General features: G+C 33.5%; 6 protein-coding genes and 1 long non-coding RNA gene across 7 annotated transcripts; 5 read left to right on the top strand and 2 right to left on the bottom strand.

Moving 5' to 3' along the window:
* Positions 1-65,170: 65,170 nt before the first annotated feature.
* On the bottom strand, positions 65,171-65,934 carry LOC145328471 (uncharacterized). Its single transcript, XR_013882465.1, has 3 exons — positions 65,871-65,934; positions 65,402-65,629; positions 65,171-65,226 (listed from the first exon to the last, which is right to left on the bottom strand). It is a non-coding gene; the product is annotated as an uncharacterized LOC145328471 (long non-coding RNA).
* An 8,521-nt stretch (positions 65,935-74,455) lies between these two features.
* LOC145327431 (uncharacterized) lies at positions 74,456-76,052 on the bottom strand. The gene is made up of 3 exons (XM_080170983.1): positions 75,890-76,052; positions 75,279-75,528; positions 74,456-74,995 (listed from the first exon to the last, which is right to left on the bottom strand). The coding sequence occupies exons 1-3, from the start codon at positions 75,925-75,927 to the stop codon at positions 74,456-74,458; spliced, it is 828 nt and encodes a 275-aa protein (XP_080027109.1). The 5' UTR covers positions 75,928-76,052.
* Positions 76,053-97,966: 21,914 nt separating this feature from the next.
* On the top strand, positions 97,967-200,948 carry shn (zinc finger protein schnurri). Its single transcript, XM_080172171.1, has 57 exons — positions 97,967-98,259; positions 149,056-149,225; positions 150,144-150,400; positions 150,820-150,890; positions 151,160-151,238; positions 151,435-151,617; positions 152,388-152,506; positions 153,335-153,418; positions 153,667-154,010; positions 154,402-154,543; positions 154,831-154,893; positions 155,177-155,264; positions 155,916-156,143; positions 156,305-156,387; positions 156,816-156,972; positions 157,209-157,370; positions 159,689-159,823; positions 160,342-160,413; positions 160,512-160,593; positions 160,954-161,090; positions 161,650-161,878; positions 162,601-162,684; positions 164,257-164,445; positions 164,782-165,309; positions 165,545-165,595; positions 165,844-165,961; positions 166,550-166,644; positions 167,194-167,348; positions 167,757-167,891; positions 168,443-168,547; positions 169,625-169,746; positions 172,112-172,208; positions 172,583-172,696; positions 174,191-174,288; positions 174,991-175,166; positions 175,531-175,623; positions 175,941-176,028; positions 176,178-176,394; positions 178,366-178,672; positions 179,054-179,190; positions 180,509-180,727; positions 181,010-181,105; positions 185,431-185,567; positions 185,694-185,766; positions 187,544-187,729; positions 188,541-188,623; positions 188,918-188,997; positions 189,279-189,364; positions 193,470-193,545; positions 194,002-194,114; positions 194,592-194,724; positions 194,852-195,321; positions 195,641-195,842; positions 197,434-197,538; positions 197,888-197,988; positions 198,483-198,716; positions 199,016-200,948. Exons 3-57 carry the CDS (start codon positions 150,191-150,193, stop codon positions 199,121-199,123), a joined length of 8,079 nt encoding a protein of 2,692 aa, XP_080028297.1. The 5' UTR covers positions 97,967-98,259; positions 149,056-149,225; positions 150,144-150,190; the 3' UTR covers positions 199,124-200,948.
* Positions 200,949-207,830: 6,882 nt separating this feature from the next.
* On the top strand, positions 207,831-216,361 carry LOC145327430 (uncharacterized). Its single transcript, XM_080170982.1, has 7 exons — positions 207,831-207,875; positions 210,553-210,594; positions 212,981-213,036; positions 213,847-213,945; positions 214,699-214,745; positions 215,569-215,626; positions 216,226-216,361. Exons 1-7 carry the CDS (start codon positions 207,849-207,851, stop codon positions 216,359-216,361), a joined length of 465 nt encoding a protein of 154 aa, XP_080027108.1. The 5' UTR covers positions 207,831-207,848.
* Positions 216,362-217,315: 954 nt separating this feature from the next.
* Positions 217,316-223,122, top strand: LOC145327429 (uncharacterized). The gene is made up of 5 exons (XM_080170981.1): positions 217,316-217,403; positions 218,224-218,285; positions 218,989-219,039; positions 222,530-222,629; positions 223,049-223,122. The coding sequence occupies exons 1-5, from the start codon at positions 217,316-217,318 to the stop codon at positions 223,120-223,122; spliced, it is 375 nt and encodes a 124-aa protein (XP_080027107.1).
* Positions 223,123-223,546: 424 nt separating this feature from the next.
* Positions 223,547-229,951, top strand: LOC145327428 (uncharacterized). Its single transcript, XM_080170980.1, has 8 exons — positions 223,547-223,582; positions 225,470-225,524; positions 225,958-226,051; positions 226,726-226,822; positions 227,704-227,780; positions 228,357-228,422; positions 229,226-229,322; positions 229,865-229,951. Exons 1-8 carry the CDS (start codon positions 223,547-223,549, stop codon positions 229,949-229,951), a joined length of 609 nt encoding a protein of 202 aa, XP_080027106.1.
* LOC145327427 (uncharacterized) lies at positions 229,856-254,449 on the top strand. Its single transcript, XM_080170979.1, has 12 exons — positions 229,856-229,942; positions 230,178-230,293; positions 230,865-230,914; positions 231,069-231,130; positions 234,288-234,361; positions 235,237-235,302; positions 236,849-236,898; positions 237,362-237,517; positions 238,405-238,450; positions 239,022-239,083; positions 239,769-239,842; positions 254,393-254,449. The coding sequence occupies exons 2-12, from the start codon at positions 230,181-230,183 to the stop codon at positions 254,447-254,449; spliced, it is 810 nt and encodes a 269-aa protein (XP_080027105.1). The 5' UTR covers positions 229,856-229,942; positions 230,178-230,180.
* The last annotated feature ends 461 nt before the right edge of the window (positions 254,450-254,910 follow it).

Genomic DNA, 254,910 nt, shown 5'->3' with positions numbered 1-254,910 from the left:
AATAAAAAAAATAAAAAACAGATTTGACAGCCTGGGCCTTCGGTCACTCGGGCCTTACAAAACTGGGATTAACCTGATAATTTTTCATTTTAATTTAAGCGGAAATCTGTCTATAATACGATGCGATAAATAACTATTTTAATTGTAAAAATCATATTATAGCATGTGTTTATCTATATTTCTAAAAAAAATTCAAAATTTTGTCCTCAATGTTGTTAAAATTATTGAAATAAATAAATTTAAATTCAGATCTTATTTTATTTTGTTATTGTGAACTGTGAACTTGTGAAGCCACTCTATAAATGAACTTATTGGTAAGTCAGAAATATTAAGAATTATATCGGTGTTTCCCCTCAAAAGTTCCTAGTGAGCACAGAATCCCAACCCCCTTATTCTTAAGAAATAGAAAATATAAAAGGAGATCATTTTAATATATATGCCTAACCCTTACAGGGAACCGTAACCCTGCGAAGCTAACCTTTTCCTATTATAATCTAACCTTACTGGCCCAAAGAAAATACAAAAACCAGAGGAACTACCACCCCCCCCCCCCACACACACACACATTCGCTAATTTGATCAAACTAACAATTTTGAAACATCCCTTGGAAATATTTTATTAATGTTTTTTTATCATCCAAACAAGTTAAAAATAATGACTTTAAAGCACTATTTAAAAAAATATATCAAGATATCTTTGAACATTTCAATTTTTGTTTAGACTCTTTAAAAATTGTTTTACTCTTTTCTGGTCACATACAGCTTAATCATTGATTCGGGGAAAAAACAGGAAACCTAGATGCGATTTTCAGCTGTAGTTGGGGCACATGTAAACTGTCTTGGTTGTATTAAGACACGGTGTGATATATAGGCTACATGGGTATAGATGAATCATACATGGTTGTATATACATACTGTACATATATAATAAGATTTATTTCGGATCTACTGCAGTTCACGGTAAAATATTGCTGGTAACGAATATTGCTAAAAATTTATGAATTTTAAAGGCTGCTAGCTGCCAAACGGCTGAACGTACAGATCATACCCGTACACTATTTTAAGCGGCATAAGGAGGCCTACGAATAATCTGGAATAGCTAAGATATAATGAAGCACAGGGAAAGCTTCACTGAAGAAAAACCGCGTAAAATAGGTCTTTTTCGCGCATTTCTCTGCACTGCAAGATAATTATGCATTATTGATTTATGGCTATTCCAGATTATTTGTAGGCCTTTTTATGCCGCTTAAAACTATGTGCGGGCATGATCTGTACGTTCAGCCGTTTGGCAGCTAGCAGCCTTTAAAATTCATATTTTTTTTGCAATATTCGTTACCAGCAATATTTTACCGTGAACTGCAGTAGATCCTTTATTTCTAGTGAATTAGGTAAATCAAGGATTATCTTAAAATGTGTACCAGCTATTCTAGCTAAATTATTGGAAATGCCTTGACTATTGGACAATGCAATGGTACATTCATATAAACCTCTATTGCAAGAACACATCAATTTGTCCGAAAACAATCCCATTGATTGCACAGCCTTTTCTTACAGTTCAAGGTAATGGGTTGGGCCTGTTTAGGGACAAGATATTTCTCATCCTCTTACAATTAATGTAACATAACAGCTATAGGTACAACTTTTAACGTCTTTATTTTTGACGCAGTTTGAGTCAACCTTAGGGTTAAGCTCCAGTTCTAACACCTGTAAGTATGTCAATCTTTGATTGTATTAATTCAGTTCACAAATATAACTGAAATAGTAATGTTACACTAGGGTACTATAAGTTACTGGATATATATATTCTACTGTGAATAATATAGTAGGTAATGATTGTAGGAACCAGCAATATTGTGATCCAGACCACTGAACATCTTAGATCAGACAATTGATGAGGTTTTCCAATCTAATTCATTGCCCAGGTTGTAAAAGTATTTTCAGTTTGAAATATCGTTTAAAGTAGCGCAGCTATACTATATATAAAAAGGTATGTCCGTCTCTCTATCTATCACTCTCTCTCTTTCTCTCTCTTTCTCTCTCTCTCTCTCTCTCTTTCTCTCTCTCTCTCTCTCTCTCTCTCTCTCTCTCTCTCTCTCTCTCTCTCTCTCTCTCTCTCTCTCTCTCTCTCTTTCTCTCTCTCTCTCTTTCTCTCTCTCTCTCTCTCTCTCTCTCTCTCTCTCTCTCTCTTTTTTTTCTCGCTCTTTCTCTCTCTCTTTTTTTCTTTCTATTATAAATGGAAGCATTTGTTTGCACTATTATATTTTATTTATACTAAACGTTAATTATTGTCAACTTGACTTAAAGATAGCATTTGAAATTATGCTTTTTGTAACATGCAAATGGAAAGAAAAGCGTACAGATAATTCATTAGGGACACTCGACACATAAATAGTGGGTGGGGGGTTGTTTTTTTTATGAAGGGGGAGGGTGCGTTGCATTGCATATTAGTCCACCGAAAACCTGCCTACTACACTTCTCTCAAAATTGTGAAACGATCCATCCTGCAGTTTACTAGATCTTTCGTGGCACACATACACACTGTTGTAATATTATCCAGATGACATGAATAATAATACTAGGGGTAGTTAAAAGTATTTAAAAACTGACCCTTTAAGATTGTGTGAAAGATGATCAGTTTCCATCACCTAATTGAATCAATTAAATAGACAGATACACATTTTATATAGATAGGTAGATAAATAGAAAGATTATCAGTTCATCACCTAATTGAATCAATTACATAGATAGATACACATTTAGATAAATAGGTAGTCAGTCTACGTTACAAAATTGAATCAATTAGATAGATATATACACATTTTAAGATAGATAGAGAGATAGTCAGTTACCATCACATAATTGAATCAATTAGATAGTTAGATACTTATTTTATATAGATAGGTTGGTAGATAGATAGAAAGATAGTCAGTTTCCATCACATAATTAAATCAATTAGATAGATATATACACATTTAGATAGATAGGTAGGTAGATAGATAGAAAGATTGTCATTCTACGTAACAAAATTTAATCAATTAGATAGATAGATACACATTTTTATATACAGGTAGGTACATAGGTAGATGATCAGTTTCCATCACATAATTAAATCAATCGGATAGACAGATACACATTTTATAGATAGATAGGTAGATAGATAGATAGATGATCAATTTCCATCACCTAATTGAATCAATTAGATAGATAGATACACATTTATATAGTTAGGTAGGTAGATAGATAATCTGTGTCTCAATCAAATAGATAAATACTAGATAAATATGGATTTTGATAGATAGACATATAAATAAAAGGTTATTAAAAGCGAAGCTTTTCTATAATTAGGGTCGGTCCGTGCGTCCCTCCGTCTGAGATAGATAGCTTTTATTCGGTAATTTAGGCATGTTAGAATTGTCCTATCGATTTCAAATTTTGCATGATGATTCCTGTAGCAGTTAGGTACGATTTAGAAACCGTAGCAACTCTATAATCATTACCAGAATTTCCGTACGTCCATTTTAAACATGTTGATTTTTCTACTTTTATAACAACAAATTTTTATGTGATCTAATTATCCGTTTGATCTGATTTTTGGTATATTGATTCCTGGGACAACAAAGAACAATAGTATAAGCGAATCAACTCTATAATCAAGTCCTAAAAATGTAAGTATGTTCATAAACATTATCCTGTATCAAGCAGTTTTCCAACAAATTTACTTAAATTTTGCTTCGACTCTTTTGATACTTTTATATTCTTATTATTTAGTTCAGACACTATACAAGTGTTAATGTTCGTTTGTCCTACCGTTTCAGTGCTTCGCTTTTATGGATGTTGTCATCCTTGTTTTTAAATATAAGATAGCTCATGAAATAATTTTATTCATAAAGATTATTTGGGGCTAACAAAAGGTTTAAGGCCATTTTTTACACATTGTGTAATAATGAATTTTTATAAACAGGGCTAAACAATTAAGTGCATCTTTTAATGGCAGATTTTCAATTATTAGCTTAATACAAAACACAGGTACCTGGGTATTGTATCCAAAGAAAATATTTAGTGCCTGTTAAGATGTTTTAAGTGTAATTTTTAGTAGTGAAGCTCCTATATTTTTCATTTTGTCTATCCGTCCGTCAGTCTATAACGATATGTGATTATCTCGGCTAATATTGAAGATTCTTAGGACATGTGTGCATCTAATCTGTACATTGGTTTGTTCATCTGTCTGTCGGTCATTCTTTAAAAGACATTAACCTTATTTCAAAGATTTAGTGATTTTCTTCCTCTTTTGTTATGAGTATCTGCTCACAACTCACTTTGTTTGTTTGTACATTCCTAGACTTTTTGTGCTTCGCTCCTTATGGGTGTTGTCATCCTTGTTTTTATATGAATAAATGTATTATGATGCAGTAAACTAAATAATCAAAGTAATATATGTAGATCATTAGTTTTTAATGTAATGTTTAAGTTTTTTTTATTTTCAGTATAATTTTTCCTTTCTTTAGAGTATTGTGCAAGGATATCCTTTACAGGGAGGGATGGGACATTTGGCTGTAACTAATCAAGTCTCCAAAGTCTTAAAATTACGTTGGCTAATTCGTTTGCTTAACAACTTTGGTGACTTTATTGAATTCTGAATAGTTGGTTCATTAAGTTGAGGGTCGAAACGTTTCAGCTACTATTTGTAATGTACGGAAGGATTATTTTTGTGTGCCCTAATTGGGGATATAATTTAAATTATTGGCCATTGCCTTATCCCTTTAAATCCCTGTATCCATTATTTATTTGACTTTCCTAACTTTACCACTTTAGATGGCAAAATAAATTCTTGAGGCTAATGCTCTGGTTTAAGGCTATTTTTGAAGCAAAGGATAAAACCTGTAAATTAGAATAATCACAGCTATTGAGTTAACACTACAGCAAACTATCCTGAAACATGACATTGATCGATGAAAAATCTTTAAAAGATTATTAGTTTAAGAGATCTTACTGGACACAAGCACATCCAAACGCACAACCAGCTACTCTATTACATTCCATTAGCTTAGCCCCTAGCATCAAAGGCTTTTTGTGTCAATAGTTATATTTGGAGGGGAGGGAAGAATGGAAAAGTAACTAAAAATTTTACAAGAACCTAAAAAGCTTCCTGAAAAAGGAGAACCTATTCATTTCAGCGGTTAGTGAGACCTTAAGTAACAAAAAATCCTATTACTTCATATATCAAAATCATTATTTGTAAGGTGTAAAAATTAGGAAATATTTTATATTTTGCAGTGAGAACCATTTCGCATTAGTGCACCTTATAAATAATCTTTATTAACCACTGTAATAGATTCCAGGGCTTCGCAGCTGCGCACCTGGATCCTGGCAGCCGCGCAACAGCTACCTGACAGCTTCGCCCCAGAATCCTGGTAGCCGCAGCCAAATAAATGTTTCAATTTAAAAATCAGCTGACATTTTCTCAATAAGGCAAACCGTAAATCAAATGAAATTTGTTACCTGATTATGAGTTATAATTTATGCATGGCTGGCTAGCGGCTGCCGAGTCCCAATAGATTCAATTAAGCCACCGCAATAGTATATATTTCTTTCAATTTCAATTTATTTCTTTATCAAAAAGTTATTTCAGTAAAAAGCATTTTCTTTCCTTTACAATTTTTAAAATAATGATAACGATGATACAAATAATTTAAAGTTGATGATATCTTAATGTTAACAGAATGTATAGAGTATTTAGTCTTTTGTTGCTTTAGTACATAGTTACAACTTACAAAACTGTTATTGTATTTTTTTAATAATTTCTTTTGAAGTTTTATAAAAAGATTTTCTATTATATTTAAATACAGTGTTTTAGTTCTATTATATAAAGGTAAAGAAATTGATCATATTTTCTGTTAAATATTATTTACTTCCACGCGTGTGTGGACTTGTTTTAGCTAGAAGGTATCCCTTTATGGGTGATGCTGCTGTCATTAACACTTTAACGTCAAGTCGAACAACCAGCATAACTATGGGTTGCCATTCTTTCCATTTCTGTCCTAACACCCGGGGTTATTAGGTCAAGTAACATCCAACAGACAACGAACTCTTGAATGAACATTGTCTGGAGGCGCTAACCCTTCATGATAATGAGTTGTGCTTGTTTTATGTCAAGGCATTAGAAATACTCTAACTATTCATATCTTATAGAAGCATAAGCACAATTGTTGGCATCTTTAGATATGACGCAGTGTTTATCTGAAATTCGAACCCATGACCTTCCCGGATACATGCATTTGCATATACACCCTTGACCTTTTTGCACCATATCCCGATCGTCTCTGAATCCTTTCTTTACAATGATAAGTATATAAAGTTCAGCACTTTTGCAGGATTAACTAACTTCATAAAAAATACTTGTCACTTACAACTTTTTGGGCGGTTCCCCTAAAGTGATTAGTCGACCACAGAAACCCTTCTGGAATAATTTTAAAATAATTGGGAGGGGGGATATTTTGTGTATAGCCAAATTTATCTAGCCTACGGAAACAAATAAGTACAGGGTAGCCACACAGGGTAAATGAACTACAGGGGTTCGACATATGAAAAAAAAGGGGGGGGGGGTTCTCTGATTGGTAAGACCTTTTGGAGAAAATGCAACACTTTTCTGGTTCTTTTTATAGATAATTTAATGTACCTTAAAAATGCCTTTTTTTGTGTATTAAAATCTTTGGTAAAAAAGTTGGTTACTTAATTCAACTCAATCAAGAATAAATAATCGTTAGGTCTCTTTATAATTTTACGGATATTTAATATAATAATTATACTATATTCTATATATTTATGTATCAAATGCTTGTATTGTTTACTTTCCCCTTCTTATTTTGTACAAATGTAAAGGGTTCTTAAAGTTTTATTAATCCTCTCCTAAATTCTGCTTAAACTTTTATAATCTCGCGTCTTGGCTCAGTGAAGAAATACAAGGATACAAGGATATGTTAATGAAAACTAATAAATCCACCAATATTAATTACAATAGTCTTACATAACTTTTTTCTGGTAGAGAATAATCCTTGGATAAATCAAAAGATCTCGCTAACCGCTGAACCCATATGGTTTTCCTTTACAGTAATGCTCCTCATAAGTTCAGGGAAGAATTTAGCAATTTTGGGGTAGGTACCAACAATCTCCCAAGAAAATTGGCCCCAGAAAAAAAAATACCCCTCCACCCTCCCAAATTTTTTTTTCTTTTTAAAATTTTAAAGAGGTTATATCAAGTGCCCCTTAAAGATAATTTGCTTATACTTTTTTTCTGGAATAATGTAATGTACAATGCTTTTATTTCTTCATGGATCTTAAGGGATAGGTCATTCCACGAAGAATCAATGTACAAAATTACCCTTATTTGCAATAAAATTATTTATGAACTAGTTTGTACGGACTAATCATGAATCAACCTAGCTTCTTAATTTGTAAAACCATGATAATCTTGCATTTTGATAATTATATACATTTAATAACAACCTCTGATCATAGTAAAGGTAGACTTTCTGTTTTTTCTATTCTTAATGACGGCTTGAAAAAGTTTTAACACCCAAATGTTATTCTAAGCTGGATCTTTAAATCATTTTAGTGGTGAACCAAATCGAGGTGAGCCAACTTTCCACCAATGAGAGCACAGCATTTTATAAAATGTCGCGCTGTGATTGGCTGAAATTTGGCCCACCACTAAAATGATTTAAAGATCCAGCTCTGAAAAAAAATGTAAAATTTTTAGAGAAGCTGAGTATATAACGAATTAGCAAAAATAATATGTTATAATAAACCAAAAATATGTTTAAAAAAATAAATCAACAAAATTATGATGGACATTTTTCTCTTGATGTGGGTTCATGCAGGGTGTATATTCACTTCCATAAACATATTTTTGGTTTATTATAACATATTATTTTTGCTAATTCGTTATATACTCAGCTTCTCTAAAAATTTTACATTTTTTTTCAGAGCTGGATCTCAAAAGCTAAAGGCAAAAGCTATGTGTAAACAAAGGGTGGAGACCATAGCCGAATCTCAGTTTCAATTGAATCTTTGAATATCAGCCAATAGCGTCGGAAATATAAACACAGCCAAGTCCCTACAAAAGAGCAAAAAGAACTTTGTTAGCTGATGAAAAGGGTTTCCACCACTTTAACCAGGTAGTTGTCTGGCTTATGCATCTATACTTACACATTTATTGTTGCAATAAATAATTCTGAATCTGATGATTTGATTCTGTGATACATGTACAGAAATATCATTACTTGGGCCGGTGTTAAATCAGATTATAATGTTATATAATGAGATGAAACTCGCAGCGGGCTAAAATACCGATACCCGCCATCCACCCCCTTTACCCTATTCCCTCTCCTCCTACTGGATGATTTTAATGTTAGCAATCTATATTGACGACAATTTTTCCCCTGCTATATTATCCACGTCTATATTTTATATACCCATTGTGGTACGTGTGGGGAAATATTTGCACACCATTTTTTATGCTATGTCTCTGTCTAATTATCCACGGAAGGGGAAAGAACCAGGGAGGGAGAGGACATTGGACAGTGAATTATTTGTTGGTTTAAAAACTTTGGGTACTTTTAATAATTCTAGACTAAATATCAATGTCTAATCTTTTCCTCCAATAATTGTAATCTAAATAAGAAATAATTTTGAATATCATAATTGGGTATGTGCATCAATTTAATCTAAATTGCATTATCCCTTAAGATTCTTTGGAAAGATATAACACCTAATCTACTTTCCAGAATGGCTTCGAAACCGATTAATATCCGCCTGATTAGAACCGATTCTCAGCCATACTGAAAAATCATGTATAGCCTCGTATTACAGACAAGTTTTCACAAATATTAAAAAAAATATGTTTTTCCTAGATTTTCCTTTTAATATCCGCGGAAAGCTGTCTAAGATACAATGCGATAAATAACTATTATGACACTTTAGATAAAAAACAGGCTTCCTGATTACGAGATTAGTTTCTCTATGTTTCCTATCCCCGCCCAAAATTTAGTAGGTTTTTGTTGTGTTTACAAATGCAGACATATAGGTCAACATACAGAGAGAACCATTCTGATACAAGCACATATTAGACAAATAACAATTAGATCCATAGGCGTCCAAGGGTGGTGGCAAAGGGGTGTTTACCCATTAGAGTCAAATACTTAAGGGAGAAGGGGTTAAATAACTGTATAACCCCACCCTAAGGACACTGTGCCGACTTTTAATTGAGTCTTTTAAAATCAACAAATAGCGTCGGGATTAGGAAATATTAAAACTGCCAAGTCGCTACAAAAGAGCAGAAAGAAATTTTTTAGCAGATGAAAAAGGTCTCCAACAGGGGGATACAGATAGTTGTCTAGTTATACATATATTTTATTGTTCACTCGCCTCAAACTTTGATGAATCCCCTATTTTTTTGCCCCTTAAATTATAACAAAAAACATTTGTAATACCTCATTTAACCCCATCAAAATTAAAAGCTTGGACGTTCCTTATTAGATCTATTGCAGTAATGCAAAGTTAAATATGTAATCTTACTTTAATATCTAAGATTTAAAATGTTACTTATTAAGAGACACTTGAAAAATTTTAAAACTTTAAAAAACTCTATTGCCTTATTTACAGAGTGTTTAGAATAATCACAGTACGTTTTCAGGATTACCCCAGGTAAATTCTATAGTGATTATGAAGAAGCTCATGATGATAGAACCACTCATACAGATGGGTTAAGTGCCCCATATTAACAGCAAAATTTAATATCAGATTCTTTGTTTTATCAAAAAAATCCAATGATCTTGATATAAAAAACATCAGAAGCAACCCAATTCATTATAAAAACAACCTAATTGAATAGCCATAGTGGCGTGTAGATGTTCTCATCTTAAAATTTTGACACTCCTTTACGATTTTTGACAAATCCCTTTCACCCAAGTCGATAGGGTTTAGGGGGGGGGGATTACAGACAATGAGAGGGGTGTATTTTTTTAACATCCCTGATTAATTTAAAGGGAGTGTGAACGTAAAAATTTCTCATCTGATTATCAAATCTTAACATTTACTAAGCACATTTCACTACACTGATCAACCAAAAATGTCCTATTCACAAAAATATCCAGAAATAATGCCTTGATTTTATGGTATTTTGAGAGGGAAAATGGAAAAAACAGGGAAAATCTGAACGTTTTTGTTTCTTATAATGTTTGTAGGGATATTTAACTTGTCATATATAGTTGAAGCAATTTACTTACTGTTAAGGATTTATTTTATGCTATAAAATTGCCAATTCGTTTTTTTATAACGTAGTAATTAGGTAATAAAGACATATTTTAAATTCGTATTATTGACAAAAAAAATACCTCACTGTCTACAAAGGGTTGAATCTCATAGGTTATATAAAATAATAATATCCTTTTTTATTGTGTTGAACAATAAATAACCCACTTTGGAGAATTAGTTTACACTTTTATCAGACTGTTTATAAAGAAATATTGCGTCTTTATTATTTACAAATTTGTAATTAAAGGTGGGCGAGAGATGGGCCATTTAAAGTTAATTGGATACTAATAAAAAACCTGTTTCTGGCTTTGTTATTGTATTTGGTTTTCAATAAAAAAATATTGCTTATTTTATCAATTTCTAAGTAACTATACATTGGATTAAAGCAAGGATTATGTTAAAAGTCAGCTTAACTGTTAGGAAAAATCTAGAACTATGTGAAAAAGTTTAATTTTAGCTATAATGGGAGAAAAAAGCAATTTAATGCACATTTTATATAATACGGAAAATTTCTTCCTTTCCCCGTACCTTATAAAAATCGTCGGAAAAAGCCGTTTTTTAAGCAAACAAAAGCGCGTTTTGCTCTATCTGTGAGATATTATGAATGAGATAATGTTAAGATTTGATATTAAGATGAGAAAAATTTACGTTCACAGTCCCTTTAAGGGATTGTGACCTTTTTTTTGATACCCCCCTTGGCTGTATTATGGGGGTATAGACCCTTGGCAAGGAGGTGTAGGGGGGTGGATACATCCCATTTACCCCTCCTGTAAACATCTATAGCCATTATTAGCCTCATTGGCAATTTAGAACCACTTTATCTTTATCTTCATTGGCTATTAGAACCATTTCATTTATAAATATCTTGCAATTTAATTGTTTGCTAATTTTAAGTTTTTATCGGAATTGAAGACACATCTCACACAGTTGTGTGCTGCACATCAAATATTCATGAAAAATTTTGCAGTTTCTTTTCCAAACAAAACAACCCACATGATAAAACAATGAGTGCAGCTACTCTATAGAATATTTTTATAAGGATAGATCTATGGAAAATTTATCAACCTCCATCAAAAAACGAATGATGGTTCTCCTTTACAAAGTAGAACTTCATAGGTCCTGGGAAGGTTTATAACTATTTTTAGAAGGGAACCATCCCTTCCCCTCTCAAGAGAAATAGCCCCTAGAAGAATTTCAGCCCCTCACCCGAAAAAATTAAATTTTTTTACCTATTCTTTTTAAAAACTAAAATGAAATATGGAGGTTCGAATTATTCAATCCCCAAATACCTCAAATGCCCCTGGAGGCTTTATGGGTGAAACCGCAAGTTGGAAATGATTTGTTAAAAAAAGATTAATAATTAACTTAGTCTCAATGATAATCATAATTAACTGGCTTTCAAGTGAGAGCTTAATAGGTAGGTTGATTCTTTTTCATTTTGAATTTTGTTTAAAGCAATTTTATAACAAGTTATTACTTATTATTTGTGAAATAATTAGGCTTTAAAGGTATTCTTATATGCTTTAATTTTTATTTTATTCTTCTGATTTCATTACCCTTATTTTTATATAAAAATCTTATATATAAAAAAAAACAGAAATAGTTGCAAAAAGTGCCTAGACAAATGCTGGAGGAAAAGTTGAGCGGGGTATCATAGCAAATTAAACCCTTTTTGTCTTCCTATGACAGTGGTTTAGGGTTTAGGGAAAGACAAAAGTATTTCAAATAAAGTAATCTTTCTATTAGAGGTTTAAAGTATTAAGTTGCTGAACAGGAAACTACTCGCAGTTTATCTTTCTGTCTGTCAAATTTGAATTTAATCTCGATTTTATTTGTAAAAGATAAAATCTAAGTATATAGTAGCTAGATTTTTTCATTAAGATCTTGTCAACGTCTAAACAAATCAAGTTTTTCATATTAGGTAAACTTCACAAAGGTCCACGGGTGGTTGGATTCTGAACTATGTATGGAACATCTCTTAAAACTGACAGCATAGTCAAAGAATAAGAAGAGTTTAATGCAAATATTGATTGATTGTTTAAAACAAATATTTTTCGCGGCATACAGAACATTCGCTCAAAGAAGGTAAATATATACTACTTTTTCTAACCAACATTGGTTCTCCGTGTAGAGTGGCTCCGGGGAATTAATTCCAATATAAAAGTTTATTGTATACAACAACACAAAGTAAACAAAGTCTACAAAGGAAAAGTTCCTGGGCTTGAAAAGAGGTAAACTTCACAGAAAAAGGGGAAAAGAGATAAGGGGGGGGGGACATAAAAGAAATGAAAGTTGGATAGAAAGGGAGAGGGGAGAGAAGATATGAAAGGCGGTTAGGGTAAAGATAAATTGATATTTATGAATTAGACCGGTTCATTTTTTAGAAAAATTGGGAATCATTTTTATGTCTTATCTTTTATTTGCAGTTTTTGATTTTGTTGCATTCGAGGTTTTGACTTTAGCAAGACATTCGTAATAAAAATATAAAATTCTTAATAAAAAGTAACCAGATGTTTGTCTGTTACATTTATTTATAAGTCTAAACAAAATTGTAAATACATTTGTTGCAAAATTGCGTAAATAAAGGATGCAGTAAAAGGACATACTTTCATTTTTAGGATTTGATTATAGAGATGCCACACTTATAGTATTGTAGCTTATTGTTGAAGGAATCATTGTTCCAAAAATCAAATGAATAGGATAATTATACAAAATTTTGATATTCTAGTTTTTAGGAAAATGGGTAGAGCTAAATTAACAACTAAAAAGATAAAGTAATTTGAAAAAAGAGACAAGAAGAGCATAAAATACCAAAAATTATATACTTTTTCTAGTTGAATTTAACCCTCACTCCCTTTTTATTGTGGTTTTCTAAAGATTTTTTTCTTTAATAGGGGGGGGGGACATTTTTGGGTGGGGGGAGGGGGGGTTGTCGGGCTATTGACCCCCCATATTTTGTTTATTTTAGTTTTGAAAAAGAAAATGAAGAAACTTTGGGGGTGTTAATTTTCTATCGCCGATTTCTGTTTGGAGAGGGTCAGACCCTCCCGAGAAATAATTTAAAAGAACGTGTCCTAATTTTGTGATTTTGTTTTAACCCATTAGTGACGAGCTCCCAAAGTTCAATTCAAACTAGATTTTTTCAAATATTACTTAACAGAATTCAAAAAGTAAGGTGACAAATTTAAGATCTTGCTATTTTTGTTCATAATTTTCTTCTTTTTTTGTTGCGTTTTAGTACCTTAAAACCAACTAAATTTTTTTTAAAAACTTAAATTACTCCAAAAATAAGATGTCTACAAAAAAAACCGATTGCATATCTAGATTTTATGGATCATTTTACATCTACTACTTACTAAAAGCACAGACTAGCTATTTTTTGAAATCACAAAAGTTAGGACACGTTCTTTACCAGATCATATGAGAAGCTACATTGTAAAAAAAGTCCATTTCGGTTGAGCTGTTTTAGCAAGATTCTTCTGTACAGACAGACAGACAGACACAGATACACAAGGAGATTATGTTACTTTATTATAAGGACTAGCGGCTACGCCCCTAGAGGCCTCTAGTGTTACTTTAAATATTTTTTTTAAAAATAATATGTTACCTATCTATGTTGCATTCAAGTCTTGAATATTTTTAAGAAATTATTTTTTTTTGTGATTTCTTTTGGGAGGGTGGTGGTACCCTCCCCCAAAATAATTATGAACCTTCCCGGGAACTATGAGAAGCTACCCTGTTAAAGAGAACACGATCTGATCAGGTACAGACATACAGACAGACAAACACACATCCTGTTACTTTATTAAAAGGATTGATAGTTTTAAAAAGTCTTTTTTGTAACATTTATGCTTGTCCATCATTCCCTGAAAAGCTTAGAAAAAAAGTACAGTGTCTAAAAAGTTTGTGCAAATTTACTTTGGGTTAAGAATTGTTATAAACTTCTTATTTTGTCTTTTTCTGTGTTGCGTAATTTCTTATAAAAATGTTAAATAAAGAAAGTATTCTTATACAAAGCAAGGATGGTAACATCCAAATTATGAACATTATTCCTTATGTAAAAGTAACAGGATCTGTTTACGTCTGTAATCATAGACGTCCAAGAGGGGGGGTAAAGGGGTGATTAACCCCTCCCCCCAAATGAATTTAAGGGTGACGTAGGCACCACCAAAATTTTGGATTTTCAATTTTTACCCCCCCCCCCATAAATAAAAAAAAATGCCTCTATGAAATAAAGATTACCCCCCCACCCCAAAATTTAAATTTTCAAAATTTTACCCCCCCCCCCCCCCCCCCAAATAAAAAAGCTTGGACGCGATGCTGTGAGTATTGGTGCAAAAAATATGACGTAACAAAAAAAATTAGCCAATGAGAGTCCACTATAAATTTTACCATTGGTCAATAACGGCCTCTCATTGGCTAATTTTTTTTTTGTTACGTCATATTTTTTGCACCAATACTCACAGCATCCTTGGACGCCCCTGTCTGTAATGATTTTTTTCTTTAACCGCTGAACCGATATGGTTCTCCTTTACAATGTAGAGTTTCATAGGTCCTGGAAATGTTTATAACTATTTTAGGGAGGGTACCATCACCCTCCCAAGAGAAATCACCAAAAATTAGTATAGTGCCGCTCGGCGATGCCACTGTTTGACTTACTGAACATCCCTTCCTTCAAAACTGCTGAAACTTTTCCTTTTCAAACTAAAATAAAATGAAATTTGGAGGGGGAGGGCTGGACAACCCCACCCCCTCCACATCAAGGGCCCCTAGAAGACTCTTGGGGTGTAGCCGCTAGTAAATATCATAAAGCAACGCTTTTTAATAATCAAGAAATATATTATTGAATTTTACAAATCAGAATCGTCCTATCAATTACATACTTTGTTTGGCGATTCTTGTGACAATAAGATACAATTTATATGTATAGCAAAGTATCTCCAATATACTTTCTAATAATTTAGTACAGTAAATTTATACATGTTAATTAAGCTTTTTCTACACAAAATTTTTGCATGTTATAATTAATTATTATTTGTTTTTAAAAGCGAAGCTTTTCTATAATTAGGATCGGTCCGTCTGTCCGTAATTTTTTAGTTATACTTGTTAATGTTCGTATGTTTCTCCCTTTCAGAGCTTCCCTTTTAGGGATGTTGTCATCCTTATTTTTAGTGTAACTCTGATCTAAAAGACGAATATTTTTCTCTGTAAATTGTAATGTTCGTTTGTTAGCCTGTCTGATTTGTTTAAGCCTCGCTTACATGGATGTTATCAACATTGTGGTTCATGAAATATTGAGAATTTTGTGGTAAAAGTTGACCAAAGTATTTGAATAACAATCAAAAACTTGTCAAACTTATCAGAATAACAAAATCAATTTTGGTTCCCAACGCAATTTAGGTCATTTTTAGAGGTTACATTAGATATGATATGATTAATATATATAATCATATCATTAAAGTTTGTCTGTCCGTCCATCAATAACACGATGGAGGAAATGTTACTTTCTTGGCTTTTATTTTAGATATTCGACTGATTTTTTTTTAACTATTTTCTTTGCCTATTAGTAGCCATCATAATATTTACTTTGTCTGTCAGTCTGTCATTCGAAACAAAAATCATCATTGTTATATAAAATAATTGCAAAATCGCTAAAGCCAATAACGATTACCCCTTTGAGAGATCTTAAAGGGCATACATTTTTATTTCATTTTTATTTCATTTTTATTTCATCTTTATCTCTCTTTCTCTCTCTCTCTCTCTCTCTCTCTCTCTCTCTCTCTCTCTCTCTCTCTCTCTCTCTCTCTCTCTCTCTCTCTCTCTCTCTCTCTCTCTCTCTCTCTTTCTCTCTATCTCTCTCTCTCCTTCTTTTCCGTTTTTCTGTCTTTCTCTGATATTCTTTATCTCTGCTAGTTTAAACCAACAGTTTCTGTTTGAAATGCAAATACAAGCACAAGCACAATCCATTCAAAAATACACAAAAAAAAGTAAAATAGCCAAATACAAGAATGATTATTTGCAGAAAAAGCATAACAACAAAAGATGTATCACTCTAGATGGTCAATTATAACTAATCACCTGTCAAACCTATAAAGGAATTACCTCTCTCGTATAAAAATATCCTTATACTAAAGTAACAGGATGTTTGTCTGTCTGTCTGTGTATCTGTCTGTGTGTCTGTCTGTGTGTCTGTACCGAAGGATCTCGCTAACCACTGAACCGATCGGGTTCTCCTTAATAGGGTAGCTTCTCATAGGTCCCGGTAAGGTTTATAACTATTTTCTTGGGGGGTGGGACACCCCCAACCCCCCCAAAAAATGAAAAATCCCCCACCAAAAAATTTTTTATTTTTTATTTTTTTAAAATAAAATAAAAAGGAGGGGGGGCACCCCCCCCCCAAAAAAAAAATAAAAATTTTTTTCGCCCCCCCTAAAAAAATTTTATTTTTACTTTTTCTTTTAAAATCTAAAATAAGAAATTGAATTATTAAATTCGACTCTCTCCTCCTCAAGTGCCCCTAGAGGCCTCTAGGGGCGTAGCCGCTAGTATATATATAAACCAATAATGTGATCGGAATGTTCTTACACTGTGTTCCAATTGGTCAAATTAAGTAATAGGGGATCTAGAATTTTTTAAATTAAATACAGCAATAACAAGAGAAAATAAAACAGTAAATTGTAGTTACGGTGTCAGCTTATAAAAGGGGTCAATTTTTTTGCTTATTTTCTGCAAAGTTCAAATGCGCTTATTTAGTCAATCTGTTTCTTATTATGACCAAATGTATACTTAGCGTTTGGTCACAATTAAGAACAGTTTGACTCAATAAGCGCATTTGACTACAACTTTAATGAAAATATGTGAAAAAATGACCCCCTTTGTATTTTTTAATTGCTAGGAATAAATTTATAAACTTGTTACCTAAATGAAAACCTCACTTTACAATTGTTTACTAGAATAAGGCAAATTAGTTTAGTTATTTTGTTTTCTATAAACTCTTCATGCATTTATAAGCATACAAACACACACACACACACACACACACATGCAAATCAAGCAGCCATCACAGAATCAAGTTTCTAAAAAATATTTTAGCATTCTTTTTATACAATATTATGCCTTTAAGGAAACTTTTGTTTGAGCATTACTAACATACCAACCAATTGATTTAATCCGTAGGGGCTTTCTAAACTATTTATTATTCAATAAAATTAAACATATTTTTGGAAAATGCAGGGAGGTAGAAGACATTAGACTGCAAATTACTCTGGTACCCAAAGTTTTATCACCACGTTATCTAATTCGTTAACACAAAAAGTTTGGGTACTTTTATATAAATTTAATTGGTTGGTTCCAAGTTTTTTAACTTATAATTCTAATCTACAGAAGGGATAAATTTGTTTTTAAGTACTGGAAGTACATTAAAACATAGCCTATTGTCTTATCCCTTAAGATCCCTGGTTAAAAGAGACTTTGTTTTAAAGCATCAAAATTCAATTTTAAGCTAGTGCATACCAGGGATGTAAGGAACATTGAACTGATCATGATACTTCCCCCCAGTGCAGTGCTTTAACTCATTCTGTTATTCGTTGATTGAATCTTGATTGGGTTGTCCAATATTTTCAACCAATGATTTTGATATGCTATCTCTTTTCTATGATTTTTCAGGCTACATTATATTATTTTATCGTCCATTGTCCCAAAGATCCCTGTCTGCATATATCATATATCAACAAACAGAGAAATCTTCTAAATATAAAATTCATTTCATAGATAAATCATATTTATTAATCATTTAAAATAAGAGTTACTTGAGTTACTTCATGATCCAAGGCTACGCCAAACACATCTAGAGGCTCTGGTCTAGAAAAACAGATGAAAATCAGCCCAAGATTTAAATCTGAAAATAACACAGCCTAAAACCATCACAGGACTTATGCGAAGCCTACTTAAAATAAGCAACCCTATCGGTTAAATAGTTATTGAGATCTTAAGTTTCAGACTAAAACTTTTATTACTTTATATAAAAGGATATAAAGGGATGAAAACTTTTTAAATTAATGTTTATATAAAAAATAGAATGATGTATGTCGGCCTATCCGTTTGAAGCTCTAAATCTTGATAATAAAAAGCCCTCTTGGGGTTAGTGACCAAACAACTACTCCTAATACAAAAGAGAGAGAATAGCTGTCTGTTTGATCCTTGAAACAGCTGGATTGATGGTTCGGTTTTACTTACAGCAAAACTTTTTTTTCGGGGATGGTAGCTCAACCCTCTCCATGGATAGATAGATAGAAATCTGGACAGAAAGTAAAACAGCATAGGAAGGATATTTGGAAATATGTATTTGCAGAAGTTTGTTTTATTGATACAAATTATTGTTGCAAAGGCCTCTGTGTCATGGAGATTAATTTCACCATCCTGACTACCATAAAGGGACTGTATACAAATTTTAGGTATAGTTCCTTTGATGACAATGCTTCTTAAGAGGCGTTTCGTCGTATTTTCACAGTAGATTTTCCCCTATTTCTAGCTCCTGTGGGGAACTCTAACTCTGCGAGGCAAATTGCCTAACCCTGCAGGGTAATCACCTAACCAAACCTGAAAATAACCTATCAAAAGCTACTGTGAATATACGACGAAACGCCTCTTAAGGGGAGTTGTCAAGAAATGGACTATACCCCAAATTTGAATCTTTCATAAATTACACAGTTCTTTCATCTGTAATGTGTCCCGGAGAAATTTTAAAATTACATTTAAAGAGTCCATAAATACAGGGTGGGGCAAATAAGACCGGACAAACTTTAAACGGCCATAGCGCCAAAACTACTTGACGTATCAGGACGTTTGACCACACTATAAAAAGCTTAGGTAATAACCTTTTAGCATAAAAAAAATCTTTGAACGTAGCTGGACGTGAACAACGAGCTGTCCGCGCATATGTTCAACAAGGCAGATTCTAAATGCGCCGGTGGTTTAATCTGAATTCTTGACTAGGACCCACTAAATCTGACCTCAGTCCATCTGTAGGTGAGGTAGAGTTATGCAACTTGCTGGGGATACTGTTAGATACATAAGTAAGACACTAGAAAAGACTATAGCTCTCTATCTGAAATGGCTTAGCTGTAGTACTTTAGCAAAGTGAAACGGGGCAGATTTTGAGATGTAAAAAAAATAAAAACCGTAAAAATTCATGAAAATTTCGCGGTTTTATTTAATAACCTAATAGTCATATACCTGTTTTGCTTGCCAGTTTTTAAGAAAACAGTAAAAGTGTCGAACTATGACGTCAGAAAAAATTAACAATTAACCAATAAGAAGCCAGTATCACTGTGGTAAAATATATAGCGGCCTCTCATTGGTTAATTGTAAATTTTTTCTGACGTCATAGTTTGACACTTTTACTGTTTTCGTTTTTAAAATTCAATAAAATCTTTAAAATTGACGATTTTATGTTCATTTGTTTAGAAGTTAGAATTTGTCTGGTCTTATTTGCCCCACCCTGTAAATAAAATATAGCTAAATGTTTTTTTTTCTGAAAAAATACCAACCTCTGTCAAAAATAGAGTTATATTTATAGAACAGCAACGCAATATGTATCTGACACCAGGACGTTGCCATTTTTACAACTGACAGAAATACAGTAAATGTTTTTTTGTCAAAATTCTTTGTGTGGATATGTATTCGACAGCAATCTGTTTAATTTTGCAGGTATGATGACAAATATACATCTACCACTGACATTTATACATCCAAAATTGATATAAATAAAAACATATATTTTAGCCAAATTTACATTCGTAATTTTTAAAAATGACTTGTAGCCTAAATAAAAGAATCCCAATCCTCAAAATATAAAAATAGAAAAGACTACAATCATCCTGGAACCTATACTAAGCCTTACTTAAAAGTAGAATTTTATTTTTTTAGTATTTATTAAAATCTAAAGCTACAGACAAAGAAAACCTTACTACTTTAACTTTTAGGATGTATGATTTAAAATTTTTTTGGTACAGTCCCTTGAAAAAGTTTTGTGAGAAAATGCACAATTTTTTCAGATCTTGCAACCTTATAGTTTCCTCTCAGAGAGAATATTATGCTAAAGGAATTTATGTTAGAATAGACCTATAGATTTAAAACACTACATGATTATCTATGTTCAATATTAGGAACTCTATAATCATTACCAAATAATTTGAAAAGAATAAATTAACGTGATGAATCAAGGATGATAAGCTTAATTAGATTTAAATATATAGATGTATGAATGAAGAATAGAAGTGGCTATATGTCACTCTAGCCACAGGGGAGTGGGGACCTGTGCCGATTTTCAATGGTTCTGAATAACAGCAAAGTGGCTCCAAAAGAGCTTTAAACAATTTGTTAGCAGATGAAAAAAGGCGATCTCCACCACATGGGCCAGGAAGTTGTCTGGGTTATACATCTATACTTATACATTTATTTATAAATGTTATATGTTGAATGTCAAACAATTTTAGGACAAATTAACATAGATTTTGTATAAAAAAAATATTATCAAGCACTACTACTCTATAATTGTTAATATTTGTTTGCACTATTGTATGTAAAAATTTGACAGACTTTTCAATTGCTATCCTAATGTTTATTTTGTTGCAATATCTTTCCCTTGCCTTGAATATTCCACGTCCCAGGCCTTTACATACTTTCTTGTAATGCAGCTACTCTATAACTAAGATATGCTTGTCACAATACAGGACAGGCATACGCAATTTATTTTCAACCTATTTTTTATTTTTATGTCTGTATTAATGACAGCTAAATCTTTTTTACTGTTATTTTTTTTTATTCTGATAAAATGCTAGAAGAACTGTAGTTATTTTGTTGCTAATAACAATGATGGCAATATCCATACAAGTAAAGCTTTGAAATCAAATGGTAAAATAAACAAACATGAACATTTGTAAAGTTGTAGAGTGCCAAAACTTCATAAGAAGAATATTAATTATAGGATATAAACGAAATTCTAATAAATTTTCTGCAAAATTGTCTAAATACTGGATCCTATTTAAGGACATGCTTTTTTAGAACTTGAATTTAGAGATGCTTTGCATAAAATATTATGCCTTGTTGTCCAAGAAATCAATGCTTAAAAATCAGATTAATAGGACAATTATGTCATGTTTAAAAAATACGTACGCACCTTCTAGTAACGATTATAGAGTTGCTACGCTTTCTAAATTGTACCTGACTGTTACAGAATCATTATTCAAAGTATGAAACCGATGATGCTGTGAGTATTGGTGCAAAAAATATGACGTAACAAAAAAAATTAGCCAATGAGAGGCCACTATAAATTTTACCATTGGTCAATAACGGCCTCTCATTGGCTAATTTTTTTTGTTACGTCATATTTTTTGCACCAATACTCACAGCATCGAAACCGATAGGACAAATTCTGACATGCCTAAATTAACAAAAAATAACTAACTGTGACGTACGGACGCACGTACAAACCCAAATTATAGAGAAGCATAGCTTTTAAAACTAGAATGAAGAGTGGATTTGGCAGCTGTAATATTTGAATAGCCATAACTCTTTTATTCTCTAACATGTTATAAATATTTGTTTAAGTACTCTAATAGACCAATTATTTTATGAATAAACACATCATTATATGAAAAATATTGGCATATATAAATACTTGGTTAGGTTTAAGTCTATTTTGGTGAATGATATCTTAATTCGTGTAGATGCTAGCATAGATTAAAAGTTAATTTAATGTGTCTTTTTAGGTTTGACTAAAACCTGTAAGCGCTAAAAATCAACAATTCTTCATGAACCTTTATTTAGACTTGACCTTTTTAGTTTTAACGATTTTTAAAAATTATATTATATAATAAAGTTTACTTTTCTTCATCAATAATAAAATCTGAAAAATTCACTAAAATCATTATAACAATGTTTGAAAAACGAAGCAGTAAAGTTTAATACAGTAAAATTTAGTATAAGTGGGTGTTGTTCTGGAATTTAAACTTGTATATGCTGTGAGTTGTAGAAACCCTAGTTATATAGAGTAGATGCACTACTAAATGGAAATAAATGTCAACAAAATGGCTATGAATTGGTTATTTTTTTTATAAAATCTACTCTACATAATGAGGAGTCTGTATACCTCTACTATATTTGTAAAAATAAGATAACAGGTTGTAAACACTCTCTATAGAATAATGATTAGTCTGTATACCTCTACTATATTTGTATAAATAAGATAACAGGTTGTACACTCTCTATAGAATAATAAATAGTCTGTATACCTCTACTATATTTGTATAAATAAGATAACAGGTTGTATACACTCTCTATAGAATAATAAATAGTCTGTATACCTCTATTATAATTGTATAAATAAGATAACAGATTGTAAACACTCTCTATAGAATAATGATTAGTCTGTATACCTCTACTATATTTGTATAAATAAGATAACAGGTTGTAAACACTCTTTATAGAATAATGAATAGTCTATATACCTCTACTATATTTGTATAAATGAGATAACAGGTTGTAAACACTCTCTATAGAATAATGATTAGTCTGTATACCTCTATTATATTTGTATAAATAGTATAACAGGTTGTAAACACTCTCTATAGAATAATGATTAGTCTGTATACCTCTACTATATTTGTATAAATAAGATAACAGGTTGTATACACTCTCTATAGAATAATGATTAGTCTGTATACCTCTACTATATTTGTATAAATAAGATAACAGGTTGTATACACTCTCTATAGAATTCCAATATTAGTGGGACACAAAATAACATAATATTTCTAAAATACTATTTTTAGAAATGTCACTGTGGGCTAGAATTGAATCAAGACAAAAGTAAGTGCCGAGCCCTGGGACCTATGTATGGTGAAAATAGACATAAAACCATGATGATTCCAGGTAAAACCAAAATATTTCAGCGGGGTCTTTTTGTTTTATTTCAATTTTAAGTTCTGAAAAAAAAATGAAAAAAATATGAAAATCTTTAATAAAAAACAAACAAAAACTGTTTTTCAAAATTTTTTTTCACTAAAAGATACAAACAACTTATATATTTACTATAAGCTTTAAAAAAATCAAAATTTTCAAATTTAGGACTGCCTTTCCAAGGTTAGAAGAAAAATCCTAACAACGAATTCTAACATATTTCTGATCAACATAGCAATAAAACGTCTTTTGCTAAATCTTTAACATCAAAATTAAATAGCACTTACTAAAGACTTTTTTTCATTTAAACTTATACTTTTTACATTATTTAACTTTTAAGATTGTGTTTTTTTTAAAGAAAGGTTGCGTGATTTTTTTTCTCATAATTAATTTATCTTAATATGCTGCATTATAAGTGACTGACATTGTAGGCTGTGATGGTTTAGAAAACTCAATACCAGTTTTGTTAACCCAGGCCATCGGCCCCTCGGGGCCTACAAAACTAGTTTTAATTTTTTTTATTTTTATTTTACTATCTGCTAAAAGCTGTCTATAATCCCATACAATAAATAACTATTAAACATACCAATTAAAGTGAAACAGGGATCTTAAGGGATAAGACAAAGGATGATAAATTGATTACTCCTTCTGTAGATTAATATTATTGGTTAAAAAGTTTGGACTTTGCATGTTTGAACCATCAAATCATTAATCAATTCATAAATTATCAAAAGGATGAGAAAATGTGTTTATAAAACTTTGGATATGATTTACAATTCTATGTCCAGTTCACTCCCTCCCTCCTTCGTTAAACATACACTTATATATAGACAGAAAGACATCCTGTTACTTTTTGTCTAGAGTTTTAGGATCTTTTGTTCTATCATACAAATTATTTAAATATCCTGTTTTGAAAAGCAGAATGCCGTTTTAAAATTTATTTTGCTAATTATAAGAGGGAGGGGACATTGGGATGTAAATCACACCAGTACCCACGTTAGCTCAAAAAAATTGTGTACTTTTACTAAAATTAATAGAATGGTTTCAAACTAATATTTTACAAACATATAATCAAACAATAATTTTACATAAGAAATGGTTAGTTTCCTTGTCATAATTTGTGGAAATCTACATGTATCACTTTATTGTCCTTTGTCTTATCCCTTAAGATCCCTGAAAGAAAGAAACAAGGATGACAACATCAATAACATGGATGAGATGGGAATATGGACAAGCAGTTTTAAAAAGAATTTCTTTAAATCCTGAAACCTTTCTTGCGTATTTTATAATTTTAATATTTATAGACCTTGACTGATATACAAAGTAAATTGTTTAGGGAATCTTAACAAAAAATGCAGCCGTCTGTCTTGAATAGCTGCTATACAAATTAAATTTCCCCTGAAAACAGACAAAAACAAAACTATTCAAAAGTAACCATAGTTGTTAAGTCAAAGAATAAGAAATCCTATTATATAAAGTATTAAGCTTTGTTTGTCTGTAGCAAAGGATCTCGCTAACCGCTGAAGCGTTATGGTTCTCCTTTACATTAAAGCTTCTTATAGGTCCAGGGAAGTTTTTAAATATTTTGGGGGAGGGTATCTCCACCCTCCTAATAAAAATAATCCCCTTCCCCTTTTTCTTTTTAAAACTCAAGTTGAAAATGGGGGAGGTCGACTTTCCTTCCTCCCAACTTAAGTGCCCTTAGAGGCCTCTAGGGACGTAGCCGCTAGTGTCTTTATAAAGTTTGGAGAATAGTGTATTGAACAGTCAATTGTCCTCTCTATTTCTGGGACACATTCCATATATGTAAGTTTCATTTTAAAAAAACCTAGAATAAACAAAACAAAATATTTTTACTAAAATATAAGCCAACGAATAATAAATTATTATTATAGAACTTTTTAGACTAGTGTTATAAACAGTCCAAAGCCCCCTACCTCCAATGTATGATAAATAATTGATTTTATACATGATAAATACAAGCAAATCGGCAAGAAGGGAGGAAAAATGTGACTGTTTATTTGTTTGTGTAGCCATTTTTTCTTAGTGTTTGGACCTAAGTAGTAATGAAGAAGGATGAAACACTTTTGTATATTATACCTTGACCCGCTGTCACAAGTGAGCTACTCTTTATTACCTCACCCTCGCCGAGTATGGCATGTGACTATAAATTATACTGGTACCAAAAGTTTTTATAGACACGTTATCTAATTAGTTAACTGGTCTTTTATTAAATCTTAATTGGATGGTTCAAACTAGCAGTGTCCACACAAAAGAAAACTTTTCCTATTTCTAAGAATCTTTACAGTTCTTATGTCCCCTTCTTCCCTGTTGTTTTGTTGTTTACAATTAAATTATACTGATAAATAAATTCTTCAATTTATGAAATGGTAGATTTAATATGGATCAAGGGGACATTGGAATGTAAAATTTGCTGGTACCCAAAGTTCTTTATAAATATTTTCTCATTCATTGGTTCAAAAACTTTGGGAACTTTATTTTTCATCTTGATTGTTTGGTTTATACTATTAGTCTTGGTATGTTTTATTGATAATTTATGAATTGATTAATGATTTGATGGTTCAAACATGCAAAGTCCAAACTTTTTAACCAATAATATTAATCTACAGAAGGAGTAATCAATTTATCATCCTTTGTCTTATCCCTTAAGATCCCTGTTTCACTTTAATTGGTATGTTTAATAGTTATTTATTGTATGGGATTATAGACAGCTTTTAGCAGATAGTAAAATAAAAATAAAAAGATTAAAACTAGTTTTGTAGGCCCCGAGGGGCCGATGGCCTGGGTTAACAAAACTGGTATTGAGTTTTCTAAGCCATCACAGCCTACAATGTCAGTCACTTATAATGCAGCATATTAAGATAAATTAATTATGAGAAAAAAATCACGCAACCTTTCTTTAAAAAAAACACAATCTTAAAAGTTAAATGATGTAAAAAGTATAAGTTTAAATGAAAAAAAGTCTTTAGTAAGTGCTATTTAATTTTGATGTTAAAGATTTAGCAAAAGACGTTTTATTGCTATGTTGATCAGAAATATGTTAGAATTCGTTGTTAGGATTTTTCTTCTAACCTTGGAAAGGCAGTCCTAAATTTGAAAATTTTGATTTTTTTAAAGCTTATAGTATGTATATAAGTTGTTTGTATCTTTTAGTGAAAAAAAATTTTGAAAAACAGTTTTTGTTTGTTTTTTATTAAAGATTTTCATATTTTTTTCATTTTTTTTTCAGAACTTAAAATTGAAATAAAACAAAAAGACCCCGCTGAAATATTTTGGTTTTACCTGGAATCATCATGGTTTTATGTCTATTTTCACCATACATAGGTCCCAGGGCTCGGCACTTACTTTTGTCTTGATTCAATTCTAGCCCACAGTGATGTTAATATAGATCATATAAAAGTTAAGTATGGCTCTTCAACAGGGAGGGAAGGGACAAAGCTGGATGAAATTGATTGAACAAAAAATAAATTAAATGTAAAACCAGACAACTACCTGCATTTCCCTGTTGAAGACCTTTTTTTCTGCTAGCAAATTGCTTTCTGTTCCTTTGAAGAGACTTGACTGTGTTAATATTCTTGACGCTATTCGTTGATTTTCAAAGACCCAAAAGCTTCAATAGTAAAAAATATCATTTGTAGTGATGGATCTTACATATAATTATCATGTACTCTAATAAAGTAAAACTTGTAGCTAGCTAAAATATCGATAACCCTCTTCCATCCACTTTACCCCATCCCATCCCCTACTACTGGATGAACGAACTGGCCAATAATTGATGTCCATGTTAGTAATCTAATTTGACAACATTTTTTCCCCTGTCGAAATATCCGCGTATATTCTACATCCATTTTTGTAGTACCACTGTATAGTAACCTTTTCTATACTCTAACTGTCAATATAGATTGTAAGAGCCAGCTAATTCCACAAATAAAATAATAATTTACTCACTAAGACAAACGTTTTTTATTTGAGAATTAAAAATTGCTATTTATCCTTAATGATCTCATGAACGGCGGCCTTTCATAAAAAATTTAAGACCCTATGTGTGTTATGTTATGTAGTCGAAATAAACCATCGAATTTTCATGTCTTTTCGGTGCAGGAATCTATAAAAGAAATTACTGGTGTACATTTCACATATCATCACAGCGAAAATAAAATATGATTAAGAATAGAAGCAAAAAAGATTTGGTTTTAATATGTTCTCAGTGTGGTAAAAAATGAGAGAGAAAAAAAGACTGTCTAAAACTTTTCCTAATGGTGTAAATTAAAATGTTAAAAATTTACCATGGACAAAGTAAGTGGTAAAAATGGATATATGTAGAATACGTGGTTATATTAACAGAGGAAAATTTGTCGTCAATTTGATTTGCTATAATAGTCATCTTTTATTGGCCAGTTTGTCCATCCAGTAGGAGGGAAAGAGATAGGGTATCGCTATTCTGGTCAGCTACGAGAATCACTTTATTAGAGTACATGATAATCTTGTGTAAGATCCAAGTAATAATAAATCCATTATAATCAATTTTAGCTATTAAATTTAATATATTCCAGCTGACATACTTGTCATCTTATACCTGAAAATAAAAATTGGTCATCTGGAAGTAATTAACACAAAGCTGATCCTGTAAACATTTAAAACCATGGAATTACAGTAAAATCTACTCATTTTCTAGCTCATTATTGTATTGTTATAGAATTTACCATAAAGATTTCGGAACAATCCAAAAGTTTCATGTGAAACTTTTAACCAATTAAGAGAGCAAAAGATTATTGGTCTAACAAATCAAAAAAGTCTAAAGTCTCATATTTTATTGATAATGCTTCCTTTTAACGAAAACAAATACTGTGACGGATTTTCTACTGTATAAAAACCGGTTCTAAACCGTCTTAAATGTATGTTTTAAAGTATTGATCAAAGAAAAAAATCATGAAAATCATAAAATAAATTTCATTCTGATAAGCCCGGGTTTTCGGCAACTTGGGCCAAACCAAAAATGTTTTTACAAGAAATTCTTATCTATAGAACACAGTACGATAAATATTCATTAATTTTACAAATCAGGCAAAACAGTTATACCTTATCATTCTAGGAATTAAGATATTAGGATAATAACAACAATATTAAAATTGTGATTACGAAAATTTTCTAAAAGGATTCTGTTACTGACTTTTTGGTAATGATGATAGGGTTACTACGGTTTTTAAATTTAATTAATTGTTACATAAATCAACATTCAAAGTTTTAAAGCGAAAGGTCGATTCTACAGATGAAAACTATTCGTTACGAACGGAATAGCCCTAGAAGTATAAAAAAAACTTAAAAGCTTAAAAAATATGTTTTAATAATCTTTGCTGCTAAAAGTTAATTTAAGCCAAAGTTTTAATCTTCTTATATGTGAGAGGAGGTTCAAAATATTAGAAAAATATTTTCATTCTTTTGCTGGCTTTGTTCAGTGTTACTACAATGTAACTAGGTTGATCTGTCCTTTTTCGCCACACTCTCAACCCCCCCCCCCCCCACCAATGATCTAGTAAGGCCCCCCGACAGACACACAGACATTTTGACTTATACTGACAACCCATAGTTGAAGAGTAGTGGTGCTTTTCCAGGCCAAATTCTAACTTTTTTAAAATTAGCTAAATTTACACACTTACAATAAATGCGGGAATGAATGGATACCATATTTGCAGACAAAATTAATTAGATCAATCCTCTAAAACCAAATAACAGACTTAGAAATTATATATAGTAGCAAAGACAATTATATCCAAAAGAAAGGACATTTATAACACCTAAATAAAAAAAGAGCTTTGGTTGCAAAAAAACAAGGATGACAACATCCATAAAAGCGAAGCACTGAAACGGTAGGACAAACGGACATTAACCCTTGTATAATGTCAGAACTGAATAATCAGAATGCGAATGTATAAGAGTCAAAGTAAAATTGTAAGTAAATTTGTTGAAAAACTGCTTGATACAGGATAATGATTATGGACATACTTACATTTTTAGGACTTGATTATAGAGTTGCTTTGCTTATAATATTGTACTTTGTTGTCCCAGGAATCAGTATACCAAAAATCAGACCAATCGGATAATTAGGTAACATACAAATTTGTTGTTAAAAATGTAAAAAAAATCAACATGTTTAAAATGGACGTACGGACATTCTGGTAATGATTATAGAGTTGCTACGCTTTCTAAATCGTACCTAACTATTACAGGAATCACCATGCAAAATTTGAAATCGATAGGACAATTCTAACATGCCTAAATTAACGAAAAAAGCTATTTCAAAAAGTTAAAAAATCAACATGTTTAAAATGGACGTATGGACATTTTGGTAATGATTATAGAGTTGCTACGCTTTCTAAATCGTACCTAACTACTAAAAGAATCACCATGCAAAATTTGAAATCGATAAGACAATTCTAACATGTCTAAATTAACGAAAAAAGCTATCCGTGACGGACGGACGTACGGACGGACGGACGGACGTACGGACGGACCTACCCTAATTATAGAAAAGCTTCGCTTTTAAAAAGAGGTAGTACAGATTTTTTTTATTTTTCCAGTTATGGTTTTAATAATGGATATAGATTACGTGGATATATTGACAGGCAAAAATTATCATCAATTAAGGTTGCTACAATTATCCTCATTTTTGGTAGGAGGGGAGGAGATTGGGGTAAGGGGTGAATGGGTGTCTTTTAGCCAGCTGCGAGTATCACTTTATTAGAGTACATGAGAATCTGGTTCAACATCCAAGTAATTATACATCAATTGTTTTCATAGGATAGGTCCAAAAACTTAAGATTAATATAGCTATTTTTTCTTATATTTATTATATTCTTTGTATTTTTTCTGGGCTCGATTTAATTGTATTGAGAAAGAAAAAAGATATAAAGATTTTCAATATCTCATTTCGAATCAAGACTGATTACTTGCAAGAATTAGGGGATATGACAATTGACGATATTTTTCTTGCATCAGTTTTTACATGGTAATACCTGTTTTAGTATAAATTATTTGGGAGGGAAAGTGGTTAATCTAAATTCTATTGTCTCTATCTATCTATCCCTCTACCTCTTTATCTCTGTAATAGCGGCTAAAAATTTTTGGGGGGGATGGTGTCCCGCCCCCCATTTTCCCATTTTTTTTTGTGGAGGGGGGATTTTTTCTAGGGGCGATTTCTCATGGGAGGGTGCTGGTACCCTCCCCAATATTAGTTATAACCCTTTCCGGGACCTATGAGAAGCTACCTTGTTAAGGAGAACCTGATCGGTTCAGCAGCGAGATCCTTCGGTACAAACACACAGACAAATAGACATCCTGTTACTTTAGTATAAGGATTATATCTATTTTGTCTTATCCTTACATTTAATTAATATGACTATTGGGTATTATAAGAATCGATATATAGTTATACTTGGATGTTGCACCAGATTTTCATTTACTCTGATAAAGTAATGCTCGCAGCTAGCTAAAAATAAACCAAATCCACCAGCTTTCCCCAATCCCCTCCCCTCCTACTGGATGAACGAAGTGACCAATAAATGAGGTCCGTATCAGTAAGCTAAATTGACGATAAATTTTCTCTTGTCAATATATCCATGTATATCCTATATCCATTATTATAAGAAATTATATCTTTTAGAAGCTACTTTTAACTAGTCACAAGATGATTAAAGTCCCTCAATAGATTATGACGTCATGCGATAGAAGGGCTTATGAGAGGCCAGTATACACTGTAATTGTCCAATGGTAACATTTATGTTGGCCTCTCATTTGTTAGAAGACGAAGAAAGTCGCTCAATGTGACGTCTTAAAAATGAGGAATTATCCATGAAGTCAGAATTTTTTTGTGTGCAACTTTCTTCTTCTTCATTGGTTATTTTATTGTATGTCATACTATTTAGAAAGAAAGAGTTTTAATTATGTTGTTGAATCTTTAAATTATTGAGGCCAAATACTCTACAATTAACTTTGGCTGTCTGTCCGTCCGTCTGTTTGTCAGTCAGTAATGATATGAGAGAAAATGTGGTTTTCTCAGCTGCTGGTCAAGATAGAAGCTGAATTTTTGTGATGATTCCCTATGTTAATAAGCATTTGTAGATGATTTACTTATTCCGTAGGTCTATCAGTCAAGTAAAAAAAAAACATAGATATTGAAAAAATTAAAAATACACGTATACTAAACATCTGCTTTTAAAGTCACTTTTTCCATATTTCCATCCATGAATATTTTACTTCGCTACTCGCTTTCCTTGTTTAGAGTTGTTGATGAGATCTTTTTTTATTGTTTGATAAGTTAGAGGCAAGGAATAGTTTTTAAAAAGTATCTAGTAGCTCTGTACTCGTAATGGTACAGAGGAGCTGAAAAATAGCCTAATACCATCTCAAGACTTAAATCGAATTCAATCGGTTCAGTGATTGTCTAATTATTAACGCACAAACAAAAACACCTTATTACTGTCTTATTTTGTGGATAAAAAAATCTGCCTGGTAAAAGAGAAAGTCAGATGGATATTAGGTTATCCCATTGAAATTTATGAATAAGTGATGTTAACCTACTTATTAAGTTATTGTCATATATGTTTGTCCTGTGCTAATGTGTTTATGTTTGAATTATATAATCTACTTATTAGAATTAGAGTGGCAGTAATTGCTGGGTTTATAATCAACATCCATGAGTAGAAGAGCACATAAAAAAATCTTAAAATTGAGAAACGGACAATTGGAGCAATAGAGCAGATTTCAGTTATAATAAAAAGTAATAAAAAAAGAGAAATATTAAGCAAAATCTCAAAAAAAACGAAGCTTTTTAAAGAAACAAGGTTTATGTCTTTTGAAGCATGACCGATAAACATTCGGACAAAACAATGTATGAATTAAATGTGAATATGACATAAATTTAACAAATCTTTAGAGATTTGGATATTTTTCTATCAACTCTAATTCTGTGTTAATTTGTGTATATTGTGTTAATACACACACACACACAAAATGACACACATTTACACAGACACACACACACAAACATACACACAGAATGCCCTTGTGTGTTGAATTAAAGTTAGATTAAACTCATTGCACATGACTTAATTTTGGTCATTCTATTCAGATGAAATATATCTATGTATATTGTATATATCTTAACAAATATTGAACAGAGGGGTTTGCCACGGGGGTACACGAAGCTCACCCAAAAATATTAACAATTAGATTTAAGGGGGATGTGGCTTTTTACTTAGAAACCCCCCTTAGCTGTATTAGGGTGTGTAGACCCTTGTCAAATGGGGTGTAGTGGGGTTTATACTCACCATAATTTTGCCAGGGGGTGGATAGTCTCCCTTCTGTACGCCTCTGTTATCAACCTCAATAAGATATAATTGTCTTTGTCCACAGTCTTCTAAACGTTTTATTTTTTTTCTTAAATGACAACTGAGAAAAACCTGCATATGATTAAAAGTTAAAACAATGTAAATCATTTAGTTTGAGTTTATGATAAATTTGAATGCTTACATATACCTACTTTATCTTAATCATAGTAAGATGTTTTTAGATAATTTTTATTTTTTTTAATCAGCAAAATGCAAAACTTCATAGGCTGATATATTATAATTTTAATTGAATGTTTCCTAACTTTAATTGCTTTGTGGATTGGATATTACATTTGCTTATAATATTTATGCACTATTTATAAACATAAGTGTCCTTGTTTTAATCATTTTGATATGGCTTACATAAGAACCAGTATTTATGTGTATAAAGTCAACCTACAAAGACATCATTTGCAATTCTAATCTTCTTAACAATCAACATTGCAACAGTATTCAAATTCAGAACAAGGATGAAAATAATCAACATTGCAACAGTATTCAAATACATAACAAGAATGATAATAATCAACATTGCAACAGTATTCAAATTCAGAACAAGGATGAAAATAATCAACATTGCAACAGTATTCAAATACATAACAAGAATGATAATAATCAACATTGCAACAGTATTCAAATACATAACAAGAATGATAATAATCAACATTGCAACAGTATTCAAATTCAGAACAAGGATGAAAATAATCAACATTGCAACAGTATTCAAATACATAACAAGAATGATAATAATCAACATTGCAACAGTATTCAAATACATAACAAGAATGATAATAATCAACATTGCAACAGTATTCAAATTCAGAACAAGGATGAAAATAATCAACATTGCAACAGTATTCAAATACATAACAAGAATGATAATAATCAACATTGCAACAGTATTCAAATACATAACAAGAATGATAATAATCAACATTGCAACAGTATTCAAATACATAACAAGAATGAAAATAATCAACATTGCAACAGTATTCAAATACATAACAAGAATGATAATAATCAACATTGCAACAGTATTCAAATACATAACAAGAATAATAATAATCAACATTGCAACAGTATTCAAATAAATAACAAGAATGATAATAATCAACATTGCAACAGTATTCAAATAAATAACAAGAATGATAATAATCAACATTGCAACAGTATTCAAATAAATAACAAGGATGTTATCATGATGTTTCACACAGGTACCTTGTTGAACGATAATACTCTCTTTCCCTTATTTCAAATAAATATTTAAAAAAAGAGGGGGGGGGGTGTAGAATTTGTTTGTTGGATTATTAATTTAGTATTGGTTAGGTGAGGTTATATTTGGTACTGATAAGGGTTAGGATTAGGGTACTGCAGGTAGGAAAGTCCATCCTAAAAAGAATTAAGAGTTTTATCTTATCAAGGCAGGCTTAGAATATTAGTTGTTAACCTTTTAATATTATACTGGCAAAGAATGTATACAAAATTGTTCCTAATTGATCTAGGAATTCTTAGATAATTAATTCAGCAAACACTGCTTCGGTGAAAAAAAACTAATTTCCATCAATGTATTTATTTATTTATTTAATGATTGTATAATTATGTAAATTGCCAAACTTTTTTATAATAAGCTGATATAACTTACTCTTAAACATTGCAATCAAAGAAAGGTGACATTGATTCAACTATTTCAATTAAGTAATATGTTTTAATTTTAGTGTTTAATGACTTTTTTATAGGTCTTTGGAAGGTTATCCTTACTATTTTAGTTGTAGATCCACATTAAAAAAGTAATTACACCTTACCCCATCATATAGATACCTTGGTAAAAAAAGCCATTCATTTTTGAAGTCTCGCTAACCACTGAACAGAAATAAATAGGAAAAAAAGTGCATTTGCAAAATTATCACCAGCCATTTTAGAGATCATAATGTTAAGAGATAATTTATCTGTGTCATTGATTGCCATGATATAGTGAACTAATTCCAAAGTAAAGTTGGGGGTAATGAAAATCAAACAAGTCTTTGAAACTAGGATTTATAGAGTCACAGAGAAGGGTTGATAGATTTAGGGTAGATTGTATCAAATGCCTTTATAACATCTAATTTTGAAATGTCAAATAATTGAAAAGTATTAAGATTAAACTTAAAATTAGCAGTTATGGTACAGTTTTATAAGGTAAATAAAAAATTATAAAAGTAAATCAAACGAATCATAATTTTCTACCGTGTAGTTTTAAAAACATAACAAACTTAAGTTTACATCAAACTGTTGTATTTTCCTAAATATGCAGCTAATTGTCATTTAGAGGTGGCAACTTTTAGAGTCACAGAATATATTATATATTTTACCAAAAGTTGATATATAAGACTTGAAATTGTTAAGTTGCTACGCTTGATACCATAATTCAATCAATCAATCAATCCCAATTCCTTCATATTACAGTAACCTTCATTTGACAATCCCTATTCTAATTTTAATATCATTTAAGGTATACAAAATTCTTGATGATTGAAAGCAAAGCTTTTCTGTAACAGAGTCTAAGTCTGTCTCTATAATAATTCATACATTTAAGATTTCTTTACAGATTTTTGGGGGCTAGGTGGCGTATGCTAAAAAGGTGTATGGGTGTGTTGCCACCCTCTTTAAATTGTTGTGTATGTCACTGATTCTTACAACAGATATCTAATTAGATGGTCCTAAATTTTAATTGGACTTTATGATTTATGATTCATTTATAACGTCTCTAGCTAGAGCTTTTTCTATTGATAGTTCTTGTTACTGCTGAGCTTCTTATTAAAATAATTGTCCTTGTTTTTATATAGAAAGCGAGGCATACATTCATAGAATTATTTTCAATAGCATATGAAGACGTTTGACATTTAATTTTGCTTTCTATTTGTCCATTATCATGTAATCAACATTATGACAAACTATCTTTCATTTCTTTAAAAATATATCTTTTCAAATAACATCTCATTAGTTATGAACCTATTTGATATATGCCACCAAAGGCCTCTAGGGGCACTTAAATTGAAATGGGAAAAAGTGAAGAAGAACAAATTTTGGGGTGGGTTATTTTTATTTTGGGCTAATTCTCTTGGGAGAGTAAAGAAACCCTCCCCAAAATAGTTTAAAACCATCCCAGGACATGTGAGAAGTTACATTGTAACGGAGAACCATATTGGTTTAGTGGTTAGAAAGGTACACACATATAGACATCACGTTACTAATAGTAATATCGGCTACAGCCCTATAGGCCTCTAGGGGCATTTGAGGGGGACAAACAAAAGTTTAAAAGGGGGTATTTTTCCTAGAGGCAATTTCTCTTGGGAGGATCGTAAACCTTCCCCCAAAATAGTAATAAACCTTCCCAGAACCTATGAGAAGCTTGATTGTAAAGAAGAAACACTTTGGTCAAACGGTTAGCAAGATCCTTCGGTACACACAAACAAATTCATGTTATTTTTATTTGAAGACAGACCCATCTTTCAATTCAGCGATACTTCTATATTTTTCAAACACGGAAGTAAGTTTATCACTACATGTTTTACGCGTCAAAAACAAGAATGTAATATAAAGTTTCAATTCAATACAGGGGTACGAAAGAATGTAAAGAACCTTTGCAATTTTTATTAAGAAACATTGTTTAAGTTTAAATATTTACAATAGCAATATAAAGAAGCGCTGGAAAGTGTTATGTGTGACGTCATAAGAATAAGTCTAAAAGGGAGGGAAATGATACCCCTAATAAAAATAGAGATGGATAACAGACGTATAATTATGACATCACACATGACACTTTCCAGCGCTAACGATAAAACAATAAAATATCAAATATGTTTATAAAAGGCAGTAATAAATAACCTAACATTGTAGTTTTACAAATCTCACGTCGTTACAGACTGGCAGACAGAGTAAAGACAATATTTTAAATTTTAGCAGGTATTGTATGTAAATTACTAACATAGGACATAGGAGCTTATAATTTTCTCACTCTCAAGTTAACTCATAGTGACGTACGGACATTCGCTCGCTCATTGTCGGAAATATGATTGGTTTGAATCTATAACGTTTAAATAATTCAACATTCAATAAAAAGTGAGGGGAATGCCTTGGCCAAAGTATGAATGCAACTCATTACAATGCACAGTTAGTACGTTAGATCATTCAACCATGCTTTTCATTAAGCAAAGTTTGATTTGTATATCTATAATACAAAGTAGAATTATGTCTGTCCGTCCGTTTGTCACTCCTTCCGTCTGTCTGTCCATCTGTCTGTCTCTTAAGATCTCGGTAATAGGTAATAGAAGATGTAATTATGCCTCTTGGGGCAAAGCCGCTAGAGGCTAGGGGCGAAGCCGCTAGTACATTATAATAAGATATTGTGGTGTATCCCGTCCTACAGACGAGAATTGACCGACTGTTATATAGTAAAATAACTATGGATAAATAAGAATAAAATGAGCGCCATCAATGCCCACATGACTGCAGCCGTTGCCGCTCCCTTGTCAACCTTCCTCCAATTCTTCTTATTCACCGCCGCTGTGGTTGTCGCCAGCTGGCAAGAACAAGTCTTTTCCAAATCAATGGCAGTCAGGATGACTTCCGCATCTTGCTGCTGAGGTAAAGGAGACATTTTTTATGTGAGCTGTAATTTTTTTGTAGATTTATTGTGGGCGATTTTCTATCTTTTCTTTTTTCTATTTTTCTTTAAGCTTCTCTGAAAAAAATTAAAGTTAATTTAATATTTATATATATTTATGAGAGCTTTCATTGTTATCAATAAAGAAAAAAATATATGATATTTGAAAGAAACTGTTATTTTTTATATAAAATTACTTTTTAGATATGTATCTTCAGCTAACTTTTTTTGGCTTTGAAACCGCGACTAATATCTGTTGGATTAGAACCGGTTCTAAGGCATAGTAAAAAGTCAGATAAAGCATCGTATTATGGATAAATTTTCATGGATATTACAATAAAAATAATAATATTCACTTCAAGTTTGTCAGAGGCTCACGAAAATGGTATTAATCTTATAATGTTTCATATTCATATCTGCAGAAAGCTGTCTCTAATACGAAGCAATATATAAATATTGTCTCTATTGATGAAAATGAAACAAATTTTGTGCATGATATTATGTTTTTTTGTCCATTATGATCTCGCACAACCATTACTTTATCAATTTCAATATAACCATACATGTGTTTTCATCACAGAAATAAATATATATACAATATATATGTGCCTTACTTGTTGAATAAATAAACTCAATTTTTTAGCACCTTCAGTGAACTGTGTTTGAAAGTTAACTGATTATATAAACACAAATAGAAACATTTCATTATATAATTATTACACGGTATATTTTTTTTGCTAAAACACGTGCTTATAAAAATCACATGGAACTTATATTAAATTAAAACCTATGGATGCAGTGATTTACTCATAAAATGGGCGGAGCTTTACAGGGGTGTAGTGAGTAACAAAAGATAATTAGGGATTAGTTTCAGTTTTTGGGATGGGGGGGGGGGGGATTTTTTTTCAGAAAATGTATTTCTTTTATAAATTTTTTGAAATCTCAAAATATAAGTTTCTACAGCAGCAGCTGTACTTTGCACGCCGTAGTCGGCAGGAAAACAGTGGCAGATATTCATCATTTTATGATGTCATGTAGACACGTTAGAAAAGTTTAAGTCAAAAATTGTTTTAACCTGGATGACCCTGCCAGGTTTAATGTCGTCCTGTGCCCAAAATTTTTGGTGTTAAATGTTTAAAGCGGCGTGAAATCTCTAAAATCTCCACTATTTTTAAGTTGATTTTATGTTAATATTTACGGAAAATTGTCTAAAAAACGATGATTTTTCAATATGGCTGAGAAACAGTTTTAATCCAGCGGAAATTAAATGGTCTCGAAACCATACTGGAAAAGGTATTATAGAGATTCTTCGCACTTTTGCTGAGAGATATATTGAAATATTGGGATTGTGTACAGTGATTCAAGGAGAGATCAATGGGATATAAATAAATTTAAGTATCCCAATTGAAAAGAGTAAAAAAATCTGATTAAGTCAGAAATAAGGTAGAGCCTTATTAACAAGCAAAATGAATCTAAAATGATTTATAAAGGGTCGTGTTTAGTACTATTAAACAAATCAGTTGGTTGGGGAAAAAAATAATCTCATCTACTTTATTTATATTATATCTTTTTAAAACAAGGAAGAGGGTTCAGTGTTCAACAGGTACTTTGAGGAAGCACACCATCGGACATTCAGAAGAAAAAACATACGAACATACCGATATGAGATACAATTGTCTGTATCACTTTATTCCTGAATTTTTGCACATAAATATGAATCTTTTAAAAGAATATATGAATTTGAGTTTACTCGAGGGAAATTAAGACAAGGTATTTGCCTACATTTCAGGGATGTAGGTATAGGATATTGGATGATAAAAGTGTAAAGTTGTGCTTTAAAGAAATAGATCCTTTTTAAGTGTTTCATTAATTCCGAAGTTTCAAAGTTAATTCTATACCAGATTTAGTTTGCCTTCAATTTTATGCCTGTTAAAATATTAGAAAATATTAGAGTAAAATAATAGAGGGGAAAGGGGTTAAATAACTGTATGTACCCATCCCGAGGACACTATGCCGAATTTTAATTGCATCTTTCAAAATCAACCAATAGCATCGAGAATATTAACACAGCCAAGTCGCTACAAAAGAGCAGAAATAAATTTGCTACCAGACAAAAAGGTCCTCAACAAGAGGATCTAGTTAGTTGTCTGCATATACATCTACACTTTAGATTTATTATTAAAATGAAAAGTAAAATATTAGTGTAAATCTCATGGTTATAGGGAAAGGAAAATAAATGAAAAATTAATATCTTTCAAATAAATGACGTTTGTGAAATTCTTAAAATCTTGTAAATACCATACCTAGGAAAAAAAGTGTTTTAAATAAAAAAAAAATATATTTTGCTTTCAATTTAAATATCATTTTTGCACAATACAATCTATATGACAGTAAATTAATCTTCCTCCCGAATATTATTTGTAAATTTGCTTGTAAATATTTGGGGGGAATAAAAGGTGTAGAATCGTAGATAGATAAAGTGATAAACACCTGATGAAACTTTGTATATGATATTTCTGATATTATAAAGGGGGAGGAGTTTTTCTTGTAAACATGATATTAATCACCAAATGGAACTTTTAGAATGTTAAAGTAGGTGGAGTTTTTTTGTAAACATGAGATTTTTTATTATTATTTAATGGAAAATTTAAATCAAAGGGGTTTTTGTTAAAAATAAAAAATGTTAAAGTAGGTGGAGTTTTTTTTGTAAACATGAGATTTCTTATCATTATATTGTGGTAAGCCAAACGTTTCAGCTCACAGGGTTGCGAGTTCGAGTCCAACGAGCCTTAGCCTTGAATTATTCTACCAAAACAAACTAGCAGGATTTAGTCATACAGAAATTATATATTTAACTGAATAATATTTACAATGAATGTTTACTATATATATACAACAGATTATAACAATGGTTAGGTTTGAAGGGGGTGTGGGACGCAAGGGCTTAGCTCCCGGCGGTAGACAGGCTGTGGGGGCAGCTGTGGTAAAAGGGGAGGCAGCGCCTCCCGGTTGTATAATTGCGTGAGGGGCGCGTGATAGCTGCGTGTTTGAGCCCCTCCCCACATTTAGGCAGGCCAGTTTGACCGCTGGATAGCGGGGTCAACATCGGTCATGAGATAAATGGTGATATAATAAGATTAGTGCAGAGGGTTTGTTATGATAAGTCACAGCGTAGCAATTCTGTAAACTGCCCGTCCGTCTGGCTGTCGTATTACCACAACCTCCCCTTCAAGGGTTGCGGGGCTCTCGAGCCACCAGGCCTTGAACCTGGGGATACGACAACCTATGTCTGCGCAGGAAGGGCTCTTCCTGGGGCACAGCTCGGTGGAGGACAGCTCTGGCTATACAGGCTCCGCGAGACACTCGCTGCTCTGTCTGGCTGTGGTTGGATATCAGCATTGTCAACTCCCGGTTGGCTTCCAGCCGTGGGTTAGCGACGGCCAAGCCCCGTCGTTGGAAGTTTTGCCTCGTCTGCAGAACTAACTCTGCCTCGGCGGGTAACTGGACACGGAGGCCTAGGCTAACTCTGGAGGCTCCCAAGGGGGGAATAACGATGGAGGAAGGCGCATAAAATTCCATGGGGGCGCCTGCTTGGTCCAGGTTGCTGGGCCTCCTAGCTCCTACTCTGATGGGGATGGCTGTCATCAGCAGGGGGCACATTGCTTCAGCTTCGTCCTCTGGGGCCGCCTCTTCCATCGCAGTGGCCGCCTCTCCTCCTGCAGGCTCGCTGCTGGCCGGCAGGTTCTCCATGTCAGTATCAGGGTTCCAGATGGCATCTCTGGGTGGCTCTGGAGCTGGCGGCGGCGGCGGTGGTTCATTGGGTTGATGCTGCAGGTTCTCTTCTACCGGGTCACGATCCTGGCCGCTAGGCTGTAGGGCGGCTGCGGCTGGCTGGTACACTGGGAACTGTCCTGGGTCACTAGTTGGCGGCGCCACAGCTCCGACCGGCAGCTCGGTGGCATCCTCGTCGCCGTCCAGGTCGCCTTGAATGTCTGTTGGAATCTGATGGGCAGTCACATCTCCAGTGTATTTGCGCAGTCGGCCTACATGCGCGGTGACTTCCGAGATCCTGGCGGTTGGAGAGGCAGGTTTGATGACATAATGGACGTCTGTAGCTTGCCGCACTACCTTCCAGGGGCCAGTCCATCTCTTGGTAATCTTGGCTGCCTTCCCTGGCACCAGGCGGGGGGCCAGGTACCAGACCAAGTCTCCAACCTCGTACTTGGCCGTGCCTTCGTAGGCTGCCGCGCTCCTCCGGATGGTTCCCTCCTCTCGCTGCTGGATGGCGTCATACACTGCATGGTAGCGTTGCAGGAGAGCTTGGACGTTGGCTGGAACCGAGGCATATTCTGTGTCTGGTAGCCGGAGCACCATGTCCACCGGAAGTTTGGCCTCTCTCCCAAAGTAGGCCAGGAACGGGGTCACGCCGGTGGATCTGCAGGCCTTGGTGTTGTAGGCGAAGGCAATGGCAGGCAAGTGTGGCTCCCAGTTGTTGTCGTCTCTGTCTAAGAACAGACGCATGCCTGTGTTGAGCGTCCGATGGAACCTTTCCACTCGGTTGGACTGCGGGTTGTAGGGCGGTGGCGGTAGGGAGGTGTAGGGAATCTCAAGCTTGGAGGCCAGCTCCTTGAATACCTGGCCGGTGAACTCCATCCCGTTGTCGGAGTGGATCTTCAGGGGGGCATCCGAACGTGGCCAGGTGGCGGTGCAGCAGGGCTTCCGCCACCGTGAGGGTGTGCTTGTTGGGGATGGCGTAGAGGCTGACAAACCGGCTGAACCCGTCTTGACAGGTGAGGATATAGCGGTTTCCAGCTGGGGTCTCTGGCAGCGGCCCCACCAGGTCAATAAACAGGACTTGCTGTGGATACCCCTGGTGGGAGGGCACATGTATTCCTAGCTTCAACCTTTCCTTGGTAACCTTCTGGACACACTCAGGACAAGTCTGAACCATCAGGCGGACGTCATGGGACAGGTTGGGCCACCAGAAATGCATGGCGACGCGGGCGATAGTAGCGTCCATTCCAAAGTGCCCGGCCATGGGGGTCCCATGGGCTAAAAAGAACGCGTCCTGCTGGAGGGCCGAAGGCAGCAGGTATCTTGTTCTTTCCCCTGTCAGGGTCTGGTCAGTGGTGGTGAGGCAGCCATGCTCGTCAAGTCCCAGGGCTGTGAAGCGGCTGGCGTACTGCTGCTCGTCTCGTTCCTTGCCGCGCAGCTCAGCCTTAGTTGGGGCACTGCCATCAGCCACCCACTGGCGGACACGGAGCAGGAGAGGGTCCTGTGTCTGGGCTTCTAATACTCTAGCCGGGTCCAGTCGTGCGGCAGGGGGCCGGCTAGCTGCGGACTCCCCTAGCTGGCAAAGGTTGTGGATGTACTCAGCCTGCTCTGCTAATTCTTCAGCGGTAGCTGTCGGCATGTTGGCGTCCTCCCGGTGGCTGAGGGCGTCGGCGTTGGTGTTCTGGGTGCCAGGACGGTGGCAGACAGTAAAATCTAGGGCTGCTAGCTCCTCCTGCCAGCGGGCCACCATCCCTGTGGATGTGTTCAGCGACTTCATCTGTAGCAAGGCTGAGGAATCAGTGTTGATCTGGAAGCTGCGGTAGGACAAGATGCCGTGAAATTTCCGGATTCCATACATAATGGCGGCCATCTCTCCCTTCCAGGACGGGTAGCGAGTCTCGGGGTCGGTTGTCTTGCGCCCCACGGCGGCAATCAGCCTCTCCTTGCCGTCCTGGCATTGACTCAGAATGGCAGAGATGGCGCGGCTGCTGAAGTCTGTGGTGAGCTGGAATACCGCCGGCAAGTCAAACCTGGGCGGTGCTCGGATGGGGGCTTGGCGGAACTTGTCCTTGAGCTGTAGCAGCTGGGCTTCCATCTCAGGCGTCCAGGCTAGGGTCTTGGCTGTCTTCTGCCGATTCATCTCGTAGGTGAGGTCGGCATACTCTGGGATGAACAGGCGGTAGTATCCAAAGAACCCCAGAAGCGCCAGCAAATCCTTGGGGGTGCTGGGGGCCGGCCAGTCCAGGATACGGTCAATATAATCCTCTTGCATGGCTATCCCCTCACGGCTGAGGGTGTGGCCCAGATAGTCCACCTTGGCTCGGAACAGCTTGGTCTTAGCTGGCTTGAGGCGGATTCCTCCCCTGCGGTGGGCTTCCAAGACCTCTCGGAGCCTAGCCAGGTGGGCCCAGGTATCCTGGTGGAAGGTCAGGACGTCGTCAAGATATGACTGGAGGTTGGCTGTACCTAGTGGATTTAGGACCCCTGCAATAAATCTGGAGTAGACAGACGGTGCCGTAGCAAGGCCAAAGGGCATCCTTTTCCATTGATACAAGCCCCTGGGGGTGGTGAAGGCGGTGCAGGGCCGGCTGTCCTCAGACACACGGATGGTGTAGTACGCGGCCACCGCGTCTAGGGCACTGTAGACGCGGTGTCCTCCAGCTCGTTCTACCAACTGCTGGATCCTGGGCAAAGGGTAGCTATCCAGTTCCAGGCACTTGTTGAGGGCTCTGTAGTCGACGGCCCAGCGGGTGCTCCCGTCCTTCTTCTTGATGGGCACCAGGGGGCTGCTCCAGGCGGAGTCTGAAGGCTCTATGACTCCCTCTTGTAGCCAGGTGTCCAGTTGTTTCTCCAGCTCAGCCTCCTGCCGCGGGTTCAGATCCCTAAATCTCTGGCGGATCGGCTGGGTCCCTGGTTTGAGGTGCAGCTGCAGCTCTACTACGTCCGTGCAGCCGGGGGTAGAGTTGGAGAAGACGTCCCTTTATTCTGATAACAGGGTCCAAACCTCCTTTTTGAGCAAGGGGTCCTTGCGCAGGAACTCGTTGTCCTCCATCTCAAGGGCCTCCCACAGCTCCTGCATATCTGGGGGCTCAACAGGCTCTTGGAACGAGTGGAGACGAGGGGGAGGCTTATCAGAAACCTCTAAAATGTCAGGCTTGACTAGCTCCCAAGCCACTGGGAGGCCAGCGTCCAGCAGGAGGGGCGTCTCCCCTTCATTTACCACCAGCACTCGAAACACGCTGGCGGAGCCAGGCCTGTGGGCATACAGGCCTTCTGGGATGACAAGATCCTCCCCAAACCTCTGTTCTGGGGCAGCTAGTTGGATGGCATCCTTGGTACGGTGTCCTACTAATTCAACAGGGACAGCCATGACACCGCGGCCAGGCAAGACCACCCGCTTGGCTGTGCGGAGTTGGGGTGGCTGGCCGTCAGTTGGAGTGACAGCGCTTAGCCTATACGTGGCTGGTGCGGGGTCAGCTTCGGCTCCGGGACCCACCGGCCGCGACTTGACGGGCTCGGCCTCGGGAGGGGCTGACGTGTCGGAGCCAGGTGTGGCTCCGAGGGCGTCCGGCCACGGTTTGACGGGCTCGGTGCTGGGAGAGGCCGGGGCGCTGGGACCAGCCTGGGCTCCGTGGGCGTCCGGCCGCGACTTGACGGGCTCGGCGCTAGGAGAGGCTGAGACAGCGGAGCCATGCGTGGCTCCGGAGGCGGCCGGCCACGACTTGACGGGCACGGCGCCGGGAGAGGCTGATTCCTGGGAGTTGAGTGTGGCTCCGGGTGCATCAGACCGCGATTTGACGGGTCTGGACTCGGACTTGGCTGGCTGAATGGCTGGGGGTCCCAGGTAGAGGGGGCCAGGTGGACACGGCTGGCCGTTGATGAAGGTGTCGGCGGAGAAGATTGGTTCTGGAGGGCTGGCAATCTCAGGGAACGTCGTTGGCAGGTTCTCCAGCGGCACCTTGGGCACTGGGGGCAACCCCATGGCTAGCAGGTTGGTCCCCCTATGGGCGTTGATTGCAGTGTCCACCCAGTGCGTGCATTTCTCGACCACACGCGGCTGCTCTGGCAGTGGGCCTGGCAGAGGCCCCTCGTAACTCAACTCTCTCTCGGCTGTCTCCCGGTCGATGGGGACGCCACGGAGTGGGATGAACTCCCCACGCACCCACAAGCAGGGGGGTTGCATGTCGAAACAGAGCCTAGTTCCGAACTCCTTGAGAAAATACCCTCCTAGGTTCAGAGGGTGTGAGAGATTCCGTACCACAGTCACGTGGTACAGATGGAGTATAAGGGTGTGTGAGACTGCCATATATAATTCTTTCAATTTTCCTATTACCTGGAGGGGCTGGCCTTCCTCGTTAGCAGTCAGGATTTGGGTGTTGTCTGGAATCAACATGCGTTGCACGCCCATTGCGTGCATGAGGTGTTCAGAAATTACAGCAGACCCTGGTACACGGTTGCCAGAATCGACCATGGCATCAACCTGTACATGCTGGGCAGGGTCAGGAGTGGGAAACCTCACCCTGATATGGCAGGGGAAGTGGAGGTCCTGCCCTTGAGACAAGGGGGCCTCCCGTTCGGCTGGGGTTGGCAGAAACTTCGGTGGTGGCCGAACCGCAGCTATGGTGGTATCGCTTACCATGGTGGCTTAGACTGTAGCTTCGAATCACTAGAGCTTATCAATTATCACTGGGTCAACAATTTTATATTTCTTTTTATCACTTGGTTGACATTTATACACACTTATGTGTTGTTATCACTAGGAGCTCTAGGTGTGATTCTGGAAGCACTGGTAGCAGGGAATGTCCGTCCTGCAAGGTTCAGAGGGGTGACGGCGGCAGGGAATGTCCCGTCCTACAGCGCCGCTGGTTCGAATCCCGAAAGATGGCGGCAGGGAATGGCCCGTCCTACAGCGCCGCTGGTTCGAATCCCGAAAGATGGCGGCAGGGAATGGCCCGTCCTACAGCGCCTTGGGTTCGAATCCTGGAAGGCAGCGGCAGGGAATGTCCCGTCCTGCCGTGCCTGTGGCTCAAATTCTGCTATCCGTCGCAGTGGTAGGCCTTACTTGTGTGCTGAAGCTTCGCAGCCACACATTGCCTTCTCAGGGAGACCAGCACCTAGCTGTCTGTCTCGTAGGTTTGGCCTGGGTGTCCTGGGGCTTGTCCCAGCTACACTTGCCAATTTAGACTCAGTTCTGTAGCCGTTTGAGCTAAATTATCCGATTACCGTGGCTGCGCACCTAGCGCTACTCCTACACGGTACGGAAAAAGCGTCTTAACTGGCGCTTTTAGCAGGCTAAATCTGCTTGCCGTAGGCCAAGGGCCCACATATTGCGTTCAAAATGATGGAAATTCGACCTAAAAAGGCCGTCTCACGGGTCAGTTGGCTTCTCAGTTGGCGGCTGATTGTCCCCTTACTTGCCAAAGGGTCCAATCAGAGGTAGAATAGGCTAATTTCTGTAAGGCTCGATTGAAACACGCTGACACCAAGATGTGGTAAGCCGAACGTTTCAGCTCACAGGGTTGCGAGTTCGAGTCCAACGAGCCTTAGCCTTGAATTATTCTACCAAAACAAACTAGCAGGATTTAGTCATACAGAAATTATATATTTAACTGAATAATATTTACAATGAATGTTTACTATATATATACAACAGATTATAACAATGGTTAGGTTTGAAGGGGGTGTGGGACGCAAGGGCTTAGCTCCCGGCGGTAGACAGGCTGTGGGGGCAGCTGTGGTAAAAGGGGAGGCAGCGCCTCCCGGTTGTATAATCGCGTGAGGGGCGCGTGATAGCTGCGTGTTTGAGCCCCTCCCCACATTTAGGCAGGCCAGTTTGACCGCTGGATAGCGGGGTCAACATCGGTCATGAGATAAATGGTGATATAATAAGATTAGTGCAGAGGGTTTGTTATGATAAGTCACAGCGTAGCAATTCTGTAAACTGCCCGTCCGTCTGGCTGTCGTATTACCACAATATAATGGAAAATTAAAAGCACTAAATGGAGGGGTTTTTGAATAATGGAAGGGAGGGGGAGTGACAAAATTGGGGTTGGAATTTTTCTTATTAAAAATTTGAGTATAAAATTTTTCAAAATGGAAGGGGGGGTTGACAAAATTGGGGGTGGGATATTTTGTTAAAAATTTAAAAGATTAAAGTAGTTGAGTTTTTTTTGTAAATATGAGATTTTTTATTATTGTATAATGGAAAATTTTAATCAATAAATGGAGGGGTTTTTAAAAATTGAAAAGGTGGGGGGATTAACAAAATTGGGGGTGGGGCTTTTTGTTAAAAATAAAAAATGTGAAAGTAGGTGGAGTTTTTTTTTGTAAATATGAGATTATTTATAATTACATAATGGAAATTCAAATAAATGGAAGGGGGGGATTAACAATATTGTGGGTGTAAGTGTTTATTAATAAATATTTTAGTATATAAAGCTTAAATCAAATTATTCTATCTCATTCAATTTGTTTGTTTTAAGAAATAAACAGGTAATAATTTTCAGTTATATTTGATTTGATTTTTGTGCTGTATTACTAATCCAACTTTATTAAAATATTTATATTATTATATTTAAATCCTATTATATGTTGTAGTAAGGTTTTTTGTTCGACAGTTAAGATCTTGATAACCACAAAACTGAGTTCTACATTTTAGGGTTGTTTTTCCTCACTTTCTTTTATGCCCACAGAGCATCTGCTCTACAACTCACTTAGTCCGTTTGTCCAGACATATTTTTGTGATTTGCTTTTTATAGATTTTTAGTAGCGAAGCTACTCTATAATTCACTTTGTCCGTCAGTCAGTCCGTCAGTCCGTCAGTCAGTCAGTCCGTAACGCTATGGGGGAAATGGGATTTACTCAGCTCCTATAAAAGATAGAATGCTGAAATTTTTTGACAACATTCCCATCATTAAAGAGCACAATTAAGTATAAAACATCGATGACGATAGGACCGCTTTTAAGCAGGTTTCAGGCTATTTTTGTATTTTTCATATTTTTCTCCATATCTTCAGTGTTTATGGTACGATTTTCAAAATTTTTTCAGTTATAGATATCAAAATTAAATTTCCTGTCGTTTAAAGAAAACAACTATGAGAGTCAGACTGCCTTTAAGCAGGTTTTAGGCTATTTTTGTATTTTTCACATTTTTCTCCATATCTTTGGTGTTTATGGTCCGATTTCCAAAATTTTTTCAGTTATACATATCAAAATTAAATTTCTGTCCTTTAAAGAAAACAACTATAACGGTCAGACTGGCTTTCAGCAGGTTTTAGACTATTTTTGTTTTTTCTCCATATCTTTTGTATTTATGGTCCGATTTCCAAAATTTTTTCAGTTATACATATCAAACTCAAATTTCCCTGTTGTTTAGAGAAAACAACCATGACGGTCAGACTGCTTTTTTGCAGGTTTTTGGCTATTTTTAAATTTTCCCTTTATTTTTCCATATCTCTGATGCATTTTGGGATATCAGTATCAAAATAATTTTTCCCATTGTTATGAGCATCTTTTACTTTGACCGACATCGTTATACAAAATAAAACAAGGTTTTGTGTTTATTTTCTCCAATAAATCTATTCCTGATTTTAATAAATAAACTTTAAATCTACTTTTACGTATTTCCATCCATGATTTTTTGTGCTTCGCTACTTATGGATGTTGTCATCCTTGTTTATAACTTATTTACTTATTTTAGGATGAAATATTACACAGTTTGGTTGCTTGGATGCTTTCTGCTTGCTCAAGCTACGGCAATGCCAAGTGGTGTAAAAAACGCTGAGAGTGTACCAAACATACCACCAGACCATCAATGTAGAGTGAAACCTCAATTCTTAGGCAATGTAAAAACTGATATAAGTGTAAAAAACGCTGAGAGTGTACCCGTCTGTGGACCAAACATACCACCAGGCCATCAATGTAGAGTGGAACCTCAATTCTTAGGCATAAAAACTGATATAAGTGTACCCTTCTGTCGACCAAACATACCACCAGGCCATCAATGTAGAGTGGAACCTCAATTCTTAGGCATAAAAACTGATATAAGTGTACCCTTCTGTGGACCTAACTCACCACCCTACATACTGTGTCGACAACCCTACCATTAACTTTCAGCAGCAAGAGAAACAATAAAAATCATAACTTAAAGCAAGGCAGCAAAAAAAATTAAAAGTATAAATTATTTAAAGACAAATAGATTTTAAAATGTTTTTGAATAAAACTAAAGATAAAAATGTTGTTTTGATACCATAATATTGAGATTACAATACTTTTGTTAACCCTTACCGCTCGGGGGGAGAGGGGCTGTAACCACTACCCCCCCCCCCCTCCCCCTTCGCCGATTGAGAAAGTTCCGTAATGGTTAAGGGTTTAGGTCAAAAAGAAGACCTCTTCTATATTAGGTTTAAGGGTAAAAAAGTATATAAACTACATAGAATAAGAAAGTAAATATTTCTTTGTGTTAAATGTTTTTGTTTGATTGTGTGTGATTTTATGAGTGTTTGAGGTGTGTATGTGTGTGTGTGTGTGTGTGTGTGTGTGTGTGTGTGTGTGTGAGAGAGTAAGTAAATGTGACATATTTAAGCTGAACAAAGTATGATTTGATGGTGTTCTTTTGATGGAGCAATCAATCCTTGTAAAAAAGTAACAGGATGTCTTTCTGTTTGTACTGAAGAATCTCGCTGAACCACTGAACCAAAAAAATCACCCCTCCATTTTCTTTTTAAATCTAAAGTAAAAAAATTGGTTATCGAATTCAACTCCCCCCTCCTCAAATGGCCACTCTAGTCCTCTAGAGGCGGACCCCCTAGTAATTTAAATAGACACTAGCGGCTACGCCCCCAAGAAGCCTCTAGGGGCACTGGTAGGAGAGGGAAAAATCGTCCTCATCCCATTTTAAATTTGAGTTTTAAAAGAGTTCTAAAAATATTTTTGGGAGGGAGGGGGGTGAAGACACCCTCTCCAAAAATAGTTTAAAACCTTCCCAGGACCTATAAGAAGCTTTACTGTAAAGGAGAACAATATCGGTTCAGCGGTTAGCGAGATCCATCGGGACAGACAAAAAACGCTTACTACTTTATATAATAGGATAATTTTATCAAAATTTGTTTTTCCTTATGTATTCGGATTGATAAAAATTTATATAGCAAAGCTACTCTATAATGACAAATCATAATAGATTATGCATAATAATTCAGCATTTATTGTTCTTCTCAGTAAGAATGGGGGAGGGGACATTTAGGTTTAAATATAACAATTCTTATTCATAGAATTAGAAATAAATTTATAGTGTAATAGATGTATAATCAGACAACTACGTGGATCCCCCCAGCTTATACCAATAACGAAATTTATTCTGAAAAAAATCACGGAACCTATAAGTGTTTTTCAACTATCGTTGGGGGGCAACACATCGTAAAATTGACGACCTCTCCATTTGCCCCCCAAATATTATTTAAGATTTATTTCACTTGTTGTTTATACCTTATTCCTGCGATCCCCCTGTTAAGGACCTTTGCCTTCTGCTAGCAAATTACTTTCTGCTCTTTTGTAGCGACTTGGCTGTGTTAATATTCCCGACGTTATTGGTTAATTTTCAAAGATCTAACTGAAATTCGGTACAGGATCCTTGTGAAGGGGTCATATACAGTTATTTAATCCTCCCCCCCCCCCTAGTGTTTTACTCTAATGAATAAGTAATTTTGTTTAACATCATTGGGGATCTACATCAATCTATCATGCATTATCTTTTACCCTAAGATTTTCGTTTTAGGGTTGATTGTTTTGTAATGGTTTTTGGTACTTTTGTAGTGTCTTGAAAATATCCAAGTAAAATCAAGTATGGTTTGCTATTATATGAATTAATTTCTAGCTTTTTGACGTAAAGACCTGATTTACACCATTTTCTATTTTCTTAAAGTTCCTAAAAATGATTTCTACCATTAATATAACAGTACAGATTTATCAGAGTTCCAAAGGGATAAGACAATGGCTTATAAATTGATGTAAATCCCTAATGATAATACACAAAATTTCCCTTTCTGTAGATTACAATTAGGAGTTGTAAGCCAACGAATAAGAAAACGTTATCATAAAACTTTGGGGACTAGTGTAATAACCTTCCTCGGTGTTTTATCTTACAAAAATTACATTTTCACTGATTTATTGTTAATACCCCCCAACAAAAATCCAGTCTAAGTTCAATAACATTTTTATTGGCTTTGATTTTAATTCTTATATATCTATTTTTCTAATGCCCCTGAATAACACTTTACTGTTCTATTTCTAGCTTTTTTATAGACATACTTGTCCTGGTTAGTCGCGCAAATGTCTGAAATTTTGAGACTACGAAGAAAGTCGCTCAATGTGACGTCATAAAAATGAGGGAATATCCATCTCTTTTTTAGGGGTTATTTTCCCACTCCTCCTCTCCTAATCCCTCATTTTTATGACGTCAGAATTTTTTGAGCGACTTTATTTGTCTTCCCTCAGTACACTCAACTTAATAAACCAACCAATCAAAATTTAAGTTCCCAAAGTTAGTTATTTACCAATAAGAAAACGTTATTATAAGACTTTGGGGACTAGTGTAATAAACATGCAGTCCAATGTTAGCATATTCTTGCTTTTCTACTTATGAATACAACTATCCTTGTTTAGATGCGTAGTGTGATATTATTATGTTTATTATCTCAGGAATCACCCTTTCACCTTTTCCTTACTTGATTATCTTTGATTGTGTCAATCTGTGTAGGGAGAAAATAGATTTAATATTGTATAGAGGTATAGTCAATTTTGCACTGGTTTGTCTAAGCAAGTATTTAGTTCACATATAGAACGTAATTTTCCCGGCTTCTATGAAAGCTAGATTTTATAGTGAAGATTCTTATGATTTATGCGCAGCACATCTTTACATTGTTTTGTCTGTTAGTCTGTAAGTAATGCTAGGAGGGTCATTTCATTTTACTATTAGGTTATAATTATATTAGCGGCTACGCCCCTAGCATCTAAGGGTTCGAAAAATAGCTTAAAACCAGCGATTAGAGAGATCCTTCGCTACAGACAACTTAATACTTTATATAATAGGGTAAAATAATGGAGCTTAAGACTTTAATAACCACTGAACCGATTGGGATCTTTATTATAGGTAAGCTAAGGTCCTGTAATGGTTTTAAGCTATTTTTAGTCCCCCTCTGATACTAAGGAACACAAGCCTTTTGATAAAGAAAGGATGAACTTTAAAAATAATAATGTAAAAAATATAAAACCTCTAGCTTGTTTAAATTGTAATATCCAATGCGGAAGGGTTAAGTCAATAATTTACTCCGCCATTGTTGAGAAACCACTAGAGAAACATAAATTTTATTTCATATAAGTTTATTGTTAATTGATTTCCATAGGTAGTAATATAAGATGAAGTATAGATGTATAACCCAGACAACTACCTTGTCAAAGTGTTGGGGACCTTTTTGGTCTGCTAGTAAATTCCTTTCAGCTCCTTTTTAGTGACTTGGCTGTGTTTATATTCGACGCTATTGGCTGATACTCAAAGATTAAATTGAAAGTCGGCATAGGGTGTCCATCCCGTGGGTAGAGTTAAATATATAGCTCGTGCCCCCTCTATTCTTTTAATTTAATTTAACATAAAAACCATTTACCACGTTAAAACATATGTATAAATTATGAAGTTAAAACAATATAATAATTTTAATACAATACAACCTTTTAAAGGACAGAATAACACACATACATTTATAATAAAAAAGTATTTTCGCATCTAATAATTTAGAAAAGAATATTTCATAAAAAAATTAACTTAGGGGTTTTGAGAATGTTTGTTGAATCAATATTTATTTCTCTAAAAATTATTAAAAAATTTATAAGATAGAAAAAATAGAATATTATTTAGCAAAAAATGTTTGATAAAAAGATAAAAATTGTAAAGCACTTTAAATCCCAATCTTTTGATGTTAGATCTGCTGTAATTGTTCATACAAATGGTTTATATCGACTATATGGTATATTATGAAAGTGATCATTAATGACAAATCTTCTAACACACTCTTGGTCTGAAAATAAAAATTGTTAGTTTATTAATCTACACACTACTAAAATATATATGTATAGAGTAGCTTCGCTATAAGAAAGAAAATTATAAGTGTATCTTATAAAAAGAACCACTTTATGATACACCATTGGCTTTGCCCCTAGCCATGGGGGGATTGTAGGGAAGTTCAAGAAATTAGCAGAAAACCATCCCAAGATATTTATAAAGTTTCACTACAAATTGCATTCTATTCAGATAAGATCTTAAGCTTCAGACATTAAACTTTATATTATAGGACATACATAATATAAATAATAATATAAGATATGCCTTAAATAAATTAAATTTCATTTATATGTTTAGGAACAAAATAAGTCAAAGTATATATGCTTATTTGTAAGGAGAATCTTTACAAGATATTTAAGATACCTATCTTTAATTAATACAAACAAAAAATGTTACTTATGTTTTTAAAATACCCATCAATACTAAATTAAAAATGTCGGAAAAATGATGTGAGTAAACAAGGATGACAACATCCATATAAGCAATTTTTTAAAATCAAACAGTAGATAAAACTAACATGGACACTTGTATAGTGTCAAAACTCAATAAGCAGAATATTTACTTAACAGAATAAGCAAAATTGTATATAAACTCGTTGCAAAATTCCGTAAATATAGGATTCTGTTTAATGACAAACATTTTTAAGACTTGATTAAAGAGATGCTTCGCCTAAATAGTGTATATTGTTGTCCTAGGAATGATTGTTACAAAATTAATATTAATATTATAATTATGTTATACAAAAAAATTTGTCAAAAATAAAAAATCAGCTTGTTTTTAAAGAACACATCAACTTTATAGTAACGAATAAAGAGTTGCTACGCTTCATAAATTTTACAAAGACCATAACTGTTTCAGTAATCATCATCTAATATTTGAAATCGATAGGACAATTCTAACACGATTAAATTAACCAAAATACCTAACCATTACTTACTGACAGACTTACAGAACCTAATTATAGAAAAGCTGCGCTGTTGCAAACAAAATTTTGCGTTAAAAAATATGTTTTTTCCAGACCTCTATGTATGAAATCTACATATATATGATAGCTTGCTAGGATTTTAACTTTCTAGTATTGACTTTCAATATTTATAGAAATGGTGTTGTGACGGGTTAGTTTTCATAACTCCAAGAATAAAAGAAATGGGTTTATCATTACTTGGATGTCAACAATATTTCCATGTTCTCTAATGAAGTGAAACTAACAGAATCCTAAAATAACAATACCCCCATCCATCCCCCTTACCCTTTCCCTCCCCTCCTACTGGATGAACCAACTGACGACAATTTTTCTCCTGTCATAATATCCACGTATATTCTATATCCTTTTATATAAAGAAGTAATCTTTTTTGTCTGTAGTGAAGGATCTCGGTAAACAATGGATCGAAATAGTTTTCCTTTACAGTGAAGCTTCTTATAGGTCCTAATATGTTTTTAGGCAATTATATCTTTATAAGTAAGTCTTGGTAAGGTTTTAGGTTATTTTTCTGCCCAAATATATAGCCCCTAGATGCAGCTTCAAGTCTAATATAAAATGACAGAATTACACAAAAAAATCTTGATTAATTTCACTCAAAGTGCCTGGTCGATAACTGATCCCCACACTACCCTAATTAATTTTAGATAAATGGAAAATAAGGAGGGAAACCGCAAGTATACCCCCCTTAGGGTAAAGACCCTTCAGATGTTAGGCATAGGACCTCATGCCCTTTATTTTCATTTTTTCAAAATAAGGGGTGGGGGAGTTTCAGTGCACTGATGGATGAGAATTTGACAGGAGGAAATCGCCAAAATATCAGGAAGGAAGGGAACAATGTACTTAAAATATATGGCAACTTTTTGGGGGAGTATATTTAATCTGATTGGAATGTAATTTTACTTTAAAGCAACAGTATCTAAACTTTTCCACCAATGACTAAATTTATGTGATTGATAGTAAAATTAGGGGAACATATTAATTTATCGTCAACTGTCCCATCCCTTAAAAAACCCCGTTAGTAATCAATAATTTGAATTGACCTTACCGGTTTTATTATAATAGTTGTAGAGGTCTATAAAAAAAATTACGAAAAAAGCTATCCGTTCCGGACGGACCGACCCTAATTATAGAAAAGCTTCGCTTTTAAAAATATACAATAAGTGTGAATCAAACACTTTGTGAAAGTCAAACTGATTAAAAAAAACATAAATTAATATTCCAGTATGGCATTATATTATAGACAGCTTTCCATGGATATTTAAATGAAAAATTATAACATTAAAACCAGTTTTGCTAGCCCCCAGGAGACGAATAAATAACTACTATTGGTGGAACAAAATTAAAATAAAATTCTTAAATCAAATAAAAAAAGAGTTATTACATGTTAAAAAAAAGTTTGCTTTTGATTATTTTACTATCGTCTAAACATTAAATTTACATTATATCATCAGATATTCTTTTTAACAATTTGTGAGCCAACCCTATCCAATATTCCAATACTCTCTTTATATTTACTTGGCGAGAGAAAAGTGGAGAAAAAAATTATTTTTTATGTGGGTAGATATTTTTCATTTTTTTGCAGCGTAGCTACTCTGTAACTGGAATATATCCCACCATAGACAACTAAAATGTCTCTGTCTTCCTTGTTTTTAGGGTATTTTAAACTTTAAATGAAGCACTTTCAAATTTACCTACCTACCTCGTTGGGGCTGAATTCTCCTTCGGTTTCACAAGATCATCCAGAGAAGCTAGAGCATCATTTGCCTGTAATGGGATGAGATACCTAACGCCCATAGGTCCTGGGAATGTTTTTAACTATTCTTGGGCAGGGTACTACAACCCTCCCCAGACAAATCACTGCTAAAAAATGCCCCTCCCTTCCCCGAAAACGTAAAGTAGTAAGGTTTTTTTGTTAGAAGCTTAAGATCTCGGAAATTGAATGGTCCGTATGTATCAAATGTATTGAGATGGTTTTAGGCTATTTGTATTACCCTTACCTGCCTTCCCCTTGAGACTAGGGACAAAGTGACTAGTGTGTACATAAGAAATTTAAAATTTTGTAAACATATTCAATACCTGGGCAACTTTACATACATTATCAATTAGACAAAAGATTAATAGATTGGTCATTTATTTGCATTGCCAACTATCAGCAACCAAATCTATAATAAAATAACTATAATAAATGTACAATTTAAAATTCTATAAACGTACACAATACCTACACAATTTTATATACATTACTTATTAGAATGATGACTATTAGATTGATCATATCAATTATTTTCAGGTCCTAAAAAACTCGATTAAATATAAATAAAATTCGAACGTACATCTATTCAATTAAACTTTAAGTAGAGAGCTTAAATTTCTCGATCTCATATAAAAACCAATTTAAAGTTAGGTAACTTTAAAGTATGTACGCATGGACGGACGTTCGAACCGTACTCTATCTTAACTCAGTTGTATTTTTGAGCGGCTGAATTTCACCTTACAATGCTAAATAAAATCCAATTTGAAGTTAAGTTACTATGAATCTATCTTAATTCTATTATATTTTTAATAAAGTGCTTGAATTTCACCTTGCTAACCATATCAAATACATTGATGGACAGACAGACACACTCTATTCTAACTCTATTATATTTTGAGTGGAGTGCTTGAATTTCACCTTACCACCTATATCAAATACATTGATGTACAGACAGACTCTAATCAAGCACTATTATATTTTGAGTGGAGTGTTTGAATTTCACCTTACCACCCACATCAAATACATCGATGTACAGACAGACAGACTCTAATCAAACTCTATTATATTTTGAGTGTAGTGCTTGAATTTCACCTTACTACCTATATCAAATAAATTGATGGACAGACAGACTCTATTCTAACTCTATTATATTTTGAGTGGAGTGCTTGAATTTCACCTTACTACCCATACCAAATACATTGATGTACAGACACACTCTATTCTAACTCTATTTTATTTTGAGTGGAGTGCTTGAATTTCACCTTGCTACCCATATGAAATACATTGATGGACAGATACACTCTATTATATTTTAAGTGGAGTGCTTGAATTTCACCTTACTACCCATATCAAATATTTTGAGTGGAGTGCTTGAATTTCACCTTACCACCTATATCAAATACAGTGATGGACAGACAGACTCTTTTCTAACTCTATTTAAATTTGAGTGGAGTGCTTGAATTTCATCTTACCACTTGTATCAAATACATTGATGGACAGACACACTCTATTCTAACTCCATTATATTTTGAGTGTAGTGCTTGAATTTCACCTTACTACCTATATCAAACACATTGTTGGACAGACACACTCTATTCTAACTCTATTATATTTTGAGTGGAGTGCTTGAATTTCACCTTACTACCTATTTCAAACACATTGTTGGACAGACACACTCTATTCTAACTCTATTATATTTTGAGTGGAGTGCTTGAATTTCACCTTACTACCTATTTCAAATACATTGATGGAGAGACACACTCTATTCTAACTCTATTATATTTTGAGTGGAGTGCTTGAATTTCACCTTACTACCCATATCAAATACAATTTAAAAGTTAAACAGAGACATCGTCAACATATTTCAAGTGTTGCGTACTTCCAGTTTCCTGCATATAAAAGTAGTTGGATGTTTGTCTGTCTGTTTATATATTTTAAAACAAAGAGTCAATTAAATGGCTAGACCACAAATTCTACAATTATTAGCTAAGATTTTTATAGTTCCTGATATTTTGTCGCTATATATGTAAACATATTTTTTTTTTTTAATTGCAAAGCTTCTAACAATGTCTGTTCCTCCGTATTTTTAATAGTTTGTCTGTAAGTCCAACGGTCAGTCAATAAGACATTGAGAGAAATAAGTGAAAAAGATAGATATTATAAATTTATATAGGACACAGCATAATAAAATGAGTTTTAAAATATGAATCTGGAAAAATATTCTAAACTTATTGCATCATTTACTGATATAGCTATGTGATTGCAGGGATCTAAAGAGATATGACAATGGCCGATAAATAGATGATTAGTGGTTGGTTAAACGTTTTAACACTCCACTTAATGAATCGACGAATTAAACTCACTATAGTCTCTAAAGTTATAAAACCAACGAATAAGAAAACGTTATTATAAAACTTTGGGGACTAGTGTAATAAACAGTTCATTGCCCCATCTCTCTAAGATGTGATTCACTTTTGGCATATAGCTTTAAACATAAAAGTTTTGCTTGCGAAAAGAACAATGCATTATCCCTTTCCTAAAACCATGTGACACGTTTAACCCTTTACAGTCGGGCCTCTTGCCGCACCTTAATCGGTCAACGCATTTTTTTTGTGCAAGTCCCCTGTTTGATAATGAATTTCCGACCTTTTATAAGTCTAAGTAAATTTTGCTTCCTTCACCCTTTTATTTAACAACCTTTGTTTTTAAATCTTTTTTTACTTAAAAATTTCAAACTGCTGTAATTTTTTATTATTTTTGAAGCTAGAAGAACAATTTTTTTCCGGAAAATGTTTATCTTTATGTAAATTTTACATTAGAAATATCAAAATATAAATTTCAGCGGCCGCAGCTGTACTTGGCAGCTACCAGCCGTCGCAGTCGGCGGTCGGCAGGAAAACGGCGGCGGATCTTTATAAAATTTTAATACGTTATGTAGACATAAATGAAAATCTTAAGTTTAAAATTTGAAGTATCTAAGTCAAAAATTGCGGCCACAGGAGCCTTTTAAAGATTTTAGGAGACCTGCAGGATCAGGACCTGCAGGATCATACCTGGAACCTGAAAGTGGCTTGAACACCTGTATCTTATATCAGGACGTACTACTAGAGGATATTTTAGTATTTTGGTATGGTAAAATGCTTTGTTTTAGTCAAAAAAAAAAATTTGCTCTTTACCTGGATGACCCTGCCAGGTTTGCTGGCATCCTGTGCCCGCTAGGAAGGAGATATTAAAAAAATTCCAACTCTCAGTTATGTGTCATACCCATACTTAAAAAGTCAAGCAGTTTGGACTCTTTATCTTTCACACACAGAAAATGAGATAGAAAAAACCAGAGGGGGGCATTCAACGCCCCCCCCCCCCCCCGACCGTTAAGGGTTAAAAGACCGTAGACATCAATTAAACCGAAAAGAAATGTATTTTTAAGAAAAAGAATTAACATTACACTTGCGTTATGGCAAGTTCAAAGTAATTCTGTTTGCAGAGAGGGATAACAAATGTCTAGCATCTAAATATAATCTATCCATATGTCTGTCTATCTATCTATCAATATGTCCATCTATCTATCCATGTGTCTATCTATCTATCCATGTGTCTATAAGTCTATTTATCTATCTGTTTGAAGAAAGGAATACCAAATGTCTAACATCTAAATATAATCTACCTATATGTCTATCTATCTATCTGTTTGCAGAGAGGGATAACAAATGTCTAGCATTTAAATATAATCTATCCATATGTCTGTCTATCTATCTATCAATATGTCCATCTATCTATCCATGTGTCTATCTATCTATCCATGTGTCTATAAGTCTATTTATCTATCTGTTTGAAGAAAGGAATACCAAATGTCTAACATCTAAATATAATCTACCTATATGTCTATCTATCTATCTGTTTGCAGAGAGGGATAACAAATGTCTAGCATCTAAATATCATCTATCCATATGTCTATCTATCTATCCATGTGTCCATCTATCTATCCATGTGTCTATATGTCTATTTATCTATCTGTTTGCAGAGAGGAATACCAAATGTCTAGTATCTATATGTCTACCTATCTATCCATATGTCCATCTATCTATCCATATGTCTATCTATCTATCAATGTGTCCATCTATCTATCCATGTGTCTATATGTCTATTTATCTATCTGTTTGCAGAGAGGGATAACAAATGTCTAACATCTAAATATAATCTATCTATCTCTCCATTTATCTATCTATTTACCAATCCAAAGATCTATCTATCCGTTAGCATCTAATCAGATTCCGGAGGAATCGAACCCATATATATATATATACTGGGACATATATCCCAGCCTCAAAAAACAAAATCAGATTCCGGAGGAATCGAACCCATACATACTGGGAATTATACCCATACTCAAAAAACCAAAATCAGATTCCGTAGGAATCGAACCTACACACCAACTCCTTGTTCATACCCCCATTTTTATATATCGCTCATATCATACATACCATTTATACTGATATTTCCAAAAAATCTCCCCAAATTTTTTGCGATTTTTTGCGATTTTTGCGATTTTTTGCGATTTTTTGCGATTTTTTGCGATTTTTTGCGATTTTTTGCGATTTTTTCAGCAATATACTTTGTTTTATACTATGGCTCCTGAGTTTTTGGCCGGTTTTATCCGAAATACGCGCCGTTATCTTGGGGTCAGGTGTGAATACACCCCATTTACAATGGGAGTTTTCACACTAGATTTTAAAATAGATGTTTAAAAGGAAAAGTGTCTAGTAGGGTTGCCAAGGATCACGACGGGAATAGTGACTTCTTAGGAAGGCTTTGGTTCCCTTAATTGTTCCAAACTTACACTTGGAGAGGTCGCGACCAATGGTAGGAGGATAGCTGCACACAGTAGAATATAATTTGTCATTTATATTTATATTCCTTATTATGTCATTATGTCTATCGGACATTGCACTGGCTTGGCAAGCGCCAAAGTTTAACAGAGGCTCAACAACCCTAAGAGGGTTACGCCATCCAACTGGTGCAATGTCGCATGGGATTCAATAATAAAATAAAATATATATTTGTATTGCTATTAAATGAACTAGGTGGAGATGTGTTCAATCCCGTGCAAGGTACTATATCAACCTGCTACTATGTAAAAAACACAAACCAAAGCATATCAAGACACCAATGCATCAAACTACATAGTAACTAGTATAAATTATTTAAAATAAAAATATGTTGTACCTTTATGAGGAAAATAAATCTTATCTTATCTTATCTTATCTTAAATATAATCTATCCATTTATCTATCTATCAATAAGTATGCCTATCTTTTTGTTTGCAGAGATGAATACCAAATTTCTGCTTGTAAATAAATATAATTTATCCATGTGTCTATATATCCATATGACTATCTATATGTCTATCTATCCATCTATTCTCCTATGTCTACTACATATATGTATGTGTAATTATTAGCTAAATACACAAAATTCATTCAAATATGCATATACAGCATCATAAAGGTAAATATAGATAATAAAGGTATTATTGTAGAGACACATCTATTCAAATATGCATATACAGCATCATAAAGGTAAATATAGATAATAAAGGTATTATTGTAGAGACACATCTATTCAAATATGCATATACAGCATCATAAAGGTAAATATAGATAATAAAGGTATTATTGTAGAGAAAAATTTTAATTAATGTATAAAGTAGAGTAAGTTTTATCCAATAAGCAAATATAACTTTAACTTTAACATTTTGCTGTTCGTTTAGCTCTTGCCGTTGATTTAACCATGATTGAATTGTCTTATCAATTACATACTTTGCATGATGATTAGAGTAAAAGTTAGGTTAGATTTTTAAAGCATTGCAACTCTATAATTCTTATTTGAAAATTAGTATGTCCATTTAAAACATGATGATTTTAACTTTTTCAAATCAATTTTAGTATGGTATAATTATTATATCTTATTTTCACATTTTTTTGACAAAGTATCTCTATTTTCTTAAACAGTACCCTTTATTAAAGCAAATTAGCGACAAATTTGTATACAATTTTGTTTAGACTTAAAAATTATTATTCTGTTAATTGAGGTCTGACACTCTACAAGTCTTGATGTTTGTTTGTCATACTGTCTGATTTTATAGCTTGGATTTATGAATTACTAAATTTGCTGTATCCGTACGCCAATTAGAAATGATTTCCAAGTCTAAATCTAATAACTTTATTGTGTATGTCCCCTATTCTGTTTTCCCTTACATGTTGAACTAACCTAATTTTATCTAGTTAAAAATATTTTAAACATACACACATAATTGTATTTAGCATACTTTAATTAAACCAAAATAATTAGATAATCCTATATATCAAAATGATTTAATGTCTCTTGGTTAGTATCATATGATCTCAAAAACGGCTGTTCTGGCCCAATATCCATACTTAAAATGCAAAGACATATTTTATAATTTTCATTTTAACAACTTAATTGGAACCGATGATCTAATAAATTTGTGAAACAATTGTATTCCATAAAAATTAGAAAAACGGTACATTTTTGGGCAAACCATTTATTACTCGTCATGAAAACAGTAGCTATTTTTTTGCTTTTGGCTATATTCAAAGACGCAATTAAAAGTTGGCACAGGGTCCCCACCACGTTAGCATACAGTTATCTAATCCCTTATACCCACTCTATTATTTTACTTTAATGGTTATTCAAGTTTTTTTGTGTTGAAATGTTTTCATGGTGATTAATCAAAGTTGACAAAATGCATTCTCTTCAGTTTCTTCTTTTTAATTCTGCATAGGGAATTTCTGTGCTTAACTTTAGTGCTGGTATTATTTCGACACACAAATATAGTTATAAGGAAAGAGAGATATGAGACTTGCCAAAAATATTTTAATAATAAAAGCACTATCCAAACTTTTCCACCAATAATTTTGATCTAAAGTGGGGGTAATTTTGTTTACCATCATTAGGGATATATATAATTTTGTAGACAATATGGCAATTAAGAAATGGTGCCTATTAAAGCAACATAGAACGTCACTTTGATTGCATTTATTCAATGTCATATAATCGACAAGTAACTGGACAAAATGTCTCAAAAAATAAGCCATGTGACGTCATAAAAATGAGGGATTATCCATCTCTTTTGTAGGGGTTTTCTTTCATACTTCTCCTCTCATCTCCCTCATTTTTATGATGTAACATGGCTGATTTTTGAGACACATTGTCCAGTTACAATCGACAATACACAATTAAAATGTATGTCAACAGGATACTGACAAGTCCAACAGGCAAATCCAAGGTCGCTGCTCATTTTAGCCAGGGAGAAGGTAATTTCTTGGAATGAAAGATATTGAAAAACATGTGTATTGTAGTATAAGTAACAAATATAACTGTGTGAATGTTAAAAAAAGTAGAAAAAGGAAAGCTTAAAAAGATATAATGAAGGAAAAGTTAGTGTAGGGATTGCCAATAGCCCCCCTCTAAGAAAATAGATATACCTACCCTCACAAAAAAATATAAATCTAAATTAATTTCATTAATTAAGGTTTAGTAGCGCAGCTAATTTATAATTAGATTCTTTACATCACTTTCAACCGTAACCTTGAATATATAAATAGATATCCTACAAATATTTATTTTATTAGACATAGCTCAAAATATTATCTTATTTATCTAATCGGTTGACTGTCATATTTTGCCTCTATTGTTGCTGCGCTACTTCCATACATTCGTCCCTTGTCCCTGCAATTTAAGAAATACTTCTTTTTTACAGAAGAAATTTATCCAAATTTATCCCAGATTAGGCCCAGCTGTGTCAGGGATAGGGATATATTAACCGAAGATATTCTTTCTCTGGTCTTCACACTTAAATACTGTTCTAAAAAGACTTTGTACATATATATGTAATTATTCAATTGAATTTTTTTTACTCCATTATTTGTGATAATTATCAATTCAGCTAATCTAATCCGTATATAAATGTAACAGGATGTTTGTTTGTCTATATGTGTATTTGTAACGAAGAATCTTGCTAATCACTGGACTGATATGATCCTCCTTGACATTGTAGCTTCCCATAGGTCTTGAGAAGGTTTAAATCTATGTTGGAGGAGGGTGAAACCAACCTCTTAAGAAATTTCACTATAATAATTGCCAACCCCAAAAATATTTCTTTTAAAATTTTCTCCCCGCCTCTAATAAAATAGCCGCTATTCTAAAATAAAGAGACGTTCATTTTAATAATTTTTGGTAAAACTATTTTTTCTTGAATTTGCATCATCTTTGTCACTGTAGAATGTAGAGGAGCCCTAAACTTTCTTCTTCTCTCTATGTCAAGGCTATATATCAGAGGTAGTTTACAGTTTAAATATTCAACACAGTGCCTTCGAAGGTGCTTTGACTTTAGTGTCTGAACCTAAATTGGGACATTACATTACCGCAAAATCAGGACAAGAAGAGCAAAGTTGTTCAAAATTTTAAATAAATAATCTTTGCTTTTCTTGTCATGATTATGCGGTAACTCCTAGTGGGTGAAAATTGAACTTTAAACTTTTTAATCTAATTTTCTCAAAAACCGCTGCATTTTAGATTTTATTGAAAAGTGAAATGAAGTTACCTAACCTAGGGTAAAGAAGTGCACTATGTCCCAATTTAGGTTCTGACACTAAAGTCAAAGCACCTTCGAAGGCACTGTGTCAATTTTTTTACTTTGTCCATTCCTTTTTGGTAAACTTTGTCGGTCTAGGTTATTCAACTGTGAAGGGTAATTTTTGTTCACAGTAGTCGATTAGGATACTGGTCCTTGAGAATATAGTCTGGTTGATTAATATCTGTAAATTTGTTTGGATAAGTACATAATTTTTTATCCAGATAAATGATGCATCCCCTTAACAATATGCTTTACCTTATAGCTTAATTTTTTTTCAAAAAGATAGAATGGGTACAATAAAATAAAACAAAGTACATATACTACTTCAATAATTTATCTACTAAAAGATCATAGTTGTCATATTTGTATTAAAATTATAATAAACCGTATGATTACACTACAAGTAGACTACCCTAATGAATAGCCCTAAATCTAGCAAAGATATTTTGAATAAAATCTCAGGGAGTAAGGGAGGGGACAATGGATCGAATATTCAATTTTTAGGAGTCTCAGACTTTGGGGACTGGCTTAAAGGGAATGTGCAAGAATTTAGCAGTTTCTGACTGAGTTTGGGGAAAGTAGGCTGCCGTTCCAGAATCCAAAACCAGTCAGGGTCTCTCATGCAAACCTAAATTATAAGAAAGGTTTCCTTTTTCCGGTAGGGGATGAGTCCTATAATCTACAACTAGAAATTTAACATTTAAAGATCTTTAAATACCTAGTTATATAAATACATGGAGAAAACATAGAAAAAAACATTGAAAACAAACTATCTTTAAATGTTAAAATTTCGTCCTAGGTACCTAAGTCGGAGGGAGTGGAGGGTGGGCGACATTTTAGATTTTAGTCCAAACTTTAAAATTCTGAAATATATAAAATATGAAACATATCGTTTGACATTTATTGAATTACTGAAAGCGACAGCTACATTTCCAAATAGCTTCAATGTTGCACGTGGGAACACCGAACCCGGTTAGGAAAGTAGGCTGCCGTTCCAGAATCCAAAACCAGTCAGGGTCTCTCATGCAAACCTATATTATAAGAAAGGTTTCCTTTTTCCGGTAGGGGATGAGTCCTATAATCTACAACTAGAAATTTAACATTTAAAGATCTTTAAATACCTAGTTATATAAATACATGGAGAAAACATAGAAAACAACATTGAAAACAAACTATCTTTAAATGTTAAAATTTCGTCCTAGGTACCTAAGCCGACCAAAAAGGGAAAAGTAGGACTCAAAACCGCCAAAAAAGGGAAAAAGGAAAACCTACCTAAGTTCTCTTCAAAATCTTTAATCAGAGAGAGACCCAAATCCCAGTCCAAAGTAGGTTTGTCCATCCATTTAAAGTGATCGCGAATTTAATTTTTCAAAATGCATTTTCGTTTACCTTTTCGTATTTTTAAAGTAATTTTCAAAGTATAATGCCTTAAAAGTTCAACTAAGTTAGAAAAAAATCAGTTTAAAATGCAAAGAGTATTTCCACATGAAAATAATGTTAAAATCTGTGCAAGAATTAAATTATGAAATAATAAGCTATTTCCTCGCTCACAGATAAAAACAAAAAAAACAATACTTAGGAAATATTTTTATAATACATCTCTAATAATATTTGTCTTCGAACTTTCTTTAAAATGTAATGAAAAAGTTTGGTTTATTTTATAAAATTATTGACCAAATTTCGGTATGCTTGAGCTGGTATAAAGACAATAGAAAAAGTGTTTAAATCTATAGAAAGAATGATATTTAAGAATTAAATTGTTTAAAAAGTAAAAATGTATTATATTTGCTATATACTTCAGCAAAAAATTCAATCATTTTATTAAAGTTTTTCCATAAAAACAAACATTATTTTTTTTGTTCCAATGAAAAGTTATTGTAATTTGTCACACACACACACACGCACACACACACACATACCTTACCTATCTTGCCACACACACGCACACACACACTATCGTAGAATAACACACACACACACTTGACGCACCACCCACGAACCCACTTGCTGCATAAATAACCAGGGAATTAGAGGCATAAGACAATGGCCGATAAATTAATGGATATTTTCAATGAAAATATACACAAAATTACCCATTTTGTAAACAATATTTGGTGGTTTAAACATTTGGACACTCAAAGTAATAAACCAACCAATTAAAATTCTATGAAAGTCCCCAAAGTTAATTAGCCAACTAACAAAATGTCATTAACTTTGGGAACTAATGTAATAAAAAGCCAAATATCCATTTCCTCCCTGCATACAATTACGTACAGAAGGGTTGTACAGAAGGGTAGTTTTAAATGAAAAGATTTAACAATATCTTAATTTATAAAGTTGTAAGCTTTTTTTATCTGTAGAGAAGGGACCGCTGAAACGATATGGTTCACTTTTACAGTGAAGCTTCTTATAGTTTTTGGGAAAGGTTTTAGGCTATTTTATTTTTATTAAAAAAGTCGTTTGTTGGTTTTAAGCTATTTTTCTGCCCTTTTATAGAAAAATATAAATTTATATTTGGTTTCTTTTTATACATTAAATAATATTTATTTAACAACTAATCCCCCAGGTAAAAATCTGAATGTGTGAGAAAGAAAAACAGAGAGAGAGGGAGAGAGAGAGAGAGACAGAGAGAGAGAGAGAGAGAGAGAGAGAGAGAGAGAGAGAGAGAGAGAGAGAGAGAGAGAGAGAGAGAGAGAGAGAGGGGTTATACTCAACAAATGCCTATCTTAGAAAACACTTATAATAAAAACTTTGGTTCATGGAAAGGATACAAATACAACAAAACCTGCAAACTTGTTTCCTTTCCATGACCTAAAACTTATAAATTATTTTGTGTTTTAAAGCTTATTTTGAATATCTACTATAAGTAGCCCTCTTTCTGTTTAAGTTAATAAATTATATTTAAGTAATACACACATCCTAAATATAAATTGTTAAAATAATGTAACAGGATGTCTGTATGTTTGTCTGTTCTAAAGGATCTTGCTAACAGCTGAACCAGTATGGTTCTCCTTTACAGGGTAGCTCGTCATAAGTTCTTGAAATGTTTATAACTATTTTGGAGGAGAATACCACCACCCTCCAAAACGATTTATACATTATACATTAAAAATTTTAATTTTTAAAATTTAAATTTTTTATGGAAGTTTGAAGCTTTTTTAGCAAGTAGTAATTATTGAGATAGGATGAGGATGCTATGTTACAATTGACAACTATAAATCAGCTGACCTTATATCCATATTTGGTAATATCTTTTTGATTATCCATAAAAATCGTTTAATCTCCCCGTAAAAAGAAATTATAAACCTTTTTGGTTAGTTTGATATGTATGTAACAAAAGAATTTATTCTACTCTAAATTTGCAAGTAAACCTTAACAAAAAGATTGTTATTTGTCGATTTTGATAGGTTTTAAGATATGTATAATAAAACACAAAATACATCAATGTTTTCAAGGGAATAAATTCGTTTTTTTAAAGTTTGATTTATTTTAAAATGGGAAGTAATTAAGACTTAATTCTCAAAATAGTACTCTTAAAAAACATTAATCAGTGACATTTATCAACTTTTTCCCAGCTTCGTGAACACTTTAAGAAGAGAGGAAGGCCATCCTTTCTTGATGTCAGCTTGTTTGCGTTGAACAAAATCAAGGCCTTGAGGATTTGTACGAGATAATAGGTCAGCAATAACAGCCGCCTCGGAAGACAAACGAGGACAATGTTGCACATACAATCTGCAACTGAAATGAATTGCTAAATGATTCAGGGCAAACATAATCACGCTGGTATACATATCTTCCTTGGAACGTCCTTTTTCATAGGCCCAGACAGTACCAAGGTTATCAACCATCAAAACAACATCACAATTCATGAAATGTTGAATATTATGATAAAAAGGAACCAGGAGACCAATGGCCTCAATCAAAGTAGTTTTTCTTCCAAAGTACTTGTTGGAACCATCACATCGTTGAAGAAAAGTCAATGGCCATAAAGCTTGTTCAACATAAAAAATCTTGGAAAAAGGAGCACAATAACCAGCAGCCCCTACACCAATATCGTATTCCATATCTTTGATAATGTTAGGAAGACCAGCCGCATCAGATACAAAGGTTTTAACTATTGCAGGAGGGAAACGGGTAATATTCGCCACAGGAAAACCGTCTTCTAACTCTTCAAAAATATGTAGCCATAAATTCAAAAAACGAGCAGATGCCGACCCCATAAATATGGGAGATGTTGAATAAGCATCAGATAGTTGCGCAATAATAGGAGCCCTCAAAAATCTTAACAAAGGGCACATCAAGACAAAGGTGTTAATTACCCCTGAAACTTTTTGCATCATTTCTAGGGTAACCTTGGGCATGAAAAAAGCAGATTGTAGGATCTTCATATGAGTAAGTCTCTTAGAAGCATTGTAGGACCAAGACATCTTATTTGTATCAAACACCACACCCAACACTGTTCCTTTGGTACGATACAAGAAAGCTTTATCTTGGCCAGATGTATCAGCTAAAGGTAGCTTTATTTTCTTAGCTAACTCCAAATAAGTTTCTATAAAAGCCATGTTCTCTTGAAGATTTGGTGTAACAGTGACTTGATCATCAAGTGTTCGGTGAAGATATTGGCGATCTGTATTTGATTTTATCTTAACCAAATCACTCACAGTTTGATGTAAATCATCATAATTGGGAACAGATGATCTAGCACCGAAAATTTGACGAAGCTCAATGAAAATCTTGCCAAGCCACATGAAGCCTTGCAAATAAAATTGCTCGGCTTTGGCTGGGACCAATTTATAGGCCGAGACATGATCAAGTTTACTAATATAAGAACCCTTGCCAGTATTACACAGAGTATCAGCAAATTGTCTAGCGGTGGACATAGTAACCTTACGCATTTTATGAGGAATAATGGCTTCGTTTTAACTATTTCCTTCTGGTGTAGACAAATTAAGTATCGGACGATACTTATCACTTTGATTGATCGCAAATAAACTGTTGATGCGTAGATTAGGAATGGGACTGGTATCAAAAGGACCAGCAACAAACTTATTTTTCACCATGGTGACGAGTTGATCAGTATAATACCGAGCTACTTCAGGTTGTAACACACTTTTACCATTTTGATCAACCATAGGAGAAACTTTGGACGGATCAATTAAAGCATCAGCACCAAAACGCATATTGTCCAAAGTACGCCTCATATTGAACTTTTGAGCCTCGTCTAATTTATCATGAACCGCCCGAATTTCATCCGCTAGTACATCAACATCAATTGGAGTATTTTTAACATTGGCTTGAGGCAAGTTACATGAAGGAAAAATCGACCAAAATGACAAAGACGGAGAGCAACTATAATCCTAACAGAAAAGTAACAAATAATAAAACTTATTTTAACTTTAACTAGAAACAAACATAAAAAAATTCACTTAACGGATAAAAAAATACAATTTGAAATTTGCTGTGAAAACTTATTAAAATTATAATGTCGTCTTCCTATTAATTTATTTGTTACATGCCTTTAACACAGGAATTTCAGGATTTTTGATTTTCTTAGGATTGTTCAGAGGAACCATAACTTCTTTATCGTAAACGCCTTTTCTTAACCAATCCCTTAAACAAGATGACCGAGAAAACCCAAGCATAGTAGAATTTACGCCTAAAAAAAACGGAAATTCATTTATAAAAAATATAACCAAATTCTTACACTTAAAGTTAAAAAACTTGTCCTTGAAAACGATTTCCTATACCTCTAAAAAAAAATTTAAAATTTTAAACGACTCATTCTCGCACTTAGAGTAAAATTTAAAAGTTTACCAGAACTAAGAATCATGAAATAACAAGAAAATCAAAAAAAAACCGAAAAAGTAAATTATAAGTAGCTAAAAAGAAAATCAAACGAAAAATTTATAAAAAGATACATTTTTATTAACATCATAAATACATCTTCATAAACATCATAAATAAAACACATAATATAAAACATTAATTCGGCTGGAATATTATAAAACCGAGGACGAACACATGAAGTAGTAGGATGTTCGTAACACAACAATAAATGCGAAAAGAAAACATCCTCAATGGGATGTACATATAATAAATAAATAAAACATTAAACATCCATCATGAAAAGAAAATCCTCTTCATTATAAGCATAAAACGTTGGTAAATTCATTAAGCATTAGGATGATCGTATTCCGGATGAGCTTGGCCACAGAAATTTCCCCCAGAAAGAACTTTGGAACAGACATGCCTCCATTGTATTTCCCTTGTCAGTACAAGCAGAGCCGTCATCAGGTTGTTTACGTAAACACGTATGAGTAGTGGAATTGAAATACTTGCAAGTTTTATTTCTTGCCTTAGAAGCTTGTTGCAACAGTTGTGGTTGTTGTTGTTGCTGTGTTTGTGGATGCGAAGACTGCCGTTGTTGTGTACGCTGCGATGCATCAAAACGGTGATTACGAAACCTGTAATCACTACGACAGAAGTTAATATACACAGACAACATCTCTTCCGTGGTGACAAAAGGCAGCTTCTTGGCAAATCTATCATTGTTTATCCTAATATTCGTAAGAACTTAAACATGACGTTATTAACATGATCTTAGTAAATAAAAATGAACAAAACAAAATCTGAAAAAAAATAATTAAAATATAATTAAAAAAGAATAAAATAAATGGAAAACTTAAGCATAGAAATATTTTCATTAACATAGAAAATAATGAAAATAAAGTATAAACCCAAAAAAATCTTAAAACATAAATATTTAGCATCAAACATAAAACATAAAATGTCAAGTTTAAATCTTTCCTGATGACGTAATCACAAAAATTCGCGCAGAAAGCAGCTTGAGTGAAGGAACCACGACCATAACCATCACCGTTACAGGGGGCCTCGAAAAAATCACTTTCAATAAGAAAGTAAAACAAAGCGTCGAAGGATTCATCCAAAGGAAAAACTTTTCTTCGCAATTTCGCGGCCCAAAAAAAAGCTTGTAGGAATTCAGACATGGACTTAACTTGTGATAAAACGGAACCAGATTGTAAATCTGCACCATCAGAGTTTTGTTTCTCTACAATTTTAAACGATTGAAATCCATTTTGTGCTTTATAAAAATTTGTTTCAGTAAAAAGTTTCAAACTAAATTTCTGTGACGTCAGGTTATGCGCCTCCACATAGGCTGCATTACTAATCTGGTGTAAATGCCTGTATGCAGATAGATCATATGAATTGATGGGAACCTATATATATATATATAATTATAAGTATATACTATATAGTGAACCATTTATAAAATTCTACACATTCAAAATTAAAAGTCTTAAATTTCCAAAAAACTTAAATAAAATCAATCTGGCATGTTATTTAAAAAGGCTAAAATTCTGTTTTATATTTGATTTTAAGATTTATAATTATCAGTGAAATAAAACCCATAATCTATTTAAATTTTAAAAAAAATAAAAAATTTTTAACTAACCCGCCCCCCCCCCCCCCCAATCCAAATTAGAAAGGATAAAATTTTGTTTTATACTTTTTTAAGATTTATAATTTCCAATAATCCCCCCCCCCCCAATAATGTATATATATATAATTATCCCTGTTGGTGTGGTATTCTACTCGCAGCCATGGTAAACAACGTCGTCGCAGGCGTTATGGGGGCACGTTCAAAACGAATCGGATGAAGAGTAGTGTTTAAGTCGTCATAATCCAAATCCCACTTCTTCAAAACTTGAACTTTCTTGTTATTTAATTCAAGTTTATCTTGAATTGTGCGTGGTTGATTATACAGCCTATTTTTGGCAGATAATTCCTCTTGTGCTAACCATGATAATTTTAAGTAACGGAAAGATGGATTTTCTTTAAAATAACCTTCACCATAAAGTACAGGAAATCTAAATTGCAGGTCTTCATCATCAAGATTAGCTTGACCAGCACTCATATCAGATTCATCAGATTTATGTATCATAGAGAGAAGTTTAGCTAATTCAGTATTAGTAAGCTGAATTTTTTCCTCATCATTGTTGACATCACTTATCTTTGAAGCCAAGGAAGAAAACGAATTAAGAGGTGGATCTTTGTTTGTGACTTGGGTATTTTCATCTCGAGTCTTTTGATGGTTTACTAATGAATTTAAAGTTTCGTTATTACTTAAGCGAGCTCTGGCCTCTGGAAGAGTTTCATGTTGAGAAACTTTATTTGTCTTTGTATTATGGACATTTTCATTATCAATGTCCGTCCTTGCTTTTAGTAAAGAACCATTTAATTCCTCCGATCCCAATGTTGGAAGATCTTAATATAAATAAAACTACTTAGAAATACATAGATAATATTATAACTGTACATAAAACCAAGATAAAACTTATAAACTTAAAATTTTAGTCATGATAGAATAAAACAATAAAATCAGTGTTTTTTAAGAAAACTTTGAAATTTCTTTATAACTTTGGCTTGGGCTACACCATGTTGCCTAGTATATCTACGGACAGTATTTGATCGCCATCTACCAGCCAATTGGCAATCCTCCTCAGAAAATTCGTCAGGGCAGGTTGCCATCATGCTTGGCAACCCTGCCCTAAATGAATGTGCAGAAAATTTTGATTGCAAGTCAGAAAAACGTGGTTGAAGCCATTCACGTAGATAATTATTTACAACTGAAATAGTGACTAGTTTACCAGAATCCCATTGAAACACATTATCATAATTAAAACCTTTTCCTTTCGCCCAACAGAGTTCATGAAGTTTTGACATATAATTAACAGGACAATAACGTTTATCTTCATAGGAAAATAAATCAAGTACTGATCCACTAGGACTTTCCACTTCTGTAACTTTGGGAAGAAGAATCATAATAGACAACTGATCTTTTGAAACAATTTTGATTTTTTCCCACGTTAAAATTCTTATAGAATCCATTGAGGAGACATTTGTACTAATCAATTCGCCTAAACGGCTAGCCAACCAAAATGCAGTAAGACTCACTAAGAAATATTATTTTAAACTTATGTTAATTATTCCAAAATAAAATTTAAAATTAATTGAATTTTAAAAAAATAAGATTTTCAAATTAACTTAAATAAGAACCTACTCAGTTTTAATCAAAATATCATAAAATAAACTTTTCAAATTAAAACTAAATAAGAACCACCTCAGCTTAAAATAAAACTTCATAAAAATTAAATTTCCCAAATGAACTTTTAATAAGAACCTAGTCAGCTTTAAATAAAACTTCATAAAATAAAATATTTTTTAAGTACCTATGGAAAAATTTTATTTGAAATAAATATGTAAGAAAATTTTTAAAAAATCCAAATATTAAAAGCAAAAAAAATTATTTAGGTTTAAAATAAACACCTGTCCACAGAACATGTTTATCAAACATAGATAAATTAGATGTAAAAATGCAATGGCCCCAAACTTTCAATATGGGGAAAGTAATCACATTTCTTTGAAGACACAATTCATTTTTACAGGCTTCAAAATTTTAAATACCTTTGAGGTAGGAATATAAAATAGGATCTTCAAAAGCAATAGTAGAACGATAATTAAGTATATGAAGTTTCTTCAATCCAGATAAATAAGATTTAATTGTACTTGCTCTCAACAATTTCCAATTCTTTAAATAGTTAACATAACCATGAAGTATTTGAGAAGAGACTGGCAGAGATACAGTTAATCCTCTATGTTGCACAAAATCGAAAAATGAAATCCAGCTAGTCTTATATGACGCCCAAGAACTTGAAGCCAGATGAATACTAATAAAACTTAGTAAAAACGTGGGTAAAATTGGTATATAACTTTGTAATTTAAATTTCGCTCCAAATTTAGAAATTAATTTACCTGGAGTATCAAAAGAGGTCTCATTACTCTTCGATAATCCTGATTGTGCTTTGTAACGTTGAGTAACACCCGACACTTTGAACAGCTTGTACAGCTTCATCATAAGACAAATCTTTGAAAATCTTGAATTTTATCATAATTGCAGGAAACACATCACGCACGATTCTCTTATACTCAATCATAGACATAGCAGCATTTGAAAAAATGATGGGAGCACATGGAAGAATTTGTTTTAAATCACTGCAAAATTCATCATCGAGAATGGGAGTAGATAAATTAAGAGTAGCAATAATCATTCCAGACACATTTGGGCCTGCCAGTCTTTGATTGTCATTAAGATGATTCTCAGAACCAGGTAAAGCAAGACATAATAACTCAAAACCTAAATTGCCTCTCTTGTTTACAGTCAAAGCAAATCTAACACAGACATCTACAAAAGGCTCTAAAGTTTGATTCAAGGTATCAAAGGCAGCATCTATAAGCATTGTATCATGATGTAAGTATACATTTCTAGACAGACATAATTTCTTGATAGAAATCCAGCTTGAGAACATTGAGTTTTCCTAATCATTAAAAATTGTTTTATTATCTATACAGTTTAAATAATTATCTAAAATAAACGCCATTAAAAATATTTACATTAAAAATCAAGAAAAAAAAATTTATACCAAATAATTTTTATTTAGGGAAAAAACAAACAATTTAATAATTAGAAAAATTAAAATATTTTTTTAAAATTAATACCTTAGAAAAGAAAGAAACTTAATTTAGACAAAAAAAAAAATTTTACTAAAAGTATTTTAAAAACAAAATGTAAAAACTGTATAGATACATAAAACAATCTACCTGAAAAACTAACTCATCAGGTCTTAAAATGAGTTCGACATCATATTGACTTAAATCCTCGTTGTTAAAAATCTTTTCTAGAGGAAGCTTAATCTTGTGGGTTTGTCTGCTATTGTAGGCTACTCGAAACGAACCGTCTGCAACCCCATCAATCGATCTCAAACATATAGACGCATAGCTCTTATTCAATTCCTTAGCATGAGGACGAAAAATACCATATTCTTGAATGTCCTTCCTTTTCCAATCATACCTTAACATCAAAATTTCGACTTATAAAAAAGAAACAAAATGATCTTAAACTTAGAAAGGAAAAACCATAGAAATATTATATCATAAAATCTTATAAACTATGTATCAAATTTTAGAGAAAATAATTTGTGTAACTTCAAACCCAAAAACTAAATCCTGAACGAATATAACTTATAAGGGAGGGAATTAGGGAGGGAGAATCTTTTATATTCATTTTTTAAAAAGAAATAAACTATTTTCATAAAACATTACATTTCTTGATTATTTTAAACCTTTAATATTTAAATGAATAATAATAAATTGTAATTCCTGAAATAAATAAATTAATTATAATTTCAAAATTTAAAGAAAAAAGAACTTACCCAGGAACGTCCACTCCCAAATTCTCATTACCCGACATTTTAGATTTTAGTCCAAACTTTAAAATTCTGAAATATATAAAATATGAAACATATCGTTTGACATTTATTGAATTACTGAAAGCGACAGCTACATTTCCAAATAGCTTCAATGTTGCACGTGGGAACACCGAACCCGGTTAGGACTTGCGCATAGAATGCCGCTACTCGTTATGTATGTTTTGAATATTGCAGACGGGGAGAAGGGATAAGGGAAGTGGGGGGAAGGGAAATAAACACTCGTTGTGTTAGTTTGGAATGTAGCAGACGGGGAGAAGGGAAGTGGGGGGAATGGAAATAAGCACTCGTTGTGTTAGTTTGGAATGTAGCAGACAGAGAGAAGGGAGAAGGGAGGTGGGGGCAAGGGGCAAGGGAAATAAACAGAATATAAAGGGGCAGTCATATTCTTGCTAGCAGCTGGCCGGGTCCAATAATCTTTTAATATAAAAATCACACCAAAAAACCTCAATATATTTCATCAAAAACAAGTTGTGATTTCACTTTACATGACGCTATGGAAATCTATTATTCAATTAACAATCCCTTTATAATTTCCTACAAATTTATTGGATTAAACTGGATTTCATGCCCTTTCTTTGATAACTCTTATATTGAATTAATTGCCCATTATCCCCTCCCTTACTCCCTGATAAAATCTGTTGAAAAAGAAATGCTACTGCTTAAATAGTGTTCATGTGAAACACATAAAAACATAAAAAAAAAGAAGCGAACCAATAATAAATGAGCAAATGGAGAAACGCTACTGGTACGACTTGTTGTCTAACTAGCGGCTACGCTCCCTAGGAGGTTGAAGATGGAGTGGGGTACTAACTTCTACCCATTTTAATTTTTTAAGAATATCTTTTTCCTGTGGCAATTGTAGTACCATCCCCCAAAAATCCATAGACTTTCTCAGAACCTATGTAAAAAAAAACCTAACAGTCTAGTGGTTAGAAATATCCTTCGTTGCAGATAGACAACCTATTTATTTTGTATAAAAATGCTAACTTTCCTAAACATATTTTGTACAGATGTACTTAAAAAGAGAAAAGGGGCTCAATTGGTGCATTTCAGATTTTAAAACTATCTAGATCTATTCATCAGATTATACCAACCAATCAATTGTGTAACAAAATGTTATATTACTATTTGTTAAAATGCCTTTATTTTTTTAAAGAATCTATTCATTGACTAAAATTGTCGGTCAAAATGTAAAAAGAATAAGGTTAATACAATAAAGTAGCATTGGTAAGTAAAATTTTAACCAATGTAATCAGAATCACCGTTCTTCAGCAGAAAAGACAAATTACATCTTATAGAAATATAGTGTGAATTACAGTATTATAAATAAAGGTTTACTTAATTGTTGGCTTGACAACTTTAATTGGATCTTTCAAAACACGAATTGTTATCTACAGGGTTATTTTTCGAATCGTAATTGGGTACAAATATATAAATTTAACGGCCCTTGGATCTCTAGATTTATGGGATATCTATCTAATCATTTATCTATCTATCTATCTACCCATTTATTAATTTATCTATCTATCTTATGCATTTAATCACAAACTGCATGGCCCAGTATGCTTAGTAGACTGGTACAAAAAAAAATTTCATAAAATATTTTGGTTAATTAAACTTAGAATTAACCAACCAATTTAAAACTTTGCATTCGAAGTCTTGTAGGATGTTTGATAATAAAGCAGTGTCTACTCTAGTCATGTACATTATATAACCATGACTATAGAGACACTACCTTATCTCAGGGACAAGGGAATGCTATTCTGGCAAACAATGCTTTAGAGCTGATTTCATAGAGTTCCAGTTTAAACTAGATGATGAGATTAAGCAACTTTTGGCAGAATTTGACAAGAATCTAAAGCATTATTTTGTCAGTTTTTGCTTAATTTACTATAAGCCATTCAAAAATGATTTTCAGAGATTAGTACTATTTTCATTTTTGAGATAAATGAACAGAAAGTAAGCTTTTTTACATCTTTTAGATATTTTATCTAAATCATAGACGACTCGTAAATTATATGTTAAATAGTGAATATAATTTATTGAAAATCCAAAAAGTGGATAGCTGTAATACTTTGAAACATATTTCAAATTGTTTAAACATTTATCCCATCTAAAAATTAAAAAGAAAAAAAGTTTTTGTGACACCTAGCAATAAAATTTTGAACTATATAAATATGCTTTTCCAAATCATACATTTTATAATTTTTGTTGTGGTTTAATTTTGTATTTCTTGACAACATCTTGCCTCTATTTGCGAAACAAGTTGGAGGGAAGTTTACAGAATTTAAAATATGGGTAATTTCCCCCAAAGTGCCTAGTGGAGCACAGAATCCCCCTTTCCCTACCATTAATTTAAAACAAACTGTAAACGATCAAAGGGGCGGGAGTGCATTAGGTATAGCATTAAGGAAACCAGAAGATAAAATTTAAATATGGGAGGGGGGGGGGGGGGGGAATCAGTGCTTCATAGGCAACTTTGTTGTAAGGCACCAATAAATGTTTCTTTTGCTTATTTTAAATTAAGTTGATCGTCAAATAGATTTAGTGTTGTATGATTTATGGTAATTATTTTTTAAAAGCAAAGCTTTTCGATGATTAAGGTCAGTCCGTACGTCCATCTGTACGTCCATCCGTTACAGTTTGCTTTGTTTGTTAGGTTAGAATTGTCCTATCGATTTCAAGCTTTACATGCTAATTCCCATAGCAGTTAGATACGATTTAGAAAGAGCAGCAACTCTATAATCATTACTAGAAAGTCCGTATGCTCATTTAAAGCAAGATGATTTTTTACTTTTTTACAACAAATTTTTGTATGTTAAAATTATCCTAGTCATCTGATTTTTTGAATACTGATTCATATTACAACAAAATACATAAGCAAAACATCTCTAAAATCAAGTCCTAAAAACGTCAGTATGTTCTGTTCTGTTTTTATATAATTTATTTCGAGTTAAACATGAAACAAACTATGAATTTATGTATTTTTAAATGTTTATAATAAATAAATTACGAATTATTTTCTAAATGATTTTCTTGAGTTTCTATTAAACAAAAAAATAATATCTCATACGTAAGTATGTTCTAAAACAGCAATATGTATTTAATCAGTTTTGCAACAAATTTACTTACAATTTTGTAAAGACATATGCATTAATATTCAGTTCTGACACTGTTAATGTCCATTAGTCTTTCCATTTCAGAGCTTCGCTTTTATGAATGTTGTCATCCTTGTTTTAATAAGAAATGAACAATGAATTTTATTTTTAACTTTAAAGTAAGATGTTTTTAGTTATTGAATCAATTTGAAATTTATGCCTAAACTTGCTCTAAGGGGTTAATTGTGGTGTTTAAAAATGAGTCGAAGTAATAATTTGTCAAAATATTTTGTTTTTCATCTTTAAACAGTTACAAATTTTATGGATAAGAAAAAAATTAAAGATTTTAATTTTAGGAAATATTTAAAAGTATTTTTTTAATCTCCCTAGATCTGACTTGTTTAGTAAGATGTTTTTATGAATCCGTCTGCTATTTTATTATTTAATATTGTACACTATTTTCATGAGGTTTAGTGAATTACCCTTATGAATACCCTAATGTATAATACTAAGAGCCCTTTTTTGTAATAGTTGCACCATTCATAACATTACATACTTGGTGAGGTTTCGTGATAAGATTGGATAAATTAAATAGAATTGTTGGTCAGAATCACATTCCCTTGTCCCTGCCTTATCTATAGTTATTTAGAATATATAGTGTAGATGGTTGATAATAAAGCAGTGTCTACTCTAGTCATGTATATTATATAACCATGACTATAGAGACACTACCTTATCTATAGTTATTTAGAATATATAGTGTAGATGGTTGATAATAAAGCAGTGTCTACTCTAGTCATCTATTTACTAAGTATATTTGCGATAACTTTTATTTAATGAAATCTTCCAATTTTTAACATGTACAAAACGGCCTGCTTAATTGCTTCAAGGTCCATGTCAGATCTATATAGGAAATAAATGTCTATAATCGAGCTCAAGTTTTCCAATGAATATTTGTTTAAAACTCATAGTGCTCCAATAATCCATAATAAACTCTCATTGCCCAGAACGATAACACCCATTATTTTACTTTATTAAAAATAAATTCCTTTTTTTAATTTCATGTTGCTATTTACCTTATATCAATGTATTTAATTTCTAATCATAAAAAAGAAAATTTAAATTTATAAAATAATAAATGTAAGAAAACTCTGTTTTAAAAGAATTCGATTGTGGCGACACTTTGTGTGTTCAAATATTAAACTAAAATTGTAATCATCATCATTAACCCTTTGGTGATGGTAATGTAAAGAAAAAATATAATTTAAAAAATCTTTTTAAAATCATTTAGATTATTAAATATTTACTTTCTTTTAGATAGTAATTCCGGGTGAGGAAAATAGATTTATTGAGAAATAGATATGCATATAGAAAACTAGCCAATAGGGAGATAATTATATCGAGCCAACTCTAGTATTATATAACCATGACTATAGAGCCACTACCTTATCTACTGTCAAATTGCGTTGGTAATTATCTTTAGAAAAAGGTGTAGTATGATGCCTTATATCAAAGAACAGTAACCAGTGATTAAATTACAAAAAATCACTGATCTACGTCCCTTGATATACGACATTAATTGGAATCATATAACCAATGTAAGCCTTTCCTGAAAATCGGATAACAATTGTTTATATAAGAGATGAAAAAAGTAAAATCCAAATAGGTAATTTAACTGTGATATAAAATTAATAGATATCACAGATAAATAACCCGAATGGAAATACCATTTCCAAATACATGAATGTTGTAATAAAACAGCCGACTAATCAAAATGTAAAACTACTGAGATCATATAGTAAGAATGGTAACATTATATGAAGTAAGCGCACGAGCAATGAAGCGGTTAGAATGGGTATGCTACGCGCGAAGGGCCGTGAAACTGCATGACCCATCGGATGCGCGCTAAATAGTTTATGGGCGGTCAAACTGTTTTGTTTGCGCGTAATTTTGGCGCGTTTTAAATTAGAATTGAGTTAATAGAGGAATTTTTGAGTTTTCTTCATTTAGGGATTTTTTTTCATATGCTTTTTCTAATATAACACCAAACAGACCATAAAGGAACTCTTTTTTAGATAAAAAGGAATATGATTTTTTCTCTTAAATTGAAAATGTTACCAACCTATTAAGTTTAGGAAAGATGCATAAGAGGATAGAAACAAGAAAAGCAACAAATATTTTACATATTTTAAACAAAATTACACTTTTTAAAAACTTTTGAATATTTCATTTAAACAATTTTTCTTAAAAGCTGGATTAACTTCCTTTTTTATGACAGATTCAAAGCCTCTAATAATATAAATTATAGTTATAAAGTAATACTTTTAACTGTTCCTTGCCTTTATTTAGCTCAGTTCACAAAAGAATTTTAGAGGTCGACCTATTTTTCCCCAGGTCGTCCTAAAAAGGTACAACCAACAAATATCTTTATAAAATCAGTCAACCTAAAACTTCTAAAGGTCAACCTAAAATTTTCAGGGGTCGGGTAAGTCTTTTTTAATTAGGTATAAGTATCAAGGAGATTGAGGGTTCCTCCTCACCACCAACTCCGCTCAAAAAAATCTTTTGATTTTAGTTTTTAAATTTTCAACTAAAAAAATTGAATATTGGTGATTTTAATATTGGTGAAAAAAACAGCTGAAACCCATCACAAATCAAGTAGGTAGGATTCCTAAAAAGCACAACCTGATTGTTTGAGGATCGAACGAGCAGACGTTTAAACAATCATAGTTTTACTTTGTATTAGGTTAGAATTGCCAGCATTTTCCCTCAAAGTGCCTTGGCAATCACAGAAACCCCCCTCTCCCTTACTTTGAAATAATTTTAAAACAAGTGGCAGTGCAGAGAATAGTTTTAAAGGTTAAAAAAAATAGATTTTTTTAATAATTACTCAACAGAATTTAAAAAGTAGGGTGTCAAATTATAGATCTTACTATTTTTGTTCATAATGGCAATTTTCTACTTTTTTTTGTTGCGTTTTAGTACCTTAAAATCGACTTAATTTAAATAACAAACAAACTTAAATTACTTCAAAAATAAGAGGTTTATAAAAAAAACTGATTGCATATTTAAATTCTATGGACCATTTTACATCTACTAATTACTAAAAACACCGACTAGCTACTTTAAATAAAAAACAAAACAAAAAAACGCCTTCTTTTTAAAATTTTACTTTGTACCATCATTATTTGGTTCCACGAATTGTATTGAACATTTTGGACGTTATTGTCCATATTAAGTAGAACAAGGTTTGTATATTTATTTGAATATTAATCAAGGTTGCAGGAATAGAACATTGGACATGGAATTATTTTAGTCGAAAAGTATTATTGACAATTTTCCGCCGCGAGGAAAATAAAAAATATAGGATTGTTTCCTTTTAGTGGCTAAGAGGGACCCAATGCCGGGCTAATAAATAATGGATTTATCTTATGATTTATTTTCTTGTTCGTGGACAATCTCTATAAAACCCCAGGCAGGGAGGGGACAATGTGCTGTTTATTACACTTGTCCCTAAAGTTTTTAATTTTGTTTTTATTTGTTGACTTATTAGCTTTGGGGTCATATATTGAATTTTTATTGGTTGGTTTAATGAGTTGAGTGTCCAAACGTGTAAATCACTAATTGGTATCTCAGGAGGGGTAATTTTGTATATTATCATTAGTGTGTACATCAATTTACCGGCCATTATCCATTAGGATCCTTGGATAAAAATCTTTTATATACAGCGGAAACAAATCGGATTTGAAGCCATGTTGAGGAAAATATTATTTACAAAAAAATAGTGTTAATTTTGAACTTGTCTAACATTGGTAAAAATATGATCAATTTATCTACCATTGTCTTCTCCTTCAATAATACTCCAACACACACATACACTAACAAACACACACACACTAACATACTTGCCGATATATAATACTAAAGGCGTGCTCACGATTTTTGGCTAAGGAGGGGGGGGGGGGGGGGGGCGAGGAGGTGGTAAAATTTGCACAAAAATTTTAAATTAGTATTTCCCCTCCGCTTAAGGAAGGGACACATAAACCTAAACCCTAAACCTAAAGACATTTAAGTGGTATACCCCCAACCACCCACTATGTTAACGCCTATGCATAATACATTATACATATGCTTTAGGAAAGCATTGTTTCAACTTTCAATACATTCTCTCTATAGCTACTCCCCGCCATTCATATTCAAGTGCAGAGCAGTTTAACTTGCTATTTAGACACATGAAAGTTGTCGTCTGATGTTGGGTGGGACAATAGATATATACAAAAATTTTGAAAATAAACATGTGAGAGATTATTGAAGATCATAAGCACATTGTCTCTGTAAATGCTCTGACATTCATGTCCAAGCTTTAAGCATTAAACTTGTTATTTAGACATATGAAAGTTGCTGTCTAAAACTTGTTGTCCCAAAATGACCACAAGATGAATCCTGGTTGGTACGTTAATCAAACCACAAAAGTTTACGGATTATTTACTCAAATTAAAATTGATTTCCAAGCAGTGTACTTAGATATTTAGAAACTTAAAAGTGTTTGCCTTTTATTGTGGGGGGTCCTGTTACCCAATACTTAAAAGGCTGATGAATAGCAAAAACTAAAACTTTATTTAACTAATCAATTATTAAAAGGGTAGGATATCAAAAGTAAAATTTTTAAAAAGCAAGGAATTTTCTTTAGTTATACACTTCTTAGCTATTTACAACCACAGTATTAATATATAATTCTTCCTTGTAGTAAGTCAGCCTTAAGATGACCCAATAAACACCAGTGAAAAAATATCTCAAATTCACAAATTATTACAGATCAAAACTAAGCATTACCTTGTATTTGATTAGTTTTATTCTTTCCTGTCTTGTTATTATTTTTTTAAAACATTCTTTTAAAAATTTACTCAACAAGAGATTAAAACATGTTGTTTAATTTGACAGTATATAATCAATGCATTAAATCAAACATATGAGCTATGATTAAAGCCAACACTTCAACAATATGTTCATTATACCTCGCATATTGCTTCATTATTATTGTTGCATTTAATTTATATATGTGAGTATGAAAGCATTATGTAATTTATTAAATCATATTTTCAATAAAAATTATGTTTTTTTTTAATCAAGGCATATGTTAATTGAAGCCTTAAAATATAAAAATGTTGAAATGAGTGTCTTACAAAAAGTTCTCACTGCGGGACTAAATTATTGAATCTTCATTTATGTCTTAGAGTGGTTTTCAACCTTTTTTGGGGAAGGAATAGTTATTTCTCACATTGTATTATAAACAGCTTTCCGCGGATATAGAATGTACAATTGTAAGATTAAACCAGTTTTTTAGCCCTGAGGTGCCGAAGCACAGGCTAAAAAATCTTATGATTGTACATTTTTATATTCGTAGAAAACTGGATATAATACGATGCTAGACATAGTTTTTTCGTATGGATGAGAACCGGTTACTATCCACTGGATTTGAATAAATACAAGAAAGTTTATTCTCTATATAAAAATCATTTATATAGGTCTCTGCAGAGTGGCAGTAGAGAGTATAATAGTATTCGAATTTAAAATAATTATTTTACTGTTTATAACAAAAGTAATTTGACTCAATAAGAGAAGATGACCACAATTCTTATATTTCCTATCAAAAATTGGAACACCCTAATTTTAAAGGAATTTTAAAATTTTCCTCCAGACATTGTGGTAAGCCAAGGACACAAGGTACTAGAAAACTAAATTTTAATCTTCTCACTAATTTGTATTTTGATAAATATTTATATTGGGAGGGTGAAGGGAGTGTAGATTATTTTTTCGTCAAGTGTCCCATCCCTGTGTCCTTTGGTAAGTGCAATTTTAATAATTCTTCCTATATCTACATAGTGTTATAGTCAGGAATCTAAAGGGATAAGACAATGACGATTTATATCCATAATGATGATATACAAAATAACCCCTTCAGTATATTACAAACGTTTGTATATTCAACTTTATGAACCAACCAATCAAAATTCAGTAAATGCCCAAATTTGTTGAGTCAACGAATAACGTTACTATAAAACTTTGGGGACTAGTGAAATAAACAGTCTAATTTCCCCTTCCTACCTGGTTATAGGGAGGGAGGATTTAGTAAAATATGAAATGTGAATCCTAAAATATATGAACACCTCTGAAAACAATAGTCTGAAACATTTATAAAGATGTATCTTATAAGATTAATCAATTGGACAGACAGTAACAATTAAAAGTTTTCTTCACATGTATTTAAACTTAAAGAATAAAAAATTATCACAATAGTCCTTGAATACATAAATATAGACTTATTTTCAATTCATGTTTATATATACGCTTTGCTTAAAAATTTGTGCCTTATTGTCCGAGAATTCGCCTTTAAAAATCTTTTTAAATCCTTCTCCATTATTCTTGAGTTTCAGAAGCTGGTGGTTGTAGGCGAAAGATAAAACTTTAGCTGGTTCTTTTAATAATCCAAATCACAGTTAAATTTTAACAAAAATTTATTTGAGTGGAAAAATAGTTATTTATTGCAGCGTAATATAAACAGCTTTCCACGTACGTTAAAATAAATAATTATAAGGTTTAAACAAGAAGTATTTCCCAGATTGGCGAAGGGCCCGGTCTAACAAAACTGGTTTTAATATATGATCTTTATTTTAATATTCGTGGGAAATTGTCTGTAATACGATGCTATACATAATTCTTTCAGTACGGCCGAAAACCTGTTCTAATCCAGCGGATATTAATATTAATTATCAACAATTATATCAATTATTTCATTAGTAGCAAAGCTAGTTTTTTATTCACTCTGCTAGTTGCGAAGCTACTCTATAATTTGATTTGCATATCCATCCATCTGTCCGTAACTCTGTGGTGAAAATGTGATTTTCTCCATTGCTATTTAAGATAGAAAGCAAATCTTTTTTTAAATATTAGAGTAAAATACTAGAGGGAGGAAGGGTCAAATAACTGTATCTCCCTATCTTCCTGTCCTTGTGCCGACTCTCAATTGAAAACAACCAATGGTGTGGTGTGTATAAACACAGCCAAGTATCAGAAAACAATTTGGTAGCAGACGAAAAAGGTCATAGAAAAAGGGAGGGAGGTAGTTATCTGTATGTACTATAGATTTATACCCTTTCTAAAAAGCAATAAGTGTACAACTTCTAAAAATTTAAAACTAAAAAACTAATTGAGTATTACTTTTTGGGAAGCTTCACATAGGTCCTAAGATTGTTTTAGCCTAATCTATTTTTGATAAAGCCTTTGTTTGGTTTTACCTATTTTATGTTACCCTTCTTAGTTAACTCTTTGAATACAGATACTTTAGATGATAGGGATGCAGCGGCTAATTCTATTACACAAAATAGTTAGTTTTTTTTACGTATTTAACAAATTAAGCTCTCCATTTTTAGAAGGCTTGTCATGTGTTCTAAGCATATTTCAGGCTTTTTCATTTTTAGATTTTTTTCGTGGTTTTAAGCTACTCTAACCACTTATTAATTTCCCTTCCAAAACTAAGCCCTTAGATGCTAGGGGCACGTCAAAAATTATATAAATTTAATCTAATTTTGAAGCTACTATGAATATGATATTAAAGTTTCAGCTTGGTCAAATAAATGGTCAACAATTTCACGGTCAGTAAGAGAAATAAATGATCAACAATTTCATAGTCAATATCATAACATCCAGGTATAAAGGGATAGGACAATGGAAGAGAAATAAATGGTCAACAATTTCATGGTCAGTATCATAACATCCAGGTATAAAGGGATAGGACATTGGAAGAGAAATAAATGGTCAACAATTTCATAGTCAGTATCATGACATCCAGGTATAAAGGGATAGGACAATAGAAGAGAAATAAATGGTCAACAATTTCATAGTCAGTATCATAACATCCAGGTATAAAGGGATAGGACAATAGAAGAGAAATAAATGGTCAACAATTTCATAGTCAGTATCATAACATCCAGGCATAAAGGGATAGGTCAATGTAAGAGAAATAAATGGGCAACAATTTCATAGTCAATATCATAACATCCAGACATAAAGGGATAGGACAATGTAAGAGAAATAAATGGTCAACAATTTCATGGTCAGTATCATAACATCCAGGCATAAAGGGATAGGTCAATGTAAGAGAAATAAATGGTCAACAATTTCATAGTCAATATCATAACATCCAGACATAAAGGGATAGGACAATGTAAGAGAAATAAATGGTCAACAATTTCATGGTCAGTATCATAACATCCAGGCATAAAGGGATAGGTCAATGTAAGAGAAATAAATGGGCAACAATTTCATAGTCAATATCATAACATCCAGACATAAAGGGATAGGACAATGTAAGAGAAATAAATGGTCAACAATTTCATGGTCAGTATCATAACATCCAGGCATAAAGGGATAGGTCAATGTAAGAGAAATAAATGGTCAACAATTTCATAGTCAATATCATAACATCCAGACATAAAGGGATAGGACAATGTAAGAGAAATAAATGGTCAACAATTTCATGGTCAGTATCATAACATCCAGGCATAAAGGGATAGGTCAATGTAAGAGAAATAAATGGTCAACAATTTCATGGTCAGTATCATAACATCCAGAGATATGCCAATATATGTTTAATACAAATATTTCTCTTATTTAAATTGATAAAATTTATCTAACAATTAGGGGTTAGTTATATAAATTTATAAGATATTTTTTCCTTTTTATTTAAGTTTTTACCCCTGCCCCCTTCCATTATCACTAATTATTCTATCATTTACTTATCCTTTTCTTAAATATTATACAAAAATAAATAATACGTTATGGCAGAAAAAAATATTGAGTTTTGCATAAAAGAAAATTCGAAATTGATGATATTTATTTGCAGTATGGCTTCGAAACCGATGGGAAATGTTTCTCAGCCATACTGAAAATCATGTATGAATATTGAAAGGATATTCTAACATTATAAGAGCTATCTATTACGTACAGACGGACGTACAGGCCCTAATTATGTAAAAAGCTTTAGTTTTAAAAGTAATATTTTAACATTTTATCTCATGTTTTGTTGAAGTCAAACTACACAAATTAATCCAATTCTTTAAAAATTCAGAATATTCGTAATGTCGTCGTACTTAAAAATCATTTTGAGGATGATTTTATCTTTAAATCTTTCTTTGGCATAAAAAGGGACTAATAATTTGTTCTTAACTATTATTTAAATTAGTAGATTTTTTATCTGTAGCGAAGGATCTCGCTTACCGCTGAACAGATATGTGCAGTAAAGCTTTTTATATGTCTAGGAAAGGTTAATAACCATTTTGGTGGAGGTTATCTCCACCCTATCAATGGAAATCGTCCGAAGAAAATTTAACCGCCCCCCCCCCAAAAAAAAAAAAATTCTTATTCTTTTAAAAGATAAAAATCTCGACTTCATTCTCCCTAAGGACTTTTTATAAAACTAGTGGTTTCGCCCCAAGAGGTATAATTACATCTTCTATTACTTACCCAGCAGAAAAAAAATGCGAATGGATCGCAAATTTTCGCACATACCCAGTAGGAAAAAATGCAATTGGATCGCAAATTTGCGATTAAATAACGAATTCGCAAAATTCGTAAAAAAGGGGTGGGGGGAGTTTTGAAGAAACAGCCTAAAACCACCCCATGACCAGTATTGCCTGAAGAGTAGAATCCGATCGGTTCAGTGGTTACCGAGATCTTAAGGGACAGACGGACAGACAGACAGACATCAAGCTACTTTGTATTATAGATTTATTTGAAATACTCTAATTATTAGAGTCTTAGAATCGATTTTGAATTTTAAGGCAAAAGATTCTAATTAAACATATGAAGGTTTTTAAACCTGCAAGGGTTTCCGTCAGTCGGAAAGCCGATTGTAATCTAAGAATTGTTATATGGATTTCTGTAATGTAGTTAGTTACTAGTAGCAATTCCTAAAAGAGGAGCTTTTCTATAATAAGGGTCCGCCTGTCCCTTTATACATCATTAAAGGTTAGCTCTTATCGTTACTACAGGCATGTTAGAATTGTCCTATCAATTTAGACCTAGCATGGTGATTCCCGTAATATAAAGGTACGATTAAGAAAACGTAGCAACTCTATAATCGTTACCAGAATGTGATTACTTCCATTGAAAACATTTTTTTTTACCTTTTTCACAAATTTTTTTATGTAATATTGTTATCCTATACATCTGATTTTATGAATACTTGTTCCTATTACAACAAGGTAAAATGTTATAAAAATCTGTCTCATTAACAGTAAAAGAGACTGCGCACATACCCTCCTGCTAAAATAGCTTTAAACTGTACGAGATATAAATGAAACGTCTGGAAAGGGATAGCTTAATCAATATAAGACCTTAAATGACAACAAAAACATTTCTACATATTGTAATGCCTTTAGAAATGCAGCAATTCTACAATTGTTAATGTTCGTTCTAACTATTGACTGATTTTTAAGCCTCGCTTTTATGTATGTTATCATCCTTGTTCTATAGATACTGGATAGAAACAAAATAATAACTTAATAACAAATTCTTTCATGAGAAATAAGTTTCTAAAGAAATATTTGATCGATTGAAATAGTAGGAGTATGATTTTTTCAATTAGTTACAAACTTCTCTGTAAGTCTAGTAATAAAGTACCGAAGTAGAATTGTCCTGTTGATTTCAAACTTTGCATGAAGAGTAAGGTACAATGATCAAAAAGACAGTAAGATCACTAAAACATGCTGATGATTTTTACCTTTTTTTCTGACAATATTTTTTTGTATGATATATTATTTCATATGACTGTTTGGGACAATTATTCCTATGACAATAAAGCACAATATCTTAATAAAAATGTAGGCATGCCCTTAAACAGAATCCAGTATTTACGCAATTTATACAAATTATGCTTACACAATTAAATTAATATTCTGATTATTGAGGTCGGACACTAAATAATTGTTCGTGTTAGTTTGTTCTACCGTTTCAAAGCTTCGATGTTTTGGATGTTGCCATCCTTGTTTTATTGATATGATCATTCTATTCATCTGATTTTCGGAATAAGAATTAATAAGGACAACAAGTTTTGATATTACAAGCGATATCCAGGGACTGATCCTATATCAAGTCAAAAAATGATCAATATTAAAAATGTGTTAATACTAAAGACTTCGCCCTTAGATGCACTATATAGAGACTCTATATTAGATAGGATATGGAAGTGCAGAAAAATAGCTTAAAACCCTATCCAGTTTATACATACAAATAAAATAGCATAAAACATATCAGGACCTATAAGAAGCTTTACATTAAAGGAGAACCATATCGGATCAGCAGTTAGAGAGATCCTTCGTTACAGACAAAAGAAAGCTTACTACTTAATATGATAGGATTATACTTATTAAGCTCTGACAATATACAAGTGTTTGATGTTCGTTTGTCGTACCTTTTGATTTTGAGCTTCTCTTTTGTAGGTGTTGTTATCATTGTTTGCAGTAGTTTTAGCTGAATAATATCTTTATCTAAAACAGTAATCTCAATATTGTTGTACGTTATTTCTAGGGAATGGTAAGGGGTAGGATAATAGACCTTAAATTGGTATACATCCCGTATGATTATAATGGTTATTAGCTATTTAGACAGCTTTCCGAAAATATTTTTAAAAAATATATTTAACATTAAACCCAGATTTTTAGACCCGAGTTTTAGGCTATCAAAACTAGTTTTGATTTTATTTTGAAGTTCATGGAAAATTGTCTGTAATACGATGCTATACATGATTTTTCAGTATGGACAAACAGTTTTAATCCAGTGGATATTAACCGGTTTCGAAGCCATACTGAAAATAAAGTTACATTTTCTATAGATTAACATTAATTGTTGAAAACTTTGGATACTTTTGGTTTGAACCAATTATTCAAGATTTAATAAAAGCCAACTAATGAGAGAGCATAAAATGTTTTGTATCAGTATAATTTGCAGTCCAATGTCCCCTCCCTTCCTGGTTATTTCTCATGATTTCTTAGCTGTCTGAAACTCAAAATTTTCTAGATTTTGTACTTTTCTAAAGCTAAAATAATAAATTCTATCCATTTAAATCAAATTCGTTTTCATCGGAAAGAATTTAAAGAAAATTCCATGATCATATTCGTTGGAAATGAAAATTAAAAATCACCAATAAAGGTTTTGTAACATTTTTTGAGCAAATCATTCCTTCAATTCACTTTGTCAACACGCGAGAAATGTAAAGCCTTTAATTTTTATATAACAAAAATATAGTCCCACTATTTCAGGGGTCACTGTGAAATAGTTTTATAAAGTAGACATATATCCTATTGCATAAAAATAGTAAGGTTTTTGTTGTCTATAGCTTAAGATTTCGATAACTAATAAACTGTTGAGTTCTCCATTTTAGGGTAGCTTCTAAAGGGTCCCAGGGTGGTTTTATTCTTTTTATTTTATAGATAAAAGTTTTTGAGTGATTTTGGGCTTTTTTATGCTTTCCTAAGCCTTCGAAAACAGAGCATAGGTTCAAGGACCGTGGCAGCTAATACTTATAAAATTAAAACAGATGTTTTCAATTGAAAATTTATCATATTTCCATAATGCTTTAAAGCATAACTTGTAATCAATATTTTTCAAATATAAAATATAAAATTCTTTTTTTGACATAACACTTATATTCCTTTGAGAAAATCAAACATAGTTACAATTTACAATAAAAAAAAACAAGAAAAATGTAGCATACATAATTTAAGTTCACGAAGAAATTTACTGTTACTTGCGCCATTCTTGTGACTGGAATATTTGAAAAATATTGTATTGATTGTAATATCAGGAACAATAAATAAATAAAGAGAATATCATTGTATAAAATTAACAGTCTGTCTGTCTGAACCACAGGATATCGGTAACCACTGGACCGATTTGGTTCTCCTTTGCAATACAGCTTCTCATAGTTCCTAGGAGGTACTACCACCCTCCCAAAAGAAACCGTTATATAAAAAAAGTAACCGTCTAATTTTTTTGAATTTTTCTTTTTAAAACTAAAATTAGAAATTGGGGATCGAATATGACCCCACCACCCCATTCAAGTGCCCCTAGGGTCATAATTTAAAGTATTTGAATATATAGGCATGTTTTTTTAAGATTTATATCTTAGCTTTTATGCATATTGTTCTAACTTGATATTATTTTCTTTGTGGTATCGATATCTACGCCCCCCCCCCCCTTTGAAAAAATAAAAATAAGAGGAGAGGTTAGTTTTTCGTTTGTTTGTTAATTACATTAGGTCAGGTTAGGTTAGGTTAGGTATTTAGGGAACTGGGTAGTCCCGCACCATGAGACAACCTTTATTATAGGCCCCACAGGGATTAGGCAATGGCATAATAACAAAACTAATATTTTTTTAATATTTTCATATTATGGAAAATATGGAGGGGGTGGATTCCAGTGCTCGACTGAAACTGTGAGGAAAAGCACCAATCAAAATGACCATATGTACAGGCCTAATATTATTACTTATAGAGTAGCTGCATCTTTAAATGATTCGCCAAAAGCCACCCAATAAACAACTATCATTATTTTCTTAACGACCTTACAATTCTTTCATGTCCGTATAAATTTTATAAGCCATACATTTAATAAAGAAAAACTTTACTTATTGATCTCGCTAATATTTACATAATAAACTGAAGCCAATTAATTTATAAACCAAATTAGTCCTACTGTCGATTAGTTTGTTGAAACGTTTGGACAATACTTGAGATTTGAACTAACCTCGGTATTAAATGATGAGCTAACGCTCGATCATTTAATACCTTGGGATTTAAATATCCATTTATGCTAAATTTTGTTTGCTTAAATAACTCAGTTAATTATAGCCTAATGTCACCTCTTTTCCTTGTTTTTTTTTCAGAAACAAATTAGCCTTTTAATAGATTTCCCATAAAATGGTAAGAACAGACAGATATAAATAAGTTAAAGAGCAATCATTAAAGAAATGAATTATCAATGTGATATATGTAGTATAAATTAGGGCTGGCAATCCGAAATCCGACCATTTTTTGAACTCATAATAAGAATCCGCATTTTAAGCTGCGGATTCGGATTGTTAATTTTTATGACTTTTGTGCAGGGTTCGGAAGCCGCGCTATCAGCCGCGCAGCTGCGGCTGCGGCTGAATCCTAGTTTGCGGCTGCGGCTGACGTGGCTGAGGCTTATAGTGATGGAAGTGGCTGAGGCTGAGGATGGCTGAAAAGTTTTGTGGCACTTAAATTTTTTAATTGAAAATGTGGCACACAAAAACCAAAAAGTATTTAATTTATTGTTCCTTAACTACAAGTAAAATGGTGGGCTGCATCCAAAGTTTTTTTTGTATTTTATTTTCTCAATAGCTTTTCTTGCTTATTTTAGGTTAGGTTAGGTTAAGTAATGGTTTAAAATGGTAGAATTTTTTATTTATAAAAAGACAATTAAAAACATAGCTAGAATCCGCAATCCACAATCCGAAAATCCGTAATCCGCAAAAAAAAAAAGAATCCGCAATCCACGGATTATTCTGCTATTTTTGGAGCGGATTTTTGTAAAAATCCGAATCTGGCCCAAAAATTGGGCGGATTGCCAACCCTAGTATAAATTATATCATTTTAACTATGACATACAAATTTTCCATTTTATGTTAAAGCTAGCAAATATATGCTACAGTCACTAATGATTATACACTCTTATCAACTAATTTAGGTTAGGTAATGTAGGGATGGAGGTAGCTTCGCAGGGTTTGGTATATTAGTCAGGGATAAGCCCTGTAGGGTTAGATTTGGGGAGACATGTTTCAAGATTAAAGTTAAGTAAGACTACGGTAAGGGGGCCAGGGAGTATTATATTAATCTATAATACAAAGTAGAACGATGTCTGTCTGTCTGTCCGACCGTCTGTCCCTTAAGATATCGGTAACCACTGAACCAATTGGATTCTACTCTTCAGGGAATATATTTACTGGTCTTGTGGTGGTTTTATGCTATTTTCTTGGGGATTGGGACACCCCCAACTCCCCCCCAAAAAATCCCCCAAACTCTTTTTTTGGGTAGGCTGTACTAGTGCCTTTTTTTTTTAACAAATTCTATTTATATAGGAGGGTTGACACCCCTTACCAGAGGCTAGGGGCGAAGCCGCTAGTGACAGTATATATAATGCATGTAGAATATACATACGTGGATATTATGAAAATTGTAGACAATTTAGCTTGCTATCATGAAACTTACTAATTGGTCAGTTCGTTCAACCAGTAATAGGGCTGAGAACAGGGTATGGGAAGGGTGTGGTTTATCGTTATTTTAGCCCGCTGCGTGTTTCACTTTATTAGAAAACATGAAAATCTGGTGTAAGATCCAAGTAATAATATATCTGTTATGACACTAACTCGATAGGAAACTTATAAAGTTTTCTGTCTGAAGCTAAAGATTTCAGGAAAGCTTTATGAATATCTCAGGAGGTCAGTAAGTACTTAAGAAATTAACCATATTTATTCGGAAAGTAAAAATTATGACTGCAAGGCTATTAAATTGAGTTAGTATTAAGATTTAATCACATACTTTTTCTAGTTATAGAAAAGCTTTGCTTAGTGATATCATAAAAACAAAAGTCTACCATGAATGATATTAAATATTAAGAAAGAAATTACTAAATTAAATTACAATGAATAAAAAAGAAATTCAATTAAATGTAAATATATAATCTAAATTAAAAATGAATAAGATATATTTCATTCATTTAAAATCACGAAACCTTTGAGTTTTGTTTGTGTTCTGAAGTTTTATAAAAATTGTTCTGAAGAAATTCAGTCGGACGCGACTGGGGGATGCCCTAGCTCTTTCTCCCTCCTCTCCCCTAGTTTCCACAGCCCCCAGTAAATAGAAATACTACTCTAGATGCTTAATTAGAAACAATACGACCGGTCCAAATAAAGGATTCTTTTGTGGACAAAATTTATTTAATTTTTTTGTCACAAATGATTTAATATCAAAATACGACGGACGAAATTTTTGAAAAATCATTTTACAAGAGAAAGCTTTATCCCATAAAATTCAACTTTTCATCGCGGAATTTCCTAAAGAATGAATTTAAAAATTAGTGTTAATTTTATTTCATTTCATGTCATCGGTTTTTTCACGCTATTTTTCCTATTGGTTCAATTGAAGAATTGAGGATCTAAACTTTCTATATTTGTTGTTGGAAAATCTCCGAACTGAATTCCCCGGACAGAGGGTACACCTCTATTTTCCTTCCCCTTTTGACAAGAAATCTTTGCACTTAAATATATACTTCTCCTTTAGTAACTTTTAGGTAGGGTGGATGACTTCTTTTTCTTTTCACGAATAAAATATCACCATAATCTTCTCATGATTTTAGATAATTTACTTTATCATTATTAGTATTTTAAAATTCATAAAATTATATTTTGTATATGTTTAGGCATTCCAAAATAAACATTAGTTGAAATATTTAGTTAAATTTCAGTTTCATCATTCTATTCTTTCCTTTTTAAAAATGTATATAACTCAATTTTTGTTTTAGACTTGTTCTGAACAAAAAATGAACAGGAATGTAGCGTAATGGCCAAAGTAATGATTGTCAATTTTAGAGGGATAGAATTTCAGCCTACCTCTAAAATAACAGCCCCAGTGAGGTAGTGGACAAGAGACTGAAAATCATGCTGCATGTTATTAATAGTTTATAATTTAGTTTTGCCATTTCTTAACTCAAAAACTTTGAGAAGTAAGATCATAAGGAAAAAGGATAAGAGGATGAATACTCCTTTTCATGGTAAAATACTACTTCCCCATCCCTGAATTTTTAAAGAAAATTTAGCAGACGAAAATCAAAAGCCACCCAGGGCTTTTTGTATGTCAATCATAGATAATAATGTGAATAAAAAGAAAAGCGATATTTAGCAAACAGCCGTGGGCGGTCAGAATCAGCTGAATGTTTATTATGAAAAAAATTTACCCCTTTTTAGAAATGAAAGGATTCATCTTTCATGCACAAATTTTTTTAATAAAAATAAATTCTTTGTAATTTTTAATTAAAACATTGAAACAACAATATCTAAAAGTAACTAAAAAGTAAAAAAAATATTATTTTAGATGTTGTTATTTTAGTATTTTTTATATTTAATAACAAAATTTTCTTTTTATTTTAAATTTAAATATTATATTCTAATTATTAAAACTTTACATATTAATTTTGTAATCCTCCCATTTGAAAAGTGGTGGAATAGCAATAAAATTTAGCGCGGCAACAGCGCTAATTAGGCCCCTGGGCCCATTGCCTATTTTCGTCTTCTAGTTGCTTTGATTCCTCTCTTGTATTTTTTTCTCTATGAGTAAGATTTAAACATGATTTAAACTGAAAAAAGAGACTGAAAATCATGCTGTTATTAATAGTTTTTAATTTAGTTTTGCCATTTCTTAACTCAAAAACTTTGAGAAGTAAGATTTAATCATGATTGGGTTGTTCAAAGTAACATTGTTTATATAATTTGGCTAATAAAATCTAAATGTGAAATTTCAGGTAGTCTCTTTCATGGCAACGCCTCTTAAGGGGCATTTTATCATATTTTAACAATGGCCTTTGATAGGTTATTTAAAGTTAGGTTAGGTTATATTTGGTTAGGTGATTGCCCTTCAGGGATAGACAATTGGCCTCGCAGGGTTAAAGACCCCCGCAGGACCTAGAAATAGGAAAAAAACAATATGAAAATACAAAGAAACGCCCCTTAAAGGGCATCGCCACAAAATGGACTATAACTGAAGGCTTTAAATTTATGGTATTTGGTCTATTTGTGACAATCTTTCTGCAGTTAGAGCAGTGTATTTCCTGCAGGCTTCCTTTGATTATCCATTGTCAAATCCTTTGAGGTCCTTGGTGTTTCCTATTCTATTTTTCTATCTATTTAAATTGCGTAGTGTAAATTACTTCATGAGATGTCATAATTCATAAATCAACTTTCTAAAATATTTCAACCTGATATTCTTTTTAAATGGAACAAAAGTATTCATATAGTTTACTTACTCTTCACAGAAATTAATCATTAATATATCAATTTATTTATTGATTACAGGATTTTTATCAGGAATTTTTTTTGTACAGTTTTTGATAAATTATGCCTTAAAATGTTTTTTGCTTTAGTATTTGAACTTAAAAATATAAACTGATTATTAATCAGTGATTAAACCCAATTTACAAGGTCAATATTTTGACAAAAACTTTGAATGGAGAAAGCTGCTAAACAGCTAGCCATACACCATCTGTTCACGCAGATAACATACAACAAAAACAGTTTCATAAAAATACATTTATGGGGAACTAAAATGCAGTTCTTATTTAAAACTCTTAAAGTATTTTTCATCTTTAATTTCTTGACGATTTTCAATAAGTATATTTCCATTTACTTGTTGAAACAGTTGAGCCACCCTAGAGTCTGCAATTGTGGTGCGTTTGTGTGTGTTCGTGAGTAATAGCGTGTGTGTTTGTGTGTAAGTAAAGGTGGTGCCTTCATCATTTCTATTCATTCTTCCCCCTTTCCTCCTTGATCGAGAGTGGGCAATCCCGTATCCCTTCTCTCTTCCCTTTTCAATCATAAGTTGTTTACTCACGCCTCCTTCTTTTCTCTCTCTCTCTCTTCTTGTTTCCTATTAGTGAATCAGTAATACAGACAGCCAAATTTTAAAACTTATATTTCCCTAAAATCTTAGTTCAACATTTTTCAGGTTTCATACAAAGAGTAGTGTCTGCAACTAATTGTTAAAAATCTTAATTTTTTTCATTTCCAAATTGTTAGGGAAAAAAGTTGGGGAATTTTTTTTAGATAAAATAAGGGAAAATTAATATAAAAGTTTCGGCATCCCTGTAAATCGCTTAGTGTATGTGTAAGTCAAAGTGAACAAGTAACAAATAAAGCAGACAGCTAGAGACAAGTCTGTCTGTATATTAGTAAAATAATATAATAAATATATAATAGTTATAAAGATATTTTGTTAAAAATAATAATAGTTATTATTATTAGTGATATATAAAGAATAGTGTTAGCATAGCTGTTATTAAAGATAGTGTTCTGATATAGAATCTAAAAAAAGTGACATTTTTTTTGTGAATTATTTATTTGGTGAACTTTTGTCTACTAATGTCTGGGTAAGTTATCCTTACATAAAAGTAACAGGATGTGTGGCATCGATAGATCTTGCAAACCACTGAACCGATATGGTTCTCCTTTACAATGTAGCTTTTCATAAGTCTATGTTTATAGTTTATACCTATTTTGGTGAGAGTTCCACCAACCTCCCGTCCCAGGAGAACTGTACACGAAATGCACTTGAATATAAAATCAGCAATTGTTATATTTTTTTTTCTGTTTCATATAAAACTCCATTTAAAAGGCAAATATTAGAATTTTTACCATGTAATATTAAAAACAAATCATATTCTTGTGTTATATGCAACTAAAATGCCCGTACTATTTTCACAAAAAAAACATCATGAAGACTATTTTATTGATGCCTAGTTATTATTTCTATTCAAATTTTGTAAATTATATATGTTATCTTGAAACTTATTTTTACCATGCCGTGCAAAAATAATTTTCTTTCAATAATTTTATTAATCTGTTCGGATCATGGAAAGAAAACGAAGTTGCGGGTTTCGTCGTATTTTCATAGTAGCTTTTCTCCTATCTCTAGCCCCTGCGGGGGGCTCTAGTCCTGCGGGGCAATCATTAACACTTACTTAACCTAACCTAAATTAGCCCTTTAAAAGCTACTGTGAAAATACGATGAAACCTGCAACTTCCTTTTCTTTCCATGAACCATATATTCTACTTACTAAAAAAAACATCACTACCTACTTAAAGTACCTAAACTCATTAAATACACTTTGGAAATGGTTAAAAATAAATCAATCTATCATTGACCTATCCACCTTAATTTATTAAAAAATCAGAAAAATCTACTTTGAAACTTATCTTTAGCAATTAAAATATAAAACAAACAATGAAACGAGTAGTTAGGTTCAAATCATAGTCTAATACAAGGACAATTAAATGTTCACAAGTTTTTCAGCAATAATAAGAAAGGATAGTAAAGTGTTATACAGTATGCCAAAATGGATTCAATTTAATTTAATTTATGTTATGTTTTATTAAGATTTGCAAATAATATGGATGTAAAAGGGGTAGGGGTGGAGTTCTGAAACTTTTGCTTAAACAGGGAGCATTTTCTTTGTTTTAGGTGTGAGAGGATAGTTTTTTTGGCAGAAAGATTGGGATGTAGCTTCCTTATATTCCCTGTTTACGCAAAAGTGTCAACCCCCCCCCCCCCTAACCCTCCTCTTTTTTTTATCAAGAACGGATTGAACACGTATGTACCATAGTTATCGAATAGCTGCTCTCTTAATAAAATGACATCATCCTATTACACTTATTATCTTCAAATTAAAGTAAATATTAGTATTTTTTTATCATTTTTCCATTTTCTTATCATTTTTAAAAGTATATCCTTTTCTCTGGTGCGAAGCTACTCTTTATGTTGCATTTAACGTCCTTATGTTCATCTTTAAAAAAAAAGATATTGGTTTATTTTTAACTTTCCATGGATGTTGTCATCCTTGTTTATTGTTTTATACTAGTTAAAGAAAAAAGTTGTTATGTCTTTCTGTCTGTGTGTCATAAGACCTCCAAAATAGTTTGATTCTTTTAAGGTCTGTTTAGATTGATATACCAGCTACTTTTTTTATGTCGATCAACTTGATGTTTGTCTGTCTGTTTAACTATCTTGATTTCTATCCATAAAATCTACACACTTGGAAAAGAACATTGTGTCAAAGAATGAAAGATTGTCTGCCTTTTAGTATTGGGCGTCTTATGTCTTTAATACCCCTTTCATTTTTACCCCTTTTCTGTCCTTTTTGCCCTATTTGTATAGCATACTTAAGATGTAGGTGACTCAAAAAATACGTTTTATATGTATACTTTGATATTTTTGTATAATAGGATGGTAGGTATGTTATTTAAATTTTTTAAAATGCGTTATTATGAACTATCTTGGTGGGGGAATAGGTTGATGTTATTTTTTCTTTGGGCGATTTCTCCTTGGTTTTCTTTTTTGTTGTCTCTATAATCTTGGGAAGTTTAATGTTTTATATTTTTTTATCTTAGTACCTTATTTTGTGTTTAGAGGAATTATGCTGTTGGTCATTACAATGTATTTGTTATTTATCTTGGGAGGTTAAATCAACCCCCTCAAATTAATTTTGAATACCTATTTTCTTTTTTTTTATGTATATTTTTTGGGTATTTTTAGTCACCTAACAAAATTTGTTTTAAGGGTGAATCCTTTACCTAAATATTATTACGTTGGATGGGGGTGGGGAGGAGCCAGACATATTGTTAGACAATCTGCCCCCTTCCCACCCCCCTAAATTCGTATCCCCCCTCTCTTTTTTTTCTGTCTGTATATCCTTTTATTAGACAAACCCTTGTCTGGTCTGACAGCTGTTTCTTAGGTCTTTTGATACATTACTATCACTGACACTTACAGTATTTGCCTGTCTTCTACTATACTGTCATATTATTGTGACAATTTGACTTTAGCATTAGGTTTAGAAGAAATTTTTTAGTGTTTGTTGACCACTTAAAATGGTTGCTTATGTTTATTTTTGACAAAAAAGTGGACAAAATATTGAATAGAACTGGACAGATGAAGATTAAAGATTAAATAAATGTTAGTTATTATGTATGATAGTCTCCAAGATTCTAACATACATAAATATAGACGAACAGACACGTCCTCATTATTAAAAGCTTCGCTTCTAAAAAGGTGTTAGACAATTTCTTTATTTTTGTATGATTCCCTTTTATTTGATTTAGTCAGGCAATGGAAATAGATTAATAAAAACGTACCTATACAGTTTCATTGGATTGCGTAGATTTAGGATAGGAATAATTATGCGAGGTATCTAACTTTCCTGCCATTCAAAAATTATCATTAATAAGACACATTGCATCTTTTATACCTATACAAGTTGTTGTATGATACCGACCTACTATTATAAAATTTTAGGTATAGTAGCAATATCATTTTTAAATGACAAAAATTAGATGTAATTTAGTTTTCTTTGGATGTAAAATATTTTAAAACACTAGTGGTAACGCCCCTAGAATCCAGAGGTTCTGAATTCAAGATAAAAAATAGTCTAAAAACATGCCAAGACTTAAATCTAAAAATTAGAATAGCCTAAATCCATCCCATAACCTATGTGAAGCTTCAATAAAATGGAAGGTCAATCGGTTCAGTAAGTAGTTATTTACCTAAATCTTAAGCTTTATACAGAAAAACCTTACTTTATATATTAGAATTAAGTTTTTTTTACATTTTATATTTTTTCCCTAGAATTAATGTCTTTTTCTTTGGTTAAATTAAAATGATGTCTGTCTAGAGTACCTAGTCTACTTTCAATATCTGTCTGCCACTTTTTATGAGTAGCGCTGATACTCTTAGTTTACTGTCTATCCGTCTGTCTAAAACTACGGCATATTTGAGGTTGCTTTGAAGGGAAGCTTTAGTCTTTTACAGGTTTTACAGGAAAACCCATAGCTTTTTTCTAATATATAAATGATATATATTATTTTTTTTTGGAATATTTATTTATCTATTCCAACAAAATATTGATCTAATAGGTAATATTATATTTCTATTCATCAGATTTTTTGGATCTTCTGCAGTTCACGGTAAAATATTGCTGGTAACGAATATTTTCAAAAATCTATGAATATAGCTAGCTGCCAAACGGCTGAACGTACAGATCATACCCGCACACCATTTTAAGCAGCATAAGAAGGCCTACAAATAATCTGGAATAGCCAAGATCCAATGATGCACAGGGAAAGCTTCACTGAAGAAAAAACGCGTAAGATAGGTCTTTTTCGCGCATTTCTCTGCAATGCGGGATACTTACCTATGCATTACTGATTTATGGCTATTCCAGATTATTTGTAGGCCTTCTTATGCCGCTTATAACAGTGCGCGGGCATGATCTGTACGTTCAGCCGTTTGGCAGTTGGCAGCCTTTAAAGTTCATAGATTTTTTGAAATATTCGTTACCAGCAATATTTTACCGTAAACTGCAGTAGATCCGATTTTTTTTTATAATTTTGTATTCTGTCACCATTGAAAAAATCATATAGAATTATCTATTAATATATGAAAATTGGCGTTAATCAGTTAGTTAAATGAATCATATCAAAATACATCCTCTTTCGTTGATAACATTATTAAAACAGATGAAAACAAAGATGACAAAATTCATAAAAGCATAACTCGGCAACAATCAGTAAATACAGGTAATAGGATAATTTTATCATGTAATGAAATATAGTAAAAAGTTTAGGTATAACTTACATGAAAGGTATTTGGTACCTAATTTGAATAGAGTTGCTACGCTTTAAAAATTATACCTTGATATTTCAAGAATCATCATATCCTATCCTAATATATAAAGTAGTAAGTGTTTTTTGTCTATCCCGAAGGATCTCGCTAACCGCTGAACCGATATTGTTCTCCTTTACAATGAAGCTTCTTATAGGTCCTGGGATGGTTTTAAACTATTTTTGGGGAGGGTGTCTTCATCCCCTCCCCCCCAAAAAAATATTTTTTTCTACTCTTTTGAACATAAATTTAAAATGGGATGAGATCGACTTTTCTTCCTCCTACCTTAAGTGCCCCTAGAGGCTTCTAGGGGCGTAGCCGCTAGTAAGGTAATGTGGTATCGCAAGATTTACATAAGCCTAAATGAACCTCTATATTATTCGGACAGACAAACAGTTCGACCCGATATATAGAAAAACTTGGTTATTAATCATAAAATTAAAACTTGATCGCTGTAGCCAGTGAGGGAGGGGACATTGGGCTGTTCATTATAATAGTTCTCAAAGTTTTATAAATTTTTTTCTTAATCATTGGCTTAAAAAATTTGGGGACTTTCAGTGAATTTTGATTGGTTGGTTCATTAAGTTTAATATCCACGTTTCGTCCTCTAACTCTAATCTACGTAAGGGGTAATTATTTGTATCATCATTGGGGATTTACATCAACTTATCACCTGTTGTCTTATACCTTTATATCCCTGGGTGTAGCTGTTAAAAAGAATTTTAAACAACAACATATATTAATTTCTTAATTAATTTAATCCTCAAAATATATTGAAAACTTGGACTGAAGAAACGGAAAGATAATATTAACAGGGGGGGATAGAAAAAGGACAAAATTGTGGGAAGGGGGGGGGGGTGAGTCAGGGGGACGCACTGGCGCCAGTTTGACGAGTTCAGACTACCCTCCCATTTGTTTGGGGACAGGGAGAAGTTTTCATGAAAATAAATTAGCAATGCATTCAATATTTAACAATACCTTAAAATTACATACATACAATATACTTAACACTGCACTGGCATACCTACTTTATAGAAATGCTTCGCTCAGTGTGCCTAATCATGATAAAAATCACTATTCCATAAATCAGATGAAAAGGATAATCATATCATATAATTTTTTTTTGAAATTAATAGTACAATTATATCATGCCTAAATTTACGATAAGGGCTATCCGTTACGTACGGACGGATGGTCCGACCCTAATCATAGAAAAGCTTTGTTAAAAAAATACTTAAGAACAATTTAAGTGGGAAAAGGACAAAAAAGGTTTTGGTCAATCTACAAGTCCCCAAAAATGTTTTGTGTACACAAAGCAAAATTTCTTTAAATTAATCTGGAGAAGATTTATTTTTCGTCCATTGCACTATCCTTAAGAGTTGTGAAAATGTTGAAGAAATCCTTTTTTTCTTAATGATATATTTCCCTGTCAAATTTCAACAGTTTTTTGCCCATTATACAACACACATATACCTAGTATATTCTATCCTTTTACTGAGTAATATTTCTTAGAGCTATTGTAATTATATCAAATATAATTTACAAACCTGTCTTTCTCCCTTGTATTACTTAAAAGATTCTAGTGAAAGATTCATTTATATTAAGATTAAATCCTTTTTCTATACTCTACCCATATGGGTTTATACTTAATTGTTAGGTGAGGGTTCAAACCTATTTTTCATACGGTTCGCGTTATGACAAGTAATTTTTTTTGTATAATTCCTCTTAAAAGAATTACTCTATGAAAAAGGTAATTCCTAAACTTGCCCCTCCTTCCCGCATTTACACCCCACCCCCTTATATCTCCTCCCCACTTTTTAAAAGAAGAGGTCAGTAATACCGTTGTTATTTATACATAAACAAGGACAAATATGTATATATGTAGCGCAGGATTAATAAACTAATAAAATTAAAATGAACATCAAACTGCAATAGTGTGTGTGTGTTTGTGAATACTGGTCTGAAACAGAGAGATAGGGGTATTTTTGTGCTTCATCATTAGGGATATACATAATTTTATCGGCCATTGTCTTTCCATTTAGATATCTGTGTCTAAAAGTAAAAAATATACTGTCATAGTTAATTAAAAAGTGAAAGAATTTATAGAGAGCGAGGTACTTTAAAAACGAACACAGGTCTAATTAGTTTGCAATAACACACTCAAGTAACTCAAGCGGACCAACAGACAAACGGACATACAACATTGTAGAGTGGAAGTGTTCCTGATAAATATATTTACAACTTTGGAAAGGACCTTTTTTTGGGGGATTTTCCGTTTAATTTTGGCTTCAAAGCAATGTAAATGGGGGGGGGGGGGGGGAGGAGGGATTTTGAGATTAAGTTTATGTTTTTATTTGGGATGGGTTTCATCTAGAATTTGAGGTAGGGGTGAGCTGTTTTGGGATCGCCCTTATTTAGTGTTAATTCCTAATTTTGCTAAATATGGGTTTATTGTTTTATATTTGATTAGTTTTATCTCTTTTATTTATTGGTTCTCAGTCATACTGAAAAATCATGAATAGTATCGTATTACAGACAATTTTCCTCGGATATTAAAATAAAAATCATAAGATAATTACCAGTTTGTTAGCCTGGACCCTTCAATCTGGTTTTAATCGTATAATTTTTCATTTTAAAATCTTCGGAAAGCTGTCTTTAATACGATGTGATTAATAACTAATAATGGTTTGTATTAGAATTTTTATTACTAAAGCTTCTCTAAAAATCAAAGTTCGTATGTTGGTTAGAAATTAAGATAGGAACCTGAAACTAGACACTATAAATGTATTTAAAAAATGAATTAATCAAAAACAAAATATTACAAAAACGTGATTTTTGTATAGAATTTTAGAATTTTATATTTTTATCAACAGAACAAAAGAAAAATTATTGAATGAAAATTAAAAAAACACGAGATTTATTCATTTTTCTTTCACTAATAAATTATTTCCTAATTAAAATTAAATTTTAGGTTATGTATTCTGTTATTTAGAACATTCATTTTAATTAAACAGGAACAAATATGTTTATTAGAAATAGCGGACAATTAAAAGGGGGGGGGGGGGGGCGAAAGTGACACTTTTTGTAACCAAAACTAAAAGTCAACAAAGGAACTCAACTAAAAAAAGAGTTACAGGTCTGAGATTTTGCATGGCAGTTGCTTTATAATAGGGGTACAATATGGAACTGTGAAAAAACGGCGGCGCAACCGCCGAAATTTTTTTTTGCCTTTTCTCGGCGGTTTTCGGCGGTTGCGCCGCCGTTTTTTCACAGTTCCATATTGTACACCTATAAAGCAACTGCCATGCAAAATGTCAGACCTGTAACTCTTTTTTTAGTTGAGTTCCTTTGACTTTTAGTTTTGGTTTCAAAAAGTGTCACTTTCGCCCCCCCCCCCCCGCCACCTTTGTATTTAAACAATAAGTTCTTTTCACTGGTACCCAAATTTTACTTTACTTAATCTTATTCATTGGATGAAAAAAAAAGTATATTCAATTAGATTGGTTGGTTTTAAACTAGCAGTGTCCAAACTTTACAGCCAATAATCTTAAATAACAGAAGGGGTAGGTATATCCGTTATTCGTCCATTGTCATATCCCTTAAGGCCTCTCCTTAAAGATTGATGCCCTCCTAATAATTACAGACAGACCGACGGGCCAAGTAAGTTTTCGAGTATACGCGCTTTGTACAGCCATTTCTAAAATACTAGCCAAGTAAACCACATTTCCCGGGACGTCCAAGCTTTTTATTTTCATTGCTTTTGGGGCGGTAATTTGATGTGTTTCTTAATGAGAATTTTCAAAGTTTTAAGGGGTAAACTCCCCTTTATCCTCACCCTTGGATGTCTATGCACATTTTCCCCAGTACTGAAAGTTAGTTATAGAATTACTTCGCTACTAAAATAAAAAAAAATTTCCCAATAGAGATGCTTCGCTTCTAATTCTGAAGGAAAATTGGACACGTGATTAAAATCAACTATAAATAGCATCAATACTTACCTACGCTTATATACCTTACTTCATATTTGGAGAAGTAATATTTTATATTAAATTTGATATTTTGGTTGCAGTTTCCTTTAGATTTGGTTTTACAAATGTGCCAGTTTTGTTTTATGTTAAGCTTTCCATGATTTTTAAATTTTTTATGATATGTGTAATTTCTCTCTCGTTTTTTAACTATTGGTCCAAAAAGGTTATTATTTTCAAATAAATAAAAACAAGGATGACAACATCTATAAGTAGTCAAGCTCCTATCGTAAAATATCAGCCTTCTAACTTGAATAACAGTTAAGAAAATCACATCTTCCATAGCTTTTATAAATACAATGCAATTCGTGGAAGGAAACATCCATTTAAAGACAATAACCGATAAATTCATGTACATTCCCAATGAAGATACACAAAAATACAAATTTTGTAGATTGAAATTGGATGAAACGTTTGAACACTCAACTTAATGAATCAGCCAATCAAAATTCACTGAGGTCCCCAAAATTGTAAAGCCAACAACGTTGTTATAAAACTTTGGGGACTACTGTAATAGACAGCCCATTGTCCTCTCTCTCTCTACTTTAAAGTACCTTTGAAAGGGAGGTGAAAAAATGGATTAACTCAACTTACAAATAAAATGTTTTGACAAAATGTTGTTGAGATAATATGAAGCACCACTTAGCAAATGAATCAAAACTTTCTTTAATTAAATATATATTTTGTTAGCCCTAAAATATAATTAAAAGTACATTTTTCTTGTTTTAACCAAATATTTCGCTATTTTGCTACTTTAAATTGCATCCTAGTTTAATATATTTTTCCTTGTTTTTTTTTTAGTTTGGGGAATTAATAGGTACCTAATGAGGTTCTTTAAATTTGGCAACTTTGAACGGAGGGCAATTTGTGTAAATTTGACTTGAACAACGCATTTGATACCATATACCAACATTTTGTATTACATATCTTAGAATCGCTTTAACATTGTCATTTCAATGACGAATGTTATCAGTAAAGCATCTCATGACTTAATGTGTTTAAGTTAAGCTTTATTTTAAAAATTTTTTTAATGCGTACTTGCTAAAGTTGCATTATTTCTGAAAAAATTACTCACACACACACACACAGTCATTTCTATAGTTGCGCAATTTCTTGTTATTCATTGTATCTATCTTTACACATATATATATAAGCTAATAAATAGATACCCCCCCTCTCTCTCTCTCTTTCTCTCTCTTTCTCTCCCTTTCTCTCTTTTCTCTCTCTTTTCTCTCTCTTTCTCTCTCTTTCTCTCTCTTTCTCTCTCTTTCTCTCTCTTTCTCTCTCTTTCTCTCTCTTTCTCTCTCTTTCTCTCTCTTTCTCTCTCTTTCTCTCTCTTTCTCTCTCTTTCTCTCTCCTTCTCTCTCTTTCTCTCTCTTTCTCTCTCTTTCTCTCTCTTTCTCTCTCTTTTATCTCTCTCTTTCTCTCTCTTTTATCTCTCTCTCTCTCTTTTATCTCTCTCTCTCTCTCTCTCTGAATCCTTAACTGTCTATTCAAAGCTTACAATCCTATCTCTCTTTTCTCTTTCTATATTTCTCTATTTATCAACAGAGAGGACCTAACAACTACCGGAGTGAACGAATTTTCTCTATTTTAGCCGGGTTCGTCAATTTTTTTTCACAGCATTTTTGCGACCTAAACCTAAGTGTAACTGTACTGTAATTCTGCTGTAAAATATAGTCTCTAAAATTTGGACATACTATATGTAACTTTTATTTTGAAAGAGCAAGTTTATATTCATGATAGTTCTGTAACTTTTAGAGAATACCCCCCCTTTTTCTATGCCTCTTTATTTTTAGTGGCGAGGATGCTCTATAATTATAAAGTCCGCCATGTCAGCTACGGTTTTGATCTTTTCTCTGTTGCTATTCAAGATAGAAGTATGATGTTTGTAATTCTGTTGACCAATGAGCATCTTCTTGACAACTCACTGAATTTGAACAGTTTGATATCATATGAGCATAACCCTCACCCCCCCCTTGCTTTTGCTTTGGTTAATGTTATCAGTTTAAATGGATATGGGATATACGTTGATTTATGGACAGGCGAAAATTGTCCTCAGTTTAGCTTGCTAATATGGATTTCATACTTTGGTCAGTTTGTTCATCCACTAGAAGGGGATGGCGTAAAGGAGGTAGATGACGGGTATTGTCATTTTAGCCTGCTGCGAGCAATAGTTTATCAGATTACATGAAATTCGGATCTACTGCAGTTGACGGTAAAATATTGCTGGTAACGCAATTTTCAAAAAAAAATCTATGAATTTTAAAGGCTGCTAGCTGCCAAACGGCTGAACGTACAGATCATGCCCACACACTGTTTTAAGCGGCATAAGAAGGTCTACAAATAATCAGGAATAGCCATAAATCAATAATGCATAATTATCTCGCAGTGATGAGGTATGCGCGAAAAGACCTATTTTACGCGTTTTTTCTTCCGTTAAACTTTCCCTGTGCATCATTGGATCTTGGCTAATCCAGATTATTTGTAGGCCTTCTTATGCCGCTTAAAATGGTGTGCGGGTTTGATCTGTACGTTCAGCCGTTTGGCAGCTAGCAGCCCTTAAAATTCATAGATTTTTGGAAAATTGCGTTACCAGCAATATTTTACCGTGAACTGCAGTAGATCCTGAAATTCTGGTGTAACATATATAATAATGATATATCTTGTTGCAAATTACAGAAAAAAATCTTAGAATAATTTAGTACCTCAATAAATATAATTCTGAAATGAAATTACTGTGCAATTATTTAAATCTGTTGACATATGAGTTGTATTTTAAATATTTTATTTCATTCAAATAAATTAAGTTTAGGTAATACAATAATATTTTTAATTAAACTTCAAATTTGTGTTTCCTTATAAATGAATAACAGTGATGAATTAAGTTTTTTTCCTACTTATTTCTATACAAAAAAAATAAGATAAAACTATACCTATGTTGTTTTTTGATTGGTGATTTCTCCTTTGGGGTCGAGATTCCTTTCTCCAAAATGATTGAATAGATTTCTACTTTCTAGAGTATTCATTGTTTGGGATAACCCATATCGGTTCAGTGGAAGGCAAGATTTTCTGACAGATAGACACACAGACATTTTACCTAATATATATTTTTTTGTAGAAAGGGGGGGGGGTTTTAATGCAACCATCTCGTAATCAGTGAGCAAATGGCACTTAGAATTCGAATTTCCATCTATAATTTTGCATGAGTAATCCTTGGTAGATCTTTTTTCCCTAAATCGAACAAAAAGTTGGAAAAGTAACGGCTAGCGGCTGGCGGCTCATCTGTTTTGCCATTTGTTTGATATCTATATTGTAAATTAGTCACGAAACCTCTCTCAACATAATACTCTTTTCTACTCCAAAACGCTATCAAACGGTTCTAGACGGTAGCTGTTGGTACTAGAAGTTTTAAAATTGGTTATTGCTAACATTTAACATGAATTAAACCAAAAATATGTTTTAAAAAGTTGATTCCTACGTAATTGATGATGGATTTACCCTGAAAATAGGAAAAAAACGGCTGAACGGCTGAGCCGCTAGCCGTTACTTTTCCAACTTTTTGTTCGATTTAGGGAAAATAGACCTACCAAGGATTACTCATGCAAAAGTTCAGATCGAAATTCGAATTCTAAGTGTCATTTGCTCACTGATTACGAGATGGTTGCATTAAAAACTCCCCCCTTATTTAAATGCTAAATGGTTACCAAAATAGGTAGGTATGGAATATACATGATATTATGACAAAGGAAAAATTGTAATCAATTTAGCTTGCTCACGTGGTCATAACTTATTGGTTAGTTCGTTTATCCAGTAAGAGGTATGGGGATGGGGTATGTATACATTACCTCATAAGGGTGGGATTCTCCTTCGATTTAAGTGATCATCTAGAGTATCCAGAGCATCATCCACGTTAACGTATCCATGGGGATGGGGTATAAGGGGGAGATCGTTATCTGCAAGTGTCACTTCATTAAAGTGTATGATTATCCGGTGTAAGATCCAATTAGTAATGAATCCATTGTTACAAACTAAACAGACAAACAAGAGTTGTAGAGTAGTTTAGAATTTAATAAAAGTATACATATTTAACATAGAAACTCAAATTTTATAATTGATTTCTATTATTTTGTTATTTATTATTCTTTGGAAACATTAATTTCTTTTTGTTCTTCAAATTTTTTTATACCTACAGAAACTTCAATAGGAGTTTTTAAATTGTTACTAACTAAAGTATTCATGTTTCTATTTTATTGCTGTATAACGTGTTATTGTTCTTTTTAATTTGGAATATTTTGATTTCTTTGTGGGAAATAAAAAATGTAGATAGTAGATGTTTTCATTAAAAATTATAAATTTGGTCTTTTTTCCTACTTATTTTCTGTAAAGGTATGTATTCTAAGACTTTAAAACGGCAAAAGAAAGCTAAAATTGGGCTAGGTAGTTCAATGGGGTACAAAATGGATTTGTGAAAAAACGGCTGCTTATCCGCCGCTACCTCTAAAGTTTTGGCGTAATGGTTCTTGTTTTTAAAGAGAAAAAAATGCTTCCTGATTATATTTATTGTATCTAACCCTTTTGTTAAGTTAAATAATATTCTAAGAAAATATATTATCCCCTTTTAATTAAAACAACAAAGAGCCTTTGAAAAGCGTTTAGATAATAACCAAATATTTCTATTTTGTTTTATTAATGAAGCTATTCAAAACTCATTTTGCTTGTACTTCTGTAACGCTATTGAGTAAAAGTTGTTTTCTCGGCTGTTAATTCAGATAAACAGGCAAATTTTCTTTAAAGATTTCCTTTGACAATAAGAATAATTTTGTAGGTTTGTTGGTTATGGTTTAGAAGACATATGATTTTTATTGGAAATTTCGGGAATAGTCCCTTTCGTTACATCGCACCTTAAGGGGCGATTTGTCGAATTTTTAAAATGGCTTTTTATAGGTTATTTTAGGTTAGGTAGGTTATTGCCTTTCTGGGTTAGGTAATTGGCCCCGCAGGGGCTAGAAATAGGAGAAAACCTACTGTGAAAAATACCAAGTATCGCCCCTTAAGGTGCGATGTCACGAAAGGGACTATACCTTGAAATTTCTTTTACCTATGTTTAATGTGGAATTTGTTATTCTTGTTGCTTTTAAAAAATACTAAGAAAATTTTTATATCCCTATTCCTTATTGAAACTAATATATTGTTTTTTTTCTAGGTAAGCTTTTTTTTATACTTTTTTGTTGATTCGCCCTTAGTCCTTAGGAGAGGGCGGGCAGAGGTAAGGAAAATAGCTTAAAACCACCCCCGAATACATTCAATTTGAACGTACGGACTTAACTATTATTTGATTGCTATACTTTCTAGATTATTCCTAACTATTACAAGAACTTTTATAAAAGACTAATAAAACATTCTTAGATTTACAATTATCCCTTATAGATGAATGGGTATGCTCTAATTATAGAGTATTTGTGCTTTTAAAAATTACGCCTTAGTCTGAGTCAAGAGGCTTTGAAAATAGTTTGGTCTGTATTATGAATGTTCTTTCTTTCTCTTGGGAGCTTCAGCTTTTATTGTATGTTTGTCTGGCACTGTATTTTTCTGTTTGTGTCTGTCTGAGTGTTTGTACGTGAATTCTGTTAAAAGAATATAAGGAGAAATTGTCAGAACTAACCTATAGGGAAGGTTAGAGGTTTGTTGGGATATACTTAGATTTCTCAGGAATTTAAGGATAAATATTTGTTGTCCATTTATCCATCCATTCATCCCATGTTCTTTTTCATTTTATTTGTTAATCTTTTATACCATGTTCTTACTATCTATTAATCAATCTATTGGTATTCTTAAATTGTTTTGCTATCTGAACTTTAGTTCAATTCTTTCCAATTTAATTCTTGCTTTAAAAATATGTCTATCTATTTGGCCATCTATTTATAAAATCTTTTTGACTTGTAATTTTTAAGTTTAACTATATATCTTCTTGTACATCTATCTATTTAACTTCCTGAAAACTTCTTTTATCTTATTTTGATCTTTCTAAATCTATCCTTTTACAATTAATACATATGTATATCCAATAAATGTTTAAATATAGATGTATAATCCAGTCAAATATCTAGTAGAGACCATATGTTTGCAAGCAATTGCTTTCTGTTCTTTTGTTTGACTTTTAGACGCTATTGGCTGATTTTAAAGACCCAATGCAATATCTGGACAGGATCCCCACCTTGTGGACAGAGTTACATATAGCTTATGCCCCCTCTATTCTTTTACTTTAATAATTATCCTTGTTACTATCCATGTATCCCTAAATCCTTGTGTAAATTGCACGCATGGATGGCCGGACAAATGGCAGTTCCCGGATTTATTAAAAACTTTACAATTACCTTATCATAACAGGTTATAAACTACATAAATACGCTGTTATATTAGGGTATTTTATGATTGGAGGAACCTGCTAAAATATTTGAAGGCTGGGGAAGACCTAGCACAAGAATTTCCTTTCCCTTCCCCTTATTCTCATGTTTCTCCCCAAATTCTCAATTTACTCAAGTCAGTTCTTCCCTCCAAGTTTCCCCTTTTTCATTGGAAATTAAATCTGCTTCTCCTTTACCCTTTTCCCATCAGCTTGTGCAATCTCCTACCACTTCCCTTTTTCTGAGGAGATTCCCTCCCCCTTCCATCTTAACATCTCCCCCAAAGGCTTTATCGGATTCCAGGAACCTGTATTAAAGCTCTAGGCTATCTATCTATCTTTCTATTGCTCTGTGTGTGTGTATATATATCGGGCTTTTCCCTCTCCATACCCTTTTTATCATCCCCCTATTTATGCTTAAGGGCAATTATTGGACTTCCCTTTTATTTGAGATTGTACAGGGCTACCCCAAACTTGCTTTAGCTGCTTACGGCCTTATATGCCTTCCCCTTCTTAAAAGCAAGTTCTATATTGCCCCATCATATATCCATCCTTTTATTTATAAGCTTTGCTTTTCCCCTTTTAATGCATTATGCTATTGAAATTTTTAAAGAATCGAAAAAAAAGTTTTCTCTCTTTTTCCCTTCTCTCTATCTATCTTTCTCCTTAACCATAGTTAAGAATTTTCATAAGCCTTGGAATAATCCTTATTTTATATTAAAAATATACTTATCTGTTTACAAAGATGACAACATCCATAAGAAATTAAGTACCTGTGAATCAATTTTAGATAACAGCATAACTAACACACCTACGGACAAAGTAAGTTTAAGAGTATAAAGGCATGGAAATCATACTTACATCTTAAATAGCAGCTGAAAAAATCTTTCATAGAACTTTAATGTGCACCACACAACGTAATGGACGAAAAAAGTAAATTATGGACTTCATCTATACTTAATAGCAGCCGAGAAAATATCCTTTTTAAAAATTGAAAACGTCCTTGTCTCAAGAATTGCACTTAGAGTGTCTCATTTTCAATTTCTGTGTTTGCTTGTCTTTGTGTGTGTTTTTTAAGTGGAGTTTTTTTTTCTTTCTATTTATATATCTTGAAAATTCGAGAAATATATTTTGCATAATAAAAGTTTAAAAACATCAGGAATAACCAAAATATATTCTTCCTTAATTTTTAAAATCTTGTTCTTTACCTAAGGGGGGGGGGGGAAGTTCTGACACATTTGCGTAAACCTGGTGTATAGGCTTTATCTTTGGACTGAGAGGATAGGTTATTAGGGATAAAATCATTCTTATATGATAAATTTCCCCCAGATTTAAGCTTTTTTAGATAGGCCTCCAGGTTCCGGAGCTCCAGGCCTCCAGGTGGTCTCTGTACAGGTAAAAATTAAAAATAAGATTTTTTTTTTGAAGAGTTAGAGGTTAACTTATAAAACAAAATATGCCTCTTTTTGATTGTTATTCACATATTTGAAGAAAAAACATACATATTTTGTCTCATAAGCTGATATCTAACTCTTAAAAAAAAATTTTTTGTTTTCATTTTTACCTGTAGAGAGACCACCTGGAGGCCTGGAGCTCCGGAACCTGGAGGCCTATCCAAAAAATCTTAAATCTGGGGGAAATTCATCATATAAGAATGATTTTATCCCTAATAACCTATCCTCTCAGTCTAAAGATGAAGCCTATACACCAGGTTTACGCAAATGTGTCAGAACTTCCCCCCCCCCCTTGATATTAATATTTTTTTAAAAGCTTGAAATATTTCGAATAAAATTAGATTTAGCATTTTATGTTACTGTGTTACAATTTACTGTTATTATTTAATTTGAAATGTTAGGAAGGTACCTATATTTTTATCTTAATTTGTAAGAAAACTATTATCTGCCCATGTGTATATCTTCCTATGAATCGATATCTGTTTGTGTGTTTTTCTTGTCTGCTTTAAAGGTTTTCTATATTTCTATATATCTCTCAAGAAAAAAAGACGGTTTTAGGTTTTCTTTTTTTCAAAACTTAGAATATATATAACATGATATAATATATTAAACATTATTTTTAGGTTAATATTCTTAAAAACCAAAAAATATTCTTGATAAAGAAAAAAATAAGGAACAAGACACCTTTGTTTTTCATATTACTTTGCTATGATATGATTGGAAAAAGAACCTGCACTTTAACACAAAGTAACTTAGTAAGTACCTTAGCCCCTAGCATCTAGGGGCTCTGTATGCGATGAGGGGAGAGGGCAGGGGACAAGAAATTGATTTAGAAACAAAATAGCATAAATTCATCGGCCTAAGAGTTGTATGAAGCTTCCAAAAACTAAGAACTCGATTGGTTTGTTGCTTAGCGAGATTTAAAAGACAAACATCAGCAAATCTTACTAGGGGTAAAGGGATTCTTTGTTAATTCAGTGACACTTTAATTGATACAAAAACAAATCCTTTTTCATTTAATCACACGTTTAAAAATGACAAAATGATAAAAGTGCCCACTCTCACTCTTCTTGAAAAAACTAGATTTATTTTAATATCTTAATATTATTTTTTTATGTAATATTTCAACTTTGACCCCCAGAGGTTTATTAATCTTTCTTATTTGATAGTTTTAAGATTAAGTAAAAAAGGACAATTTTGTATAGTTATTATGTAGCTTTTAAGTTTTTAAGGGGGTACAAAATTGAAAAAAATTGAAAAAAAAAATTCTAAGAGGATAACGCCAAAATATTAATTTGTATGAGTTTTTTTTAAAAAATATGTATGTATTTAATCAACTCGCATAGACTGACGACTTAAGTTTATGTGCTGTCTATGAAGTAGCTTCGCTACTAAAAACTAAAGAATATTAATTTAAAGGGCTTGCTGTACTTTTAAAATGGCCTCGTTTTTTAGAATTTTAAATTTAAATATTTTTATAGAGATCTATGTCTCATTTAAAATTCGGGCGTCTAAGAATCCAGTGTCTAGAAAACAAGATAGATAGGTTGGATAGATAGATAGCTAGTGTCTGTAGATAAATAGATAGATAGTGTCTGGAGTTAGTGAATAAATAAATATATAAACCAGACAAAGTCTAACATTGTCTTCTATATCATCCAGGGATAAGACAATGGAAGATAAATCATTATTATTACCCACCAAATTATATAGAAAAGATTCTTTCTTTGGTTAGTTGGTAAATATTGAGGGAAGAATGGTTTGTAGATTAAGTTTCCTGTCCCCGTACTTCCTGATATAATAAATTTAGGAAAGAGACCCACATTGTAATTCATGAAATGTTAGTGTTCAGAGGTGGATTTTTAAAAGAAAATTAGGCTTGCTGGTGAGGCAAAATTAATTTTGTTAAAAATTCTCCAAAATCGCATAAAAAATCTACAAAAGTTAAGTAAAATCATAGAAGGGTTATTAACATAAGATTTTGTTTAATTTTTGTAGGTTTTTAATGTGATTTTGGAGGATTTTTCACCTTATATAATTTTGCCACCACCAGCGAATAGCGAGCCTAATCTTTTTTAAGAATCCACCTCTGTTTACTAAATTCCAATGTATCTCTTTCCTTTATAGAAAACTATCGGCTACGCCAATAACATCTGTTTTCGAAGGGACAGATAATGGCTTGAAAAATAGCTTAAAACCATTCAAAAACTTAATTCTTAAAATAAGATAGAAAAAAACCATCAAATGGCTATGTGAAGTTTACCCAAAATAGAGAACCCAATGGGATCTGTAGTTATTTATATTTTAAGCTTCAGACAACAAACCATAATTACTTTATAAAGAATGGTAGATTAAAAACGACAAATGTGTTCATATGTGGCACAGCAATGATAAGCAAATAAATAACATTTTTATAAGAAAAAAAACCTTAGAAAAATCACATATTTGCAGTCCTTAAATTCCGTAAACTACCTTTATGGATATACAAGTTTATTTATCCAAATTTTAATTATTTCCAATACATGATTCAAAACAATTAAAATTCTTAAATAACTGTCCTTAACTTCTTATATCTACTATCTAATATAATCTAATAAAACTAGTTTATAATTTAAGAATATTTTTGAGTATGTTAGATAATCTTGAATTCCAAATCTTCGTTTGTCCTTCAATTAATATTAATTGTCTGATATTTGATTTTTTGTGAGTGTTTCCAGTAGCTGCTCTATAACTCACCATGTCCGGTCGATTGACTGCTTCTTTTGAAATTGACATCTTTATGGCGAATGTGAATAAGAATACAGGAATGGAGGGTACATTTGGCTGTTAAATAAACAAGACACCAAAGCTTTAACTTTTGAGACTTATTGAATTTTGATCGATTGGTTCATTAAATTGAGGAGGTGTACGTTTGTTCATTATTATTGGGGATGTACAACATCTTTTTATTTCTTTCTATCTCTGATAAGAACATACCGCTTCTAAAATGAAAGAATTTTACTACGTTGTTCATTATTGTTAAACTATGTATTATGCAAAATTGCTGCGCCCTCATTTTTATCTTCTTACTCATTTAATTCAGGGAAATAGGAAAAGGAGAGTGAACAATGAATGGATATAATCCCTAATTATGATAAACAAAATTACCCCTATTTGTTTAGATAATGTTACTTTGTACAGCCCAATCGTGATTCAATCCTACTGCCCAAAAATTTCAAGCTTATGAATAGCCAAACAATTATATATTATTTGGGGGAAGTATCATTTATAGGTTATTGACCGTTCCCTCCTTGAATATACACACATATGTTGTTGAGTCTTTTTAGAACAGTATGCTATTAAAGGACAAATCTACTCTACAATTTGCAATTATAACAGGATCTCTGTGTGTGTGTGTGTGTGTGTCTGTGTGTACCAAAGGATTTTGCTAACCGCTGAACCGATTAGGTTCTCCTTTACAGTGTAGCTTCTCTTTTTTATTACTTTTTCTTTTAAAACTAAAATTGAAAGTAGGAGGGGTAGCCTCCCCCCCCCTTTTCAAATTCTCTCTGTAGGCCTCTAAGAGCGCATCAGCTAGTAGAATATAATGGAGTAATTACGATTATAGAAAATATCACTTTATTGTTTACTATCTAATTTGAAGTATCAGCTGAATAGACGGTTGGAAATTCTCTATTTATAGATAACTATTACAACTAAGACAAAATCTATTTATCTGCTATCCTTTAAGGCTGCTTTTTTTTATCTGCTTCGCCCTAACAACTGTTTTATACCTGTTTTTTTTTATGATGATGTTTCTTTAAAAGGGGGTTCTGGGTTATGTAAAAGTTTATAAGTATTTATAAAAGTCAATTTTATATTTAGTTTTATGAAGAGTGTAAAAAATTAAAAGCTAAATATTTCTTTTACTTTTAAATGAAGTCGAATTTTATTATTTAAAACAACGGTCCTACTTTTAAACTTTGGCATTTATGTCGGTCCGTTAGGAAGTACAACCGCATGTAATGCTGTGAGTTAAGAATCTTACTTGCTATTATTGGATTTTATATATTTGTAATGATTATTTAATTACAGGTAAGTTTTTCATAGTCAACAGCCTGAGCCAAGTTTAAAGCCTTCTTTTTAGTTGAGTTCCCTTGTGTTTTAGATTTCATTACAAAAAGTATCACTCCCCAGGAAGGAAGGGGACTGTTTTTTACACCATTCCCCAAAGTTTTATTAAAACGTTTTCGTAACAACTTTGATTGTATTTTGATTTATTGGTTCATTAAGTTAAATTTCCAAACGTTTGAACCACTAGTTGTAATATACAGAAGGAGTAATTTTGTGTATCATCATTGGGGAAGTACATCAATTTATCTACCATAATCCCTTTAGATAGGTATCACCCCCACGTATATAATGTTACTGAACATTTTCTAATGTTTCTTCGAATTTTCATTTAAATTAAGCTAATTAACTAAAATATTAAATACCCTTTTTGATTAGCCCCCTTTTAATATATTGATAAATAAACTATACATAATACCTAAAAGTACATGATAAAAATTTAAAATCCAGACGCTTAAGTCGCCATTTATTTATAATCACACCATATCGTTCAATAGACTTATAGGCGTAGACTGATCAAATTTGGGTATTCTTAATCATTTGTTATTGTAATTTTGATTAACAAAGGCAATACTATCCATAATCAGCAAAGTAGGAAAATAAATTTTAATTAAACTTGGCTATAATACAGTCTAGAAAATATTTTGTTATTCCTCATAGTAAGGCGAATCTATACCAACAATCAGACTCATATCTTAATCACTTTGTTAACAAACTTGCACATTCAATAGGACATGGTTTATATAGAGTAGCTGCACAACTTATTTGTATTATTTTCAAAATTAACACTATTATTGCTGCGCAAATAATGGGAAGGATAGTACTTGTTTATTAGCGTGTTTTTATCAGTCTACTATTCTAAACTCTAAAATAGCGTATCTGATCTAAAGTAGTTCATCTTTGGACTTCGATCCCAATTTATTTTCGTTAAAAGGCTGAAATAAATATATGTGTTATTTATTTACAGTATATTTGTACATGTATAATATATATTCGCTGTATTTAAGGGTTAGGTATCTAATTCTTATTGGAAAATAGGACAAACTAAGACTAAAGTTATATACCTAGTTCATTAAGAACCGTTTTGCTTAATATTTTTCAACATTAAAAAAAGCTATGCATCATTTTAAAATTGAACAAGCAGAATTTTCGGGCGCAGCGTTCACAAATGCGCGAAAAGTCTTTACGATTTATCTAATCGCTACATGGACATTATCAGATATTGGCATTTTAAGATTATTTGTACCTAGTCCTTCTTATGACGGGTATAACAATGTGTGGACAATAACATAATATGTATGTTCAGCCGTTTGGCCGCTAGCCGCCTTATCGTTGTTCCTTTTTTAAAATGGTCGATACAGAAACATTTTACCGTGGGCTGTACCAGATCCCAAAATTGTTATAATAATGTATTTATGAATGAGATTTGATCCCTAATGTTTATATAAAGTTATTTATATCAGCATATGTATCAAGAGCAATCTAAGTCGTAAAACTGATGTACTTTTGCACATTAAGAACAAGTTTTGTATTGTAGCAATGCTACTATATAATTAGCTTTGTTTGTAGGATCGTCATTTTAAATAAAGTTTAGCTTTAGCTGAATAAATATTCGTTTTGTATTAAAATTTCTTTCGATCTATTCTTTTTCTAATCAAATATTACACACATTGGAGTTTTAAAATTGAACTCCTTTTTACGATACTAGTTGTTTCGCCCAAAGAGTGTAGAGGAGGGTTAGGGTGGTTAAAAAAATAGCCTAAAACCACCCCAAGGCATTTTTAACATTTCCCTTAGAAGTGCAGCAAATTTGGACCAGTATTTATGAGATCTTTAGCTTCCGACTAAAAAACTTACTCCTTTATATTATACTAGCGGGTCTGCCCCTAGCTTCTAGGGGCTTTTTTCCCCAAGATGTAATTTAAAAAACAATTAACTATTTCTGGTGCTGCCATTTATTTTAAAATAACTGCCTAAAAAAATGGGGGGGGGGTTGTTTTGTTTTTGGGAGGGTTGTGGGTGTCCCACCCTCCAAGAAAATAGCCATCACAGAAACAGTAAGTATATTCTCTGAAGAGTATAATCCAATCGGTTCAGTGGTTACCGAGATCTTTAGGGACATACAGACAGACGGACGGACAGACATCATTCTACTTTGTATTATAGATGATTCAGGGTTATTAAAAGTTATTTGTTTTATTTTGCTTTGGTAAATAGCTTCCTTGTTTAATAGAGGGAGTGTTTGCAGGACTGCGTCATACTCAACGTGATTTCATATTTTTATTCGTTTTTTGTTTCTTTTTCTTAAAAATAATATTTGAAGTTTAAATTTTTTGTACTCAACTGTAAAAATATTCTTGAAAAAAAACTGAAGATTTATGAAAAAGCGGATACATTCAATAACTGTTGTAATCAATATATTATTACTTGGATGTTGCACCAAGTTTTCATGTACTCTTTTTAAAGTGATACTCCTAGCTGGTACAATAATACTACCCCCTATCCAAGCCCTTTATCACATCCTACTGGATGAACGAACTGACCAAAAAATGAGGTCTTTATTGGCAATCGAAATTAACAACAAATTTTCCTTTGTCAATATATCCATGTATATCCTATATCCATACTAACAGGCTAAACTTTCTTATCTATTATCTATTATCAGAATTAAAAGATATGAAAATATGAAAGAAAATATGCTAGATATAATTTGATATATCTAGCATATATATATCTAGATATAAATTGATTATTTATACTGCCTGCAAAAAAAATTTTCGTCAAAATGTAATATTATTGAGGATATTAAAAATTATATAAGTCCCAACAAATGAATGTTTAAATGAATAACAGCTTACATAACCCTTTACAAATATTACATTATAGTGCCATCTTCCTAGCTTCTAGGGGATCATTTTGAGGGTGGTGGGGGAAGGCGGTTCGTTCGAGCCCTCTATCCCTCATATAATAATATGATTTTAGTTTTGAATTCAGCTGGTAACAAGTTATTACTGTACACACTTACGACTTACCACTAAAAAGATTATGATAGCACATGAATAAAATTAACTTGCCACCAACTTTTCCGCAAGTTGAATAACATTCTCTTACAATAAGACAAAATGTATTTTTAGATAATCGAAAAATTGAAGGCAAACAATGTATTCTTGCAAGTTTCATATTCCCCTATTATATGTCATACATGAATTTAATAATGTTCCTATGTACATTCAGAAATTCTGCACTACAGTCAAGAAGGGAATTCTAATTTTGCACATTTGCGAAAGCGGCTAGTTATCAATCTATGTATCTACTGTCTCATAGCTATCAAACAATTTATGGTGAAACAGCTACTTTGTCTATACATATACATATAACAGCTACTTTTTTTATTTTTCTAGCAGCTAGATTATCTATAAGAGCAGCTAGTTTACAATCATTAGAAAGAATATCCAATAAATGTAGTTGGGGGGGGGGGGGGGGAGGGGGTTGCGGTGGAGGACATTTTAATGACTCAAAGAAGAAAAGGAATGAGGAACTTTTACGTTGTGCAACAGAAAAGGGGAAAGAATTGGAGAAATACCCAGTTTATGCAAAAAGGAGAAAATTGCAAAAGGAAAAAAATTGCAAAAGGGTAAATTGCAAGCATTCAGACAAGGGGGAAAGAAAAAGACGGGGCGGGGGTAAATACCCTTTTAATGCAAATAAAGGGAAGAATTTTGCACTTAGGTAATTTGCTTAAATTGGGGAATGCTAATAAAACAGAGAGGGGCATTTCAACATAAATTTAGCAAGATAAAGGAATTGTGGAGGGGGGGGGGGGGTTGGAACTTGAAAGGGAAATTATTTAAATGTTGCATTTCAATGGGCAATTATTAGAGGGTAGGACAAGGGAGGGGGTAATGATTGTTGAAAGAAATGGGGAGGGGGAGTAGAGGGGTTAAATGACTATTTTAGTAGATATCCAAAAGTATTATTTTTTTATAGAAAATAAGTAAAATAGCTTCATTTAGGCGTAAGAAAATCAATAAAAAAAATGAGTATCCAAAAATTTTCTAACTAAATTTCTTGCTATCATATCTAGATTCACAACAAAGGATATCTAAGAATGCCATTATGCTGTATGAAAAATGTAAAGGATAGATGGATAAATAAAGTGTAAAGTTGGGGGGAAGAAAGGATACTTAATGCATCAAAGAGAAAGTGGAAGGTTGTTGTATGTTCATCCAGGATAAAGCAATATTTTTAGCTTGCACAGTTCAACTTGAAATGCTAAAATGCAACTTTTCCCATATCCTGCCACTGCCCAGACTTCACCCCCCCCCCTGTAGATTCTTCCCTTGTATTTATATAAAATCTCCTTTTTTATTTTTCCCTTTTCTTGCTTATAGCATTCTGATAAAGGACATATTGCTTAAGTAATAAGAAAAATAATGTGTATTACAAGCATGGAAAAGAGGAATCAAAATTTTGGATTTTAAAAGTTTGATAGCAACGTCAAGTCAGACCTTTATAGAAGGTCCCAAGGCATTCCCCTTATTGGGTGATTGGACGCTTTACACCGCAATCATAAGTATTGTATGTATGTTCATAGGTGCGTGGAGAGAGGTCTAGTACCCGAAACGACACCTAGCCCCCTAGAGTCTTTAACTCTTTATTCCCCTTATTCTTTTGTTAATATAATGCCATAGCAGCAGTTGGTACAACTTTTACATCTTTAGTTATGACGTGGTTTATTTACAGACGAACCATAGATATAAAAGAAGTTCTTTTAGACTAGATTCCAAATGAACATAAGTAGCTTTATAAATAGTGTATATTTTGATAATTTAAACAGAAACTTTATTTTTATAATCAAATGATCCAAAGTACACAATTTTTTGCTTTTTGAAGGCATGTCTTTATTTAATATTAAGATCTATTGGGCATTATCTTTAAAAACAACTAGCTGCTTCGTGCATAGCGTCTAGGGGAGGAAGCATGATTTACATATTTGAATTTAGAAGAACTATATTGATAATTTTGCCATTTTGGGTCAAAAAAATGAATATTTTATATCCAAAATTAAAATCAAGAAAGTCTGAATAGCAGCTGAAGTTTGTGCTCTAATATTCATTAAATATTTAATCAGACCAATCAGATGATTAGTTCACATAAAAATTTGTTGTTAAAAAAGTAAAAAATCAACATGTTTAAAATGGACGTACGGACATTTTGGTGATGATTATATAGTTGCTACGCTTTCTAAATCGTACCTAACTATTAAAGGAATCACCATGCAAAATTTGAAATCGATAGGACAATTCTAACATGCCTAAATTAACGAAAAAAGCTATCCGTTACGGACGTACGTACGGACGGACCGACCCTAATTATAGAAAAGCTTCGCTTTTAAAAATGCTATATTGAACTGTTAGCTTTGTTGTGCATAATTAATTTTTATTTCAAAGTTACAGGAAGGTGAAATTTTGCATTACAAATAAACAAGGATGACAACATCCACTAAATAAAAACCCAACACAATAAATATCAATAAGACGGACTTTTGTTATAAAAAAAAATAATCAAAACCTTAAATGATCATTTACCTAATAATCATTATGAATAGGTACCTTACAAAGCTTATATTTATTTAAACTCTATCTATATATCCTAACAATCCATTGTGAATTTTATTCATTTACCTATGGAGGTAGGTACTATCTTAGTGTTTTAAATAATCTAAGATCTAACTATCCACTTTATATGACTATTGATTTGCAGAGATTGGGGACTATGGGCTGTTTATTACACTATTCCCCAAAGTTTTATTAATTTTTTCTTATACTTTGGCTTAATAACTTTGGGGACTTTAAGTATTTTTATTGCTCATTAAGATGAGTGTTCGAACGTTTCAACTGCCAATTTTAATATACAGAAGGGGTAATTTCAAATGAAATATCACAATGGGAATGTACATCAATATATCGGCCATTGTCTTATCCCTTTAGATCCCTTATTTATTTGCTAGCTTTCTATCTATCTATCCATCTATCTAAAGAATGAGGCAATTGTAAGGTATAAAAATGCATGGTCTGTTACAAGAGCGTGCACATAGTTTTGCCAAGGGAAAGGCAGGGAGAATTAAATGTTGGGCATTCTTTGTATCAGTTTGTCATTTACGAACATTAACTCTTGTAGAGTGTCAGAACTTTATAAGCAGAACATTAATTTCTTAGTCCAAACGAAATTGTGCATATATTTGTTGTATAGGATACAGTAAAAGGGCATACTTCCATTTTTAGGATTTGATTATAGTGTTGCCTTGCCTATAATACGTTATCTTCCTAAGAATTATCATTCAAAAAATCAGATGAATAGGATAATTATATTAAACAAAAAATGTTGTCAAAATGTAAAAAAAGCATCATATTTTAAATATACCTTTAAGGGGGTTGGGTTCTGTTTAAAAATCATCCTATACCCCCTGATTCACGCCCCTCTGGTCTGAAATCAGGTGTGATGGTGAAGTATATAAATGTGTAAATAAAAGGCATGAGCATGCAATTTTTTTTTGAAACCCTTCCACATTTTATTTTGACACTCCCAATATAAATGAAAATTAGGGAGGGAGAGGACAATGACGATTAATCTACTTTTTCCTTCCCTTCCCCATCAATATATAAGTGGCAAAAGTATTATACACACCATTTTAAAAACTTCAAAACATGACACCCCCCTCCCCCCCGCCCCTCCATAATTTCAAGTAGGTGGGTGTGATTTCGACCCTCCCTTTCTCCTTCCATTTTGAAAGAATTCAAACATTTAGTCATTGAAATAGGAAAATTAAGCTAGATGAAGTCATAAAATGACTTTTTTAAAACTTTGATATGTTAAAGAATAGAATCTTATAAAAGAAATAGTATGGGAAATATTTTTTGGGGGGATCTATTTTTAGTACTGTAAGTTTTTTTTCCATGAAACATTGTGGGTTGAGAAATCATTTATTTGTGTGTGCCTTTTCTGTGTGTCTGTGTAAGTGCTTTTCTGTGTGTGTGTAAGAGCTTGTCTGTGTATGTGTGTGTCTGTGTAGCACTTGTGTGTGTTGTTTAGTTGTGAAAAATTCATCATCATTGTTGGGTGAGTATAAAAACTGGCGCCGCGCGACTCTGCCCTCGCCCACAAACATTTACAACAAGTTTTTTTGCTCACCCTACTAAAAAAAAAGGCTACAGGGTGAGTCGGCTTTTTTCTGCCCTCCCATTGGCTGAACATTTCTTGCCTAGCTAGGGTGTTTTGAAAGAAATGAAGTTAATAAATTTTCTACATTTTTTATTAAAGATTTTGTTTTTACATTTTTTTGGTAAACGTTTCGAAGATATTTTTCATTTTTTGGTGGATTTTTTGCACCACCTTTTGATAGGGAATACCCTTGTGCCAGGCCTAGTTGGGGAACTGCCCGCTATGTGCACGGCTGTGTGGGCTGGGGAAGGCGGGGTATCAGCCCGCTACGTATTTCTCTAGCATTAATGCATAGCGGGCTATACCCCTCTAAATAGTGTTTTCAAAAACTTACACACTTTTTTAGAAATTTGTTTTCTTCATGTTTTTACTATTTTTTCCTTACACTTTTTTTTCAAAATACTGTTTAAATAAAAAAAATATATATAAATATTGTTTTTAGCTGTTCAAAGAAATTTTAGTGCGTATTTTATGATGAAAACTCCAAAAAAGGCATTTCCCCCTCTCCTTCCCTATTTCTCTCTCCTTTCTGGTCTAACTTAATTTGTTTTTCCAAAAAAGCTAATTTTTATTTTAGCCATAATTTCTAATTAATTCAGGTTGAAAATCATTAAAATCTTTCAAATCTAAAGGTTGTATTTTTTTAATTTGATGACATTTTTTGCGTTATTTCCATAATTTTTGGTGAAATTATTGAAACATCTCTTTAGCTAAAGCTGCAAACTCACTAACTATATATATTCAGCCCGCTATTTCACCAGCCTGATAGATAGATAGACGAATTCTTTGTATTTTGATAGCGGGCAAATCCTAGCTTAGGCTTCCCCCAAGGTGTGCGGGTCTGCCCGTTACAATTTCTCCCCCCTCTCATTCAACTTCCCCGCATTTTCTCTTCCCTTTAAATTACTTTGCTAATAGATTAAGGGGAAGTAAGCGGGGGGTGATAAATTAGGCTTGAAGCTGCCTTCAGCATAGAGAGCTTAGGTCATAGACAGCTAAATGCATAGTAAAAGATAGATAGAAATTCAAGCCTTAAAAGATATAAAATAGAAAAATAAATAGCTTAGTTTATTTCATATACGGTATTTATAAGAATATTAAGCTGTCAAAGATAGAAAATAGAAAGATATACAGCTAAGGTCATAGACTTCAAAATGCTCATAATAGCTAAATTCATAGTAAAAGATAGAAAGAATTTCAAGCCTTAAAAGATAGAAAATAGAAAAATAAATAGCTTAGTTTATTTCATATACGGTATTTACAAGAATATTAAGCTGTCAAAGATAGAAAATAGAATGATAGATACCTAGCTTAAATATAAAACAGCTAAATTATTAAATGCATATAGGATAGAAAATTTCTAAGTAACAGTTTTAATACTTTTATTTAATGCTTAAATAAGGGGGGGGGAAGTTCTGACACTTTCGCGTAAACGGTGAGTATAGGCTTTATCTTTGGACTGAGAGGATAGGTTATTAGGGATAAAATCATTCTTATATGATGAATTTCCCCCAGATTTAAGATTTTTTGGATAGGCCTCCAGGTTCCGGAGCTCCAGGCCTCCAGGTGGTCTCTGGACAGGTAAAAAAATTAAAAAGGGAGAGGTCATTTTCTAGTAAATCCCGTAAAGGTGTGTGTTATAAGGCCTAAAAATAGTAGTAGAACAATAAGGTGCTCTAGATATATGTATTCCCTATTGAATAGAACAATAGGGAAATTTTTTTTTTTTTTTTGATAACCGTACCTGGATTATCTAAAAAAAATACAAAATTTCTATCAAACGCTTTGTTTGGCTCAAACTGACAAAAATTAAAAAAAAATATAATTATAATAATAATGTTTTCTATAGGTACAAGGTAAAGTTTAAGAACAATCTATACCATTAAACAAAGGAAGAAGTCATTCTTTACAGGTTGATTTATTATAATTATATTTTTTTTTATTTGTGTCAGTTTGAGCCAAACAAAGCGTTTGATAGAAATTTCAGATATTCCAGGTACGGTTATCAAAAAAAAAAAAAAAAATTTCTTCCCTTCTGTTCTATTCAATAGGAAATACAAATATATAGAGCACCTTATCGTTCTACTACTATTTTTAGGCCTTATAACACACACCTTTACGGGATTTACTAGAAAATGACCTCTCCCTTTCTTATTTGAACAGTTAGAGGTAAGTTTATTAAACAACATAAGCTTCTTTTTATATATTATTCATATATTTGAAGAAAAAATTACAATCGGCCTCCAGGTTCAGGTGCTGCAGGCCTCCAGGTGGCCTCTGGACAGGTAAAAAATCAAAATTTCTTATTTGAACAGTTAGAGGTAAGTTTATTAAACAACATAAGCTTCTTTTTATATATTATTCATATATTTGAAGAAAAAATTACAATCGGCCTCCAGGTTCAGGTGCTGCAGGCCTCCAGGTGGCCTCTGGACAGGTAAAAAATCAAAATTTCTTATTTGAACAGTTAGAGGTAAGTTTATAAAACAACATAAGCTTCTTTTTATATATTATTCACATATTTGAAGAAAAAATTACAATCGGCCTCCAGGTTCAGGTGCTGCAGGCCTCCAGGTGGCCTCTGGACAGGTAAAAAATCAAAATTTCTTATTTGAACAGTTAGAGGTAAGTTTATAAAACAACATAATCTTCTTTTTATATATTATTCATATATTTGAAGAAAAAATTACAATCGGCCTCCAGGTTCAGGTGCTGCAGGCCTCCAGGTGGCCTCTGGACAGGTAAAAAATCAAAATTTCTTATTTGAACAGTTAGAGGTAAGTTTATAAAACAACATAAGCTTCTTTTTATATATTATTCATATATTTGAAGAAAAAATTACAATCGGCCTCCAGGTTCAGGTGCTGCAGGCCTCCAGGTGGCCTCTGGACAGGTAAAAAATCAAAATTTCTTATTTGAGCAGTTAGAGGTAAGTTTATAAAACAACATAAGCTTCTTTTTATATATTATTCATATATTTGAAGAAAAAATTACAATCGGCCTCCAGGTGGCCTCTGGACAGGTAAAAAATCAAAATTTCTTATTTGAACAGTTAGAGGTAAGTTTATAAAACAACATAAGCTTCTTTATATATATTATTCATACATTTGAAGAAAAAATTACAATCAGCCTCCAGGTTCAGGTGCTGCAGGCCTCCAGGTGGCCTCTGGACAGGTAAAAAATCAAAATTTCTTATTTGAACAGTTAGAGGTAAGTTTTTAAAACAACATAAGCTTTTTTATATATATTATTCATATATTTGAAGAAAAAATTACAATCGGCCTCCAGGTTCAGGTGCTGCAGGCCTCCAGGTGGCCTCTGGACAGGTAAAAAATCAAAATCTCTTATTTGAACAGTTAGAGGTAAGTTTATAAAACAACATAAGCTTCTTTTTATATATTTTTACATATCTAAAGAAAAAATTACAATTGGCCTTCAGGTTCAGGTGCTGCAGGCCTCCAGGTGGCCCCCTAGCCTATAATCTAACCAAACCTAATTGTAAAAAAGTGCCGCTGCCAGGTTTTATAGTTTAGTTGGGGGATAGCAAAATTTTCAAAATTGAAAAAAAAATTAAGAGGATAACGCCAACATATAATATTATTAGGTCCTACACATTGAGACTTCAAAGGTTTAAATTGTAGGAGTTAATGATATTCTCTTTTTTTTATTTTTACCTGTTCAAAGCCCGAAGCTCCTGAGCCTGGAGGCCAATTGTAATTTAAAATTGTACTTATTATAATATTATTTTAAAGGCCATTTGTAATATTGTCTTCAAATATATAAATAACATAAAAGCTAATTTTTTTATAAGTTTACCGCCATCTGTTGAAATAAGAAATATTGATATTTTACCTGTCCAGAGTACACTTGGAGGCCTGCATCACCTAAACCTGGAGGCTAATTGTAAATTATTCTTCAAATATCTTTAAAGCATCTAAAAATAAGCTCATTTTGTTTTTTAAGTAAACTTGACCTCTAACTGTTCAAATAAGATTTTTAAAAAAACTTTTTAGCTGTCCAGAGGCCACCACCTGGAGGCCTGCAGCACCTGAACCTGGAGGCCAATTGTAATTTTTTCTTTAGATATGTAAAAATATATAAAAAGAAGCTTATGTTGTTTTATAAACTTACCTCTTAACTGTTCAAATAAGAAATTTTGATTTTTTACCTGTCCAGAGGCCACCTGGAGGCCTGCAGCACCTGAACCTGGAGGCCGATTGTAATTTTTTCTTCAAATATATGAATAATATATATAAAGAAGCTTATGTTGTTTTATAAACTTACCTCTAACTGTTCAAATAAGAAATTTTGATTTTTTACCTGTCCAGAGGCCACCTGGAGGCCTGCAGCACCTGAACCTGGAGGTCGATTGTAATTTTTTCTTCAAATATATGAATAATATATAAAAAGAAGCTTATGTTGTTTTATAAACTTACCTCTAACTGTTCAAATAAGAAATTTTGATTTTTTACCTGTCCAGAGGCCACCTGGAGGCCTGCAGCACCTGAACCTGGAGGCCGATAGTATTTTTTTCTTCAAATATATGAATAATATATATAAAGAAGCTTATGTTGTTTTATAAACTTACCTCTAACTGTTCAAATAAGAAATTTAGATTTTTTACCTGTCCAGAGGCCACCTGGAGGCCTGCAGCACCTGAACCTGGAGACCGATTGTAATTTTTTCTTCAAATATATGAATAATATATAAAAAGAAGCTTATGTTGTTTAATAAACTTACCTCTAACTGTTCAAATAAGAAATTTTGATTTTTTACCTGTCCAGAGGTCACCTGGAGGCCTGCAGCACCTGAACCTGGAGGCCGATTGTAATTTTTTCTTCAAATATGTGAATAATATATAAAAAAAAGCTTATGTTGTTTTATAAACTTACCTCTAACTGTTCAAATAAGAAATTTTGATTTTTTACCTGTCCAGAGGCCACCTGGAGGCCTGCAGCACCTGAACCTGGAGGCCGATTGTAATTTTTTCTTCAAATATATGAATAATATATAAAAAGAAGCTTATGTTGTTTAATAAACTTACCTCTAACTGTTCAAATAAGAAATTTTGATTTTTTACCTGTCCAGAGGCCACCTGGAGGCCTGCAGCACCTGAACCTGGAGGCCGATTGTAATTTTTTCTTCAAATATGTGAATAATATATAAAAAGAAGCTTATGTTGTTTTATAAACTTACCTCTAACTGTTCAAATAAGAAATTTTGATTTTTTACCTGTCCAGAGGCCACCTGGAGGCCTGCAGCACCTGAACCTGGAGGCCGATTGTAATTTTTTCTTCAAATATATGAATAATATATAAAAAGAAGCTTATGTTGTTTTATAAACTTACCTCTAACTGTTCAAATAAGAAATTTTTTATTTTTTTACCTGTCCAGAGACCACCTGGAGGCCTGGAGCTCCGGAACCTGGAGGCCTATCCAAAAAATCTTAAATCTGGGGGAAATTCATCATATAAGAATGATTTTATCCCTAATAACCTATCCTCTCAGTCCAAAGATAAAGCCTATACTCACCGTTTACGCGAAAGTGTCAGAACTTCCCCCCCCCCTTAATGCTCTGTAATATGAGTAATAACTCACTTTATTATGTTCATAAAACAAGAACGATTACAACCGACATTACTTAAATTATAAATATAATACAAAAAGAGTAGGTAATTTAAGCCAATTTGTTATATCTTAAGAAAAAATTGGCTATTAGCGAAAGGTCTTTGTCTATTGGGTCTATTTAATTTTTAGCAGGGTTCTTATAAGGATAAGAAAATAGACGACAAATTTATTTACAATGTACAACATCCACACCTATGATGATAAACAAAATTATACCTTCTGCAGATCAAAATTATTGGTTGAAAAGATTTGAAACTGCAAGATTGAAACATCTAATAAAAAAATATTAAAAGTACCCACGTTTCTAAACCAACAAATAAGAGAATGTATGAAATTTTATTTTGGATTCAGTATAATTTACAGTACCTTCTTTTTCCTATTGGGGGCGGATTGGGTAATAAAATAAGAGGAAGATAGATTATTTACCCAAGTTTAAAAAAGCGGCGTATAGACATTGGACACAATTAATGTATAGAGTTGATTCACTTATAATAACTTTTTGCTTTCAAACATTAATATTAATGTTATTGCAGTAACTTAATATTTTCTTTAACTTTTTCCTTAATTAACAATTTAGAAAGCATAATAAAACAACTAAGCAATTATATCAATAATTAGAAGCGAATCTTTTCTACGATAATAGTAGCTAGGGTAAAATTGTTAATAATATTTAGACTTTTTTATTACCTAACTGATTTTGAAAATAGAAACAAAAGGGGGGAGGCGGATGTGCCACTTTTTGAAACCAAAAATAAAACGTGCATAATCTCAGCCCATAATAGAGTTACAGCTCTAAAATTCTGCACAGCAGTTGCTTTTGTGGTGAACAATATGGAACTGTGAAGAAACGGAGCGGAACCACCGCTCCCGCCGAAAACCGTCGTTTCCCGCCAAATTTGTTTTTGCCATATTAGACAATTTTCAATCAAATTTTATAAAAAATTTCGCTTATATTTTCACTCGACACTTTTTGTTTAATATTGACATGTTTGAAATATTACAAGTTGCACGTGAAAAAATAAGGGAAATTTTTATGAGAAAAAAATTGATCTCAGATGATTAAGAACTGTCTAATTTGGCGAAAAAAAGGCAAAAAAAAATCGGCGGGAAAAGGCGGTTTTCGGCGGGAGTGGCGGTTCCGCCGCCGTTTCTTCACAGTTCCATATAATTATTGTTCTCCACAACAGCAACTGCTGTGCCTATCTAAACAAAATTAAGTGGTTGTCTGTCAAAAATAAATTTTTCACATCCAATATTTTGTTTTGTATATAATATCGTTATTGCCTTCGCCCATAGGACTTAGGGTCTCTGTATTTGAATAAAAGTGCAGAAATCAAGCCATAAACCATCCCAAGGCCATTTAAAGAGGATGGAAGCAGGATAAAAATAGCCAAAAATCATCCAGGGACCTATTATATAACTTAATCGATTCTGTTTTTAGCAAGAACTGAATGAACAGACAAAAAATCCATAGTACTTTATATAACAGAATTTGAAGCTTTTTAATGTCTGCTGTTAGAAATGTTATTTAACGAAAAGAACTTATTTTATAGAAAAAACGCTCTTGTTATAAAGCAATAAAGTTTTTGAGAAAAAGGAGAGTTCTCATTATACAGAGAGATATGTATTCTGAAGAATAAGTTATGGCTTCGAAACCGATTAATATCCACTGGATTAGAACCGGTTCTCAGTCATACTGAAAAAATCATGTATAGCATCGTATTACAGACAATTTTCCTCGAAATAAAATATACGTGGATATTATGACTTCAAATAGTTTGCTAACATGGATATCACTTATTGGCCAGTTCGTTCATCCTGTAAGAGGGTATGGGATGGGGTAAAGGGGGTTGGATGGGGATGATCGTTATTTTAGCCAGCTACAAGTTTCACATTTTTTCATGAATTTATGTCTTTGATTCTAATAAGAAGTTTTTCAAAGGTGCAATTCATTTCCATGCTAATTAACCAAAACTTTGGTGTAAATACGTATAAGCATAAAAAGGGCCTTTAGTTTTTTTTAATTTTTCTAACAATTCAAACAAAATAGGGTAAGGGGGGGGAAATTTCGGTTTTTTTTCGGTTTTTTTGAAAAAAAATGGGGTAAATATTAATATTTTCAAATGAAACCAAGACCAGTAGAAAGCTTACGGAAAGGACTATCAGGTCCTAAAAGGACATTATCCTAGGACTTTTAGAAGTTGGCCGAAATTGACCGCAAAAAAGTTACCGATATTTCCCCACCACCGGGGGAAATATCGGTAATTTTTTTCAACCTAAAAAAAATCGATGAAAAACGGCCAAACGGCCAGTCGAACATAAATAATCATAATTAGTATAGGTTATAGGGATTATCCACAAAAAGTTTCATAATGATCGGACTATTCCTTCTATGTTAAAAATAAATTTTTTTGAAAGACGCGAATTTTCGATTTTTTTTTCGAAAATTTTTTTTTTAAAAACTTAAAATTAATATAAGAAAAAAACGTATTTTATTACTTTTTAGGCCTGATCCTAAAAAAGCTCACATTGAACTATAGATTTAGCCCTAAAAACATGAAAATTGATTAAAAATTGACCTCAAAAATTGAATTTGAAGCAAAAGTGTCATCTTTGCAAAAAATCTTGACTACATTTTAACCTTAAAAAAATCGATGAAAAAAGGCCAAACGACCAAACAAGTGTAATAAATCATAATTAGTATAGGTGATTGGGATTAACCACAAAAAAATTCATAAAGATCGGACTATTCCTCCTATGTCAAAAATATTTTTTTTTTAAAGGACCAGAAATTTTGATTTTTTCCTCGCAAAATTTTGATTCAAAAAATAAAATTAATTTTTTTTTTGTTTTTTATCTGTTCTATTCATTTTTAGGCCTAATTCTTAAAAAGTCCATATGGAATAATAGATTTGACAAAAGAAAACATGAAAACATGACCTTAAAAGTTGAATTTTAATTTCTTTTGAAATTACCGATTTTTCCCCCGGCGCCAACTTTGGTCATTTTTGAAAAAAATATTAACCCGATTTTAAAGCTCTCAACGGATTTGGAAAAAGCGGGCAATTTCTAGTTCAAAAAGTTTTTCAGATCAGCTCTAGGTCTTACCAATTTTTGTGTAGGTCGATCTTTACACACCTACTAAAAAATTTTTGGAAAAAAAAAATTTTTCGTCCGACTTTGAGACCCAATAAGTACCCTTAATATTCATCTCACAAAAAATTTATTTTATACTTTTTTGTAGGCAATTTAATAAGGAACAAATTTGCTTTTATGTTTTTTTCTGTCATTTGAAAGGAACATGGAGAAAAAGGTCATTTAATGAAGGTAGGTCGAAATTACCGAGAATAGCCCCTTACCGAAACTTCCCCCCCCTTACCCTATGTATTTGTTTGGTCTTACCGACACATCTTAAACAAAAGTCCCCCTTCCATCCCATTTACCCCACCCCTTCCTTCCTTCTGGATGAACGAACTGGCCAATAAATTTAGCAACCTAAATTAATGTCCACGTTTTCTAAATCCCTTGTCACGCGAAGGCTTACGCTTTTTTAAAAATTAAATTTTGTTGTTTCAAATAAACATTTACCTTAATTCTGCAAACAATGTCTCATAACTAAGATTTGTATCAAAATTGTATCAGATTGTCTAGTAGATACTTTTTTATTTAGTTTTTAATTTATAAAAGATTTTCAGCAGTGTAATTACTCTATAATTTTATCTAAAAAGTTAAACAAAGTTTGGGGTGGGGGTTATTTTTTCAAGGGGTTATTTCTCTAGGGAGAGTAGTGGCACCCTCCTCCCAAATAGCCACAAACCTTCCCAGGACCTTTGAGAAGCTGCACTGTAAATGGAGTACTATATCAGTTCAGCGGTAAGCGAGATTCTTCAGTACAGACAGTCAGAAAGACATCCTGTTACTCTTTCATAAAGATGAAAATATTAATCCTTGTTTATATAAAAATTTATGAGGCGAACAATGATAAGTACAATTTTATACAGTTTTGAGAAAAAAGAAAAAGTCATTAGTCACCTATTAATCACAAAATAAAACACCTTTTTTTTCAAAGGATTTTATTATTTTTCTTGATTTCTTTCTTTAAAAATTAGGGTATAAATCTTTTCAATTTTAATCAGTGGATATTGTCGAAGAGGGGGATATGAGAACCTTAATGAGGGTAAGTGGAAGCCAGGCCTCCCCAATTTCAGTTTAAGTGGCATAGTGTCATCCTACGCCCGCACGCCCATTGTTCTTATATTACAAAGCAACTCTACAAGTCGGTTGGTTGGTTTGTTGGTCTGCTTTTCGTCAAAGGAAACTTAATTTGATTTCCGTAAACACACTGAAAAACAAAAGATACAGGATTTTTAAATTGTTGTAAAGTCTTTCAATTGTTCGGTTTGTCTTAGATTTGCCTAATGTGTTATTTTATGGTGGGGGTAAAGAGGTGATAAAACTTTGAAACCCCTCATTTTACCCCCCTCAATCCTGTAAAACCCCTCATTTTACCGCCATTCAAAAAAAAACTTGGACGTTCAGGTTGTACGGGATGATTTAATTCTTTAAAAAGCTTCGTTACAATTGGATTCTATCATTTTTTCTGTCATTAATTGCACTCTGTTTAAAAACTGCACAGATATCAAAATATTTTTGTCTAATATTTTGTCGTCATTTTTATTAGATTCCAAAGCACAATCTTATTACGTAATTTATTGTGGATTTTTCTAGTTTTTAATGTACTGTGGGCTGCATTAATTAATATATTATTACTTGCACTTGATTTTCATATCATATTATTATAAAGGTTTTTGTCTTTAGCTTAAGATTTCGAAAAGATCAGAACCGATTGAGTTCTCCGTTTTAGGCAAGCTTCGCGGATGGACTTAGACTGTTTTATTTTTAGATTTAAACCTTAGGATTATTTTTGGCTATCTTACTGTCCTTTCTTACCTGAAAAAAGCCCCTAGAAGCTAGGGGCGCAGCCGCTGGTACTCTTATAGCAATACTCCCCCTCTCCCCCCTCTTACTGAACTGGCCAATAAATGAGGTCAAAATTAGCAACCTTAATTGACGAAAAACTTTTCCATTTCAATATATCCACTTATTATGTATCATGTCCGTTGCTGCATTATTTATCAATACGGATAAAATATAATTGTATAAATATGAATATTTGTATTGTTAACAAGTGCATGCATAATGAAAAGAATTCATATTCATTTAAATAATACCTACTTGTATTTAGAAATAAAAATGTCATTTTTTATCAAATTTTGATTTTTTTAGGTAAGTTTCATTGAAAAGAATATTCATCGCATCGTATTAAAGACATCTTTCCGCGTATTGTAAAATAAAGAATTACAAGATTAAACTAAAACTAAACCAGTTCTAATTCAGTGGATATTTATCGGTTTCGAACCATATTGGAAAGACCATTTATACAATCCTGTTTTGTCAAAAAATTGTAGTTGAGCTTGGTAAAGTTGATTTTCTATCAACGATTAAAACATAGTTGTAGAGTAGCTGCGCTTCTAAATATCAAAATGCATTCATTTTTAATAAAAAGACAATTCATATTACATCAGAAATGTCGAAAAAAAAGTAAAATAAAACAAGAAAATCTTTATTTCAAGTGTAGCTTCGAAACCGATTGATATCCGCTGGATTAGAACTGGTTCTCAGCCATCATTTTAAGCACCGTATAACAGACAATTTTTTTTATTTTATTATCCACGGAAAGCTGTCTATAATACGATGCAATAAATAATATTTATATAGCGGAAAGCATAAGTATTATTTTTTAAAATCATAAATATGCATTGTATTATTAAATGCTTATTGTTTTGAGGAATCTCCACAAGAAATAAAAAAAACCTTCCTCATAAGGAAACAAACTTGATTAGACAAGACAGATGCACTAGTAAATAAAAAAAACTATAAAGTAGCTTTGCTACATAAAATATCAAAATATTTTATATGCATTTTTAGTGTATTTTCTCTATGATGTAACTTTTGGTTGTTTACATTTTTTGTTGTTGATGATTTGGACTTCCCCTTTGTTTTTCTGTTTGATATTATTCATTACTTTTGTAGAAATGTGACACCTGCCATAATTTTTGTTAGATAAAATATATTAAAACCAGCGGTTGCATCCTGGGACTTAAGTGAAGCTACCCTAAAAAGAAGTCAGTTAGTTCAGTAAATATTGAGATCTTTAGCTTCAGACAAAAAATCCCTACTACTTTACTAATAGGAAGAAGCCTTGCTATTATTGAATATTATCATCCTTGTGTTATGGCCAATCGTAAATAGTTACAAGTGTAAAGGAATTACAAACATTAATTTTTAAAGAAGAGATTTAAAGTAAAATGTTAGAATAAAACCTCCAACTAAAAATTGTTTATTTATATAAAAATCCCTTTTAATCATTAATATTTCTAATCCTGTTTAAGAGTAAAATATGCTCAACTATTTTTTTATAACGTCATTATTTTTTTCCTCCAATTTATCTTTCCCCTTTCCCTCCTCAAATGATATTCTAAAAAGTTGGAGCTCACTAAAATGATGATTTCATGAAAATCAAAGCCAATAGAGATTTCATAGAAATACAGACAGGACTATTTTTTAAATTCATTGTTAATGAGATTAATTAAAACTGTTTTTTAGTAAAAAGAAGGGTAAATGTCCGAATTTTCAAAAAGCGAATGGTTCAAATATTTTTTCTGATTCTAGTTTCTTAAGTTTTTTGTAATCCGAAGTTTGTTGGGTACGGCAGCTTAGTTTTTTTTTATTAAATAATTTGCAACGTTTTGGGCCGGATCTGTACACATATAGATAGATAATAGCCCAATAGGATAGATAGATAAATCTGCATACAAATTGGCAAGTGCAAAAATACTGGCTTTAAATGCAAATACTGCAAAAATTAGTGGTCAAGTATTGCAGTAAAAAAACTGGAATTTTTGAGACATTTCTTAAAACTCATATTTAAAAATGGATTAATTAATGTATGTTCTTTAGTAGATAAATTGATTTAATAGAAACTTCAAATACAATGCTTAGATTAAGGTTTGATTTTTTAAAATTTGTTTTACTTTTTTGCATGGACATCTGCAAAATTGGGCAGTTTATGCATTTAAGCATTTTTCTTTCCCTTTTTTCTACCCTTAATCATTTCTTTCCCCATCAGTCTTTCTTTAATAACGAAACGTCTCAACAAGTGTAAAATGTTAGTTGATCAGCCGTTAATTAGGTTTCTTGCATGACTCGTCACACAACGCACACAATCACCTATTGATAAGAGAAAGGATAAAAAGCGTTGGAAAAATTAGGGTTAAAAATTGCTTTATAGAAAAAGAAAAAAAGAATAACAGTATAACAATGGATCTAAAGATAAACCAATAGACGATGTATTGATTTTTCTTAAAATGATGAGAAACAAGATTACCCTTTATGTTGATTGAAATTGTAGGTGGAAATGTTTGGACGTTGATACATTATACAAACCAAATTAAGAAGTTATAACGCCCCCATCGAATGCCATAATGAGTTTATAAACTTTGGAGGGCAAATTAATTTACAGTTCAATGTCCATCTATCTCTATCTGTCTTTTTTTTATTTTCTAAATGCTTCGCTTTTAGTGAACAAAATTATCCTAGTTTTTTACTCCTTTTAATTTTTCAATGCAAAAAGGGGTAAGGTTTAATGTCGGTGGTGAAAGGATAGATTAATGAATTACAAATCTTAAACTTCTCAAACTGAGGGAGGGTACAATGGACTGTAATGATACCTCAATTCGTTCTATCATTCTTTAACTAATAAAAACGTTTTTAGTAAGATTAAATCTTGTTTTGGTTGTGAGCCTAAGGAGTAATTTTGTTTGTCATGATTAGGGTATCATTTATTTCTAGTACATTCCTTGAGATCAATGTCTTAAACTACAAATTCTGTATCATTTTCAGTTAGATTAGATTATATTTATTTCTTGGGTAAACATACATACAGAAAAAAGAACAACAATAATAAATAAATTAAATTGATATAACATAATACATTTATAAATACATTCAAATTTTATTGAGAAGGTTAATTTATATGAAATTAATCTTCCCAAATGGGAGTTTCCTAAAAGGTAGGAAGTATGCAGTAATGTGTATTCAGACATTGTTTTCATACAGGCCATATAAGTAAGATAAGTAAAATAGAAAAAAAAATATCATTAAATTTTAGAGAGGAAAGAATGATAATGGGAATGATTGATTAGGACTTGGGAGAAAGGATAAAATTATCTTACATTGTCCCATCCATGTTTCCCTGATCATAATTGAGTTGGTACAATTATTAAGATTCTGGTGAAATAATTAAGTACAATTTTATTGCGGACACACTGCTTAATACTTTGTATGTTAATCTAACTAGTAACTACGTTTTTTGTAGCGCACCTTCTGTTTATTCTTCCTTTTTTAATATACTATTTATTCAAAATATCTTCTAAAATACAATGGCTTAAAGATAAAGAAAACAAATATTTAGATCTCGGCATTTAAAATTAAAAATTGAAATGATATGCACAGATTAATTTTAAAAATGTCGATTTTAATAAAAGTATTATTTTTACATTTTAACAAGTGTGCCCAAAAATTTAAAATATCTTGGTAATATTTTGATTAATCAAATTTCTCGTATTCATTCGAATCCGGTGGATAGGAACCGGTTCTCATCCATACGAAAAAACTAAGTCTAGCATCGTATTATACCCAGCTTACTACGAATATAAAAATGTACAATCATAAGATTAAAACCAGTTTTTTTAGCCCGTGCATTCAACACCTCGGGGCTAAAAAAAACTGGTTTTAATCTTATAATTGTACAATACATTCTATGTTTGCGGTTAGCTGTTTATAAAATGATGCGAGAAATAACTATTATCTCACCCTGATCGAATTTTCTGTAGCTTTTTTTTGTCTATCTCTGTTGTTAATAAATTCAATTCATTACTTTTTTTTGAGAATTTAGCTTGAATCTTATAATTATTATAGAGAACCTTAAAGTTGCCTTTCATGAACAAATAATTTGATATTTAAAATCTGATATAATCATTTCTCGTATTCATTCGAATCCGGTGGATAAGAACCGGTTCTCATCCATACGAAAAAACTATGTCTAGCATCGTATTATATCCAGTTTTCTACGAATATAGAAATGTACAATCATAAGATTAAAACTAGTTTTTTTAGCCGGTGCCTTCGGCACCACGGGGCTAAAAAAACTAGTTTTAATCTTATAATTGTACATTCTATATCCGCGGAAAGCCGTTTATAATACGATACGAGAAATAACTATTAAATCTCTTTTTAATGAAAAGATCATTTTCAGGTTTCTAATTGGATTATTGAATTAAGATTTAGTTGCCGAATGATTAAGTTTATATTGTGTATATTCAGTTTTGGTTTGCTTCAGTCGTTTAGCTATCAATTACATCGTATTATAGACAGTTTACTAGGGATAATAATTTAAAAATTATAGGATTAATTCCAGTTTTTTGGCCCAAAGTAAACGGAAACAAATAAAATAGCTTCACCTTAAAAACATATAAAAATAGTAAAAATAACAAGAAAATAAGGGCAAAATAACCAAAATGTGTTAGACTTCAACTTTTCAAAATTGCTAGTTTTAATATTTCCAGACTGAGGGTCTCAACTTTATTATCCAATAGAAATAGTATTCATCTAGATGGTCACAACAATTAAATGTAATTAAGAATTTTGGTAAGGTTAAATTTTCTTCAATTGTCATATTCCTGGTATGAAATTGGTTACCTATTGGTTTTTGTCTAAAAAATTTACATTTTTAAAAAATTCCATGCTTAATTTTGTAGGTACAATAACATGGATTTTTTATTCAGCTAGTATTTCTAATGAAGGAAAAGTTTATTTTTGATTCTAGAAATATTGTACCTAAAAATCCTACTTAATTGGAAAGTATTGACTTTGTAAAAAATCCAGTTAATTTTTATTTATGACTATTAGAAACGATGCTGTTTGTATGCAAAGTCAGTATAACAAGACATGCCATTAACCCAGCTTGTAGTCAAATACACCCCCTTTGTTATATATACAAAATCCCCACCTATTCCCTTTAAAACTAAGCAAGTACCTTCTATTCTCTATACTTGTATATACGTAACATATAACACTTCTAGACGTCGTATTGTGTGTGTGTATTCTCATTGCAAATTTGATTTCAGTGTAGAAACCAAATTCATGCAAAATTTTGCAAGTTGGCCCCATAGCCTTTCTCTTACCCCTCCCCCCTTTCCATTCTGTTTCCCGCAATTTTTTGCGAACCCCTCCATATAAATTGGCGAGAAGTTAGAACATACCCTAAACGCAATACATGTATAATTACGTTAATGTAATGAGTACAAAAAAATACCCATCTAATTTAAATTTTTTTAATATTTGGATTAAATATCATTATTCTATAATATAAGGTAGTAATAAGCTTTTTTTGTCTGTAGCGAAGGATCTCGCTAACCTTTGAACCTATATGGTTCTTCTTTCCTATGAGGCTCCTTAAAAAGTCCAGAAAACATTTCTAAGTATTATGTGGGAGGGTATCTCCACCTTCCCAATAAGAATTAACCTTCCCCCCCAAAAAATATTTTTTTATCATTTTTAAAAATTCAAATTGAAAATGGGGACGGGTTCGACTTTTCCCCCTTTCACCTGAAGAGCCGCTAGTAGTTATACATACTGCTAATGTTTAAATTCTAGCTTCCCTAAAATAACATACGTAAATTAGCCACTTAAGAGGTATTAAAGTAGAGACAAAAGGACCTTTTTTGTTATGAAGCTACTTTATATTAGACCTTGCGTTTTTTTGCATATTTTTCTTTACCAGATTGGATAAACATTTTTTATATTTGCTTGCAATTTTGATTCTGTCTGGCTCTTTGGAAGAGTCTTTGAGAGGGGGGGGATATAATGAATAATAAGTGGGATTGGGAGGGGTATATTTCGCAAATTTTCATAAAACTAAACACGAAATGTTTTTGTTCTCATGTACACTAGAATTAATTAGCCTTTGACCAATCATAATTATATAAAAATTCAAACTTATACAGGGAGGTATAAACAATAACATTGTGCTGTAAATTACTCTGGTACCCAAAGTTTTACAAATACATTATAATTATCTTATTTGTTGTCTCAAAACTTTGGTTACTTTTATTGAATTTTTTTATCCGTTGATTTAAAACCGGTAAGGTAAAAACTTTTTAACCAATAACTTTAATCTGCAGAAGGAATAATTTTGTTCATCATTGGTGACGTTTATTAATTTACCACCCATTGCTTTTAAAGAACACATTTTGCCTGGTAGAAAAAAAAACAAATAAGTCATATATAACATTTAAAAGGAGCTTTTAAATCCTTGAATAGAATATTTTTTTCTTTCTTTTAAACCTAAAATTGTAAGTGATAGTTCTACTTACTCCCTCCTCCCCTTCCTTAAAGTGCGCCCCGTCGCTTCTAGGGGAGTAGCTTTTGCTTTAAAAAAATTAAAAGTCTAAATTATCTCTATTCCCTGTACAATGTACATAAATGTATGTATGTAATATGCATAATTAAAAATTTGTGGAGGGTCTATAAAAGCTTTAATCCTTTCTATTACATGCTTTAAAGTTAGAATTATAAAATCATGATCATCCCACAGCGCATGTTTGTTTGATTATAGTTATGATCGTGCATTAAAACCATAAGATAAACAACATAATGCTTTAAAAAATCAACACAAATTGCAATATTCTGAAAGTACATTAAAGATTGTCCCCCAAAAAATTAAAAAATTAAATTAGAAAAAAGTTATTGTAATTGGGAATGAGATTAGTAGGTACTAGAAAAGATATTTTGAAGTGTTTTTCCTTTTTTGTTATTTTGTAGAATATAGAAATTTTCATCTAATAGAAAAAGTTTTTAAAAGATAAAATTTAAGTGTCGCCCCCCCCCCCCCCATTTTATTCAATCTTTCCCATTAGAAAAATATAAAGGCTTTCTTTTTAATTATACCTACTACTTATTGAAGTAATTTTTAAAAATCTTTTTAGAGACACCCTGAAATTATGCAGAAGAGTTTTGAAATGAACAAAAAGAGAGAAAGGGTACAGGCTAATTTATTAAAGGAAGGCGCAATGGGGGTACTAAGCAAAAGGGACGGACAGGGGGGTTATACAAACGTGAGGGGTGGGACAAAGGGTGAAATTAAACTACGCGGGACCAACTTGCACATTTACGTTCCTTCAACTCTTTAAAATGCAAATATCTAGCCATCTAGCTGCCTGGCTATCTATCTATCTAGCAAGCTTGCTGGCTTGATATCTAGCTTATTATACTAATCAGTGATCGTTTTCTTGTTCATAAAATGCTTCGTTAGACCATGCAATATTTGTAAAATCAGATATTTTTGAGCAAAACTTTCATATTTTTACTGTAATAGTATTATTAGCCATAAAATATACAATTATTTCAATGTTTAAAAGTACATTAAAATATTTTTGTATAGGTACTAGATTCTTTATTAATGATGAAATGTAAATATTTGATAAAAATTGTCAAAGGCATAGATTATAAGACTTACTCGTAAGCTTATAAACTTTTGGACAGTAAAATTAATTCTTGATCGGATTGTTCAAAGTAAGATTATCCATGAAAGTTAATTTTGTTTATTATAAGTGGATGTACATCAAATTATCGACAATGTTTTTCTAAGTAATTTTACCATTTACTAATTACAAAATAATTTTACGTTTTTTTTATCGATTATTTTGTGATTTTTACGATGCATTTTTTATTACCATGAATTTTCAAAAATTTATTTACTAATTTATAAATTAGTTGTTATTTTAGTTCAAAATGAAAACAAGAGTATGGCGTTGGAGAATATTAGTTTTCTTTCATTTCTATTTGATTTATAACTTTTGTAGCACTCTATTGTACAATAAATGCAAGAAAACACTTTTGACTTACGGAAAAGAAGGGAGAAAATACTTTTTTTCGTAGAAAGATATGATGTTGAAAAGTTAGGTATATAAAATTATTTTTATAAATGTCAAGAAAATTGAACACTTTGTGCAACTGAAGTCTTAGAAAATATAAAGAATTGGCTTGCATTGCATTTTTTTTATGAAATGCGCCGCCACTAGTCACTAGTGTGCATTCACCTCCACATATATTTACATTTAAAAATAATCGGAACTGCATACATTAGAGTTAAAAGGAAAAGGGAGGAAGGAAGTTATCTGAATATACATCTATACTTAAATCTAAACTACATAATATACTGTAATTACTACATTCTCGTTTAGAACACGACAAAATTAAGTATTGCATTTTTGTACTATTACACATACGGGATAAGATTTTCAAATTATTTTCTCAATATATGCAAAATTTGTAATTTATAACTTCTTCGGCCTTTTGGGGTTAATCTCTAATTTTTCATTTTAATATCCGCGGAAAGCTGTCTATAATCAATATGCATGTTTACTCTTGTCATTGAACAAAACACCAACTTTAATTTTATTTATTTACATGTATTATTGCGATTATGAAACACTGTGTGGATGTAATATTATGTTGAAATGAATTCACACTAAAGTTACTCTATAGTGGTGGCCTAGCCTACAGCCAGCAGCATTTTTGTAGCATTCACTCTAAAAAAGCTTAATCTACAAGTTGTTAAATGTCAAATTTTGGCAAAAAAACATTTTTGCATTTCATTAGTGCTCAATTAGACTTATTTGTGTCTTCAATTTATCATCTTGGTTAAGTTCTTGTGAAAGATGTTCTATGGAAAACATTCATTTTTTCAATAATGGCTTGAACAAATGTTTTTTTTTATTTTACAAATTAGGTTAGGTAATAAACTAAACAAACAAGTAATTTAAAAAATGTATTTGACTATTTTTAGAGTGGACAACTGGCATAAATAATAGTGATGAAGCAGCAGCTAGCATAGCACTTGCACCAATGGATATATTATTACTTGGATCTTACACCAGATTTTCATGTTTTCTTATAAAGTGAAACTTACAGCGGGATAAAATAGCGGTTCCCCCTTCCACTCCCTTTATCCCCTCCCCTCCTACTGGATAAAGAAACTGAATATAAATAAAGTTCCATAATAGCAACCTAAAGTAATGCCAATTTTTGTAATAATATCCATTTATATTCTACACATTCTGGTACGGGAGGTAGATGTACTTTATTGCATATTCCACCAGACTAAAATTTTACAGATCAGATGATTTCTTACTTATAATCTTTAAATCGCAGTAGGTATCTTTTTAGTTCAGTTTACAACAGAATTCTATAATTATTGATAAATATTATGATACATTATTTTAAAAGGGTTTCATTAAGGTGGTTTTCTTTAAGTTTCTAAGAGCGTTATATACCAATATTAATCGATTTAAGGAAACTTTTAAAAAGGTATATGTTTTATGTAACTCTCCACTCAAGGTAGGGACCCTGTCCCGATCTTGTATTGGGTCTTTTAAATTATCTACTAGCGTTGGAAATGCAAACACAGCATTTTGCAAGCAGACGATAAAGGCCTCTGCCACTTGGGGCATGTAGATGTCTGGGCATCAATACGTCAATTTAGAAAGTTGAGAAAGTATATATCAAAAAATGGTTGGAAGCTTTTTTTAATAATGGCTTGGTGTTAATTATTTTTCTAACATTACTCTTCCCTGACTTTTGTTTTGAATGGGAAAAGGGGCACAGTGCAGCGGGGGTGAAAAGTTAATTGTGCTTTTGATTGATGAGACACAAAAGAAACTTTATAGATGCTAGTACTGGAGTGCCTACAACTCCTCCAAAATATTCAGAACCGCAGTTTATTAAAACAGTAAAAGCAGTCGTTTCCCCTTCGGACAAGTTTCATAATTAGTCCTTTTTATTCTCGTATAAAGTAACAGGATGCCTGTATGTCCTTCTGCCTGTTTTCCTTTACATCGATGCTTTATTTTAGTGGAAGGGTGCCTCTATCTTCCCAAAAGAAAATTTCCTCCAGAAAAATATTTTTAAATCACTTTATATATCCATCAATATGTTTTAAGCAGATTTCTTTCTGTTTTTGTGCTTTGCTACTTAAGGGTTTGTTAAGATAATAGGTATATTTTATCTAAATATATGAATGACCTAACCTTTATTTTTGAAAAAAATTTCAGTTGTTATCTTTGTAATTACTATCTCTTTTTAATTGATTTTAATTAGTTTTTTTTTATTTTTTGTTTATTAACGTCATAATGATGCAATTAGAAACTGATAAAATGTTTTTAATATCTTTTTTTCAAATTTTTGCTTATTATTGTACTGTACATTAAAATATGTAGTGTAGATCAAATTTTTTTTCCTTTTATTATTATGATTGAAATCATGGCTTGCAAGCTTCATTCTTGTACCATTTTGGATTATCCAAGGAGATACGTTTAAATGTAAAAAGTTCTTGCCTTTACAATGTTTCATAAAATGTTATCTATATTTTCTTAATTTTTCAAGTATCATCTGAAGTGGATAAATGAATAAAATATAGTTTTACAATAGTTCTTGGTAAAGCTGACAATAATAGTTAAGTACCTAGGTATTTTAGGTTTAATAACTTTCATAAAAGTTAATATTGCGTAATTTTGAAAATAAAATATTCAGATAACAAAGTTATATAATTGAATCAAAATTTAAATTGTTCATTATAGAAAGGGGGGAGGCAAGGCGGGTGTGATATTTTTGAAACCAATTCAAATGAACTCAACTTAAAACAAGAGTTACAGCACTGAAATTTGGCATGGCAGTGATTTAAAGAGGTATAATGTGAAAATGTAAAGAAACGAAGGCGGAACCGCCGTTTCCCGCCGAAATTATTTGCCAATTAGACAATTTTGAATGATCTAAAATAAACTTATTTTTTTGTCAAACAAAATTTCCCTATATTTTTACTTTACACTTATTTTTTGAATAGTGACATGTTTGAAGTATTACAAGAGTCAAGGAAAAATATATGGGATGCGGCGGTTTTCGGCGAAAGCGGCGGTTTCGACGCCGTTTCTTCATAGTTTCACATTGTACCTCATTAAAGCGACTGCCATGCCAAATTCCATTGCTGTAAATATTTTTTGTTGAGTTCCTTTGACTTTTAGTTTTTGTTTGAAAAGTGTCACTTCCGCCCCATCCCTTTAATATTTATACCCTGTAGGTACCCAAAGATCTTACTAACTTCTGAACGGATTATCGGATGCTTTTCAGTAATGCTTGTTTTTAACAAGATAAGTTATCTAGGGAGAAGAGATTGGGGGGGGTCTTACCCAGACACTAGGAGCGCAACTGCCTCTATTAAAATAAAAAATGAAATTTACATCTTTAATTATTTAAATTTTTATTTGTACTTTCATTGAAATTACTTTTTAAAGTGCCTTGCTATATTTAAAAAAAAAAAAAATTTTAATGGGATATTTCTTCTAATATGTTATCAAATATTTGGTAAATGAATGTTTAAAATTGATAACTTTTATAAGCTCTGAAATCCTAATTATAAAAATTGTTTTGAAATTAATGTATGCTCCTTCTCTCTCTTTATACACGTCATTGATATTAGGCCTGCTTGTGCAACCTTTAAAGATTAAATTGGGGATATTCTTTTTCTCAAGGAGTTTTTGTCACAAGTATTTTAAATAAGATAGCTTTTACCCGATTTTTTCAAGGATAACGGCTGCCAGTACTTGTTTAGTTCTATTTTTTAAAAATACTAGCGGCTACACCCCTAGAGGCTCTAGGAATCCTTAAGGGAGGGTGAAAGTCTACCCCCCCCCCCCATTTTACATTTTAGTTTGAAAAAAAAAGTAAAACGATTTTGGGGGGAATTTTTAAAGTGACGATTTCTCTTGGTAGGGTGGTAATATCCTCCCCCAAAATAGTTATGAACCTTCCCAGGACCTAAGAAGAGCCACACTAATCTTGTTATGTTTAACTTTTTTGTAAATTATCCTAATTCTTCATGAAAATATAAAATAGTTTCAAAACAAATTTGAGTATATAACTGTTAAAATTTGTTTTCCCATTAAATTTGATAGTTGAATATAAATAGAATATATTTAATCTGGAAAATACTCATGAAAAGCAAAGATTTTCTTAAATAGGGTTTCTTTCGTTAGGGGTATTTAATTTTAATTTTGTTGGAGGGAAATGTATAATGCAAAACTCTTAGGGAGATATGTAAATTTATTAACTTGAATTTACTTTTATGGATGTTGTCACCCTAGTAATTTTTTTATATACTAGCGGCTACGCCCCTAGAGGCCTCTAGGGACACGTAAAATTGTTTTTTAATCCAGATATTTATAAAAAATATTTAATCGGCGATTTCTCTGGGGAGGGTTGTGTTGGTACCATTCCCCAAAATAGCTATACACCTTCCCAGGACATATAAGAAGGTACCCAGTAAAGGAGAACCATATCGGTTCAGCGGTTAGCAAGATCCTTCGGTACAAACATGATACAGACAGACAAACAGACAGAAATCATTTTACTTTATTATATGGATATATATGAAGATAAATAAAACATAAGAAACATTGAACAAATTATAGTCAATGCTTATTTATTTTCAGACAATGGCTGTAGCTTTGGAACTTTGTGCCCTTGTTCCCACCAGCAGAAGATTTGTTGGACCTGTTCTTTCATCTACAGCCACCGTAATCAGCTGTTGCTTACAACAATAGTCACCATGCCGTAATTCAGCTTATTCTAATAGTTAGCATGATGCCATAGATTAAAAAAGGTAAGGATTTTTAGTTTTAGTCAATCTTACCTACAATAAGGATAAGTATGGACAAGGCTTTGTTTATTTTTCTGGCGCAATTGACTGATATTTAAGACCCAATTGAAATCGGCACACTGCCACCCCCCTTTGGAGGAGTTACATGTAGCACCTGTCTACGTAAAGAATAGTTATTTATCGCATCGTATTAAAGACAGCTTTCTGTGGATATGAAGATGAAAAATTATATCATTAAAATCGTTTTGTTAGCCCTGTAGCCCCGAGGGGCCGAAGGCCTGGGCTAACAAACTGGTATTGATTTTAAGATTTTTTTATATTCGTGGAAATTGTCTGTAATACAAAGCGATGAATAACTATTCTTCATGTATAACTGATTTTTTGTTTGGCTGAGAACCGGTTCTATTGTAGCGGATATTAATCTGTTTTGAAGCCACAATGGAATATTTTTTCTCGTATTCATTCGAATCCGGTGGATAGGAACCGGTTCTCATCCATACGAAAAAACTATGTCTAGCATTATGTTATATCCAGCTTTCTACGAATATAAAAATGTACAATAATAAGATTAAAACCAGATTTTTTAGCCCGTTCTCGGCACCTCGGGGCTAAAAAAAATTGTTTTAATCTTATAATTGTACATTCTATATCCGCGGAAAGCTGTTTATGATACGATGCGAGAAATAACTATTCCTTCTTCTGGTTAATATCTGTTTTTAATCAATTTAATATAAGTTAGTTGTAATTGAAATAATTAACAATTAAAAAAGAAACCTTCTATAATAAAAAGTCACATCCGTATAAATCCCTATATGTTTTCCTTTTTAGTTTTTATTAGTAATTTTAAACAAAAATTAATAAAAAATATTATTAAAGTCTGTAAGGAATTTTATATTTTCAAATAAAATTTTGATGTTTTAGGTCTTCAAAACCAATAAGGCTTCTTAAAAGAAGCCTAAAACTCCAAAATGGCGTACCTACACAAAAAATTCAAAAAGTACGCAGCCGCCAAAGGCGGCGAAAAAGACGGCAGCTGTCCGCCGACAGCTTTAAGGCACAGCGTTGGCAGCTTAGTTAGTGATAGCGGTGGCCCGGCTACTGAAAAGCGGCTGCTGGATGAAGAGGCGAGGGAAACTGATAGCCCGTTGCCGGCTAGCTTTAAAAATACACTACACAGGAAAATATGTGTTTGGAAAATTTTTCTACTCCTATTTCAGGCGTTGAGCATGAATTTTACTTTTTAGTGGAATGCCTTGGTAGCTTCATAGTTAAAACTTAAAATAATGCAAATTTAGGGCCTTTTAACAAACATTGTGCAATAAATTGAACTGAAACTTTAGACAACGATTTTATTTGACTGTGAAAGAGGGTATTTTTTTCGCTTAATTCTGAAAAGTTGGGTGTTGATGTGTAGTCAAATGTTCTTATTAAGTCAAAGTGTTCTTAACTATAGCAAATGTATATATATGAACTGAACAGTGTGACTTAATATGAGCTTTTGATTACAATTACGCGAAAAAAATTATCCTCTTAATAGCAGATTTATTGTTGAAAAGTATTAAAATAAACCTAATTAACACATGTTTTAAAAATTAGGCTTTATTACTGTGATATATGTAGAATAGCGTTTAGACTTAAAGAGAATCTCAACAAACACTTAACACTTAGGTAATTAAATTTTTAAGTTTTTAATGATTTCCTGTAATGCTAATTTTCTAAATATTCTGTTGTTTCCATGTTTGAAATTTGGCCTTTCTTCGCTATTTTTCAACAGATTTAAATTTATCCCTCCTACTGGATGAACGAACTGACCATTAAATTGACGACAAATTTTCCCCCGTCATTATATACACGTATTCTATATTCATTATCTATTCATAGTTATTTATACCCATCTATATGTCATGCATCTATTTATCATCAATTTCTGTATTAAGGTCTCACAAGTTGAAATTAGAGAATGGTGTTACAACCTCTGAGCTTGAAATGATAAAAGAGCTGGGAGAGGATGGAAAGGTGAGTTCCTTGTAATGATGAAATTGTCCCTTAGAATTTAAACTTTGATTTAGCTACTAGTCTGTTCTTCTCGTATTGTCAAACAAGAGGAAATGATTTCCATGTTAGTAATCTAAATTGACGACAATTTTTTTGCATGTCATAATATCCAGGTATATTCTACGACCATTTCCAGGATCTACACAATATTTTGCAGGTGGAGCTGGACAACCCAACAGACACAGAACCTGCCAGCTCTGCTACAACTGATAAATCCATCTTGGCGGAGGCTGGCGCCAGTGCTAGCACCAGCCAGATGACCACAAGGTCGAGTCCTAGCACCAAACAACAGGAGACTCCTACTAGAGCCTCGCCTTCGGATAATAATCTTAAGAGAAAGGTATTATTAATTTATTTTAACGTGTTCCGCAAAACTATGATTCCCTCCTACTGCACTGTATGCATGTCTTTATGAAACGCTTTTGGCGGGGTTTAAATATTAATTTTAAGCCTGTAGTTTTAATAAATAATAAATTGTTTTATATATTAATTATCAATCAAAATTTATATACCTATACGATTGATAATTTCACATTTTACATAAATTATGAAAAAAATTGATGATTTTAAAAATTACAAAAGTATATTAACTATTAAGACACATTGTCTATGCATGCTTTTATTTGACATGTCAGCATTTGCCTCTATTAAAATATCATTTAGATCGTAATGACTTTTTAATAACTTCAATAGACTAATAGGGGAGTCGGATGACCCACTTTTCGTAATCAAACCTAAAATACAAAGGAACTTGTCAAAATTTTTTTTTTTTTTAAATAAGTTTGTCAAATGATTTAAAATTGTCTAATTTAGCGAGATAAAGCAAAATAAAATTCCGTGGGAAACGGTTTAAGCATTAGTGGTGGTTCCGCCGTTGTTACTTAATCTATAATACAAAGTAGAACGATGCCTGTCTGTCCGTTTGTTTGTTTGTACCAAAGGATCTCGCTTACCGCTGAACCGATCGGGTTCTCCTTAACAGAGTAGCTTCTCATAGGTCCCGGGAAGGTTTCTAACTGATACTTCCACCCTCCCAAGAGAAATCATAAAATAATCGAGAAAAAAAATTCACTTGTAACTTTTTAATACAGTCAATATTTTACTCATTAGGTGGCGGGAGAATCACAAGATGGCGAAGCTTTTTATCATCACTCAACCTCGGCATCTCCCAGTACGGATAGGGAGAGTAATACAAGTACCAAAGATATACCTTTTGATATGGGATTAAGGTAAAAATAAAGGAAGTTTCACTAGACATTTACTGATATTCTTTAAGATTTTATAAATATTGTTGAAAACATGGAAGATACAACATAATGATAAGATTAGATGCCAAAGGATTTATTTCGTCTTTGTCATTTGTGCTTTCCCTTAAAGTGTCTAGCAAGTACAGAACCCTCCCTTTTTGCAATAAATTTAAAATAAGGTTGCAGGGGTCTATTTGTCTACATCTAACCCTACAAGTAATCTACCCTGTACCCGAATTAACCTACCCTACCTAAAGAAAAAAACCATCAACACGAAAATCTACCCCCATCCACTTATCTTCAATTTATTTTAAAATAAGGGGGGAGGTCACTTTAAGGTGATCCGACGAGTTATTTTAATAAATTTGGTGAATATACCATATACCCTCCCCCCTATAACAAAAAAATCTTTGTAGTAAATGGCATAATATCAATGAATAGGAAACAATTTTTCATATAAAAAAATTATTTAATTGATAGTCTTGAAAACAATGAATAAAATGTCTTACCCAACAATATTTTTCAATATAATTCATGAAAAGTGAATTACCTAAGCAGTTTATGCATGTATGTAAAAGTATATTGTAGATAATAGTTCGTGAATTCATTGATTTTTATTAGCAAATCTACATGATAAGTATTGCATGTTCGTATGTTTGTCAATCTACTCTATGTATAGGTACTATTTAACTGTTCTTTTTCTTTAAAAATTTTTAATGTCCGCATATTTCTACTTTGTTAACCGACAATTTTACTGTCCTTGTTCTATGTGAAGGGTTGAAGAAACATTATAAAATATAATTTTTCTAGGCTGGGTGGTGAATTCGGGTTCAGAGAGGGCGCCTTTGTCCCTAGCCGGCCTTTCCAAACTCCTTCGCACCACACAGATTCCAGGTAGAATTAAGCTTATACCAACAACGAAATTAATTCAGAAAAAAAACACAAAAACTACGTGATTTTCAGTTGTCGTTGGGTGCATCACATAAGAAAATTGACTTTTTATCAGCCCCCCAAATATTATTTTAGATTTATTTCACTTTGTTGGCAATTCTTTATTCCTTGGTAGAATTTTATCCATTTGCTAGTTGTTTTTAGGGATGTATGGTTTCTAGTATATAGCCAAAATATTGCTATTTTTACAGATATTCTGGGCTGCCGAGAGAACACATGAGACAGCCAGAACCCCATCCTAGTCTACAACAACCGGAACTAGGCCGCTACCAACCGGCTGCGGCTGCCTTTCCCCTACCTAAACCTGAACCCAGGCCACCCAGCCACCATCCTATCCGGCTCCCAAGCCACCATTTACCCCATGAAGGGCAGCATAGGCTTCCAATTCATTTACCCAACGCAGAGCTTACCCCCAGTATACGTCAACCAACTACTGTTTATCAGCAGTTGCGTCATCCGCAGCCCCATAGGCCGACATTAGAGCATCCAGCTACTGTCAGGCTGGTCAAACCGTATCCTGAACATCCTTCTGCAGGTGAATATTTTTTTCCACAACAGCTTCGAAACCGATTGCTGTCCAGTGGATAAGAACCGGTTCTCAGTCACACTAAAAAATCATGTATTGTATCTTATTTTATCCAGTTTTTTTACAAACATAAAAATGTACAATCATAATTTTGTTAGCTCGTGCCTTCGGCATCTCGGGTCTAATAAAACTGGTTTTAATCTTATAATTGTACATTTTTATTTCCGCGGTAAGCTGTTTATGCAAAAAATAACTAATGTAGGTAGGTATAGTTTTTTTTACTTTATAAAGTTTCAAAAAGGAAATAGTTACATTTTAGAGAATTGTCTTTAGAAAAATAACTTACAAGTTCTTATTTCTTTACCATATCTTTAATGATTTATCTATCTATCTATATCAGGTGATCTTCAACAGCAAGCCCACCTAAGAGAACAGTATCTCCACCACCATCAACAACAACAACACCAGCAGCAGCAAAGTGATAAAAGTCATTATTCCAAACAGCTGAGCAGTCAGTCAACTTTTCAAACCAGTGCTTTTAGGTTTGTATGTATATCATTTGTATGTGTAGCTACTCTGCAACTAGTTTAAATCAATCCTGTTGAGAGAATGACTATCACCCAAACGAACTTCAAGAATTTAATATACTCTCTACGCCTTTCATCTCCCCGTTTAAGATTTAACATTACATATACTGCATATATCATAACCCTTTTTTATACATAATTGATTATTATATCTTAATAAAAATATTACATATTGTTCTTGAAGCGTTACTGATGGAAATAAAGTTCTCATTTTGGTTAAATTAAAATTTTTGTTTTTCTAGGCCTTCCTCTTCTGGTCGCCTGGAGCCTGTGCGGCCCGAACCTGTTCCAGCCAATCTATCCAGGTACACTTTATTAAAAGTATAATACTCAAGGAGAAAGGGGACATTGGGCTGTTTATTACACCGAAAGTTTTGTTTTCTTATTCATTAGCCAACCTACTTTGGGGACGTTTAATGAATTTTGATTAGTTGGTTCATTAAGTTGAGTGACCTGCAGGGCTACCAATAACCCAATATAATATTAACATAACCTGACTTGAATTAATAAACGGGAATTTGGAAGGTTATCAGTCCAGTGCTCAACAGTACACCTATATATTAAAAAATCATATTTCATTTAATTTAGACCAAAACATGAGGCAACTGGTCCAACTGATATGACCAAGAAGCCTTTAGTTTTAAGTGCCAGCTCTTTGGAGAAAAGAATAAATGAGGTAAAATAGATATACACTCAATGATGACAACATTTATAATGAAGCATGTATTGTAAATATCAAGACCAAACATAAAGACATTCCATCCACTAATAGAGTTATTTATTGCCGGTCGTACAGAAAAATAAAGTAGAAGAGTTTATACTTTATGACATGCTAATCAGAAGAATCTTGACAATAAAATTGTATGACAGCCTTTGAATTCCAATTCTCCCACGTACAGAAAAACAGACGAACGGTCGAACAGAGTAAGTTATACCTAGAGTTGTTTTGTGAAATGCTTTTTTTTTTGTTTTGGTTTAACGTAAACTATATTATATTTAAAATAAATGTACATAACTTAAAATGTATTAGTTAAAAATAAACTAAGCCTTATTGTTCCAGAATTAAAATTTTAAGAATCATTACTTAGAAAACAATTAAGGTTATTTTTTAATTTCATTTGGTTGGTAACATATTAAGATAAAAGTACATTTACTTGATATTGTTAAAATATAACCTAAAATGCTTAAGATTAATCAAAACTATTTTTTATGACACATTGTATTAAAAAAGAAACTACAATTATATTAAAAAGAATCACTCTAATCTAACATAATATTTCTTTTGTGACATCTATTGTTAAAATAATGAACTAAAATATGATTCCAGGTTATAAGTCAGAATCAGGCCATAGTAGAGACTATGGACCCTCTGTGGAAGGGCCGCTACATGCGCCAGTCTAGTCGGGAGGCCAAGGAGAGCCAGAATGCCTCCTCCTCCTCTGCCCCACCTGTCCAGCACCCCGCTGCAGGGGACAGTGGGGACAAGAAGGGTGTGGGAGGAAGGAGGTATAGCGGCACTGGTCTGCCCAGTATTGAAGGAGCTAACTCTAGTCAGGTTAGTAATGAACACAAACGTACAAAGGATGGCTATTTTGAGCTATATAGTTGAAATGGGGTGTATACGCCCCCTTAAGTTATGGGCTATGAAAAATGGATTCATTTACCTTGAATAATAATGTCTGTTAGGAATTAATTTGTTTATTTTTTTTAATTCAGGAAAGAAAGTATCCAGGGCCCAGTGACTTCCAAAGCAATCCAGCTGATTTATCCAGATCTACCCAAGTTCCCAGTGATCCTAGGCATTAATGACTATTGAAATATTTTATCTTGCTATTGTACTTTCCCCGTATTCTTGCAGTTTCTTAATTTCCAAAAATTTACATTATCCACCATTATATAAAAAACAATGAGAATTTAATACCTAATATGTGTAATTATGTGTATACTTCAGCTTACTTATTTTAAGGAATGCATGAATTTTTTCCACTACTAGTTTGGAACCAACCAATCAAAATTCAATTAAAGTACCTAATGCTTCCGAGTGAACGAATATGATAAACAATTGGGTACCAGTGTAAATTACGGTCCAATGTCCCCTCACTCCCTGAAGGAATTCTTGCAGAAGCGTCTATTATCACCAGTTCTCGTCCTGTTTTCTTGTAGCTTATTTTTTAAAAATTAGTAGTGTTACCTGATCTTTCATCTATAGTTATCCATGCCCCAAAAGGTCATACCAACAGTCAAGTGACCCCCAACGGAGTATTCAAGGTGGTGGAGAACCCCCTAGAGTTTTGTCCCTCGGTCCAGGAGTAAAGGATAGGCTAGTACAGCTACAGGCTAAACAGCCCTCAATAGTTACACAATCTCAACATCAAATACCTAGGAAAGTTGTCTTATTTACACAATGAATTATAGTTAAAATCCTAGTATTTTTCATCATATTTAGATAAATAAAAGACAAATAAGGGGGGGGGGGAGTTTTGCCACTTTCACTTACTCCGTGATTGTTAGGCTAGGTATTAATGCGAGACTACAGGTTTCTTCTCCAACTTTTTTCCCTCATTCATGAACTTTATTGTTTATTTTTGATACTAAAATGAGACATTTTAAAACAAACAGGCATCCTTTGGTAACAAGCCACCAACTGCAGCGGCCATCCCAAGCACCACCCCAAGGACCTGACCTTAAACTTCCTCTGAATTTAAGTGGGGACCCCGGGAGTGGGGTGAGTAGTCGTCCCAAGGAGATCAATATTGTACCTGTCACTGGCGATTCTGTTAAGGTAATTGCATCGTTCTATCTTTTTGAAACTTTTGTTTATTGTAAGCTAGCTAACCCGCGACCGTGGCTCAACACGTAGCGCATCCGCTCGTCGTCGGGAAGGTGTTAGGTTCGAATCTCGGTCCGACACCGCGTCATAACTAAAGACGTCAAAAATGGTTCCCACTGCTACTATGTCAGATGCGCGACGTAAATAGTTAGAGTGGGGGGAATGCCTTGGCCCAAAACAGGCGCAACTCGTTACCATGCACAGTTAGGACTTCTCAGACAAAGGTCGTGCATCACAGAGAGTTGGTTGTCTGTAATGTACTGTACCACGGGTATGAGGTGAAGGACCAAGAGTCTGGCCTTGAGTTGACAAGATGACTGTTCAGTCCAGGTGCAACTCACCCATACGACATTAGCACAACATTAGCAAGCTAAATTAAAATTTTAAAAGTTACAAAAATATTTTATTAAATTAGTTTTGATTTAATATGACTAGGTAGACAGACAATTTTTTTGTTTGAATTAATGACTGAACTTGCGAAATAAATACATTTTAAAAATCAATACGCTATTTATCTTTACTCTCAAAATCAGTATTATGAAAATATCCCTCATGTTTTGCAATTATATTCTTTATTCTGGTAAAACAGACTAGACCATCAAAACATAATTTTGCAATTTTTATGAAATTATGAAAATTTGAGTAATTTAGGTATTCTTCTACAAAAATAATTTTATTTTAGTTGGTTACTATAACGATTTTTAGTGGCGCAGCTACTCTATAACTAGGTGTGTCATTACGTCCGTAAAGAAAAAACGAAATTGCTATAATACTCTAGGAAACTTGGGGGATGGTCTATAAAAAATTAGGTGCAAATTCTAGTAATGGTTAAAGAATATACGTGGATATTATGAGAGGGAAAAAGTTGGCCTCAATTTAGGTTGCTAACATGGAACTTACTTATTGGTTAGTTTGTTCATCCATTACGAGAGGAGGGGATGGGGGGTATAATTATTATAGCCCGCTGTGAGTTTCATTCTATTAGAGAACACAAAAATCTGGTGTAAGAATACAAGTAATAATATATCCATTGGTATTGTCCTTCGATTGGCAAAACACCTTTCAGAATATTCATGTTCTTACTATATTACAGTTTACTGTTATACTTTTCTAAAATTATTTCATTGCTGTACTAGATATTATTGTCCTTGTTTTGTTACAACAGACTTCTAAATAATCAAATAAACGTGGATAATAAAAATTGCAAATAAGGGGGGGGGGGGGTAATGCAACCATCTCGTAATCAATGATCAAATGGCACTTAGAATTCGAATTTCGATCTGAAATTTTGCATGAATAATCCTTGGTATGTCTATTTTCCCTAAATCGAACAAGAAGTTGAAAAATTAACGGCTAACGGCTGGCGGCTCAGCCGATTTGTTATTTTTTGGCTATCTTAAGAGCAAATTAGTCACGAAACCTATCTCCACATAATACTTTTTGTCGCTCAAAAACCTTATCAAACATTTCTAGCCGGTAGCTGTTGGTACTAGAAATTTAAAAATGGTTATTGCTATGATTTAACATGAATTAAACCAAAAATATGTTTTAAAAAGTTGATTCCTACGTAATTAATGATGAATTTGCCCTGAAAATAGGCAAAAAAAACGGCTTAACGGCTGAGCCGCCAGCCGTTACTTTTTCAACTTTTTGTTCGATTTAGGGAAAATAGACCTACCAAGGATTACTCATGAAAAATGTCAGATCGAAATTCGAATCATTGATTACGAGATGGTTGCATTAACCCCCCTTATTGGAAAGAGTTTCAAAAATTACAAATAATGCAAATTATTTCAATGATATTAATTTTAAACATTATTTGATTGTCCATGGTAATATTATGTATTATATGTAAAAAATTAATTTCGAATTCTAAGTGCCATTTTATCATTGATTAACCCCCCCCCCCCCCTTTAGTATTTATTCAATTATACATAGAAAAAATAATCTATATTCAATAATATTTATTTCGTTAAAAAAATCCAATAGAATAAATTTTAATTAAATTCATAAGAATATTAATACAAAAAGCATTTTTCTTGTAAGAAGTACCTAGGTATTAATTTTTGCATTAATTGAAGGCGCCTCGGCTAACAAAACTGGTATTTATTTTATGGTTTTTATTTAACATTTGTGGAAAATTTTAAGTAATAAGATGCCATACATTATTTCTCATTATGGCTGTAAACACTAAACAGGTTATAATCCAGCGGATATCAAAAGGTTTTGAAGCCATTCTAAAAAAGCCTTTAAATAATTCTTTTTTATAGGAGGTGTGGTTAAACAGCCAAAGAAAATCCGTGAATATCTCCCAAATGGAGGATATAACTTCCCAAATAGAGGCTGGACTCAAAAGCTCTGAAAATCCTTTCCACCCAGAAAACCCGGAGGGCTCAATTATTAAGGTGGTGTATTATTTTAATTTTCTGCTTTTTCGTATATTTTAAAGTACAATTTTTGTATCATGGGCTGTAAGTTGTTGTTGTTGTTGTATTGGCTGCTCATAGTCCATTTTCGTGTCCAGGGTCGTCATCAGTAGGTGGGGGAGGGGAGGCTTATGGGGGGGGCTCTGGAGGGGGGCGTTGGGCTGTAAGTCAACATTTAGTTAAACTTAAAAACAGAGGGGTGCATAAGGGTGTATTGTAAAAGGGGGGGGGGGTGCATCCACACACCTGGCAAAATTATGGGGGGTTGAATTTGATGCATCCTCCCTTCAACCCCTCTTTACAAGGGTTTACATCCTCATCCTGATACATCTCCTTAATACAGTAAAGTTAAAAAAGCTACACACCCATTAAAAAACTTTTAAAAGGTAAAATTTTAAAGCATAGTCATTTATTAATGATTTCTCTTTTAACTTAAAATGACTCCCATTCTATTGATCCATATAAATGAAATTTTACCTATTGATTTTTGTTATCAGGATTTATTGTTGAAAACTCGAGCTGGTTTAGTCACTACTCAAGCATTCCTACAGGCTCATGCTGAATTACAGGTAAAAAAATAATTCATTGTTTTTCCTAATTATATTTTAGCATCATTATTACAAACCTATTACATTCAAAATATAACTTATTGTAAATTTTTTTTCAGGAAAAAAATAGACAGCAAGAGGAGCAAAGAGAAATGGCTGGTAATGAACCTCTAGATGTTTCTACCTCATTGAAAACTAAAGGTTTACAGCTTTTAAAACTCAGAGAGAGAGATAAAGGGGACAATGGGCTTTTTGTGTTTATTACACTAGTCTACAAAGTTTAATAATAACGTTTTCTTATTCGCTCTTAACAACTTTGAGGACTATAGGACTTTAGTGAATTTTGATCGGTTTGTTCATTAAGTTGAGTGTTCAAACGTTTCAACCACTAATTTGAACCTACAGAAGGGGTAATTTTGTGATTGTCTTATCTCTTTAGATCCCTGTTTTAAACTTCTAATGCTTTTCTCAAAAAATAGTCCTAATTTCCAAAATTGGATAGAATATTAACTGCCATTAAATTGTAATTCTTTACCCGAAAAATAGTAAATTATATTTTAGGACTTGCTAGCAAACAACCTTCTACAGCTGCATCAACTGAAATTGGCGCCAAAACTGAGGAAATGCCAATGCCGCGTAATGTTTTACACACCACGCAGTCGTCAGCTGATCAGCTGTTTACGTGCAACAAATGCCAGGTAGCAAAAATAAATTCTCAATCATAAAATAATACTTTTAAAAAATTAAACACTACTGGAATTCGTTTGGATAACATACAAAAAATTACTTAAACGTTAACTAACATGTAAACTATGAAAAAAGCAAGACTAAAGACGTTTTTCGTTTTATTAGCTATACTAGTTTTGAGTCTACGTTTTATAGTATATCATAAAAACAATAAATTATAGATAGAATTAAAAATTTTACGTAAATCATTGATTTTCACATATTGTTTTCATGATCTATAAAAATAACATTATTGCTAAGCTGTTACTTTTAAAAATATTGATATAATATGTATTTTTCAATACTAGCACTTACTAAAATTGTTCAAGGACAATTTTTCTTGGGAGGGTGGTGGTACCATAAAATAGCTTTAAACCTTTCATGGATCTTTGAAAAGCTACACTGTAAATGAGAACCATATTGGTTCCGCGGTTAGCAAGATCTTTTTGTACAGACAGACGGAAATAATTTAATGGTTTTTAGAGGTGAAATTTCCCTTTAAAATAGAATATTTATATATTTTCAATTTAGGTTACCTTCAAAAGCCTAGAGAACATAGAAGTCCACCAAAGCCATTACTGCAAAGGTCTTTCTGTCACCATTCCTGAAAATTGCACCAGCTCGCCCCGAGTGTCCGACACCAATCCCTACACCCCTGATAATAACAATATTAGAGCTAGCCCGTCAACACATAGAAAGCGCAGGGAATCGTTCCAGCTACCCTCGCCGAAACGTGTTCGGTCCGATTCGTCGGGTTCAGGTAGTTATTTTTTATAAGAAAAGCTCTTTTATAAATAAGTACAGGTCTTTGTTTTATTACCTCTTAGCGAAGCTACTCTATAATTTGAAATGTCGACTTTTTAAGATAGACGACGGATTTTTTGTGAAGATTCCTAAAGTATTACCATGAGCATCCAGTAAATATACTTTGTCCATTGGTCTTTCAGTTATGCTACAACATATTAAATACAAGAGCACATTTAAAACATGTTGTGTGAAAGGTTTCGTGATTTTTAATGCCTTGCCTTATAAATATATTTTGTATTTATGACCACCTATTCTTTAATACACTTAGTCCGTATGTCTAAGTCTAAATATGATTTGATTTTTTGTGTTCCGCTACTTTTGGATGTGTTCTTGACTTTTTATTTAAAATTAAAATAAAGGTCGCTTTTGAAATGTGAAAAATAAAATTTATGACATAATTACTAAAATGGTTTTCTTAACATAAAATAATTTTCTAAGAAGCATATTTTACCAACGAACACACCGTAATATAATAAGTTACGATTTTTAATAACAGCTTCTTATGAACTAAAGGTAAAATGAATTCATCTTTTCTCACCAACCAGGAAAATACTCTAAACTAGATCATAAATATTTGATTGGTTAATATATATTCTATCACTCAATATGAATGGAATGAATATTTATATTAATATTCAATTCTTTAACACGTAAAAAATGTACTTTAATTCTTAGGGCCAAAATCTGAGGGCTTGTTACAAATAGCTCCTACTCAGCCCTCCAGTCAACCTAGATTTTCTTTAGAAAATGATATAAAAGGTAATTTTTAAATTTTCCATTTTCAAAATATATAGATTCTACTTGAATGGGTTAATTTAATGTAGTTTTGACTTTTTCTGTCTTTCTACATCTTTGAAAAGAGCCCCTAGATGCTACGGGAGCAACAACTAGTTTGTACTTAAGTTGTTGTTCTTTTAAAAGCTCTTTTGTGCATTGTTCATTTGAGTTTTTATTTTAAGATTCCGACATAATATGTATATTAGACTATAAAAGTTGGAAAGATTTTTAATCAATATAATAGATTTGAAATCTGCATAAAATTTTAAGGATTTTTTATAAAATTAGTTTTTAGTAGCGAAGCTACTCTATAATTCACTATGTCCGTCCGTCCGTCCGTCCGTCAGTCCGTCAGTCCGTAACGCTATGGGGGAAATGGAATTTACTCAGCTCTTATAAAAGATAGAATGCTGAAATTTTTTGACAACATTCCCATCATTAAGGAGCACAATTGACTATAAAACATCATTGGCAGTCGGACCGCTTTTTAGCAGGTTTTAGGCTATCTTTATATTTTTACATTTTTCTCCATATCTTCAGTGTTTATGGTCCGATTTTCAAAATTTTTTTAGTTATAGATATCAAAATTAAATTTCCCTTCGTTTAAAGAAAACAACGATGAAGGCCAGACTGCCTTTTTAGCAGGTTTTAGGCTATTTTTATATTTTTCACATTTTTCTCCATATTTTCAGTGTTTATGGTCCGATTTTCAAAATTTTTTCAATTATTGATATCAAAATTAAATTTCCCGTCTTTTAAAGAAAACAACCATGACGGCCAGACTGCCTTTTTAGCAGGTTTTAGGCTATTTTTACATTTTTCACATTTTTCTCCATATCTTCAGTGTATATGGTCCGATTTTCCAAATTTTTTAAGTTAAGGATATAAAAATTTGATTTTCTGTCGTTTTAAGAAAACAACCATAGCGGCCAGATTGCCTTTTATCGGGTTTTTGGCTATTTTTATATGTTTTACATATTTCCTCATATCTCTGTTTTTTTTATCCAACTTTTTTGGGATATCAGGATCAAAATGATTTTCCCCATTGTTATGTGCATCTTTAATGTAATTTACTTTGACCATCGTCATCATACAAAATAAAACAAGGTTTCGTGTTTATTTTATCCAATAAAACTATTCTTGATTTTAATAAATACCCTTTAAATCTACTTGTACGTATTCCCATCTATGATTTTTGTGCTTCGCTACTTATGGATGTTGTCATCCTTGTTTATATAATTCTTTATTTAAAGGCGCAAATACAAATTAAGTTAAATAATTTTGAGATCTGTTATTGGTGGATTGAAAACTATCTGCGCTCTGATTGGAGAAGCTTAAGTGACGTACATCATTCAACCAATTAGAGCGTAGGTAGTTTCCAATCCAGCTATCCTATTGGTCAAAATTTATTAACTTAAATCGTATTTGCGCCTTTAAATAAAGAATTATATAAAAAACGAATTTTATAAAAAATCCTTAAAATTTTATGCAGATTTCAAATCTATTATATTGATTGAAAATCCTTAAAACTTTTATAGTCTAATGTATATTAAGGTGTACCTGTACCAAACTTTTGTGGGGTCTTAACTGGCATTAAAGCCACGCCCCTCTTCTCTTTGCCCGGGGTTCGAACTGACAACCCGCAGTCGACCAGCAGCCGAGAGGATCTCTCAACAACTGTGTCTTTCATGCTCTCTGCTGGTACACGACCTTCCATCTCCTCATTGCCCCAGTCTGTTCCAGGTAAGGTTTGCAGCTGTGAGTGATGAGTCCTGCAAACAAACCTTTTAATATATAATTTTATTAAAGCAAAATCTTTTCTACATTTATTGTGTAGATTCTTTGATTTAGGCAAGGTTCTAAAATTGTTATATGATATTTAATATTTTGTGATTTCTCTTGTAAAGTATAGTCAATTTGTCCATTTTAGTTCTGTTTCTTTTACGTGATATAAATATCCATAAATCAGTTGACTTTTTTTAAATGGTGAAGTAAAGCCATAATAAGCAATTTTGAGAGTTACTACTGATTTGTTGATCTTTTTAAGTTAATTAAATTAACTCAATTATTTTGTTGTAGGATCATCTCAGCAGATGAAACCTGGCTTTTCCTTTTCCAATAGCAACAGCAATAGTAACAGTTCCAGCAATCAATCCTTAAGTCTTCCGTCATCAATACAGCAGCCTTCATCACTATCTGGCATGAATCTAACTTTCCAAGGAGCTTTGAGTAGTCAACAGCTGTTAAGACCTGGCCAGCCCCATCATAAACTGTCTCCACGCCTACCCCCAGGTGGAAGTCAACTACCAGCTGGAATACGACTCCTTGCGCCAGGACAATTGACTGGAAGTGCATCTATGACACAGCCACCAATTCCTAGCGGGGTTGTTGCATCCCTGCCTGGATATTCTGGAAATATGGTATCTCCAAGTGGTAGCAGGATACCTGGACCATCCAGCTACCCATCAACATCACCTAGCTACCTGCCAACATCCCCAAGCCACATGTCAACATCGCCTAGTGGCAGTAAACAGCAACAGATGGTTGTGGCAAATAAGTCACCATCCGCGTTGAGTAGGCCACCTGTACCTAACATGGCATCTGCAGGTAGACAATCCTTTAGAAGCGGCTACTTGATAGTTAGTGTATGGTTGGTACGTTTAGTTGAGTGTTCAAACTTTTCTACAGAAAGTGGTAATTTTGTGTATCATTATTTGGGATGTACATCAATTTACGTCCATTGTCTTATCCCTTTAGATCCCTGATTACTAGCGGACAAAATAGCCAGCTACATTAAATAAAAATTACTTTCCCAAATCATAACTTTAACTTATTTTTCTAGATGGTTCCTCTTTGAAAACAAACATAAGCACAGCTTTATCATTAAATACAGGTAAACTTTTATTTTATTTTAAAAGAATAACATTAATATCTATTTTGAATATTAGTTTATTGATGTATGTACCACATTTTAATCAGCTATGCTTTCATATTTTTATCATAAAAACCGTCGTTATCCATGTTATCGTGCATTTAATTGGGCTAGGTCTAATTAAGTACATGTAATCTAAAGCAAGATTTATTGATTGATTGCGTACCTGTCTCAAGAGTATTTATTATTTTAGTATTTATAAAACTTAGGAGTGAATGTATGTGTACCGTTGAATCAACCCAGTCAAATACCAGTTCGAGTCCCGGACAATAATGTGTTCATCAAGCCAGACCAGTCTAGTCAACCACTTGTCAATATTGATGCCAGGTTAGTTTTATTTAACATTAGCGGCGCCCCTAGAGACCTCTATCTAGAGTCACGTGAAATGGTTTCTTTTCAATCTATGTTAAAATCAAGTATTTACCAAAAATATTTTTTTTTGTCGCTAGATGGTGTAGTTACGTTTTAGCTAATTGTATAAAATATCTGCAAAGCTGCGTTTTCTTATATTGGTGTTACCTTCCCCCAAAATAGTTATAAACCTTCCCGTGACTTAGGAGAGGCTACCCTTTAAAGGAGAACCATAAAGGTTCAGCTGTTAGCGAGATCATTTGGTAGAGATAAACATATATCCTGTTACTTTATTATATGACATACTTGGGAGTGACGGTTTGTCAGTCAACGGACGGATCAATAACTAGACAGAGGTTGACATACAATCATGGTTATTAGTCCAGTCATTATGATAAAGATTTTATTTGATAAACTGATACATACAAAAACTTAAATCTTAATAGTATTGTAGAATAATGGATATAGATTACGTGGATACATTGATATTAGAGTACATGAAAATGTGGTGCAACCTCCAAGTAATAGTATATCTAATTGTAGAATTAAAATAATTTAATTTAGGCAAAGACGACTTTCCTCACCAGGTACACCCAAAAAGCCGGAGGAGGGGAGAGTACCAAGGCCACAGAGTTTACCTCTGGGCGGTCAATCTTCAGGTATGTTCATCTGTGTGAGTTTGTCTCTAGTTTCTCTTAGTGTTTGGAACTAGGTATTAATAGAGTAAGACGAGACACAGCCACCAGGGCCGGCAGCTTCATGTTCAAGTATATTTCGACCTGACGACCCGCTGTCAACCATTTTAGAGAATGGTAAATTAAGATTAATAACTTAAAATAAAAAGTTGTATGGGTATGTTATTACTTATTGTTAAGCGTTAATTTGGGTAGGTACTTTGGGGATGTCAGTACATCAATTTCTCGTCTATTATTTCACTCCTAGATATTAAATGAAAATTTATTGAGTAGTGTACGGTATTCTACGCCCCTAGCATCTAAAAGCTCTGAATTCCAATGGTAAGTAATAAAAGAAAAAGCCAATAGGTACCATCCAAAGACTTTAAGTTAGAGAAGCCTTAAACAATTCCCTAACCTAATTAAAGCTTTCCTGAAAAGAAGAACTTTAATCAGTTTAGTTTTATAGCTAATCTTAAGCTATAGACAAAAAACCTCACTATTTTATACATACAATAGGATATTTTGTTTTAGTGAGAAAGAAAATGACATTAGTTGGATCATCCTTGATAAGTCCAGAAACGCCCCGACCTAAGAAGCCATACATCCTGCACTACCAGAACGGGACAGCCTACACATACCTGGGATTCAAATGCTCTACCAGAGTATTTTTCTGCTCAATTCATAAGGTAATTTTGTATTTTAAATCAATAATAATCATTTTTGCATAAATTGAAAACATTGGTCTATTAATTTTGTACTATAAGGCCTCTAAAATGATGGTCCGTAACTGAATAATTGCAAATATTTGCAAGCTGCTTTATACATTTTTCATTAATTATTTGGTTAATTATTTTTTAGTTTTTTTCTTGGGGTTGGTGGTACGTGTGGTCCCCCATAATAGTTATAAACCTTTCCCTGAACAATGAGAAGCTACATTGTAAAGGAAACCATATTGGTACAGCGATAAGGAGATCCTACGGCACACACTGACAGACAAACACACACACACACACGTACATCATATTACTTTTATATAAGAATTTTGAATGACGAGGTTTTTTCATTTTAAAGGTTTATCCTAAATATTTTTGTAGCCACAGCCAAACTACGTTGAACTGGAGAAAAATTCCCGAGTGTCGATGTATTCCAACTGGAATACACAGAAGGATTCGCATCCCTCTGGACTGGCACCCGCCATAGGCATGGCTTCTTATAACTCATCCTGTAAGGTAAGAAATATTGTTAAAATGGATATAGGATATACGTGAATTGGATATGTTGACGAGGAAAATTTTTTTTTTGTAATTTAGCTTGCTAATATGGACCTCATTAATTAATCAGTCCGTTCATTTATTAGGAGGGGCGGTGTGTGTCGTTATTTTAGCCAGATGCAAGCACCACTTTATCATAGTACATAAACATCTGGTGCAACATCAAAGTAATAATATATAGCAAAGCTGTTTAAGTACCTAGGCAATTTTCATTCCAGGTATCTTAATTGTTATGCAATGGACGTTAAATTTGTGTTCGCCCCCAATTACAATAAATAAAGAGAGGGTTAGGTTTCTGGTAAAATCCGTAAAGGTTATGTGATATAAGTAAGACCCTTTTTGTGTGCTAGCACATTGCTTTCTGATCAATTTTAGGGACTCTACTGTGTTTATATTTCCTACGATATTAGCTTATTTCAAAGATCCAAATACAAAATATGGACAGGCCTCTATTCTTTTACTTTAATTGTAAAACCATAGTTACCTTCCTAATCATTTTACTGTTTTAGGACCGCGAAAATGGACTGTTCAGCGTAGCTGGTGGCAAAATGGAGATGTTATCCTCTCACTCCTCTACCTGGCAAGAAAGAAAACAAAATAAATCTAAAAATGAGGTAAAAAAAACATTATTAGTACAGATAATTATAAAGAATGTCCATGGATACGAAAAAAAGTAATATTAGAATAATACATTTTCCACTTAGGAGCAACAAAAGGATACCTTGTACTCTATTTAAACAACTAGCAACAATAACATTTAATAAATAATTTCTGAGATATTTGAATTTATTAGAAATTACTATTAACAGTTTATTTGAAAGCGGGGCTGGAATCAAGATTTATGTGGAGTGTTCGTAATCCTATTATATAGAGTAGTAAGCTTTTTTTGTCTGTAGCGAAGGTTCTCTCTAACCACTGAACCTATATGGTTCTCCTTTACATTGAAGCTTCTTATGGGTCCTTAGATGGTTTTAGGCTAATTTATTTTTATAGAAAAGTCTGGGTTTGGTTTAGGCTATTTTTCTGTCCTTCCATATTCCTTCGAATCTATTGCCCCTAAATGGTAGGGGCACAGCCGCTAGTCTAAGTATTAAGTACATTTAGAAACCTTAGGAAAATTAAACATTTAACTCCCTGTAAGCACCTAAAAAAATATAAAAACATTTTTTATCAAAAATTAAAAGTGTATTAACGGTGAATTGAGCTTCCTATTTTATGTTTACAGAAATCTATGTATCATATTCATATGTTTTCTATGATTTTTAAAAATTGATTGCGAGTTCTCTACATTAATCCTGGCTCTCTTGGTAAAAACCAAAAATTCCATTCAAATTGATACTCGGGATAAATATTTTAAATGGAAATTTTTTTGTACTTTTAAATAAATTAAATATTCCATTCTTGACACCAAGGAGGGAGGGGACATTGAGTTTTAAATCATACTGGTACCCAAAGCTTGATAAACATGCTCTCTCCTTATTACTATGTGTAATTTTAGTAAATATTGATTGGTTGGATCAAACTATCATAGTTCAAATTAATTTACCAATAATTTTGGTTAAAAGAAGGAGTAAATTTTTTATTTTCTTTGGGGATGAACATTAATATATCGTCCTTTGTATTATAACTTATTTTTTTTTGATAAAATCTTCAAAAAATCTTGAAAAATCCGTCAACTTTTTTTATTACAGGATGAAGGTGGTGTTAAGGCAGTGACCACTGTGGAAGGTGGATATAAATCTACAGATGATAACTATACCTATATCCGTGGTAGGGGGAGGGGCAAATATATCTGTGATTCATGTGGTATAAGGTAAGTCAATGAATATTCCAGTATGGCTTTGAAACCGATTATGATCTGTTGGATTAGAACTGGTTCTCAGCAATACTAAAAATCGTGTATAGCATCGTATCACTGACATTTTTTTCGTGATTACAAAAATAAAAAAAAAATAATATTAGTTTTGTTTGCCTGATCCTTTGACCTCTTGGGACTAACAAAGCTGGTTTTATTCTTATAATTTTTATTCTAATACCCCCGGAAAACTGTCTATGGTAATAAATTACTTGTATCTATATAAATTTCAAGGATCCATTTTATGTATGCAAATAATGTTTGTATGTTGCTGAGATAGACACTCGACTGTTTATTACACTGGTCCCCAAAGTTTTATAATAATGTTTTCTTATTCCTTGGCTTAACAACTTTGGGAACTTTGATTGAATTTAATCTGTTGGTTCATGTTTTTAAACGTTTCAACCACTAATTGTAATCTAAAGAAGGTTGATTTTTGTATATTCTTTGGGGATGTACATCAATTCATCGGCCATTGTCTTATCCCTTTAGATTAACCAGTAGAAGGCCTTAAGTTGTTAAGCCGTTCTAGTTATTTTATGGCACGCAGCAAAGGAAAATACAGCCACCTACTACCTATAGTATGTCGTGGCATAAAATTTTATTTTATTTAAATTTTAAAGAACAATAGCAGTAAGATTAAGAATAATCCTATTTTCCTAATTAAAATAAAAACAAGTTTCGATACATAATTCTATTCGTCATAGAGTGACGCTTAAGGTTTATTTTGTTTTTAATTAAATCAAAAATTTTAATCTCACGTCATTTTTATGTAATGTACTTTGGTTCATAACCAACACGTTTTATGAAAATTTAGATCTGTAAGGAAGTGTTTTATGAATAAGATTCAAAGTATTTTACCACTTTACAGTATCTTTGGTTTGGTAGGGAGAAGACAATTAACAATAATTTAACCAAACACTTTGCTAATGTCAAAAATACACAAATTAAACCTCTTATTTTAAACATTTAAGTTGTTTTATTTAAAAAGATTTTTTTTTTAAATTTAATTGTACCTAAACAGTTTTCTCGTATTCATTCGAATTCGGTGGATAGGAACTGGTTCTCATCCATACGAAAAAACTATGTCTAGCATCGTATTATATCCAGCTTTCTACGAATATAAAAATGTACAATCATAAGATTGAAACCAGTTTTTTTTAGCCCGTGCCTTCGGCACCTGGGGGCTAAAAAACTGGTTTTAATCTTATAATTGTACATTCCATATCCGCGGAAAGCTGTTTATAATACGATGCGAGAAATAACTAGGTATTATTTTATTTTTTTAATTTGTTGAAACTTTGAAATTTCCTTAGTTGATCATCCCCTTAAAATATAAAATACTATTATGTTAAAATTTTATATTTAGAAGTAACATCTCAAATTTGATCTTCACGTCATAATTATGCAATATTAATGTTTTAATAACATTGTACTCATTTATAAGAGCGAAGTTATTCTATAATTTGACATGTTTGTTCATTCGATGATGGAAAAATGGACCTATAATACGTTAATATTGTGATAGGGGAACTTGCTGCTGCTAATATATTCCTCAGATGTTGGTCTGTACGTTTCTCCTGCATTGTCAGGGAGAGTGGATATGGTAAAGTTATAAGGGGAAGGGGGGGGGGTCGTTATTATTAATTCATTACTTTTTTTCTTTTTAAAGTTTGCCAAGTTTCCAGTGGATTTAAAGGGATAAGACAATTGCCGATAAATTGATATACATCCCTAACTATAATACGCAAAATTACCCCTTCTGTACATTAATATTAGTGGTTGAAATGTTGGACACTCAACTTCATGAATTAATATAAGAAACCCTAATTATAAAACTTAAGGGACAAGTGTAATGAACAGCCTAATGTCCCCTCCCTCCCTGATAAAGGGTTTTGTCATCATTGTTTTATTATATTTGTGTAAGTACACAATATTTTATATTTTAAGAATATTTAGGAGGTACTTATGAAAATTAAGACTATCAAATTAAAGTGTTCATTTATATTTAGCTTTTCAAATTACTTCTGGCTTCTCCCCTAGTTTTATATATCATTTAATCTAAATATTAATCTATTTTACATTCATCTTTTTAACCAATAATATTTTATTTTTTATATGATTCGTCCCTTTTGGTTAATTTCATTCATTCATCCATTTGGTCTTTGAATATTAACCAATAGCGTCGGAAATATAAATGTCAGCCAGTCAATACAAAAGAACATCAAGCAATTTGTTAGCAGACAAAAAAAGGTCCCCAAAACTTGGGCCAGGTAGTTGTCTGGTTTATACATCTATACTGTTACATTTATTAATTTTCCAGGTGTAAGAAGCCCTCTATGTTGAAGAAGCACATAAGAACCCATACCAACGTACGACCCTTCACCTGCAAGTACTGCAACTTTAGCTTCAAAACAAAGGCACACACTTTTAAAAATTGTTTTTAATACAAGGAAGACATGATCCACTATTTATAATTTGTCAAATATTGATCACTTAAAAGACTTACTGCCATTTTAGACATTAATATACGAATTTGATGTACAGACGTACTTACAAATCAAAATTTTTTCATAGAGTTGCTTTGATTATATCATTGTAACATATAATTGTTCTAGGAATCCATGAAAAGTATGTTATTGAAATTATTCTTAACACGTCAGGTATTTCTCATTTTTATGATATTTGTTTTAGGGATTTAAAGTGATTATAACATACCAAAACGGACGCTCAATTTTTTTTTCATATACCAGCTGTCAACAAAACAAATTTAAAAGTCTAATGTGGAATTCAGGGTAACCTGACCAAGCATATGAAATCCAAGGCGCACAGCAAGAAGTGCGTGGAGCTGGGAATCGTACCTGTGCCCACCTCGGCTGACGACCCACAGGCTGATGAGTCATCAAAGGTTTGTCTAATTTTTTACCTTAGTAGTAGTATATATGCCTCTAGGGGCATATATACTACACATAAAGAGGTAATTCTATCTTCCACTTGCATTTTTAAAAGCGAAGCTTTTCTATTATTAGGGTCGGTCCGTACGTCCGAGACTGATAGCTTTTTTCGTTAATTTAGTCATGTTATAATTGTCCTATCGATTTCAAACTTTGCATGGTGATTCCTGTGGTAGTTAGGTACGATTTAGAAAGCGTAGCAACTCTTTAATCATTACCAGAATGTCCGTACGTCTATTTTAAACATGTTGATTTTTTACTTTTTTTACAACAAATGTTTAACCAAGTGGTCTAATTATCCGAATGTTCTGATTTTTGGTATATTGATTCCTGGGACAATAAAGTACAATATTATAAACAAAGCAACTCTATAATCAAGTCCTAAAAATGTAAGTATGTCCGTAAACATTATCCTGTATCAAGAAGTTTTTCAACAAATTTATTCACAGTTTTGCCTATATTCTGATTATTCAGTTCTGATACAAGTGTTAATGTCCGTTTGTCCTACCGTTTCAGAGCTTCGCTGTTATGGATGTTGTCATCCTTGTTTTAAAGAAATGCAATTTCTCTTTGGAGGGTTGAAAACCTTCATTGTACCTTCTTCTCTATAAAGAAATTTCATACCGGTCCAGCAGTTAGTGATGTCTTAAGCTACACAAAAACACACATCCTAAAAATATTTGGTATTTCATTTTCCCTCCCATAAATACGTCAATTTGACGTATTTATTATTTACAAATATTATATTTGAAGTAGGGATTATATGAACATTTTTCGAGTACAATGTAAGAAGAGCGTAGCTACTATAAAAATATGTTTTGTTGTGATTGTGTGTCCGTACGTCAATTTTCTTAAATCTCGATTAATACTTCATAACATTTTACTGTTATTTATTATCTTGTAAGCTTGATGCTGCGCTACTTGTTGAAGACTTCACTTATCCTTGTTTATAACTACGAAATTAGAAAATTAACATTTTATCAATTGTCCTAATATGAAATATTAGCTAATTCATTCTTAAATCTTCATACTACAAATATTTTAAAGCCATTTAATAACAGGATTATCATTAAGATTTATTTTTTATTTTTTAGTACATGAACATTATATCTAGCTATAATGAAATTAAAATGATTTGGAATTTGTTATTAAGTTATCTAGCATTAAACTACATCTTTTTCATTTTTATTTTTCATTGAATATGTGGTTATTGTGAATTTTTGTCGTTTACTTATGTTAGTCCCCAGATATTGATCAATACTGTCCTCCATGTTCAGGGGACGGGATGAGGGAAAGTCTTAAGGTGGGGGAGGAGGGGTATCATAATATTAGCCAGCTGGGAGAAATATTTTATCAAGGTATGCGAGAATCTCTCATATAATATCTACGCATTCTATATCCACTGCACTGAATTAAATATGCCCCTAATAAAATACTTAATTTGTCAGGGTGCAACTGAAATAATTTTGGCGGGAGATTCTGACAGCGAGGAGATGGAGGAGAATGATGAGGGGGAGGAGGAGGAAGAAGAAGAGGGGGATGACAGGTAGGAAAATTTCCAGTTTGGCCTCAAAAGCAGTTCTGAGCCATTATGAATCATGTATCGTGGCGTATTGCAGATAATTTTCCACGAATATTAAAATTAAAATTTTCATTTTTATTACGGATGCCATAAATAACAATTTCAAGATGGCTTCCTTACCGATAAGTATTCACCGCAATAATACGGTAATGAGCCATACTGAAAAATTCTGTATCGTGTCGTATTATAGACAATTTTCCATAAATATTACCTACCTAAACTAAAATCATAAAATTTAAATTTTTTATTTCATATTCGCGGATACGATTAATAACTATTCCAGTATGGCTTCAAAACCGATTGATATAAGCTGGATTAGAACCAGTTCTCAGCTATACTGAAAAAACATGTATCATACCTATCGTTTTATAGAAAATTTTCAACGAATTGGTATTAAAATAATAATCATAAGATTAAAACTTTTTATATCCATTCCGCGGAGAGCTGTCTATGATACGATGCGAGAAATGAATATTCCAGTATAGCTTCAAAACTGATTAAAATCCGCCGAAATAGAACCGGTTCTATGCTATACTTGAGAAGCACTTATCGTGTCTTTTTACAGACCTTTTTTTACAAATAAAAAACTGAAGTTAACTTTTACAATGTCAGTGCCATATGAAAAATACAGCTTGAAGATTTCACAATTATGAGAACTTATTTTAGGTTTGACGATGCTGATGTGAAGCCACTGCTGCCAGATATGTATCCATCCTCCAGCTACCTGCACAGTCAACCTGGATACAGTTCTGCAGGCCATGCTGCAGGTCCAGGGGCAGCTCTTGGGTTAGCCCCGCGGGTTCCGAGATTTTCTACCTATCCTTTCAGGCCCTCCGTTTCAGGTAATAAGATAAATTAGAAGCTGTCAATGACGGCTGCTCTTTGATAACTAAGGGCGGCGTCGGCTGTAGTTCAAAAATATGGATAATCAAATCAAAACACAAATGAATTGAAAGCAATCTTTAAGTCAAACTGCTCTTAATTAAAACAAGACAAGGAGGGAGGGGACATTTAGTTGTTTACTAAACTAGTCACAAAAGTTTTATAGTGACATTTTCTTATTTTCTGCCTGAACAACTTTAGGGACTTTAACTAATTTTGATTGGTTGGTTCATTAAGATGAATGTTCAAAACTTCAACCACTTTTTGTAATCTACAGAAGGGGTAATTTTGAGTATCATCAGTGGTGAACTTTTCTTATTTTAGTGGAGAGTGGTGAATCAGTTCCAATAAGCCGGGTTAACATAGAACTACAACAAGATCAAGAAAGAGTCAATAGGATCACACAGCTAGCCAGAGGTAAATTGTCAGGAGCTTTTATGTTATGGTTATTTATAAAGAATATATTATAGTGGAATATAAGTGGATATTATGACAGGGGAAAAATTGTCGTTAATTTAGGTTGCTAACATGGAAATCGTTTATTGGTCAGTTCGTTCATCCAGTAGAAAGGATGAGGGGATATGGTAAAAGGGATGGGATGCTATTTTAGCCAGCTATCAGTTTTTCTTTATTAGAGGACATGATAATCTGGTAAGTAATGATAAATCCATTATTACGGTGTTTACAGAAGCTTTTTTAAAAAGTACTTTTGCCTGAAATGAGTTTTGTTTTAGGTGTTGAGGATCAATTGATGGAGATAAAAGAGGAGCCAGGCACTTCTGAACCCTCCAGCAGTACTCTACCTACAGACTTATCTGTAAGGTAATATACCAAATTATGCACTTTTAAGGGTTATTAAACTTTTAGTAAACTATATATATTATACAATACATCTGAGCCTATTTAAGCTACTTATTTACCTTAAAATCAAATGTTATTTTGTTATTAAAAATTCTAATTTATAATTTTAGACCCGTTACATCAATATACCTTGGTGCTACAAACATGCCAACATCCCCTTGGAGGCCAACCACAATGATGTCCTTCCCTCTCTCCTCAACATCGACTACTATTACATCCTCTTTGATGACGTCATTAGCGCATGACTTGAATTATGCCGCGTCAACGGTTGTATCTGCTGTTTCCCGCGTTTCTCCGTCGTCTTTCAGCAATATTAGTAATAATCAAGTAAGTAATTTTGTGCAGTGTTATTTATTACCCGAAAAATAGATTAAAACCGGATTTCAGCCGTTTAATATCTTAATTAACAAACAAAAAGACATACAACTACTTTAATAAGAGTAAGATTCAATTATTATTCCTAGGGTTGGCAATCCGAAATCCGCCCAATTTTTGGTCCAATTTTAGAATCCGGATCCGAAATCCGTTTTTTAATAGCAGATTCCGGATTCCTAATTGGTAGGCTAAAATTAGCGTCTAGAGTTTTTCTTTCGACTCCAAGAGCTCAGATTGGACAGTCAAAGATCACGATATGACCTTATAATCCTATCACCGTCAACTAAGCCCTCTAATTGGCTGTACAGTGGTCACTTGACATTAAAATATATTTATTTTCATTTCACAGCTTTTCATGCTTCATTTATTTTTTTTAAAAAGCCTTTTAAAATACTGCTAGAATCCAGAATCCGAATCCGGAATCCGCCAAAAATAAGAATCCTGAATCCGCTACTTTTTTTGACGGATTCTTTTAAGAATCCGGAATCCGAATCCGGCCAAAAAATTCGACGGATTGCCATCACTAATTATTACGCGTTGTTATTCTATTTTTATTCAAAACAGACTTACATAAATATTTCATTGATTTATGTGTATTTAAAGTGCATGTTTGGAAAGGGGGGGGGCGAAAGTGACACTTTTTGAAACCAAAACTAAGAGTCAACAAAGGAACTCAACTAAAAAAAGGGTTACAGGTCTGAGATTTTGCATGGCAGTTGCTTTATAGGGGTATAATATGGAACTGTGAAGAAACGGCGGCGCAACCGCCGAAAACCGCCGTTTCCCGCCGTAATTTTTGTTGCCTTTTCTCGGCGGTTTTCGGCGGTTGCGCCGCCGTTTCTTCACAGTTCCATATTGTACCCCTATAAAGCAACTGCCATGCAAAATGTCAGACCTGTAACTCTTTTTTTAGTTGAGTTCCTTTGACTTTTAGTTTTGGTTTCAAAAAGTGTCACTTTCGCCCCCCCCCTTTATATACAGATGATTCATTTAAACATTTTATGTTTATATTTTCAGACAAACTTATACTTTAATAGGTTTTTCCTGCATTCTTCAAATTTTTTAATTCACTGGTCGCTAAATCTTACAATAGAAAATAAATAATGGGGACATGCAAAGTCTATAAATTGGTCAGGTGTTTTATAGATATTACTAGACAAACTTACTGACAAAAAGGTAACTTTTAACAGGTCAGGACATTCAAAAGATATTAAGGAACAGTCACAATCAGATAGCTAACTTTTTATTATACAAAAATGATGCTATTTTAATGACATCAAAGAATCAGCGAACAGTGATTCATTCATACCTCCTCTCTGTTACATTTTTAAACGTCTTGATAAATATTTAGAAAACTTTTTTTGTGTTTATTCTACTTAAGTGTCTTCCAGTATGTGTTTACTTAATCGGGGTATATTCTTGTATTTATGCTATATACGTCGTGTTTTCATCAAAAAATGCATTTTTTGTAACATTAAACATTATTTAGGTAAAAATGGTTGTTTAATATTGCTGTTATGTCTTTAAAACTATTTTTAAGCCAATATTCTTTTTTTTGAAACTTAGATATATGTCTCTTAAAATAATTTGTTCTGTGTATTTTCCGTAAAGTTAGATGTAACCTTTTTCTCAATTGCTCGTATTAAGTCAAACTGTTCTTAATAAGAGCATCTGGGGATAGACCCTTTCGTGGCAACGCCCATTAAGGGGCGATTCATCGTATTTTTAAAATATTAGGTGATTGCCTCACAGGGTTAGGCAATTGGCCCCGCAGGGGCTAGATAGTAGGAGAAAAACCTATGTGAAAAAAATGAAGAATCGCCCCTTAAGGAGCATTGCCACGAAAAGACTACCCGAGCATTTGACTAAAAGGTTACACCCAACTTTACGGAAAATACACGAAAAAAATTAACTTTAATTTAGATGACCTTGAAGTCTGAATTACCCAGTGGCCATGTCTCCAACCTGCCCAGCAGTATCCTCACCATATCCAGCAGTCATAACTTTTTACCTGGCGGCTCCACAAGTTTAGTTGCGCCACCTGGAGGATCTAGTAGTTTATTGGCGCCGCCTGGAGGGCGCAGTTCTTTATCGGCGCCACCTGGAGGATCCAGTGGTTTAGCAGCGCCACCTGGATATTCCAGCAGCACATCAGCGCTACCTGGAGGCTCTAGCAGCATAGCGGGGCCAACTGGAGCACCCCAAACTGGTGCTACTATGGTTCATTCAGGTATAAAAATTAAGACTTTAATATCTGATTTTGTATTTTTAATGGTTTCAATTCTCACATTTAGGTTACTAACTTACTAGACTTTCTTTTTTTGCCAAAATTCTAGGCCAGGGTGATGTAATAATCGAGTAGCTTCCAGAGAATTGCGGGTCAGCTTGTAGTGTAACATTGAATACATTCAGCTGTGCGCGAAGCTTACCAATCTAAGATTAGACAAAGGATTCTCACTACCAGTCTCCGTGTGTATCTGAATCCTAACTTCAGAAAATCAGGGCTACAAACAACACTCACTTTTTTGTTTATTCGTCGCTTCCTGCGTTAAGACAATAATTTTTTATCAAAATTGTATCATTACTTATTAAAGCCACACTTTTATTTTAGATTCTTCTATGCCGTCAGATTTAAATTCACCTAGTCTAGCTTCTCATACAACAACAACCACAACCCAAAGTCAATATCCAACTGCAGTTAGTAACAGCAGTAGAAATGAAATTAATACATCCATGGCAAATGTTACAGTAAGTTTAATACATTTATACTTTAGTAGCGAAGCTTTTCTATAGCTAAGGTATGTCCATCCAAATTTTCTTATCTGTATACGACAAAATTGCATAGTAACACTAACAATACATGAATTTTATATGGGTAACTTATCTATATTTATCTTTTTATTACGCTGAACCGAAAATTAAATCATTAAAACTATTTTTTGTGAAACTTTAAATACGTAATTTGACTATAGATTTAGCAAATTGCTTCAATTTAAAGTAATTTTTAAAAAAAGAAGTGTATAGGCAGGGGCGTCCAAGCTTTTTATTTTGGGGGGGGTAAAAATTTTTTTAAGGGGGGGGGTAATTCGGTTTTGGGGGGGATAAAATGGCGCGCGAGCAAATTTTTTTTACCCCCCCCCCCCCAAAATTTTTACCCCGGGGGTAAAATTTGCTTGGGGGGGGGGTAATTACCCCCCTGAAATCTGTTGGCAGGGGTAAAATTTGTTTACCTCCCCCAAAATTTACCCCCGGGGTAAAATTTTTGGGGGGGGTAATTAAAATTTTTTCAAAAATTTAGTATTAGAAATGCGCGCCAGCGCGCAAAAATTTTTTCTGTTAGAGATTTTCTATTTTGGGGGGGTATTTACCCCCCCAAAATTGTTTGGGGGGGGTAAATACCCCCTTCTAAATGGTTGGGGGTGCCTACGGCACCCCCAGGGTAGGGGTAAATTTTAAATGGGGGGGGTAAAATGAAAAAAAATTTGGGGGTGCCTACGGCACCCCCAAATTCGTTTGGGGGGGGGGTAATCGCCCCATTACCCCCCCCTTGGACGCCTATGTGTATAGGTATATAAAAAAAACATTAAATGTACTATTTTATAATACTAGCAGTAACTAGGTCCTTTGAATGAAGTTTCAAAAGAGGGTAGTAAAATAGCCTAAAACCCTTCCAGGACCGAAAAGCTTTCTATAATAGGTAACTCAATAAGTTCAGTTGTTATTGAAATTTTACTACTTCAAATAATAGAATTTAAAATGGTGAAAACATACATTATTAATATCCAATTTAGTAAAGGTTTTTTCTATGAAGCTTAAGATCTTATTAACATCTGAACTGATTGAGTTCTTATTTTTACGAGAGCTTCACGCAATGGTTTTAGGCTATTTTATTATTAGATTGAACCCTTGGTTTAATTTATTCCTTCTCATTGCCATTCAGACTTTTGTTGAAAATTAAAATAACTTTATAAAATACCTACACCTAACCTATGAAAAAAAATTTCTGTTAATTAGATAATTGAATATTTCACTAAATTAGATGTATTAACAAATAAATAAAATCTAGATAAAAGAAGAGCCAGAGGACCAGATGACCGCACAATCTGGCCAGCCAGGATCTGCCAGCATTATCCATCAGCAGCCTGGCAGTCCTAGTAAGACTGCCAGCAGGCTACCGCCTAAAGAGGAAAAGTTGGACAAACAGCCGTTAACACCACAAAGAGATATGAGTGGTGGAAAGAAGGATTATATTCATAATTATGGCCAGCTGGATCCGGTGCCTCAGGTTTGTATTCATTGATAGATAGTACGGAATATTAACTAGATGGATATAAGATATATAGATATTAATGACAGGTAGATTGATACAAGAGAGATAAATGAAAATTTAAAGATCGACAGTCAGATAGCTAGATAGCCAGATATTTGATTAAACAGACTATAGATAGATAGATAATTATATAGAAAGGTAGAAAATTATTAGATGGATTAATGTATAAACAGTCAGTGAGATAGAAAGAAAGTTAGTTAGATCGTCCGAAAATCATAACCTAAATCCTAATTTTAGAATGTAACAATGAATGTACGAGATATACCCAGTATTACTCCTGGAGGGCAAACAGTAGCACCACCCCCTATGCCAGAGTTCAGTATACCCCAGCAGGTAACCATTACAAACAGTAGCACCACCCCCTATGCCTGAGTTTTGTATACCCCAGCAGGTAACCATTACAAACAGTAGCACCACCCCCTATGCCTGAGTTCAGTATACCCCAGCAGGTAACCATTACAAACAGTAGCACCACCCCCTATACCAGAGTTCAGTATACCCCAGCAGGTAACCATTACAAACAGTAGCACCACCCCCTATACCAGAGTTCAGTATACCCCAGCAGGTACCTAACCATTACAAACAGTAGCACCACCCCCTATACCTGAGTTCAGTATACCCCAGCAGGTACCTAACCATTACAAACAGTAGCACCACCCCCTATGCCTGAGTTCCAGACTGGCCAGAGTGTACGTTTTGTACGTTTTGTACGTTACGCATCGAATCTGTGTACGTTCTGGACGTTATTTTGATATGTGTACGTAACGTATTTTGAAATTTGTATTTTTGTACGTTTTACGTTTTTTAAAAAATAATAAGAATCAAATATTAGCAGAAAAGTAATTTGTATGTTTTGTACGAAAATTTTAACAAAAACTATAGGTGTATTATATTAAATAAATTCAATATTATCTTAAATTTTAATAGAACAAAAACATGTAGGTAAATTATGCATATATGTTATTAGAACTTACAGTTTAAATTTATGGATTTGAAATATATGTCCTAAAGATTTAGTTTAAACTATTAAACAGAAAGAGATATGCAGTTGACTAAATTCAAGTTTAAATGCATTTCATGCAACTACCCCTTTAATAGATTTTACGATAATTTTTTTCAAATTCTTTATATACTTGGGTAAATTTTCCGAGATATCATATGGTGCTCAGTTTAGGATTAAGAAGTCTTATTTTTTGGTATCTTCAGTTTTTAAAGAATAAGAATCAAATATAAGTATAAAAGTATTTGTATATTTATTTGTATTTGTACAAAAAGTATTACAAAAATAGTATATTATCTATAATACAAAGTAGAATGATGTCTGTCTGTCTGCTTGTCCGTCTGTAATGTTAATGTTAATGTCGTGTGGGTGAGTTGCACCTGGACTGAACAGTTAACTTGTCAACTCAAGGCCAGACTCTTGGTCCTTCACCTCATACCCGTGGTACAGTACATTACAGACAACCAACCCTTTGATTGCACGATCTTTGTCTGGAGATCCTAACTGTGCATGGTAATGAGTTGCGCCTGTTTGGGGCCAAGGCATTCCCCTTACTCTAACTCTTTGATGTCCTGTGCCGAACAGAGCAGGTAGGTACCATTTTTAACGTCTTTGGTATGACGCGTTGTCCGTCTGTATATCAGAAGCTTAATATCTCAGTAACCACTGAACCTATTGGGCTCTACTCTTCACGGAATATACCTAATAGTCCTGTGATGGTTTTTTGCTATTTTCTTTAGGGGAGGGACACTTAAAGCTTTTTACTTTCTACTAGGATTAGAGGCTTCGCCCCTAGCCTCTAGAGGCTTCGTCCCCTCTTTTATAGAATCGTTTGTTGGAAATTTGTCAAAAAAAAAAAAAAATATTGTGATTATTTTTTTCATTTAGGCTTCGCCCCAGGGTGCGGTGGGGGTTCCCCCACCCCGCTGATTTGCATTAGTTTACAAAAATAAATTGAGGGGTGGTTGATTTTTTTGGGAGGTAGGGTTTCCCACACTCTAAGAAAATAGCCTAAAACTACCACAGGACCAGTAGATATATTCCCTGAAGATTAGAATTTAAAACCCAATCTGTTCAGCGGTTACCAAGATCTTAAGCTTTAGACAGACAGGCATTGATTTACTTTGTATTAAAGACTAGTAATTTCCGAGATCTTTAGCAATAGACAAAATAACCCTATATCCTATTATATGTTTATCCTATAAATCCTTTTTTTCTGTAACGAAGAATCGCTGAACCGACATGATCTTTGTGAGGTTGTAGGCTATTTTCTCTGTCCTTCCATATCCCTTCAAGAACCTGTATTCAAAATGGTAGAAAAATAGCCTAAAACCATCTCGGTAACTGTTTTAAGTAGTTATGAAAATCTTAAGCATCAGACTAAAAACTTACTACTTTATTTAATAGAATATACTTAGTACGTAATAACAGGATGTATGTCTCTCTGTCAGTTTATTTGTACCGAAGGTTCTCGCTAACCGCTAAACCGATATGGTTCTCCTTTACAGGGTAGCTTCTCATAGGTCCTGGGAGAGGGTACAACAACCCTCCCAAGAGAAACTACTCTTAGAAAAAAATCACCACCCTTGCCCTATTTATTCTTTCTTTTTAAAATTGAAATCAGAAATGGGGATGGTCTACTTCCCCCTCCCTCACTAAAAAATTTATTAGCGAAGCTACTCTATAATCACTTTGTCAGTCCGTTATGCTATTGGAGAAACGTGATTTTCTCGGCTCCTGTTTTTTGATTGAATAAGTTCACATTCTACATATTTTCATTGAGATTTGCCTTTTGGTTGGGTGCTAGATCTATTCCTAGATTTTCTTTTTTTCATGGTTTTCTCGACTTCTATTCAAGATAGACGGCTGAAATTTTCAGGGAATAAATAAATTCACATTCTACATATTTTCAAAAAGTTTCTTTAAAATTTGTCTATTTGTTGCAGTGCTAGATCGATTCCTAGATGTTTAGGTTTTTGTGATTTTCACAACTCATATTCCGGATAGTCGGTTGTAATTCTAAGGGATTGTATTAGTTTTCATTCTTAATACTTCACTAAATTTCATTGAGATTTGCTTATTGGTTGGGGGGCTGAATTTATTCCTAGATTTTCACGTTATTATATATTTTTCAAAGGTTTTGTAATTTATTTAAATAAGTTAAATGCTTATTTTTTACGACACTACTCTATAGTTTATATTATATAGTTCCCAGATTTCCATCAATAACTTTTGAGCTTCGCTACTTAAGGATGTTGTCATCCTTGTTTTTTACTTTTTATTTTTAAATAAAAAAATGGGTTTTTGAATTCAACTCCCCCCCCCCCCCCTAATCAAGTTCCTCTAGAGGCCTCTAAGGGCGTAGTCGCTGGTCCTTATAATAGGATATACTTTGTACATAATAACTATTTTGGGGAAGAGTATCACCATCCACCCTCCCAAGAGAAATTGACTTTAGAAAAAAAAACTACCTCCTCTCCCCAAAAATGAATTTTAATTGCTCACTGATTTTAAGTTAATTTTTTTCCAGATGTCTATAAATAACTTTTGAGCTTCGCTACTTATGTATGTTGTCATCCATGTTTTTTTTTATTGAATTCAACTCTCCCCTCCTCAAGTGCCCCTAGAGGCCTTTAGGAGCGTAGACGCTAGTTCTTTTAAATAGAGTAGTAGGATATCTTGTGTCTGTCAGTTCGCTATGGTTCTCCTTTACAGGTAGCTGCTAGTAGACTTAAATGTATTGATAAAAGGTAACTAGGAAATTATTTAACTTATTTTTATTAGGAATGTACGTTCTTGTACGTTTTTTTACTTTTTTTATGTACGTAACGTATTTTTTTGTGTACGTTATGTACGTTTTTTATTTTCAAAATTGGCTGGCCAGTCTGGAGTTCAGTATACCCCAACAGGTAACCATTACAAACAGTATCACCACCCCCTATGCCAGAGTTCAGTATACCCAAGCAGGTAACCATTACAAACAGTAGCACCACCCCCTATGCCTGAGTTCAGTATACCCCAGCAGGTACCTAACCATTACAAACAGTAGCACCACCCCCTATGCATGAGTTCAGTATACCCCAGCAGGTACCTAACCATTACAAACAGTAGCACCACCCCCTATGCCAGAGTTCAGTATACCCAAGCAGGTAACCATTACAAACAGTAGCACCACCCCCTATGCCTGAGTTCAGTATACCCCAGCAGGTACCTAACCATTACAAACAGTAGCACCACCCCCTATGCATGAGTTCAGTATACCCCAGCAGGTAACCATTACAAACAGTAGCACCACCCCCTATGCCTGAGTTCAGTATACCCCAGCAGGTAACCATTACAAACAGTAGCACCACCCCCTATGCCTGAGTTCAGTATACCCCAGCAGGTAACCAACCATTACAAACTGTAGCACCACCCCCTATACCTGAGATATTTAAGGAAAGTTTTGCATGGTCTTTTAGAAAAGCTTTAGGACAATGTATTTCCAAATTTAGATTTAAACGCCATTTTACTGCTTCCCTAACCCCCCTCTCCCGCCAATTTGCGAAACCATTAGTAATCTATTAAATCAATGAGTATTTATTATTTGAAGTTGTAATATTTTTTTGGACTATTCTTCACTTTTCAAGAACGTGAATAATTTTGTTTTATTTGCTAGAGAAGCAACAAAGCTGACAGTCCCGCGCGAAGAACAGCTGGCAGTGGGCCACCAGGAGCTACTAATAGTAGCAGCAGCAGTTCTGTACCTTCTACAGCCGCTGCTGATAAACAGCGGCAAAGTGATTCTAGTAGCAGGTAATATATTAAATATAAATTAAAGTGTTTTTTTTTTATATTAGGTTTTTTTTTAATTTCAACCTTTTATCTCGAGTAACATCTAAGAAATAATTACATTTATGACCATAATAACTAAAATTGTAGGAGTAGTGATAGTCCAACAACATCTACTGATAATGATGAGGGAGTAGCAACTAAACAAATTGAGATCTTCCAGGTAAAGAATTTCTTACACTAGCGATGCTTCTCATCAATTTACATTGTTAGTTGTATAACAGGTGACGGGTATTTTTGTGTACACATGCAAAGGAATGACTTAGGAGTACAAATAAAGAACATGTTTCACGTTCCTAAGATACTGGACCGCATTCCCAATTGTGGTTTACTTATTACTACCTAACCCTTGCTTGAATATTGCATAAGCCCTACTTTAATACATCAAAGGAATGAAAACTAATAGCAATAGGAATTAGAATGTTTTTTAGTTAGCCACTCGTCTTACTCAAACCAATCTATGGCTATACTTGCTGAACTACTTGAATCAATTTGTATTGCTTTCGAGGATAAAGTTATCCTCGTTAATGATCGATTATTAGATTTATAATAGTATAAACTATTTTAAAGAAATAACAATTAAGTAACAAAATTATTTCGATTGAACGGATAGATAGAACTTAAATTAAATTTGCCTCGGAAACAATATTGATTTGGTATGATTCTGGTAATTTTAAGAGAATTAAATTAGTATTAGAGAAATTAAATTGATTTGAACAAATATGAAAAAAGGGGTGAGGGATGGGGCGAATAGATTTTATAAGGAATTAATTTATGTTATACTAGGTATTGGGTAGCCACGTTGGGTTAGTGTATTGGTATTGGCTCGGTGGGGTTAGGGTAAACCGCATGGGTAAAGTGTATAGAGGAAAAAATTATTTTAAATTTATTTTAAAAAGAAGCAGAAAAAACTCAATAGTTACTGGCCAAGTCATAGTTGTATTTTAGTGGCCAGGCAGGATATAGGCTAGTTGCGCTACTTTTCAAATGTAATATTCTTGTTGTTAAATATTTTGTTGGAACCTATGTATAGAATTTTGTATATGATAGGATTCCTTTCTTAAATATAAACAGAAAGGAATCCGTATGTTTAAGCATGCTTTGCTTAACCCACCCTATCAGTATGATGGGATGGGCTAAGAGGTACTGCGTTTAAATAAAGACATAAGCTATTCAAACCACCTGTGTTTCATCCTATAGCGTAGCAGCTCTATAACCTGCTACTTTGAAGCGAAGTCTTTCTGCAATTAACCTTGTCCGACTGAACGTTTCCACAGATCTCACGTCTATCCCACTACAGTATCTCAGCCCTGTACATACATAAAGGGTGAGCAAAAAAAATGCGTGATTTTTAAAATTCAAATTGCGCGGCTTGTGTTAATAGTAGAAAAATGTTACGCATATCATTAGAACCGATAAGAAGTCTATTTTTTGGAAATATAAGACCGATTCCTCTGCTACGTATAGTTAGGGAGCTACATGTTAAAATGTCCCAACTGACTTAAAATTTGACTTACGAGTATATTAGTAAATATTAGACAATAATTCTTGCAAAAAGACGTGCGTATATTTTTAAAATTCAAATTGCGCGGCTTGTGTTAATGGTATAAAAATGTTACGCATACCGTTAGAACCGCTATGAACTGCATTTTTGGGAAAAATAAGAACTGTTCCTGTGCTACAAATAATCTAGGAGCTAGGTGGTAAAATGTCCCAAAATTTACTCGCAAGTAAAGTTCTAAGTCAGTTGGGACATTTTAACATGTAGCTCCCTAACTATACGTAGCAGAGGAATCGTTCTTATATTTCCAAAAAATAGACTTCTTATCGGTTCTAATGGTATGCGTAACTATTTTCTACTATTAACACAAGCCGCGCAGTTTGAATTTTGAAAATCTACGCATTTTTTTTGCTCACCCTTTAACATTATGATATTTCAGGTGAACGAGGAAGGTAAGAGTGTGTGCGGCATCTGCAACAAAGTATTTTCAAAATCATCTCAGCTTAGGTTGCACGTCAACATCCATTATTTTGAGCGGCCATTTCGGTGTGATGCTTGTGCTGTCAGTTTTAGGACTAAAGGTCATTTGCAGAAACACAAACGGTCTGTGGGGCATTATAATAAGGTAATATATGCTATAATATTTCTTATTGAAGGCCTTGTTTAAAATTTATCAACATTTGAGTGGCAAAGCTATTCTATAACTTGGTTATGGCGCTGTACTTATGTTAAACTATGTATCCAACTAGCATCTAGGACCCTAGGGGCACCTGAGGGCGGGAGGAGTCGACCCCCCCCCCCCCCATTTTTAATTTTTGTTTTAAAAAGAATTTTTTTTTAAAAATGGGGTAATTTTTTCCAGTGGTGATTTCTCTTCGGAGGGTGATGGTACCCTTCCCCAAATTAGTTATAAATCTTCACTGGAAGTATTAGAAGCTACATTGTGAAAGAGAACCATGTCGGTTTAGTGGATAGCGTTAGAGACAGACAGACACATAGATATCCTGTTTCTTTTATTCTGGGATTTGATATTTTAATTGCATCTTCATTCATATTTGGTTTGGCAAAAATCCATTGTTTTCAAATGCAAAAGATTTTTTAGACAGACATACATCCTGTTACTTTTATATCAGTATAAACAAATTAGTTTAATTTACAGTCTACACTTCTTAACTCTATTGCAATAAATATAATCTATTTTTAGTTTACTGTCATATTTTGATTCGAAATAATATTGTATAATTGCTGCGCTACTTATCGATAGAATTATTCTTTTTTTTTAACAAAATCTAGATTAGCCACTTAAAATGTAAAATTCCTTTGTAAATTTTACAAATATGGTTGTAGATTTCAATATTTGCGTCATTTTGAGAAGGAAACGAAATTTTACTTTTAAACTTGTCACATAATTGTGTTTTAAAATTGTAATTTTTTAGGTATCAATCAATGCGACATTCGGAGCACCATCTACGGATAATCCAAGACCTTTCAAATGTGCTGATTGTATGATTGCTTTTAGGTAACTAGTATTTATTCAGGAATTTTTGCTTCAAATTCTAGCTATGCAAAGCTAGAATTAATAAACAATTAACAAAGGGCATGCAAAAGAGAAATGGAATGAATCTTTGACGAAATAGCCTCGGATAAAACAGTCTGTGGCACAAAATAGCCTTACGACATTTAAGTAAGGAAATAGCCTCAATTGTTAATAATGATTAATGCCGTTGGCGCTCGGCCCACTAGCCATAAACCTAGGTATAATTGTAAATTGTAATTGTTAGAACTAAATATTAAAAATATTTTTTTATATCAGAATCCATGGACATCTGGCGAAGCATTTAAGATCAAAGATGCATATTATGAAGCTTGAATGTCTGGGCAAACTTCCAATAGGTAATTTTCATATTTATACATTTTTAACTATGGATGTTGCATCACAATTTCATGTACTCTGATAAAGGTATGCTCGCAGCTGGCTAAAATAACGATACCTCCCCATTCACCCCCTTTTATCTATCTCCTCCCCTTCTACTAGATTAACGAACTGACCAATAAATGAGGTCCTTTTTAGCAATTTAAATTGAAGATAAATTTTCCACTGTCAATATATCCACAATCCACACATACCTATCCTATATCCATTGTTATATTAGAATCCTAATTTGTGTAATTAGGTATGTTTGCTGAGATGGAGAGACTGGGTACAAACCTCAATGATATTGATACAACAGACTGTGATTACTCACTTGAGAGCCTACAGGTATAGTTAGAATGATATTGATACAACAGACTGTGATTACTCACTTGAGAGCCTACAGGTATAGTTAGAATGATATTGATACAAAAGACTGTGATTACTCACTTGAGAGCCTACAGGTATAGTTAGAATGATATTGATACAAAAGACTGTGATTACTCACTTGAGAGCCTACAAGTATAGTTAGAATGATATTGATACAAAAGATTGTGATTACTCACTTGAGAGCCTACAGGTATAGTTAGAATGATATTGATACAACAGACTGTGATTACTCACTTGAGAGCCTACAGGTATAGTTAGAATGATATTGATACAAAAGACTGTGATTACTCACTTGAGAGCCTACAGGTATAGTTAGAATGATATTGATACAAAAGACTGTGATTACTCACTTGAGAGCCTACAGGTATAGTTAGAATGATATTGATACAACAGACTTTGATTACTCACTTGAGAGCCTACAGGTATAGTTAGAATGATATTGATACAACAGACTGTGATTACTCACTTGAGAGCCTACAGGTATAGTTAGAATGATATTGATACAACAGACTTTGATTACTCACTTGAGAGCCTACAGGTATAGTTAGAATGATATTGATACAACAGACTCTACTGGTATAGTTAGAATGATATTGATACAACAGATTGTGATTACTCACTTGAGAGCCTACAGGTATAGTTAGAATGATATTGATACAACAGGCTGTGATTACTCACTTGAGAGCCTACAGGTATAGTTAGAATGATATTGATACAAAAGACTGTGATTACTCACTTGAGAGCCTACAAGTATAGTTAGAATGATATTGATACAAAAGATTGTGATTACTCACTTGAGAGCCTACAGGTATAGTTAGAATGATATTGATACAACAGACTGTGATTACTCACTTGAGAGCCTACAGGTATAGTTAGAATGATATTGATACAAAAGACTGTGATTACTCACTTGAGAGCCTACAGGTATAGTTAGAATGATATTGATACAAAAGACTGTGATTACTCACTTGAGAGCCTACAGGTATAGTTAGAATGATATTGATACAAAAGACTGTGATTACTCACTTGAGAGCCTACAGGTATAGTTAGAATGATATTGATACAACAGACTTTGATTACTCACTTGAGAGCCTACAGGTATAGTTAGAATGATATTGATACAACAGACTGTGATTACTCACTTGAGAGCCTACAGGTATAGTTAGAATGATATTGATACAACAGACTTTGATTACTCACTTGAGAGCCTACAGGTATAGTTAGAATGATATTGATACAACAGACTCTACTGGTATAGTTAGAATGATATTGATACAACAGATTGTGATTACTCACTTGAGAGCCTACAGGTATAGTTAGAATGATATTGATACAACAGGCTGTGATTACTCACTTGAGAGCCTACAGGTATAGTTAGAATGATATTGATACAACAGGCTGTGATTACTCACTTGAGAGCCTACAGGTATAGTTAGAATGATATTGATACAACAGGCTGTGATTACTCACTTGAGAGCCTACAGGTATAGTTAGAATGATATTGATACAACAGACTGTGATTACTCACTTGAGAGCCTACAGGTATAGTTAGAATGATATTGATACAACAGGCTGTGATTACTCACTTGAGAGCCTACAGGTATAGTTAGAATGATATTGATACAACAGGCTGTGATTACTCACTTGAGAGCCTACAGGTATAGTTAGAATGATATTGATACAACAGACTGTGATTACTCACTTGAGAGCCTACAGGTATAGTTAGAATGATATTGATACAACAGACTTTGATTACTCACTTGAGAGCCTACAGGTATAGTTAGAATGATATTGATACAACAGGCTGTGATTACTCACTTGAGAGCCTACAGGTATAGTTAGAATGATATTGATACAACAGACTGTGATTACTCACTTGAGAGCCTACAGGTATAGTTAGAATGATATTGATACAAAAGACTGTGATTACTCACTTGAGAGCCTACAAGTATAGTTAGAATGATATTGATACAAAAGATTGTGATTACTCACTTGAGAGCCTACAGGTATAGTTAGAATGATATTGATACAACAGACTGTGATTACTCACTTGAGAGCCTACAGGTATAGTTAGAATGATATTGATACAAAAGACTGTGATTACTCACTTGAGAGCCTACAGGTATAGTTAGAATGATATTGATACAAAAGACTGTGATTACTCACTTGAGAGCCTACAGGTATAGTTAGAATGATATTGATACAAAAGACTGTGATTACTCACTTGAGAGCCTACAGGTATAGTTAGAATGATATTGATACAACAGACTTTGATTACTCACTTGAGAGCCTACAGGTATAGTTAGAATGATATTGATACAACAGACTGTGATTACTCACTTGAGAGCCTACAGGTATAGTTAGAATGATATTGATACAACAGACTTTGATTACTCACTTGAGAGCCTACAGGTATAGTTAGAATGATATTGATACAACAGACTCTACTGGTATAGTTAGAATGATATTGATACAACAGATTGTGATTACTCACTTGAGAGCCTACAGGTATAGTTAGAATGATATTGATACAACAGGCTGTGATTACTCACTTGAGAGCCTACAGGTATAGTTAGAATGATATTGATACAACAGGCTGTGATTACTCACTTGAGAGCCTACAGGTATAGTTAGAATGATATTGATACAACAGGCTGTGATTACTCACTTGAGAGCCTACAGGTATAGTTAGAATGATATTGATACAACAGACTGTGATTACTCACTTGAGAGCCTACAGGTATAGTTAGAATGATATTGATACAACAGGCTGTGATTACTCACTTGAGAGCCTACAGGTATAGTTAGAATGATATTGATACAACAGGCTGTGATTACTCACTTGAGAGCCTACAGGTATAGTTAGAATGATATTGATACAACAGACTGTGATTACTCACTTGAGAGCCTACAGGTATAGTTAGAATGATATTGATACAACAGACTTTGATTACTCACTTGAGAGCCTACAGGTATAGTTAGAATGATATTGATACAACAGGCTGTGATTACTCACTTGAGAGCCTACAGGTATAGTTAGAATGATATTGATACAACAGACTGTGATTACTCACTTGAGAGCCTACAGGTATAGTTAGAATGATATTGATACAAAAGACTGTGATTACTCACTTGAGAGCCTACAGGTATAGTTAGAATGATATTGATACAACAGGCTGTGAGTTAAAAAGGTTACTGACAAATTGATGAACATTAGGGGATTTTTTTTCCCCGGCTTTTTTTTGAAATTCAAGTAGTGCCGTTGCAATTATTATGCCTTTTGGTGAAAAAACACTTGTGTAAAAATTTTAACCATTTTGGACAAGTATTATGCCCAGTAATTTCACTTTGAAATTTTGACGCCCCCCTTATGGGGGTCAAAAAATCATTGCATCAGAACTATGGCTTCATGGTGCTCCCTGAATAGGTCTTGAGGAGTAGAATCAGGAATTTTTGAAATTTTGAAAATATCTCGTTCCTAGCCTGAGAAAAGTTCAAAAAACCTATAAAAATTGGCCAATTTTCAAAAATGGCGTTTTTTAGGGGTTTTTTGAACTTTTCTCAGTCTAGGAACGAGATATTTTCAAAATTTCAAAAATTCCTGATTCTACTCCTCAAGACCTATTCAGGGAGCACCATGAAGCCATAGTTCTGATGCAATGATTTTTTGACCCCCATAAGGGGGGCGTCAAAATTTCAAAGTGAAATTACTGGGCATAATCCTTGTCCAAAATGGTTAAAATTTTTACACAAGTGTTTTTTCACCAAAAGGCATAATAATTGCAACGGCACTACTTGAATTTCAAAAAAAGCCAGGAAAAAAAAATCCCCTAATGAACATACCCTAATTATAGAGCAAGCGTTCTACTATTATATACCTAAAGATTTCAAAGAAGGTGTATTAACTTTTATTTTTATAGCTAGCCGGTGCTTTTAGTAAGTAGTAGATGTAAAATTTTCCATAGAATTCAGATATGCAATCGTTTTTTTTGTAGACCTCTTATTTTTTAAGACAACCTACAGTTAAATAAAAGCTAAAATAATAACCTAATAATTTTTTTAGCAAATGGCAGTAAAGCTGTATGAGAAAGATCCCAGTAAACTGACCACTCTGGAGGATAGGGTTCCATTAAATACAGGTAAGAAATCTATTTTATTGAGGAGATTGTTTTGTTGTGATTTCCCTCAAAACGCCTAACGGGCACTTAACCCCCGGCCCCACCCATTACATTTAAATAAATTGTAAATAAAGTGAGGGTAGACTTCCTCCTATGTCTTACCGCTGCGGGGCTACAAAATAAAAAATATAACCGGACCTAAAGTAATAAACAAATGAAATATTAGACTATATTCCTTATTTTTAACTAATTTTTTTAAGCGAGGGGGGGGGAGGTCTTCAACAAGGCACCGTGAAAAAAAATGTCGATTATTTTGTGAGGATCTGGTTTTTAGTTATAAGATTCAACCCATTTAAATGAAGTTTTAATTTTTATATGCTATAATTTTCCTATTATTTGGTTTTTAATATGTTTATTCCTAAAATGATAAGGAACATAATAACGTTATAAAATCTAATGAAGGTCTTATTGATTTAGGATCTGATATTTCTGAAGATGAAGAAAATTCCAACCATGGTATAGCTGACACCAAAGAAAGAAGTAATGATTCAAATAAACCAATAAATCCGCAAACAGCTTCTGAACAGAAGGTAATATGTTTTGTTCGTGGAGGTTAATTCTTTTTTCTCCAGCTAAGAAAGTCTACCTTTTTGGGGTTTTTAATAAAAAAATGAATTATATGTTATAAGTAAAGGATCATATTAAAAAAAATAACATTCGTCCAAAATGTTGATCTCTATTATAGCTGTTGTAAAGATCTTACTTGACAACAATGTAGCCTCTAGGGTAATTTTTAGTTATTACTCGAAAACAAATAACAAATTTAACCGGTAGCTATGAAGCTTCTCTGAAATGCAATACTCATTTCATTAGTTAGCGAGAGCCATACGGACTGATAAAACAATTTTACTACTAGAGGTCTTTAGGGACAATTGAGCGAAGGAGAAGGAGGTTAATATTCCACTTTTAATATTAGTTTTAAAGATAAAGATTAGACACACAAACAGACATACATTCTATTACTTCAGATACAGGATATAGAAAAAAATAAATCTGATTTATTTAAGGCATCTGAAAACGAAGTTGCTATCAAGCAAGAGCCAGGAGAAGAGGAAGGAATCCAGCGGCCGCAGGTTGATCCAAGCCAGCACCAACAGCCACCTCCAAGTTTTGCTGGTCCTACCAGGCAAAGCCCTATAGGTAAGTTACAAATGTGACTTTTTACCTTTGCAACGAATTTTCAAAACGCAGCATAATTTAGAAATAAAAGCCTTTTTGACAATTTTTTTCTGGAAGCATACCATAATACTGTGTCTTTTATGTTTAGGGTTGGAATCGCGTAAAACACCAGAAGCCAGTTTCCGTCCGCTAACCGTGCACCACCCATCTCCCCGCCGAACACCGCCGGAACCCATGGAACCTGGTAAAATCCGGCTAATCCCAGAAAGTCACCAGCACTACCCGCAACAACAAAGCCAACCGCCGAATCGGCGGGGTGTATCGCCGGATGGGTATAACAAGCTGCGCCGACACCAACAGCAGTTGCCCTCCCCCAACATGGTTGTTAAACAACAACAACCCTCCCTCCATCATTTACCCCAAAGTGGGGGTGGGGATGATGGCGGTCGTAGGTGCCCCCTCCCCTATGATCTTAAGGTTTACAAGGCTGGGGATTCTTCGGATGGGGGTGGGACCCCGCCCCGCCACGAATACAACAAGTCGCCCAACACCATGTACCATCCTGGGGGTGGCAGGATTGAGCCCCCACATCAACAAAAGCTGGCTTATCCTGTAAAGGTAAGACTTACTTCTATTATTAAAATTAATTTCCGCAGCTAAGTTACTAGATATAATACTTATACCAGTATGGCTTCGAAACCGATTATTATCCGCTGAATTAAAATCAGTTCTTGGCCTTACTGAAATATCATGTATCATATTGAAGAAAGTTTTCTTCTAATATTAAAATAAAAATATTATTGCCAAATGTGTAATATAATAGCCCGGGTCTTAGACTAACAAAATAGAATTAATTTAATTTGATATCTGCAGAAAGCTGTCTGTAATACCATGCGATAAATAACAAATACTTGACTTCTATTAAACAATGTTTTAGGTTGACCATTTGCATCCTGCATATTCCAGCCTGCGTGGCGGTCCTCCTATGCCTATGACCAGGCCTACTATACCTCATGGCTCCAGCATACCTGACTCCAGAGCGCCCGGAGGCGGTCACCTACCTCCAGGTGGCCTTCCATCCTCCATGTTGGCCGCCAGACCGGAGGATTTGAAAAATTATCATCCCAGTTCTTTACCAGGTAGATTTTATTTTATTTCTTGTTTCTTTATGATAGCGAAGCTACGGTTGTTATAATCCTTGTTTTTAAAATTGCCATAATAATAAGGCAAGGTTAAGGGGGCTAGGCATAAACGAGAGCAAATGATGAAAACAACTTACAGCAGAGACTTATATCATTATCTGTGTTTCAAACCATTGCAAAGTATCATTTTTCTGAAAGCCAAAAAAAGTATTTAACCTAAACTGGTTCTATACTACAAATTACCAATTCTTTTATTATACCTAAAATAAATAAGAATTAATTTAATTATTTTTAGATAAAACTTTAAGATTAAGATTTTTAAAAAAGTTTTAAAAAATTTAGGGGGGGGGGGCGAAATTTTTTTTTTTTTTTTGGGGGGGGGGTGCCCCCCACCCTCATTTTTAATTTTAGTTAAAAAAATAAACTTTTTTGGGGGGGGGGGATTTTTCATTTTTTGGTGGGTTGGGGGTGTCCCACTTCCCCAAAAAATAGTTATAAACCTTCCCGGGACCTATGAGAAGCTACCCTGTTAAGGAGAACCCGATCGGTTCAGCGGTTAGCGAGATCCTTCGGTACAGACACACAGACACACAGATACACAGACACACAGACATCCTGTTACTTTAGTATAAGGACTAGCGGCTACGCCCCTAGAGGCCTCTAGGGGCACTTGAGGAGGAGAGAGTCAAATTTAATAACCCAATTTCTTATTTTAAATTTAAAAAAAAATTGGGGGGGGATTTTTAATTTTTTTTTTTTTTTGGGGGGGGGTTTCCCCCCCCCCCCTCCAAAAAATAGTTATAAACCTTCCCGGGACCTATGAGAAGCTACCCTGTTAAGGAGAACCCGATCGGTTAAGCGGTTAGCGAGATCCTTCAGTACAGACATACAGACACACAGATACACAGATACACAGACACACAGACATCCTGTTACTTTAGTATAAGGATTAACATTATGGTTAGTATTATATAATCTCTTTTTTTTTAAGGTAATAGGTTAATCGTTTGTAATTAATTGGATACGGTTCGCAGCGCAGCTTCTCTATAATTAGGTTTGGGATGTACATAACCAAGTCTTAGCTATATAGTAGGTAGTACATAGATTTGGTTTACATAGGGATGAAAAAAATATTAATTGCTATTCTACCAGGGATCTAAAGGGATAAGACAATAGCCTGTAGATACCATTAGTGGTTGACACTTAACTTAATGAACCAACCAATCAAATTTAAATAAAAAGTCCCAAAAAATGCTAAGCCACGAATAAGAATTTTTATTTTAAAACTTTGGATGCTAGTGTAAAACACCAAATCCCCTTCCTCTCTGTATTCTACCCAGTGAATGAAAGAATGCGCAAAATAAAGAGCACTATTTAAGCAGCTCCACTCAATATATGTATAGGTTTATAATGACAACGAATTTAAAAATAATATTTAGGTTCTTATTAAGAATTAACTCATAATTAACTTAATACACATGGGTCAAATAGTCCTTGTTTGAATTTTTACTTTAGTACATATTAACATTGATATTACTTGTTTAGTGGTAATGGATTCATCCGATCTAATTAAAACATTATATTGTAGGACCATCATATCATGGATCTGATAGTATTCATCCTGCACTTAGATCTGCTCCAGGAGGGGACTGGAGACCTTCTGGAGGCCTGGGATATCCTGGTGGTAGTTCTGGTAAGTTTTTATAAAGGGGTATATATTTTCCAACCTAGTTCAATTTCTTTCAACTTTCCCCCCTCTTTTTTTCACAAATTTAGTGAAAATATTAAGATTTCCTTATTTTGAAACGGTCTTTCATTCCTGATTTTACTCCTCACGACCTTTTGTGATAGCACCACTTACTAATGCAATAAATGTTTGACCCCAATAAGCCCCTCCCACTTCTTCTAATTTTTCAAAGTGAAAGTACCGAGCGCGGCATAATTTCAATTGTTTACCAAATAGCATATTAAATAATAAATACCCCTTAAGTGTTAAAAATAAAGGATAGGTAATATTTTTTTGTTATATGCTTATTGTTTAGGTTTCTCAGTGTATCCTGGTACTTCTGGCGGACAACCTGGAGGTTTACCTGGACCTGGATTGACCGTCAGGATGCCTCACCTACCAGGACAACCCTCTCAGGTATTATTACCAGTTTTTATTGTATCTTTATAGTAAGGAAGGACAGTAAATATCAATAGCTAGTGTAATGTTTGGAGCGTGTACGGCGGACGGAATAGCTAACGACTAGTTTTGTAGAGTAGCTTCGCTTCAAACCAATAACACAGGTTACAACGTAGTAGTTTATTTTGGGCAAGCACAAACAATACTTAATTAAAAAGGGGTTAACTAAGCTAAACAAAATAATAAACCTGTAAAATTCATAATCAGGGGAGCGCAGCTACTCTAATAGTCAGTCTGTCCCTCTACACAAGAAAAAAAATTTCAATGAAGCATATCTATATGTATATATGCCATACTTGCCTAATAGCTTTCTTATTTTTAATTGTCAATAAACTGTTGTTGGCTGGTAGACAGACAGGCGAACCCTAATTATAGATAGTAACTGGGCTAGGAATTAAAATTTAAATTTTCTTTTAAAACTTGTAAACACAATTATTTCGTTAAATTTTTAGATGATTCAAGTTGGAAGCCTTCCCGGGCCAAGCTCATACCTTGTAGCTTCTCCAGGAGCCCCACTATCCCACGGACAACCAGCCCGACATGCTCCCCCGCATGCCGGACCTGCTGGCGGTCAGCCAGCCTCCAGAATGGTGCCACTACCTGGAAGCCCTGGTGCGCCACAAATGCTGGACACTGTTATTTGTAATATTTGCAATCAACAAGTTCATAAACACAGTATTCAACAGGTATTACAACTAAATCCATTTTTTTAGCTAAACAACTCTAGAAATTAAATTGTTTCTTTAATTCAGTACTGTAAATTAACAAACGATATTTTATTACTTGTATGTTGCACCAGATTTTAATTTACTCTAATAAAGTGATATTCGCATCTGGCTAAAATAACGTTACCTCAATAAAGTTTTAGTATAGATGTATAACCAGACAACTACCTGAGGTGAATTCTTACCCTATCCCCTCCCCTAAAACTATAAAAAAAAAGCGGTAAATTACGAAATGATCTAATTTTATTTTGTATTTTTAGCATTTGGCCGGTCATGCGAAACCAAGACCTTACATTTGTCCGCAGTGTGATGCCGGCTTTTCCAGCCCTACCCAGTTACAAGCCCATGTTAAGCTTCATAATCAATAAGAGAAGAAAATTTAGTTCAAAATTTATCCGCAAAGTGGCGCATTTTTATATTTTCCAGTCCAATGCAGTTAAGCTTAACAAACAAAATCAAAAGTTAAAATTGTTCAAATTAATCTAAGATATGTTGCATATTAAAGTCCTAAGCAGTTTCAAAAAAAAATTTCTAGATTTTCAAATTTAAAAAAAATTTATTCGATTAAAAAATGTTAAATGTGTTCACAAATGTTGTTTATGTTACTTATTAAATGTTGTGATAACTTATTAGATCTTTCATTAAGATTAAACAAATCAAACTTGTAATATTAGATTATTTTAAGCAAATCAATTTATTTTTTTTCTAATTATAATATTAAAAGGTGATTAAGAAAATATTTGAAATTCAAATATAAAAAAATGATTAGGTATATTTAGAAGCTGATAAAAAGTGTGTAAAGGCTAGTGATAAAAATATTGATTGTACCAAGATAATTAAATTAGAACAGTATTTGTGTCTAAATATTAGGGATCGGCAGCCGCGACTAAGCTTCAAATTAAACCCCGTTTAGATGCTTTGAAAAGAGGCATTGCCATACTTGAGTCAGGTTTAGACTTCCAGCTTATTTTTAATTTAATTGTAAAAGGTTAATTTTCCCGAGGCTTAAAGATAGCTGAAGCGCGGTTGCAGAGCCCTGTTGATAATTATAATACAAATTCTATGTAAGTAAAAAGTTACTCTACAAGTTTTTAAATTTAACCATAAAATACATTTTTTCCATCTTTATGTGCTTGGTTGTTTAAAAAAGGAAAATTATCCTTATATACCTAATAGGGACAATAAATTTTTGTAGTCTACAGATAATTCTTAGATTTTAAATTCCTGTACCTGATAAAATGGACTTTTAAATAAAATTTTGTATAAAATAATCTCTGCTACTCTCGGACGCAATCGTTCTTTTTTAGGCATAATTTCCAGGCATGGCTTCAAAACCGATTGTAATCCGCTGGATTATAACTTGTTCTCTGCCATACTGAAAAATCATGTATAGCATCGTTTTACAGACAGTTTTCCTCGAATTATAAAATAAGAATTATAAAATTAATACCAGTTTTGTTAGCACGGGCCTTCGGACCCTCGTGGCTAACAAAACTTGTTTTTCATTTTAATTGACCGCGGAAAGCTTTCTATATTTCGATACTATATTTGTTTAAAAATAAAATATTTCAATCATATCCGCAAAAGTTTCATAAATGCTAAGTTTTTAAAGAACGTGTCCTAACTTATGTGTTATTTTTGTCACCCATTCGTGACGAGCTCCCAAAGTTCAAAGTTTTGATTCAACGAGGCTCACCAAAATAGATTTTTTCAATAATTACTTAACAGAATTCAAAAAGTAAGGTGTCAAATTAAAGATATTACTATTTTTGTTCATAATGGCAATTTTCTTCTTGTTTTGTTGTGTTTTAATACCTTAAAACCAACTTAATAAAAAAAACTTTAATAACTTCAAAAATAAGAGGTATTCAAAAAAACGATTGCATACTTAAATTCTATGGATCATTTTACATCTACTACTTACTAAAAGCACCGACTAGCTATTTTTTTAAAATCACAAAAGTTAGGACACGTTCTTTGCAAAAATTACACCAGCAACTGAAATAATTAATTGTAAGAGTAAATGCCAGTGCCAGTTTTGCGCTGTAATAATAATTCTGATTACTTTTTTTGGACCTGGTTGAATAATAAAAATGAATTGGTGTTAAAAAAAAACAAAACTGTGATGAAAAGATAAAAACAAAATTAATATTTATTGTTATTTTTATCGTCAAATAAATATTGTCGTTTAAATTGTTCTTAGTTTTTAAAAGCGAAGCTTTTCTATAATTAGGGGCGGTCTGTCCGTACGTCCGGAACGGTTATCTCTTCTCTTTACAATTAGGTACGAATTATAAAGCGAAGCAACTCTATATTCAAGTTCGTGTTTTTTTTGTTTTTTAACAAGAATTTTAGTATGATATAATTATCCTATTCGTCTGATTTTTGGAATACTGATTCCTATTACAACATAGTACATGTTGTAAGCGAATAATCTCTATAATCAAGTCCTAAAAATTATAGTATGTTCTTGTACATGTACAGTATAATGTATTTAAAGCAGTTTTGCAACAAATTTACTTAAAATTTTGTTTAGACTTCTAAATATTTTTATACTTTGTTTGTTTAGTTTTGACACTCAACAAGTGTAAATATTCGTCTGTGTTACCGTGATTATGGAGTACACTAGGGGGGCCAGATGAAAAAAGTTTATTATAGTGTTAAGCAAAAATGATTTTGCAATTGTATCAGTAAGTACGTCTAATAACGCCCTTTGCTTATTTTAAAATCTAACTAAATTTAATTTTTGAAAAATTTAAGTTTGAAAATTTCAAGTTCAAATTTCATCCCCTAAGAGCTTACACTCATCCATGATTCATATTTCTAAATACTTTACAACTTTTCTTTTATTAAGTCTTTCATTAAACCACTCTATATATGATTTATTTAGGGCTGAATTTCCGTGACCTTAGCAAAGCAACTGACAAAAATGGCTATTGATTAACTCCCTTCAGGAGTGGTTTTATGAAGAACTTTATAAAAGCAAACTTGTTCTTTTCTTGTTATGATTGTTTGGTAACTCCAAGGGGATGGAAATTGAACTTCAAATTTTCAAATCTAATTTTCTCAAAAATTAGATTTCATTGGATTTTCTGGTTGAATAAAAAATGCCAAACATGTTACCCTAACATATTCATTTAATAAAAATCAAACTGTGAGTAGTTATGATCCCTATAAAATAAATGGTAGTGTCACAATAATGGATATATTGACAAGGGAAAATTTGTCGTTGATCTTGGTTGTTAATATGAAACTCATTTATGTGTAAGGAATGGGGTAAAGGATGTATCGTTATTTTTGCCAGCTGCGAGTATCACTAAAAATGCGGACTTTTTAAAAATTGAAATTGCGCGGCTTGTGTTAATAGTAGAAAAATGTTATGCATATCGTTAGAACCGCTAAGAAGTCTATTTTTTAGAAATATAAGAACGATTCCTATGCTACTTATAGTTTAGGAGCTATATGTTAAAATGTCCCAACTGACTTAAAATTTGACTTGCGAGTAAATTTTGGGACATTTTACCCCTTAGCCCCTAGATTATTTGTAGCACAGGAACCGTTCTTATATTTCCAAAAAATACAGTTCATAGCGGTTCTAAAGGTATGCTTAACATTTTTCTACTATTAACACAAGCCGCGCAATTTGAAATTTAAAAATGTACACATCAATTTTTGCAAAATATCTTCTCTAATTTTTAGTTATATTTTAAAATTTACTCGCAAGTCAAGTTTTAAGTCAGTTGGGACATTTTAACACGTAGCTCCCAAACAATACGTAGCACAGGATCTGTTCTTATATTTCCAAAAAATAGAGTTCAAAGCGGTTCTAACGATATGCATAACATTTTTCTACTACTAACACAAGCCGCGCAATTTCAATTTTAAAAAAGTCCGCATTTTTTTTGCACACCCTTTACATGAAAATCTGGTGCACTATCCCCAGTAATGATATATCGATTTATATAAAAGTATCAGGATGTCTTTGAAATTGTCTGTCTGTTTGTACCGAAGGATGTTGTTAATCGCTCAACCGATATGGTATAACCTGTACAATATAGCTTCTGAGAGGTCTTGGGGATGATAATAACCACTTTGGGGAGGGTACCACCATCCTCCCAAGAGTAAGCGCCCCTATAAAAAAATGCCTTATCCCCAAAGAAGATAAGATCTTCTTTGCCTTTCATCCTATAAAAAAAATTTGTTGATATTTTTTCTTTTGTACTAAAATTTAAAATCGGGTGGGTCTAATTCCACACGCCTTAAGTGCACCTAGGGGCGTAGCCGCTAGTTGTAAATAAAGAATGAAAATAGCTTTAAGTATTATGACCTCAGATAAAAAGCAGCTGACATGAAATCAGACCGCCATGAATGTTTTATTTTTAAAGATTATCTATAATCATGGGAATGTTGTTAGGACACCAACAATCTATATCTAATAGCAGCCGAGTAAATCATAATTTCTTTTTAGGTCTGACGTACAGACAAAGTGATTTAAGGAGTAGTTTTTTAATATACTATATTAAAGTGATACTTGCAGCTGGCTACAATAACGATACCTTCTTTATCCCATCCCCTTCCATCCAACTGGATAAACGAATTGACCAATAGTTAAGTTTAATGATAGCAACCTAGACTGACGACAAATTTTCGCCTGTCAATATATCCACGTATAATTTATCCATTTTTGTATGACACACTATAAAACCCGGCCGGGTCTGTAATACTCAGGGTGAAAAGGGAAAACGACGCTAGTACAATTCTACATTCCTTTCTTTCCCCCTGAATATTCAATTATTATTAATTATTGGCAATTTTTACACAAAAAAGAATTAGATTGAAGATTAATTAATAAATGTTGGTTCTATTCCTGTATCCTTGATGTACTCTGTATTATGCATCTAGGAATCCCCCTACAATTTTAGTTAGCACACAAACCATAAAAAAATATTAATATCTAACAATATAGCAATGGAAAAAAAACTTTTCCAATTACAATGCAATGGAGTGAATCAATTGTTTTATTTCAATTATGAAATAAAATGTGATCTAAGAAGTAGATTATTTTTACATTATTTCATATATGGCTGTGCTTTTCAGGGACACTGTGTACTTGTACCAAAACAAAACTAAATAAAGAAAGGATTATAACATTTAAAACAGTAAAGCCCTACAAATCAGACACAAATAAAAATTGAAAATATAGAGTCATTCATTAATCAGTCGTTAAAATGTTTATTACATATACTCCCTAATCTTTTTGAGAATCGCCATTTCAAACAAAACTAACAAGATAATTGAACCATAAAAAAAATTTTCTTTAAAAATATCACTAATCATGATTTATAGATGATAGAGTTGCAACGCTTAAAACTCTTATTGATACAGATTTAAAGTTGATGAGATAATTCTAACATGCCTGCCCATCGAATTTTGACAAAAACAAATGAAGAATTAATTTTGTATGAACACTATAGGCAACCATTCTGCCCCCCTCCCCCCCCCCCTCCCTAGGGAATATTGAAACTCATGTCAGTTTCACTAAGCAACGAGTAACATTTATAAACTGTATATCCCATTAACCAAGAAGTAAGAGGACAATGGGATGTTTATTACACTAGTCCCCAAAGTTTAATAATAAAGTTTTCTTATTCGTTGACTCAACAACTTTGGGGATATTACTGAATTTCAATTGGTTGGTTAATTAAGTTTAGTGTCTAAACGTTTCAACCACTAATTTTAATCTAGAGAAAGGTCAATTTTGTGTATAAAAAGTCCGTTCTTCCTGAATTGTTTGTTGGTACTATAGAACAACAGGTATTTTGATGGTTAAATCAGAGTACTGTGCTAAGGGGAAGTAACAAGTCTAGTAGATAGATAGATAGTTGGAATTATACATATATAGATAGATAGTTGGAGTTAAACAGATATATAGATAGATAGTTGGAATTATACATATATAGATAGTTAGTTGGATTTATACAGATATATAAATAGATAGTTAGAGTTATACAGAAATATAGATAGTTAGTTGGAGTTATACAGATATATAGATAGATAGAGTTATACAGATAAATAGATAGATAGTTGGATTTATACAGATATATAGATAGTTAGAGTTATACAGATAAATAGATAGATAGTTGGATTTATACAGATATATAGATAGTTAGTTGGATTTATACAGATATATAAATAGATAGTTAGAGTTATACAGAAATATAGATAGTTAGTTGGAGTTATACAGATATATAGATAGATAGTTGGATTTATACAGATATATAGATAGATAGTTGGAGTTATACAGATGTATAGATAGTTAGTTAAATTTATACAGATATATAGATAGATAGTTGGATTTATACAGATATATAGATAGATAGTTGGATTTATACAGATATATAGATAGATAGTTGGACTTATACAGATATATAGATAGATAGTTGGATTTATACAGATATATAGATAAATAGTTTGATTTATACAGATATATAGATAGATAGTTGGATTTATACAGATAAATAGATAGATAGTTGGAGTTATATAGAAATATAGATAGATAGTTGGATTTATACAGATAAATAGATAGATAGTTGGATTTATATATATTATAGAAGTGGTAAGATGTTAGATAAATGAATGGATGGATGGATGTATTGATTTATGGATGGATGGATTGATTGATGGATGAATTGACGATGGACTCACAGGGTGAAAAAAGCTAAGCTTTATGAAAACCTGTTCATTGCATTTAAAACAGTAAAATAGATAGCTAGACCAAAGTATGAAAAGTAACAGGTTCTATTCCATAGGATAGATAGATACCAATTTGATGTCTAAATCAGAGCAAAATTACAAGGGAAGTATTTACAGAGGTTTAAAACTTCCACAATTAACATCCCTCTCCCCCCCCCCCCCCTAACTTACATCATCCCTTGACCGCGGCAACCCCCCCCAAGGGTAGGTTGTGATCAAAAAGGGAGTTTTGATATTGATAAAGCATTGCTACGCCTTCTATAGTAGTTTTACTTTTTTACAATCTTAAAAACAACAAGTAATAAAATAATTTTTATCAACTTGTTGATCATAGTGTTTAATGTGAAAAACTTCATAAAAAATAAAAATAAAAGCCTTTTTAGTCACTTTATGAATATGGATGTAAATTTATATGAATGAAAGCTTATTATTAGTGAATGAATTTTTGTGACAATATATTTTAATATAATTATAAATATTTTGTTTCAAACAAAAATTTAAAGCGAATCAAACGAACACAGTAATAGTGTCTGACTGATTATGACGTAACAAAAAAAATAGCCAATGAGAGGCCACTATAAATTTTACCATTGGTCAATAACGGCCTCTCATTGGCTAATTTTTTTTTTGTTACGTCATAATCAGTCAGACACTATTACTGTGTTCGAATCAAACAACAAATCAAACAAGTCTTATTGATTCTTTTGAAAGCAAAGCTTTTCTATAATTAAGGAAAGTCCGTTCATACTTCCTCCCGTAAAACTATGCATGTTAGAATTGTCCTATTAATTTCAAGCTTTGCATGATGATTCCTATAACAGTTAGGTTTGATTTAGAAAGCGTAGCAACTCTCTAATCGTTACTAGAAAGTCCGTAAATTCATTTTAAATGTGCTGATTTCTAACTTTTTTGATTACAACTATATGTAGTTTTGGGATTTATTTATATGTATTTTGAATAGTGTTAACTATCAAATGTCGGTCCCTCTGATCTTCGATTTTTATGGATGTTGTCATTCTTGTTTTTACAGAAATAAAGAATTGAGCAGAAATGAATGCTAGCCCGCCACGGCAGCCCCGCAGGCATCTGGCCGCCATGCTTATCCGCAGGAATATTTTTACATGCATAGAAAACCCAATATAAATATTTCCAGTAATTCCTCGAAACCGATTAATATCCGCTGGATTAGATCCGGTTATCAGCAATACTGAAAAATCATATATAGCATCATACTACAGACAATTTTTCACGAATATTAAAATAAAAGTCATAAAAATTAACAACAAAACTGGTTTTATAGTCTTTATAATTTTAATATCTGTGGGAAACTGTCTATAATACGATATGATAAATAACTATATTCTTTTACAGTAAATGATGCCAATGAGATATTATTCGTTAGAGAGGTGTTGTTGTTGTTATCTTATTCTAAAACTGTTTTTTGTGGGAAGGTCAATTCCCCTCCCATTTACATCCCAATTCCACACGCCAATGCATAGATGAGGTGTATTAGTACAACACTGCACTGAGTAAATTGAAAGAAAACGGTGGTTTCCCCTCGAAGTGTCGCGTCTCGGTTAGGTTATATTTGGTACTGGGTATCCAAACAGGTATTCACCCCCCCCCCCCCTAAAATAATTATAAAAAAAGATGGAAGGGGTTAGGGTTGAGTGTTCGATATGCACTTTAAGGGAAACAAGAGAATGATAAAAAGAAAAATATTAATCAAATCATCTTTTAAAACTGATAGATTATATTTAAACCTGATAGATTATATTGCATGTAAAAACAAATTAAAACGTGTAGAGCAAACGACGTGGAATCTAACCCTGGACCACTTACACCCCTTACAAGGATTCTTTCATACACTAACCTTTGTCTCAGTGTTGTAGTGACGTAGAGCAAAGAGCATACAAATTCTTATCATTGCACTACTTAAAGGAAATAAAGATGACAAAATTCATAAGTAGCGAAGCCAAAATAAAATGATGGAATGGACAAACAGACAAAGTGAGTTAAAGAGCAGATGTTCAGTTCTCATAACAAAGAAAAAAATAATATGCAAAAACAAGAAATCACAAAACCTTAAAAGAACAATGTTTACATCTTTTTAAGTATGGCCGACAGACAGACAGACAAAACAATGTAAGGATTAGATGCGTATATGTCATAAGAATCTAAATTTTCAGCTGTCTATCTGTAATAGCAGCCGAGAAAATCACATTTTCCACATAAAGCATTACGGAGAGACAAAGTAAATCATAGTGCAGTGTCGCTACCAAAAAAATTAAATATGAAAGAAAATTGAACGTGTCTAGAGGAGCGTCGTTGGACAAAAGTATGATCGATATTCGTAAAGAATTAAGGGTAAGGGATTATTTTATGTTTTTTTGAAGTTGATAAAAAAAATGGATTACGTTTTCTAAGTTTGCCATTGATAATTATTGTCAGGTGTATTACCTTAATGTCCTTAGTTTTACACAAAAACATCCCCCCACCAACCCCCTTATTTTGAAATAATAAGGAGGGGGAAGGGGTTAGATTTTTTCTTTATTTTAGGTTATGTTAGGGCACTGGTTAGCCCCGCATGGTTAGATATAGGCTACGCAGAGTTAGGTCCCTTAGCTGGGGTTAGGCATTTTTTTTATCAAAAATAAATCATGAAAATGTAAATTTTATTTGTACTAGGAAAAAATTGTTTGTTTCTAATTTGCCCCTTAAGATCTTATAAATGTAAAACCTTATGAATAATTTGCAAACAAAATGTTATCTTGTTCGATAGTTGTTATATGTTAAACTTTTGTAAATCTTCAAAACCAATTTATATTGTTAAATACTGTTTAAATGTCCAAAATAGAAATTATACTTCCAAAAAGTTTTCTCCTTTACTAAGTACTTATAATTACTTTTTAACTTTAGTTTTCCAAGAAATATATTTTTCTGTGAAACGATAGGCAAAGAACTTTTATTTAATTTTATTTTATAAAAGACTTTAAGCAAAAAAATAACAGCTGTACAAATAGAAATAAAAAAGATGTAACATTGTTTAATTTTTAAAATTTTAGTTTGAATTTTCAAAAGTATGGCTTTACCCTCTTTATTATAAAAACTAGCGGCTACTCCCCTAGAGGCCTCTAGTGGCACTTTAAATGTTTTTTTTTATATTTAAATATGTCTATGTTGCAATTGACGTTTATGTTTCGTTGAACTTAGCTAAATCGAGAAACGAATTTTTTTTGATTTTATGTTATTTCTCTTGGGAGGATGGTTGTACCCTCTCCCAAAATAGTTATAAACCTTCCTGGGACCTATGAGAATCTACCCTGTTAAGGAGAACCCGATCGGTTCAGCGGTTAGCGAGATCCTTTGGTACAAACACACAGACAAACAGACATCCTGTTACTTTAGTATTAGGGTAAGGAGAGTAGGGATTTTCTGTGCTTGATAAACACTTTAAGGGAAAGCATCCGAATTTCTCTTTAAAAATAATTTTTTATATATGACAATCCAAAAATTTTTATCCACCAAAAACGAGTTCAGATTGGCGGCTTAACTGGACTGCCGAGATTTCCAAAAACATAAAGTCTTATAAACTTAATACTTTTTTAATCCTTATAAAATGCCAAAATTAGAACACGTCATTAAATTAGTATTAAAAACAGTTTTATACATATTATTTTACACGACACTTGATAAAGATTATTCCCCTTTCATTCAATAAATTCATACAATTCATACATACAAAATAATGATTTTAATGGAAATGTTTTTTAAAAAAAGTCTTAAATGAATATAATATTATATTAAACAGAAAAAGATTTAATTTTCAGTGTACTTTTTTATTAATTTAATTTAAATAAGTACATTTAAAACAATTATCTTTTAATTTTTTAATGGCTCCTGCAAAAAAATATCCAGTTGCAAATACTACGACAAAAAGTAATTTTTCTATTTTTTTCTTTTACGGTCGTACATCTATATTATTTTAAGTACAGTTGACCATTAATTAGAGTATGTTCGACTATCGAACGTAAATTTAATTTTCTGTAAGGTTCTGAATCTGATTAACGAAATATAAAGAATAACTGACGTGAATAAAAACTTTCAAAGCCTACTGAAAAATATGTATCGTATTGTCTTATAACTAATTTTTCACAAAAAAAGATTTATCAGAGAATAAATTAATTCTTTAGTTTAGTTTTATTTCTTTGAAAGTTTTATCTCATCATAATAGTACAGACAGCTTTGTGCGAATGGTTAAATAGTATTATGACTTTTCTCGTATTCATTCGAATCCGTTGGATAGGAACAGGTTCTCATCCATACGAAAAAACTATGTCTAGCATCGTATTATATCCAGCTTTCTACGAATATAAAAATGTACAAACATAAGATTAAAACCAGTTTTTTTTAGCCCCGAGCTTATGATTGTACATTTTTATATCCGCGTAAAGCTGTTTATAATAAGATGCGAGAAATAACTATTATTTTATTCATAGAAAATAGTCTATAATACCATACGATATATGAATTTTTTGGTATTGCTCAGAACCGGTTATAATCCAATGGATATTGATCGGTTGATCAGCCATGCTGGAATTGTGACCAAGTACCAACCAAAATTTTGAAAATTGCCTTTCCCGGTATTATCCTCTTAGAAATTTTTTTTCAATTTTGAAAATTTGAGTTGCAGCCCCCGGAGCCCGCCTCCCCCCCCCCCCCCCCCCCCCCGACAGCGAACTATGAACTCTGGCCGCAGCGCTCGGCTCCCTAGCCCGCCTAGCCGCAGCGCTCGGCCCCCTTGCCTGCCTAGCCGCAGCGCTCGGCCCCTTAGCCTAAAACCTAACCTAACCTAAAATAGTTGTTCGTAGTTGTTCTAAGAGGATAACGCCCCTTTCCCTCTTTTAAAAAAATCACTCTTCTTTAGTAACTTTAGATTCAGTGTATTTTTCGATTTTCTACTAATAAAATGTAATACAGAAGTAATTTAAGAAGGAAAATGACAAAGGTTTTTATAAACTATGAATTATATTGATTATTTTAGGATATCCAACGCACACTTGACCGTCAAGAAACCCAAGTTCAGGTAATTTAAGAAGCAGCTTATAGTGCCTAACAAAAAATGACGCCATACAATACAAATGACCAATAATAGGCAAGTATACATTTTACCACTGTATGTATACTGGCTTATTATTGTTCATTTGAATTGCATGACGTCTTTTTCTATTAGGCACTATAAGCTGCTTCATTTTTATTCTCCCTAAAGAAAAATACTGCGGGACTTTCTCAACGCTAAAACTGAAAATGGATGGCCGAATTACCCCTAACCCCTCCCATCTTCCAGAGTCCTCTAGGGGCCTAGCCGCTAGTGTAAAAGATAAGAGTGAATACAGAACATAAACTGTTAGATCTGAATACTGTTCTTAGCGGCAAATAAATTATGGCGCAAAAAAATGGCGGCAGTTTTAGCCAAAATCTCTCTCTCCTAAAAAAGTTCCCGTTTAGTAAACTTAGCAATATTGAGTTTTTAGATAACATTTTAGATATCGTTTTTATGATAGCATTCTGATTTTTTAGGTTCAGCAAATTAATTTTTGCAGAGAAACGGAAATGTTTATTAGGGAATGTCGAACTTTAAAATGACTAAAGAGTAATTAAACATAAACTAATTCTTGTGGCAATTGTAAGACTAGAAGGGGGGGGGGGGGTTGTCTACCAAAAGACAGAGCTTTCTGACAAAGAATGTGTGATTAAAGGGTTTGTTGCCTGTGACAGGGATGCGCCCTTAGAATCTATAAAATATCTTAATAAATATTTATACACATAAAAGTTTTTTATAATATAATTAATTAAGTCTCTACCTATCCTAATGAACCCTTACAAAACCATGGATATTTTAAATTGGATTAAAGTTACTCGTAACTAAATTTAACCAATTGAATTAAACTTTTATAATCAAAATAGAGTAAAATTTCTCTATTTGATCGTTAAGGTCACCATAACTTTTACATTAAGAAGAACTCAATCTGTAAAGTAGTAATTAAAATCTTTAAAGAAAAATTACTACTTTTTAACAGGATATGTATTTTGGTAATATGTAAATAAACTTTTTAGGGTATCTATATGATATCAAAATAAAAAGGCATATCATTTTAAGACTTCTAAGACAACTTTTTGTCGATGAAAATAATTATCTAATTCTGGATCCGCTGCTACTTATGCTAATTATACTGTCAAAATTCAGATTTGACAATTCTTCAATATCTGCCCGCCCTAATTTTTGAAATTTCAAATCAGCGTTTTTGTTATTTTAAAAATGTAACTTGAAAACTTACCAATAGCCGCTGTAGGTTTTTATAGGTGACATAGAATATGTAAAAAATTATTAACACACTGAAATTATTCTGTTTCTCCAAATCTTTTTTATTGATGTCTTTAACTATTTTTAATTAATGTAATTAAATTTCCCAAATTGTATATATTTCATGATTATAGCTCTCCTTTTTTAAATTTGATATTAATAAAATGTGTTAATTTAGATGCTTTGCTTATATAATTGTGCCTAATGGTGCAAGAAATCACTATTCCAAAAATCAAGCTAATAGCATAACTATATCATATACAAAAAGCTTGTTCCGATTGGACGATTCTAAAATACCTATACGAACGATCAGACCTATCCTGAAAACCTTCACTTTTAAAAATTAAAATATTATTTTGTCAACAAGAGTGTCTTAACCCACCCAATATTTGTAAAATTTTTATGTAAATACCAGAGAGGACATTGGAAAGTAAATTACACGACTATCCAAAGTTTAATTATCTTATTCGTTTGCCCCCAAAACATTTGGTACCTTTACGAAATTTGATTGGTTATTATAAAACTCATATTGTCCCAACGATTCAACCAATAATTTGATCTAGAGAATGAGTTATCATCATTTGTGATGTAATTTTTTTGTACATATCAAATGCGTTGCTTATATCTAACATACACTAAATAAAACAGAACTATTTTTTGTTTTTTTTTCCAAAAGTGTTTAAAAGCATAAGTATGTTGGTGATAGGTATGCCTAATTCCTTTTTTCCAGCTTTTGAATTTTACTTCAAGAAGGTTAAACCTGTGGCGGGCACAGGATTTTAAGATTTTTGAACCCCCCCTTAAACCAAAATGAAATGGGTGTCCTTGTCAAGGGGTCTGTAGGGAGGTAGACGCCTTGAAGGATGGATATACAGTAGCTGGACAAAGTGTCTCAAAAATCAGCCATGTGACGTCAGAAAATGAGAAAGATGAGATATGAAGTAGGAAAGAAATTCCCTAAAAAAGAGATGGAGGATATCCGAGATGGATAATCCCTTATTTTTGTGACGTCACAAGGCTGATTTTTTTTAGATACTTTGTCCAGCTAAGTATACACATGACTTTCTTTTGCATTCACGCCTCTGGGTTTAACTGTATTTAATTTTAGGATATTATGCGGCAGTCAATGAGGTTTAATCTAGACGAAGAAATTATGAATATAAAGTAAGTAATTTTCCAGTATGGCCTCGAAACCGATTGATATCCGCTGAATTAGAACTGGTTCTAAGCCATGCTGAAAAATAATGTATAGTATCGCATAATATCCAGTTTTCTACGAATATAAAATTTTACATTTCTATAATTGTGCCTTCGGGATCTCAGAGCTAACAAATCTAGCTGTATATTTTGATATCTTCGGAAAGCTGTTTATAATACGATGCGCAAATTTTTTTTTTTAATTTATGAAATACTAGTATTATATTCATAAAATTTGCAATAAAACACAACTTTAAAATTTGGTATTTTGGTATATTTTACTATTGGCTTCTCCACTAGCCTATAGGGGAGGGCGGGTTAGGTCAGGAAAATGGTTTAAAACCACATTAAGGTATTCATAAAGCTTACCTGAAAAGTACAACGAATTAGGATCAGCAATTTCCGAGATCTATAGCCTCAGACAAAAAACCTTACTACTATAAAGTTTGAGGTATTGTTTGAGTCTGGTCATAAGGAAAATTAGTAGATATGAAACTCATATGAATTTCATAATCTATTTTTCTAGTGCGGCTTCGAACCCGATTAGTATTCGCTGGATTATAACTGGTGAAAAATCACGTATAGCATCGTATTACAGACAATTTTCCATGAATATTAAAATGAAAATCATAAAATTAATGCCAGTTTTTAAAGCCTGCACCTACGGCTCCTCAGGGTTAATAAAATTGGGGTTTAATTTTAAAATTTTTCATTTTGATATCTAAGGAAAGCTGTCTATAAAACTATGCGATTAATAATTCTAAATGTTTTTTTTAGGAGGGAGTTGGAAAATATCAGAGAAAAATCTAGTATACAATTAGCATTTTCAAAAAGACAAAAGACTGATTTATCAAGTTTGGAGTTTGAAATAAACAGGTAATTTAATTCTAAGTTTTGAAAATAGTTTTATGTTCAATTATTAAAGAACAACAATAGACGGGGAAGGGGTTAAATAACTGTATATCCCCACTCCGTGGTCCCTGTGCTAACTTTAAATTGGGTCTTTGAATATCAGCCAATGGCGTCGGAAATATTAAGATATTCAAGTCGCTACAAAAAAGAAGAAAGCAGTTTGTTAGCAGATAAAAAGTGTCCACAACACTGAATCCAAGAAGTTGTCCTAGGCTATACATCTATACTTAATACATTTATTGGTCATTGATCTTTATTTATTTGTTTTCTTTTTCTCCACAAATTAATTTATTAAAATGGGGTGTATTTTTTTATTTTATTTTTCTTCTTCTAATTACATACCTTTTTTATCTCTTTTGCACCCTATTTAAAATAAAATAAATTCTAAAACAACGGTGAAAAAGATAAACTATACAAATAACAAATTTTATAAAATAAAAAAATATGTAACAAGTATTAAATTGAGAGTAAGAGCGGTGCTCCTCTATAGTTTGGGTGTAAATTAAGTTACTTTAACACAAAAGAAAAAGAGAGGATTTAGCGAACAAGAGAATATTAAATAGACTTTGGTATTTATCAATTTTTAAAACTTTTATAAAGCGTTTGTGAAATGTATTACATATAAATATCGATATTTTATATAAATAAAAATGGTATAGTCTGAATAATAATTTTGAAGAGTATAATTGCTAGAAAAATTATTTTATATATTTCTAGTGTAAAGAAGTCAGGCGGACAAACAAAAACAGAGCTGAAACATTTAGGTAAGAAATGTCAGGGCTCACCAGCCAAACACAATTTAATACTAAAACACATTAGGTATTAATGCTGTAACAAGGATGACAACATCCATAAAAGCACTGAAACGGTAGGACAAACGGACATTAACACTTTTATATTGTCAGAACTGAAGAATCAGAATATAAATGTATAAGAGTCGAAGCAAATTTTTAAGTAAATTCTTTGAAAAACTGCTTGATACAGGATAATGTATATGGACATATTAACATTTTTAGGACTTGATTAGAGAGTTCCTTCGCTTATAACATTATACTTTGTTGTCCAGGGAATCTACTTCTTACCTAACTACTAAAGGAATCACCATGCAAAATTTGAAATCGATAGAACAATTCTAACATGCCTAAATTAGCGATAAAAGCTAACCGTCACGGACGTACGGACGGACTAACCATATTTAAAGAAAAGCTTCGCTTTTTAAAAAATACTTATACACTAATTGCCATATTAGAAACAATTTTAGACATCCAGCTCATTTTGTAAATTAATATCAATTTCCCAGCGGCTTAAAGGCGGCTGCAAAACCTATAAAGAATTTAACAAGGATAAAAACATGGCCGGATGAGTAGTTTTTTCGCTTATTTGTATTACTTTAGGTCAAGTTAGATTTGGTTATATTAGAACTTGGTAGAACCTCAGGGCACCGCAAGTATAGGCCCCACAGTGCGCTATGCAAAGTGAAAAAACTATGGCCCCCTCCATATTCTAAATTCATTCTCACGGGATTAAGGGTTTCAGTGCTCGAGAGAGCACCCATAATTACTGATTGAAAATTGTTTTTTTTTATAGGAAATGTACTTGTAAATGATTTGAAACACCTAAAAGAAGAATGTAGTCATCATATGAGGTAAAAAAACTAAAATTTTAAATAAAACTAACAGAAAATGTCTGCAAATTGTCAACAATATGATACAATACACAATTTTTCAGTATGGCCAAGAACTGGCTCTTATTCAGCGGATATGATTCAGTTTCAAAGCTATAATGGAAAACCTTCCAATGTTTTTTTAAGGCTCCTCAATTTTTTATTAACACTTTCAGAAAATTTAACTGTTTTGAAATTGAAACTTTTTGAGAAGGCCTTCAGGGGAGGAAGGGGGAGACTATCTTCCACTTCCACTTTTATCTTTTTTTAAAAATGTTATTTTGTTTGAGTTCTTTTTTCTATGGGTGATATTTCTTTGGAGGGTTGTGGTAACCCGCCCTTAAAATAGTTACAAACCTTTCTTACTTGTAATGTAGTACCATATCGGTTCAGAGGATAGAAAGATCCTTCACTACAGACACGCAGACATACATTATGTTACTTTTTATAAGATTTTTTTTACTAAACATTTACAAACATAATAAAAACATGAAAATATACCACAACTTCACTGTTAAAAAGAAGAATAATTTAAAATCTATTAACATTTTTTTTTAGGAAATGAAATATAATTATTTTAGTTTAATCCAACGAGAGCAGTCTGAGAATCAAGAATTTAAGCGGCAATTTCTACAGCTCAAAGAAATGAATCTTCAATTTAATAGGGAAAATGTTTTGATATTTAGTAATCATTTAATTACTATCAATTTTTCTTAATGTATATAGTTGAGCTATGATTGATAACAATTAAAGCATGCAACTGATATTAGAAGGAAAAAAACTCTTTTGTTTTAATTTTATAATCTAAACTATCGTAAAGTTGAACAAAACTCTTGTAGCGAAACTACTCTATAATTTCCTGTTTGTAATGTTATTTTTTTATTCGTTTAGAAGACCTTAGAGGTGGCCCATTGATTGGTCTATGAATTTCAGGGAAGGTTGGCATTGGACCTTTGGTTCATTAAAGCTATTTGAGTTTAAAAAGGGCTTAATAGGTAATGATGATTACAACCCCTCCCCCCCCCCAAAAAAAAAAAATATCTCGCCCTGAAAACATTTGAAACTATAAGAACAATAAAATATAACATGATTTAATCCGATCTTTATAATAAAGTAACGGGTTCTATGTGAGTCTTTGTGCACCAAAAAACCTCACTAACCATTGAACTAATATAGTTCTCCTTTACATGGTAGCTTCTCATAGGTCCTGGGAAGGTTTATAACTATTTTGGGGGAAGGTACCACCACCATCCCAAGAAATACCACTCCTAGAAAATAATGACCCCCTGCAAAATAAATGTTTTTAACTTTTTCTTTAAAAAACTGTAATTGTAAAGGGGGGGGATTCAACTTTCTCCCAACCCAAAGGCACCTATATACCACTAGAGGCGTAGCCGCTGATAGTAATAGTAAAGGGTTTATTGTATAAAGTAGTAAGGTTTTTTTTGTTTGTTTGAAGCTTAAGATCTCAATAACTACTGAACTGATTGAATTATCTTTATGTACGTAAGCTGCACATACCATCTGTGATTGTTTTAGTCCATAATATTTTAAGATTTAAGTCTTGGGATAGTTTTAAGCTATTGTCAGCCCTAATGAGGCTAGGGGAGTTTCCGGTGGCCTTATCACTCCTGAACTTTGAAATAAATAATAATAAAACATTTTGAAAATATGAAAATAAAAAGGGACCAAAAGACAACAATCGGTGACATGAAAAATGATTTTCTATCTTTGAAGGAGTATAATAGGATACAGCTAGGTAGGATAATCATTTTCATAATAGTTATCTACGCAACGTATTATAGACAGCTTTCCACGGATATATAAATGTGCAATCATAAAATTAAAACCATTTTTGTAAGCCCCGAGATGCCGAAGGAACAAACTAACAAAACTGGGTTTAATATTATGATTGCACATTTTTATATTCGTAGAAAACTGGATATAAGAGATACGATACATGATTTTTAGTTTTCGGATATTAATCAGTTTTGAAACCATACAGGAAAATTAATTAAAGCAGAGTTTATAATTGGAAATGAAAACTAAAAACATTTTTACACGGAGCACTAAAAAGATTAACATTAACATTATAGGATGTCTTCATTGGAGGATTTTTTTCTCAATGCTTTTCGATTCAAAGATTTTTTTTTCAATGTTTTTCGATTCAAAGATTTTTTTTCTCAATGTTTTTGAAAACGTGGCTGCGATATTTTCAGCCATGGGTTTAACTTAATGTTTTATGTAGTGGCAATATTACCTCATTTATTTTTATTCAGTTTAAAAATTGGGGTTTCGTGGCAACGCTCCTTAAGAGGCGATTCTTTGTTTTTTACAGTAGTTTTTCTCCTATTTCTAGCCAATGTGAGCTAATTTTAAATATACGACGAATCGCCTCTTAAGTGGCGTTGCCACGAAAGGGACTATTCCCAAAAATTGTATTACTAAAAACTGGCTTTAAAGGTGTCAAAATCAGATGCATATCTTTAATAGAATCTCATTTTCAATGTTATTTTCGTAACTTTTTGCTAAAAAGGAGCATAGCTATATTTGACTAAATTGTCCTTTTTTAAATTCAGGAAGTATAAAGCATGTTTTAGACGCTATGTCCTCAGAAATTACAAAATTAAAGAATGAACATGTAAGTATCTTTTTAAAATCGAAGCTTTTCTATAATTAGGGTAGGATAGCTTTTTTCGTTAATTTAGGCATGTTAGAAGAATTGTCCTATCGATTTTAAACTTTGCATGGTGATTCCTGTAATAGTTGGGTACAATTTAGAAAGCGTAGCAACTCCATAATCGTTACCAGAAAGTCCGTACGTCCAAATTTAACATGTTGATTTTTAACTTTTTAAAAAAACAATTTCAATGTAATCTATAGTATGTACATGTCTAATTCTATCTTTTTTTCTTTATTTACAGTACAAATATCTCTGTTTATCTATATATGTTTTTTACTAGTAAAACTACTCTATAATTCACTTTATCTGTCTGTCAGTCTGTCAGTCTGTCCGTAACGCTATGGAGGAAGTGATTTTCTCAGCTGCTATTCCTGATAGACGGCTGATCTTTTCATCTTTTTTTGTATAGATTTCCTATACCAAGTATGTTATTTACTTAGTCTGTAAGACATGCTACAAAATATAAATATTAAAAGATATTTAGATATGTGTGAAGGGTTTCGTGATTCTTGATTTTAACAAATGCTCTTTATATCTCATCAATGTATCAGTATTCTAATCCAAGATTTTTTTTATGCTTCGCTACTTATGGATGTCTTTTTTCTCCATACAATAGGTTTATGTGTTTTAAAAAATCTGTAAAAATGATAATTTTATTAAGGTAAAATATACAGAAAAGAACGATAATGACGTCAAACTTCTTAATAACCAGGTTATATTATATTTCAAACTATAAGAATTAACTATTTTTTAAAAAGTATTTTATTTATATCCTAAGTACAAATTGGTAACAGTTCGACTTAACTATTTCTTGATCTATTTTTAAATACTTGCATCTACAGGCATCTAAGAGAGGGGTATGTCAAAGCTCTAATTCCATTTTAGTTTTAAAAAGAAAAAGATTTTTTTGAGGGGGGGGGGGATTTTTGAGGGCTTGATTCCTTATGGGAGGATGGACTTGTCCTTCTCTAAAATATTTGTAGACTTTTTATGGACTTAAATTCATTGTAAAGACTAAACAATAACATATCGGTCAAACGTTTAGTGTTATCCTTCAGAACAGACAGACACTCACAGATCCTATTACTTTATTACAAGGACTAACGGCTCCGCCCCTAGCCTCAAGAGAGCCCCGAGAGGAAATTAAAAAATTATGTACATCTGGTGCACCAGCACCAGCTGCAACCACCACATTTTTAAAAAAAATATGAGGGGATTTTTTATGTTTTTTAGGGGGTTGGGGGTGTGCCATCCCAAAAGAAAATAGCTTAAAACCACCATAGGACCAGTATATACATTCCCTGAAGAGTAGAATCAAATCGGTTCAGTGGTTACCGAGATCTTAAGGGACAGACATACGGACGGACGGATAGACATCAAGCTACTTTGTACTATAAATAAGCAATTTATCATAAACCTCTGAATCAATCTTGCCAACCAATCCTTTCAAAGTTCTGTCAATCCATTCGACCATTTGATAATATATATTGACAGAGGAAAATTCGTTGTCAATTTAGGTTACTAATATAGACCTCGTTTATTTGTCAGTTCGTTCATACTTTGAGGGGAGGGGATTGGTGATTGGGGATAATTTTAGCCAGCTACAAGCATCACTTTATTAAAGCGCATGAAAATCTGGTGCAACATCGAAGTAATAATATATCAATTTATTTATATAAATACATTCATCTAATCGTCATAGTGTAAAATTGCTTATGAAACACAAATCCATTTATAACTTTTCTCTATATCCCAAATACGATATTGACAATGCATATTAGTGTATGCATTGAGTAAATTCATGAATTTAAAGCAGCGAAGCCGGCTATTCTATATATTGTGTGGGTTAGTTGGTCTGTCCGTCTGTATGATACAAGCACAAGAGAACTCATTGAGCATGGTAATGGGTTGCACTAACAGTTTGCTCGAAGGGCCTAAACGAGCACTGAAAATACCTCTCATTATTTTGAAATACAGTGAAAATAAGGCAGGAGGGGTAGTTTTTGTTTTTTCTTCATTACTTTAGGTGAGGTTAGGTTAATCTGAGTTGCCCCGTAGCATTAGGGGCACTGCTAGGATTAATTATAGGTGAAAAAACACCCCACTCCCCTTATTCTTAATCTATCTAAATTAGGGGGCGGGGGTTTATTGCTAGTGGTTGCTAGAATTGTATAGAATGACAACAAGAAAATGGTTTTGACTGATTTTGATTTCAGCTAATTTTGAAAGTTATAGTCCTTGTTTTACAATCTAAACGTCACTAGAAGAGGGTTACCCAATTTGAATTTATTTTATGTTTGATTCATAGTGATACATTTCCCAAATAAAATATTAACAATGCACAATCTTATATTTGGATTGTTAATGGGGATAAAGGAATACTAAAATTAGTCACCAGGCAAATAAATGCATAACATAGATGTATAATCCTGAAAACTACCTGGCCCCAGGCATGGAGACCCATTTCGTATGCTAACAAATTGCTTTCTCTTCTTTTTTAATAGGGACTGTTTTTATATTTCCGACGCTATCATCTGATTTCAAAGTCCCAATAACAAATCGTGATAGGGTCCCACACCCCACATTGCGGGCAGTGTTACACATAGCTCATGCCCCCTCTATAGTTTTACTTTAATCTCAGCTGAACATAAAAACATTACATACAAACAGACAGACAGCCCGGCTTAAGACAGACAGATAGACACGCAAGCTTATCCCATATTCAGGTGCATCTATTTATCCTTTTATCCTATAATACTCTACTAGGTTGAAGTTTGTAAAAGTTTTCATTGATAAAATATTAACAACAAGGATGACATCATCCATGATTCACGTGATTTTATTCACATGAATCATTTCTTTTTCTATCCTCTATAATTGTAGAAACAAAACTTTCCTATAACAAAAGTTTTATGTGTATGTTGAAATTATCCAGTTTTTTTTGCCTCAATACGGCAAAAACCGAATGTTTAGCTTTTTTATGTACGATTCACTACTTTTGGTTATACAGGTTTTTTATGCCTAGGCTTTTCAGTGGGCTAATAATTACGGTGATCTTTACCCTGTGGAGCTACCCAGTACCCAATATAACATAACCTAACCCGACCCAAAGTAATTACATAAACTAAAAATAAACTCAGCTTTTACCAACAACGAATTTGATTCGAAAAAAAATCACGAAACCTAAACGCAATTTCAGCTGTCGTTTGGGGCAACACATTGACGACCTTTACATCTGCCCCCAAAATATTGTTTTAGATTTGTTTCGCTTGTTGGTTATACCTTATTCCTGCAATAAACTCCTCCCCTCCCCTTATTTTCTATTTATATTAAAAGTGCTCAAGTGATTACTTTGTGCGGAAGCGCCAATTCTGGTTGTTTTTGTTGTAGTAGCCACAACCCAGCTCTCATCCATTTTCATCTTCATCTTGATTTTCATCAAGAAGTCCAAGAAATCTGACTGCTTCTACCGGTTTCAGCCATAAGTCTCTGGTGGTTAGATTAGGTGGTCAGTATTGTGATTAGGTTGGTTGCATTTTGGACAAAAGTCGAGAGTTGGGTCCTCCCGAATTCTGGCCATATAGTTATTCAGATCATTACTGAAGTCAGACCTATAGCAGGCTAGTAGTGTTCTGGCTCTATTGAGAAGTTGTTTTTTTCGGATTTGTCCACAGGTGGAGCTTTTTCGTCAAGAACTCCTTTGTTCTCAAGGTTAGCAATAGAAGTGGAGACAGAGTTACTGTGGATCTGTTTTATGAGACAGTATTGCCGAGGCCATCAGGAGGAATCAGATTATTGATTTCTTCTCCAAATTCCAAAGACCAAAGTGTTTCTTATAAGGCGAGAAGGATTAGTTGCCGCAGCTTTACTAGTTGGATAGTCATCTTGTGCGGTGGCTAGATGGAATTGCTTGGAATGCATGTTGCAATGGTCCTTAATTGTCATCATTTTACATTCATCATGTAGATGGTCGTCGCCAATTCTGGTCATAATTCTCCTTGTTCTAGATTCTCCGGCTGACAGAGGAATCCAACATTCACAAAAATTTTGGTTAATATTATCCTTGTTCTAGACTCTAAGGCTGAAAGAAGAATCCAACATGCACAAATCTTTTGGTTGATATTATCCTTGTTCTAGACTCTACGGCTGACAGAGGAATCCAACATGCACAAATCTTTTGGTTAATATTATCCTTGTTCTAGACTCTACGACTGACAGAGGAATCCAACATGCACAAATCTTTTGCAAACAAGTCTAAATCTGAATTCGATGCCTCCGTTCAAAACTTCAAAAGTATAATAGGTAAGAAAAAATACAGGATTAAAAAACATGGATGACAATGACAACATCCATAAAAGCGAAATGGAAGGACAAACGAGCATTAGGACATACTTACATTTTTAGGACTTGATTATAGAGATGCTTTGCTTATAATATTGTACCTTTACGGTTGGACAAAAGGGTGTACGGACGGACTGGCCCTAATTATAGAAAAGCTATTCTTTTAAAAAGCCAAATGAATCAAGTAATGTTGACATAAAATTTGAATTTTATCAAACACTTTATAAATTTCAAACTGCTAAAAAAGAAGATAAATCAGCTATTATGTATTTTTAAGTAACATTAATTAAAAAAGACAACCCAGCACTTTAAATTACAATTCGTTCTTCAATTCTTAGCGTACCTAAAACTATGAAAAATTTTAAAACGTCTAATTTTAGATAAGTCTGGGACAGAAATGGCGCGAGTTAAATTGGAAGTTGGAAAATTGTCTGAACTTAACAAGGAATCATAAATTTATTTATTAACTTTTGTTATTGATTGAGCGTTTTCTTTCCGCGGATATTAAAAAAATATTCAATTAAAACCAGTTTTGTAAGCCTCGAAGGACTGAAGGATGAAGAAAATTAGTTTTATTTTTATTTTAATACACGTGGAAAATTGCCTGATACAATGCATTACATGATTTTTCAGTATAGCTGAGAACTGGTTCTAATCCAGCGGTTTTGAAGCCATACTGAGAATACTCTCAGATTTAAGGTCACGCATCAGACATAATCGTTAAAAACATAAGCAATGAAACATTTGGTTAGATAAGATTTTTGATATTACAAAAGCTGCTATGATCAGGTTGGACAGATGGACATAATTATAAACCTCAGCTATAGAGTAATTGCGCTACTAAACATAGAATGATATAATATAACTTTATGATTAATATGTTACAGACACTTATGCAAGACTACTCTGGAAAGGTAAAACATTTTTTTAAAAGTAATATCTTAAGAAAAAAATCTAGCAAATATTAGGCAACTACAGATAATGGAGAAAATGAACCATCGTAAAAGCGTTATTTTGGCACTTTCCTTTAAAGCGCCTAACCATTGAGGAGCCTTTACCTACGGTGATCTAACCCTTCTGGGCTACCCTGTTCCCAATATGACCTAACCTAACATAGCCAAAGGTACTAAATAATACACGGAAAAGGTCCCCCCCCCCCTCTTAGGTTTCTCTTTTTCAAAATATTAAGATAGAAGTTCTCTGCTCGATAAGAAACTTTAGTTAGGGCAACATCATTTTAATTGGAGGGTTGATTAGACACCTAAATTTATTACAGGTTCAACGCCCTGTAGCAAGAATTATATCATGGATTATGCCCCCTCTATTCTTTTACTTTAATATATCAACTATAGTTGCTTTTATATAATGCCATATACTTTATAAGAATAATGTAAAGATCTGATGAATGTTTTAATAGAATTTTCCTATATGCTTAATTTATAAATATTGAAAAGCATTGAAAACAAGGATGACAACATCCATAAAAGCGAAGCACTGAAACGGTAGGACAAACGGACATTAACACTTGTATAGTATCTGAACTGAAAAATCGGAACATAAATGTATAAATGTCGAATCAAAATTGTAGGTAAATTTGTTGAAAAACTGCTTAAAAACAGGATAATGTTTATGGACATACTTACATTTTTGGACTTGATTATAGAGTTGCTTCGCTTATAATATTGTTCTTTGTTGTCCCAGGAATCAATATACTAAAAATCAGATCAAACAGATAATTAAAACACTTGAAAATTTGTTGTTTAAAAATTAGAAAAATTAACATGTTTAAAATGGACGTACGGACATTCTGGTACTGATTATAGAGTTGCTACGCTTTCTAAATCGTACCCAACTACTACAGGAATCATCATGCAAAGTTTTAAATCGATAGGAAAATTCTAACATGCCTAAATTAACGAATAAAAGCTATCTATCTCGGACGGACGGACGGACGTACGGACGGACCGACCCTAATTATAGAAAAGCTTCGCTTTTAAAAATCATTTATTTTATTATGCTTTATTTGCAATTTTTACATTTTGCTTTTCTATATACTTTTATTGATTAAAGCAGCAAAATCCAGTGATGACGATTTAATCAAAGATATTTTCTAGAGTGATTACAATGGTTATTAAATTCAACTATAACATTCTGTAATGGTTATTAATAAAGAAAATAATAAACCTACTAAAACAAAATTTAGCAAAACTAAACATTAACATCCCAAGGTATTAAATGATCGAGCGATAGCTCATCATATAATGATCAAAAGTGCTTTCTCTAAGACCTAATTCTGGGGGTTAACCCTGTGGGTCCTTTCCTTCTGGTTACCATACTTGTGGGGCTCTTATAACCAAAACTTTACATAACCTAATTAAGTATTGAAATAAGTATTTTTTATTTTTGCTTTTGTTCCAAATGTGATTTTAAGGAAACCGCCTGATGAAACAATTCATATATTGCCACTCTATTTTTTTCATTTTTTTATTAAAAAATTTTGCCTTCATGAATATTTTGAAATATAAAAAAGTCATATTAGATTTTGCCACACGATAATTTTTGCCTAAATATTTTTGCTGGTTTAGCATTAATTACAAATATTTAACTTATTGTATAAAATGTGTGCATGTTTTTAATATTGCATTTTTTTGAATGAATAGATTTGAAAAGGCATTCATATTTATTTATTGGTTTTACTTTGCAAGTAACCCGAATAAAAAAAAAACGATGGCTTATTTAGTATTAAGCTTATTAAGAAAAAAATTCGTAAAACGGACAGTATAAGATTTTTGTATTTTTAGATTGGAGCTTTGGAAACACAACAGTCGTCACTACAAAGTAACCTATCAGATTTAGGTAATTGTCAATTACAATTAATTAAATCTAAATGAAAAAAGTAAACTATATAAACAACGTAATTATATGGAAATTCTTATAGCATATATGTTACTAGTTGCTTCACCCCTAGCCTCTGTGGAATGACGTGGAAATCAGTATAATAGTCTAAAACTACACAATTTCCCCCAAAAAAGTACAACTGATTCGGACAGCATTTTCTCAGATCTTTAGCTTCAGACGAACTTACTAATTAATCTAATAGGAAATACAAATAAACAAAATTTTAGTCACAGAAAAATTTATTTGTTGATATGGATATGTACGAAAGTTAATGCTTAGCGGGGAGAGATATACATTGTAAACTTGTAAACCAAAATCTTTTTCTTACTTAACGTCGACGTCTTTCGTGATTTTTAAAGCGTAGCTTTTCCTTAAACAAACTTTTCTGTAGGAGAACAGTTGGAGGACAAAGTACGAGAGCTAGATGTTTCAATTACGGAAAAGCGGCGGGAGATCGGAAATATTCAACGGAAATTAGAAGCAAGGTATTTTTAGTAGACTAATGCTTTTTTACAATTATGGTGTGTCAGTCCGTATGTTTATAACGGATAGCTCAGATCATTAACTTTAGTTTGATAAATTTTTTAACACTCCATCCGCCCCCGAAAAATAAATTTCAAACTTCGCATGATTTGTTAAAATTATAAGCTTTGAACCATGCACAACATTTTTTAGTGTGTGTGTGTGTGGGGGGGGGGGGGGGGGTCATAGGCTCGATTCCCTTTTAAAAATATTTCGGAATTGTCTATCGATCCCCACCCCTGCCCCTCTTAACGTCCTTGGTGTCAAGTACATGATACTTGAAATAGTTATTCTTAGTACAATTAAGCCTAAGCAAACCATCTCTATATGTTTTAAAGTATATGTGAGTATGTTAGAATTATATCATTTACATCCGCTGGATTAGAACCGGTTCTCAGCCACACTGAAAAATTTCCACGAATTTTAGAATAAAAATCAAAAGATTAATACCAGTTTTGTTAGCCTGGGCCTTTAGCCCCTCGTCGTGTCCAACAAAACTGGTTTTTTATTTTAATATCCTGTACATAATACGATGAGATAATTAATCATTCTGTTGCTTAAATTGTCGTTACTTTAATTAGTTTATGTTCGTTTGTCACACAATACGATATTCATATATGCATTTTTTTTTATTTAGATGTACAATGTTATCTTCGGAATTAAATCAATCAACCCATAAGTTACAGGAGGATCTAAATCTTCAAAAGCAACAAACTACAAATGATCAAAGTCAGGTAAACATGCACTGTTTTATACATCTATTCATATATCCATCCATTCATCTATTTATCCATCTATCCGTTCATGTATCCATGCATGCATCCATCCATTCATTCATCCACGCATTCATCCATCTATCCATCCATCCACTCATCAATCCATCCATCCATTCATCCATCCATCCATCCATTCATTTACGCATTCATCCATCTATTCATCCATCAACGCATCCATCCATCCATCCATCTATCCATCCATCCATCCATCCATCCATCCATCCATCCATCCATCCATCCATCCATTTATCCATCCATCCATCCATCCATCCATTCATCTATTTATTCATCTATTTGTTCATGCATCCATGCATCCATGCATGCATCCATCCATTCATTCATTTACGCGTTCATCCATCTTTCCATCTATTTATCCATCCATCCACGCATCCATCCATCCATTAATCCATCCATCCATCCATCCATCCATCCATCCATCCATCCATCCATCCATCCATCCATCCATCCATCCATCCATCCATCCATCCATCCATCCATCCATCCATCCATCCATCCATCCATCCATCCATCCATCCATCCATCCATCCATCCATCCATCCATCCATCCATCCATCCATCCATCCATCCATCCATCCATCCATCCATCCATCCATCCATCCATCCATCCATCCATCCATCCATCCATCCATCCATCCATCCATCCATCCATCCATCCATCCATCCATCCATCCATCCATCCATCCATCCATCCATCCATTCATCCATTCATCCATCCATCCATCTATCCATCCATCCATCCATTTATCCATCCATTAATCAATTTATATATCCAACCATCCATCCATCCATCTATAAAACGTTCATTATATATTATCTAGGTTGTATCATATTTGGAAGGGTTGATCAATACAGAAGTTGGCAGAGTTTCTAAAATGATGGTTAATTGCTCTGAGCGGTAAAAACATTTTTATAATTTTACCAAAGATTCTAAAAGTATAAAAACTTTTTTCTAGTATAATATAAAATAAATCTAAAGTACCCAAAGCTTTAAGCCAGCAAATGAGATGATGATTTTAAAACTTTGGGTACTATAATAATTAACAGAACGATATTCCCTCCTTTTCTGTAAATATCAGATTCAAAAAGATATTCAAATAATTTGTGTAAACTTTACTTCAAAATTTGAAGTTTTATTTTTAAAATATAAAATATTTTTTAAAGAAAAGTTTTTATAGCTTTTTATAGTCATAGGTTTCTTTTTTTAAATGAATAATTTATTAGATTTTCCAGTGTGGCTTCGAAACCGATTAATATACGCAGAATTAGTAACAGTTCTCAGCTATACTGAAAAATCATGTATAGCATAGTTTTGCAGACAATTTACCATGAAGACTAAAATAAAAAAGCATGGTATTAAAACCAGTTACGTTATTATGGATTTTTCAAACTGGTTTTAATGTCATATTTGTTTGTTAATGTATTTTGTTTTAATATCTGCGGAAAATACAATCCGTCAAATGAATGTATTTAGAATGGATGAGATCGACCACATGTATGACGATATGCAGGATAGACTATTTGAAATTGATAAAAACAGGTAAAATATAATTTTAAATCTTATTATTATCATATGGGACTAAGCTATCAAAGGAGAGAGATAGTGGATAGACGAATAGCCTTAAACCATCTCCGGAGCCAAATATGCGAAACTCCCCCAAATTCGGTTCAGTGGCTACATAGATGTTTAAAATCAGCAAACAAAAGTTTTAATAGGATTTTATAACTTTTTTTGTTTGGGGGGGATGTAAGGCATGGAGTACATTTCATAATAGATAAAAGCCTTACCAAAACATGTGGAAAGTTTTTCCTGTAATGGTTTTAGCAGTTTGTTAGATCTTGTACATCGCACAATTAAACAGACATCCTACTTTTTTTTCATGTGTGATTTTAATGGATCTTGTATACGATGACGTCATGTCAGGTGAATGACATTCATAGTAAGAGTAGTATGAAAATTTAGGTGTAAATTATTGAATTTAAATATAATATAAAGACAAAGGTAATGCAATTAAAGTTGTTTATAAGATTTCAAATAAAGATATTGATCGGGTTCGCAAAACTATATCAAGACATTGTGTTGTGTCCAGCCTCTAGAGGTATCCTTAAAGAAAGCCTGTAAGAAATCCACTGCTCTAGCTGCTGAAAGACTGCCACAAGCAGACCCAATATGCCAAATTTGAAGCTTTCAGCTTCAAGAACAAAAAAGTTATAGGCAGTTGAAAATGATATTTTAAGTAGATGAACATTTTAGGGTACTATTCTTACTGTAGCAGTCTTTCAGTTGTTAGAGTGGTGTATTTCTTGCAGGCTTCCTTTAACAAAATTCCATGTTTTTTTTAGGAAAAATAATCTTGTATTCTATGGAGTAAAAGGCGAAGAAGCTGATCCAGATGAATTAGAAAGGACTATTAAACATATTATGAATATTTATATGCAGGTATTATCAATAAATCTATCTATCTGTCTATCTATCCATCCATCTATCTGTCCGTCTGTCTGTCTATCTGTCTATCTGCCCGTCTGTTTGTCTGTCTGTCTGTATTTCTATAGATCCAGATGAATTAGAAATAACTATCAAAAATATTATGAATATTTATATGCAGGTATTATCAATAAATCTATCTATCTATCTTTCTAAATGTATGTCTGTCTGTCTATATACCAATAGATCCAGATGAATTAGAAATAACTATCAAACATATAAATATCTATCTATCTGTCTGTCTATTAATCTATCAATAGACCTGATGAATTAAAAATAACTATTTATTTAACATATTATGAATATTATATATAAAAACAAAAAAATTTTACAAACCCAAAATTATGACATCCTTAGAAACTACATTTAAAATGCTAAATTAATAAGAATGATTTTTAAAATCTAAAATTTAAAGTAAAAATTATTTTAAATCCAACGATATACGAATTTTTGTATATCGAATTAAGTTTAATATCTTTTTTTACTTATATTTGTAGGTGTCCCGTGATATACCGTTGATAAAAGTGACACGACTTTGGAACGGACCAAGTTTTAGAGGATTCAAACCCATACAGGTTTGTTAGCTACATAGTCCTTTATAGAGTAGCTTCTCAAGGGTCCTGGGCATGTATATAGCTATTTTTAGGAAGGGTACCACAATCCCCCTGAAAAAGAATTATCCTTCAATTTTACTTTTTCTTCTAAGAACTAAAATGGTTAATAGAGGGGGGGGGGGGTAAATTAACCCCCACCAACTCAAGTACTCCTAGAGGCCTTTGGTAGCGCAGCCGCTAATATTGTATAATTAAGGTAATGTTCCAACTTTGGAAGGACAAAGAGGAAGTTTTACGGAAAAATTATCTGCTGCAAAAATCCACGAACATGTATGTTACAGAAGACTTTTCCAGAAAAGTTAGAAAACACAGGTATTGTTACAATCGTTCTATTGATTTGAAACTTTGCAGATTTTCGCCCGTATCTCATATATAAGAAAATGTATACAACAGTATGCAAAAAGTCCCTTTTTGGACAATCTAGATATAATATGTGTATTTATGGAATTGTTTCTTCCTTTTATTGTATATCAAATGCTATTTTAATGTCAAACTGTTATTAATTATAGATATTCATAAAGGATCAATGAAATATGGACTAATCTCCCACTAAATTCAAAGCAAGTTTTATTCAATGATAGTGATCCATCGCATCCTATTATAGACAGCTTTCCACGGGTACTCAAATAAAAAATTAAAAAATTAAAACATGTTCTGTTAGCACTGTTGGCCCATAGGGCCGGTCCAACAAAACTGCTATTAATTTTATGTTTTTTTTTTATTTCAATAATCGTAGAAAATTATCTGAAATGCGATGCTATACATGATTTTTCAGTGTTGCTGAGAACCGGTTCCAATCCAGCGGATATTAATCGGTTTTGAAGCCATACTGAAAATCTAACTCCTATGACCTTTCTTTACTGTTATATTTTTTTGATTTAAGGGAGGAATTAATAAAGTTTGCTCGAGACCTAAGAACAGCCGAACCTTCAGGTAAATTAAAATCTATTTAGAAATATAAGATATTTTTGATAACAAATAACAGTAGAAATTAGTTGAAAACCCCCTGGAAAATTTCGCCCATTTCACAAAAAGGCTTAATTAGAAATCAATTTAAAAAAAAAATAATTTTGATATCTTATTTCAGCACGATGTTTCCTTCAATATGACAGGCTCTATGTTGAAAATGAAATATTCTTGTACAATGAGGTATGGTATAGCAAGCGTAGCAGCTCTTTAATGATCAATTTTCCATCCATAAAGCTGGTATTAGAGTAAAACATTAAAGGGGGAAGTGATGAAATTACTGTATATCCCCATCCCAATGACCTTGTGCCGACTCACATTTGGGTCATTGAAGACCAACCAATAATGTCTAAAATATCAATACAGCCAAGTAGAAGAAAACAATTTGCTAGATGACGAAAAAGGACATAGGAAAAGAGGGGGGGGGGGCTAGTTATCTTTATATACATCTATACTCTAGATCTTTTGCTAGTAATTGAATTAGATAGAAAAAGTTTTAAACACAATTATTTTCAAGTAGTTGTTGCTGTGGGATAGTAAACATTATATAATTGTTTGTGTCAAGGTAAAATATTGACATTTTCACACAAAAGTAATTACCCTCCTATTGCAATTTTGTTTTCCTTCCAAAATAATAAGCTAAGACGTCCCTGGACATAGGGGCCAATGTTATGAATTTACTGAATTTTGGACCCGCGACCGTGGCATAGCACGTAGCGCATCCGCTCGTCGTTGGGAAGGTGATAGGTTCGAATCTCGGTCCAACACTGCGTCATAACTACAGACGTTGAAAATGGTTCCTAATGCTTCTATGTCAGGTGTGTGACATAAATAGCTAGAGTAGGGGGAATTCCTTGGCCTAAAAACAGGTGCAACTCATTAACATTCACAGTTAGGACTTCTCAGACAAAGGTCGTTGGTTGTCTGATAGGCAAATGGACGCTTTACACCGCAATCATAGGGCTTAGGTCTGACAATCCTATCCCATATCCATAAAAAAAGCCAAATTGTTACAGAAACACTGACAAATTGTCATAAAACATAAACAGAATACGTGCCTATTTTGATATATATTTCTATTTAATTCTAGATCTGCTGATTGAAATATGAAAAAAATTAGTACTGATAGAATAGTAATTAGCTTTAGAATTTTCTTATGGTTCAAATAAAAAATAACATGGACCAGTAAAGAATCCTACCAGAACACAACTTACTTTCAGAATTTTTATTTTATTTTTGACTATTCACATCAAATAGTAGCCCGCCCCCCCCTAAAAAAAAATATTTTAAGGATGTAACGTCGTTTCCCATCCCACTCACCCCATCAGACACAGTTTAATACCTACCTCCGCCCACCAAAACAAATCAAAGGCTTGGACGTTTTAGATTTTTTAAAACACTATTTCACAACTTGGGTTCTATCTAACTTGTCAAACTCGTCTTGGGGTGGCGAATTAATTCTGAAACGAAGAAAAAAAATCTTTGAACTATAAAAACAAAATCTACTGGTTTTAGTCCTAGAGTATTTTACTTAAGAGTTGAAATGAAATGAAATATTTATTTTATGACACACATAGTAAAATAGACATACATATATACATGACATAAATAATCACAAACAAGCGGTATATTAATCATGATTAATTAATTACAGTATAATAATAACAAGGTTAATAATATCCACATAAGAAAAAAATGAATATACGTGTCAAAGTTGTCCCCCTAGGACGTTTGTCTGAAAGTTATGTAAACTTTAATAAAATAGAAATATTATTGCTGATTTGAAAAACGAAAATTATTGAAATTGATATTCTATATGGCATATCAAAGCTAAATTATATCAGTAGTAGCGAAAATCATACATAGGTAATTAAGAATTTTTTTTGGCAATTGGTATTTTTTATCAGGATTACATCTGTAAAAAATTTACAGTAAATTTAAAAAAAAATTAAACTCCCTCCAAAAATTTTATCTTTAAAAAGATTATCAGCATACGAAAAACCTTTTTTTGTTAGAGCTGTTATTATGATCTTAGCTAAGAAATAAAGAAATATAATTTTTTTAATTTCAAAGTTATGGAAGTTTAAAAAATACATTTATAATATTTAAAAGTTAGTTTAATAGTAGCTTTCATCCAGTATAAAATTTTCGAACTACTTTGCATTTTTTAAAAGTTCCATTAGGTACGTAGGGACTTAATAAATTTATGAATTATTTTGGGATAGGGGGGGATGGGGTCAAATAATGGTGCAAGGCATTTTCTCTACCCATCCTTACTATTGTCAATATCATAACAAATCTACACTGAAATTCTCCCCAAACTCAACCCAACTAATTTCTTTGCTAAGGGATAATTCTGTTTATCATAGTTGGGGATTTACATCAATTTATCGGCCATTGTATTATCCCTTTATATCCTTCACTCTGAAAAATTTGCTGAACCCTAAAAATAAGAATGCTGGCTAAAACTGAGAATGATATTGATATCTGTCAATTAAGTTATCTAAAATCTCAATATTGCTAGGTTTACTAAAACAGATCCTTTTTTGAGGAGAGAGAGATTTTGGCGAAATCTGCCGCCATTATTTTGTGCCAATTTTTATATGTCGCCAATGAAAATATTTAGATAACTGTATTGCACTTTAATCTATGTTGTTTTTTTTATAGATGTTTTTAAAGAATATTTTAGAAAAATTGTTTAGCTATCAAATAAACTAAACTTAAATATATAAAATAGGCATCATAATGTTAGATTTTTAATTTTTTTCTCGTATCCATTCGAATCCGGGGGATAGGAACCGGTTCTCATCCATACGAAAATACTATGTCTAGCATCGTATTATATCCAGCTTTCTACGAATATAAATATGTACAATCATAAGATTAAAACCAGATTTTTATCCCGTGCAACCGGAACCTCGGGGCTAAAAAAAACTGGGTTTAATCTTATAATTGTACATTCTATATCTGCGGAAAGCTGTTTATAATACGATGCGATAAATAACTATTCTTTTATTATTCTTGTTTATACCTTTTTTTATAACAGCTGTATAATAATGTATTAAACTTTGAAGGGGGAAATATGAAATTCATTAACTAAATAGTAGTCAAAATATGCTTCTATTATTTTATCATACTTGCCTTTAGCATATTAATTTTTTCAAGGGTAATCTATGTTGCGGGGGGGGGGGGGGCAAAGATACCCTACCTCTAAATAGACAAAAAAAACCTATAAGAAGCTTAATCGTAAAGGTCCAAAAGTTTACAAGATCTTATGAAACAGACAAAGAGACTGAGAAACAGAAAAACATCCTGTTACTTTTAAGATTTAATTGATTAGGTAGAAGGACGCGTGGAAAGAATGTTGATTGGAAAAGGAAATGTTGATGGTAAAGATGTGACACCCACTCCGAGGTAAACTTATATAGATAGAATAGTCTTGTATATTTCAAACACTCAAGTTGATAAACAACTGTATATGTTTAAAATATTATGTCCCAAAATTGCAAGCCCTGCATTTTATTTCAAATATGTTTTTTTATAAACTTAATGAAACCTTTTCATTACATAATTGGAAGATTGTAAAAGTCCCTCCACAGATTATGACGCCATTCGATAGAATAACCAATGAGAGGCCAGCATAAATTTTACCATTGGTTAATACTGGCCTCTCATTGGCTATTCTATCGTATGACGTCATAATCTATGTATTGATTTTTACCATCTTCCATATTTGTATACACCACTTCGCGTATTAGAAAAAATCACAATTCGTTTCTATTGTTTAAAAAAATTATACAAAATTTAATTTTTTATTAGCGGAGCTACTCTATAATTTACCGTGTCTTTCCATCCGTAAGTCCTAGGGGGGAGTATTATTTTCTCGGCTTATACTTAAGGTAGAATGTTGATTTTTGTTGTTAAAGAAACCTCCTCCCAATGAGGATCCAGTATTCAACTTACTTGGACCGTAGGTCTGGCAGTCATGCTTGAAATAGCATTTATATTAATTAATCTACAAAGGTTTTGTGATTTTTATTACATTCTATTCGTCTCTTTCTTTTTTTTACTTTGTCCGTCAATCTTATTTTTAGCTGCTCTATTATCCCTTAAAAATAATTTTGGGTATAGTCCCTTTCCTTTTTTCGTATTTTCACAGTAGCTTTTCTCCTATTTCTAGCCCCTGCGGGGGGCTCTAATCCTGCGAGGCTAATTGCCTAACCCTGCAGGGCAATCACCTAACCTAATATAACCTAAAATAACCTATCAAAACCCATAGTTTTTACTAGAGGAAAAAGTCGCAGTGAAAGCCGTAACAGAGATCATGAGCAGCTACCCAATATAATTGAACACAGGTTAGTACATAGGCAAGGGATCTTAAGACAATTTTACTTCCCCTATGATAATACACAAATTAACCCTTCTGTAGATTAGAATTAGTGACTGAAACGTTTGAAGACTCAACTTAATGAAACAACCAATCAAAATTCACTAAAGTCCTTAAAGTTGTTAAGCCAACGAATAAGAAAACGTTATTATAAAACTTTGGGGATTAATGTAATAAAAAGCCTATTGTCTCATTCTCTCTCTCTCTCTCTCTCTCTCTCTCTCTCTCTCTCTCTCTCTCACTCTCTCTCTCTCTCTCTCTCTCTCTCTCTCTCTCTCTCTCTCTCTCTCTCTCTCTCTTCCCTCTCTCTCTGGAAACTTGTTACTGGCTAAAATAACGATCTCCTTATCCATACCCTTCAACCCATCCCCTCTCTACCTACTTGATGAATATACTGACTTATAAGTAATGTCCATGTTAGCAACCTAAATTGATGAAATTTTTTTCCTGTCATAAGTAAGCCATTTAAATAATAGGACATTTAAGATTTCTACTACAAATAGCGTTTGAGTAAATATATTGGAGTTAGGTTAACGTGAGTTAATTGTTAAGGGGAATTGTCACAAGAAGTCTAACAATTATAGCAGTTGAGTAATTCATTTTTCATAAAAAATCTTTACTGATAGACTGATGAACAAAGTAAGTTATGAAAAAACTTCTTAATTATTTGATAGGGCTTTCACTGAACTCTATTTCTCAACTTCAGGAACCCCCATTTATGAAAAACTTATTACTAGACCCTGTGGGTGGATTTACCTCTAACTAGGGTTGGGCCGGATATCCGGTGTGTCCGGATATCCGGCCATTTTCAATGTCCGGCCGGATACCGGATATTGAAACTATCCGGCCGGATATCCGGCTCTTTAATTTTTTATACTTTACACCAAAAATCTCTGCTTTTTTAAATCTTAAATGGCTATAATTTTCTTATTATTGAAGCTAGAAGAACATTTTTTCTGAATAAGTTTAACTTTATGTAAATTTATATAAGATTTCTGAAGAAATTTTTTTTTACTACTTTAATATCTGGTAATTTTGCCGGTTATCCGGCCGGATATCCGGTAATTTGGCCGGATAACCGGATATTTGCCGGATATCCGGCCGGTTACCGGATATCCGGCATTTGAAATCAGCCGGATATCCGGTATCCGGTATCCGGCCAAAACAGTATCCGGCCCAACCCTACCTCTAACCTAACCTAAACCACGTTTTTAAAAAGTTCGTCTGTGGTCCAGATGTAATGAAAGGGAAAACGCCCTTACACAATTTAAAAAATATGTTAGATTATTCCCCCCAAACCGTTAAAAACCCTAATTTTACCTCCCAAAATGAAAAGCTTGGGCGTCCCTGGAAACCACCTATTTAATCAAAACCATGAGAGGAGATGAGAGGAGAATTCGGAAAGAAAACCCCTAAAAACGAGATGGATAATTCATCATTTTTATGACGTCACATGCTGATTTTTGACACACTTTGTTCGTTGTCCCTTTTTCAATTATGATAAAAATTTTCAGAGAATTGAATGTTAAACAGAAAAAGGACCAGGACAACGAAAAATCTCAAGGTAAAGCTTTTTGTAACAGGGATCTAAAGGGATAAGACAATAGCCGATAAATTGGTGTATATTTCCAATCATGATAAACAAAATAACACCTTGTTTAGACTACAATTAGACTTAATGTACCAACCAATTAACGTTGTTAAAGTTGTTGAGTCAACGAAAAAGAAAACGATATAATAAAACTTTGGGGACTAGTGTAATAAACAGTCCAATCCCCTCCCTCACTTCTCTCATTGACTGACTCAAACATAATTTGTGGCAGTCCTTGAAATTTTGAAACTTTCTTCTAAGTAAATCAAAAAATAAGATATAAAAGATAAATATATGTTATTTAATTAAAAAAGAAATGCTGGATGTTCTGATTTTTAAAGGATCAGAACAAATTTCTTAAATGTCAAAAGCGTTAGTATGTTTTATAGTTTTTTGAGCTTCGCTTGTATAGATGTTTCATCCTTAATATACTTAGGAATGCGAAAAGAGCACCAAAGCAAGGAAAAAGAACTTCCATCCAAAAAGGCCCTGAGAGAAAAGAAGAAAGGAGATAAAAAGGAGAAACCCGTGTCTAAAAAAGTGAAGAAAGATGGAAAAGATAATCAAAAAGGAAACAAAGCCATGGATACAGGTTACACTTTCTGGATCTAGTACAGCCGTTTATCAGCTGGTAGATTTTAAAGTTTATGGATATTTTGGATATATTCGTTAGTGTTAACAGCAACTATTTACCGAGAACTGCACTACATCCGACATTTTTGATTGTGCAGCTAATTTAAAACTGTTTTGAGTCAGTATGGTTAGCCGTTTTGAAGGAGGGTTAAGGCATTCAAAGGGCGAAAAATTACAATATATATAGTGGCAAAAAAGGGTAAGAAATAAAACTGGCATTTTAAGGCATGAACTACGGGACCGGGATGGGGAAGAGAAGGAATTTTGTCAGGGAAGGGTAAGTTAAGGGATGTCAAGAAATGGGCCAATAAGGAAATGAATTATAACCTCTAATAACAAAAATTGACAAAACCCCCTATAACTAAGAGACAAACAAAAGAACACGTAAATAGTAGCTTAACTATCAAAAAGAAATATTGTGTTAAATATAATTTTTTGCTATTCCTTATAATAAAGTAAAAGGATGTTTGTCTGTATTGCATTAAATTAATTTGTACTGAATACCTTCACCAAGTAACCCCAAATTTTAAAAAATAATCTTTATATAAAAGTAATAAGATCTTTGTCTGTATGTTTGTGCCGAAGGATCTTGCTAACCGCTGAACCAATCGGGTTCTCCTTAACAGGGTAGCTTCTCATAGGTCCCGGGAAGGTTTATGACTATTTTGGGGGAGGGTACCAAGAGAAAATCGCCCATAGAAAAAAAATTATCCCCCCCAAATTTTTTTTAAATGAAATTAAAAATGGGGTGGGGGAGGTACTCAAGTGCCCCTAGAGGCCCCTAGGGTCGTAGCCGCTAGTCATAAATAATTGCACAAAGTTTTATTTTTTAATTTTTTATTGAAGGTGGAACAATGAATGTAGAAATGGAAGATTTAGATATTATTGTAAGGTATATTATTTAATAGAATAGTCCTATTGAATTAAAATCTATAATACAAAGTAGAATGATGTCTATCCGTCCGTCTGTCTGTCCCTTAAGATCTCGGTAACCACTGAACCTATTGGATTCTACCCTTCAGGGTATATTCCTATTGGTCTTGAGGTGGTTTCAAGCTATTTTCTTAGGGGGTTGAACACCCCCCCCCCCCAAAAAAAAAGCTAGTATGTAATAAAACATCGATGGATTATAACCACCCTTATTTAAAAGTTAACGTCTATGTTTCTGTACCGAAGGATCTCGCTAACCGCTGAGCCGATATGGGTTTTCTTTACAATTTAGCTTCTCATGGGTCCTGGGAAGGTTCATAACTATTTTGTGGAAGGGTACCACGCCCTTTTATAATTTGTTTGTCCCTAGAAAAAAATAACCTCAACCCCCAAATCTAAAAAAATCTCTGATATGATTTTTTTTGCTAATTATAGATGTTACCATCCTTGTTTAAGTTTTTATTTTGAATAAAATTTTACCATAAAAGTACGTGCGTAGCAACTTCTCAAATGAGTCCTGTATGTCTGTTTAGATATGACGGTGAAGGCTATGATGATAATTCAGATACAAGCTTACTTACTCAACATTATTATGGTATGTATCAGGAAGCTTAAAGGATATGACAATGGACGATAAATCAATATAAAACCCAAATTATTATGAAAAAATTACCCTGCTATAGATTAAAATTAAAGGCGTAAAATAAAAGTCCCAAAGATTCTAAGTTAAAAAATAAGATATTGTTTTCATATTGTCCTTTCCCTTACTGGTGTAGTAGACGTTCATTAAAGTTCAAAGATCAGCCAATAGCGTCGAAAATACTAACACAGCCAAGTCGCTACAAAAGAGTTGAAAGTAGTTTGTTAGCAGACGAAAAAGATTCCACCTCTGGAACCAGGTATTTGTCTGGGTTTGAAATTTGAAATTAGTTAATAGATATACACAGTTAGATATAGAGAATCTGCGCAACTAAAAATAAAAATGAAGGCTTATCAAGATTTATAAATACAGGACAAGTAGAGGTATTAATTGATATGATAACTTTGCAGACTCATTTTTAAAGTAAAAAGATAGAATGGCCATGAGCTGTATTTACCTCTGCCCACAGGGCAGGGGACCTTGTCCCGAACCAGCTGATAGCGCCGAAAATATGTATAAATACAGCCGAGTCCCTACAAACGAAAAGAAAGCAAATTGCTAGCAGGCGAAAAGGGTTTTAATTACTTGTGCCAGGTAGTTGACTGGATTTTACATTTATGCTTATACATTTATTATTAAGACGAAGAAATGAAATTAGCAGAATCTATGTCACTGGCTGTTTTCCTGTCGCTCCAGCAAGAACAACAAGATCAGGTTAGGTCACTTTCCAGTATTCCAGTCGAAAATGATTAGTTTCCGCCGGATTAGAACCAATTCTCAGCCATACTGGAAAATCATGTATACTATCATGTTATAGAAAATTTTCCTCGAATATTAGAATTAAAATTATAATAAAAAGTCGATTAGGTTGCCAATATGGACCCACTTATTGGTCAGTTTGTTCATCCATTAGGTAGGGGGGGGGGTAGATGAAAGTTGTCATTATTTTAGCCAACTGGGATTATCACTTTATTAGAGTCTTCGTTTGGGTAAAACTAGTATTTTTTTTACATATTTTCGAATCTTTGAAGTAAAGGTAAAACCAATTTGTAGTTGCTGACTCTAGTATGTATATCTAATATGAAAAACCTAATACTCAATTATTACTCATTTATATCAATTTAATATATGAATTAAAAACAAAGTTAGTACGTGATAGTTGCTCAAAAATCAGCAAGTGCCGTCATAAAAATGAGAGATTTCTTTCCCTCTTCTCCTCACATCTCTCTCATTTTTATGACGTCACATGCTGATTTTTTGAGCGACTTTCTTCAAGTACCTAAGTTACATAGGTTAAACACTCTTTGTGTGTTAAAAGTTATAACTTATAATTTAATTTGATAATTTTTTTTATAGCAGGGTTCGGAAGCCGCGCTATCAGCCGCGCGGCTGCGGCTGAATCCTAATTTGCGGCTGCGGCTGCGGCTGAATCCTAATTTGCGGCTGCGGCTGCGGCTGATGTGGCTGAGGCTTATAGTTATGGAAGTGGCTGAGAGTGGCTGAGGCTTAGTGCGGCTGAGAGTGGCTGCGGCTGAATGCGGCTGAGGCTTAATAAGAATTGGGGTGGCTGAGGCTTACAGTGGCTGAATTGGAATTTTGTGGCTGAGGCTTCGAGCGGCTGAGGCTTACAGTGGCTGAGGGTGGCTGAGGCTTACAGTGGCTGAAGGATTTGTGGCTGAGGCTGCGGCTTACTGAAAGCCGCGCGGCTCATAGCGGCTGCGGCTTACAGTGGCTGATTGGAAAATTAAGCCGCGCGGCTGAGTGAGGCTGAGGCTGAGAGTGGCTGATAACATAATTAAGCCTCGCGGCTGATTCTGAGGCTGCGGCTTACTGAAAGCTGTGCGGCTGAGGCTGTGGCTGAATTAAATTCAGCCGCGCAGCTGAATGCGGCTGCGGCTGAATACAATATTAAGCCTTGCGGCTGATCTTATGGCTGATTACAAAATAAGCTTTGCAGCTGAGGCTTCGGCTAAATTGGATTTTTTAAATGCATTCTAGGACATTTTTTGGAGAGTTGAGGGTGGTTAGGGGTTGTGAGATTAGGAGTGGAGGGAAGAGGGGGGAGGACAGCAGGATTTTTTCAAATGTTTGATTCAGAATTAGTACCCAAATTTTATACTGGTACCCAAAGTTTTATACTGGTACACAAAGTTTATTCTGGTACCCAAAGTTTTATTCTAGTACCCAAAGTTTTATACTGGTACCCAAAATTATATACTAGTACTCAAATTTTATTCTGGTACCCAAAGTTTTATTCTAGTACCCAAAGTTTTATACTGGTACTCAAAGTTTTATACTGGTACCCAAAGTTTTAGTCTGGTACCCAAAGTTTTAGACTAGTACTCAAATTTTATTCTGGTACCCAAAGTTTTATACTGGTACCAAAAGTTTTATACTAGAACCCAAAGTTTTATACTGGTACCCAAATTTTACTGGTAACCAAAGTTTTATACTGGTACACAAAGTTTTATACTGGTACCCAAAGTTTTATACTGGTATCCAAAATTTTATACTGGTACCCAAAGTTTTATTCTGGTACCCAAAGTTTTATACTGGTACCCAAAGTTTTATACTGGTACCCAAAATTTTATACTGGTACCCAAAGTTTTATACTGGTACCCAAAGTTTTATACTGGTACCCAAAATTATATACTAGTACTCAAATTTTATTCTGGTATCCAAAGTTTTATTCTAGTACCCAAAGTTTTATACTAGTACTCAAAGTTTTATCCTGGTATCCAAAGTTTTAGTCTGGTACCCAAAGTTTTATACTGGTACTAAAAATTTATACTGGTACCCAAAGTTTTATACTGGTACTCAAAGTTTTAAACTGGTACCCAAAGTTTTATACTGGTACTAAAAATTTATACTGGTACCCAAAGTTTTTTACTGGTACCCAAAGTTTTATACTAGAACCCAAAGTTTTATACTGGTACCCAAAGTTTTATACTGGTACCCAAAGTTTTAAACTGGTTACCAAAGTTTTATACTGGTACTAAAAATTTATACTGGTACCCAAAGTTTTATACAGTTACCCAAATTTTATACTGGTACCCAAAGTTTTATACTGGTACCCAAAGTTTTATACAAGTTTTTTAGCAGTAGGAATTTATTTCAACATCTTTAGTTATGATGCAGTACAAAGCCTATCAACTCCCAGACGACAAGCCAATGCGCTACATGTTGAGCCACGGTCGAGGGTTTCTATGACATTAACTCAAGGTCCAACAACCCTCGATAACTAAGGGGAATTATATCTTTCCTTTGCGCCTGTTTATGAGCCGAGGAACTTTTCATACTGCACACCTAGCACCTAGGATCCATTTAATGTCTTCTGTTATAACGCAGTGTATGGGCGAGATTCGAACCTATTACATGATGCGCTACTTGTTGAACCTTGGGGAACCAATTCTTTCCTTTTCTGTATTAGTTTAAGTAACATCTATCCAGCAACCAACTTTTTTTTATTGAACTACCTGCCTGAAAGTTTTATGGTAATGAGCTACGCCTGTTTATAAGCCAAGGAAATCCTCCTACTCCAACTTTACATGTTGCACACCTGCCATAGCAGCAGTAGGAACCATTTAATGTCTTCAGTTATAACGCAGTGTCTGGCCGAGATTCGAATCTATTACCTCCCTGATGACAAGCAGATGCGCTTCTTGTTGAACCTTGGATAATTAAGCAACCAACTACCTGCCAGAAAGTCCTATGGTAATGAGTTATGCCTGTTTACGAGCCAAGGAAATCCTCATACTCTAACTTTACATGTTGCATACCTGGCATAGCTGCAGTAGGAACCATTTAACGTCTTCAGTTTTCACGCAGTGTCTGGCCAAGATTCGAACCTATTACCTCCATGATGACAAGCAGATGCGCTACATGTTGAGCCATGGTACGCAGGTTACATTTGTCTTAAAAATAATCGTCTTTAAAATGCTTATCATATGTACACTTGCAATAAATGTATTACTAACTTACCTCTTATGAAAAATGTTTTTTTTTACAAAAGTGCTTTTTATTACAATTATTCATGGGTATAATTTTTATGACAAACTTTTTATGTCACATAATCTTAATGACAAATGTAATTATGAAGTTATTACAAAAAATACTAAACAATAGGTACTGGAAAAAGAAGAACTGAATTAAAATAATGTTTTGGGGGGTAGGGTGATTTTTATTGGGTGGGGAGGGCCGGGGCGAGTAAATCCCATTTTTAATTTTGGGGTGATGTTTAATTTTTTTTCTAAGGCAATTTTTTTCTGGTAGTGTGATGGTACCCTCCCCCACAATAGTTGTAAACCTTCCCAGTACCTATAAGAAACTACCCTGAATAGGAGCACCATATAGGTTTAGTAGATCCTGTAGTACAAACAGATAGACAGACAAACAAACAGACAGACAAACAAACAGACATCATAATACTTAATGATCTAAAAATAAGACAAATTTTCATTTTGAAATATTGGAGCTCTGATAGCTTTTTGGTATGGTAACAGCTTTGAACCATCTATCATCCGGGTTCGAATCCCAGAAGAAAAAAAAATTGGGGGGGATGAAGGGTGACTTTTATTAATTTTTTATGGGAAAATAGGGGGGAGTTTGGTTGATTTTTAAAAAAAAAATTCAAAAACTTGGAAAAGGCAATTTAAAAAGTTTTCATTAGTTCAGTAGTTATCAAATTCTTAATCTACAGACAAAATAACTTAAAAGATTATTGGACCCGGCCAGCTGCTAGCAAGAATATGACTGCCCCTTTTTATTCTGTTTATTTCCCTTGCCCCCACCTCCCTTCTCCCTTCTCCCCGTCTGCTACATTCCAAACTAACACAACGAGTGTTTATTTCCCTTGCCCCCACTTCCCTTATCCCTTCTCCCCGTCTGCAATATTCAAAACATACATAACGAGTAGCGGCATTTCATGCGCAAGTCCCCAAACTCAGTCAGAAACTGCTAAATTCTTGCACATTCCCTTTAAGCCAGTCCCCAAAGTCTGAGACTCCTAAAAATTGAATATTTGATCCATTGTCCCCTCCCTTACTCCCTGTGCACTAACCCTTAGAACATAGGTGTAAAGCAATTTTATATTAAAATTTAGTTAATAATATTACAAATAAAGTAAGTATACCTAGAACAAATCTCCTCTAATCTTTTTTTACACATTACATTCACCCTCCTTTTATATTTTTTTTCAACTTGAGAGGAAAATAACTAAATATAAATGAGAGGAAACAAAAATTATTGTCCATTGTCCATAGCAGAATAAAAACTTTAATCACATTCAATTCTTGGTGGAATTGAACCAAGAACCTTTCCAACACACGACTGCCACACTAACCCCTAGACCAAAGGTGACAGAAATTTTGAAGAAAAATTTAGGTCTAAATATCACAATTATAATAAATTATTGGGTGCTAAATTTCATAGGTATAACTCTTATGTACATACTTTTAAAACCTGTTTTAATATGTAATGAGTTAATGGTTAAAGGATACTAGTGGCTGCGCCCCTAAAACCTCTAGGAATACTTAAGGGAAGCAAAAATAATTTATTTTGAGGGTCATCTTTTTTTGGGAGAGAAAAGATACATTTCCCCAAAAAAATTATAAACCTTCCCTGGATCAATAAGAAGCTTTGTGGTATGCGGCAGCTCTGGACCATGCAGAAACCAAGACATTATAGTGATGCTACGCACCTAGCTAAATCCTGTTATTCTACAATTATAAAGCCACCTGAAAATATGTCAGATAACGGTACTGGTTTCATCTCTCAGTTGTCCTGCAAATGGAGGGAGGGGTGTTACCCCTCCCTCTCCCATCTTAAGCACCGGAACCTTCCCCTTCAACCACCAAGTTATCAGCACCACCTCAACCCTGAGGATAAAGAATCATCAAACCTTCCCTCTTTAGTACCCAAACCTACCACTCAACCCCTCTAGGCTTATCTACCTATTGTGATGCTCCATGGGCTATCCTGCCTGCCCCAGACAGGGATAGCCATCTACCTAACCATTGCAATTATCGATGTTTTACTGTATGATTTATCTTTAACTATCTTTATTCCTAATCCATATGCATTTATATTATGGTTAACTGTATTCTAATTCCCCCCCACCCTTTCCAGGGATGGGGAATCATGATTGCCCAAACTGACTATTGTATATGTATTATAATGCTTTTATGTTATGATCATTTATTCCTATCCATGTAGTTATTGTTTGTTGTATATAGCTTTAGTATCCTTTAAACCTCCAATAAAGTGACAACTGAAATAGATGTTGATTCTTGTCTAGTGAATGCTAGAGAAGCGTAGCTTCTCTATAGTAAGGTGTCCACGTCTGTTCACACTGCCGTAGTCTTTATTCGAACTCTGGTGTCTGCCATTTACCCTAGGCGGATACCACAACTTTGGTGACAGCTGTGTGAGATTACGGCGAACCACAAGTGTAGAGCAGACGCGCATCTGAGGCTAAGGTACTCCCAGCAGTGAATCTGGCAAAACTGACGCAAGCAACCTGAATTACCCACCCTGGACAGCAAAGTTTAACTCTGCATCCGGCAGTTGTGGAAGCGAGACAGCGAAATTTGACGAATAACCGCGAGCAGCGCTGATATCTAACGGAGAATTGAGCGCCAAAAGGGCTGAAAAAGGCCTGCGGACCGGCTGAAACAAGCCAAATAAGTGTAAACGGCTGAAAATAGGCCAATTTTACTGCAAGAGATAGCAGGATCCGAACCAGTGGCGCTAGCAGGACGGGACATTCCCTGCCGCCATCAGCTGGATTTGGATAAGCGGCGCTAGCAGGACGGGACATTCCCTGCCGCCGATAGGCTGAAACACGCCACATAGCTGCAAGCGGCGCTAGCAGGACGGGACATTCCCTGCCGCCGATAGGCTGAAACACGCCACATAGCTGCAAGCTGCGAGCCAACATACGAGTGTAGTGCACCAGAACAGAGAAAAACTACGTCAACTCCAAGTATCCTGAGAGGCTACAACGCAGCCACCCATCTAGAAAAACAGATATTATGTTACATTGCAGGGATTACCACCCTGGATGTGATGGCTAAACAATAGATTTATGAGCAAAGCTTGGCAAACAAATTGTTGTGTTGTGATAAATCTAAGAATAGAACAGGCTTGGATTTATTGTGTATTGTGATAACAGCTAAAAATAGAACAGAGTTGGTAAACAAATCTGTTATGCAATTGTGATAAGGACAAAAATAGAAGCTAGATGTAATATAATAAAGACCCTGATATACAATCAAATCACCTCAAGCCTATAGCACAACAACAATACACCCCTTATTCCAAGGGAAAGGGAGGAGCCCCTCTCCATTGAAGGCAAATACAATCAGGGTGATATAATAGATAAGCCTAGGATTAAGAAGAAAAGGCACTATTACACCAGCACACAGTTACCTCCCTCCCTCACAGGGGAAACGGACGGAGTTACCCCCGTCCCCTCACGCGCTTCCCCCTTCCTACCCACACTAGACTAAGTCCGTCTGTAGTGTGGGGCTAGCGATCGGACACACAGAGCGTCATTCACGGGTAGCGCCACAGAGTGCGGAAAATATCATAAATCCAACGGACGAAGCGGACCAATGAGAGAGCGAGTTGAGGGGTGAGAGCGCGTTTTCCCCGTGTGCGCGGATTTGACGGTGCGGACGCGCGTTGCAAGGACAGGAGATTTCACACACACACCCACACAGGAGAGGGGCCACTCTATAGCATACATCAGAGATATTTTTTTAGGAGAAAAACTTGCAAGCTCCTCCCTCCCTGTCTACAGTGTGATAAGAAAAACTAAACCAGTTCCTTAAACCCGCTCAGACCCTCAACATCTCCTAGCCCTGCCAACCCTACTTCAAAGCTGAGTGGTTAGTGAAACAAATGTATGTATATATAAATACCCAAGTGATAAATAATGTTGTTTTTTTTGTATCATGGGTACAAGCAAGTGAATACTAACCTCACCAAACAACACTGGAAACTGATATGGTAACTGAACGAAAGTACGCCCACCCTGTGGACATAGCCTGACTTGCTGCCCCACATGGGGCAGTGGTGGTGTGTACCTGGACCATCGACCCTCATAGTTGTGAACTATATACAGAGGAAGCGTGATTTTTTTTGGAGCAAGGAGGAAAAGCTAGCTAGCTCCGGGGATATTCCTATACACGTATATATATATATGGGCGTGTAGCCATGTATATATATAGATAGCCTACCTATCCATATATCTACTAGCGGATATGCTCCTAGAGACATCTGTGGATGCCTAACATATTCCCTGTTACCTTTAAGCTAAGATCCGCTGGTTACCACAGAAATCAAGAGCTATACTGGAAAGGAGAACAACTCAGGCTCAACAGTTAAACAAGACGCTGGCACCCACAGACCAACCCCCTGCTACTTATCATGGGGGCGCGCCAGCCACAGAAACTCTTGAGCCAGGAGGACCGAGCCTACGGCTACATGGACTACCACCCTAATTACACAGCTATAGTATTTATACTAGGGGTGAGCCGGCTCGAACCCCCTTGCGGCGCGGCTACTCTACTCTGCTTCTATATCTACAAGATACTACTTCTGTTATTACTTTGGCCTACTGTGAACATCAAACACATGCCAGGTCACAGACCCCTGGTCCCTGAGATGCCCTTGTCTGGAAGGGTGACTGAATGTCCGCTGCACAGCTCCTGTTCAGTTGGTGCTCAACGCAAGAGAAATAGCAATACTGGACTGGGGATTGCTGAACCTGTAGGTGTCCTCCTGGGGGTGTTGAACGATGCAACTGAGCCTAATGAGAAGGCGACAAGCTTCAGAGACTTAGTGGCCAGCCCCAAGATGGACACTACCACCAGAACTGAGACTCCAACGGGGCCCAGCCCTAGGGCCAGTACCACCTGTTTCTGGGGTGGAAAGGTCCTCCCTGGCGCTGGCCTCACCAAGCTGGAGGATGGGGAGCTGTCCCAGGGGAATAGGCTCTTCACCCAGATGCCCGACGCGTACCTGGGGGTGGGGGAGCCGCCACCCAAGCCTCCCTGGGAGCCCCCAGGCATGGAACGACTGGGGACCGGCCTAAGGATGGGGACTGGTGACCTGCTGCAGTGGAAGACTTTACCCAGCACAGAGGGAGCAGGGTTGACCAGCAGCAGTGAGGCTGTTCCCCCACACTCCAAGACCAGATGCCGCTACTCTGTTGAACCACTGCACATGTCCCAGCCAAGTTCCCCCATGCTGCTGAAGATGGAGGCCCACCAGGATGCAGAGCTCCAACCAGGGGAGTCAATAAGAAGGCCACCCCTTGCCAAAACCAGAACCACCGCAGGGGCTCCCCACCAGCAGCTGACGGAGCCTGGCAGGGACGCAATACCAGCTGGCAACTCTGGCCCAACTCAGGTGGCTACCAACAGTCTGCTGACAGTCCGGAATACAGTTCAGGCTACCATCAGTATGGCATCTTCTGGGCCTTGCTGGTCCACCTGTGGGTACCTGTCCACACACTGGCCACAGGTACCCCCCAGAGATCATAGCCCCCTTTCCGACTGGCACCATCAACGGCCTTTGCTACCAACCACCTGGCCTACCCAGAGGCAGGATCCCTCATGTGGAGAAGCACCTGCAGAAGCTAAGGCCGAGGCTGGCCTCGCCACCCAGGGGAGGAGAGCCGCTGTTGGATGGAAGGAACCTGTGTGTATGGGGAGGAGGCTGAATGTAACCAGGGAGCCACCACAAGCAGCCCAGCACCGCCTGACCCCTAGTAGGGGAGACCCTGTTTGTCAGCTGGTGCCCCAACTGGAGGAGGAGAGACCTGGCAGGTTGATACACCCTGGGGAAGCCGGCCTGATGGGGCCCAGCTGGACGAAGGGGCGCTGCCGCTTCAACGGCCACACAGCCGCCAAGTGTAGAACCGGTGGGGACCGGGCAATGAAGAAACACCAGGCCGCCCAACAACCTGCATGCAACCAGTCTGCCACCCAGGTCCACCTGGAGGGAGATGCCCAGCCGTCACCCCAACTAGCTGCCGCCGCTGGGGCCGCGGCTACCCAGGAGTCTGTGTCTCAGATTGGGACCATGGTGGCCAGGATCAACGTGCTGGGAGGAGCGGCTGAACCCAACCGGGTTGGCCTGGACCTCAGCCGCAACTACAGGGGACCGGTGTCCGTAACCCCTGTCACCCCCAGCAAGAGCCGAGGGGCGCTACCCAGCGCCACCGGGACGGTGTACGAGGAGGCCCTGGCGGCCGCCGAGTGGGAGAGGCAAGAGGCGCTAGCCAGCGAGTCTGAGTCGATGTATGGGACGCCAACCGGCGTCGCCACCTGGAAGGAACGAGAGGTGCTTCCCTGCACCACCAAGCTGATGTCTGGGGCGACAACCGTCGCCGCCACCTGTGAAGACTGGGGGGTGCTATCCAGCGCCCCACGCTGGTGCCTGGGGCGACAACCGTCGCCGCCACCGAGAGACCTGGACCCCTGTGAAGACTGGGGGGTGCTATCCAGCGCCCCCACACTGGTGCCTGGGGCGACAACCGTCGCCGCCACCGAGATACCTGGACCCCGGAATGAGCCCACAGCCCCAGAGGAAGGGGTGACACCCGTCACCCCCAGCCAGCCAGAGCCCCCAGCCAGCAGGGAGAGTCCAGCTGTCCCTCACCCTCAACTGCATCCAGCTGTCTACCTCCCTCAACCAAGCCAGGGTAATTGTATTGCACTGGTGTACCAGGAAGTTTGGGCTGGGCCAAACTTGCCTGCGCCCCCTGCATCTGCCCCAGGAGCCAGGGTATCAGCCATTACCAGCCAAACTGAAGAAGCTTTGACCGCTGCCTGGGGAGTAACACAACTAGATGCGCCAAGTGCCGAGCCTAACCATAGAAGTAGAGGATCCCCAACAATTATGTCTACCCAAGATGGAGACAATGTGCCTGGACCCCTTCAGGCTAGGGGAGGAAATCCGGAGCCTTGTGCCTCCAGTCCACCAGCAGCAGTGTCCGTGGATGGGCCTGTCTCCCAGCCAACTAGAGCGGAGCCACCCTTGCAGATCCAAGACAGCCTCCGGCATAAAGGATGGACTGTTACCTTTCCCTACCCCGCAGGTCGGACTGCCATGCACCACCCTGCCAATGTCCAGAATGAGCCTGAAGGAGGCAACGCTCCTACAGTATGGCAACCACCACCTGCCCGCGTTGACAGAGACCCTGGAAGCCGAATGAACCTGACCAGCCCCGAGGGCGAAGAAACTGCGCCTGCCTCCAGTAGCCAGCCTGCCAGCAGCAAGGTGACCAACACGATGGAGACCACCAGCCCAGTGGAGAAACCTGAAGAGGTGTATACCAGGCGGCTGTTGGTCCAAGCCCCCTCATGTGCTGTGCCACCCCTGGAGGTTGCCAGGGTGGCCTCAGAGGTACACATCCAACGGCCAGAATATCCAACAGGACCAGCTACTCCAGCAGATATAGCCGATTCCGTTAGACCTGGGGAGGGCTGGAGTCCACCACCGTCCAGCAACTGGTATCCTGGCGGACCCATTCCACAAGGACAACAAACTGAAGGCCGCAACCACTGTCGGAAGTCTGGCGGTGCAGACAACCCCTCCAGCCTTCCGAGGGGAGAGTTGTGGTATGCGGCAGCTCTGGACCATGCAGAAACCAAGACATTATAGTGATGCTACGCACCTAGCTAAATCCTGTTATTCTACAATTATAAAGCCACCTGAAAATATGTCAGATAACGGTACTGGTTTCATCTCTCAGTTGTCCTGCAAATGGAGGGAGGGGTGTTACCCCTCCCTCTCCCATCTTAAGCACCGGAACCTTCCCCTTCAACCACCAAGTTATCAGCACCACCTCAACCCTGAGGATAAAGAATCATCAAACCTTCCCTCTTTAGTACCCAAACCTACCACTCAACCCCTCTAGGCTTATCTACCTATTGTGCTGCTCCATGGGCTATCCTGCCTGCCCCAGACAGGGATAGCCATCTACCTAACCATTGCAATTATCGATGTTTTACTGTATGATTTATCTTTAACTATCTTTATTCCTAATCCATATGCATTTATATTATGGTTAACTGTATTCTAATTCCCCCCCACCCTTTCCAGGGATGGGGAATCATGATTGCCCAAACTGACTATTGTATATGTATTATAATGCTTTTATGTTATGATCATTTATTCCTATCCATGTAGTTATTGTTTGTTGTATATAGCTTTAGTATCCTTTAAACCTCCAATAAAGTGACAACTGAAATAGATGTTGATTCTTGTCTAGTGAATGCTAGAGAAGCGTAGCTTCTCTATAGTAAGGTGTCCACGTCTGTTCACACTGCCGTAGTCTTTATTCGAACTCTGGTGTCTGCCATTTACCCTAGGCGGATACCACAGCTTCACATTACCACTTTATATAATAGAATATGTGGATATATTAAAAAAAAAAGAAAATTTGTTAATAAAATTATGGACCTCATTTATTGGCCAGTTCATTTATATATCCCATAAGAGGGGAGAGATGGATTAAAGGGGGTGTATGGGGGTTATTGTTATTTTAGCCAGCTGAGATTATTTCTTTATCAGAGTACATGAAAATATGGCAACATCAAAGTAATAATATATCGATTCATGTATTGCTTATAAATTCAGAAATTGTATAACATAATGATAAAGATAAAGAAACATTTTTTTTATAATAATTGCAGTTTCGAAAATAAAATCAATTTTAGTAAGCATCTTTGTAAAATAAACAAATTCGGATGATATATGATAATCATTTAACTATTTCAATCTATCGAGTACATAAAGATTATGTAGATTTTTTTGCATATTATACAGGACAATTTATTGCATTTTACAGACCTTTTTTTTAACCAACTTTAAAAAGTAAAATACATCGCTGTTTAAATTTTTTTGTTAGAAAACATATTAGGATAATTTGTGTTCAAAATAAACACACACACACACCCTCCCCCCTCCCCAAATCTTAATTTAATTATTTTCATTAATTTAAAAATACTATGAAAAATGAAATATGTATAAATCTTTTTTTTGCATAACTTTTTCAGTGTCTCTCATCAACCACAAAGTATTAAATACATTTAAAATTGAAGAAATATATAGAACAAGTATTGCGTACCTAAACGGAAAAATAATAGAGAAGCTACTATATAACTTGAGTATCACAAAAATTGATTGCCCCCTGTGAGGTTTGAACTCTTGGTCCCTAGTTTACAAGACAAGTGCTCTACCTTTGAGCTAAATAGGCCACTTGTTCAAGAAAAAAAATTTAAGATAATACAAATTCATAGTGAATATTAAGTAAATTCTGAAAAATTTGTATCTTTTAAAAACAATAAAATTAGGCAAACGTCAGTAGGGCAGTTACCCTATAAATAGTATTCAATAATATTCATAAGTATCAACGTTCAAAAACGTATTGCTCCTGGTGAAATTCGAACTTATAACCCCGGCATAACAGTGTAGAAGAACCGTGCGCTAACTGATTGCGCCACTGGAGCTCTTACATTACAGGTTCAAACTTTTTGTAGTTGTTCGAGATGGTAGTTTCTATGTTGTAATTTTTAAAAAAATTAAGATAAAATTTTTATAAAAGAATATAAAAAAATTTAAAAGTATAACATTTAAAAAAAATACATTTTAAAAAAATATTTTTGGGCGATGGAAATGTCTGACCCCCACCCCAAAATTAGCTCAAAACCATCCAATGTCAATATATATATAACTAGCGGTTACGCCCCTAGAGGCCTCTAGGGGGCACTTGAGGAAGAGAGAGAGTCAAATTTAATAACCCAATTTCTTATTTTAAATTTTTAAAGAAAAGTAAAAAAAAAAATTTTTTTTGGGGGGGGGAATTTTTTTTTTTTTTTGGGGGGGTGCCTCCCCCCTCATTTTTAATTTTAGTTTAAAAAATTTAAATTTTTTTTTTCTTTTGGGGGGGGGGGTTGGGGGTGTCCCACCCCCAAAAAAATAGTTATAAACCTTCCCAGGACCTATGAGAAGCTACCCTGTTAAGGAGAACCCAATCGGTTCAGCGGTTAGCGAGATCCTTCGGTACAGACACACAGATACACAGACACACAGACATCCTGTTACTTTAGTAAAAGGATTCCTGAGAAGGACAACATTGTCAGTTCAGTGGTTGCTGAGATCTTAAGCTTCAGACAGACTAAATTAAATGAAAATTAAGCCCCGCGGCTGAATTGACGGCTGAGGCTTGTACTAATTTAGCACCTGCGGCTGCGGCTGGGGCTTACAATATCTCAGCCGCGCGGCTGTGTCAAAGCTGCGGCTGAATTTAAAAAATTAAGCTGCGGCTGAGGCTGCGGCTTACAAATATCAAGCCGCGCGGCTGCGGCTGCGGCTGCGGCATAATCATAACTTTGCAGCTGCGGCTGAGGCTTTCTTGAAGCCGAACGGCTGAGTGCGGCTGCGTCTTCAAATTTTTAACAGCCGCGCGGCTGAGTGTGGCTGAGGCTTCCCCAACTATAAGCCGCGCGGCTGATTGTGGCTGAGGCTTAGAGGGGCGTTGGCTGAATGAGGCTTAGTGCGGCTGAGGCTTAATGTGGCTGAATTGGAGTTTTGTGGCTGAGGCTTACAGTGGCTGAGGCTTACAGTGGCTGAATGCGGCTGAGGCTTACAGTGGCTTATGTTTTCTTTAAGCCGCGCGGCTGCGACTAGGGCTGAGGCTTATTGGGTGGCTGAGGAAGCCGCGCGGCTGATGGTGGCTGAGGCTGAGGCTGCGGCTGCGGCTTCCGAACCCTGTTTTATAGTTTATAATCTCAACTTTTTTTATTCAATGGATGATATAGATGAAAAACAGATTGTCGTCTTATTTTACAAAAATACTAAAGAACGTGTTCTAACTTTTGTGATTTTTAGTTTTGGTTTAACCCATTCGTGACGAGCTCCCAAAGTTAAAAGTTTTGATTCACCGGGCTTCAACAAAATAGATTTTTTTCAATAATTACTCAACAGAGAGTGTCAAATTAAAGATCTTACTATTTTTGTGCATAATGGCAATTTTCTTCTTTTATTTTGATGCGTTTTAATACCTTAAAATAACTTAATTTTTTTAAAAACTTACATTACTTTAAAAATAAGAGGCATACAAAAAAACGATAGCATATCTAAATTCTATGGATCATTTTACATCTACTACTTACTAAAAACACTGACTAGCTATTTTTAAAGGAAAATCACAAAAGTTAGGACACCTTCTTTTAAAAAATAATATTTTAGGAGATGTACAATAGAAGACGTTCAGTATGCAGTGGACTTTTACCTCTAGGAAAATAATCTTATTATCCCTGAACAAAAAATACCAATTATGGCCTTTAAAAGTATTTTGTTTCATGTAATTCATTTAAAAAATTAGAATTACTTTTAAAAAGATATTACTTCTTTTGTAGATAAAGAAAGATACTTTAAAAGTGTTTGTTTCGTTAGGGTTTTACAGGGATAAGACAATGGTCAATGAATTGATGTTTATCCCCAATGCACACTGGTCTGAAAACGCAGTTTTGGGTCAACAATTCGTTTTTAGCCGTTTTTAGGCCGATTTTAATGCCCAATACGGCAAATTGGGGGTTTTAGGGGTCAGGGAGTCCATTTATGAGAAAAAAAATATATGACCTCGAAGGTCAAAGACCTTTAAAATGACCTTTAAAGTCTGCTTTTCGCTGTTCCCGAGGTTTTATTCGACATTTAGGGTGGGAAGGAGCTGTCCAATCAAGAGGACTATGAAATACTTTTTTAAA

Source organism: Acartia tonsa, chromosome 9, assembly GCF_053477335.1.
Source record: "Acartia tonsa isolate MP-2025a chromosome 9, ASM5347733v1, whole genome shotgun sequence".
Taxonomy (NCBI): Eukaryota; Metazoa; Arthropoda; class Copepoda; order Calanoida; family Acartiidae; genus Acartia; species Acartia tonsa.
The sequence above is the reverse complement of the archived record's forward strand: the minus strand, read 5'-3'. Positions and strand labels throughout refer to the sequence as shown.

What these genes read in the sequence shown, in the direction of transcription:
- LOC145327431 (XM_080170983.1), bottom strand. Translation starts at nt 75,927, where the DNA reads ATGTCGGGTAATGAGAATTTGGGAGTGGACGTTCCTGG. An exon ending in TTGGGAGTGGACGTTCCTGG is followed by an intron (nt 75,529 to 75,889) that starts GTAAGTTCTTTT and finishes TTTGATGTTAAG; the next exon opens with GTATGATTGGAAAAGGAAGG. An exon ending in CTGATGAGTTAGTTTTTCAG is followed by an intron (nt 74,996 to 75,278) that starts GTAGATTGTTTT and finishes TTTAATGATTAG; the next exon opens with GAAAACTCAATGTTCTCAAG.
- shn (XM_080172171.1), top strand. Translation starts at nt 150,191, where the DNA reads ATGGCGTACCTACACAAAAAATTCAAAAAGTACGCAGCCGCCAAAGGC. An exon ending in GTCCGATTCGTCGGGTTCAG is followed by an intron (nt 161,879 to 162,600) that starts GTAGTTATTTTT and finishes TTTAATTCTTAG; the next exon opens with GGCCAAAATCTGAGGGCTTG. An exon ending in TACCAGGCAAAGCCCTATAG is followed by an intron (nt 194,725 to 194,851) that starts GTAAGTTACAAA and finishes TTTTATGTTTAG; the next exon opens with GGTTGGAATCGCGTAAAACA.
- LOC145327430 (XM_080170982.1), top strand. Translation starts at nt 207,849, where the DNA reads ATGATCGATATTCGTAAAGAATTAAGG. An exon ending in GTCAAGAAACCCAAGTTCAG is followed by an intron (nt 210,595 to 212,980) that starts GTAATTTAAGAA and finishes ATTTAATTTTAG; the next exon opens with GATATTATGCGGCAGTCAAT. An exon ending in GAAGAAATTATGAATATAAA is followed by an intron (nt 213,037 to 213,846) that starts GTAAGTAATTTT and finishes TGTTTTTTTTAG; the next exon opens with GAGGGAGTTGGAAAATATCA.
- LOC145327429 (XM_080170981.1), top strand. Translation starts at nt 217,316, where the DNA reads ATGAAAATAAAAAGGGACCAAAAGACAACAATCGGTGACATGAAAAAT. An exon ending in GTATAATAGGATACAGCTAG is followed by an intron (nt 217,404 to 218,223) that starts GTAGGATAATCA and finishes TTTTAAATTCAG; the next exon opens with GAAGTATAAAGCATGTTTTA. An exon ending in AAACTTCAAAAGTATAATAG is followed by an intron (nt 222,630 to 223,048) that starts GTAAGAAAAAAT and finishes GTCTAATTTTAG; the next exon opens with ATAAGTCTGGGACAGAAATG.
- LOC145327428 (XM_080170980.1), top strand. Translation starts at nt 223,547, where the DNA reads ATGTTACAGACACTTATGCAAGACTACTCTGGAAAG. An exon ending in TGCAAGACTACTCTGGAAAG is followed by an intron (nt 223,583 to 225,469) that starts GTAAAACATTTT and finishes TTGTATTTTTAG; the next exon opens with ATTGGAGCTTTGGAAACACA. An exon ending in CTACAAATGATCAAAGTCAG is followed by an intron (nt 226,823 to 227,703) that starts GTAAACATGCAC and finishes TATATTATCTAG; the next exon opens with GTTGTATCATATTTGGAAGG.
- LOC145327427 (XM_080170979.1), top strand. Translation starts at nt 230,181, where the DNA reads ATGTTCCAACTTTGGAAGGACAAAGAGGAAGTTTTACGGAAAAATTAT. An exon ending in AAATATTCTTGTACAATGAG is followed by an intron (nt 231,131 to 234,287) that starts GTATGGTATAGC and finishes TTAATTGATTAG; the next exon opens with GTAGAAGGACGCGTGGAAAG. An exon ending in ACTTACTCAACATTATTATG is followed by an intron (nt 239,084 to 239,768) that starts GTATGTATCAGG and finishes TTTATTATTAAG; the next exon opens with ACGAAGAAATGAAATTAGCA.